Source organism: Nakaseomyces bracarensis (genome assembly GCF_045282275.1).
Source record: "Nakaseomyces bracarensis strain CBM3 chromosome Unknown Scaff1_0, whole genome shotgun sequence".
Lineage (NCBI taxonomy): Eukaryota > Fungi > Ascomycota > Saccharomycetes > Saccharomycetales > Saccharomycetaceae > Nakaseomyces > Nakaseomyces bracarensis.
In genome coordinates this window covers 196-216201 of record NW_027263960.1, presented here as the reverse complement: position 1 = coordinate 216201, position 216006 = coordinate 196, and the positions used below count along the sequence as shown (strand labels likewise).

General features: G+C 40.2%; 66 protein-coding genes across 66 annotated transcripts; 35 read left to right on the top strand and 31 right to left on the bottom strand.

Annotated features, from left to right (window-relative positions):
- Window positions 1-9514: 9514 nt before the first annotated feature.
- RNJ42_00066 (uncharacterized protein) lies at window positions 9515-13468 on the top strand (the record flags this gene model as incomplete). Its single annotated transcript, XM_071050236.1, has 1 exon — window positions 9515-13468. The coding sequence occupies one exon, from the start codon at window positions 9515-9517 to the stop codon at window positions 13466-13468; it is 3954 nt and encodes a 1317-aa protein (XP_070908828.1).
- Window positions 13469-16443: 2975 nt separating this feature from the next.
- On the top strand, window positions 16444-19071 carry RNJ42_00065 (uncharacterized protein; the record flags this gene model as incomplete). Its single annotated transcript, XM_071050235.1, has 1 exon — window positions 16444-19071. One exon carries the CDS (start codon window positions 16444-16446, stop codon window positions 19069-19071), a length of 2628 nt encoding a protein of 875 aa, XP_070908827.1.
- Window positions 19072-25125: 6054 nt separating this feature from the next.
- On the top strand, window positions 25126-27741 carry RNJ42_00064 (uncharacterized protein; the record flags this gene model as incomplete). The annotated part of the gene is made up of 1 exon (XM_071050234.1): window positions 25126-27741. The coding sequence occupies one exon, from the start codon at window positions 25126-25128 to the stop codon at window positions 27739-27741; it is 2616 nt and encodes an 871-aa protein (XP_070908826.1).
- Window positions 27742-33823: 6082 nt separating this feature from the next.
- Window positions 33824-36439, top strand: RNJ42_00063 (uncharacterized protein; the record flags this gene model as incomplete). The annotated part of the gene is made up of 1 exon (XM_071050233.1): window positions 33824-36439. One exon carries the CDS (start codon window positions 33824-33826, stop codon window positions 36437-36439), a length of 2616 nt encoding a protein of 871 aa, XP_070908825.1.
- A 2610-nt stretch (window positions 36440-39049) lies between these two features.
- On the top strand, window positions 39050-39481 carry RNJ42_00062 (uncharacterized protein; the record flags this gene model as incomplete). The annotated part of the gene is made up of 1 exon (XM_071050232.1): window positions 39050-39481. The coding sequence occupies one exon, from the start codon at window positions 39050-39052 to the stop codon at window positions 39479-39481; it is 432 nt and encodes a 143-aa protein (XP_070908824.1).
- A 179-nt stretch (window positions 39482-39660) lies between these two features.
- Window positions 39661-40374, top strand: RNJ42_00061 (uncharacterized protein; the record flags this gene model as incomplete). The annotated part of the gene is made up of 1 exon (XM_071050231.1): window positions 39661-40374. One exon carries the CDS (start codon window positions 39661-39663, stop codon window positions 40372-40374), a length of 714 nt encoding a protein of 237 aa, XP_070908823.1.
- Window positions 40375-40601: 227 nt separating this feature from the next.
- Window positions 40602-42122, top strand: RNJ42_00060 (uncharacterized protein; the record flags this gene model as incomplete). The annotated part of the gene is made up of 1 exon (XM_071050230.1): window positions 40602-42122. One exon carries the CDS (start codon window positions 40602-40604, stop codon window positions 42120-42122), a length of 1521 nt encoding a protein of 506 aa, XP_070908822.1.
- A 491-nt stretch (window positions 42123-42613) lies between these two features.
- ZDS2 (Zds2p) lies at window positions 42614-45094 on the top strand (the record flags this gene model as incomplete). The annotated part of the gene is made up of 1 exon (XM_071050229.1): window positions 42614-45094. The coding sequence occupies one exon, from the start codon at window positions 42614-42616 to the stop codon at window positions 45092-45094; it is 2481 nt and encodes an 826-aa protein (XP_070908821.1).
- A 582-nt stretch (window positions 45095-45676) lies between these two features.
- Window positions 45677-46033, top strand: RNJ42_00058 (uncharacterized protein; the record flags this gene model as incomplete). Its single annotated transcript, XM_071050228.1, has 1 exon — window positions 45677-46033. The coding sequence occupies one exon, from the start codon at window positions 45677-45679 to the stop codon at window positions 46031-46033; it is 357 nt and encodes a 118-aa protein (XP_070908820.1).
- A 612-nt stretch (window positions 46034-46645) lies between these two features.
- PML39 (Pml39p) lies at window positions 46646-47656 on the bottom strand (the record flags this gene model as incomplete). Its single annotated transcript, XM_071050227.1, has 1 exon — window positions 46646-47656. One exon carries the CDS (start codon window positions 47654-47656, stop codon window positions 46646-46648), a length of 1011 nt encoding a protein of 336 aa, XP_070908819.1.
- A 180-nt stretch (window positions 47657-47836) lies between these two features.
- On the top strand, window positions 47837-48511 carry URA5 (orotate phosphoribosyltransferase URA5; the record flags this gene model as incomplete). Its single annotated transcript, XM_071050226.1, has 1 exon — window positions 47837-48511. One exon carries the CDS (start codon window positions 47837-47839, stop codon window positions 48509-48511), a length of 675 nt encoding a protein of 224 aa, XP_070908818.1.
- A 347-nt stretch (window positions 48512-48858) lies between these two features.
- Window positions 48859-49641, bottom strand: SEC65 (RNA-binding signal recognition particle subunit SEC65; the record flags this gene model as incomplete). The annotated part of the gene is made up of 1 exon (XM_071050225.1): window positions 48859-49641. One exon carries the CDS (start codon window positions 49639-49641, stop codon window positions 48859-48861), a length of 783 nt encoding a protein of 260 aa, XP_070908817.1.
- Window positions 49642-49969: 328 nt separating this feature from the next.
- Window positions 49970-53224, bottom strand: MDM1 (Mdm1p; the record flags this gene model as incomplete). Its single annotated transcript, XM_071050224.1, has 1 exon — window positions 49970-53224. One exon carries the CDS (start codon window positions 53222-53224, stop codon window positions 49970-49972), a length of 3255 nt encoding a protein of 1084 aa, XP_070908816.1.
- Window positions 53225-53516: 292 nt separating this feature from the next.
- On the bottom strand, window positions 53517-58589 carry NUP188 (Nup188p; the record flags this gene model as incomplete). The annotated part of the gene is made up of 1 exon (XM_071050223.1): window positions 53517-58589. The coding sequence occupies one exon, from the start codon at window positions 58587-58589 to the stop codon at window positions 53517-53519; it is 5073 nt and encodes a 1690-aa protein (XP_070908815.1).
- Window positions 58590-60647: 2058 nt separating this feature from the next.
- CAC2 (Cac2p) lies at window positions 60648-62066 on the top strand (the record flags this gene model as incomplete). The annotated part of the gene is made up of 1 exon (XM_071050222.1): window positions 60648-62066. One exon carries the CDS (start codon window positions 60648-60650, stop codon window positions 62064-62066), a length of 1419 nt encoding a protein of 472 aa, XP_070908814.1.
- A 58-nt stretch (window positions 62067-62124) lies between these two features.
- Window positions 62125-62598, bottom strand: CUE4 (Cue4p; the record flags this gene model as incomplete). Its single annotated transcript, XM_071050221.1, has 1 exon — window positions 62125-62598. The coding sequence occupies one exon, from the start codon at window positions 62596-62598 to the stop codon at window positions 62125-62127; it is 474 nt and encodes a 157-aa protein (XP_070908813.1).
- Window positions 62599-63053: 455 nt separating this feature from the next.
- On the top strand, window positions 63054-66212 carry TSL1 (trehalose 6-phosphate synthase/phosphatase complex subunit; the record flags this gene model as incomplete). The annotated part of the gene is made up of 1 exon (XM_071050220.1): window positions 63054-66212. One exon carries the CDS (start codon window positions 63054-63056, stop codon window positions 66210-66212), a length of 3159 nt encoding a protein of 1052 aa, XP_070908812.1.
- A 628-nt stretch (window positions 66213-66840) lies between these two features.
- MCM6 (MCM DNA helicase complex subunit MCM6) lies at window positions 66841-69759 on the top strand (the record flags this gene model as incomplete). Its single annotated transcript, XM_071050219.1, has 1 exon — window positions 66841-69759. One exon carries the CDS (start codon window positions 66841-66843, stop codon window positions 69757-69759), a length of 2919 nt encoding a protein of 972 aa, XP_070908811.1.
- Window positions 69760-69998: 239 nt separating this feature from the next.
- ARO8 (bifunctional 2-aminoadipate transaminase/aromatic-amino-acid:2-oxoglutarate transaminase) lies at window positions 69999-71513 on the bottom strand (the record flags this gene model as incomplete). The annotated part of the gene is made up of 1 exon (XM_071050218.1): window positions 69999-71513. One exon carries the CDS (start codon window positions 71511-71513, stop codon window positions 69999-70001), a length of 1515 nt encoding a protein of 504 aa, XP_070908810.1.
- Window positions 71514-73266: 1753 nt separating this feature from the next.
- KEX1 (serine-type carboxypeptidase) lies at window positions 73267-75372 on the top strand (the record flags this gene model as incomplete). The annotated part of the gene is made up of 1 exon (XM_071050217.1): window positions 73267-75372. One exon carries the CDS (start codon window positions 73267-73269, stop codon window positions 75370-75372), a length of 2106 nt encoding a protein of 701 aa, XP_070908809.1.
- A 600-nt stretch (window positions 75373-75972) lies between these two features.
- RNJ42_00046 (Nucleolar protein NET1) lies at window positions 75973-79308 on the bottom strand (the record flags this gene model as incomplete). Its single annotated transcript, XM_071050216.1, has 1 exon — window positions 75973-79308. The coding sequence occupies one exon, from the start codon at window positions 79306-79308 to the stop codon at window positions 75973-75975; it is 3336 nt and encodes a 1111-aa protein (XP_070908808.1).
- Window positions 79309-79581: 273 nt separating this feature from the next.
- Window positions 79582-80682, bottom strand: FPT1 (chromatin-associated RNAPIII regulator FPT1; the record flags this gene model as incomplete). Its single annotated transcript, XM_071050215.1, has 1 exon — window positions 79582-80682. The coding sequence occupies one exon, from the start codon at window positions 80680-80682 to the stop codon at window positions 79582-79584; it is 1101 nt and encodes a 366-aa protein (XP_070908807.1).
- A 650-nt stretch (window positions 80683-81332) lies between these two features.
- On the bottom strand, window positions 81333-81554 carry RNJ42_00044 (uncharacterized protein; the record flags this gene model as incomplete). The annotated part of the gene is made up of 1 exon (XM_071050214.1): window positions 81333-81554. One exon carries the CDS (start codon window positions 81552-81554, stop codon window positions 81333-81335), a length of 222 nt encoding a protein of 73 aa, XP_070908806.1.
- Window positions 81555-82215: 661 nt separating this feature from the next.
- Window positions 82216-83688, top strand: SSH1 (Ssh1p; the record flags this gene model as incomplete). The annotated part of the gene is made up of 1 exon (XM_071050213.1): window positions 82216-83688. The coding sequence occupies one exon, from the start codon at window positions 82216-82218 to the stop codon at window positions 83686-83688; it is 1473 nt and encodes a 490-aa protein (XP_070908805.1).
- A 393-nt stretch (window positions 83689-84081) lies between these two features.
- Window positions 84082-84519, bottom strand: MRPL27 (mitochondrial 54S ribosomal protein mL41; the record flags this gene model as incomplete). Its single annotated transcript, XM_071050212.1, has 1 exon — window positions 84082-84519. One exon carries the CDS (start codon window positions 84517-84519, stop codon window positions 84082-84084), a length of 438 nt encoding a protein of 145 aa, XP_070908804.1.
- Window positions 84520-84830: 311 nt separating this feature from the next.
- DUG2 (glutamine amidotransferase subunit DUG2) lies at window positions 84831-87446 on the top strand (the record flags this gene model as incomplete). Its single annotated transcript, XM_071050211.1, has 1 exon — window positions 84831-87446. The coding sequence occupies one exon, from the start codon at window positions 84831-84833 to the stop codon at window positions 87444-87446; it is 2616 nt and encodes an 871-aa protein (XP_070908803.1).
- A 412-nt stretch (window positions 87447-87858) lies between these two features.
- Window positions 87859-89730, top strand: SAF1 (SCF ubiquitin ligase complex subunit SAF1; the record flags this gene model as incomplete). Its single annotated transcript, XM_071050210.1, has 1 exon — window positions 87859-89730. The coding sequence occupies one exon, from the start codon at window positions 87859-87861 to the stop codon at window positions 89728-89730; it is 1872 nt and encodes a 623-aa protein (XP_070908802.1).
- Window positions 89731-90104: 374 nt separating this feature from the next.
- On the bottom strand, window positions 90105-91424 carry PAF1 (Paf1p; the record flags this gene model as incomplete). Its single annotated transcript, XM_071050209.1, has 1 exon — window positions 90105-91424. One exon carries the CDS (start codon window positions 91422-91424, stop codon window positions 90105-90107), a length of 1320 nt encoding a protein of 439 aa, XP_070908801.1.
- A 297-nt stretch (window positions 91425-91721) lies between these two features.
- On the bottom strand, window positions 91722-92552 carry DPB3 (DNA polymerase epsilon noncatalytic subunit; the record flags this gene model as incomplete). Its single annotated transcript, XM_071050208.1, has 1 exon — window positions 91722-92552. The coding sequence occupies one exon, from the start codon at window positions 92550-92552 to the stop codon at window positions 91722-91724; it is 831 nt and encodes a 276-aa protein (XP_070908800.1).
- A 205-nt stretch (window positions 92553-92757) lies between these two features.
- Window positions 92758-95094, top strand: PPS1 (tyrosine/serine/threonine protein phosphatase PPS1; the record flags this gene model as incomplete). Its single annotated transcript, XM_071050207.1, has 1 exon — window positions 92758-95094. One exon carries the CDS (start codon window positions 92758-92760, stop codon window positions 95092-95094), a length of 2337 nt encoding a protein of 778 aa, XP_070908799.1.
- Window positions 95095-95591: 497 nt separating this feature from the next.
- Window positions 95592-100718, top strand: RIF1 (DNA-binding protein RIF1; the record flags this gene model as incomplete). Its single annotated transcript, XM_071050206.1, has 1 exon — window positions 95592-100718. One exon carries the CDS (start codon window positions 95592-95594, stop codon window positions 100716-100718), a length of 5127 nt encoding a protein of 1708 aa, XP_070908798.1.
- A 277-nt stretch (window positions 100719-100995) lies between these two features.
- HAP1 (Hap1p) lies at window positions 100996-105171 on the bottom strand (the record flags this gene model as incomplete). Its single annotated transcript, XM_071050205.1, has 1 exon — window positions 100996-105171. The coding sequence occupies one exon, from the start codon at window positions 105169-105171 to the stop codon at window positions 100996-100998; it is 4176 nt and encodes a 1391-aa protein (XP_070908797.1).
- A 1010-nt stretch (window positions 105172-106181) lies between these two features.
- Window positions 106182-107927, bottom strand: CQD2 (Cqd2p; the record flags this gene model as incomplete). The annotated part of the gene is made up of 1 exon (XM_071050204.1): window positions 106182-107927. One exon carries the CDS (start codon window positions 107925-107927, stop codon window positions 106182-106184), a length of 1746 nt encoding a protein of 581 aa, XP_070908796.1.
- A 518-nt stretch (window positions 107928-108445) lies between these two features.
- SYM1 (ethanol metabolism protein) lies at window positions 108446-109072 on the bottom strand (the record flags this gene model as incomplete). Its single annotated transcript, XM_071050203.1, has 1 exon — window positions 108446-109072. One exon carries the CDS (start codon window positions 109070-109072, stop codon window positions 108446-108448), a length of 627 nt encoding a protein of 208 aa, XP_070908795.1.
- Window positions 109073-109825: 753 nt separating this feature from the next.
- Window positions 109826-112963, bottom strand: YEF3 (translation elongation factor EF-3; the record flags this gene model as incomplete). The annotated part of the gene is made up of 1 exon (XM_071050202.1): window positions 109826-112963. One exon carries the CDS (start codon window positions 112961-112963, stop codon window positions 109826-109828), a length of 3138 nt encoding a protein of 1045 aa, XP_070908794.1.
- Window positions 112964-113573: 610 nt separating this feature from the next.
- RCK2 (serine/threonine protein kinase RCK2) lies at window positions 113574-115367 on the bottom strand (the record flags this gene model as incomplete). The annotated part of the gene is made up of 1 exon (XM_071050201.1): window positions 113574-115367. One exon carries the CDS (start codon window positions 115365-115367, stop codon window positions 113574-113576), a length of 1794 nt encoding a protein of 597 aa, XP_070908793.1.
- A 798-nt stretch (window positions 115368-116165) lies between these two features.
- On the top strand, window positions 116166-117203 carry CTO1 (Cto1p; the record flags this gene model as incomplete). Its single annotated transcript, XM_071050200.1, has 1 exon — window positions 116166-117203. The coding sequence occupies one exon, from the start codon at window positions 116166-116168 to the stop codon at window positions 117201-117203; it is 1038 nt and encodes a 345-aa protein (XP_070908792.1).
- A 174-nt stretch (window positions 117204-117377) lies between these two features.
- On the top strand, window positions 117378-120461 carry POL5 (DNA-directed DNA polymerase; the record flags this gene model as incomplete). Its single annotated transcript, XM_071050199.1, has 1 exon — window positions 117378-120461. The coding sequence occupies one exon, from the start codon at window positions 117378-117380 to the stop codon at window positions 120459-120461; it is 3084 nt and encodes a 1027-aa protein (XP_070908791.1).
- A 100-nt stretch (window positions 120462-120561) lies between these two features.
- On the bottom strand, window positions 120562-121830 carry HAT2 (Hat2p; the record flags this gene model as incomplete). Its single annotated transcript, XM_071050198.1, has 1 exon — window positions 120562-121830. One exon carries the CDS (start codon window positions 121828-121830, stop codon window positions 120562-120564), a length of 1269 nt encoding a protein of 422 aa, XP_070908790.1.
- A 247-nt stretch (window positions 121831-122077) lies between these two features.
- Window positions 122078-123715, bottom strand: PCM1 (phosphoacetylglucosamine mutase PCM1; the record flags this gene model as incomplete). The annotated part of the gene is made up of 1 exon (XM_071050197.1): window positions 122078-123715. The coding sequence occupies one exon, from the start codon at window positions 123713-123715 to the stop codon at window positions 122078-122080; it is 1638 nt and encodes a 545-aa protein (XP_070908789.1).
- A 215-nt stretch (window positions 123716-123930) lies between these two features.
- On the top strand, window positions 123931-124167 carry SOM1 (Som1p; the record flags this gene model as incomplete). The annotated part of the gene is made up of 1 exon (XM_071050196.1): window positions 123931-124167. The coding sequence occupies one exon, from the start codon at window positions 123931-123933 to the stop codon at window positions 124165-124167; it is 237 nt and encodes a 78-aa protein (XP_070908788.1).
- An 816-nt stretch (window positions 124168-124983) lies between these two features.
- On the top strand, window positions 124984-126777 carry PRB1 (proteinase B; the record flags this gene model as incomplete). Its single annotated transcript, XM_071050195.1, has 1 exon — window positions 124984-126777. One exon carries the CDS (start codon window positions 124984-124986, stop codon window positions 126775-126777), a length of 1794 nt encoding a protein of 597 aa, XP_070908787.1.
- A 719-nt stretch (window positions 126778-127496) lies between these two features.
- CIN8 (kinesin motor protein CIN8) lies at window positions 127497-130400 on the top strand (the record flags this gene model as incomplete). Its single annotated transcript, XM_071050194.1, has 1 exon — window positions 127497-130400. One exon carries the CDS (start codon window positions 127497-127499, stop codon window positions 130398-130400), a length of 2904 nt encoding a protein of 967 aa, XP_070908786.1.
- A 574-nt stretch (window positions 130401-130974) lies between these two features.
- Window positions 130975-132312, top strand: CIT2 (citrate (Si)-synthase CIT2; the record flags this gene model as incomplete). Its single annotated transcript, XM_071050193.1, has 1 exon — window positions 130975-132312. One exon carries the CDS (start codon window positions 130975-130977, stop codon window positions 132310-132312), a length of 1338 nt encoding a protein of 445 aa, XP_070908785.1.
- Window positions 132313-133184: 872 nt separating this feature from the next.
- On the top strand, window positions 133185-133970 carry YCP4 (flavodoxin-like fold family protein; the record flags this gene model as incomplete). Its single annotated transcript, XM_071050192.1, has 1 exon — window positions 133185-133970. One exon carries the CDS (start codon window positions 133185-133187, stop codon window positions 133968-133970), a length of 786 nt encoding a protein of 261 aa, XP_070908784.1.
- Window positions 133971-135011: 1041 nt separating this feature from the next.
- Window positions 135012-135536, bottom strand: MRPL32 (mitochondrial 54S ribosomal protein bL32m; the record flags this gene model as incomplete). The annotated part of the gene is made up of 1 exon (XM_071050191.1): window positions 135012-135536. One exon carries the CDS (start codon window positions 135534-135536, stop codon window positions 135012-135014), a length of 525 nt encoding a protein of 174 aa, XP_070908783.1.
- A 2052-nt stretch (window positions 135537-137588) lies between these two features.
- Window positions 137589-138563, top strand: CDC10 (septin CDC10; the record flags this gene model as incomplete). The annotated part of the gene is made up of 1 exon (XM_071050190.1): window positions 137589-138563. One exon carries the CDS (start codon window positions 137589-137591, stop codon window positions 138561-138563), a length of 975 nt encoding a protein of 324 aa, XP_070908782.1.
- Window positions 138564-139846: 1283 nt separating this feature from the next.
- Window positions 139847-141037, bottom strand: RNJ42_00019 (uncharacterized protein; the record flags this gene model as incomplete). The annotated part of the gene is made up of 1 exon (XM_071050189.1): window positions 139847-141037. The coding sequence occupies one exon, from the start codon at window positions 141035-141037 to the stop codon at window positions 139847-139849; it is 1191 nt and encodes a 396-aa protein (XP_070908781.1).
- Window positions 141038-142031: 994 nt separating this feature from the next.
- RER1 (protein retrieval receptor) lies at window positions 142032-142586 on the bottom strand (the record flags this gene model as incomplete). Its single annotated transcript, XM_071050188.1, has 1 exon — window positions 142032-142586. One exon carries the CDS (start codon window positions 142584-142586, stop codon window positions 142032-142034), a length of 555 nt encoding a protein of 184 aa, XP_070908780.1.
- Window positions 142587-143119: 533 nt separating this feature from the next.
- Window positions 143120-143914, top strand: RNJ42_00017 (uncharacterized protein; the record flags this gene model as incomplete). The annotated part of the gene is made up of 1 exon (XM_071050187.1): window positions 143120-143914. One exon carries the CDS (start codon window positions 143120-143122, stop codon window positions 143912-143914), a length of 795 nt encoding a protein of 264 aa, XP_070908779.1.
- Window positions 143915-144169: 255 nt separating this feature from the next.
- On the bottom strand, window positions 144170-145684 carry PGS1 (CDP-diacylglycerol--glycerol-3-phosphate 3-phosphatidyltransferase; the record flags this gene model as incomplete). The annotated part of the gene is made up of 1 exon (XM_071050186.1): window positions 144170-145684. The coding sequence occupies one exon, from the start codon at window positions 145682-145684 to the stop codon at window positions 144170-144172; it is 1515 nt and encodes a 504-aa protein (XP_070908778.1).
- A 242-nt stretch (window positions 145685-145926) lies between these two features.
- LDB16 (Ldb16p) lies at window positions 145927-147201 on the bottom strand (the record flags this gene model as incomplete). Its single annotated transcript, XM_071050185.1, has 1 exon — window positions 145927-147201. The coding sequence occupies one exon, from the start codon at window positions 147199-147201 to the stop codon at window positions 145927-145929; it is 1275 nt and encodes a 424-aa protein (XP_070908777.1).
- Window positions 147202-148272: 1071 nt separating this feature from the next.
- On the top strand, window positions 148273-149127 carry SGF29 (Sgf29p; the record flags this gene model as incomplete). The annotated part of the gene is made up of 1 exon (XM_071050184.1): window positions 148273-149127. The coding sequence occupies one exon, from the start codon at window positions 148273-148275 to the stop codon at window positions 149125-149127; it is 855 nt and encodes a 284-aa protein (XP_070908776.1).
- Window positions 149128-149806: 679 nt separating this feature from the next.
- On the top strand, window positions 149807-151063 carry GBP2 (single-stranded telomeric DNA-binding/mRNA-binding protein; the record flags this gene model as incomplete). Its single annotated transcript, XM_071050183.1, has 1 exon — window positions 149807-151063. One exon carries the CDS (start codon window positions 149807-149809, stop codon window positions 151061-151063), a length of 1257 nt encoding a protein of 418 aa, XP_070908775.1.
- Window positions 151064-152957: 1894 nt separating this feature from the next.
- On the bottom strand, window positions 152958-157613 carry BUD3 (Bud3p; the record flags this gene model as incomplete). The annotated part of the gene is made up of 1 exon (XM_071050182.1): window positions 152958-157613. One exon carries the CDS (start codon window positions 157611-157613, stop codon window positions 152958-152960), a length of 4656 nt encoding a protein of 1551 aa, XP_070908774.1.
- A 985-nt stretch (window positions 157614-158598) lies between these two features.
- Window positions 158599-159690, top strand: DCC1 (Dcc1p; the record flags this gene model as incomplete). The annotated part of the gene is made up of 1 exon (XM_071050181.1): window positions 158599-159690. The coding sequence occupies one exon, from the start codon at window positions 158599-158601 to the stop codon at window positions 159688-159690; it is 1092 nt and encodes a 363-aa protein (XP_070908773.1).
- A 5296-nt stretch (window positions 159691-164986) lies between these two features.
- RFX1 (Rfx1p) lies at window positions 164987-167173 on the top strand (the record flags this gene model as incomplete). The annotated part of the gene is made up of 1 exon (XM_071050180.1): window positions 164987-167173. One exon carries the CDS (start codon window positions 164987-164989, stop codon window positions 167171-167173), a length of 2187 nt encoding a protein of 728 aa, XP_070908772.1.
- Window positions 167174-167961: 788 nt separating this feature from the next.
- RNJ42_00009 (NADP-dependent isocitrate dehydrogenase) lies at window positions 167962-169197 on the bottom strand (the record flags this gene model as incomplete). The annotated part of the gene is made up of 1 exon (XM_071050179.1): window positions 167962-169197. One exon carries the CDS (start codon window positions 169195-169197, stop codon window positions 167962-167964), a length of 1236 nt encoding a protein of 411 aa, XP_070908771.1.
- A 1192-nt stretch (window positions 169198-170389) lies between these two features.
- On the bottom strand, window positions 170390-172147 carry TAG1 (Tag1p; the record flags this gene model as incomplete). The annotated part of the gene is made up of 1 exon (XM_071050178.1): window positions 170390-172147. One exon carries the CDS (start codon window positions 172145-172147, stop codon window positions 170390-170392), a length of 1758 nt encoding a protein of 585 aa, XP_070908770.1.
- Window positions 172148-172491: 344 nt separating this feature from the next.
- Window positions 172492-173394, top strand: DPH5 (diphthine synthase; the record flags this gene model as incomplete). The annotated part of the gene is made up of 1 exon (XM_071050177.1): window positions 172492-173394. The coding sequence occupies one exon, from the start codon at window positions 172492-172494 to the stop codon at window positions 173392-173394; it is 903 nt and encodes a 300-aa protein (XP_070908769.1).
- A 391-nt stretch (window positions 173395-173785) lies between these two features.
- APS1 (Aps1p) lies at window positions 173786-174256 on the top strand (the record flags this gene model as incomplete). The annotated part of the gene is made up of 1 exon (XM_071050176.1): window positions 173786-174256. The coding sequence occupies one exon, from the start codon at window positions 173786-173788 to the stop codon at window positions 174254-174256; it is 471 nt and encodes a 156-aa protein (XP_070908768.1).
- Window positions 174257-175017: 761 nt separating this feature from the next.
- On the top strand, window positions 175018-179448 carry IRC20 (E3 ubiquitin-protein ligase IRC20; the record flags this gene model as incomplete). Its single annotated transcript, XM_071050175.1, has 1 exon — window positions 175018-179448. The coding sequence occupies one exon, from the start codon at window positions 175018-175020 to the stop codon at window positions 179446-179448; it is 4431 nt and encodes a 1476-aa protein (XP_070908767.1).
- Window positions 179449-182424: 2976 nt separating this feature from the next.
- RNJ42_00004 (SDR family oxidoreductase) lies at window positions 182425-183189 on the bottom strand (the record flags this gene model as incomplete). Its single annotated transcript, XM_071050174.1, has 1 exon — window positions 182425-183189. One exon carries the CDS (start codon window positions 183187-183189, stop codon window positions 182425-182427), a length of 765 nt encoding a protein of 254 aa, XP_070908766.1.
- Window positions 183190-185262: 2073 nt separating this feature from the next.
- Window positions 185263-202770, bottom strand: RNJ42_00003 (uncharacterized protein; the record flags this gene model as incomplete). The annotated part of the gene is made up of 1 exon (XM_071050173.1): window positions 185263-202770. One exon carries the CDS (start codon window positions 202768-202770, stop codon window positions 185263-185265), a length of 17508 nt encoding a protein of 5835 aa, XP_070908765.1.
- A 5245-nt stretch (window positions 202771-208015) lies between these two features.
- On the bottom strand, window positions 208016-208780 carry RNJ42_00002 (SDR family oxidoreductase; the record flags this gene model as incomplete). Its single annotated transcript, XM_071050172.1, has 1 exon — window positions 208016-208780. The coding sequence occupies one exon, from the start codon at window positions 208778-208780 to the stop codon at window positions 208016-208018; it is 765 nt and encodes a 254-aa protein (XP_070908764.1).
- Window positions 208781-210853: 2073 nt separating this feature from the next.
- RNJ42_00001 (uncharacterized protein) lies at window positions 210854-213256 on the bottom strand (the record flags this gene model as incomplete). Its single annotated transcript, XM_071050171.1, has 1 exon — window positions 210854-213256. The coding sequence occupies one exon, from the start codon at window positions 213254-213256 to the stop codon at window positions 210854-210856; it is 2403 nt and encodes an 800-aa protein (XP_070908763.1).
- Between the last annotated feature and the right edge of the window lie 2750 nt (window positions 213257-216006).

Genomic DNA, 216006 nt, shown 5'->3' with positions numbered 1-216006 from the left:
CGTACTCTCAACCAGCAGAGTCGACTGCTGTGGTCACCAAGGACAGCACCACTGAGACGGATGTGATCTCGTTCTTCCCAACTGTGGGCACTGACGGCAAGACACACACTGGATCCACCACATACACCTTGGTTGACACCGACACGTACTCTCAACCAGCAGAGTCGACTGCTGTGGTCACCAAGGACAGCACCACTGAGACGGATGTGATCTCGTTCTTCCCAACTGTGGGCACTGACGGCAAGACACACACTGGATCCACCACATACACCTTGGTTGACACCGACACGTACTCTCAACCAGCAGAGTCGACTGCTGTGGTCACCAAGGACAGCACCACTGAGACGGATGTGATCTCGTTCTTCCCAACTGTGGGCACTGACGGCAAGACACACACTGGATCCACCACATACACCTTGGTTGACACCGACACGTACTCTCAACCAGCAGAGTCGACTGCTGTGGTCACCAAGGACAGCACCACTGAGACGGATGTGATCTCGTTCTTCCCAACTGTGGGCACTGACGGCAAGACACACACTGGATCCACCACATACACCTTGGTTGACACCGACACGTACTCTCAACCAGCAGAGTCGACTGCTGTGGTCACCAAGGACAGCACCACTGAGACGGATGTGATCTCGTTCTTCCCAACTGTGGGCACTGACGGCAAGACACACACTGGATCCACCACATACACCTTGGTTGACACCGACACGTACTCTCAACCAGCAGAGTCGACTGCTGTGGTCACCAAGGACAGCACCACTGAGACGGATGTGATCTCGTTCTTCCCAACTGTGGGCACTGACGGCAAGACACACACTGGATCCACCACATACACCTTGGTTGACACCGACACGTACTCTCAACCAGCAGAGTCGACTGCTGTGGTCACCAAGGACAGCACCACTGAGACGGATGTGATCTCGTTCTTCCCAACTGTGGGCACTGACGGCAAGACACACACTGGATCCACCACATACACCTTGGTTGACACCGACACGTACTCTCAACCAGCAGAGTCGACTGCTGTGGTCACCAAGGACAGCACCACTGAGACGGATGTGATCTCGTTCTTCCCAACTGTGGGCACTGACGGCAAGACACACACTGGATCCACCACATACACCTTGGTTGACACCGACACGTACTCTCAACCAGCAGAGTCGACTGCTGTGGTCACCAAGGACAGCACCACTGAGACGGATGTGATCTCGTTCTTCCCAACTGTGGGCACTGACGGCAAGACACACACTGGATCCACCACATACACCTTGGTTGACACCGACACGTACTCTCAACCAGCAGAGTCGACTGCTGTGGTCACCAAGGACAGCACCACTGAGACGGATGTGATCTCGTTCTTCCCAACTGTGGGCACTGACGGCAAGACACACACTGGATCCACCACATACACCTTGGTTGACACCGACACGTACTCTCAACCAGCAGAGTCGACTGCTGTGGTCACCAAGGACAGCACCACTGAGACGGATGTGATCTCGTTCTTCCCAACTGTGGGCACTGACGGCAAGACACACACTGGATCCACCACATACACCTTGGTTGACACCGACACGTACTCTCAACCAGCAGAGTCGACTGCTGTGGTCACCAAGGACAGCACCACTGAGACGGATGTGATCTCGTTCTTCCCAACTGTGGGCACTGACGGCAAGACACACACTGGATCCACCACATACACCTTGGTTGACACCGACACGTACTCTCAACCAGCAGAGTCGACTGCTGTGGTCACCAAGGACAGCACCACTGAGACGGATGTGATCTCGTTCTTCCCAACTGTGGGCACTGACGGCAAGACACACACTGGATCCACCACATACACCTTGGTTGACACCGACACGTACTCTCAACCAGCAGAGTCGACTGCTGTGGTCACCAAGGACAGCACCACTGAGACGGATGTGATCTCGTTCTTCCCAACTGTGGGCACTGACGGCAAGACACACACTGGATCCACCACATACACCTTGGTTGACACCGACACGTACTCTCAACCAGCAGAGTCGACTGCTGTGGTCACCAAGGACAGCACCACTGAGACGGATGTGATCTCGTTCTTCCCAACTGTGGGCACTGACGGCAAGACACACACTGGATCCACCACATACACCTTGGTTGACACCGACACGTACTCTCAACCAGCAGAGTCGACTGCTGTGGTCACCAAGGACAGCACCACTGAGACGGATGTGATCTCGTTCTTCCCAACTGTGGGCACTGACGGCAAGACACACACTGGATCCACCACATACACCTTGGTTGACACCGACACGTACTCTCAACCAGCAGAGTCGACTGCTGTGGTCACCAAGGACAGCACCACTGAGACGGATGTGATCTCGTTCTTCCCAACTGTGGGCACTGACGGCAAGACACACACTGGATCCACCACATACACCTTGGTTGACACCGACACGTACTCTCAACCAGCAGAGTCGACTGCTGTGGTCACCAAGGACAGCACCACTGAGACGGATGTGATCTCGTTCTTCCCAACTGTGGGCACTGACGGCAAGACACACACTGGATCCACCACATACACCTTGGTTGACACCGACACGTACTCTCAACCAGCAGAGTCGACTGCTGTGGTCACCAAGGACAGCACCACTGAGACGGATGTGATCTCGTTCTTCCCAACTGTGGGCACTGACGGCAAGACACACACTGGATCCACCACATACACCTTGGTTGACACCGACACGTACTCTCAACCAGCAGAGTCGACTGCTGTGGTCACCAAGGACAGCACCACTGAGACGGATGTGATCTCGTTCTTCCCAACTGTGGGCACTGACGGCAAGACACACACTGGATCCACCACATACACCTTGGTTGACACCGACACGTACTCTCAACCAGCAGAGTCGACTGCTGTGGTCACCAAGGACAGCACCACTGAGACGGATGTGATCTCGTTCTTCCCAACTGTGGGCACTGACGGCAAGACACACACTGGATCCACCACATACACCTTGGTTGACACCGACACGTACTCTCAACCAGCAGAGTCGACTGCTGTGGTCACCAAGGACAGCACCACTGAGACGGATGTGATCTCGTTCTTCCCAACTGTGGGCACTGACGGCAAGACACACACTGGATCCACCACATACACCTTGGTTGACACCGACACGTACTCTCAACCAGCAGAGTCGACTGCTGTGGTCACCAAGGACAGCACCACTGAGACGGATGTGATCTCGTTCTTCCCAACTGTGGGCACTGACGGCAAGACACACACTGGATCCACCACATACACCTTGGTTGACACCGACACGTACTCTCAACCAGCAGAGTCGACTGCTGTGGTCACCAAGGACAGCACCACTGAGACGGATGTGATCTCGTTCTTCCCAACTGTGGGCACTGACGGCAAGACACACACTGGATCCACCACATACACCTTGGTTGACACCGACACGTACTCTCAACCAGCAGAGTCGACTGCTGTGGTCACCAAGGACAGCACCACTGAGACGGATGTGATCTCGTTCTTCCCAACTGTGGGCACTGACGGCAAGACACACACTGGATCCACCACATACACCTTGGTTGACACCGACACGTACTCTCAACCAGCAGAGTCGACTGCTGTGGTCACCAAGGACAGCACCACTGAGACGGATGTGATCTCGTTCTTCCCAACTGTGGGCACTGACGGCAAGACACACACTGGATCCACCACATACACCTTGGTTGACACCGACACGTACTCTCAACCAGCAGAGTCGACTGCTGTGGTCACCAAGGACAGCACCACTGAGACGGATGTGATCTCGTTCTTCCCAACTGTGGGCACTGACGGCAAGACACACACTGGATCCACCACATACACCTTGGTTGACACCGACACGTACTCTCAACCAGCAGAGTCGACTGCTGTGGTCACCAAGGACAGCACCACTGAGACGGATGTGATCTCGTTCTTCCCAACTGTGGGCACTGACGGCAAGACACACACTGGATCCACCACATACACCTTGGTTGACACCGACACGTACTCTCAACCAGCAGAGTCGACTGCTGTGGTCACCAAGGACAGCACCACTGAGACGGATGTGATCTCGTTCTTCCCAACTGTGGGCACTGACGGCAAGACACACACTGGATCCACCACATACACCTTGGTTGACACCGACACGTACTCTCAACCAGCAGAGTCGACTGCTGTGGTCACCAAGGACAGCACCACTGAGACGGATGTGATCTCGTTCTTCCCAACTGTGGGCACTGACGGCAAGACACACACTGGATCCACCACATACACCTTGGTTGACACCGACACGTACTCTCAACCAGCAGAGTCGACTGCTGTGGTCACCAAGGACAGCACCACTGAGACGGATGTGATCTCGTTCTTCCCAACTGTGGGCACTGACGGCAAGACACACACTGGATCCACCACATACACCTTGGTTGACACCGACACGTACTCTCAACCAGCAGAGTCGACTGCTGTGGTCACCAAGGACAGCACCACTGAGACGGATGTGATCTCGTTCTTCCCAACTGTGGGCACTGACGGCAAGACACACACTGGATCCACCACATACACCTTGAGTGATAACACTACATCCATGACAGTCTCTATCACTCCACTTCCTGCTACCACTATTTTGGAATCAGACATCGTGTCTGGTAACCACACCATCCACGAGGTAGTTATTGCCTCTGGATACACGGACAGCGGGGGGCATATTGCGACGACGACCTGGACTGAGTTGACGATGGCTATGGTTGATTCTGACCCACTATACGTATCTTCAAGTATGATGCCATTTGCGAACACGTCTAGCACCACGAATGGCGAGAGCTTCTCCCAGCCTCCCGAATCAACGAGTACTGTCACCGTGAATGACACCACGGAAACGATTGTGGTAACGTACTGTCCGATTGTTGGCTCTGATGGCAAGACACACACATCTTCAAGCACTTACACGCTTTGTGAATCCTACTCCCAGCCACCTGCTACTACAGCCACTGTAAGTCAGGGCAGTGTTGTTGCGACGGTAGTGGTATCGTACTGTCCTACAGTTGGAAGTGATGGCCAGACGCATACTGGGAGCTCAGTGTACACGTTGGGCAATGGGGTCCAGCCAACTAGTGGTATGACACCTGGGTCTAACAGCGGTACATCAGGATCAGCATCATCCGGTTCCAATACTGGTTCCAATACTGGTTCCAATGCTAGTTCAAGTTCATCAGGGTCAGTTTCTTCAGGTTCTAATGCTGGTAATTCAGGTACTAGCTCGTCAATTTCTAACTTAGGTTCCAATGCTGGTTCCAATGCTGGCCCAGGGTCATCTGGTTCCAGTGCTGATAAATCAAATTCTGGCACTTCGGGTTCCAACCCAAGCCCAGGCTCAGTTTCCAGTACAATCCAAGGCACCCACCTAGGTGTTCAACCATCTGCCTCTATAGCGACACAACCAACTAATTCATTGAATACGATCCAGTATCATGCTGGAGCCTCCACTGTCTTCAACAACGTATGGGTTGTTGCCTTTGTGTTCTTACTTCAAATGATTTGATTAATAATTGTTATTGATATGCTTTAACTTTATAATTATATATTACTACTATACCCACTATTTGTTCGTTTTCATTGTCTTTTGTACTAATATTAATATCAAACTAAGTTCAAATTGTATCTCCTTATTTAGCAAACATTTTTTCTGAGCTAGATAACTAGAATACACAACTCGATAATGTATTGATGTTATACTGAAATAATGGAATTACAAACTACTGAATAAATAATATCAATACACTAAAGGAAAGTACAATATTAGATTTACATAACTATAGTATAATACAGTTAAAGAAGACAGGAAATCGCAGCATAATAAAAAATACCACTGAAATATGGTAGTATAATAGAACAATAAAACATAGACAAAAATACAATAAACAACACATTATGCCAATATAGAAACATTAGATAGTACTATAATATATAACGTTATAATATAGAAGCGTAGAATATGTAAAATAGTTTAATTGTTACCTGTAAGGTAGTATGATACACATATTGTATCATATCGAGCACAGAGCTCTACATAGCTTTATCTTAATATTGGCTATATATTCTACCGGCATTGTATGAATAATGTACTGTATTATTTATTAATAAAGATAACATATACTTCCCTTGTTAAGTCAATTTGTAATCTATTCAGCGATTATGTGTCCGAGAGTTCAGAAGTTAGCACATAAGTTTATATTTTTTGTTGTATTGTGAGCAAAGATTCAAAAAATGATCTATAAACCATAATACAAAAACCAATAACTTATATGAGAGCAAGAAAGTATTTCATTATTTGCCTATAACTGAAGCAAAATCAAATTAGGAGTAAATCAGTAATAAGTGTTGTCTGAAGTGAGAGGAGAAGAATTTGAAGATCGGGAATTAGAAGTCAAAGGAGATTTCGAAACTTGAAAATTTGATCTATTCTGGCATAAAGTGTTTATTCAACAGCTTAGTTAATCCAAAAGATGGATAAATACATGCCATCATAAATATTATTACAATTTTACATATTTGCTTATTTAGATATATTGTACTTTAGGTACTTCCCTCACATAATATAAGTAACACAAGTTACATAACAATAACCAATAAAAAAACAGGAGGATATGAATACAAGATGGGACATTTGAAGAAAACCTCTTAAAAGAGCTTGTTCTGATATCTACCAACCGGGAGATGTCTCCAAAAGCAGGGAATCCTTAAACAACTATAGGCTGAATTGACTTATGACAAGTAGGTTTTATAATATTTGGAACCACTACTAGATTACTAATAACTTAAGATTATTCTATAGTTCTGTAGTAATACTGAGAATAGATAGATACTCCTAAAGGTATGGGTTAATTATTGTATTTCAATACCTTCAAAAAGAAAGCACTCGTATTACATGCGCAAGTGGTTTAGTGGTAAAATCCAACGTTGCCATCGTTGGGCCCCCGGTTCGATTCCGGGCTTGCGCAATTTTTTTGTTAAAGCAGACTATAACTATACTTCTCATATATCATTATTTTAACAATCATAGTAGTCAACCAGGAACATCAGGAAATATTTTCCTAGCATCTTGACTAAGCAATTAGATATCCGTCTGAAAAATAATCAAACCCGTAGCTATATATTATATATATATTTTAGCAGATTACAACCGTACAATCCGTATCATTTCGATATACTTATACAAATATTTCTTTGTTAACGAATAACGTTGAGATAAATAAAACCGAAACTATCGAACTAGGCTAATATGGTTAGTTAATGGTAAGTACTTAAGTTAGACATTATGTAGGCTACTGTATTTCGACAGACAACTTTAGTGCAAGGTCGTAAGCACTGTAGTTGAGCAAAGATCACCAAAGCTGGTTCCTTCACCAGTGTTATATCTTATTATACACATAAGTTATTTTTAAAGAAATAACAGGTAGTAAGAAAAGGGGGAGTTGGTTGTTCCCAGTACTTACAGAACATTTTGGCAATCCTTTTTCAAAGGAAGGGAAAACTACTAACTTATTAAATAACAAGAGTTGTTCAAATAAGTTGACCTTCATGGTTTAGGCTACTGTTAGTAAGTCACCAGTGAGTGAATCACTCTTTAACTAATAGACGGAGTGGCTGTTACGTGTATCCTATTCAAAGTCGCTATAATATCTTCTACTGTAACCATTTAAGTTCTTGTTCATAATTAAGTATATCCTTGGAAGCCCTTCAGGGAATACAGCAGCATAATACAATAATTATATGATTAAGAACTATAAGATTTCCACGTTGGCACCGTACAGATCCATCTATGGTTCGTTCAACGTTTTGAAATATTACTGGACGTATTTATGAATTGAACTCTAACTAGGTTTACGTCTGTACATAGAGTAGCTAAGAACACATGGATGTACGGAGGAGCAGGCCTTGGAATTGGATCATCATAGGAGTTTGCATAACCTCATATAGATTAAAGCAGAGTTTACATAGACTTGTCTTCATTTGTGCTTACAAAATAAGAATATATTATAGGGCAAGGCACGGAAATAGGAGACAGACCCGATCGATTCGAAGAAACATCTCCTTATGTTTCCTTGATGGAGAAAATCTTTTTGCTACTAAGTTGAAACAAGTCAGTTTCCTTTTGCTTTGTAGTATTGCTTTACAGTGGAATAACGATCTTTATACAATTTTTCTTAGAGAAAATTTTTTTTTCTTATTTCAAACCTTTTGAACACCTGTCCAAAACATTAAAATTCAAAGAAGAACTTTCACCCCCCGCAAAAGAAGTAGATCGAAGGATTTACGCTTTTAAGGAAGGTCACCGATAGCTTTGATTTTTGCAACATTATTTCTTTCTCTATGTCTCTTTGCGATTTCGAGTGAGTAAAATCATAAAACAATGAAACAAAAAGTTTTTACATTCCTTTCTTAGAGTTGAATACAACTCCACTTAGCTATGAGATTTTATAAAGAATCTAGCAGCCCCAGCTGAAGACAACAGTCGTCAAAAGAAATGAGGACCTTTGACAAGATAGAGGTTGAAAGGAAGAGCAAAGCGTAAAACAATCCATTTGTCATGCTTATGTGAGATAACAGTAGCATCATGAGAGTCGGAGCTATAGTGTTAAGTTCCGCTTTTGGCTTTAACAATAAGTGACAATAATGCTTAATGCCGATTTGATGTAATCCCTTAGATTGCTTAACAAATGCTAAATTTTTGTAGAGGAAACAATTTACAAAAGAACAAAGTGTTCACTTTTGTAATACACCATATTGGGTTATAATCCTGATTCTCCGTTCACTAGGACACAATTTCTATAGCCTGATGAGGCTTTCGTGTCCATTTAATGTTACCAAAAAGAAACACGATCATATTCATTTTTTGTTTCTTTAATAAACTTTAGTACTCAAAAGGAGTGGTGAAACATTGTTGGCATAATCGATATCCCGCTATGTTACCTCTTTTCAGCCAATTACCTCCAAACTCTTCCATTTGATCTGTTTTAGTCATAGTTACTCTGTAGATTATAAACGAGGTTATTCTATTTTTGAACTTGACCGTATTAATACCTATAAGAATAATGTGATTGTGGGTTAAATTTAAATACACTGGACTCCAAAGAATTTCTTGTTTCATTTTACAGAATAAAAACTAAATGACAAATATAAGAGGATAGGAAAAAAGTACCACCAAATTTCAAAATTACTCCTATATATCCCATAAAAATTCTTTGCAATTCATAAGAAAACCTACTAAATCTATTGAGTTTAAAAATAGCCTTAGAAGCACCGTAATAACTTTATCATTATCGTTAAGGTAAGAGGTCCGAAACCACTTTTTCCTTCTTATTAGTTGCCAGATATTTGATATAAATTGATGGGATTACTTTGCACAATATCTGCACTGTCACTAAAAATGTTTATTGTTTCCAGAAAATTTACACCAGTAAATTCGTAGAAATTGTTATTCAAGAGATGGATAAGTTACTAACTCTTTTACTTCTGGGCTTATTAAGCCTTGTTAATGCTCAAGACCAGTATAATGTTAGCTTATATGGAAATTACATACACATAGGCGACATTGACGAGTCGACCGGACCCGGTGCATCTTGGAATCTGAACCTGTTCCCAACCGTCACTAGCATTGAGATTATTGGAAATATATCCCTTCCAAAATACTTTGATATAGTCTCGCATACCGGCGTTACAAAATTAGATTTTACGTGCATTGGTGAATCAATTGATGTAGAATCAGGTATGCACATCGATAACACAGCATCCCTAGGGCCATTAAGTGTGACAATGGTTGGGGATTCTTTCAGTACGTTGTTTAATACATCTGTAGTAAAAGCAACGTATGGTACCAGTAGTACCGCTTTCTATGATTTCAAAAGCATTGGATTCTTAGATGCAGAGTTTTACAACATTATTACTACATTTTCCTTGCGTTCTGACATCACCTCTGGTACCATCCATGCCTACAATTCTACAATTTATATCGAGGGTGGTTATACACATACGGGAACTGATGCAGGACCCTCGGTAGAGGATGGGGAAATATGGTTCGATGGGAAACTTTCCTCAAGTTATACAGAAAGATTCAGTATTCAATTCAAAAATTCCAATTATAGACAGAATCTTATTGTTAATAATGATACTGCACCAGATCAACAGAACAGTTATCAAGTGAGTGGTTTTACAACAGAAGGCAATAATTTGATTGCGTTTACTTCAATGATCAAATCTATGGAATATATTCCAGCTAGCTCAGGAAACTACCCCTCAAGATACTTGAGAATCAAAACTGCTAATAATGACTTTCAGTTGTTTTTTTATTCCTCGAAAGCACTCAGTAATTCAAGTTTTGTTATTGAGACTATAGAACGTAATAAAAATGGAACTATTATCCCATTGTACGCTATCAAATTTAGTGATGTATACATACAACCGCCAGTAACATCTTATACAATTGAAAGTCCTACTAGCACATATTGTGTATTATTTTCGTACTTCCCTACTATTCTCTCTAATGGTAGGACAGGTACCGGATATACTATATCAACTATTGATCCTACGAAGTTCTACTCGCAACAATCACCTTCGACAATTCTCAGCACCAATAACGGGAAGACGGTAACAAATGTCGTATCATTTTTCCCAACCTTAGGAAGTAATTGCTTAGCTGAAACAGGTTCGACAACATACATTATTAGTAATACTAACACCTACTCTCAGCCATCTGAATCGACAGTCTATGTGACCAAGGACAGCACCACCGAGACTAATGTGATCTCATACTTCCCTACATTAGGGAGTGATGGTAAGACACATACGGGGTCTACCACTTACACTCTATACGATAGTGATGCATACTATCAGTTTGATCCATTAACAGTGATTGTGCGGAACGAAAACTCCACTTACGAGACAGACGTGATCTCGTTCTTCCCTACTGTGGGTGCTGACGGCAAGACACACACTGGATCCACAACATACACCTTGGTCGACACAGACACTGACACCGAGAGCTACTGGCAGCCTGATCCATTGACAGTGATTGTGCGGAACGAAAACTCCACTTACGAGACAGACGTGATCTCGTTCTTCCCTACTGTGGGTGCTGACGGCAAGACACACACTGGTACTACGACATACATCTCTGTCAGTAATGTGGATGTCAGCAGCCAGGGGATATCGAGTATTATTGCTGAATCTGACGGCGAGGCAGCAACTAGCAGCATGGTTGACACAGAGACGTACTCGCAGCCATCGGAGACGACATCCTACGCTACCAAGGACAGCACCACGGAGACGGCAGTGATCTCGTTCTTCCCTACTGTGGGTGCTGACGGCAAGACACACACTGGATCCACAACATACACCTTGGTCGACACAGACACTGACACCGAGAGCTACTGGCAGCCTGATCCATTGACAGTGATTGTGCGGAACGAAAACTCCACTTACGAGACAGACGTGATCTCGTTCTTCCCTACTGTGGGTGCTGACGGCAAGACACACACTGGTACTACGACATACATCTCTGTCAGTAATGTGGATGTCAGCAGCCAGGGGATATCGAGTATTATTGCTGAATCTGACGGCGAGGCAGCAACTAGCAGCATGGTTGACACAGAGACGTACTCGCAGCCATCGGAGACGACATCCTACGCTACCAAGGACAGCACCACGGAGACGGCAGTGATCTCGTTCTTCCCTACTGTGGGTGCTGACGGCAAGACACACACTGGATCCACAACATACACCTTGGTCGACACAGACACTGACACCGAGAGCTACTGGCAGCCTGATCCATTGACAGTGATTGTGCGGAACGAAAACTCCACTTACGAGACAGACGTGATCTCGTTCTTCCCTACTGTGGGTGCTGACGGCAAGACACACACTGGTACTACGACATACATCTCTGTCAGTAATGTGGATGTCAGCAGCCAGGGGATATCGAGTATTATTGCTGAATCTGACGGCGAGGCAGCAACTAGCAGCATGGTTGACACAGAGACGTACTCGCAGCCATCGGAGACGACATCCTACGCTACCAAGGACAGCACCACGGAGACGGCAGTGATCTCGTTCTTCCCTACTGTGGGTGCTGACGGCAAGACACACACTGGATCCACAACATACACCTTGGTCGACACAGACACTGACACCGAGAGCTACTGGCAGCCTGATCCATTGACAGTGATTGTGCGGAACGAAAACTCCACTTACGAGACAGACGTGATCTCGTTCTTCCCTACTGTGGGTGCTGACGGTAAGACACACACTGGATCCACAACATACACCTTGGTCGACACAGACACTGACACCGAGAGCTACTGGCAGCCTGATCCATTGACAGTGATTGTGCGGAACGAAAACTCCACTTACGAGACAGACGTGATCTCGTTCTTCCCAACTGTGGGCACTGACGGCAAGACACACACTGGATCCACCACATACACCTTGAGTGATAACACTACATCCATGACAGTCTCTATCACTCCACTTCCTGCTACCACTATTTTGGAATCAGACATCGTGTCTGGTAACCACACCATCCACGAGGTAGTTATTGCCTCTGGATACACGGACAGCGGGGGGCATATTGCGACGACGACCTGGACTGAGTTGACGATGGCTATGGTTGATTCTGACCCACTATACGTATCTTCAAGTATGATGCCATTTGCGAACACGTCTAGCACCACGAATGGCGAGAGCTTCTCCCAGCCTCCCGAATCAACGAGTACTGTCACCGTGAATGACACCACGGAAACGATTGTGGTAACGTACTGTCCGATTGTTGGCTCTGATGGCAAGACACACACATCTTCAAGCACTTACACGCTTTGTGAATCCTACTCCCAGCCACCTGCTACTACAGCCACTGTAAGTCAGGGCAGTGTTGTTGCGACGGTAGTGGTATCGTACTGTCCTACAGTTGGAAGTGATGGCCAGACGCATACTGGGAGCTCAGTGTACACGTTGGGCAATGGGGTCCAGCCAACTAGTGGTATGACACCTGGGTCTAACAGCGGTGCTTCTGGATCTAGTACTTCAGGATCTGACTCCTCAGGATCATCTAGTTCAGGATCATCTGGTTCCAATACTAGTTCAGGTTCATCAGGGTCAGTTTCTTCAGGTTCTAATGCTGGTAATTCAGGTTCTAGCTCGTCAAGTTCTAACTCAGGTTCCAATGCTGGTTCCAATGCTGGTAATTCAAGTTCTGGCACTTCGGGTTCCAAGCCAAGCCCAGGCTCGGGTTCCGGTACCACCCAAGGCACCCACTTGAGTGTCCAACCATCTGCTTCAACCATACAATCAGCACCCTCTGTGAATTCGATCCAGTATCAAGCTGGAGCCTCCACTATCTTCAACAACGTATGGGCTGTTGCCCTTGTGTTCATACTTCAAATGATTTGAATCTACATGTATCTTGATAATCATTATTTTTCCATTTATATATTACTACTATACCCATTAATTTGTTCGTTCTGTATCTTTTGTACTAATTCTGATTTCAAACTAAGTTTAAAGTAGTGTTATCTTCTACTTACAGTTATTCTGAACTAGATAACAGAATACATAACTCGATAAGGTAATTGAAATAATACTTGAAATGATGGAGTTACACAATTAATAAATAAATAATATAAATTAATATAATATAACGTAATCCAATTAAAAATCATAAAATTATAAAGTAATACAATTATAGGCTAATATAGATATAGACTAGTACAATTATAGTATAAGCAGTGATATATATGGAGGATAGGCGTTATAATACATGGACGCACTAGATCGCAGATACCATATGCATATTCATAGTTCAGTATCAAAACTCCTCAGGTGTTTATTATAGAACTGGTAGTATATATCTTTTATAAGGCAAAAAATACCGTTCGTAATAAATGCGCAAGTGGTTTAGTGGTAAAATCCAACGTTGCCATCGTTGGGCCCCCGGTTCGATTCCGGGCTTGCGCAAATTTTTTCTTTTTCTTTCTAATAAACAATAAGTCCTTCGCTGAGCTCAACGGTGAGACGGAAATAATACTACTTTTTACTGTTACTATTTGTTTAGGAAGTGAACGAAGTACGACGTTTAGAGCTAAGTTAATAGTTACAAATTGTAAGGATATTTTTTTTTTAGTTTTGATTTTTTGTTCTTTCTTTTTTTTTTATTTATTTATTTAATTTGAGCAATGTAGTGAATTGTACCAATCCAACTTATGGAAGAACCAAAATGTCTTAATTTTTGAACTTCTTTACTTTTCTTTCATGGATTCTGTCTTGACTTGTGCCCTCTGCCATCATAGGGATAAAACGAATTGCGGTTCTTGAAAGCTCAAAAACAACAAAACAACAAAAAAGCAAAAAAAGAAACGAAGCTTCGAGGTTTTTTAGAGATTTACCTTAGATAAATTGCAATAGGCCCTGCGTTCCCATATGGTCCTCAACATAGGTTATTGGGTGAAATACAAAGAACGGGTGCATACTACATCAGATGGTACACTATTAACTTCTGGCTGTTCATTTCACAGATGAAGGGCCGTATCATAAGAAGAAAAAAAAATATAGTGACCTATCAAGCCGTAGGTTGCTCTTGTTTAGGAAGCAAGGAAGGAAATCAGATATGCGAGGTGTTCTGCTCTGACAAACACGAAGCAGTTTTTGTCATTGTCTTCTTTCCCCTTTTCAGGTTATTCCTCTTGCTAAGGAAACATTTCACATAGAAAAACTCCCGTACTTTGCTATTGTAATTATTTCCTATTCAAAACAAAATTAATTCTTTTCTTCAACTTATTTGGGATTTACCAATAAATTTGGACCCTCTTTTCTGAGATGTGCGTACCTCTCTAGTTTTTAATAATCAAACCTCTATTTCGTGCCTTCTGCCTAGAAATTAATACTAGGATCTTTTATAGAAAGGGCACTAAATCTGTTATACAAAGCATTCTCGTAATTATTAACAGCATAGAACCATCAACTAAACTAAGTACTATTGTTTTAACCAAGTATACACTCAATTGACTCATTCCACGCTTTTCTGCTGCTAATGTAACTCTTTTGCAAGTCTGCCTGTCAGCTGGTGTAATAATCTGCATTTTTATTGAAAAATAAACAACAATGACCACACCAAACTGTATTTCATTCTAACAACTAAAGAAGTCGAAATACAAATAATAATACCCTCGTAAAATAAAAAAAAATGAACAAAATTACTAAGCTTCTCCCCCCTTCCTACCTTTTTGGAATTTTCTATTATTAGTTTAGATAATTAAGGCATATCAAGGTCAACTAAGAAGATTTCCCTCTTTTTATTTTTCTTTTTACTGTTACAGGGAACCAATTATATTAACCTCCATGTGAACAATACTATCCCTCCCCTCTTCACTGAGATAACATTAATTTCTATGAAATAATTAATCTACAACTTAATATGAAAGAAGAAATAAAGTATTATAATTTAGGATTTACCTAGTGATTTGCGTCATAGTATTATAGATTTCCCAATAAAGTAACTTCATACAACTTAATAATCATATGATGTTTACAATATAGTAAATAGCGGAAATTATTAGAGGACTGAAAGCTGGGATGCTATGAGACAGACTGCATTCGGAAAATAGATATTAATAATAGAAGCAAATAAGGAAATTGAAATTAGAACCTATTAGGGCCCCTCTCCCCCTATGAATAGGATACGGCTACAATATTGTAGAAAAAGCACGAACTAATTTACGATACTACCTTGTAAATTTTGGAATTTTGCAACCAGAAGGAAAGTAAACTATTTGGAACTCTTAAAAAGAAAAACAGCATATAACAATGGCCGTAGACATTAAAATTATAATTGCCATTTTAGAAACTATTGTTTACTAGCTGATTTGTTCCTCTATGTCTATTTCCAAAAATACTTGTCAATAAACAAGAGGCCCAAGATGGAATTTCCTGTGCTTGGAGTTGATCTGGAGAAATTAACTTTTTATTACCTTATACAACAGGAAGACAATGAAACTATACTAACAATCGAAAGTGACTTGCGCGAACATCCAAATTAAAGTATTAATGTACTTATCCAAAAAAAAAATATGTTATGAATACCGTCTTCCCATTTGCCTGTTTCATATTTGCCCAAAGAATAAACGTAAGGAAATAAAACTCCTGCCATCAGTTGGGCGCAATATGATGATATTAATTATGTTATTTGCTAAACTAATAGAAAAAGAAAAAGATAGAAAAAGGAATCTTCTATTCTAGTTCTGAACATTGTATTTCATATATAAAAGGAAGGATTGATATTAGACAATCCACATTTCTTCTCAATGTACTTTTTTCCAACCTTTCCCTTTTAATAATAACATTATATAGAACATTACTCCAGATTACAGAATATGTTAAGTGTGTTGAGTCCTTTGCTTCTATTAGGCTTCTTTGGCCTAGTTACTGCCCAGCAGCGGTATGGTCCTAACATTTATGAGAATTATGTACACAATGGTGACATCAACGACGCAACTGAGGGTGTGTCCTGGTATCTCAACTTGTTTCCAAACACAACAAGCCTAGAGTTTAATGGAAATATAAACCTTACTCAATACTTTGTTGTTATATCACATACAGGTGTTACAAGTCTGGATTACACGTATCATGGAGGGGATATTTACTTGGGTAATAGTATGTTGATAGATAACTCAGCATCCTTAGGTCCATTAAAAATAATAATGACTGGGGATTCATTCACCACGCCTGAAAATACTTTTGTGGTAAAGGCTACTCACGGGACTGACAGTTCTGCATACTATGATTTCAACAGCTTCAGCTCTCTCGATAACGAATTCTATAATGTTAATGTTACATTTTCTAAAAGAACTTCTGTAACTGCTGGTCACTTTTATGCCGAGAATTCAACTATCTATGTCGAGGGAGACTATTCACAGACGCAAACTAATCCAGGTCCATCAGTATCCAATGGTGCAATTTGGTTTAATGGTAAACTTGAGACATTTGCAAAGCAATTCAATATGCAATTCATTAGTCCTTCCAGTGGACAGAGACTTTTCGTTATTAACGATGCTGTTCCAGATCAACAGAAAGACTATTATGTGAGTGGTTTCACTACTATGGAAAGTGATAGCTTTATTTCATTTCCATCCAAAATTGAATCTTACGAATATATTCCATATAACTCCTCAGACTACGCCAATTCAGATTACTTGAATATTAAAACCTCTAATGGAGATTTCAGATTCAAATTTTCACATTCTAATACTCTTCTAAACTCCTCAAGCTTCACTCTGGAGACCGTGGAAGGTAGTAATAATGGAACTTCTGTACCATTATATGCTATTAAATTTCGTGATGTATATGTGCAACCCCCTGAAGTAACATATACCCACAACCTCCCATCCACAACGTACTGTTTTGTGAGGACATATTTCCCATCTATCGGATCGGATGGTAAGACAGGAACTGGTCAGACATTTTACACCATAGACCCACTCCAATCATATACGGAACCAGCTCCTTCTACTATACAGACAACCATAAATGGAACAGCAGAGATGGAGGTGATATCTTTCTTCCCAACTGTGGGTGATAACTGTATAGCACAAACCGGGTCGACTACATACATTCTATCACTCAACGAAACCTACTCGCAGCCATCGGAAACTACTGCCACCGTAACCAAAGACACCACCACCGAGACGGATGTGATCTCGTTCTTCCCAACTGTGGGCAGCGACGGGAAGACACATACCGGATCTACGACATACACATTGGTGGAGTCCGGTAGCAAGGTAGAGTCAAGTAGTAAGGTCAAATCCAGTAGCAAGATCGATTCTAGTACAATGGACACCGAGACATTCTCTCAGCCACCGGAAACTACTGCATACATAACCAAAGAAAGCACAACTGAGACTGATATCATTTCTTTCTTCCCTACTGTGGGCAGTGATGGAAAGACACGCACCGGCTCGACAACATACACTTTGAGCGATGCTATATCCATTCCAAGTTCTGTGACTCCACTCCCTGCTACCACGATCCTAGAAACAGACTTCGTCTCAGACAACCAAACCATCCACGAGGTCGTTATTGCCTCTGGGTACACAGACAGCGAAGGACATATTGCGACGACGACGTGGACTGAGTTGACGATGGCCATGGTTGATTCTGACCCTCTATACGTATCTTCAAGTATGATGCCATTCGCCAACACTTCTACCACCAAGGGCGGCGACACCTTCTCCCAACCTCCTGAGTCAACCACTACTGTCACCGTGAATGACACCACAGAAACGATTGTAGTAACGTACTGTCCGATCGTGGGTACTGACGGCAAGACACACACCTCTTCTAGTACCTATACTCATTGTGATTCCTACTCACAGCCCCCTGCTACTACTGCCACTGTAAGTAATGGTAATGTTGTTGAGACGGTAGTGGTATCGTACTGTCCAACTGTTGGGAGTGATGGTAAGACGCACACTGGGAGCTCAGTGTACACGTTGGGCAATGTGGCCCAGCCAACTAGTGGTATGACATCTGGGGCTAACGGCGGTACGTCTGGATCTGGCTCTTCTGGATCATCAGGATTAGGATCGTCTGGAACAGGATCATCAGTATCAGGTTCATCAGTATCAGGTTCATCTGGATCAGGTTCATCTGGTTCCAATTCTGGATCCAATTCTGGTTCCAATTCTGGATCCAATTCTGGATCCAATTCTGGTTCCAATTCTGGTTCCAATTCTGGTTCCAATTCTGGTTCCAATTCTGGTTCCAATTCTGGTTCAGGATCATCAGGATCGTCAGCTTCAGGATCGTCAGGTTCTAATGCAGGTTCAGGATCATCTGGTTCTGGCACAACCCAAGGCACCCACTTGAGTCTCCAACCATCTGCATCTATAGCCACACAATCAACCGCACCCTTTGTGAATTCGATCCAGTATCACGCTGGGGCCTCTACTGTCTTCAATAACGTATGGGTTGTTGCCTTTGTGTTCTTGCTTCAAATGATTTGATTTCACATGTATTTGATATACATTATTTTTACAGTTATATAATGCTACTATACCCATTAATTTGTTCGTTCTGTATCTTTTGTACTAATTCTAATTTCAAACTAAGTTGAAAAGCTGTGTTATCTTCTACTTTATTCTGAGCTAGATAACAGAATACACAACTCGATAAGGTATTGATATAATACTGAAAAGATAAAATTACAGATTAATAAATAAACAATATAAATTAATATAATATAACGTAATCCAATTAAAAATCATAAAATTATAAAGTAATACAATTATAGGCTAATATAGATATAGACTAGTACAATTATAGTATAAGCAGTGATATATATGGAGGATAGGCGTTATAATACATGGACGCACTAGATCGCAGATACCATATGCATATTCATAGTTCAGTATCAAAACTCCTCAGGTGTTTATTATAGAACTGGTAGTATATATCTTTTATAAGGCAAAAAATACCGTTCGTAATAAATGCGCAAGTGGTTTAGTGGTAAAATCCAACGTTGCCATCGTTGGGCCCCCGGTTCGATTCCGGGCTTGCGCAATTTTTTTGTTCAAGCAGATTATAACTGTACTTCTCCATAAATCAATATTTCAACAATCATAGTAGTCAACCAGGGACATCAACAAATATTTTCCAAACATCATGGCGTAGCAATTAGATATCCTCTGTAAAATAATCTAACTCGTAGCTATATATTATATATATCAGTTAGCAGAATACAACCGTCTATAATCCCTATCATTTCGATATACTTATACAAATTTCTTTGTTAACGAATAACGATGAGATGAACAAAACCGAAATTATGGAACTAGCCTATATTTCCAAAGGTTAGCTATCTTTAAGAAGGTTAGGTAATGGTACCTACTTGAGTTATACATTATTCTTTGTAGGTTACTGTATATTAGATCGACAGACAACTTTTGTGCAAGGTCGGCAGCGCTGTGGTTGAGCAAAGATAATTAAAGATGGTGCCTTCACCAGAGTTATATCTTATACATAAATTATTTTTAGAGAAATAACAGGTAGTAAGAAAGGGGGGGGGGTTGATTTTTGATATCATTTGCTCCCAGTACTTAAAGAACTTTTTGGCAATCCTTTTTCACAAGATAAGGGAAAACTACTAACTTATTAAATAACAAGATTTGTTCAAATAAGTTGACCTTCATGGTTCAGCTACTATTAGTAAGGCACCAGTGAATGAATCACTCTTTAACTAATTGACGGAGTGGCTGTTCCGTGTATCCTATTCAAAGTCGCTATAATATCTTCTACCGTAACCACTTATTCCGGTTCCTGCTCATAATTAAGTATATCCTTCGAAGCCCTTCGAAGCCCTTCGGGGAATACAACAGTATAATACAACAATTATATGATTATGAACTATAAGATTTCCACGTTGGCACCGTACAGATCCATTTATGGTTCGTTCAACGTTTTGGAATATTGTACGTATTTATGAATTGAACTCTAACTAGGTTTACGTCTGTACATAGAGTAGCTAAGAACACATGGATGTACGGAGGAGCAGACCTCGGAATTGGATCATCATAGGAGTTTGCATAACCTCATATAGATTAAAGCAGAGTTTACATAGACTTGTCTTCATTTATGCTTACCATATAACAATATATTATAGGGCAAGGCACGGAAATAGGAGACAGACCCGATCGATTCGAAAAAATATCTCCTTATGTCTCTTTGAAGGAGAAGATCTTTTTGATACTAAGTTGAAACAAGTCAGTTTCCTTTTGCTTTAAAATATTGCTTTTCAGTGGAATAACGATCTTTATACATATTTTCTCAGAGAAAATTTTTTTTTCTTATTTTAAACCTTTTGAACACCTGTCCAAAACATTAAAATTCAAAGAAGAACTTTCACCCCCGCACAAGAACTCGATCAAATGATTTACGCTTTTAAGGAAGGCCACCGATAGCTTTGATTTTTGCAACATTATTTCTTTCTCTATGTCTCTTTGCGAATTCGAGTGAGTAAAATCATAAAACAATGAATCTAGCAGCCTCAGCTGAAGACAACAGTTGTCAAAAGATATGAGGACCTTTGGTAAGATAGAGGTTAAAAGAGAGAGGAAAGCGTAAAACATTCCATTTGTCATGCTTATGTGAGATAACAGTAGCAGCATGAGAGTCGAAGCTATAGTGTTAAGTTCTGCTTTTGACTTTAACAATAAGTGACAATTATGCTTAATGCCATTGATGTAATCCCTTAGATTGCTTACAAATGATAAATTTTTGTAGAAGAAACAATTTACAAAAGAACAAAGTGTTCACTCTTATAATACACCATATTGGGTTATAATCCTGATTCTCCGTTCACTAGGACACAATTTCTATAGCCTGATGAGGCTTTCGTGTCCATTTAATGTTACCAAAAAGAAACACGATCATATTCATTTTTTGTTTCTTTAATAAACTTTAGTACTCAAAAGGAGTGGTGAAACATTGTTGGAATAATCGATATCCCGCTATGTTACCTCTTTTCAGCCAATTACCTCCAAACTCTTCCATGATTGATCTGTTTTAGTCATAGTTACTCTGTAGATTATAAACGAGGTTATTCTATTTTTGAACTTGACCGTATTAATACCTATAAGAATAATGTGATTGTGGGTTAAATTTAAATACACTGGACTCCAAAGAATTTCTTGTTTCATTTTACAGAATAAAAACTAAATGACAAATATAAGAGGATAGGAAAAAAGTACCACCAAATTTCAAAATTACTCCTATATATCCAGTAAAAATTCTTTGCAATTCATAAGAAAACCTACTAAAGCTATAGAGTTTAAAAATAGCCTTAGAAGCACCGTAATAACTTTATCATTAGCCTTTGTTATCGTTAAGGTAAGAGGTCCGAAACCACTTTTTCCTTCTCACTAGTTGCCAGATATTTGATATAAATTGATGGGATTAATTTCCACAATATCTGCACTGTCACTAAAAATGTTTATTGTTTCCAGAAAGTTTACACCAGTAAATTCGTAGAAATTATTATTTAAGAGATGGATAAGTTACTCACTCTTTTACTTCTGGGCTTCTTAAACCTTGTTAATGCTCAAGACCAGTATAATGTTAGCTTATATGGAAATTACATACACATACCGCCGGTGTATCTTGGAATCTGAACCTGTTCCCAACCGTCACTAGCATTGAGATTATTGGAAATATATCCCTTCCCAAATACTTTATTATAGTCTCGCATACGGGCGTTACAAAATTAGATTTTACGTGCGTTGGTGAATCAATTGATGTAGAGTCAGGTATGCACATCGATAACACAGCATCCATTAAGTGACAATGGTTGGGGATTCTTTCAGTACGTTGTTTAATACATCTGTAGTAAAAGCAACGTATGGTACCAGTAGTACCGCTTTCTATGATTTCAAAAGCATTGGCTTCTTAGATGCAGAGTTTTACAACATTATTACTACATTTTCCTTGCGTTCTGACATCACCTCTGGTACCATCCATGCCTACAATTCTACGATTTATATCGAGGGTGGTTATACACATACATTCGTTGCCTATCCCGGTTGTGCATTTTATTTCTGGCGTGTTTTCCTTAAAATAACTTAACCATATTGTAATATGCGTGTTTAAGATAAGATCTAGTGTCTACTATTTATAAGCCAATTTTAGTATAGGCGTTAGACTTTTATGCTATTAACGGAGATAAGCTTGCAATCAGTTCTTGTTAGTTATCGAGTATTTACACAAAATTAGTTTGAGGAGGGGTGGGGGGTGCCAGTAAGAACGTCTATTATTTATTTTATTTATATCTTATTGTGTGCAATATAAAAAAAAGGTATATGTCAGAAAGAACCAAATCGTATATTTAGAGTTTCGTTTGTATTAAAAACTATTTATCCCCTCTGTATCATAGAGAGTAAAAAAGAAATGGGGGTCTCCTTTAGAAAAAGTGGTTCGATTCAGGGATTTACCTCTAATATTATTGATTCTTATAGACCATACGATTTTGGTGAAAAGTAAGTAATACAGGAAACATATATGGTGATGTTACTGGTTCATTGCCTTTATGAGTTAAAAGAGCCGCATCAAAAAAAAATTCAAAATAACAAACATCAGCTGGTGTAGAAGGTTTGTTTTTTGGAAAGACGTTCTGTGCAGGTGACTGAACAATAACTAGTCTCTTGCCATAACGGATTTGAGAATAGATAATATTTTTGTTTTTTTCGATAGAGATGTTGTTTATCTCCTGCTCATCAACGAACCGGTCGCATAGAAGTATGTGCCATCCTTTTCTAATCGAGTGATATTTATTAAAAACAGAAGGAATTAACTGAAAGCTTCTTCAATAATTCTTTGGGAGTTACTACCCCTTCTAATACTTCTGGATTCCTGGGTTTCTACTATATCCGTTTCTTACTGCCAATTTATCAGCCCATCGCTTCCGTTCAAAAACTTTTACTTCACTCTTAAATGAACTCTGCGACGGCTCAATTCTTTTACCTGCGATTTATTCTTTGGATATAAATATTTTTCCAACAGCAATAGCTTAATAAAAGCAATAAACTTAATTGCTAATGTATTCAACAAAAAATGCACAGGTTGCTTACTTATCATGTGGTTACCCATAACTCTTTTCTAAGCTACTGCTTTTATGTCCCCCCCCCAGAGTCTCTGTATGTCTTCCAATAACATGAATTTCCTAAATCAGGTGGTAGTTGTTGTTATTTTATAATCATTTTCATTTTGCATGATCCTTTTGATTTTATGAGAGAACAAAACTATATTTTTATCGAAAATCAACAGCAGCTGAATGCATAGAATTACAAATAGGTAATAATAGTTGGCTTTAACAATGACCTTAGAAAAAAAGTGAGAAAAAGGATAGTACTTCAGTTGATTCGCCTCCACCCTCCTTACCTATTTGCTATATTTTATCTTTACTACTAATATACTATCAACGTCGACTTAACAACAATAAAAGAAGATATTTCGTTATTTTTATGTTTTACTAAGGTTAGCGCAATGTCCCATCCATTACTATCAAGAAAATGGTTTATACACCCACTGAGATAAACGTAGGCTAACTTCCTATAAAATAAGATGGTTCCACTAACCATGAATAAAAAAAAAAAATATCTACTAACATTATGGGATTTACCTAACTTTTCTTCGGAAAGCAGTTATCCTAATAAAGTAACTTCATAGAGCTTAACAATCATATGATGTTTACAATACACTAAAATAAAGTAAACAGAAATTATTACTTAGTAGCATTTTCAATTAAAAAAACAACTGAATTAGGAAAATAGATATTGATAATAATAAAAACAATTAAGGAAATCGAAAACTAATGCACGTTAAGTTTCATCTGATTAGGCTGCAGTTATAGTAGTGTATAAATGTAAGAACATAAATGAGTGCACAAAACAGAATCAACAACCGCATTTAATTGACTCTTTTTACCCTTCCTACGGTTACTGATATATGACCTAAAGGATTTTTAGTGAATTAACCAGGTACTGACACCGTCCCATACACCGTGTCGGTCATCAACTCCTTCACTTTCTGCACTAACAACATCACCATTACAGGGGTCTTCGTTGTCGAGACCACACCACTAGTAGGTCGAAACCCTTGTCACTGGTACCACTGCGTCCCCGGTACTGTGTACTGGCCCTAACACATCTAGAATTCAATGATATTGTACTAATTATCAAAAGTGACTTGCGCAAACATTGAAATTAAATTATTGAAGGTTATATTTACAAATTCTTCTGTCTTAGTAATTAAATGTGCTCAAGAATAAATGGAGAGAACTAAAGTTTCTGGAATCAGTTGATAACCATATGATGACATTGAATAATATGACATTTGTTAAAGCTAATAATAGAAAAATAGGAAGCTTCTGTTCAACTTCCAAAAATTGTGTTTATATATAAAAGGATGATTAATATTCGTACTTCGATCATTTTGTTCTTGATCTTTTTTTATTCAAAGTTTTACTCTTTAGAAACAACGTTAAAAAACACTTCTGCAGGTTATAGAAAATGGTAAGTTTGTTGAGTCCATTGCTTCTATTAAGCATCTTTGGCCTAGTTACTGCCCAGCAGCGGTATGGTCCTAACATTTATGAGAATTATGTACACAATGGTGACATCAACGACGCAACTGAGGGTGTGTCCTGGTATCTCAACTTGTTTCCAAACACAACAAGCCTAGAGTTTAATGGAAATATAAACCTTACTCAATACTTTGTTGTTATATCACATACAGGTGTTACAAGTCTGGATTACACGTATCATGGAGGGGATATTTACTTGGGTAATAGTATGTTGATAGATAACTCAGCATCCTTAGGTCCATTAAAAATAATAATGACTGGGGATTCATTCACCACGCCTGAAAATACTTTTGTGGTAAAGGCTACTCACGGGACTGACAGTTCTGCATACTATGATTTCAACAGCTTCAGCTCTCTCGATAACGAATTCTATAATGTTAATGTTACATTTTCTAAAAGAACTTCTGTAACTGCTGGTCACTTTTATGCCGAGAATTCAACTATCTATGTCGAGGGAGACTATTCACAGACGCAAACTAATCCAGGTCCATCAGTATCCAATGGTGCAATTTGGTTTAATGGTAAACTTGAGACATTTGCAAAGCAATTCAATATGCAATTCATTAGTCCTTCCAGTGGACAGAGACTTTTCGTTATTAACGATGCTGTTCCAGATCAACAGAAAGACTATTATGTGAGTGGTTTCACTACTATGGAAAGTGATAGCTTTATTTCATTTCCATCCAAAATTGAATCTTACGAATATATTCCATATAACTCCTCAGACTACGCCAATTCAGATTACTTGAATATTAAAACCTCTAATGGAGATTTCAGATTCAAATTTTCACATTCTAATACTCTTCTAAACTCCTCAAGCTTCACTCTGGAGACCGTGGAAGGTAGTAATAATGGAACTTCTGTACCATTATATGCTATTAAATTTCGTGATGTATATGTGCAACCCCCTGAAGTAACATATACCCACAACCTCCCATCCACAACGTACTGTTTTGTGAGGACATATTTCCCATCTATCGGATCGGATGGTAAGACAGGAACTGGTCAGACATTTTACACCATAGACCCACTCCAATCATATACGGAACCAGCTCCTTCTACTATACAGACAACCATAAATGGAACAGCAGAGATGGAGGTGATATCTTTCTTCCCAACTGTGGGTGATAACTGTATAGCACAAACCGGGTCGACTACATACATTCTATCACTCAACGAAACCTACTCGCAGCCATCGGAAACTACTGCCACCGTAACCAAAGACACCACCACCGAGACGGATGTGATCTCGTTCTTCCCAACTGTGGGCAGCGACGGGAAGACACATACCGGATCTACGACATACACATTGGTGGAGTCCGGTAGCAAGGTAGAGTCAAGTAGTAAGGTCAAATCCAGTAGCAAGATCGATTCTAGTACAATGGACACCGAGACATTCTCTCAGCCACCGGAAACTACTGCATACATAACCAAAGAAAGCACAACTGAGACTGATATCATTTCTTTCTTCCCTACTGTGGGCAGTGATGGAAAGACACGCACCGGCTCGACAACATACACTTTGAGCGATGCTATATCCATTCCAAGTTCTGTGACTCCACTCCCTGCTACCACGATCCTAGAAACAGACTTCGTCTCAGACAACCAAACCATCCACGAGGTCGTTATTGCCTCTGGGTACACAGACAGCGAAGGACATATTGCGACGACGACGTGGACTGAGTTGACGATGGCCATGGTTGATTCTGACCCTCTATACGTATCTTCAAGTATGATGCCATTCGCCAACACTTCTACCACCAAGGGCGGCGACACCTTCTCCCAACCTCCTGAGTCAACCACTACTGTCACCGTGAATGACACCACAGAAACGATTGTAGTAACGTACTGTCCGATCGTGGGTACTGACGGCAAGACACACACCTCTTCTAGTACCTATACTCATTGTGATTCCTACTCACAGCCCCCTGCTACTACTGCCACTGTAAGTAATGGTAATGTTGTTGAGACGGTAGTGGTATCGTACTGTCCAACTGTTGGGAGTGATGGTAAGACGCACACTGGGAGCTCAGTGTACACGTTGGGCAATGTGGCCCAGCCAACTAGTGGTATGACATCTGGGGCTAACGGCGGTACGTCTGGATCTGGCTCTTCTGGATCATCAGGATTAGGATCGTCTGGAACAGGATCATCAGTATCAGGTTCATCAGTATCAGGTTCATCTGGATCAGGTTCATCTGGTTCCAATTCTGGATCCAATTCTGGTTCCAATTCTGGATCCAATTCTGGATCCAATTCTGGTTCCAATTCTGGTTCCAATTCTGGTTCCAATTCTGGTTCCAATTCTGGTTCAGGATCATCAGGATCGTCAGCTTCAGGATCGTCAGGTTCTAATGCAGGTTCAGGATCATCTGGTTCTGGCACAACCCAAGGCACCCACTTGAGTCTCCAACCATCTGCATCTATAGCCACACAATCAACCGCACCCTTTGTGAATACCATTCAGTATCACGCTGGGGCCTCTACTGTCTTCAATAACGTATGGGTTGTTGCCTTTGTGTTCTTGCTTCAAATGATTTGATTTCACATGTATTTGATATACATTATTTTTACAGTTATATAATGCTACTATACCCATTAATTTGTTCGTTCTGTATCTTTTGTACTAATTCTAATTTCAAACTAAGTTGAAAAGCTGTGTTATCTTCTACTTTATTCTGAGCTAGATAACAGAATACACAACTCGATAAGGTATTGATATAATACTGAAAAGATAAAATTACAGATTAATAAATAAACAATATATATTAATATAAATATAAGGTAATCCAATTGTAAGTCATAAAATTATAAAGTAATACAATTATAGGCTAATATAGATATAGACTAGTACAATTATAGTATAAGCAGTGATATATATGGAGGATAGGCGTTATAATACATGGACGCACTAGATCGCAGATACCATATGCATATTCATAGCTGAGTATCAAAATTGTAAGTATAGAGATAAATTTCCTCAGACCATCGGTGTTTATTATAGAACTGGTAGTATATATCTTTTATAAGGCAAAAAATACCGTTCGTAATAAATGCGCAAGTGGTTTAGTGGTAAAATCCAACGTTGCCATCGTTGGGCCCCCGGTTCGATTCCGGGCTTGCGCAATTTTTTTGTTCAAGCAGATTATAACTGTACTTCTCCATAAATCAATATTTCAACAATCATAGTAGTCAACCAGGGACATCAACAAATATTTTCCAAACATCATGGCGTAGCAATTAGATATCCTCTGTAAAATAATCTAACTCGTAGCTATATATTATATATATCAGTTAGCAGAATACAACCGTCTATAATCCCTATCATTTCGATATACTTATACAAATTTCTTTGTTAACGAATAACGATGAGATGAACAAAACCGAAATTATGGAACTAGCCTATATTTCCAAAGGTTAGCTATCTTTAAGAAGGTTAGGTAATGGTACCTACTTGAGTTATACATTATTCTTTGTAGGTTACTGTATATTAGATCGACAGACAACTTTTGTGCAAGGTCGGCAGCGCTGTGGTTGAGCAAAGATAATTAAAGATGGTGCCTTCACCAGAGTTATATCTTATACATAAATTATTTTTAGAGAAATAACAGGTAGTAAGAAAGGGGGGGGGGTTGATTTTTGATATCATTTGCTCCCAGTACTTAAAGAACTTTTTGGCAATCCTTTTTCACAAGATAAGGGAAAACTACTAACTTATTAAATAACAAGATTTGTTCAAATAAGTTGACCTTCATGGTTCAGCTACTATTAGTAAGGCACCAGTGAATGAATCACTCTTTAACTAATTGACGGAGTGGCTGTTCCGTGTATCCTATTCAAAGTCGCTATAATATCTTCTACCGTAACCACTTATTCCGGTTCCTGCTCATAATTAAGTATATCCTTCGAAGCCCTTCGAAGCCCTTCGGGGAATACAACAGTATAATACAACAATTATATGATTATGAACTATAAGATTTCCACGTTGGCACCGTACAGATCCATTTATGGTTCGTTCAACGTTTTGGAATATTGTACGTATTTATGAATTGAACTCTAACTAGGTTTACGTCTGTACATAGAGTAGCTAAGAACACATGGATGTACGGAGGAGCAGACCTCGGAATTGGATCATCATAGGAGTTTGCATAACCTCATATAGATTAAAGCAGAGTTTACATAGACTTGTCTTCATTTATGCTTACCATATAACAATATATTATAGGGCAAGGCACGGAAATAGGAGACAGACCCGATCGATTCGAAAAAATATCTCCTTATGTCTCTTTGAAGGAGAAGATCTTTTTGATACTAAGTTGAAACAAGTCAGTTTCCTTTTGCTTTAAAATATTGCTTTTCAGTGGAATAACGATCTTTATACATATTTTCTCAGAGAAAATTTTTTTTTCTTATTTTAAACCTTTTGAACACCTGTCCAAAACATTAAAATTCAAAGAAGAACTTTCACCCCCGCACAAGAACTCGATCAAATGATTTACGCTTTTAAGGAAGGCCACCGATAGCTTTGATTTTTGCAACATTATTTCTTTCTCTATGTCTCTTTGCGAATTCGAGTGAGTAAAATCATAAAACAATGAATCTAGCAGCCTCAGCTGAAGACAACAGTTGTCAAAAGATATGAGGACCTTTGGTAAGATAGAGGTTAAAAGAGAGAGGAAAGCGTAAAACATTCCATTTGTCATGCTTATGTGAGATAACAGTAGCAGCATGAGAGTCGAAGCTATAGTGTTAAGTTCTGCTTTTGACTTTAACAATAAGTGACAATTATGCTTAATGCCATTGATGTAATCCCTTAGATTGCTTACAAATGATAAATTTTTGTAGAAGAAACAATTTACAAAAGAACAAAGTGTTCACTCTTATAATACACCATATTGGGTTATAATCCTGATTCTCCGTTCACTAGGACACAATTTCTATAGCCTGATGAGGCTTTCGTGTCCATTTAATGTTACCAAAAAGAAACACGATCATATTCATTTTTTGTTTCTTTAATAAACTTTAGTACTCAAAAGGAGTGGTGAAACATTGTTGGAATAATCGATATCCCGCTATGTTACCTCTTTTCAGCCAATTACCTCCAAACTCTTCCATGATTGATCTGTTTTAGTCATAGTTACTCTGTAGATTATAAACGAGGTTATTCTATTTTTGAACTTGACCGTATTAATACCTATAAGAATAATGTGATTGTGGGTTAAATTTAAATACACTGGACTCCAAAGAATTTCTTGTTTCATTTTACAGAATAAAAACTAAATGACAAATATAAGAGGATAGGAAAAAAGTACCACCAAATTTCAAAATTACTCCTATATATCCAGTAAAAATTCTTTGCAATTCATAAGAAAACCTACTAAAGCTATAGAGTTTAAAAATAGCCTTAGAAGCACCGTAATAACTTTATCATTAGCCTTTGTTATCGTTAAGGTAAGAGGTCCGAAACCACTTTTTCCTTCTCACTAGTTGCCAGATATTTGATATAAATTGATGGGATTAATTTCCACAATATCTGCACTGTCACTAAAAATGTTTATTGTTTCCAGAAAGTTTACACCAGTAAATTCGTAGAAATTATTATTTAAGAGATGGATAAGTTACTCACTCTTTTACTTCTGGGCTTCTTAAACCTTGTTAATGCTCAAGACCAGTATAATGTTAGCTTATATGGAAATTACATACACATACCGCCGGTGTATCTTGGAATCTGAACCTGTTCCCAACCGTCACTAGCATTGAGATTATTGGAAATATATCCCTTCCCAAATACTTTATTATAGTCTCGCATACGGGCGTTACAAAATTAGATTTTACGTGCGTTGGTGAATCAATTGATGTAGAGTCAGGTATGCACATCGATAACACAGCATCCATTAAGTGACAATGGTTGGGGATTCTTTCAGTACGTTGTTTAATACATCTGTAGTAAAAGCAACGTATGGTACCAGTAGTACCGCTTTCTATGATTTCAAAAGCATTGGCTTCTTAGATGCAGAGTTTTACAACATTATTACTACATTTTCCTTGCGTTCTGACATCACCTCTGGTACCATCCATGCCTACAATTCTACGATTTATATCGAGGGTGGTTATACACATACATTCGTTGCCTATCCCGGTTGTGCATTTTATTTCTGGCGTGTTTTCCTTAAAATAACTTAACCATATTGTAATATGCGTGTTTAAGATAAGATCTAGTGTCTACTATTTATAAGCCAATTTTAGTATAGGCGTTAGACTTTTATGCTATTAACGGAGATAAGCTTGCAATCAGTTCTTGTTAGTTATCGAGTATTTACACAAAATTAGTTTGAGGAGGGGTGGGGGGTGCCAGTAAGAACGTCTATTATTTATTTTATTTATATCTTATTGTGTGCAATATAAAAAAAAGGTATATGTCAGAAAGAACCAAATCGTATATTTAGAGTTTCGTTTGTATTAAAAACTATTTATCCCCTCTGTATCATAGAGAGTAAAAAAGAAATGGGGGTCTCCTTTAGAAAAAGTGGTTCGATTCAGGGATTTACCTCTAATATTATTGATTCTTATAGACCATACGATTTTGGTGAAAAGTAAGTAATACAGGAAACATATATGGTGATGTTACTGGTTCATTGCCTTTATGAGTTAAAAGAGCCGCATCAAAAAAAAATTCAAAATAACAAACATCAGCTGGTGTAGAAGGTTTGTTTTTTGGAAAGACGTTCTGTGCAGGTGACTGAACAATAACTAGTCTCTTGCCATAACGGATTTGAGAATAGATAATATTTTTGTTTTTTTCGATAGAGATGTTGTTTATCTCCTGCTCATCAACGAACCGGTCGCATAGAAGTATGTGCCATCCTTTTCTAATCGAGTGATATTTATTAAAAACAGAAGGAATTAACTGAAAGCTTCTTCAATAATTCTTTGGGAGTTACTACCCCTTCTAATACTTCTGGATTCCTGGGTTTCTACTATATCCGTTTCTTACTGCCAATTTATCAGCCCATCGCTTCCGTTCAAAAACTTTTACTTCACTCTTAAATGAACTCTGCGACGGCTCAATTCTTTTACCTGCGATTTATTCTTTGGATATAAATATTTTTCCAACAGCAATAGCTTAATAAAAGCAATAAACTTAATTGCTAATGTATTCAACAAAAAATGCACAGGTTGCTTACTTATCATGTGGTTACCCATAACTCTTTTCTAAGCTACTGCTTTTATGTCCCCCCCCCAGAGTCTCTGTATGTCTTCCAATAACATGAATTTCCTAAATCAGGTGGTAGTTGTTGTTATTTTATAATCATTTTCATTTTGCATGATCCTTTTGATTTTATGAGAGAACAAAACTATATTTTTATCGAAAATCAACAGCAGCTGAATGCATAGAATTACAAATAGGTAATAATAGTTGGCTTTAACAATGACCTTAGAAAAAAAGTGAGAAAAAGGATAGTACTTCAGTTGATTCGCCTCCACCCTCCTTACCTATTTGCTATATTTTATCTTTACTACTAATATACTATCAACGTCGACTTAACAACAATAAAAGAAGATATTTCGTTATTTTTATGTTTTACTAAGGTTAGCGCAATGTCCCATCCATTACTATCAAGAAAATGGTTTATACACCCACTGAGATAAACGTAGGCTAACTTCCTATAAAATAAGATGGTTCCACTAACCATGAATAAAAAAAAAAAATATCTACTAACATTATGGGATTTACCTAACTTTTCTTCGGAAAGCAGTTATCCTAATAAAGTAACTTCATAGAGCTTAACAATCATATGATGTTTACAATACACTAAAATAAAGTAAACAGAAATTATTACTTAGTAGCATTTTCAATTAAAAAAACAACTGAATTAGGAAAATAGATATTGATAATAATAAAAACAATTAAGGAAATCGAAAACTAATGCACGTTAAGTTTCATCTGATTAGGCTGCAGTTATAGTAGTGTATAAATGTAAGAACATAAATGAGTGCACAAAACAGAATCAACAACCGCATTTAATTGACTCTTTTTACCCTTCCTACGGTTACTGATATATGACCTAAAGGATTTTTAGTGAATTAACCAGGTACTGACACCGTCCCATACACCGTGTCGGTCATCAACTCCTTCACTTTCTGCACTAACAACATCACCATTACAGGGGTCTTCGTTGTCGAGACCACACCACTAGTAGGTCGAAACCCTTGTCACTGGTACCACTGCGTCCCCGGTACTGTGTACTGGCCCTAACACATCTAGAATTCAATGATATTGTACTAATTATCAAAAGTGACTTGCGCAAACATTGAAATTAAATTATTGAAGGTTATATTTACAAATTCTTCTGTCTTAGTAATTAAATGTGCTCAAGAATAAATGGAGAGAACTAAAGTTTCTGGAATCAGTTGATAACCATATGATGACATTGAATAATATGACATTTGTTAAAGCTAATAATAGAAAAATAGGAAGCTTCTGTTCAACTTCCAAAAATTGTGTTTATATATAAAAGGATGATTAATATTCGTACTTCGATCATTTTGTTCTTGATCTTTTTTTATTCAAAGTTTTACTCTTTAGAAACAACGTTAAAAAACACTTCTGCAGGTTATAGAAAATGGTAAGTTTGTTGAGTCCATTGCTTCTATTAAGCATCTTTGGCCTAGTTACTGCCCAGCAGCGGTATGGTCCTAACATTTATGAGAATTATGTACACAATGGTGACATCAACGACGCAACTGAGGGTGTGTCCTGGTATCTCAACTTGTTTCCAAACACAACAAGCCTAGAGTTTAATGGAAATATAAACCTTACTCAATACTTTGTTGTTATATCACATACAGGTGTTACAAGTCTGGATTACACGTATCATGGAGGGGATATTTACTTGGGTAATAGTATGTTGATAGATAACTCAGCATCCTTAGGTCCATTAAAAATAATAATGACTGGGGATTCATTCACCACGCCTGAAAATACTTTTGTGGTAAAGGCTACTCACGGGACTGACAGTTCTGCATACTATGATTTCAACAGCTTCAGCTCTCTCGATAACGAATTCTATAATGTTAATGTTACATTTTCTAAAAGAACTTCTGTAACTGCTGGTCACTTTTATGCCGAGAATTCAACTATCTATGTCGAGGGAGACTATTCACAGACGCAAACTAATCCAGGTCCATCAGTATCCAATGGTGCAATTTGGTTTAATGGTAAACTTGAGACATTTGCAAAGCAATTCAATATGCAATTCATTAGTCCTTCCAGTGGACAGAGACTTTTCGTTATTAACGATGCTGTTCCAGATCAACAGAAAGACTATTATGTGAGTGGTTTCACTACTATGGAAAGTGATAGCTTTATTTCATTTCCATCCAAAATTGAATCTTACGAATATATTCCATATAACTCCTCAGACTACGCCAATTCAGATTACTTGAATATTAAAACCTCTAATGGAGATTTCAGATTCAAATTTTCACATTCTAATACTCTTCTAAACTCCTCAAGCTTCACTCTGGAGACCGTGGAAGGTAGTAATAATGGAACTTCTGTACCATTATATGCTATTAAATTTCGTGATGTATATGTGCAACCCCCTGAAGTAACATATACCCACAACCTCCCATCCACAACGTACTGTTTTGTGAGGACATATTTCCCATCTATCGGATCGGATGGTAAGACAGGAACTGGTCAGACATTTTACACCATAGACCCACTCCAATCATATACGGAACCAGCTCCTTCTACTATACAGACAACCATAAATGGAACAGCAGAGATGGAGGTGATATCTTTCTTCCCAACTGTGGGTGATAACTGTATAGCACAAACCGGGTCGACTACATACATTCTATCACTCAACGAAACCTACTCGCAGCCATCGGAAACTACTGCCACCGTAACCAAAGACACCACCACCGAGACGGATGTGATCTCGTTCTTCCCAACTGTGGGCAGCGACGGGAAGACACATACCGGATCTACGACATACACATTGGTGGAGTCCGGTAGCAAGGTAGAGTCAAGTAGTAAGGTCAAATCCAGTAGCAAGATCGATTCTAGTACAATGGACACCGAGACATTCTCTCAGCCACCGGAAACTACTGCATACATAACCAAAGAAAGCACAACTGAGACTGATATCATTTCTTTCTTCCCTACTGTGGGCAGTGATGGAAAGACACGCACCGGCTCGACAACATACACTTTGAGCGATGCTATATCCATTCCAAGTTCTGTGACTCCACTCCCTGCTACCACGATCCTAGAAACAGACTTCGTCTCAGACAACCAAACCATCCACGAGGTCGTTATTGCCTCTGGGTACACAGACAGCGAAGGACATATTGCGACGACGACGTGGACTGAGTTGACGATGGCCATGGTTGATTCTGACCCTCTATACGTATCTTCAAGTATGATGCCATTCGCCAACACTTCTACCACCAAGGGCGGCGACACCTTCTCCCAACCTCCTGAGTCAACCACTACTGTCACCGTGAATGACACCACAGAAACGATTGTAGTAACGTACTGTCCGATCGTGGGTACTGACGGCAAGACACACACCTCTTCTAGTACCTATACTCATTGTGATTCCTACTCACAGCCCCCTGCTACTACTGCCACTGTAAGTAATGGTAATGTTGTTGAGACGGTAGTGGTATCGTACTGTCCAACTGTTGGGAGTGATGGTAAGACGCACACTGGGAGCTCAGTGTACACGTTGGGCAATGTGGCCCAGCCAACTAGTGGTATGACATCTGGGGCTAACGGCGGTACGTCTGGATCTGGCTCTTCTGGATCATCAGGATTAGGATCGTCTGGAACAGGATCATCAGTATCAGGTTCATCAGTATCAGGTTCATCTGGATCAGGTTCATCTGGTTCCAATTCTGGATCCAATTCTGGTTCCAATTCTGGATCCAATTCTGGATCCAATTCTGGTTCCAATTCTGGTTCCAATTCTGGTTCCAATTCTGGTTCCAATTCTGGTTCAGGATCATCAGGATCGTCAGCTTCAGGATCGTCAGGTTCTAATGCAGGTTCAGGATCATCTGGTTCTGGCACAACCCAAGGCACCCACTTGAGTCTCCAACCATCTGCATCTATAGCCACACAATCAACCGCACCCTTTGTGAATACCATTCAGTATCACGCTGGGGCCTCTACTGTCTTCAATAACGTATGGGTTGTTGCCTTTGTGTTCTTGCTTCAAATGATTTGATTTCACATGTATTTGATATACATTATTTTTACAGTTATATAATGCTACTATACCCATTAATTTGTTCGTTCTGTATCTTTTGTACTAATTCTAATTTCAAACTAAGTTGAAAAGCTGTGTTATCTTCTACTTTATTCTGAGCTAGATAACAGAATACACAACTCGATAAGGTATTGATATAATACTGAAAAGATAAAATTACAGATTAATAAATAAACAATATATATTAATATAAATATAAGGTAATCCAATTGTAAGTCATAAAATTATAAAGTAATACAATTATAGGCTAATATAGATATAGACTAGTACAATTATAGTATAAGCAGTGATATATATGGAGGATAGGCGTTATAATACATGGACGCACTAGATCGCAGATACCATATGCATATTCATAGCTGAGTATCAAAATTGTAAGTATAGAGATAAATTTCCTCAGACCATCGGTGTTTATTATAGAACTGGTAGTATATATCTTTTATAAGGCAAAAAATACCGTTCGTAATAAATGCGCAAGTGGTTTAGTGGTAAAATCCAACGTTGCCATCGTTGGGCCCCCGGTTCGATTCCGGGCTTGCGCAAAATTTTTTGTCTATTTACAAATACTTGAATATATCCAAAGTCGTCACAGCTATGCTGATCTTGAAATAGTCCATACATACACAAATTGAGATTGGCGTGTATCAGTAGTGCTTGCAGTTAGTCTTTTTCAGAAGTTCAATTTTTTTTATTTTAATTATCTTTTAATTTGCTTCCCCTACTGAATTTGAGATTTTTTACACTAAGAAGCCACTAGTTCAATTTTTTTTTCTTTATTCGTGTTTTACTAGCATCCTCCAATAGTATCGTCTCTCTATACAAGAACACCTGGCCTCTCCCAAGGGTATACACAATTTCTCATGATGATAATGTGTGCAGTGTAAATCATTACAAGTATTTTGTATAAGTTTTTATTCAAACGCGAATTGCAGGCAGCAATGCAATATAAAATACAAGAGTATTAATGCCCTCGATTTTTTTTTTTTTGATTGGGTTTATGTCAGGAGTGAATATTACTAATAGTGCGGTTTCCGAAGCCGTTTCCCGACCCCCCTTTCCAAGTTCGGTGTTCTTAGTGGAAGGGTTTCTTTCATTTACAGTGCTTCTTCCTTTGACATAAAGAAGAAAAGTAACAAAGACAAGGGTTTATCCGGACTTTTGGACTAAATGGCCAATAATGTGCCCAAAGAGAATATAGCTAAAAAACTATAATACCCCTCCCCCTATAAGTTTATTTTTAAATAGACACAGATAATGAATGGGTCTTTATCGAAGAGATTAATTTTCCCGATAGCGGAAATTTTGTAGGGAAGTAAAGCAGTCATCTTAAATGCTGACATTCCCAGATGGTAAACCTACACGGGATTAGGTATTATAATAGACCAAAATATCCCAAGGTAATGCATGAAACCCGGGTTTGACAAAAAATATGGTTTGCTGGGGGAATTTACTAATGATATCATTAATTAACTTAGTCAAATAAAAAACAGAACAAGGTATCTTGGGTTGAAACGTATTACTGTATTCAAAAAAAAGAAAGAAATATTAAATGGACAACCTGCCCCTCACTGATACTCCTTTTATATGATCTACAGTTTCAATTGAAGATTAAGAAATGCTAGACACTCTTGAAGGGAAAAGGGTAAGGACGTTTAACTCTTACAGTTTTTTTTTAATAGTGATTAATACAGATATCTTCTGCGTTCCTAGTTATGCTTTCTTGTATTTTTTTGATTTACACTAGTTCCCTTTACCCAATCCAGAAATAGGGAAGACAGCCTTTCGCAAACCATAAAATGCGCTGTACTCTATCGTATATTAATTTATTTATTGAATTCTTTTTCGAAGTTTCTTGTTCTAGAAGCCTATTAAAATTGCTCTTGTCCCTTGATACCGTAAATACAGCCAATTTGCGGTAGTGTACGAAATATCCCATTAGACAAAAGTAGGGAGTATAGTAAATGGGTAGAGTTCATTATAAATTAGAACTTAAGCTACCTATGCGGGGGTGGGTGGAGGTAAAATGACTAACTTCCATGGTCGTAATAATTCAAATATACGGGACAATTCGAAATGCTATAAAATTTCATGACATTACACACCGATGTAAAGAAATGAAGTGAATATTCCTTTCCTAGCAAAGAATAAATATAAAAAAGCAACTGGGTTCTTTCAAATATTCCAAAAATTCCTTCTCCCGTATTATCAATCTTATTATAGTTGATCTTAGTTCTCGGTAAGATAGGTTATTATTAGCAAACAAATAATTAATTTTAAACTAGCAATGTTTCGTTATTTTAGTGCTTTGCTTTATCAAGTTACTTTGCTATTGCTAATGCCCAACAGCGATATGTTGCTAGCATACGTGAAAACTACATACACAATGGTAACATCGACGGCACGACTGGGCCTGGTGATTCATGGGAGTTGGATATTTTCCCTGCTACTACAAGTGTTGAAATTAACGGAAATATAAATCTTACAGATTATTTTAATTTACTCTCCGAATCAGGTCTTTCGAATTGGGATTTTACTTACCATGGAGGGCACATTTATCTGGGTGCTAATATGAGGATCGATAGCACAGCATCGCAAGGTAAGTTACAAGTAATCATGACAGGGGACTCGTTTACTAGTTCCCAGGATACATTTATAGTAAATGCAACAAGCGGGTCGGGGAGTACCGCTTACTATGATTTCAATAGTTTCAACTCAATGCATAACAAATTCATAAACGTTGATGTGACATTCTCGAAACGTACTTCGGTATCTGCGGAGGCTTTTAATGCTGAAAATTCAAATATATATATTGAGGGTGAATATACACAATCACCTTCTCTCACAGGTCTACAGCTAGCCAATGGAATGGTATGGTTCGATGGTCAATTAAAGACTGTGCTCAGTGATAACTTTCATTTCCAATTCATAGAGCCTCATTCGGGACAAAGTGTTTTTGTTATTAATGATGCTGTACCCAACCAAAAAAAAAATATCAGGTAACTGGGTTTGACAGTGATAGTAGTAATTATATTGCATTTCCATCTAAGATTGAATCTATTGAATTTGTACCATTTAATATATCCCTACAGAATTCAAATTATTTAACTGTCAAAACTGCTAATGGTGAGTTTCAATTCATTTTTGAAGCAATAGGAGCGCTCAACAGCTCGAGTTTTGTTATGGAAACTATAGAAGGTAATAAAAATGGTACAACTGTCCCATTATATGCTATCACATATCACGATGTGTATATTCAGCAAGCACCGATATATTTTACTTATAATGTTCTTTCCGTGCAATACTGTATAATGTATTCGTACTCTCCTACTGTTCTACCTAACGGACATACAGGAACTGTTGATTTCGAAACGACTGTCACGCAAGCTCCATACACTCAACCACCAGAAAGCACTATTTATGTAACTAAAGACAGTACAACTGAGACGGAGGTCATATCATTCTTCGCATCAATAGGAACAGACTGTTATGTACGTACCGAATCTATCATTTATGTGCTGTCCGACAACGAACCTGAAACCAAAAGCAGCACTGAGACGTACTCGCAGCCACCAGAAACTACAGCTGTGGTCACCAAGGACAGCACCACGGAGACGGATGTGATCTCGTTCTTCCCTACTGTGGGCGCTGACGGCAAGACACACACTGGCTCGACGACATATACGTTAGTTGACACCGACACGTACTCACAGCCACCAGAAACTACAGCTGTGGTCACCAAGGACAGCACCACGGAGACGGATGTGATCTCGTTCTTCCCTACTGTGGGCGCTGACGGCAAGACACACACTGGATCCACCACATACACCTTGGTTGACACCGACACGTACTCTCAACCAGCAGAGTCGACTGCTGTACCACGGAGACGGATGTGATCTCGTTCTTCCCTACTGTGGGCGCTGACGGCAAGACTCACACTGGCTCGACGACATATACGTTAGTTGACACCGACACGTACTCACAGCCACCGGAAACTACAGCTGTGATCACCAAGGACAGCACCACGGAGACGGATGTGATCTCGTTCTTCCCTACTGTGGGGAGTGACGGCAAGACACACACTGGATCCACGACGTTCACCTTGAGTCATAACACTACATCCATGACAGCCTCTGTCACTGCACTTCCTGCTACTACTATTCTAGAAACAGACTTGGTCTCAGATAACCAAACCATTCACGAGGTAGTTATTGCGTCTGGATACACGGACAGTTCTGGGCACATTGTGACGACGACGTGGACTGAGTTGACGATGGCCATGTTTGATTCTGATCCACTGTACGTCTCTTCAAGTATGATGTCTTCTAAGAAGGAGCAAGTTATTAGTGGCACGGAGACCTACTCCCAGCCACCTGCATCCACAGAATACGTAACGAAAGAAAGTGCTACCGAGATAGATGTGGTCTCGTTCTTCCCAACTGTGGGCAGCGACGGCAAGACACATACCGGATCTACGACATACACATTGGTGGAGTCAAGTAGCAAGGTAGAGTCCAGTAGCAAGGTAGAGTCCGGTAGCAAGGTAGAGTCAAGTAGTAAGGTCAAATCCAGTAGCAAGATCGATTCTAGTACAATGGACACCGAGACATTCTCTCAGCCACCGGAAACTACTGCATACATAACCAAAGAAAGCACAACTGAGACTGATATCATTTCTTTCTTCCCTACTGTGGGCAGTGATGGAAAGACACGCACCGGCTCGACAACATACACTTTGAGCGATGCTATCTCCATTCCAAGTTCTGTGACTCCTCTCCCTGCTACCACGATCCTAGAAACAGACTTCGTCTCAGACAACCAAACCATCCACGAGGTCGTTATTGCCTCTGGATACACAGACAGCGAGGGGCATATTGCGACGACGACGTGGACTGAGTTGACGATGGCCATGGTTGATTCTGACCCTCTATACGTATCTTCAAGTATGATGCCATTCGCCAACACTTCTACCACCAAGGGTGGCGACACCTTCTCCCAACCTCCTGAGTCAACCACTACTGTCACCGTGAATGACACCACAGAAACAATAGTGGTAACATACTGTCCGATCGTGGGTACTGACGGCAAGACACACACCTCTTCTAGTACCTATACTCTTTGTGATTCCTACTCACAGCCCCCTGCTACTACTGCCACTGTAAGTAATGGTAATGTTGTTGAGACGGTAGTGGTATCGTACTGTCCAACTGTTGGGAGTGATGGTAAGACGCATACTGGGAGCTCTGTGTACACGTTGGGCCATGGAGCGCAACCAACCAGTGGGATGACATCTGGGTGTAACAGTGGTACACCTGGTGCTGGCTCTTCAGGATCATTTGGTTCCATTTCTGGTTCCAATTCTGGTTCCATTTCTGGTTCCAATTCTGGTTCAAATTCTGGTTCCAACTCTGGTTCCAACTCTGGTTCAAATTCTGGTTCCAACTCTGGTACCAATTCCAATTCTGGTTCGGGTACAGGATCAAATGTTGTAGCACTAGCATCGAGTACGATCTCTAGTGCCTATAAAGTCCAGTCACAGTCATCATCTACACAAGCTGTAAGTATCCAATACCACGCTATTGGCTCTACACTATATAGCAATATGTGGCTCGTCTTTGTCATGACAATATTGCAAATGATTTAAGTAATTTTAATATGACTTTTTATAAAACTTAGGTATTATTGTATGACATTTTTCTTTACGTCAGTAAGACCTAAAAACTACTTACCAGAGAGTATGAGAGACCAAGAAATGTAGTTGGATGGTACCTCGTGATAGCAAAACAAATAGATTGAATTGAAACTGAACTGAACTTAGTGTGATAAACACGCATATACATTATATACAATATACTTAATATATATTACAATACATATTGTTCAATTTGCCTTACCCTGATGATCACGTGACGGATTAACACTCTAAAATGAAAATCCCCCTCTTTATAGTGTGGTGTCTGGGTGGGTGGTCTGATGGGCCCTAAAAAGCGCGCCAAATTTTGGATGGGCGAGAACCCAAGCAGACTCACTTTGTTTACACAGATGAAGAATGTATATTAGGATTGGGATCTTGATTTGAGGATTGGGAGGTCAAGAGGTTTAAATCTGTATAAGCACTGAGTAAGAAGCTGGGAGATGTCGATACCGAGGCATCAGAAGAAGTCTGAGGTGTATCTGCGGGCGGCGCAGTCGCTGGATCAAGAGGTCCAGCATGTAAAGAACCTTAAGCGGTTGTCTATAGGCTCGGACTTGATAGATCCTGACCTAAATATGAGGATTGATGTTGAGGAGTCCTATGATGCTGATTTGAGCAAAGAGGAGACGTCTTCGATCTACGAGGACTCGTATGATGAGAGTTCGAGCTCTATCGATCGTACGCGGGTGGAATACCTGACATCGAATGTTCAGGAAGAAGATCTGCAGGGACAAGTGCTAGATGATAGTGAAGATAAGCATAGTATTTCCGGGAAGTTGGCGCGTGGATTGGGGCGTGCTAGATCACTCAATGGTATAATAAGGAGGATGGGGACGAAGCACCGTACACTTCGTGGAACGAGAAGTATGTCTAATTTGAAGAAGAAGAAGAGTAATGATGAAGGTGATGATGAGCGGGATGTCGGGGAGAAGCTTCTGTGGGTGCCGGCTGACCAGCACCCCAGTGTGAAACCTGAGAATTATCTGGAGCTAGTGAAGGACACTTTGGAGAAGATCAGAGACATTGATTATGGGAAGGAAGACGACGAGCAATTGGATGGAACACAGAACCCTGAATCTAATAAAGAGAATATAGAGGCCTCAAAGTCCACTGGTGGGAAGTTGAGAGGTGGATCAGTGGTACGAAGACCATCTTCACTCAGAAAATCATACACCGAATTCAGCACCGAAGATCTGGAATTACTTGATAAGGCCTTAGATAATAACAGGACACAAATTACTAGAGGTAATACAAATAAGAAGAGACTCTCTTTGAGAGAAATAACTAACGAACTAGCTAAACACTCTAATAAAGTTGGTCTCACAGATGACAACGCCATAACATTAGCTAGGACTCTTAGTATTGCTAGTGCAATTGACAACACTCCAGGTTCTGATAGTCTCGACCAACTTGACAAGACTAGATCGCTGCCTAATGATACAGAGGAAGGTTTTGCAAGTAACGTGTTTACTAATAATCACTCATTGGCGTCCAATTCCTCTTCCTTAAAGAGAAGTAAGTTCAATACATACAGAGTCAAACCACAACTGAAGGGTCCACTAAATTTAACGAATAACAAGACACCAAGATCTCTAAATTTAATTGCTAGACATACCTGGGACTCGAATTCATCAAATGAGGATAGCGATGGTTCTATGAACTATCATACCGATAATGATATGATACAGAAGAGTATTTTAGATCCAATTGACGGTCCTATGATTTCTACAATTAGTGATGATGATCGTGATATCTCTATCAATTCTTTCTCACAGGACAGCAGTATGGTATCTTCTGACAGTACTTCACATAGCATATTAAATCGACCTGATGAAAGCATTTCATACATTTCGGAAAAATTGGAAAATGGCAATAATACAATTCATAAAGGTTACACTACTGCAAATAACTCATTTAGCACACCAGCTACTGATGATCACAAAACCTCAGGTCCAATTCGGAAATCCTTTGAGCATAGAATTACTGGTGCAAAAACTTTGCTTGATTCTAGGGGACAATTGAACGAGTCTGCGTCAGAAACAAATGAAGATGAAGTAACCGCTGAAAAGAAAGAAAGACTAGATAAACGCATAACGAATCTCTTTAAGAGGAAGAAAGATAAAAAACCAGACTCAGACTATGAAACACCTAAAATAGTATTAACCCCCACTTTGTCACCTGAAGATAAAGAATCTGATCAATTAGACCAAACGCTGAATGATGTTATTAGACCTATATCTCCAGAATCTACTAAAGGAGGATCACTGATAAGTTTTACACCAACTTCTGATGATGGGGAATCTACGGGATCTACGCTACTAACTGGGAGATCGAACTCTAATGACGAAGTGGTTGAATACGTTCAAGAATTGGAGGACGATTCTCGAGATCTGTCTGGTAGTGACATTCTGAATGAATTGAATGAGGAGTACAATAGGCATTTGGAGTACTCTATTGACAATTCAAATGACAGTGTAGTTTATGATCAATCATTTGGCGATACAGCTGAAACACAACCCATACCACCACAACCGAAGAAATTGACGTTTGATGATGTGAAACGTCCTGAAAGACCAAATGCTCCCATGGAATTCACTGACAGCGCGTTTGGATTCCCATTACCACCACTAACGACTTCTACCGTGATCATGTGCGACCACAGACTCGGTATTAACGTCGAAAGAGCTATCTATAGATTAAGTCATCTAAAATTAAGCGACTCCAACAGAGAATTGAGACAACAAGTTCTTCTAAGCAACTTCATGTATGCATATCTTAACCTAGTAAACCATACACTTTACATGGAGGAAGCAGAGCAAAAAGAACTAGCTCCAACCACCACAGATAATGAAGAACAAGAACAGGTATACCCGGCTGTGGATAATCAGTCTGATGGTACAATATTGATCCCTGAGTTATAACATTCTGTTTTTTGCCCTTCCCATTATTACATCTTCTTTGTTTTTTCCCTTGCCAATATTTATAACACCTCATTTTTTTTTTATTATTCATTTTTTTGCATTAAAACGTCATCTTAATCTCCTTCAGATTACCATCATTAAATGGCTATCAAGCCATTTTTCATCATTTTTTATCACAGAACAATTCATTATCATTCATTTTTATTTATATTAAAAACATTTATTATATATGGGCATTTTTTCTTTCAACGGTACTTATTTATTCCATTTATTTTATATTTCTTAGACAATTATGATATCATTTAATTATCTGAATACTATACTAACAATAAAACTACTAAAATGCAATCCAGAATTAACAAATATTATAGGATCACGTGATCTATGATGGATCTGAAAAATTTTTTAGCGATGCTCATCGCCAAGCTGCCTGTTCAGTTTTAAAGACTAATATAGTATATTTGTAAAGGTAAGACAGGGTTTAAACTGATCCTTAACTTCGTCTTTTACTGTTTCAACTACTAGATATTTTAGTGGAGTAGCCCAGTTCCCCAAAAAAAAATTACAAAATAAGATATTGAAATGAGCAATTACTACAGGATGATGGTCCTTTTGGAGGAGCCAATGGATGAAACGATGGCCAAAGATATGAAGAGCACGCAGGAGGAGAGTACTGAGGCCAAGGAGGAGAAGAAGGTCATGCATGAGTTTGTGGAGGAGCTCACGCTGCCATTCCAGACCGATGAGCTCGATATACTGAACAAATGGTTTGATAAATTCGATGAGGAAATCTGTATACCGAATGAAGGCCATATAAAGTATGAGATTACTAGCGACGGACTCATTGTCCTGATCCTCGATAAGGAGCTAGACCACGAATTCGTGGCGAGAGTCAGGGAATTTGTCGAAAACAACAACATCGAAGAAGAAGAGGAATAGACTATCAAATGCACACTCTAAAAAAAAGAAACCCTCAAACAATAAATATATGTATACTACCAGGATCCTATAATATGATATAGACAAGTTTTAGAACAAAAGCAAACAAGACTAAGGTAAGTCAACAGAAAGTAGCAAGGAAAGTAAAAAAATGTATATCAAACGTGAATGTATATCAATGTGAATATATCACTAACTGTTATTGAATGTAATGGCTGCACCATACGTCTTATATACTGTCTGGTCATGGGGCGGGCATCACAACGTACCAAAGCAGAGACTCCATGTGGCCTGTGCGTGATTCACGACATCCGAGAAAAATACAAAGGTCTCATAGTGTAGTGGTTATCACTTTCGGTTCTGATCCGAACAACCCCAGTTCGAATCCGGGTGGGACCTTTAATTTCTTTTTTTATATAACAACCAGTGGTATGTCAGCTATTCATGCTCAGTATCTATCTGTTTCTGGTATAACATTGGTTATACTTTTTGTATTGTTAATGTTGTACTTAATAGATGCATGGATTCGTGAGATGATTTATACGTATGAGATTACATATGCGACCAATCAGTCCCAAACATAGGTTTATATTTGATTATTATTTATTTATCTTATTCTTCAAGTTTCATCAAAAGGTTTTCTAGACGGGAGAGTCTGTTCTCGATGTTAGCCTCGTGCTGTGTGGTTGCCTCGTGCTTCTCTAAGTCGTCCAGTATTAGAGTTGCCAGTTTTGTCTGGTCGTGGTATCTGCACCATAAGAAATGTCCGTTATATTTAGCTTTGGCCAGAGATTCCACGTGTGATTTGTGAGCACAGTATTTACAGGTCACTACTCCCTCGCTGGCATTCAATAGCGAGAGGTCGAAGCCTCTCAATAGTAGCTTCAGCAAATTTGAGTCCTCTACGCCGACAACTGGCCTTATCCTATCGAGTGGCGCATCTAAGTACACCTCAAAGCGTATAGTCTCGTGGGCCAGCGCTGGTTTCGACATCCGTAAGTACTCCTGGAGCATTGTAGTCTTGTTCAAGTGGTAATCTCTAGACAGCGGGTAGCTGTGAGTCTTCCAGTAGCACTGTGTTGAGTGCCCCAGTTTCAGTATTCCCCGCTCAAGCATGTGGCCAGTGTCAGCGGAGTCCAGCTCAACAGACAGCATTTTATGGCATTCACCGCATAGACACCGGAGCACACGCTCGGACAACCCGTAAAACGCCCAGCCCTCAGAGACCAACACCAGCGGGTTGAGCAGCAAGTCCCAATGAACGTCCAGAAGCCTTGTGGCCTCCATAAACCCACGGTAGTTGCTTAGAACCCGGTCTAAATTCAGCACGTGACTCGACTTCACCGATAATTCAGCAGCAACGTTGCGGAAAAGAGGGCTCCTGCGCCCCAGAAACCGGTTCTTCCCGCTACAAGCCCTGTACTTCCACCGTTTCACGATCTGTCCAGCCACCCCATGCCTGGTCTGGCCTCTAAAGGTCGTCCGTCTTAGCTTCGTGGGCAAGGCAGCTGGCCCGTGGCCAGCTGCAAGCCCTGCTCGCCCAGCATCAGCGCCACCAGCGCCAGCTCCGCCATCAACAGCATACTTAAGCTCACCAGCAAGCTCCTCAAGCCTTCCAATCATCGTTATAGCTGTGGTTGAGTCCTTGAGTTGAGGCCATCCTTCGCAGTCATGTGCTTTATGCCATTTCGCTAACAGCGATGAAAAATTTTTTAAAGGCCAAGAGGGCCCAAGGCTCATAAAGGACTCAATCACAAGCCCACACTGGAGAGCCCAATCAGGATAGGAAAAGAGTGTGAAGCCATGCCTGCGTTAGAGGACTATCAGAAGAATTTCTTGGAGCTTGCGATTGAGAGCCAGGCTCTTAAGTTCGGCACTTTTACGCTGAAGTCTGGGAGACAGTCGCCATACTTCTTCAACTTGGGGCTGTTTAACACTGGTAAGCTGCTTTCGAACCTGGCTACTGCGTATGCCATTGCTATTATACAGTCAGACTTGAAGTTTGACATTATCTTTGGGCCTGCGTACAAGGGTATTCCGTTGGCAGCCATTGTGTGTGTGAAGTTGGCTGAGATTGGAGGGTCTAAGTTCCAGAACGTGCAGTATGCGTTTAACAGGAAGGAGGCTAAGGACCACGGTGAAGGTGGTAACATTGTGGGTGCCGCGCTGGAAGGTAAGAAGATCTTGATCATTGACGATGTTATGACTGCGGGCACTGCGATTAACGAGGCCTTTGAGATTATCGGGGCTAACCAAGGGCAAGTTGTGGGCTCTATTATTGCTCTGGACAGACAGGAGATCGTCGGATCCCCAGACTCCACCGAAAGATTGAGTGCCACCCAGGCTGTCAGCAAGAGATACAACATCCCAGTGCTAAGTATCGTCTCCTTGACCCACGTTATCAACTTCCTAGATGGAAGAATCACACCAGAGGAGAAACAGAAGATCGAGTCTTACTTGGAAACATACGGTGCTTAAATAACTAAAAAAAATTCTGCCTAGATGAAAGAGAGATAGAAAACAAAAAGCACTTTTAGACATATATAATAATATCTTATCTTTCCTATTTTTTAGATTTTGTCTTGAAGTAAACCTCATACTTCACATCCTTTTCTGTATTTATTGCTATAATCAAAACTCCCACATCATATAATAATGAGACCATTTAATTGTGTCTTTAAGCATACTATGGTATAATGCTTTGAAGTCTTACACTTTTGACGTCAAATGAAGGAATTCTTCTTTAATGCTACTTGTTGAAACTATTATACAGAAAGATAAAACAAACACGTTAATATTACATAAATTTATTTTTCAGGGGAAAACTACCTTCTCACCACTTTGTATTTATTCTTTGGGGCCTTGAACTGTTTCTCTGGAGCATCAATCTTGGGGGCCTCGTAAATGGACTTTGTCATTGGATGACCCCATAGGTATGGACTATGTAATGGGACTATATCGTTCATCTTGAACCCCTTGACGTGTGGAATCTTCTTGAATTCAATACCATCGAAATCCGGTCCGTATGGCAGCTCTCTTAGAGACTCTATCGTTGTTGGGTGTTGTTGTAAGTACTCTGCCACTCTTTTCATCAATTGTCTCTTCCCACCTTGGAACGTCGACGCAGTAGGCACCAAGTGCCCTTCCTCCTTCAACAAGACACGGATCCTGCCTGGGTTACCGAAATCCTGAGGATGACACTTATCACCTTCAAATATACTTAATAGACCCAAGTGACGAACTGCGTCAGATATGGTCTTGGCCAGCGGGTTCTCCACAGCAAGCTCCACAGGTACACGTCTCCCTTCCTTGTGAGACCTGTTCTTGTCAAAGTAACACGGATACAGTATCTGGAACTTCTTCACCTCTTCCAACTCCTTCTTCGAAATCGGAGCAGACTCCTCTACTTGCCCTGTCTGCGGGTTGATAAAACTGATGGTCTCCTTCTGCGCCTGTCTAACCATCTGCTCCTCCTGATCCTGGCTCCTCACCACCGTAGGTGTAATCTTGGGCGCAATAGGCGTGCGCAGGGACGGATCCAACTCAGCAAGGTCCATGTCCATGTTGTCAATGTCATTGTAATCGTCAATCTCTTCGAGCTTAGGCATTTTTTTCTTAGTTTCTTCAATCGAGATAAGCTTAACGATACTCAATTATATACCCAAGCCACAGTAAGGGACGGTACATCGCACGCTGCTCATATAGTTGAACACCTTTAACTTTGGCTTCATTGGGCTTTTGGTTCCCTGCCGGTCAGCTTTTTTTTTCCAAAAAATATCCAAGTCACGTGTATTTACGTTATGTGTGATGAATATAAGGTAGTGGGTATACGGTCATATTGCTAATATTACAAATATTTCAATGATTGTTATGTTGTATTATCGTATGTATATTATTATTTATTAGTGCATTGCTTTATTTCCTATTAATACATTGTTATATTAGCATTGTGGGTCCACTGTGCTGTGAATTGGGGTCTTGGTGTTGTGGGTCGCTGAATATGATATCATCTATGATAGTGTCCGTGAGTTCCAGCATGAGGCTGCTATTTAGAAACTGGTTCTGGAGCATCTCGTGGAGACGCAGTGCTGCTTCCTTGGTTTTGCTATAGCCGACTACGGTGGCGAAGGACTCGATGAAGAGCATTTGGAACAGCTCGTTCGAGCGGGTCTCTGTCTGTCTCTCCTCGTTCTTCGTCACCTCTTCTCTTTTCTTGCCCTTGGGTCTTCTGAAGGTGCCGTTGGGGCCCCAGAGCGCAAACTTGAAGCTGGCCAGCACGCTACTTAACTGTTTGTCTGAGCTCCATTTCTTGCCTTGGTCCTTGATGTACTTCTCTATGGTGCTCCCCAATAGTTGTTGTAACAAGGTGACAATAGCACGACCACGGAACCAGCGGGACGTCTCATTACCTGAAAATATGCTGATGAACAGCTCTGACACGATCTTAACATTAGACTTGGCCTTATAATAGTATGGGTATGGTGTCGGTAACGGAGCTGTTGTGCTATTTGAGTTGCTTCGACCGTTGAATAGATCATCGGTGGATGCATTGGGATCCGAATTATGACCCTCGTTGTTGTCATCCCTGGTCACATTAGTCTGCGGCTTCTCATCTGCATTGGATTTTTTTATATCAAAAGTTGTCGAATCGGTTAGAAATCTTCGGAACATGTCGTCTTCGCATACCTCCTGGATAAGAAGTAACTGGTTTAAAAACTTATCAAACATTATTTGTCGCTCTTCGCATACAGCAGCCCTAGATATATCGTATTTAGTAGAGACAGGAACCTTTGATGGGAAAGTGGTAACCACATGCTTTATCTGGACTTTGTATCTCTTTCTTAAATATTGATAAAGAGCGTAAAATTCGGAGTACCTTCTCGATACTTCCCAATTGGATGCTTTACTGTTATAGGAGTGAGTGACATTAACAAGGTAGTAGGTGACTGATCGTTTACTGTTTTCATCTAAGTCCTCGAGGTAAGACGAAATCTTAATAATTGTATTGCCGAAGAGGGCATTGGAAGATTCCTGTACTATCAATAGCTGTCTGGACATTTCCATTTTTTCAAGTTCCCTCTTCAAGGCTCTATCTGACTTGGTAAGGATTTTTAATTGCTCTTGGTCATTCATTAATTCCGCTTTTAATAATAAGTGCTCTAACACTTGGGTTTCCCTTTCGGTTTGGTCAATCTTTAGAGTTAAAACAGCGATTGCATCTTTGATATCTTGAAAACTCTTTAATTTACTCTCTTTTCCATTATACGGTGACTCCTCTAATACATCTCTATAAGTATCTAGTTTTATTTCTTTTTCGTAAGGAAAAGTTTGGTTAATGTTCTCATGTTTTTTGAACAAACTGTGTTTGTTGATTTTCTCACTCATAATGTGTTCAATCTTGCTGTCTAGTTTAGGGTTTTGTGATATATGTCTTTTGGTTGTACCAATTACAGTGTTGATTTTTGTATTTTCTAATGAATATTCCAAGATATTTTTTATATATAATTTTGACCTGAAGAACTTCGGAGAAGTAATCATCTGTAAATACTGCTTGGATTTTTTGAAGTCCTCAAAATCATTTCTTATAATTCTTTCTACTTCATCTTGTAGAATTTGAATACTCCTCATTGATAGTGAAAACTTTTCATCAACATTGAACTGATCTGTAGAGAGGAGGATACGAATATTGTTGGTTAGTCCCGGATCAATAGCATTTAGCTCTAGTAATGTATCCTCTGATATGAAACGACTCAGGTCAGTCTGAACAATGGCCGGGTTCAACGTCTCAAAACTTTTATTGTTCTTACTGTCTTCTAGCGGTATCGTCAAGGAATTTTTGAACTTAATGAACTCCAGTAAGGAAATTTTTCCCTTTTGATCAGTGTCTCCTAAGTATGACGTAAAATAGGGTCTTAATTCGCTGTTCTCTAGAACATAGCTATAAGAAATCGATCTGACAAAGTTTTCGACGTAACTTATACAATTGTGCCAGTTGTTTTTGGTCATATTTGAACCAGCGGTGAAAGTAGGGCCATTAAGGAGCTTAGAATTCAATATTTTAAGTCTCATTTCAACCAAATTAATGGTTAGGAGAATTTTTTGTTCCTCAATAGATTTCTTACTTCCTGGTTTAGTTACTCTAGCCAAACATAGTAAAAGGACAAATCCTATATTTTGTAATGAATACACAAAGTTGCATGTAGTGATATATCGCAGGCAGTATTCGTATTCTTTATTGTTCACAGTATTGATTTCTAGTAGCCACCAATGGTTTATGTGATTAATTACAGTGTCATCGGTACTTGAGGATCCCAGCTCCTCTGTCAGCACTTTTCGTATCTTAGTGACCTGCTTCGTTTCACTCAAATGGTTCTCTGAGAATGCAATAAGAAACGTGTTCAGGTTATAAGGATCAGCAAATTTATTGATCACAGGCAACAGGACATTGCTGGCGATGATCTGTTTTAACAGTACCGACACAATGGGGGAGGAAGTCTCTGTTTCATCTACTAATAGATGGTATAAACGTTCGGATTTCTGGGAACAGTATTGTTTTATGTTTTCCTCTAAGTTTTGACTTCTCAGGAATATACTACTGTGTAACTTCCTATGCTTATTAAACTCCACAGCCAAGAAGAACTTTGACACATCGCTATCGAATTCATTCAATTTGCCAGTTTTTGACATGGAGTTCCTGCTCTTAGTGTAGACATTGATATGCTCCGAGATTATAGGGATTATTTTCGTGTGTGTTAGTTCAATGATGTTCTTGCCTCTCTGTTTTTTGGCAATTTTATTAGCAGCATTGTGTAACGTGTACCTGACTGCATTTAGGAAGTCTGGCTGGCCAGATAGCTTGTCAATTCTAGAGTACCAAGGACATATGAAGTCTCCCATGATAAAATCAATAATCTCATTCACTTCACGTTCTAGTTTAGGATACCCAGTGAATTCAGAAGTAGTAACCTTGTCATTCGTAATAAATTTGTCCTGGATATAGTTTGGGTCAAATCGGAGTCTCAACCTCGAACTTGAGGAGTTAGAATTGAACCTCTCTACATTAATAAACATCATAGAGCTTAAAACCGTAATTAATATACCGATTAGCACACCACCAGTACCAGCTGGATATGATGCTAGTGCTATTAATCCAAAGAAGATCAGAATTGCATTATGGTGGGCTAGCCACATTGAAGATTTTCTCTTTTGGTATATATATCTTATAATGTTATATCCCTTGAAAATGACCTATGTTCAGTCATAAGTAGAATCACAAGAGGCAAGAATTGGCTTAAAAGCAGCTCTATTTTAGTCTATCTGCTTAAAAAAGAGCCTTTCTCCTAAGCTTTAAGAGCTTTAAGGCAAAACGCGATGCCCAATGAATAAATGGGAGTCTGTGCTATAAACGGTGATTTTGTTGTTAAAAAAATGCATTTATATGATTGGATACGTAGTTATATTACAGGCGGATTGTTAAGTAGAACTATAATGATTGGAAGAGCAATTCCTGGATTCCCTTGATCTCTTTGCAGATATTTTTTGTGAAATCTGACCTCAGTAGCTCATCTTCCAACTTGTGCTGTTCCTCCACTGTAGTTGGGATTATCCTTGAGTTCAAGTACTTTGGATGTGTGAGTAACTTGTTCAAAGCTGAGTTCAGTTGTTTGCGATCAGCCTCGTTGTCCAAGCCAGGTATTAGCTGTATGTTTGAAACGTCACCTCTGATGGAACTTTCCAGGTAACTCCTACACGACAAAGCGTCTAGCATTTTTTGCAGTAGTACGATCTGTTTAGTTTCTCTAATTAGAGCTGAGGAGACTGATATGTTATTATCAAACCAGGCCGCAATGACCCCGCCAATGTGTTTTGTAAAGTATGAGACAAAGAGACATGTTTCTGGGAGAACTTTACCTCCGAACTCGCTAAGTAATAGCAGAATAATGGATAGTAACCCATTACTCCATAGGGAGTGTAGCTTTGGTTGAACGGAGGCCTTTAGGCTTCCTTTCTGAAGAGCCACTGAGAGCGGTGATTCCACTAATACAGTAAATAGTCCATTGGTCACGATCTTTTCCGCAACCTCAGTGATGGAGCATAATTCTGTGATGATACTCAAACTTAACTGCCCCAACAGAGGTTCATCATTAAGCAGGAATAGGTGAGCACTTGAGTACAGGTTTAAGATTACTTTCAAAGTGCCGACTTCGTAAAGTGACGAGGCGAAGATGGTGTTGAATCCAGAAGATGGGTTCAGTCTCTGAATCTTGATTACCAGATTTAGCAAAAGTGATATGTCTTGAATTTTCTGCTCTATCTGAATTGCTAGATTTTCTGATGATGATTTGGATATATTAATGTTCGAAAGAATAGTTGAGGTAATAAGGTATAATCCTTTACAGAAGGCTTCTTCAGTAAGCTGAAGAAGTAAGTCTGAAGAAAGTTCAATAAATGCTGGACCATCTTGTACCATGGATAGTAGCAGAAGTATTGTTCTCAATGCTGGTCTATATAATGCAACGCCAGTAGATTTCGATATATTGTTTAGAAAATCAACATCAGTGCTTCTTAGAATTTCAGAAAGTTGATTAATCATCTTGTATATGATTTTATCACTCACAGTTTGTTTCTGGTTATTCATATTATAAAGAATAAAGAAAACTAATTCTAATCTTTCTGTGTATATGTCCAAAAACAATGGAGCCTCGATACCAAAGTCAATATTATATTGTAGCATTTCGGTCAAGAGTTCCAAATAGAATTCAGGGATCTTACCTCTTCTTTTATTTTGATAAGCAGTGATTAACGCACCCCATGATTTTGCAGCTGATATCTGAGCAATTGTATTTTGTAAGTTCAGGGAAGCATCTAATACTTGGCTTCTAAAGCCTCCTTCACCAGCCCAGGCAATATCATTCCCTAAGAATTGATCAAGAGTAGAAACGTCAAAAATACAGTCACTGAAATTAATAAAGTTACGAGAAATAGGGGATAGTATGAATTTTGATAATTCAATGCTTGGATACTGTGCTGTAATATTATCACTTAGTTGCATTTGTAACTCCTTGTTATAGCCTTCGATCATGAAGAACTTTTTTAATTGTGGCAAAGTAGAATCACTCTCAAGCAATTGTAAAATATCTTGATTAGTTTCTTTTGAAGTATACAGATGCAAGGCAAAAATTTCAACGATTCTAGCAATAAGTTTATACTTCTTAGTCAATCTTTTAACCTGTTTCTGATTCATCTCAGAATTTTTAATATTAGTCCTGTCTTGTTCGAACTGTTTTAATTTTTTCATTAATGAGGAAATGAACTCCTTCTCCTCATCAATATTTCTGGCGTTAGTCCAGGTATTGAACGCAAAGGCTATGGCGTCTAGTAAATGACAACTTGTAGATTCCGGGAGTGTCTCCAAATCTTTTACATTCCTTTTGAGCACTTCAATCAAAGATGTAAGTTTTGGAGAGCTGGGTTTCGCTTTAGATATTGGAGAAATTACCGTATTTTTAGATTTTGTTGCGTCTGATTTAGATTCAGATGTATCTTTTAGCTCAGGTGATTCTTTCTTCTCAGCCTCAGCTATATGACCAGTGAGGAAAAGAATAGACAAACCATCTTGTTTGCTCCTTATTAAGGTGCTGAAGAAAATGTAAATTGCATTTGATAATTGGTAGTTTTGGAGTGACAATGATAAATCTGCGACAACAGAAGATAATAGCTCTTCTGATTTCTTAGCACCTAGGTATGAATACAAAAATGGATAATCATTAGACCATGGTACACCTACTAAACTATTCAGTAGTTTTATGATAGGTAATTTCAAAGCAGACTGAGTAGTGTAAATTTCAATTAATTTTGGCGAATTTGTAAAGAGATATTTCTCTAGTGAACTAGCAGATAATTTTGAAACACCTCTGATGGATACCAATATGTTTGCTAATTCATAAGATTGTTGAACAACAGATTCGTATAGTTGATCAAATAAGCCTTTACCAAATATTGAAATCGTTCTATTAGTTGGTGATGTCAGAGTGTTGATTAATGTTTGAACAACAGGTGGATCATAAGCATCAGAAGTTAAGAAAGCACTCGTAATTGCAGAAGCTGCCTTAGCCAAAACACTTGTTACTTTTTGGTCTGGTGTGGCCTCTGGGTCAATAACATGAACATAATAAAGGGTCTTAGAAAAAGCTTTAGTTAAAGCTAAGGAAAGTTCGAACCTTTGCTCAATTGATTTGGTGTACTTCCAGTATTGGAAACTTTCATAAACATTGAGGAGATGAACTATCAAATTTGCAAGAATAGACTTTTTTGTTTTCAAAGGAACACCAGAATCTAAGTATAGAGAGGTAGCAACAGCATCATCGATTAAACCAAGGGTCATTTGTGCTAATTGTAAAGTAAATTCATATTCTCCATTTGTCAATTCAGTGGAGCCTAAAATTACGTTAGCTAAACCGGATTTACCGTAATGCTCTAAGAGATCAGAAGTAGAAAGGTAAGACCAAACAAAATGAGGGAATTTATAGAGTAGAACTTGCGTAAATTTTGCGCAACTACAGAGGAGACTGTAGTTTCTCTTGTGTAACGCTCTTTCAAATATTTTGAAAACTACTGAAACAATATCTTCATCTCTTGGTTTAGTCAACTGTGATGATAGAGACTCCAAAATATTTATTGAATCATCATTTGATAGTCCCGGTCCTACAACTTTAGAGATTAAATCAATGGTAGCAATCATGAAATCTTGAACCTCCGAATCAATGTCATTACCTTTCATTGAATAAATGATGGATAAATTTTGTAATACTCTGCCCAAAAGTGACCATCCATTATACTCATAATTAAATACTAGAAGTGTTTCATTGGTAGTATTTTCAGATTTGAGTACTACGTCGGTTTCTCCATTAGTTTTCGTTAAAGTGTTGCTTTCATCTTCATTGTTTGTTGAAGTCGAAACATCAGATATTATTAAAGCAGTGGTTGATTTAGGCAATGGCATCAAAACTGATTCGTCCAATTCATATGGGGGTTTTATTAGTACCTCAGTTGATATTTGTATTTGTTCTAAGTTGGCTACAGTTTCTGAAGCCAAGTTGTTGTCTACTAAATCATAGTCAATTTTTCCTAGTTGTAGATTAGCAGCATAAGTTCGCAGGCAACCCCAACTGAAGTTAGCCAATTGTTCATTAATGGCAGTTAAATTTATGAAAGGGAGCAAACCTTCTTCTATAAGCGGTAACTTCGCTCTAATAGTATCAAACTTTGAGGAAAACGCATTATCTGTGATAAAACGTTCGACAACTTCATCTGGAACATCGCTGAGGATAGACTTGAGTACCTTTGAAGTGTGTGCGGTGATTGGTACAAAACTCATCGATAGTGCAAGGAATGACGTAAAGATAGTAATGAATATATTGTCACTTTTCAGAGCTGTTGATATAACTTCAAATTTATTGAAGAGGTCGCCATTCTCAGCAGAGTATGCAAATGCATAACTTAGTGATGACAGTGACTCGTCTGGAATAACTTTTTGCATAAAATTCAATTCTATCTGTTTTTCCTGTGCCATCTCAGCTGATTCATCTTCCAGTATGACAGATTTCCCATATAATATGAACGACCACATGTATAGCACCACAGGTACACGTAATTTTTCCAATTGATCGAGTAGAGTATTGTGTACCAACTTGAAAGTCTCTACATCATGCAGGTAAGCCTGGCTGAAATCTAGGTGCTGATCTTCCATAGCGGTAGACAGCCCCAGCAGCATTAATGATATAACCGAAACCATCGACTCGAGCCTTGAGATGAAAAGTCTGTCCACCAAAGTTCTCTCCATGTTATCAAGAGAGGTTCTATTAGAATGTGTGGGTTCGATTAAAGCAATCTGGTCCAGGGTCTCGTCCAATTGGCTGAACCACTTAGCCACTGTTTTCACAGGAATTTGCTGGTTTAATGTGTACATGGTCACAAGCTTCAACAGCTTAAAAATGTACATTATGTTGTAGTTTATAACCAGATCAATAATCACTTGCACGCGGGAATCCTCACTGCCACTATAACTAAACACGTTGTCGTCATCACTGGATCCCTGAGAGACAATCTCATCCATACGTTCCAAGACATCGTCTCTAACAGTGTTCACTTTGCGTAGTGTCTCTGCTACCTGATCTATCAAATCCTCTACACGAGCGAACCGCGTGGCCTCCACATCAAGCGAGGGCAGCGCCAGCTGCCCTCTCAAGTATACCTCTATCAGAATATCCACCACAGCGTTCCGTTCCACCAACACAGCCTCCACTGTGCCGGTCAACGAGAGGTCACCGGCATCAAAGAACGTCTTCACCAGATCATAGCTGCAGCCAACGATACTCGACACCAGCCCCAACGCGTCACCTTCTGCACTATTTGATTTATTGAACTTCCGTACATCTAACACTTCTGAATGCCTCTCTAGAAATTCAGTGGCAGCGGCCAATTGAGCACCGAGAGTAGAGCTCATCTCCAGCGCTTCTGCCCGAGCCAAAAACCCAGCTACGTCCCCAAACTTCATCTTGCACTTTTAAGCTTTTATATAAGTTGTGATGTATGTTGAAGTAAAGAGTTATGTTATCAAAGACAACAAAACAGAGACCTCCCAAAAACTACAAAATCAAAAATATATAAATATGTTTAAATTGGGCAATGCCCTTCTCACTGTGTGTCCCTTTGAAGCCCAAAAATATTTTTTCAGTTATCGTATTGTACGTAATGTGGTGTGACTATCATACTGTACGTATACATTGCAACAACGTGCTATAGCATTACTCTACTACAACACTACAACACTACAATACTACAATGCCATGTTGTAATATAATGCTATGTTGTAACTACAATGCTATGTTGTACTACAATACAATATATAATACATCCCCACGTATCAGGATACGAATAAGCCAATATACTACATTGTATTATTGTACTATAAGTATACTATAATGTACTATACTATATAATGATATAATGATGTAATATAATATAATACTATAATATAATACAATAATATAACACATTATAATAATACTGTACTATTACTGTAGATATACTATAATATATTATATTATATATATTACTATACCATACTATATATATACTATAATAGTTTTTCCGGGTAAGGTAGTATATACTATTAATGTAAGTATTATTGTATATTATATTAGTATCTAAATTATATTATTATCTATATTATATTATTGGTATCTATATTATATTATGCTTACATATAATGTATTATCACGTAACACTGTACCGATACTATATAATATAATGTAATATAACAATAAATGCTATATTATGTGAATGCTATAATGAGGTTACCCTCATATATTGAGTATTGTACTGTATATATAGTATTATAGTATAGTATTATAGTATATTATATAGTATTCTATTATAGTATAGTATTATTGCATTATATTATACTGTTTTGTAGTATTATACTATTGTATTGTATATGATAGTATATTGCATTATAATAAATAGTAATACTATACTATAATGTATATGTTACCCTGCTTTATACTACATATAGAGTGTATTACTGTATTATAGTATAGTATAGTATAGTATAGTATAGTATAGTATAGTATAGTATAATATAATATAGTATAGTATAGTATAGTATAGTATAGTATAATATAATATAGTATAGTATAGTATAGTATAGTATAGTATAGTATAGTATAGTATAGTATAGTATAGTATAATATAGTATAGTATAATATAGTATAGTATTATAGTGTAGTATTAGCATATTATAGTATTAGCATATTATAGTATTAGCATATTATAATATAATATACTGTAATACATGTCTACATTATACCTACAGTAACGCTACAATGTAATGAGAGTGTGTCTGTAGTATAAGGGTGTGTATACTGTTAGCATAGTATTGTATTAAAGTATTATTATAGTATACTGTACTTATAATATACTGTACTATAGTATAGTCTACAATATTGTAATGTTGAGAAAGTACTGTATACGATTGTCTCTTTAGTATTCCTAGTTTTATTGATGTATTGTATTGTTCTTGAACGTAACGTTAAAGCAATATGTCGATAGGTGGTAGTTACAGACTCCAGCTTACAGCATGGTAATGGTGTATGAGACACACAGTATATATTTATATGGGGGGATGTAGCGATTTTAACAAAGAAATGACCATAAGCCACTTCTTTGACGAGGGGGTAGGTAACACAAAAATATTACCTTCTCCCAGATATATCGCAATTTCATTTCTGCACAGCTACGGCTCCAACTGGTATAAAAACAATTGAACCAATTGGGAATTTGACAATGTGTGCAAGTGTAATCGTCTCCTGACAATTATATACTGATACTAATGTATTGTATAATATCATTGATATCGGCATCATCAATATATCAATATATCAATATCAATATATCAATATGGAATATGGCAATATCTCGATAGCTCATCGCTTTATATACGCTGGCTGAAAAAAAAATTTTCACTGTGGGAGTTATAAAAATGGGTTTTAGGGCATTGATCTGGTGTGAAAGGGGCTAAAGGAAGGTAATTGAGAGATATATAGCAGTTGTGATGGATGCTAACAACTTGCAGATATACTGGCATGAGTCGCAGCCGGTTTACGGGGTGTGTTTCCGTGGAGAGGACGGGTTATTCACTGCTGGAGGAGACAACAAGGTGCGGATGTGGCGTTTGAACTTCGGTGGTGCGAGTAGGCGTAAAGTGGAGACTATCGACTTCCTGGCGAGTCTGACGCTGCATGAGCAGGCTGTCAATGTCATTCGGTTTGACCACCGCGGAGAAGTGCTGGCGTCTGCTGGGGACGATGGGCAGGTGCTTCTTTGGAGGCTGGAGGAGAAGTCCGCCAATAATATTACTGGGTTTGGAGATGATGCTGGCGCCTCTGAGGAAGCTGGCAGTGGTGAGGACAAGGAGTGGGTGGTGTGGAAGAGGATTCGGTCGAATGCCGTGAATAATGAGGTCGTCTCTGGGCCTTCTGAAGTCTACGACGTGTGCTGGTCACCTGACGACAAGTACATCGTCACAGCCTCAATAGACAACTCTGTCAAGGTGTTCAACGTGTCGAACGGTAACTGCGTTGCCTACGTAAAGGACCACAACCACTACGTCCAAGGTGTCACGTGGGACCCTCAAAACGAGTTCATCGTCTCGCAGTCTGTAGACCGGTCCATCAATGTGTATGAGATACAGTTCAACACTCCTGCCGAGCTGAAGGCCATGCCAAATCTCGACCGGATCAGGAGGCTGCGCCTGCGGAACCGCGTTGTGAAGGGTGAGCTGCCGCAGATATCTGCGGGTTCAGACGGCTCTGTTCTCGTCAACCACAGCGTGTTGAAGACCAGTTACTTGTTCCACAACGAGACCTTGCCGTCGTTTTTCCGGCGTCTAGTGATGTCCCCCTGCGGGAGTCTCCTCGTGGTGCCCACAGGTATCTTCAAGAGCACACAGGCGGATGTCGCTGAGAGCCAGTCGAGCTCTGCTAACCCTGAAGTGAACAATGCCATATATATATATACGCGAGCCTCCCTGAAACAAGCTCATAATAAGCCCGATGTGTGTTTGCCGTTCTTGAACAAGCCGGCCATCGCGGTAGCGTTCAACCAGAACTACTACAAGCTCCAGGCAGAGAAACCATACATAGACTTACCTTACAAGCTCGTATTTGCCGTGGCGACCACGAACCAGGTGCTGTTCTATGACACTGAGTCGCCAGAGCCCATCTCCATTGTGAGCAATCTGCATTACACCCCGCTGACGGACATTGCGTGGTCCGCCAAGGGCGACATGGTCATGGTGTCCTCGACAGACGGGTTCTGTTCAGCGATATCCATCGACTCAACCCTCTTCGGTGAGCAAATCGATAGACCAGCCTCGGTCAAGGAAGTGAAGACAGAAGACGAAGAACCAAAGCGTAAACTGGATATCGTCAACATCTTACCTGTCAGAAAGAAAGCCAAAGAGGTTAAATAAACAATTTGTCATATATATATTTGTTATAGAAGAATATAGAACAACAGAAAAGCAAACTCTATAATTGGATTGGCTCTTCATCTTCATCGTCATCTTGGTCACCTTCCGGCTGCTCGTCATCAGACTCCAACCCGATGTTATCCTCGTAGTAATCTTCCTCGACCTTCTCCTGTTCCGCTGGAGGAAACTCAAACTCTTCACCTTTCAATAGCCTCTCCACGGTGGCCTCGACAGACCCAGTCTTCTCCAGGTCATACTTGATCTGGTCATGGTGTAGGTGTGGTGCTAACGTAGCCACGATCTCAATCATACCCTCGGTAACACGTCTCTTCCTCCTCTTACGTACCGTGTTAGTCGTAGTGACAGTGGTGTTGTCACTGCCAGTGCCAGTGGCGATGGCATCGCCATTGCCATCGCCACTGGTAGTATCACTAGCCGCAGTGTCAATGGCCCTAGGCCGCATCGACTTCACCTTGACATACACAACATACGCAATTAATAGCCCAAAGAACAGCACCGTAGACACATCCATCGTTCCGTATCCTCCCTTTCTCTTCCCGTCTTGCCCTTCTGTTTTCGAATTGAACAAAGCGTTCTTATATAAGACATACACTGCCAATATAGATACAACGTGATATTGATATAGATATATAGAGAGATATAGAGATATAGATGGAGATGGAGATATAGATAAAGGTATATAGATGGAGGTGTAGATGTAGATTGTATGTAGTATCTGAGTATAGCTCTGTGTATATAAGAACTGGAGAAGAGAGATGGTGAGATGATGGTGAGATGATGGTGAGATGGTGGAGGGAGAGACAGCAATGATGAGATGAAATTGGCCTTGTTGGTTATACCATGACCTATGTTCCAATTGTCATTATCATTGTCTTTGTATTGTAAATTTAGTGTGTGAAGTGATTTTTTATAGGGGAGAAGGAGAGGCCGGCGATGGGATAAAAGGGATCATAAAGACAATGCCTCATGATATGGAATTACTTGGTGGAGGGCGGAAGCTGGAGGATAAGACATAAGAGAGTTAAGAATAGAACTATGACAATTATAGTAGCGTCGTTATTTCTGCCATTCCAGCCGCAGTTTGAGGTTTTAGACCAGGAGCAGACGGCTGAGTTGGTTGACTCGAAGCTGGTGAAGGTTTCGGAGGAGGTTGTTGAGAGGCCTGAGGAGTTGTATTCGAAGGGTATGAGGCAGATCCCGGGGACGGGATCTGCTCCCTCGCTGGACTCGCAGGGCGGGCCGTTGTCGTCGGAGCAATTCCTGGAGAACCTGACTGCTAATGCTACTACTGCGGGGACGCCGGCGAATCCTGCGTTGGGAGTGCATACGCATGCCTCTGCTGAGGATTTCTTTATCTCCAATACTGCGTTGGACAGGGAGGACACTGCGTACTCTAAGGAGTTCAATGGGGACGAAGGCTCGTCGCTGGATGTTACTGCTAACTTGTTGGACAATGTGAACAAGTCACTGTTGCTGCACTCTGTGCTGAACAGTTCTCAGAACTGTGCTGGCTCGAATGCAGTGGAAGGTACGCCTGCTTCGCACCCGACGAACCCGAACACCACTGTTATTACGCCGAAGTCGAGGGCTGTTCCCGACAATGTCCAAGGTGTGGTGAACTTCGATAACTATAAGAAGCAGCCCAACGCCTCTCAATTCCCATCGATGAAAAGGGTGGGCTCCGGATCACATGGATCGTCGCATTTGAAGTACTCCCAGAACTCAATTGACCTGGCTTTTGATGGTGATGGTGTTGTGGTCGAGGATGACGAGAAGCACTCTTCTGATAACGAGTCTGATTATGAAACGGATAGAAAGGTTCATTACAACGTTCCAGGGTTTGGAGGCTACTCCAGTGGGTCTAAGAGATTGGAGAGCTCCCTGGATATATTTAGCAGAGTCCCATGGAAGATTGTCCCATCCAGAAAGGGTAATGGTGCTTTGAAAAACGCTATCAATACAGCTATCCTGGAAAAGGATATCACCACTCCTGTTAAGTGGGTCGGTACTATGAGTATACCTACAGATGAAATTCCACGTGAAACCACCGGTAAAATTGTAGCTGAATTGGATGAGAAATACCAATCTTCTGCTGTTATTGTAGATGATGTGACTTTCAAAGGTGCATACAAGAATTTCTGTAAACAGATCTTGTGGCCAACTTTGCATTACCAAATCCCTGATAATCCAAACTCCAAGGCCTTTGAAGACCATTCATGGAACTATTTCCAACGTCTTAACCAATACTTTGCAGACAAGATCACGGAGGTGTATAAGGATGGCGACATTGTCTGGGTTCATGATTATCATCTAATGTTAGTGCCTGAAATGATAAGACAAAAGATCCCAACTGCCAAGATCGGGTTCTTCTTGCACGTTTCCTTCCCAAGTAGTGAGGTTTTCAGGTGTTTTGCCCAAAGGGAAGCCATGTTAGAAGGTATCCTAGGCTCAAATTTCGTTGGTTTCCAAACTACTGAGTATGCAAGACATTTCCTAACCACAGCAAACCTTTTGTTGACCGCAGATATCACTGGAGATGAGCTTAGATACAAGGGTAAGGTCATCACTGTGAAATCCTTCCCTGTTGGTATCGATTCCTTCGATTTGACTAACCAATTACCAAGTGAGTCAGTAACCAAGTGGAGACAGTTAATCAGAGAAAGATGGGCAGGTAAGAAACTAATTGTCTGTCGTGACCAGTTTGATAAGATCCGTGGTCTGGATAAAAAACTGCTAGCTTATGAGAGATTTTTAAGGGAGAACCCTGAGTATATTGAGAAGGTGGTTTTGATTCAAATTTGTATTGGTAAGAGTCAGGATTCTGAATTGGAAAGGAAAATTATGAAAGTTGTTGACAGGATTAACTCTTTGTCGATTAGTATTAGTGTCTCTCAACCGGTTGTTTTCCTACATCAAGATTTGGAGTTTTCTCAGTACTTAGCATTGAGCTCAGAGTCTGATTTGTTTTTGATTAACACTCTAAGAGAAGGTATGAATTTAACGTCTCAAGAATTTATTGTTTGTTCTAGAGAGAAGAACTCTCCTTTGTTGATATCAGAATTCACCGGAAGTGCTGATTTGCTGAAAGGTGGTGCTCTCCTAATTAACCCATGGGACACTAAACATTTAGCAAAGACAATAAAGGAAGGTCTGGAAATGCCAATGGATGAGAAGAAGAGAAGATGGAAGAGAATGATGAAGTCCTTGATCAACAATGATTCCACGAACTGGATGATATCTAATCTACAACACATTGAAAACTGCTGGGAGTTCAGCAAGGAGAGTTCTACTCTATTTAATTTGTCCATTGATGACGTAGTCTCCGATTATTCCCAGTCCACGAACAAATTGTTCATTTTGAAGCTATCTGAGCCACCGAACCCTAGAATGTTGGCCATCTTGAGAGAGTTGAGCGCCAAAAACATTGTGTACATCATGAACTCCTTCTCTAAGACCACTTTGGAGAATCTGTATGGGAGAGTCGGTAACCTAGGGCTAATAGCTGAGAGTGGTGCTTATGTCAGGTTGAACGGTATGTGGTACAGCATCGTTGACCGTGTTGACTGGCTAGAAGAGGTCACCAAGATTCTTGACACCAAGATCGAGAGACTACCGGGCTCGTATTACAAGCTTGCGGACTCGATGGTGAGATTCCATACCGAGAACGCGGAGGATCAGGAACGTGTAGCCGGTGTGATCGGTGAGGCCATGACCCACATCAACACACTGTTCGCGGACCGTGGTATACATGCCTATGTCCACAAGAACATCCTGTTCGTGCAGCAGAAGGAACTATCCCTAGAGGCCACGAAGTTCATCTTGAAGTTCCACAACCACGGCAGAGTCTACAATACTGTGAAGTCCTCCCCGGTAAAGCCCAACCACGAGATGGATACCATGTTCTCGAGCTCCTCAGCCCGGTCCATAGATTTCATCTTCGCCGCCGGGTCCACTTCTCCGATCATCGAACCGATCTTCAGACTTGTCAAGGACGCCATCACCGACGGCAATCTGAAGCACGGCCACACAGTGGTCTACGGAGACGCCCCATCCACCTACGCCAGAGAACACACCAGCGGATGGAACGAACTGTTCAACATCTTCCAAGACTTATCAAAACATTAACCCTTTTTTTTTTTTCTTTGTAACGATTATTTATATATTAAGTATATACCAGAACAACCCTAACGAATAAAAACGTTTTCTATTTATATGAATTATTTGTATTCTCAACGTATTGTTTCATATTGCATTTCAAAATAAGACAGATGAACATAGGTTATTCACAATATAATTGAAAATCCTCATGGCTCCACCATATGAAAGCCATATTGGAACTCCTACCATACAACATTCAAGTAATGGGCGGTTAGTGTAGTGGTTATCATTCCACCCTTCCAAGGTGGAGACACGGGTTCGATTCTCGTACCGCTCAATCTTTTTTAGCCTTTTTTTACCTAAAACGGTAATGAAATACTTGAATTTCCTAATTAGGAAATGTTGTTGGAATATCGTGGTATACTAATATCACATGATACTCGTACAAGTGTATTTGAGGTTTTCCGCATCGAAATTTTTTTTTTTTTTTTTTTTTGGCGGCATCTCTGGATGGATCTTGCTATATTGGTACAATAGTCAGTAGTTGCCGCCGAGGGATATTTACTTACAATTGGGTATCTTGAAGCGTTACCAGTTAGTTAGAGAGGGTAGAACAATCCAGTAAGAGCTAGAAGTTTGGATTTCAAAAGTAACAATGTCATCGCCATTCCCGATTGAGGACTCTAACAGGCCGTCGCAGTCGTCTCCTCCTGCATCTTCGCTAGGTGGGTTTGGGAGCAGTAGTGGGTTTGATGAGTCGCAAGCACGTATTCAGTTCCCCAGCTCTTCGCAGCCGCATCCGGGGTCTGGAGGCAGTAATATCATACAGGATTCGACGCAGGGCTCGTCCCAGTTGTCGAGGTACCAAGGAGATGAGGACACTGAGGACACTGAGCAGATGCCTATCCAGGGTTTGAGGAGGCGTACGTTCAACCATGTGAAGAAAGTGGACGATGTCACGGGTGAGAAGGTGAGGGAGGCCTTTGAGCAGTTTTTGGACGAGTTTGCCGTGGAGTCACCGGAGACTGGGGAGCTCGATAGGGTTTACCGGGCGCAGATTGAGTTCATGAAGATATACGACTTGAACACGCTGTATATTGATTACCAGCATTTGTCGATGAGGGAGAATGGGGCGCTGGCCATGGCTATCTCTGAGCAGTACTACCGTTTCTTGCCCTTCTTGACTAAAGGTCTGAAAAGAGTCATAAGGAAATACGCGCCAGAGCTTCTGCTCACATCAGAATCCGTGAAAGTACACAACGAAGAAGAAGAGATGACGGACTCCATGGATCCCTCAGTGCAGCGTGACTCTGGAGATTCCCAGGCAGCTACGAAATCTACAACTACTAACTCACCTGAACAAACGGAAAGGTTGTTTCAAATAAGTTTCTTCAATCTACCGACCGTGCATAGAATCAGAGATATCAGATCAGATAAGATAGGCTCTCTGTTGAGTATATCAGGTACAGTAACGAGAACTTCCGAGGTGAGACCGGAGCTATATAAGGCTAGTTTCACATGTGATATGTGCCGTGCTATGGTTGATAACATTGAACAGTCTTTCAAATACACTGAACCCACATTCTGTCCTAACCCTGCTTGTGAAAACAGAGCTTTCTGGACTTTAAATGTCTCGAGGTCGAAATTTTTGGATTGGCAAAAGGTAAGAATCCAGGAAAACTCCAACGAAATACCAACTGGCTCAATGCCCCGTACTTTGGATGTAATTCTAAGAGGTGACGCAGTGGATAGAGCCAAGCCTGGTGACAGATGTCAATTCACAGGTACAGAAATCGTAGTTCCTGATGTCACCCAATTAGGTCTCCCTGGTGTAAAGCCAAGTGCCTCATTAGACACTAGAGGAATTGCTAGGTCATCAGAAGGTCTTAACAACGGTGTTACTGGTCTGCGGTCTCTTGGTGTTCGTGATTTAACTTATAAGATCAGTTTCTTGGCTTGTCATGTTGTGAGCATTGGTTCTAATATGAACCCAGGCTCAGAGACCCATTCAGAGACTGACTTACAATTTATCTCCAAAATTCAAAACAGCAACATTTACCATGACCAAGAAAAGGACCAAGAAATATTTTTGAGTAGTTTAAGTCAAGATGAAATCGGTGAATTACAAGAGATGGTTAAGGATGACCATGTATATGACAAGCTAGTTAGGTCCATTGCTCCAGCTGTTTTTGGACACGAATCTGTTAAGAAGGGTATTCTATTACAGATGCTAGGAGGTGTCCATAAGACCACAGTTGAAGGTATAAAATTAAGAGGTGATATTAATATTTGTGTTGTTGGTGATCCATCTACTTCTAAGTCCCAATTCTTGAAGTACGTTTGTAGGTTTGCTCCTAGGTCAGTTTACACTTCGGGTAAAGCATCTTCAGCGGCTGGTTTGACCGCTGCTGTTGTTAGAGATGAAGAAGGTGGTGATTATACTATTGAAGCGGGTGCCCTTATGTTAGCAGATAATGGTATTTGTTGTATTGATGAGTTTGATAAGATGGATATCTCGGATCAAGTTGCAATTCACGAAGCTATGGAACAACAGACCATCTCCATCGCTAAGGCTGGTATCCATGCGACTTTGAATGCTAGAACATCTATTCTTGCTGCGGCCAACCCCATTGGTGGTAGATACAACAGAAAAATGTCCCTAAGAGGTAATCTAAACATGACAGCACCAATTATGTCTAGATTTGACCTTTTCTTCGTCATCCTTGATGATTGTAATGAAAAGATTGACACAGAATTAGCTTCACATATCATTGATCTACACATGAAACAAGACGATGCGATCACATCTCCATATACACCAGAGCAACTACAACGTTATATCAAGTATGCTAGAACTTTTAAACCGATCTTAAACCAGGAGGCAAGGAAGTATCTGGTGGACAAATATAAGAACCTGAGAAAGGATGACGCTCAGGGCTACAGTCGTTCCAGTTACAGAATTACAGTGAGACAGTTGGAGAGTATGATCAGATTATCAGAGGCTATTGCCAGAGCCAACTGTTCCGATGAAATTACTCCAGAGTTCATTTCTGAAGCCTACGATCTGTTGAGACAAAGTATCATTCGTGTTGATGTCGATGACATCGAAATCGAAGATGAGGAAGAGGAAGTCATGGATGAAACCAAAGAGGCTGGATCCCCTGCATCAAGCACTGTTGCTGACACATCAACCGTTGAAGAACATAAGGAGAAGAAAGAGAAGCAAAAGACTGTGGTCACTTATGAGAAATACGTTGAATTGATGAATATGATAGTGAGGAAGATATCAGAAGTCGAGAGAGACGAGGGTTCTGAATTGACCGCGCTAGATATCGTGGATTGGTACTGTATTCAAAAGGAAAACGAGTTCTCATCCGAGGAAGAGTATCACAACGAGAGAAAGCTCGTGTATAAAGTGCTGAAACGTCTAGTTAAGGACAGGATCCTAATGGAGATTCGTGGTACTAAAGATGATCTTGACGATGAAGACGTTGAAGAGCAGGACCGCGATAAGATCGTCTACGTTATTCATCCAAACTGCGAAATGTTGGACACGTCTCAGGCAGATGATTGAAAAAACGCATGACATTGACACGATCATCTTATATAGACGGCAGTTGTAATAGTAAAATAAAATAGTATATATATACTTATCTCTCTAAAAGTATTCCTGGGAATATATATTGCTCATCTCGGTAGAATATAACAAACAAACAGATATCACATTTTTTTTCATACAGACAATACAGTTATTCATTTATTTATTTATTGTTTCGTTAAAAGCACTACAGGAGTACTCTTTTAATGCACTTTTTAAGCCAGTTGGAATTCTTCACGCAAAGCGACACCAAGTCTTCTCAAACCTTCGTCTAGTTGGACAGGGTCGACAGCGGCGTATGTACCTCTGAAGAAGATTTGGTTAGGGTTCAAAGACTGCTTCGAAGAAGCTGGTTGAGCTGGAGTGGTTTCACCTTCAGTCTTGAACCATACACCTGGCACGACCAAGACACCACTCTTGACAACCTTAGCGTAGATGGCTTGTTCGACTTGGGCAGGGTCGGAGTTGTATTTGGTAGAGAATTCTGGATGAGCACTGGCATCCATATCAACAGTGAAGAACATACCAGCGATTGGAGGATTGATGGAGAAGATTTGTTTGCCGTCCTTGTTGGTGTCTTTTGGAATGTACTTGAACAAGGAGTCGATACAGTGGTCACGCTTAGCAGTGTACTCATGGCGCAGACCAATCAACCAGTCGATGTAACCCTTTTGGCCCCAACGGTTTAACGTACCACTAACCAAAGATTGTGTGAAACCAGATGGTGATTGGATAGTCATCTCATGCAAACTCAAGTAAGCCTGTAGAAGTTTTTCAGAACCAGTGATCCATCCCAATCTAGTACCTGGGGCCAAGACCTTGGAGAAAGAGTCCATTCTAATGACTCTACCGTCAGTGTCAACAGACAAGAAAGTTAGAGCTAGAGACTTCAAGAAATCATCGTGGCTCATGTTAGCATGTTGTTCTGCTTGTTGAGCTCTTTCGTTTTTGTCGGCGAAGTAAGGACCAACTTGCAAGAAGTAGTAAGGTTCATCTTCAATGATTAGGAAATCATGTTTCTGGGCAATCTTGTAGATCTCTTTCTTTCTTTCACCGTTCAAAGAGGAACCAGTTGGGTTCTGACCAGTTGGAATGGTATACAAAAGCTTTGGTTTTGGAGCACCTTCGGTCCAGTTATCCATAATGTCAGCTAATTTAGATGGAATAATACCGTGTTCGTCGATTGGAACAGGGAAGGTTATGATACCTTGAGCCTCAGCAGAGGCCAAGGACGAAGAGAAAGAGTGTTCTTCAGCCAAGATGACATCACCCCTATTACAGAAGACTCTCAAGGTGGACTCCCAGGCGTTAGTGTTACCGGTAGTGGCAACGATATCCCAGTCGCTGTACTTCATGTCATGAATCATCTTTGTGTGCTCTTTTAAGAATTCAATCATTTCTGGTTGACCCATACTTCTACCGTACTGCAGGGAACGTGCCAATGGAATGTCACCGCTATGGACCTTGGAGTTCTTCTTAACCATGAACTTAGAGGTCTCATCTTCGGCGCCAGTCAATTCAGCACCAATACCACGAGAGAAAGGTGGTAATGGAGTATCAGCTGAGAGGTTATCCCATGGGAAGTAATCGCTCATTGGCAAACCACCAGCAAGAAAAACGATGTTTGGATCACCGAAGTAGTGGATGCATGTCTTCAATGGAGAAGGTTTACGTGATTTGGTTTCTTCTGAGAAGAAATGAGTCAAATCTTTGGATTCTGGCAAAGTCATTGTCTTGTCTTATTTTTTGGTTTTTTAATTCCTTTTGCTTTTGTTAATGGATCTGTATCTGAGCAGTCTATTTGTCGAGTTGAAATAACTTCTCTACTGGATATAAATAAAGCTTTGAAATCAGAAGAAGAATGAAAACTAAGCCAATACTGTAGTATCGCGGTGATCTAAATCCTTTTCTTATATTACTTGGTATTCCCTTTTCTGTCCAATAACTACAATTAAGAATAATGCCTGGAAAAAAAAAAAAAAGGGCAAGAACAAGTTGAATTCCTTTTGTAAATGAAAAGAATATATACATAATTTTTTAAACACTTCAATTCTTTTTTTTTTTCACCTTATATCAAAGTTCTGAGCTAGTGAAGAAATTACTTGGGAAATTTTTACTTAGATAATGAAGGAGAGTAAAGTGGAGACAAATTTGGAGTCCCATCGCTGAAAACATATGTGTCATACTACAAACACCAAATTAGTAAAGAAAAAAGTAAGTTTTTACAGATAGGCCCACTTAGACGGGACCCTGTGGGTCCGTTGGCTTTTACATTAATTTGAAGTAATGGAAAAGTTAAAAATTTCTGACATTTCCCGCACGGGAAACATTATCACATTGTTATTTTTTTTGTTCTTGTCAATCCATTTACTTGCCCTATAGGGTTGTTTATCCAGTCGGTGTATGTCAAATTCTGAGAAAAGCATGTAGCAGCCACGAAAATTCTATAATTTTTTCCTTTCTCTTATCTAATCTTATCTTATCTTCACCCGAGAAAAATTAAAACCAAACCAAAAAAAAAAATTTCAATGACTCAATCAACTCATTTTTATTTTCAATTTTCCGTTTGTTATAGATACCATTATACGTTAGTGATCAGCATATTAGGTAAACGTCCGTTATGATAATGGGAGCAGAATACTAGTCAACAGTAAGTTCTTCGAACGACAGGGTATACATCATGTCTTAGCTTTGAGTTAAATGAAAGCAGAAAAGTAATATGACAAAGCATAATGGCAAAAGTAAACCAAACCGTAAAAGGCAAAGAAGAAAAGAGAAATTTTTTTGGAAGGGGAAGCAGGAAATGTATGCCCTTTTTATACCTTTTTTTTTTGAAAGTGGATGGAGTCATTTTGGACTTCGGCGGCTAAAAAATATGAAACTTAACTATGTGTAAAAATTGGGGTAAACAAAAATGTAAACAAAAGATACACCCCACGTGGGAAATATGCTCAAGTTTCTAAAAATAGGATATTTTCACAATAAAAAGCTATGCTAGTTTTCGGCGGCTAAAACGGGTACTTACCCGGTAGTGACGTCATGTTTTTTTTTGAGAAAATATGTGCTAGTATACGTACTGGTTGTGTGACTATTCTCGTTATATCTGATATATCATGTGATCGTGTTGATTTTTAAATATCCGGGTAACAACTTTTACAAGAAAATGAAAAAGTAGGGCTTTTGTTAGGGCAAGGGCTTACGTTAGGGCAAGTGCTTCTTTTGTAATGAAAAATCCACCTAAGATAGGAATAAGAGGGTCCATAAAGAGGGCTTCCCTCTCACTTTCGTGGGCTGGGCTGATTTGCGGGAGTTATACAGTATTCTCATATATAATATATCTAACTGATCTTTCATTGATATCTGATATTACATTGTGGTAAAACAAGAGGATCTGATAAAACCTAGAAAAGCAAAGAATACGAACAAGGAGGGGAAAAAAGTAGTTCACCAAAAAAAAACTTTCTAATACAAATAATAACTCCCATGCTGTCTTTATTGTTGTTACTATTTGCCTCAGTGGTGTATGGGTTCAATAAGGATGATTTTAAGGTAGATGGGGATCAATTGCCTGGTTTTAGTAAACTGAAAAGTACGGATGATTGGACTATTCCAACCATGTATTCTGGGCATCTACCAGCTTCTAATGACAACGATATACAGTACTTTTTCTGGAAATTTGAAGGACGCAATAAGATACTTCCAGAGGGAGAGTCTCCACTGATTCTTTGGTTGAATGGTGGTCCTGGGTGTTCATCTATGTCCGGTGCTCTTATGGAAATTGGTCCGTTCAGGTTAAATGAGGACGCTGAGGTGATACCAAATGAGGGCTCTTGGCACATGCGGGGTTCTGTATTGTTCCTAGACCAGCCTGTTGGTACAGGTTTCTCCTTTGCTAAGGATTATCCTCAGTCGAATAAGATGGAAATAATCACCGGTAATTTTATGACATTCTTGAAAAACTATTTGGAAACATTCCCGGAAGATAAGAATAGAGAAATAATATTTGCTGGTGAGAGTTATGCTGGACAGTACCTGCCATACTTTGCCGAAGCAATTGCAAAGCACAATTCGAATGTTAAAACAGACGAAGAGAAAATCAATGTGAAAGCTTTAATGATCGGTAACGGTTGGATTGATCCTGAAACTCAATATTTGTCCTATGTACCATTTGCCCTTGATAAAAAACTGGTTGATAAGTCGGATCCTAACTTCAAGGATTTGCTTGCTCAACACGAATCATGTCAGAATGTCATCAACAAAGCTGACAAATCATCACCAAGATTATCGTATTCTGAATGTGAAGCTGTCCTATCTAAAATTATAACAAAGAACAACAAAGAGTGCATTAATGTCTATAAATATGATGTGATCGAGAAGTACCCATCCTGTGGTCTTGACTGGCCAGTTGATACACATTATGTTACGAAATTCTTGTCAAATAAAAAAGTTCTCAAAGCCTTACATGTTAATGACGAAAGAGCCTGGATTGAATGCAGACAAACAGTTAAAGTTGATAGTATAGATACCAGGCCTTCTATTGAGCTGTTACCATCTTTATTAGAATCTGGCTTGGAAATTATCTTATTTAACGGGGAGAAAGATTTAATCTGTAATACCAGAAGTGTGGATGATACAATTAAAAAATTAAAGTGGGATGGTTCCCAAGGATTTACCAATGAAGTACAGGAATTTGATTGGGTTTATCGTGATGATATTAAGGTTGATAAGGAAGAAATCGCAGGTAATGTGCGTTATGAAAGACAACTTACAATTGTTTCCATTTACAATGGTTCCCACATGGTCAGTTATGAAAAAAGTGTAATTGCTAGAGGTATATTGGATATGTATTATGATGATGTACTACTGGTGAAACGAAATGACAAAGATACTTTAATTTCTAGTAAATCAGGTGATATTGATGGTTATCTTGAAGATCTGCAAGATGAAGAAAATGACAATAAGGAAGAAGAAGGTGAGAAAAATGAGACTGATGTAGACGAAAGTGATGATGACAGCCATGAAGAAGATGACAGTGATGAAGATGACAGTAACGAAGAAGAACAAGAAAATCATGGAAATAACAATAGTAATAATCACTCTAATCAAGATCAAGAAGATCAATACTATGATGACTATGACGGATACTATGACGACCAGGATCAAGATGAAGAAGGCGATAGCTCTAATTTCAAAATGTATGCTCTTTTCTTTATGTTCTTCGGCGTCTTTGCCGTTGTAACTCCTTTCTTCGTTGCCGACTATTACAAGAAAAAAAGACACCCACAACTATCTGATAACGATGAATCTGGCGGCAGATTTAACAAAACAGTTACGTGGGCAAATGATTTGGAAGATGGTTCATTTGAAATGGAAGATTTTGATATCAGGCATGAAGACGAAGAAGCTGAAGACATCGATTTCGATGAGGACATCATTTCAGATGACGACTTAAGCGGAATAACTGCAGCTGCACCACTGGAAGGAACCACCACGAAACACCCAGCTAAAAATAAAAAAAATAAACCAAAGAAGAAGGGTAAGTACACCAGTGTTCCAACTGAAGATTCTGATGTAGAGTCGGATAACTGATTGACGAGAATTATTGATCCAATGACATATTAATGAATATGAAAGACATAAATTAAATGATTTTTATCAAGGAATTTTATCTGTATAGTATTTTATGACTATTAATGACTATAATTTTTTACATTTATTACTTTTCTTTCAAGTAAAAGTAGAAGTGGTTCTCTGCAATGAAAGATATTTTTATTGAATATTTCTTCATGTCATTTCTTGTATCAGAACAATGTAACAGTTTACTATGGTTGTTTGGCCGAGCGGTCTAAGGCGCCTGATTCAAGTTTAATCACTTACTACATTACAATGTAGGAGCACTCAGGTATCGTAAGATGCAAGAGTTCGAATCTCTTAGCAACCATATTTTTTTAAATTTATTTTTATATTTTTTTATATTTTGGAGCTTTAAATGAACCATAATAGTTGGTTATAAGTTATGAAATCGTATTGATTTTTTATATAAACTTAGCGTATGAAGAAATATTTCAACATTAACAATTGGATAACGTTACCTTTTTTTCTAGCAACCTAGTATAATCAACTTATAAATTGTATTTATATTTAGATGCTATAACTATCATAAAAAATCATCAATTAATATATAGTAGATCAATCTGAACTATCATCAACAGAGGAGTTTTCATCCGATGATGATGAAGAATCTTTACTGAGAAAAAGTGCGTTCTTTGCAATTTTTTCTTTAGACGATTTCTTTGGACTTGATTGAGCTGAGCTTTGTTTGCGTTGTTCAATTTTGCTCCTCGGTTCCGGTTTGTTAGTTTGTGATGATTTGAAAGTTCTACTCTCGTCATCATCTGAACTACTATCGGAAGATGAATCATCACTAGATTCATCTCTCACAAGTTTCACTTTTTTAATGAGACCCCTTTGCTCATATTTTTGAGCCAAGTTAGTTAATTGGTTATTTGCTGCCTTGGCACTCGCTTGTGAATTGTTATTGTCTGTTGTATTTTTTGACTGAGAAGCCTTGACTGGTTTTTTTGTTTTTTGAGAGGTTGGTGATTCTTTTGGTGTTCCTTTTGCAGCGGGGCTCTTAAGTTTTATTGGTGTAAAAGTTCTATTAATAGGTTCATTACTTTTTGGAGGAGAAACGCTGTCGTTTTTCTTTAAGGGTGAAGAAGTAATAACTTTCTGTGGTGTGGAAGTTCTTGCATTAACTGTGCTGGTTACAGGTTTTGTAATGTCACTAGACTTTGAATTTATTATCCTTCCATGTAGTTTCGAAGGGGAGCTTGCGGATGTCAATGACGAAATGGTATCCTTAATATTCTCTTTCATTGCCGAATAGTCTGCATTTGATTTCGTTGATTTACTATTTGAACCACTTGATGCTGAATCTTTATTTCTAGCCGTTGGAAAATCCTTTTCAGAAGTTTCCTTTGTGAGAGTTCCCTTTCTGGTAGTTTCCTTTACTGCACTTTCCTTTGCGGGAGTTGCCGTTACTGCAATTTCCTTTGCGGGAGTTGCCTTTGCAATTTCCTTTGCGGGAGTTGCCTTTGCAATTTCCTTTGCGGGAGTGTCCTTTACTACACCTTCTTTTGCAGGAGTATGCTTTACTGCACTTACCTTTGCAGGTGTTTCCTTTACTGCACTTTCCTTTGCGAGAGTTTCCTTTACCGCAGTTGCTTTTGCGAGAGTTTCCTTTACCGCAGTTGCTTTTGCAAGAGTTTCCTTTACTGTAGTTGCTTTTGAGGGAGTTTTCTTTACTGCACTTTCCTTTGAGGGAGTTTCCATTGCGGGAAGTTCTTTTGAGGGTGTTTGCTTTAGAGTTCTTTTCGTGGAGACAGTTTCGTTAGCTCTCGTTTCCTTTGAAAGTATTTGCTTTATAATGTTTACCTTCGGAGGTGCTTGCTTTGCAGGAGTTTGCTTTGCTGGAGTTTGCTTTGCTGGAGTTTGCTTTGCTGGAGTTTGCTTTACAGGAATTGACTTTACAGGAGTTTGCTTTGCAGTAGTTTGCTTTGCAGGAGGTTGCTTTGCAGAAGTTTTCGTTGCAGGAGTTTTCGTTGCAAGAGATTCATTGGATGTCGTTTTCTTTGCAGTGTTCTTATTTGTGGATTTCGACATTTTAATAGGATTCTCTTCGGCGACACTCTTCTTCATTTCAGGGTTGCTCGACAATTTCTTTATCTCCATTGAAATAGGGCTGGGTTCTCTTTCAATCTCATCAGGGAATTCTTTATCCACTATAGCTTGCAGGTCTTTAGGCTCGTTAGTTTCTTTCCGGCGACCCTTAGCTCTAGGTGTAGTAACAGGAGTAGGTTTCTCAACATTACTTGGTACAGTCTTTGCTTGGTTTCTTGTTCTTCTACGACTCGCAGCTATAAATCTCTCTACTGCATCGTTACTATTAGCTTTATTTGCAGATATGTTGCTTCTTACTGATCCTTTTATATCTAACAATGGATCGTGTACATTTTCTTGAACCTCTGGCATAAAATCTTCAGATTGTAACTTAGAGATGTCATTAATTACTGGACCCACTGATTGTAAAGGTGGTTCGACCGAAGTGCCAATTATCGGTCTATTAAGAATATCACGAGGTTTTCCACTCCTAATGTGATAGCCCTCACTTCCTGCTATGCTTCTTGTGCTATCCTTATCCCCGTTAGAATTCGTGTTATAGTCTACTTCAAATTGACGTGATGCCAATGAGCTATTTCTTGTCGGGCCAATGACTGTGTTGTGTCCTTCTTCAGTATCTGAGAAATTATCGATTCTCTTTAACACGTCTTCCACTATAGGAATATTTGTCGAGACACCTCTTTTGTTCTGCACTCTCAATTCCAAAGAAGTTTTCCTCATATTACCTCTATAATTACTTGGAGAAGCTTCTATCTTATTATCCTCGCTACTACTTCCACTACTGAAATAATTCTCGACGCCATTTTCATCAACCCCAGGTCCATCTTCATCTGCCTCGGAGCCAAAGGCTAATTCATCTGCTAGTTGTAAATCTATACTGTGTCCCATGTAGTTTCCAGTCTTGTTCTTGCTAAATACTAAGGATTTTGGTTGAGCTTCAGACATCACGCGTTGACCGCTCAGCACTACCCTATTTGGCGTGGAGATGTAACTAGTAGGTGAGTCCGGGACCAATAATTGTTGTCTGGACTTATTTGGGTCCACCACTTCAGACCTCGACACGACGTCTAGGTTGTTACTCTCTGACAGAATACGTTTCCCGTTACCTATCCCAGAACTGATTCTAATTGCTGGAGATTGCGGTTGTGATGGTGGTGGTAAGAAAGACCTCACGACTGGTGCAACAGGCTTACTTGCCAGGCGAGACGAAATATTACGGTTCATCATAATTGAAGAAGCATTATAGTCATCATTTGAAATTTCATTAGCCAGTGGTGAAGAAACCCGAAGTGTATTGCTGTTATTGTTATTGTTATTGTTATTATTGCCATTGTTAATGTTTGTGTTAATGTGAAGGGTATTAGGTTGGTTATTGGGCCTACTTCTCTTGTTTACTAGGATCTGCGGTTCCACAGAACCCGAACTTGTGCTCAACACTCTTTTACGCCTGCTGTAGCCAGAAATCCTTGCGGGCACTTCTCTCTCGACATCATCAAACTCTAGCTCATTACTCAGCATGACCATCACCGTGTTATCCATGGCAAACACATCCTTTACAAGGTACTCCGCGTCCAGATCACAAGAGTTCGAGTCTTGCAGCGCCTGTATCTCAAACGAGTCCATCCGTAGCGTCGTATACAGCTTCTCACACCTCCTTTCGATCTCATCCGCTAATTCCAGTAGTGTATTGTCAGGCTTAGTGAAATGTAGAAACTTCCGTGTCTGGTCGTGTATAATATGCGTATTGTTAGCATTGTTATGCTCATCGCTGTTCTCTAGCTCGTTATTACCGAACGGCAGTCTAGACTGCGGTTGTACCAAAACCACTTGCAACTTATACATTATATTTTCCTTTTGGCGTTTGGGTTTTTAGTGGAGGCAGTCAATTGACTTTAAATCATTATGACTTGAACTAGGTATTTACATATAAACAAGACTTTTTAAAGGTTTTACCCATTGTTTACGAAAATAAGCAGGACAAAAAAAAATAAAATCCATTTCGTATATGGTTATTATTATTATGGATTATATGATCTTTTAATACAATTGTATCTTTATTATATGCTAGTTTATATTATTATTATTATTCTTATTATGGGGGGGGGGGGAATTTCATTATTTTGAGACTCTGTTTCTGCTCTTTCTGCGTCTTCTTGGATGTTTGGAGTACTTGTCTAAATATACATCTTCGAAGTTCTCTACTATAGGTTTGAACAACATGTTGAAGTTATCCATTATCTGTTTCGAAGTATCCATCTCGAACTCCTCCATGCACCGCGGCGAGTGTATCGTTGCGGACGTCCCTCTTGCCGATCTACTTCCAGCACCCGGCGCATCCGCATCCGCATCCGAATGTACAGGCACATCCGTTGGATCTACGTCCGTTGGATCTACATCTGCGGCTGACATCGAGGCTGGCGTGTAGCTAGGAGACAGAGAATGCAAGCGGGACGAGTCCTCGGTCTCGACCTCGGAGATACTCTCGAGAGAGTTCTTGCGCTCCTGCATTGCCTTGCGGGCCATGCGGTGACAGAACCGCCTTAGCTGAGTCCGCACGACATTTTTGTTGCGCGCCAGTTCTGTGTTCAACAGCGCCAGCAGCACTAAATTCCCGTACTCCTCGTCGTCTTTCTCATTACAGCCGCCAGCATCAGCATCAGCGCCAGCACTAGCGCTGGCGCTACTGTGCGCAGTGGCAGTGGCAGTGGCAGTGGGAGGGGCAGGAGCGCTACCCCGCTCCAGAACTTTCCAAAACACGGAGGTATCCACTGCAGACCAGTCTATGTGGTATCTATCGAGACATGACTCGATCACGGCCCGACGCGGGTGTTCCTGCACCCGCGTGGCCACCGCGCCACAGCCGCGCCAGCTGCCGCGCTTGCGTTTCGTTTCATCCTGACACAGCGTTTCACACCACGCGGCTACGACCTCTTCTCCGACGCCCCACTTCCCGTCTGAGCGCCACACGCAGAACTCGTCCCCGACGTCGTCGTACTCCACAATGTAGAACGGCACAGTGCGCCTTGCACTGCCAGTGCTGCGGACGACCTCGATCTTCAAGTTATCTGCGAGAGTTTCACTGCACCTCAACTCTGCCATCCTCGACTCCTGCAAATCACCGAAATAGTCCTCGAGATCTCTAAGCTCCCCAGCAACGACCTGAGTCAGTCTCACCATACTGCCTTCGCCACGTACATATACTGTCTCTCCACTCATTGAAAACTTTATTAATTGGCTTAAAATATATTGGGTTGTCTTAATATATTGAGTTCGATAACTTAAATTAAAGGCACATATGCAAGAAACCTCAAAAAAATCTATGCTTCCTTATATATTAAACACATGTGTCAAAAAGAGAGAGATCTGCCTCGAGCACAGTAAAGTTATAACTCTCGAGATCTCTGCTAGAACACACCGCACAAGTTTCTCCGGGGTGGGGGGTTGGATTTTGGCCACCATACATAACAAAAAATAAAAATAAAAATAAAAATAAAAGGGCCAAAGTCTAAAGGAGAGGGGGGGCGGAGAAACTCCTGTACAACAAAAAAAATAACCTCGATTAATAAAAGCAACCAAATTGGTAAATTAGGGTTGCTAATGTTATGAGAAAAACACGTCTGTACGGTATGTTCTTAGAAAACCCTAAAATAAGTTGGCTTCTAGAAGGACACGTCCGTTCGAACTGAAAAAAAAACGACTAACAACAACACAGAAACAGCTGTACGGAAACATTTGAGATAAGGAGGGGGTGTGTATGTTCGATCGAAATTCGGGAAGATTTACATTTTCAATAAAAACCCTAAGACTCTTCTCTCTCTCTCTAAAAGTTAAACCCTATTGTATATAAAAAAGGACTTGCTAAAACTTTAATGTCTACGTTTCCTTTTGTATTTGCGTCTAGTGGATTTCTTTAAGGTACGGTTGAGTTTGTCGTTGTAGCAATCATCATCTTTGTGTGATCTGATGCTAGTTCTTGCCTTGGACTGAGGACGCAGCCGCACAGACATCACGCTGGCCATCTCGACGGAATCCACATCACACTCAGGTTGTTCCTTCGTTCTTCTAAACAACTTAACAAAGAAGTCCATTTTCTTACCTTGCCTTCCAACTCCGACAGAAAAAAAATTAATCTATCAATATAATATTTCAAATCAATTGACAAAAAACACAGATTAAAAATTACAGAATATGAATAATTCATAATACAAATCAACTGAGGAAATACTACTGTTCCTATAATTGTATTATTGTACTTTCAATGGTTTTTGTGCTGCACATGAATTATCACGAAATACGTAAACATTCCAAATATTTTTTTTCTGTCTGCAAAACTAATTTTTCATTTAATTTTTTATTGACAGCTGAGAGAGAGAGAGAGGCAATATAACTTTCTTTTATTTAGACTTAGCTGCTTTTTCTTGCTTGTATTGACTTGGTATTTCAACTCAATTGATTACATTCTTTCTTATTTGCTTTTCCTGGAATTCATATTGATTCTTATACATTTAAGAAAATAACTTAAAAAAAAAAAAATTAAGGATTCAAAAAATTCATAACTATAACTTCTATATAATACAAACAATTGGTTGGTGTATTATAAACGAGAAATTGTTACGAACCAAATAACAAAAACAGAGATAACACAAAATTTTTCTCTTCCCTATAAAAAAAAACTTACTATATCTCGACAAAGGAAAAAAATAATAATAAAGCAACCATTAAGGTTATTGACATAAAGAAATAATAACAATGGCTATTCGTTTAATTGACCTTGCAAGAACTTTCTTGCCATTAATTCCTGAGGTTGAAGTTCCTTTTGAGAAAGTTGGTTTCGATGATAAGGTGGTATACACCATTTTCTCTGCGTTGATATATCTTTTTGCGCAATTCCAATTAGTGGGTTTGCCAAAGGTCGATGACTCTCAACAAGTCAATGACCCATTGTACTTCCTACGTGGTGTCTTTGCTGCTGAACCAAGAACTCTGTTGGAGTTTGGTGTCTTCCCAAACATTTCCAGTGCTTTAATCATGCAATTGCTTGCAGGTTTGAAAGTTATTAAGGTTAACTTCAAGGTTCAACAGGACAGAGAGCTTTTCCAAACTTTAATTAAGATCTTTGCTTTGTTCCAATACTTCGTCCTAGCCAACATTTTCATCTTCTCTGGTTACTATGGTGCTAACTTGTCTGTCATCCAAATTGGTCTGTTGAACTTGCAATTGTGCGGTACCGGTTTCGTCACCACATTGATCTGTGAAGTTATCGATAAGGGTTTTGGTTTCGCCTCCGGTACTATGGTTATCAATACTATGGCTATCGCTACCAACTTGGTCTCAGACACCTTCGGTATCTCCCAAATTACCGTTGATGAAAACAACAACACCGAACCACAAGGTTCTTTGATTAACTTGCTTCAAGGTTTCAGAGCTAAGCACAGAACCTTGATTGAGAGCATCATCTCCGCTTTCAACAGAGACTACTTGCCCAACTTGACCACCACTGTCATCGTTGTTGCCATTGCTGCCGTTGTATGTTACTTGCAAAATGTCGTCTTGGAAGTCCCAATCAGATCTACCAGAGCTCGTGGTATGAACAACATCTTCCCAATCCGTCTATTATACGTCGGTTCCTTGTCTGTTATCTTCTCCTACGTTATCTTATTCTACGTCCACATCGGTGCTTTCACCTTGATCCAATTGATTGCCAAGAACAACACTGAGAGCATCATCTGCAAGGTCTTAGGTCATTACGAAATGATCAACAACTTGTTGGCTGTCCCAACCTTCCCATTGTCCTTGCTAACCCCACCAAGATCCCTAATCAGCAACCTAACCGAACAACCATTGACCATTTTCACTTACACTTTATTCATGGTTGTCACTGGTGTCTGGTTCGCTAACAAGTGGCAAGCCATCTCCGGCTCCTCTGCTGTCGACATCGCTGCTGAGTTCAAGGAACAAGGTGTTACTTTGAGCGGCCGTAGAGAACAATCCATCGCCAAGGAATTAAACAAGATTATCCCAGTTGCTGCTAGAACCGGTGCTGCTGTCCTAGCCTTGATTACCGTTTGTGGTGAATTGCTAGGTTTGAAGGGTAAGGGTGCCGGTATCGTCGTTGGTGCCGCTGGTGCTTTCTCTATTCTAGAACTAGTCACTCTAGAATACCAACAAAGTGGCGGTGGTAGTGCTCTAGGTCAATTCTTGGGCGCTCCAGCCGGTATGTAAATATAATAAAAAGAGAAAAGTTTCAAAAAATTTTTTTTTATTAACACCATTTTTACGACTCTATGAATTTTTGTTTTCCAATTATAGGGATTATGATTGTCAAAGAAATTGTTGTTTTAATTTAATTCTACAATCATTAAAAGATATGAATAGTGAAAGAACATTACATCTCCAAGAACTCTTGATGCAAAAACAACGATATTCTTAATTTTTTTTTTATAATACTTTATCAAAAAAAAAACTCAAGTTCTGTACTCTCTTTTTTCTTTCTATATTAACAGCATTTATAAATAATATCTACAGCTTATATTTTTATTTCATTCGTTTTCTTTAAGTATAATATATACTTCACTATTCTAGTATTTACATGTTTATGATTGGTGAAAAGTTTTTTCAACCTCTCTCAACGTAACAATCCACATCGGATGCCTCACTCTGTATCCTTCCCTTGACGACATACTCCTTCAACTTGTCCATATACAGTTTGGTATCCATAATACCTTGGTATCCCTTGAACTGATGCTTCAATTCAGGCACATTGTGGCTAACCAGTGGCTTCAAATCCAAATTGTAGTCCTTCGGCGTAACAAAAGTACGCACTTTCTTCCACTCAATGATGTACCCACCCCTGCTCGTATGTCTACCAATACCAGACGACCTAGTACCCTTATACATGTTCTTATTACCTTGCTTAGTGGTCAACGCTGTCCTATTGTTACCGGCCTTAGACTCACCATAGAACAACGTCCCATCCCGGTACTTCACCCACGGCCGAGTAAGCAAACTGGCCCGCGACGCCTGGAATAAGTTAACATTAGTAGGTCTCAACATCTCTGCGTTTCTTGTATAGCTTCTCTCTCCCTCTAACTCTTGCTCTTAGTCCTTTCAAGCTTTCTTGGCTGTCGTCCTCTCTCTTTTAAGCTCTCTCTCGCCTTATAGCCAGAAGTGACTAACTACGGATAAGGGCTCAAAACCTAAAGAAACTAGCTATAACCACCCAAACGGCCAATAACGATAATAACAGACCACTCACACGGTTTTGTTAGTTATATACAAGTTGCTTTTGGTTCAGGCTTTGGTTTTACTGCTCTAAGGAACGGAAACTAGTGGGTTATACAAGGATTAAATATTGGTATTTACGAATGTCAGCACACTCTGAATTGATCCACAAGTGGTCGCATACGTATTCGATTCTGTCGATTCTGCCGTTTCCCAAGAAGCGGTTGTTATTTGCTGGTACTCAGGACTCTAAAATACTGGTGTTTGATCTGCCGGCATACAACCTGATTAGCACAATAAGGCTTGGTGATGTCTCTGAGGAGAACACGAACACCAGGTCTAGTGTTCTGTGTCTTGCCAAGAGTGAGAATGAGGAGTACTTGTTCTCTGCTGGGGCGGACTCGCTGGTGAGGGTGTGGAATGTGAGCACTACGAAGTCTCACGAGTACGTGAACCTCGAAGAAGTGGCCACTATTTACTCGGTGATCGATATAGGTGACATCTTCTCAGTCAAGTACCTGGACAAGTTCGATGCTATAGTGTTTGGGTGCCAAAATGCGAGCTTGTTATACCTTGAGAACATATTTGAGCGGATCAACGCAGCTAACGATTGTTCGACAACGGATATAGATAAACTGCCACATAGAAGATACGATAAATTCTTTGACTCCAATGGGCCAAATGGGACTGGTGCCAATAAATTACGGTACGAAGATAGTGGTGCTACTTCAGACGACAACAACGATGTACAGAAGAATGCTATCCTTGAAATTCCCTCGGATAACATAATACCGTACGCGCATAACGGATTCATATATTCCCTGATCAAACTTGATCCAGAGTTCTCTGTTTTCTTTGATAACAGCAAGGATAATGGTGCTGTTGAATATATTGTGTCAGCTAGTGGTGACGGCGTAAACAAGGTATGGAAGTTTTCCGGGGTAAAAGATTATGTATTGATGCAACCGTTAGACGTTGAACTCGACAATAAGGATAGTGTCATCTCACAGGCAGTTGAATTTCCCTTCTTATACACAGGGTTAAGCGATGGTGTGATCAATATCTGGGACCTGAGCACCAAGCAGCTTGTCTCTACGTTAAGAACGAAGAATGAAGAAGACATCACTTCAATTTCGGTCTACCACGACCACATATTTGCTATCGATGAATCTGGTATTAATATGATACACGAGAACCAAGCCATTCATTGGAACCCTAACCAGGGTAAAATTCTAAGTTCTGAAATCTTCGAGAAGACAAGCACTGGTCATAATCTTTCCATCAACTTATTAGCCGGTGGTAATGATGGTTCTTTAACATTATGGGATGTCTCACCTCTAATTGAGAATGGATTATCGATGAGAGCTCCATTACTTACTTCAAATTCTTCTGATATATCATATTACTCTACGAAATCTTCCTCTACATCGATAAACAACGAAGAAATGCTTGACACATTGAAGGACCTCATTCAATTCCGAACTGTGTCACAGAGCAAAACTGCAGCTAATCAAATGGCGTTAAGACGGTGCGCAACCTACTTACAACAACTTTTTAATAAACTAGGAGCTTCTAATTGCCAACTCTTGCCCGCCAGTAACGGAGGCAGTCCCATTGTGACAGCCTGTTTTAAAGCGAACGCCAGCAACGCTAGCAAGAAAACTTTATTGTGGTATGGACACTATGATGTGATATCTGCTGGTGATCCTTTGAACTGGCAAACGGATCCATTTACATTAACTTGTGAAAATGGGTATATGAAAGGTCGTGGTGTAACTGATAATAAAGGTCCCCTTGTCAGTGCTATCTACAGTGTAACAAACCTATACAGATTGGGGAAACTTGGTAACGATGTTGTATTCTTGGTTGAAGGCAATGAGGAGTGTGGCTCTCCGGGATTTGCCCAAGTCTGTAGAGAGTATAAGAAAATGATTAACTCTAAGATAGATTGGATATTGTTGAGCAACTCTACATGGGTGGACGAAACCAACCCCTGCCTTAACTACGGATTAAGGGGTGTTATAAATGCTAAAGTAAGCATCACAAGTGATGCACCTGATAGACATTCAGGTGTGGACGGTGGCGTTCACAGAGAACCAACCTCTGATTTGATTAACGTCATCTCTAAATTACAGGACTCCAACGGTAAAGTTTTAATTCCAAATTTCTACTCCACCGTCAAGGAACTGGAAAAGGACGAGTACGACAGGTTCAAGAATATCATCGAGATCGCCGACATCAACAGCACCACCACAGCCGACGATTTAGTAACTAACTGGGCGAAGCCCTCACTGTCGATCACCTCCATGAAGATTAGTGGTCCAGGTAACGTCACAGTCATCCCAAAGACAGCCAGCATAGGTCTATCAATCCGGTTAGTCCCAGGCCAAATCGTGGAAGAGATAAGAGAAGAACTGTTCAAGTACATCAAGTCCAACTTCGACATGCTGAAGACACAAAATCACTTGAAGATAGAACTACTGAACGAGGCAGAACCTTGGCTGGGCGACCCTCACAACCACGCTTACAGCGTGCTGAGAGAAGAACTTGCGTTAGCATGGGAAAAGGATCCCTTGTTCGTAAGAGAAGGTGGCTCCATTCCATGTCTCCGCACTTTAGAACACATATTTGAGGCTCCAGCAGTACAGATTCCTTGTGGCCAGTCTACTGACAACGCCCACTTGAACAACGAGAACCTCCGCATCAAGAACTGGACCAAAATGGCTGAAATCCTAACAAGCGTCCTGAATAGGCTCTAGAATAAGAAGGTATCTAACCCATATATAACGAATACATAGTCGTCAGCTGATTTTGTCACTACGTGATCACGTAGTCACCGTGCATCATAATAAACCGTTGCTAGTGGGACATTTACGAGCTGGGAGTGGGATTTGCAGTTCGGGCAGTGGAATTAGGAGAAGGCCTGCCGTTGACGGAGGGGCAAAGGTCTTGTTGTCATGTCAATATCTTAAGTTTTTCAAGAATCGCCTACTTGATCCCTTTGACTCCCTCGTCCCTCTGTTCCCCCAGATTTTAATTAAAGTAATGACTTACACTTTCATAGACTTTAAATTACATATTTAAACTACTTGTTTAGGACAGGGTGATATTATCAAATAAAAACAACTTAAATAGCTACAACTGCTTCTGTTGCTTTTAAATATATAACATATGTCTGCTCTTTCTTATAACAGGCTGGAAGATTCCGATGGGAATACGCCTAGAACCGGTGAAGGAACTATACTGGACGATAAGCTCCAGCAGGAGAAGCTGGAAGTGCTGCTACCCGACATAGTACAGTCCACGCTGCCATACTTGGAGCCTTCCGATATTAAAAACCTGTCGTATACTAACCGGTACTACCACAACCTGCTGGATTATGAGAAATCCTTGACGCTATGGAACGACCTGTTCCTGAAGGCATTTGTGCCCAGGTACACTACTGGTGAGCCCTTTCAGTCGGAGAACACTGTAGACTTCAAGACTTGTGCTCAGATGATCATGATGAATGCGTTTCCCGACCTGGACTGGCACGAACGGTACCGGATCAGGGAAGTTGACGCTGCTGTCTATACCTGGGGTTGCTTGAAACATGCCAGACTGGGCTACACCGTGTCTTCTAACCAGTTCCTAGAGACTAGTCATTTGAACGGATCTGCCAGGCTCAAAATTGGTGTCAATACCCCCACGAAAGTGCCCTGGTATGAAGGTGGTGAAGGTTCTGACCTATGGTCCATAGAAGATAAAGCTGTCTCTCAGATAGCATGTGGTGGTTTCTCTTTCCAAATACTGACAAAATCTGGAAAACTCTTTAACACTGGTTCAAACTTTAGTGGAGGTCACAGGGGCCCATCACCTCCATCCGGAGAGCACGATTACAACCCGTTCAGAGAACTAACCAGGGCGCTCGAGAGGTCATACACCGTTATGAATCATAATGGTCCCACACCAATAAATATTACAGGAACATTCCCTCGCAGAGCGAGCTATAGCGGTGGATATAACAGTAACTACATGATTCCATCAACTGGACCACATGATGATATATATGAACAACTACAGAAACTAGAAAACGTCTTTAATCAGAGTGCCCCTGACAACAGCCATGTGAGAAGACTGCTGACCATTGACACATTCAAGATGAATAATCTCATTGATGAGCATGGATTCCCTACGAACCTTGAAATCACTTCGGAGATGCTAGATACTAATAAATTTATTGCTGTGACTTCTGGGAGAAGTCATATTCTAGCCCTGGATGACAGAAATAGATTGTACTCTTGGGACAATCCAGAAACAGAGGCTGGTGTCAGAATCGACTTTGAGTTCTTACACCATGAAAAGGAAAGACCAATATTGAAAATCGACAGTGGCTGGGATTTTAACTGTGTCTACATATACTCCGTTGGCCTAGTTGCGTGGAAGTCAAGAGATGCGTTAAAGAAAAATGATAGTTCTGCAAAGGCTCACTATGAGGTTGTTCCTAATACTGGTGCGCTGAACGGTGATAAGAAAATCGTCGATTTCTCTTGCACTCAGAACAACATTGTTTATTTTATTAACAAGGAAGGGTCCAACTTGTACGAATATTCCCGGGGAGTAGTTCGGGAAATTAATCTACCTGTTTCTGGTAAATTAAGTAAATTGATTGCATGTTTTGCGTCTCTTGTTGTCTTTGATAGCCAAAAAAATTGTTATTGTATTAATGTTAAAAATGGTGAATTACAACTGGATACTTTCCGTATGTTAGAATTGGAGGATGAGGAGGAGCATATTATTTCGGTAGCCAGTGGTGATTATCATACGTTAGCTTTGACTCAAAAAGGTACAATCTATACATGGGGTACCGAGAGTCAATCCTGTGGTTGTTTAGGTCTTGGGGACTCCATCCTTGACGGAAATCAAGGAAGACATTCATGGTTATCCTCAATGAGAAATGTTAACATTAATAAACCAATGAAAATAAGTTTACCAAACGACTATACATGCGTTGCTGTCGCCGCAGGCGGATGGCAGTCTGGTGCTATAATCATTAAGAAATAGTTCCTCTTTATGTTGCTGATCAATTTTATTGGACGATATCTACATATCGTGAGTTCACCCTGTTATATTCTCAATTATTTATAATGCATTTGTTTTTTGCCATTCCAAAATTGTTATTCTAATTATGCTTAATATCCCTGTTTTTATTTGTTTTATTCTTGCTTGCAATTGCAATTAATCTACTTTCTTTTTATGTATATACTTTATGTTTAATATAATTATGAACTGTCTTTACCCTTCAATAACATGCTATTTTTCACCTCTGTAAGATAAAATGAATAGTCTATTCATATGAATTTAGATAAAAAAAAATAATACATACATACAACACAATATATCATAAAATCCGATAGTAATCAACAAAAATGAGACAACTATTGATTTTCGTTAACTTCAGATCCAGCCTTCATACTTTCGTCATTTTCATTTTCATTTTGCTCCTTCTTTTCCTCTTGATTTTCACTCTCTTGTTCTACAGATTGTGATGTTTCTTCCTTAGTTTCTCCCTGGTCTGGTTTCTCTTCTTCTTCCTCTTCTAGTTCTTCTTCATCGACAGCAGCGAAGTTGATTGGATCGTATTTCATTCTTAGATGGTCCCTTACGTTCGCTTCCTTTGGCGTAGCATTTCTCAATTTGATATTTAGTTGATCAATGTTGTGTTCACGAACAATTGGTCTAATAGCGTCAGCTACCCGCCTACGTCTCAATTCAATTCTTGAACGCAGTGGTTTATAAAATGCGACACCTCTTTCATCATTTAGGACAATTGCCAGTTCGTTGAAGCTTTCAGGATTTGACTGAGTGGACAGGCCTTCTTGCGCTTGTTTAACGTGTTTCATATCGTAATCTCTAAATCTCTTAAACTTGTAATTTTTGTCTACTATGTCTTCAGCATTTACTTGTTCTTCTAGGTTTCTCTCCATATCCTTTTCAAGATTTTCCGAATCCTTTACATCTGTGGCATACATGGAAATCCATTCGTCTTCTTCCAATTCGACAGGTCTGAAAATAGCAGTTGACACAGCCAGTTTCTTTCTCTCTTGCTTATCCAGTACAGCACTACCAACAAGTCTTAACGTGAAATAGTTTTGATCCATAGAAGCTGTATCTGGCAAAAGACTCCATGTCTTCACGGCCTTCAACTTCTTTTTCACTGGGTGTTGTAATTGACTCAAGTCCTTAGTTACCGTCTCAAATGTACTCTCGACCTTTTCCACGATCTGAGAGGGGCTCAACAAATCGTCCTCTACTTCTCTCAGTCTCTTATTTATCAGGCCATTACGTTTCTTCGTGCTATCAGCTTGGATAATAGAGGAAGACACATACTCGGTTCTCCTCAAAAAAGTAACTTTAGACATATCAGTCGTGGTAACTCTGTCCATCCTGGGATCACGTAATAGAACACGGTCATGAGGATGTAGCTTGACAGAGTTATCAACTGCATAAAGATACTTTGTGTCTTGACGGTTCAACAGCCCAGGAATCTTCATGAGGTCTAACGGCATACCGAGGTCATTGTCAATCTTAATCAGAGGTGTCACATTAGTCTTAGTATATAGAGAATCAATCAATTGAGGAGAATCAACATTTTCTTCAGGCCTCTCTGGAACCTCCATCAACTTAGGAGGTAATAGAGGTGCCGGAAGATTATTCTGGTACTTAATTTTGGCAATATAATCCTGCTTCTTGGACATTATTTATGGTTATTCGTTTATATTTTTTGCCTTCCTTCTTCGTGCCCTGATTAAGCAAAAAAACACAGCTCAAACTAGTTATCAACGAGTGATATTCCAGCTAATAAACCACTATTCAATAGCCCTTCTTTCCAAAATATTATCAATCATTGTATGTGTGTGCTCTCACCAAAAAAAAAATCCAGCAAAAAAAAGTAAACTATGTCGTTATATATGATATCACGCTTCCTGGTAGGATATTAAGATGCAAGTCCATTATTTTTGTAGGATATAGCAGTAGTTGCGGTCGACACAACTCTATATGAGCATTGCCTCATCATGTACATCCTCTCCATCCTCGTCGTAGTCCGTATCAGAGTTTCCCCCGCCTTGAATATCCTCTACAACATCCATTTTAGCAACTTCTTCGAGCTGAGTTTGTACTTCTGGATCAATCTCTTCTTCTTCTTCTTCTTCTTCTTCTTCTTCTTCTTCTTCCTCATTAATGTCTTTGTTATCTGTTATCTTATCTTCACTGTATTTGAACATAGAAAGTACTGATCTCGCGGATTCCGAGGCTTTCTTGACACTGATATGACCTACAGGCTTCGCAATTGGCTTAGTATCCACATCATCAACATCCATTTGATCTTCAGCATCGTCATCGGCGTTGTCCTTGGCGTTGTCCTTGACGTTGTCGTCGCCATCGGCGACGACAGTTGCATCCGCCATCTCCGTGTCCGCCATCTCCGTGTCCGCCACGTCTGGGGCGTCCTGGAAGTCTGGGACGTCTTGCTTACGCGTCTTACGTCTCACCACATCTTCTAAAAACACAAACTCGTCCCGGTTCCGCACGCACTCCACCAAATCATCCACCGTAAGCCTCCCGTGCTTCTTCTTCCCGCTCTGCTGAAACAGCGCCTGCTCCACAAACGTCTGCACGAAGTACTCAGCAGCCATCGCTGCAGCAATATACCCCATATTAGACGTGACAATACTCTCCGCATCAGCCTTCCCGATCCGCTTCACCTTCGACAGCGGTAGCCGCGGACCCCGCTCCTTCACAGCCCGCAACACCTCCTCCTTGCGCCCGTCCTCACCAACAACGCCAGCCACGCTCATATCCTTACCAGCCATGCTCTCAGCCATACTTATCCGCTCTTATGCTCAGTCTAGTGCCCCTTCCCAAATCCCAGTCGTTACTTCATTAAAGGCTCTCAAAGGCTTCAGGCCTTCAAAAAATTTCTTATATAAGGCGAGATGGGCAAGTTGGGCCCTTTAAGCAAGCTCAAGCCAGAAGCTAAGGCCTGAAGGGAGTAAGAACGAAGCTCACTGGCTTATAACGTGAAGATCTATGAGTATAAGTGCTGGCGAGGCGTATGGGTTGCTGGACTGGCATCTGGAGAAGAACCGGCTGCCTGGGTGTGGGGAGATGTTTCCGTGGGCGCATGAGTTCTATGTTACGTCACGTAGCCCGTCGTATCCTGGGTCTGTGTGTCTTCTGCGGAGCAAAGTTACTCGGAACAGGGTTATTGACAACATAGCGATGCTGCGGGGGTCTATGGACCTGCGGGATGTGTTTATTGCGTGGCCTAATGTGACTGATATGTCTGCTGGGGACGAGTCGTTGGAGAGCGAGCTTCTGGCGCTGGGTATCGGGCTGACTGCGCCCATGGTGTCGCTGTGTAAGGGTAATGGAGTTCTGCCGTTCTTGAAGACGGATGCGACGGCGTATTCGAAGTTTCATTTGAAGCGGATGAGGAATAGGGTTATGAACCGACTGCACAGTGCAAGTCTGCCGAGCAATTCTTCTGGAGCTGGAGCTGGAGCTGGAGCTGCTGGAGGTTCCAGGCATAACGAGGCCAACATCAACCCTCTGCGGCGGTTCGATCTCCAGTGTGCCAAGATGGTAGAGATCGCAGAACATGTGCTGGTGTACTGCCTGCACTTCGAAAACGGCAAGAACCACCTCCAGTGCAATACCTGCCTGATGTACACCCAGATCATTAAGATTGCACTGTACCACCATACAGATAATATTCATTTAGAGGACGGAATCGTCTCAGATAGGAACTACGACCAGAAAATACAGTACATTGCATTTGAAAACTTTAACGAGCTGCCGAAACCGTTGCTAGTGGTGCCGTTACACCACATAGGTGAAGTGGTTCGATCCGAGAACGAGACTCGTCAACACCAGCTGGTTAGCTCCTACGACCTATTGAAGTTTAACAGCTGGGACAGCGACCTCAAGTACCACGAGAACTTCGAACTGTCAACGTTTACTTCCGCAAGTAGTATAGCGGGTGCTATTTGGGTCGGGAACAGTCTCGATAACGTCAACTACAGGAAACAGTTCGCTTTAAAACAGATGAACGGAGTGCGTTCTCTTTCTCACCCGCCAGCGGATATACCGTCAATACACAGAACAACTGTAACAATAGAAAATGTAGACTACGAAATAAACAGCAGCTCCAATATTAACAGACTGTACCGTTTACCAGATGTCAACAACCAGTGGATCCTATTCCTGAAATGTAATGAGGCGTCAGCACTACCGAGTTTCGAAAAACTGGAGTCGACGTTGGTATCTATTCTGGACTTCCAGACTTCAGGTAGACCTTTCGCACTGACAGAGAGCCACATCCTCGAGTTCCCTTCTAGCGGAACTATAGCGTTAGGCCAACTTAACATCACCTCTGTCGAAATTCTATTAAATACATGCTACCTGATGTACCAGGTCTACAAAACTACAAATTATAACACCTTACTGTATTGCACCGACGGTTACACGGAAACGTCGATTTTACTGATATCATATCTTATTTTCCTATGGGATCTCCCAATAGAGGATGTCCTATTCAAAGTGCATAAGGAGTACGGAAGACCTTTTTTCCTCTTCCACGTCGACCTGCAAATACTCGGTCACTTACAATCGCTGCTCAGGGAGTTCAGTCCTGCTAGAGGAACGAATGCTTGTAAATATGAAGAGTCCATAAAACGGTACAGAGTCACCCAGGAGAAGAAGGAGCTGTTGCGCCTAACGATCACCTCAGAAATGTTCAGCAGCATCTTCTTATTCAAGCTGCCATCCTCATCAAACTTTACGAACTTGAAGGGACCCTTACCGTCACAAATACTAGACCATCTGTACTTGGGGTCTCTAGAACACGCGGAAAGACCAGAACTGCTGCGCAGTCTGGGCATAACCCACATCCTCTCCGTCGGGGAGAAACTCTCGTGGGTGTTCAAGGACGGAAAAGTTACCACCTGCGAGACGAAAGCCAAAGTAGTCGAAAAGGACGGGTTCAAAGTGTGCTGGATACAGAACCTCGAGGACAACGGCATGGACCCCATCATGGCGCAATTGAACAACTCTCTCGAGTTCATAGACTCCTGCTACAAGAAGAAGGGCAAGATCCTGGTACACTGCATGGTCGGAGTATCAAGATCAGCCACTGTGTGCATCGCAGAGTGCATGAAACGACTCAACGTCGACGTCATGAGAGCTTACCTCTACGTCCGTGTCCGCAGACTCAACATAATCATCCAACCCCACCTGATGTTCATGTACGAGCTAGAGAAATGGGCCGAGTCCACAAACAACACCTTACTCTCCCAAGGCAAGAACAGAACCGACTGGCATCTGCTGTGTAGAGAAATATCACGGGTCAATAGCCGCTACGACTAGGTCACACCCTCCTCCTTATTCACAAATACCGGACTGAAAGTAGATAAACTATATATACAGCAATTACAATATACGTTTTAGCAGTTATCTTAGCCCTCTATTAAGTAATATATCACGTGATTTATATATCAGGTAATTAAAAATTTTTTTGGCGTACGCGATATGGTCTCGGCCTAACAATGGCGGGTTTCGCGATGGACTGGGTTCAAGTCAGGGAATTCATATTTAACGGGTACGTATCTAAATAGAGCAACTGGCAGTGGTATCAACCAATAGAAGCTTAAAGATAAGTTGAATACGACTTGGGTACCTTTGAAATTTACGCAGCGGTTGTTTTTTTTTCTATCAAGAAGGTCTCTAGCTGCATTAGTAACATATTTGGGAAAAACGGTGCAAACTGAAAGATATTCGAGGGACGGACAAGAGGTAGAAGTTTTCGCTATTATTATTAAATTGGAGTAGTTAAAACGTAGCAAGTTTTTTTTTTTTTGAAAAAAATGGTGTTAGGGAAAGATAGGAAAGGTAAGTCGCGTGCCCTTGATCTGCTAGACAAGCATTTGAATGAGAAAAACAAGAGTAGATCTCCAACTATGAGCAATCGGAACAGTGAGTTGGAGAACTTGTTACGGAAAGATCGGATTGTGAGCAGTCCCGATACCACAATGGAGTCTAGAGGCGGTGATTCGTTACTGGAGGATATGACGTTATCTCCCACCCCGAAGAGGAAGGCAGTCACTAGTACAGCGGAAGCGCTAGTTAAGAGGAGGAGAGTGTTTTCGGTTAATGAGCTGGCATCCCAACCATCAGAGCCGGATTATTCTGCCCCTCTTGCGGACCTACGGCCAAAATTAACTCACTCCCAATCGGAAACGACAACGGAATCTCCATCATCTAAATCAGTGGCCTTCTCTGACCATGTGGGTGATGACTCTGAAATCCGTAGTACAAATTCTTCTCCAAGACATTCACCTATTTCGAAACCTAGGAAGTCAATTTTGAGAAATACTCCAAAAACTATTGTGAAGAGTGAATGCAACGATAATGGCAATTCTTTACATTTATCATCTCCAAGTATGGACAACGAGGCTCTTTCGTTAACTCGAGATCCAAATATCGGTCCAGATGACATAAAATTCTGGGTCAGTGGAGAGATTCATAGCTTAATGAATCCACAAAGTGTACAGGAATTTACCAAACTATTTAATGGTGCAATTAAAATTCTATCCTTGAGCTCAAATGAAGAATATGCCGAAAAGAAGTTTGAAGTTTATGCCTCACTGAATAATATACTCTCGAATGGTGCATTGAAAAATACTGGAGATGTAAACGAAAGAAAGATACTATGTGTTACCGAGCACTTCCCACAAATTACTGATATCTGTATTAAACATTTAGAAGAAGAACAGGTTTTGTTAATTAAAAACGATAGCAAGAAAGATCCGTTTAGTATACGGCTTTACGTCCAAATAATGAAGTTTTTTACCAATTTATTGAGTAGTTATAAAATAATAAGGTACTTGGTGACAAAAGAGGATCAAGCAGAAAAATGTAAAAGAATTTTTAAACAGTCGATCGATGTCCTGCAACATAAAAACTCTAATAAAGTGATGATAAATACTCAACTAAACTTTTTAAGAGAAGAAAAATTTAGCACACAACTTCTAGACGATACCGCAATAGATACTATCATATCTGCATTATCAAATATTAAGGAAATACCTAGTACAAACGTGATATGTGAGAAACTAATGATACTAAAACAATTTCTAGTGAAATATCCCAAAAAAATGGTAGCTCAAATCCCATCGTGGCTACCACAGGATGTTATCTGCAGAATCCTTTTCTCAAGTGACCAATTCTCCACTAAAATTGGATTTGCTGCTATCTCCGTTTTATTAGAACTTTTGAAGAGATGTATAGATCACCCTGCAGCCCATGAGAAAGTTTTCCAATGTCTACAAGTGGAAAAGGCTAAAGATATTCTACCACAAATTTATCATAAGTCCTTTTTCTCTTCAAGCATAAACGAACACCCTGGAATTGACGATGTAACAGTGAGTTACTTGTTGAGATCCCATATTTTGAATATAATTCTAGAAAAGAAAGAATACAAGCTAGCAATGGACTTGTGGCTAGCGCTGATGGGACTATTATTTAATAATAAGAAAAGGATCACATTTTTACTAACCGATGAGGGCAAAAAATGGATCGATTTGAATATCGAATGTCTGAAAGAGGACTCTCCTAAAAGCAGATTGTTGTCGTTAAAGGTATGGCGCATAATGATATTTTGTATTAGCAATAATCATAAATATCTAGAAAGCCACGAATTAATCGAATTGGTATCTTTCTTGATCAAACCCATAAAGACGGTGTTGCATGATGTAGACCAAGAGAGCACTTTCACAGGTATTAATTATTTGATGAATGATTATGTATTTTCAACTTGCGGCATTACTCATCAACAAGGAAACTATCAATCTGTCTCCTATCTTTTGACACACCTTTGGAAACCTATAGTAGATCTAATCCTCGAAATGAAGCATTCAAATTCGAAGAGGCATGAACTAATATCTCAGTGGGTCCAATTACTTCTTGCTGCACTAGGGCGTCAATCGGATGATGAATCTTACCGCGGCTTGCACCCAATAAAAGTGATTGCATCGGAAGGTATACAAGTACAAGACATTGCTGTCATCCCTCCACAGGTGTTTGCAACTGTTACTGATGAACTTTATAATATAATTCTTCCAATTGTGATTCAGGACCACGAAATTGACTACAGTATAGCGCATCTTTTGATTATACGGTACATTGAGAAGTTATCAGCTTCTGATAAGACAACAAAAGCTCTATACAAATCGATATCTCTTTTATCGGCACTATATCAATCCAATTCTGCTGATCAGAATGTCTTGAACCTAATAATTCCGGATATTGTCACCCTCGCTATCACATTCAAAAATGTCATTTTCTCAGCAGACCCATTGGATTTTCGAAATTTTATACTTTCATTTGATCCATTCATTTCTCAAATAAATGAAGGACTAGTCTCTGTCGTTAAAATTCTTTTCGAACAAATAAGCAAAGAGAATATATCGGGTGTTTATTTATTAGAGGGTATTTTATCGTTGCAGGATACAAGCTGTGACCTTTCTGCTATAAATTGGGTTGGATCAAAACTTCTCGCTGAAACAGTTCATGAGTATGACTTTTTGATGTACTCCAGAATTGTAGCAAAAATCGGGGAACCAGAAACCATTTCCAATTTTTTTGATCTGGCTGAAAAATTAGAGTTTAATGTAGATCTGGAGGACCTCCTACAAATTAATGTTTGGAACTCTGCTGGACTAGTCTCTTTTCTGGAATTATATATAGCCAAATTCAAGATTGATATATTGGACTTATTACACTTATTAAAAAAATCCGGGAAAATATCAGACCTTGCTGTTTTTGATTACTTTTTTGAACTTGTCCCCGAACAGCAAAAATTAAATGTCTTAAAAGACTTAATAATAGAGTATCCAAATCTAATTTCGGCACCTTCACTAAAAAACAGCAACTTTTTGCTAAGGCTTGTTTTATCGTTGGATCATCTTAAGAAATTATTACCGTATCTCAGATATCTTTCAAACGAAGTCAGACTTGAAATTCTTGATCGCATGATCCGTTTCGATATGTTGGAAAGCATACTATATTACAAAGATGATCTATTTAAAGACTATCTACTAAAGAACGATGGATCATCCTTAGATAGTCAAAGAGAATCTCTACAAATTAATCTAATCTCCTATATTCTAGATAAAAAATGCCTCGAATTGTTGTTATTTGTCAAGGATCTTCCTCTATTAGAAACTACTAATGAATATCTATACCGTCGGATAGAAAAGTCTATGGTTGAAGAAATGCTATTTATCCCCCCAGATGTACTTCTAACTATCGATGACAATAATCTAGCTAAAATCAACTTCACTGACATGATAAGAATATTCCTAGAAACTAAACCAGCTAATGAATCCTTGGAACTTATTAAACTTCTAATCCATAGGGAAAAAGTAACTATGATAACTAGATGTAAGAACGAAATTTTTGATTACTTTGTAGGCTTAAACAATACTGATGATATGAAAACACAACAGAATGCTATCAAGTTATTTTCAGATATGATTTCTATGGTTTTCTCTAATAGAAAGAAAGTGGACATTGGTTTTTTCTCCCAGTTTGTTGCTCGTTTACCAAACATCGCATCAAAGTATTTATATGATTTAAGTCTAGGCTTCACTCAGCATCAACAATTTAGAGCTGGTAAATTTAGGAACAGTAACAGTTTTTCGGACTTGAAAAACCACTTGATGAAATGGTCTGTTCCAATAATGGACCAATTAGGGCTTTTACCTCTAGAATCCGAATATATAATAAAAAAGGAAGAAGAGCAAACAATTATTACTCCACCAGATAATGAAATAGAAAACGAAATTAAATATACAGACACCGAAAAAGGTTCTGAAAATGATGTTATTCGAATAACAACGTCGACACAACAGATTATAACCCAGAAAACTCTAAATCCACCTCATATTTTTGAAGGTAATGCAGAGAATGGACAACACTCAGATCTCGAAAATGGAGATAATAACACTGACCAGACAGAGGTGGATCAGATGAGGAAGAACTCTTGTGTTGACCAAGATGTTAAGGATAATTCAGGAGATGTTGTTAATAATAACGAAATTCAAAAATTAGAGATGACGAAGATAGCAGAAAATAATGAAAACTTAGAACAAAAACAACGCAAAGACATTAGTATGGATGCCCCTGGACCCCACTCACCAAACAAAATTGGTCTTCCAGATCCAAACGATACTGTTATTGAGAATCACAATACACTTAGATCCAAAATCCCAAAGTCTAATGGCCCTGATTTCGAATACAATAATGTTGAAGATCCGTTAATAGCCGTTAAGATTCCAATCTTTAAAGGCTCTTCAAAGAAACGTAGCTATCCAGGACCGGCAGCCCAGTCTGATTTTGATGAAAAAATTGCAAGCGGTGATTTGAACTCAAAACCTAATGTTACTCTTCATAAAATACCTATATATAATATGGGGTCAAGAAGAAAGATCGAACCTAACACATCAAACAATGAGGACTTCACTACTGAGAAACCATTATCTTTAGCTGAGGAGAAAGTTGTTTCGGAATCACCTAACACTCAAAATTCGAAATTAAAAATCCCGATTTTTAACTCATCACTTTTCTCTGGTAACGGCAGTCAGCAAATGATATTACAAAAAAGTAATCATCCGAATAATTTGAAGAGTTTTAAGCAACAAGGTATTAAAGAAGATGCTGATGTCGCTACTGGAAGCGAATTGTTACGGAACGAAGAAGATGATTATTTACTAAATGAGAATGACGATAGCATTACTATAGAAGATATACAGGGAATCAAGAAGCACTTTCCCTCTCGTAAGGCAAGAAAGCTAATTTCAAGATTACGGAATATCAATTCTAATGATATATCTACCTTCTCTGCTGAAGAGACAAGGAATGTAAGAATTGAATTACTAGATTTCTTAATGAAATTAGAATATCACACGATTAACGACCACTCTAGTAGTTGAAAGTGCGTTACAATCTTGATAGAATTTCTGCTTCCTTTATACAGGTGGTCGCTATTTTCTAATATATATTACACCTATATTAAATATAACCTATATTTAATATAGCATATTTATAAATAGAAATAAATAGCCATATTTTTCAAAATTTTAAATTACGCAATAAGTAAAGCTACCCAGTAGCTAAATCGATTAAACACAAAACTATATAAAATATACCATATATATAACTTGTGCCAGTATAAAGTTTGGTATCAAAGATCAAAAATTATTCATACATTCATTCCCAGATGGAACCAATATCCATCTTAGATGCATCCATAAAACCATCAATCGCAAAGTTATCAATTGGAAGAAAGTCAGTAGAGGGCATTTCCATAGGGAAGAGCTCATTATTGACACCTCCGTTAGGTGTTTGATTGCCTGATGAATTAGTGTTAGTATCTGCAAAAGTACTGAGGTTTAGAATGGAGTCATCTCTAACTGAAATGCTCCCCATTGCTTCTGCCAAACTGGTAGGATTTATCAACAGACCATTGAAGTTAGAATTCTGTATAATGAACTCTTCGAAATCAGGCGATTCCATGGAAGAGGATGTCGTAGTATTCGGTGTCAAATGACTTCCTTGCTCCGACTCAGGTGTAGAGCCCCATGCAATATTATTTTTAGACATTGACAATGGAGGAAGTGGTATTTGGTCACTTTGCAAGCCATCATTATTTAAAAGACCTGAAAATGCGGGAAGATCTGACATTTTATTAAATACAGGAACAGGTGTCGTTGCTCCAGGGTTTAAAGGTGAGGACCTTTCTGGTAGAGATTGTGGATTTGGAGTTCCGTTCAACATAGATATTGGCACTGGTGACCTCGGAGGTTGAGGATAGATAGGTGGAAGTTGCTGAGAATTTTGCTTACTTTGATTTCCAGCTGGAGAAAGTGGTGAAGGTACCAAATTATTTTTGGTTTGGTAATTCTCAGGTTGTGGGAACTTAGGGTCTCCTTCATTTCTAGAAGAAATTCTCATATGACTGCTTGAATAGGTGATAGGTTGATAAGGCCTAATTGGGGGTAATTGTGGGGTCAGCCTCTCACCGCTCGTGATATTACCTGTTAATAAATTACTCATTGAACCAAGAGAGGGCAGACTGGCAGATCCAGGTCTACTAGATATGAACCCTAAAGAATCTTGATAAACAGGACATTTATTGATTTCACTTGTATCACCAGAAAGCAGAGCAGACATATTTGATATCTTGGGGTGCTTCCAGTTAGATAACATAAGCTTTCCAAAACCATGTTTTTTCCCAGAGCTCTTGCCAATTGAACCAGAAGGAGCAGTTAATAACGAGATGAAGAAACTAGTAGATTTCATCATTCTTATCGAATATGTGTATTTTTGTGACAAACTTTCAGTTAACTGTCTAAATAATATCATACGTGACATTAATTTTTCAGCTAAATTATCAGAACTATCTAAACTAATATCTTCTAGTAGATCATCATGTTTTAGTTGTTCCTTTTCCTTCTTCATATTACTATCGTCATTACCTTCATCTTCAACGCTACTGCTATTGGAGCTACTCGAAGTACTGGTACCGAATATTGTCTGGTTTTCTCTCATACCTGTTAATGGGCCGCACTTAACTCTTAATATTAGACAAACAATAAATTGAAGGGCTCTATGCCCGATATCCAAGCTGTGAAAGCATAGGACTACATTCATATATTGGAAAAGAGGTTTCTGATGTGATACACTACTGAAGAATATCATACAATTTCTATATCCATCAAGCGCAAAATTTAGAGCTTGTTGAGCGTAACCCTTGGCTAAAATAGTAGTGGTAGGATCCTCCGACCCGAGTGGTTCATAATGTGTAAACAAGATATAATTTAGCAAGTAGATCAACATTCTGAGTGTCATATGTTTCGAGAAGAAGAGAGCTCTAGAAGTTGCCTCGTGTGGTAAATCTAGTTTTTTATCCATCTCTGACCCTTGTTTATCTGTACCATTTTCGAAAGACTGTGGCTCACCTGGAGCACCTCTACTTTCCTGTAAAATTTCGTCTAGCTTTGGTAGGTCATATATATCATCAAATTTCTGTAGACCGATGGGAACCTCAGAGCCTGAAAGCAGCCCATTATTTATCAAGGAAGTAATAACATCGTTAATACCTTTTTCTCCACAGGTTAGTTGTTTCAAGTTTGATATAAGTGCATCCAGTTCAAGTTTTCGAACGTTCTTAGCCACAGAAATATTTAAAGTATGGTTCAATACTGCCACAATACAAAGATCAATTTGGTAGAATAATGTAAAGTTTTTGATCACAATAAGTTCTTTAATGTCCTTAACATAATCTATTTTAGAAGCAGATGGTAATTTCGTATCACTGATGTCATTCAAGTTTCTGAGAAGTCTAGGTGAACCTAGAAGTAACGATTGTTGCACATCGAGACTAACAATATAATACCACACTTTTCTCCAAGTGTGTTTAGCCCTTTCCGTAGAGGCTTGGGTATCTTTATTTGTTTGAGTAGAAGAAGCAGTATGGGTTTTAGCATGGCCGGCCGTGTTCTTAGCGTTATCAGTGGTCAAATTCGAACTAACGACATTCAGTTGTGGAAAATTATCTGGGTCTCTATGGAGACCACAGCTGAAGGCCATCATCATTATACTTGACAATAATATCTGATGTGATTCGTTATCGAAGTTTCCAGACTTTCCAGCGGCAACACCAGCATTTGCACAATTCATGAGATAAAACTTGAAAAATATGGCAAATTGAATAGTTGCAATATTGACATTTGTATTTGATATACTAGATATTTCATCAAATCTTATCAGCTGATTCTTCACCAGATCTAACGCTGCTGCATCAACTTCATACTTGTATAGTTGAAGTTCGTCCTTTAGCCTTAAATTCGATGCTAAACTATTAGGATCTTCGTCTTGTTTTTCGGATATTATCCTAGAATTTAGTTGGGCTAACAAAGGATTTTGGATATCGATTTTACAAACATTCATTGGCAATGATAACCAAACCAATCTCATAATAATTACTAAAATACCCAGATTACAATAATCACTTGGCTTTTTTAGGTTCATCGAAGATAATGGTTCCAATTCTGCTTCTGGATCTGAAGAAATAATAGAATTAGATATCAATAGATGGAGATCGAATATCTGATTTATGTGGTTTTTAAAATTTAGTTCATCCAGAATAGGGATGACTGGATAGAAGTGTTTGAAAAACTTATCTATGTAGAGCATAATGATTCTTTTTGGAGGCAGCATCTTGCATAATCGAGTTATTACCTCTTCCTTTGACAGTTTTTTAGCTTTATTATAATTATGATCATATTTTGGTGTTGATGATTTTGAATGGTCAACAGGACATTTTGGTACATTATTTTGGCCAGAGTTATCTGGTTTACTCATCGCTTGCATTCCAGTATGATTTACAGGACATACACCTCCTGGTTTCATTGTACTCATTTCAGAATGATTTACTGGACACATACCCTGCTGTTTTGTTTCTGTAATATTTGAATGGTTTACGGGACATTTATTCTGGGCTCTATCGGTTATGGAGGTCATACTATTTGGTACAGGGCTATCTTTAGCTGCTGTTGCTTGAGTCAGAGCAGAATGGTCAACTGGACACCCCCTAAGTCCATTAGAGTTGCCTGCGCTTGATTCAAGATGTAATGTAGAGGGTTTAGAAGTAGGTGGTGGCATTGGTGCTTGATTGAACTGTTGTTTAACATCAATACTTTTGAATTTTGAGTGATCCACAGGACATTTGGAGACCTTTTTTGCTTTCTTCTTTCTTTTCCCTGATGACCCGTTAGTATAATACTCTAATAGTTTCTCTCTCATGGTAAAGATGTGAGTCCACAACAATTTCAAGTAAGGATCACCCTTCATAATAGCAAGCCAATGTGTTGCCCCTAGATGGATCGTTCCGTTCGTCTTGATGTGGAGCAGGTCAAACTGCCTTGTTAAATCCAGTTCATCATAGTCGTGAGCCTTATTAACATTTTCTGATTCAATTTCATTAATTATCACCATGTTATCCTCGGTCTTAACAATAGGACTATTAGTTAGTTTTATAGGCGTCTCCTGGATGGAATTTATAAGTCCCACAGGGGAATTTGCTGCTGTAGCGCTCAAAGGTCCCGAGGATGGGTTGTGCATGTATCGTGCCAGTTTCTCTTCTAGTATCTTGCATCTTTCCTTCAAGTTCTTAAGCTCATTATCCTTCGTAATCTCACGCTTAGCGTCCTGAGCCCAATTCTGTTCCATATAATGGCACAAATGTGCTACACCAGTCTTCGTACATTGGTTACAGTGAGGTCTCGTCTTATCACACTTAACCTTCCTCTTCCTACAAATAGTACAGCTAAGAGGAATTCTGTTCCTCTTCTTCTTAGCACCTTGAGAGATATTGGAATTCATCCTATTTCAATTTTTTCTTTGTTTTTTCTTGGATTAATCTCAAAACTTTCTTAAGCTTATGGGTTTTACTTCTTTTAATCAAAAATAAAAAGTTTTATTAGAAATGATAAGTACCTGTTATAAATAGTTAGAAAAAAATTTTTTTTTTTTGGTTTGTTTTTATCAAAGGGAAAAAAGAATTTCTTTGGTATTATTATAACTATCTTATGACTGCAAGGTATTTTTTTTTTTTTTTTGTGGGTGTACTTTGTAAGAACAATGGGGACAGAAAGAAAAAACTCAACAGCCTGATCACCAAGAACAATGGGAAACTTTCTTCTTTACTTTCTTCTATCCCAAAAACAAAACTTATAAATGATGGGTTCTTCCGGTTTCTTTTATCAAGATTTATAATAAGAACAAGAGCCCATTGTTTCAGTTTTTATTCTGGTCTTGCACTAGTACACTTATACCCTTCTCCCACTATGATATCCCAAATATTCCAAATTAAAAATTGTAATTATTATTGCTTCCCATTGTTCGTTTTTTTTATTCTTTCTTTTTTTTCGCAGGTCTCGAGAAGAACAATGCGACTGCGCCGTCTTGTGTGTACAAAACCAAACCTCAGAGAAACAACCGTAGAGAACTGACCTCTTTTCTTTTGTTCCTAACAATACTCCGTACCCGCACGCTGGCCCCTCACTTTATTTATCGTATCTCAGAGATTGCCGAAGGGGAGTATACGAAGTTCCCTTACGGCATCGTACAATTTATTCGCCCCTACATGGGTTTCTTAGCAGGATGGTTCAGGGTCCTTCTTAATTAAACGATCGAGATCTAAACGAGGGGCAAAAGCATAGAAGAATATCAATTTCCTCGAATAAAAAAAGAAAGAATGAAAGAAAAAGCGCACTACGGGGTTTCTATTGGGGGACCAACCAAATCCTTATACTAAACCATTCAGAACCACATTAATAAACAAAAAGTATAACAACACTAACAGATAACGGTTAAGAAAATAATTACAAGTACTATTTGATGAGATCGCGGGCGCGGAGTAAAGAGTCGTAGACGTTAACTCGTATATAAGCTGTAGAGATGTATTTGTACCAAGCGGTGACGTATTTTGAGATGGCCGCGAAGTAAGATTTTGAGGCCCAAAGATTCATTGCGGTTTCTAGATCTTCGTTGAGGACCAGCTTGCAGCAGTATGTAGTCAGGATTAGAAAGCCTCTTGCTGGGCCCAACGGGTTTTGGAGGGACTCATCCAGGAACCTGGTAAGGTCGTTAGTCTTCAGCAGTAACAACACGATTCTCGGTATGTGTGCGAGGATCTGCATCAAGCGCTTGAAGGCTATGTTTCCCTCAAAAGACTCAACATCGTTGGTTTGTCCTTGTGGGTGTGGCTCAGCATTGAACATGCGTTGTCTCATTACCTGTATTTCTTCGCTGTCTCGGACACTGTTGATGTCATAGTTAAGGGCTTTCTCGACGGACCTGCCCGTTATTGCTGCTGCAAAGAGCGGGAACTCCTCGTCCGTGATGCCGGCCAGCTCATAACTCCATTTCCTCATACTTGTTTGGTCCCGATCTAGAACACTAAGCCATAGCTTGGCATAATTCCTTCTTGTTTCCAGTTCTGGGTATCTATACAGACCATGGTCATAGAGAACTATTTCGTAATTCTTGTAGCCATTCTCTTTGGTTGGCTCTTGAGCTTTAATCGCTATGTTTCCCATGTGTGGATCACAATGAATACCAGCGCCATCTGTAAAAATCATACTATTGAATATATGTGCCAGAGATTCAGATACTTCATTTCTCTTAATGTGGTGCTTATCAAGAAAATCAGGATCATCTAGTCTTGCTCCACCAACATATTCCATAATTAACACTCTGTGTCTATGATCAATTACCCTGGGAATCCTGATGCTTGTAGTCTGCTTCAACTTTTTATTGCCATAAAAGAAGTCGGTGGTCAACAAAGCATTCTGGGCTTCCTTATTAAAGTTTATCTCATCGTAAATCGAGCTATGTAGCTCATCTGCTAACCACAATAAGGAATATTGAGGGAAAATTTTGTCCAGCACATCAAAAACAAACTGAGTCAGCTTCACATCTACAGATACATGCTCATATAGTTGTGGGTGTTGGAATTTCACGGCTACTACCTCTTTGGTACCATTACGAAGCTTTGCCCTGTGAACTTGTGCTAATGAAGCAACTCCTATAGGATCGTTTTCTATCCATTCAAAATAGGATGCCAAGTCCTCTCCACCCATCTCCGCAGTAAACATTTCATCGATTTCTTCTAAAGAGGACTCAGGACAGTGATCCTGCAAAGGAACCATCGTTTGAGTCCATTCCGGGGGCAATATATAAGTCATAGCCCCGATATGTTGTCCTAACTTGATGAACACACCTCCGTTCTTCTCCAGTGCTCTCAGAGTTATCTTCGCAGCTGTCAAGTGACACTTACTTAAATTCTCATCTCTGACATGTTCATTCTCGATGCTGTCGTTAAGATATAGTACCCTCTTGTAATGGTATACACACCTACCAAGGGCCTGTGTCACCACACCGAATCTCTTCAAAGTGTAGTAACTATGTCTAACACTCTTATGGAAGTCCTCATTCGTTGCATACAAGATGCCCGCACCTACTGTCCCTACTCCTACTATCTTAACCCACCTTTTGTCATAAAACCGTGCCCTCTTACCTCCCTGGACAACATTCTGCGGCCTGGTAAGGTTCCTTATTAACGTTGGAAGACTCATCCTCCTAAATTTTGGCTATCCTTAACGTCTACTAGATTAGCAACAGAGCTTAATTTTATATGTAGTATGTTTATATAGACTAGTTATTGTAACGAACTCAATGTGCCCCTCATAACCAATATTTGACATCCCCCAGTTGACACCTTTTAGTAATTGGCATTGGGTTCCTTGCCTGTTTGTCATTCCATAGAGCCTGGAATGCGAAAATATAGGCCCGGACACAGAAACTCCCGTAGCAAGAGATTATAAATTAGAGTAATATAAGAATTTATTGTGATATTGCGATTAGCCAGCCAATCTATGAAAGAATAAAGTATATAAATATATAATAGGAAGCTATAACAACATGGCTCATAGCCTTTGTCTCCCTGTAGTTGTATCATAAACCAGATATAAAAGTAATTCCATAGTGAACCATAACAGAAACTCTCACACACCCCGTGTAATATATGTTATACAAATGCATTTGTTCTTGGTTCAATTATAGCTCGTCCTTGTAATAATAACGGAGTATATATTTACTGAACGGTAGGTGGGTATTGCACAGCTAGTTTGTGCTGAGAGTCCATTTGTGAGTTTGTGTAGCTTAAGAAGGTGTTCCAGAAAATAGCCACTACATTTGCAGCCAATAGCCTGTGCTGGACAGGCACTAGTGAGAAATTGATAAGTTGGAACATAGGCCACACACACCAATTGGTGAGCAAGGTGTCCCACCATTGTAGCTGTATTTTCTCCTTGGCAGCACCGAGTCCCTTACCTTCAAGGAGAGACATGCAGCCGAAATAGAATGGGAGACCTAAGGGAGCAAACCCTAACTGGTCTACCCCTACTTTCAGTACCATATTAGCCCAATCGTTTGGTTTTCTGCCTTTGATCCGTACTTTACTGTTTAGAACTCTGTACCACTTGTCTCCGATGAAGGAGAAGATCATTGAACCGTAGACCACAGCCCGCACGGTCCTAGGTATATCATAAGAAGGTTTAGCCTCAATATCCTGTACGGATGGAGGCAGCTGAGGGCTGTTCGGGAAGAACAGCTGAGCTGAGACATCACCAATACCGAAAAGAGAACCGGTCATTATAGCATTCGTCAACTTTGGACGCACCTTCAACTGATGTTCATACAACCTAAATAGCCTCGACATGTTTTCTTGTACACAAAAGCTTTCAAATAGCGTCTTTTGATAAGTTTTTTGTTATATGTATTCAATATATTTGAAAAATTAGAGCTTATTCGAAATAAAAGAAGTAAATTAAAAAACTAACCTTTTTTTGAGAATGGGAAATGCAATGGTTCGTGATGAGTACTTATAGTAAATACTTTCTTTGAAGAATATACTTTAATTGAGCTATTTGTCGGATCAACAATATCTTGCAAGTTGCCCTTTAATTATTAATTAATTAATTTTTCAGTCCCTCGAGAAGCCTGTAGAAGGCAACCCCGAGAAATACGTCATTTTATAGATTTTTTTCAAAGGAAGCCGTAAGGGTGTGAGAACTATGGCAACTATATAAGTTCTGGATTCACATTAGTATATCGGTCGTTATATATTCATTAATGAGTAACCAATATATTACAGATCAGACATTGATATTGTAGAGAGTTTCTTTCTTTTTAAAAAAATTTATCTATATTTTATTAACAATAGTACAACAGATGAAACATATAGATACCTAAATATAATAAAATAAATTTGGAAAAATGTATAATAAAGAAGTAATATCTCTTTATGAGATAAAAATATAATAAATTAAGAAATAATAATTAAACATCATGAACCGATTGAGTTTTTATTGGGCCTGAAAAAAAAAAAAAGGTGAGAAAAATGTAAAAATGAATAAAAAATAAAAATAAAAATGAAAACTTTTTATCTTCTTTTAAAATCTATCATTTAAGCTTAGAAGCCTTCGTCATCGGAAGAGACGTAAGCGTCACCCAATTCCTTCTTCTTCTTCATTCTCTCCTTCTTCTTCTTTCTCAATTCAGCGGAAGACAACTTCTTCTTCTTCTTACCACCGGCAATCTTGTTACCCATAGCGTCGAACTTGTCCTCTTCGTCGTCCTTCTTTTCGATTCTTGGACCAGCACCTTGACCGGTGACCCAGTTGTGACCAGATGGAGTCATCTTACCATCCTTGACGGCCCAGACTTCTTCAGTCAAGTTCTTGGTGAACTCAGCAGAGTGAGTAATGATGATAACACCACCCTCGAAAGCCTTCAAAGCCTTGGACAAAGCACCCAAAGAGTCTCTGTCCAAATAGTTGGTAGGTTCATCCAAGACGATCAAGTGAGGTCTTTGCCATGAACAAGCAGCCAAGACCAACTTGACCTTTTGACCACCAGACAAACCTCTGATTCTGGAGTGAGAAACCAATTCGGCTTCTAGACCCAACATAGCACAGTGCTCTTCGATTTCCTTTCTGGTCAATGGACGGAATTGACCGGAAGCCAAAGCTTCCTTCATATCAACTTCAGCAACCATCTTGGAGTGAGATTCGACCAATTCACCTCTTGGCAACCAAGCGTTGTCAACAGACATCATTGGAACCCATCTCTCAGACTTCATACCGATGTTTTCACCCAACAAGAAAGAACATTCGTACTCGTAGGTGTTCTTGAACTTTCTTCTGGCGTGGATACCTTGGATTCTTCTTGGGGTACCTTCGATCTTGAAGATCTTGTTCATAGCTTCAGCATCGTTTTCGTTGATTTGTCTGTTAGCTCTGTCCATGGTTTCTCTATCTTCACCAGTTTGGAATCTCCATTGGATATATTCAGATGGAGTCTTGTCCAAGTGGGCTTCGATATGGGCAAAAGCGTGTTGCTTAATGTAGGCAATTCTACAGTTCTCGTGAGTGTAGACTTCACCTTCAGTTGGTAGCAATTCACCGGTCAAGACGTTAATCAAAGTAGACTTACCAGCACCGTTTGGACCAATGACAGCAATTCTGGAAGACAAGGAACATTGGAAAGAAACGTCTTCGATTTGTGGCTTAGTGGTACCTGGGTATTGGAAGGTCATGTTAGAGACCTTGACGATAGCCTTTTGCTTGGTCTTAACACCTTCTAGGTAACCTGGTTCTGGGAATCTGAATTCCAAGTCAGAGGCACCCAATTCGTAGTAAGATTGAGCAGTTGGGCACTTCTTGACGAACTCGGACAAGTTACCCTTGTACTTTCTCAACTTCAAACCTTCGTAGTGGATAATGTATTGACAGACATTGTCCAAGAAACCGGAGTCGTGAGAAACAATGACGGAGGTAATACCACAAGTGTTCAAGTAGTTAACCAACCAAGCGACGTTAACGGTATCCAAATGGTTAGTTGGTTCATCCAACAACAAGATATCAGCGTTCTTCAAGACGGCTCTGGCCAAAGCCAACTTCATCTTCCAACCACCAGATAGGGAGGAGATTGGCATGTTGATCATTTCGTTGGTGAAACCGAACTCTAGCAACTTGTTGGTGATTTCTTCCTTGGTACCGACCTCGGAGGAGACGACGTAGTCAACGACAGAGGTTTCAGCGTGAGTACCGTCAATGTCGTGTTCGACGTAGACAGTCATACATTCTTCTTGGGTTGGGAAACCGTCGACTTGACCGTTAGCGATAGCTCTCATCAAAGTGGACTTACCAGCACCGTTTGGACCACATAGACCGTATCTTCTACCTCTCTTCAATCTCAATTGAGTCTTGTTCAACAAGATCTTAGCACCGTAAGCCAAGGAGAATTCACAGTTACATAGATCCTCACCTTCGTCTTCTTCGTCGTCGAAGTTTGGACCGACTGGGATGTTGTCGACAGCTCTCTTTCTGAAGTCATCCAAGATGTCCTTGGCGGTTCTTTCATGCAAGAAAACGGTCATGTATGGGGTGATGTGAGTGAACCAAGCTTGTTGGTCAATGACTCTTTCGTCGATCAAGTTACCGGCCATAGCAGCAATGTATTCGACGACAATCTTGAATCTTGGAGCGACCTTTTGGTCCTTCAACAATTCGTTGATAACACCCAAGGTGGTTTCGACGTCACCAGCGTGAGAGACTTCTGGCAATTCATCGTTGTCACCGACGTTACCGACTCTTCTCAAGGTCTTCAAACCTCTCAAAGTGACTTCTCTGGCTTCTGGGTCAGCGATGGTAGCAAAGTTGTTCTTCAAACCTGGCAATAGCTTACCCAAGAAAGGAGCAACGACTTGTGGGTCTTCGACCAACTTACACATGTTGTCGATAATGACAGCAGCCTTACGCTTGATGGAAGTTTCTCTTTCAGCCAAACCTCTGGACAACAATGGGACCATGATGGACAAAGTAGCTGGAGTAACTTCGGCGACGAAAGTGGTGGCACCCAACAAGTGGACGGTTTCTGGGACTTGCTTTGGGTCAGCGATACAGGAGATCAACTGAGGAATGAAACGTTCAATATCCTTGTTGTCAACGGTTTCGGTGGCCTTGGTCATGGTAGCAGTAGCAGCATCCTTGACTTCCTTCTTGGTATCCCACATAGTCTCGGACAAGACTGGGATCAACTCAGGCATTCTCAAAGCGACTTGCTCCTTGGCAGCGTCAACAAGAGCAGAGATGGCAGCCAAAACGGCAACCTTCTCTTGCCACTTGCTGGTGGTCTCCAAAGAGTGGGTCAAGTGAGGCAACAAAGCCTTGATAGCAACTGGAGAGATGGCCTTGACAATGGCAATCAAGGTCTTGGAAGCAACAGTTTGGATGTCCTTGTCCTTCTCACCAGCCTTGGCACAGATAGCTGGAACCAACTGGACAACGAATGGCTCAACAGATGGAGACAAGTTGGACTCGTTGGAAATGTGAGCAACAGCTTCCAAGAAGTTGGCAGCAGTCTTCTTGTCAGAGACAGCCTTAGTCAACTCCTCGAAGAACTTCTCAGGAATGTCATGCTCAATAATGTTACCATTCAAGAATGAAGCAACCTCTTGAGCAGCTTCAACTCTGTTGTCTGGAGTGGCAACAGATAGATTCTTGAACAGCTCTTCTAGAACCTTAAGAGATTGATCAGAGTCAGTCATTTTAATGGTCTTATTTTAGTTGTAGTTCTTGAAATCTCCAAAAACCAAAAACAATAAAAAACAAGAAGAGATAATTAAATAATAAAATAATAAAAAAAATATTTCAAACATTTCAAAGATGTTCCCATCACCTTTAAATACTAATTGGGATTTGAATGAAAAAAAATAATTAAAGCAATGAGCTTTGAAAAAAAATTTTTCATTGACCATGTTGGTTTTTGCATCAACTTCCCACAGACCACCCGCACAACGCACCGTTGTTTTTTTTTCAAATTCGCCCAAACTGAAAAAAAAAATTCAAAAAAAATTTTTTTCATCACAAAAAAACAAATTCGCTTAGAACATGCCGCACAACGAACCCAAAAAAAAAAAGAAACGGCCCTGAAAAAAAAATTTTTTTTCTTGCGATGAGCTTTCGTTAACAGTGATACTTCTTTCTTTTTTTAGTTTCTTTCTTTTTTACGTATTACGTGACAACTCTGGTTTATCATTATACTTAATAAGTTTATTATGTTCTATTATGTATTGCTTTTTTTTCTTGCTTTTTGATATTGGTATTTTTTAATTTGATATTAAACTTATTTATATATACTTTTATTTTCTTTTTTTTTTAGACCTGTTGTTTTAGTGGTGACTGTTGTGGTTCTTCTTTACGTCTCTTTAGGATAGTTGAGGTGTTTAGTTGTAGTTTGAACATCTTTTCGTCTAGGTTCTCGTAGAGGTCGTCCTCAGGTAGAGTGCCGAGGTCGTGTTTAGCGCCTCCTGGTGTTCTCTTATCGACTTCGTCTCTCTGGACAGCGTTACTGATGTCGAAGGCGTCGCGCATGGCCACTGCTGCTGGGGAGTATAGCAAGGAAGGGTCGCGTTCGAAAGCGTTCTTGCGGCGTCTGCGTTTCATTATCTTCTTCTTCTCCTCGAGTTCTCTCTCTTCTTGTAGCTTCTTCTTGCGTCTGTTGGCGAACGTGTCGAAGGTGTTGAGCCAGGGGTCGCTGAGGAACTCGTCGATGTCGTACCGTTTCTCGGGGTCGACCTCTAGCAGCTTGCGCACGGCGTGTTTGGCGCCGTCGCTGATCTCGTCCCACCAAGGCTCTAAGAACGTATACTCACCGCGGCTGATCTTCTCCGTGAGCACGTCGATCTTCTCGTCGTAGAACGGTGGGAACCCGCATAGCATGGTGTACAGGACACAGCCAAGCCCCCACATGTCGACCTTCATCGAGTACCGCTCGTCCTTCACCACCTCGGGTGCAGTGTACCCGATGGTACCGCAGGGGGTCTTTGTGTTGGTCTGGTATATCTGCTTCGAAAGACCGAAATCTGCGAGCTTCACTATACCGATACCCCCGCCACCGATGGTGGGTATGAACACACCTTCATCTGCCTTTGTAGCTGGGTCGTCGCTCTTGCGGAACTTCCTGGACTTGGAAGGAATGTACTCGATGCTCTTGAACAACAGGTTCTCCGGTTTGATGTCTCTATGAACTATACCCATCGTGTGCAGATGGCGCACAGCAAGGGCGACCTGCTTTATCACATGTCTGGTCAGGTCCTCGCTGAAATATGTGAGTCTCACGATCTCGTTGAAGATCTCACCACCGTCTAGCAGCTCTTGTATAATGTAGTAGTACCTCTTTGTCTCCTGAAAGTCAACGAACCCGACGATGTAGGGGCTGCCGGAGGAGGCAGACTTGTGTATCCTGACCTCTTTCAATACCTGCTCTCTAGAGGACATCCTACTGTCTTTGTCCTTGTTGTGTCTCTTGTTCTTGGCCTCCTGTTCTTTGGTTGAGATGTCGAGGTCGTGCTTGTTGATCACTTTGACCGCCACCTGCTTGAAGTTTCTAGCTAAGAACGCATTCTCGCTGCTGCGGTCAGGTATACCCGCAAAGACCTTTGAGAAAGCGCCTTCCCCGATCTTCTCGATCAGCGTATACCCTTTCAACTCGACCTGCTCAGCAAACCGAAGCGGCTTATTAGTGTACTCCTTCTCCAGCTCCACGTATTCGTCCTCGTCCTCCTCGTAATCCTCCTCGACGTCATACTCCTGGTTATTACAGCCATCCACTTCTTCTTGGCCCTCGAACGAGTCTGACGATATATTCAGCTCAGACGCCGTGTCTGGCTTATACTCAAGATCAGAGAGCTGCGTCGCAGTCCGCGCACTCATGTCCATGTTCATGTCCAGCCCCATAGTACCGAGCTCCTTGGGCGTAGAGCCCAGGTCCATGTTCAAATCATCCATAGAGGGCGGCACCGGCGTGTCCGCCACCGCCGTCAGCTCCTTCGCCAGCGACCCCATCAGATCACCACCAACATGCGGGGTCCACTCCTCATCACGTAATCTCCTAACTTCTACTCCATCTTCCATCTTCTTCTTTGAAAATAAAGCTTTGATCCTTTGCATTATTTGATTCCGGCTTACTTCTCCCCTTGTTAGACTTTGTGAATTCAGGATTATTTATATCTCAATGTAAAAAAAAAAATTTTTTTTTCTAGGTAGATTAATTAATTAATTTAAATTTTTTTTTTTTCTGGTCCTTAGAAGGAAAAAGGAAAGACTCAGTGTGATGTATTGTATATTGATCTATTAACAGTTATATTATTGCTATATGGCTATATTGCTATATTGCTATATTGCTATATTGCTATATTGCTAGTGAATTTGGCATTACATTTAGGCGAATTACATCATAGGTCTAGGTCTAGGTCTAGACCTGGTGTAGTATGTAGTGTAGTGTAGTATGTACTGTAGTATGTACTGTAGTATGTACTGTAGTATGTAGTGTAGTATGAGTAGAATGCTGTATAGTGGCTGTAGGGCATTGTAGAGTAGAATGTAGTAGTGTACTGTAGAGCAGAGCAGTGTAGGGCATTGTACAATACAATACAATAGCACTACGTCATGAAAGAAAAAAAAATTTTTTTTTCGCTGGACGAAAATTCGCCTTATAAAAAGGGCCCGAAGTTTTCTTTTCTTACTATCCCCCTTCCCTTTAAAAGAGAGACCAAAGCATTTTCTTTTAATCAAAAAGGGTTTTTTTTAAATTAATAAATTCCTTTTTTATAAATTAGCTCTTCCAAAAGAGTAATCAAAGAAATAGATCAACTTGCACCGGTTTGAGTCGGCTATTAATACATTTACTGATAGTCGATATAGAAGGAGTCGCAACATTATATAGAGTAATTTGTAAAAAAACAAAATATGAGGCACGTAATCGTATCTGACTTCGACGAGACGATCACCAGGAGGGACACCATCTCCGTCCTCGCCCGGATCCCGTACGCCGTCAAGCGGGGCCTCCCGCCGTGGGAGCACTTCGCCGATGCCTACTACGCCAACTGGCGCCAGGCCCACGCTGAGAACCAGGACCTCCGCCGCCTGCCGCTTCTGGCACGTGTTACCGCTACCAGTGCCACTGCCTGTGGCACTGCCTGTGCGACAGGCAGTGCCGCTGTCGCTCCCGCTCCCGCTGGCATCACGCGGGAGAACTTCCCTGTGCTGTTCAGGGAGGAGATCGAGTACCAGCGCAACAGCCGCGCGATCGAGCTGGCCAGCACCGTCGAGATGGCGAAACAAGGGGTGTTCCGCGGAGTGAGCCACCGGGATGTCCGCGGCTACGTAGAGAACCTCAAAAGCAAAAGCCCAAGCAAAAGCGGGAGCGCCGATGCGGAGAAGGACGCGGAGGAGGGGGAAGGAGAAGAACAAGGGGTCGAGGTGCGGGACGGGGTGTTCGCGGTGATAGGAGGGGCTGTGCCCCGCGAGCGGTGCTACGTGCTCTCTGTGAACTGGTCGCGGGAGTTCATCCACGCCTTCGTGGACGTCCCGCCGCAGAACATCTACTGCAACCGGCTCCTCTCGGAGGACGGCACGTACACCGGCGAGTTCGAGAACGAGGTGCTCTGCGGGTCCGACAAGATCGCCAAGCTGCATGAGATCTTGGATAAGGAGACTTCTGGCAGTGACGCTGGCGCAGACAACACCGTGTGGTACGTCGGCGACAGCGAGACCGACCTGCTGCCGATCCTCTACCCGGGCGTCAACGGCGTGCTCCTCATAGACCCCGCCGCAGACAGCGAGAAGTTCGAGAAGCTCGCCGCCATGCTGGGCCTCGACCACGCCGCCACGGCGGCAGCCCTCCAGGCCGCGCCGTGGACCCGCTGCCTCGAGAAGGACCCCCGCCACGGCCTGTACCTCGCGTTGTCATGGCACGCCATCAACGATCTAATTAAAACTTACTAAGTATTACTAATAAAAATCCTTATCTAAAAACCGTATTAGGCTTACTTTACTCTAAATTACTCTTACCTCTCTTTGTTACCCGGCTTGGAAAATTTTTTGCTCATGTCATCGACTATAGAAACGGCTGATATTCCCCCCATTGTGTTATAATTGTATATTGCATTCCTCCATTGTATGTCGTATCCTCCCTCCATTGTAGGTAACAAGCAATACTATAACATGATTAATAGGGACCATTTCTATAAGCTGGCCTCTGACTTGCCCGAGGAACGGCTGCAAGCTGCTCTCGCTGTTATTAATGAGCTCTCAGAGCTGCCGGAGGACGGTGCTTCTGAATGGCAGTACACCATAAACAGACTCGTTAGAGGTCTCGGTTCTAGTAGGAACAGTGCGAGACTCGGGTTCTCCCTTTGTCTCAGCGAAGCTGTAAACCTCGCTATGTCTATGGACAATGCACCAATGGGACTCGATGACATGCATAACTACCTCGAACTGTTGAACTCTAACCTTGAAAATGACTCGAAGAAGAAAAAGGGTAAAGAGGAAAGAGGTATACTGTTCGGGAAACTGTTCGGTCTGCAGGCCTTGCTCAGTGATCCGCTCTTCACAAAGGCTTTCCTCCACAATGACAAGATCACCCATTTCTTTTCCACTTTCGTTGAGGAACTGATCTCTCTCAGCTCGACAAAGAACTGGATTAGAGAACCAGCATTGTTCACTCTGTACCAGACCGTTGAGCGGCTCATCGCTCACTTCACCAACGAGGATATCTCCAACCTGTTCCAGGTTCTCGACAATCATAAATTGACATTGACCAATGAGGGTCTAGCATTGTACCTGCTGGTCATTCACCAATCTCATAAGTTGAAAACTGCAGATGCAAGTAAGATACAGTTGAAGAACCCAGGCTGGAAGCTGAACGATCCGCTGGCGAAGGGGAACATGCCTTTGCTCTCGAGGGTCCTGCTAGATAACGAACACATCGAAGACACAGAGGACCAGGACAACAAAGGGAAATCGAAGGGTACTACTTGGAGCCCCAGGCTTCACTTCGTCTGGAACATTTTACTCAAGCTCTTAGTGCAAACAAAGACCATTGAAGAAGAAGAAGAAAAGAATAAGAACAGTAAGCACGTCTCCAAAAAGAGGAAGAAGGATAATGGCGTCATTAATTATGTGCAGTTCCATGAGTTCTGGCAAATGGTAGTAGATGAGACCTATTTCAACGATAAAGCCTCTAGTGAGAGAAAGTACTTGGGCTTCTTGATCTTTGAGACCACTTTTCCTCTCTTGGAAACTTCTGATATGGTGACTGACTCATTAAGCCAAAATTTCGTCAGATCCCTAATTAACCAGTGCAGCGACAAGAAGAGACATCTGAATAAAATTGCTCTACAAGTTGTCGAAGTCATCATACATTCATGCGAACAAAACTCTATGAGGATTGTCCCAACTTTCAATGCTTTAGCATTCGGTAAAAACGGGTCGACTAATTTTGATAGGTTATCTAAGACAAAGCTTTTGGATAGACTTACCGCTATCAAAACCATGACAGATGACGTTCTTGTTAACATGTTCAACTTATTGAGCTCTTCAATTGACAGTAACACGGATGATAAGGCATCTATCCAGTTTGTATTGGATAACATGCTACATTTAGTTCGTAACCACAAACAGACTATCGACGTAGTTCTTGTGAAGGATCAATTGCTGGATAAACTCGTTGAATATTCATTCTTCGCAAACGATAATGAAGTTTTACACGAACTTTCTAAAGAAAGGCTGTTCTCGATTCTCTCTGAATTGAACAATAACTCCCAATTAGGAACTGAAGTATCCCCTCAATATATTGTTGTATTGAAAATACAAGAAGGCTTAAAATCCGGAAAGAAACTTGTTTCTGAATTAGATGAAGAGTTAGCTAATGTTGAGAAGAAGTCCTTGGAGATTCTAAAGGAAATTGGTTCCTCGAAAGAAAAATCGTATTTGGCCGGACTTGGGTCTCTTTTTGCTACTTGTCTCTTACAATTATATACCGGTGACAGTGAATCTGTCGGAACATTGGGTGAATTACAGGATATTTATGATAAGGTAAATCAGGAATCCGAAAAGCAACTCTCGTCGGTCACAGAAATTTTACTCTCTTTACTTGCTCAAAAGAAAGCTCTACTCAAAAAGGCAAGTATTGCAGTTTGGGAACAGATGGTACCATACGTTACGCAAGAAGAATTAAATTTATTACTAGATATTTTACTGGCTAGAGAGAACAAAGAAGGGTTCGCGCATCTATTTGAAGGTGTAGATGAATACGAAGTTGATGACGAGGAAGACGAGTTAGCTGAAAGTAAAGAGGACGAAGATGATGAAGATGAAGATGAAGATGAAGATGACGATAGTTCTGATGAATCCAATGAAAGTGGCGAAGATAATGTAGCCGTTGCTAAGATTGACAAAGAAACGACCAGTGCATTGGCTAAAGCTTTGGATCTACCGGAAGACATTATAAAGGATAATGGTGAAGTTGATGTTGATAGGTTAGAAGAACCTTCTGAAGATGAATCAATGGATGACGAATCAATGGATGACGAATCAATGGATGACGAGCAAATGATGGAATTAGATGACCAGTTATCTGAAATTTTTAAGCGTAGAAAAGATGCATTATCACAAATTCCAACTGGTAATAAGAGAAAAAATGAAGTTAAAGAATCCAGAGAAAACGTTATTGCTTTCAAGCACAGAGTTGTCGATCTTTTGGGCATTTATATTAAATACGTTGAAAAATTAGTATTGCAAGACTCAAACGATGGAGATATTGTTAGTGAAAAGGTCGGATATCTGTTAACATTTCCAATACCGATAATTAAGTGTATTAGACAAACATTAGACCGGGCATTAGCTGACAAATTATCGAAGCTACTAAAAGGTAAAGTTTTTAAGATTCGTATCAATAAATTGAGCTTAGATACTGTCACTATTTTGGAAGATTTCCAAAGAATTCATCAAGATTTCCTTTTCGCAAAATCTGGCCAATATTCAAACATATACTACAATTTGTGTTCTAGTACATCATTATTCTTTAGCAAGGTGCTGATTGAAAATGCCGACTATAAACAAGGTATGTTTGAAAATCTGGTCGATACCTATTCCTCTACTATCAAGGAATGGCTGAAGGAATCAAAGTTTCCTCACACTATATTTCTTGATTTTGTTAACTGGTTGGCTGCTAAAAAGCAAGCTAATAAGGCTATCGAGTAAGTTTACTCTAAATCTCTTAACTTCGAAGTAATATGATTATGTGAGAGTACTATTACAATTATATATCAACTACGTAATAATATATGCATTTAGTAAGGAGTTATGAGAGTATACTTAGATCTACGTTTGGTGCACCGCCAATTCTTGGAATGTTACTTGAACATTTCCAGACCTGGACAATGTTTTCCTCCTCTGTACTTGCAGTCAGCCAAGGTATGTTTGGATTGATTGAGATATCATTTATCGCACTTCTATGACCAGCATGGATCATTAGAATTTCTGGTGCTCCATCTTCCAATTCATCCTGTTGCTGTTCAGCACCAATTTCTTCAATGTCCCAGACAATTACCCGTCTATCTGCACCAGCACTTACTATAATTCCATCATTACTTGGGTCAAACTCAAGACTTGTAACTGCATCTTCATGTCCGGTCATTGCATATAATGGTTGGGCAGTATTTCTCATGTCGTAGAGGTACACTAAATTTTCAGTTCCTGCTGCAGCAAACAAATTACGAGCAAATGGACTAAATGCCAAAGTGTTGTACGCCTGTTTACTAGTTACTGAGATGGTCTCTTTTTGAGATCTTTGGTCGAACAGCTTCATAGTTGAATCTTCTGCCACGGTACCGAAAATGTTACTGTCAAACATATGCCATTTTACGTCGTTCACTATATCATTATGCGCTGCTTCAATAGTGAAAAGGGGTTTGATATCTTTCTCAAACCTAGAGATATCCCATATAGCAACATTGGAATCATCTGAACCACTTAGGAGTTTATTTTCTTCCAGAGGATTAAAGGATAAACCATAACCGTTCTCAGTATGATAACTTAAAGTAGATAGAAGACCTTCTTCACTATCTTTAGACCTATCGTAAATAAACATTTTACCACTGCCATTGATGGTAGCAATGATGTTGTCGTCTGCTGGCATGTATCTTGCTCTAGTTATTTCCTCCTCATGTGGGAATTTCTTGATAATTTTAACATTTGCAATTGGGAATTCGCCGTCGTCAGCTTCACTAGAGTTTTCCTTTGTAGCTTGAACAATCTCATCAGGTAGATCTACTGCTCCAACCTTTAAGTAGTTCTGTTCCTCTCCCGATGTATGTGTACCTATTATCATCTGCTGTCTATTTCTGGATGAGACTAAGTTATGCTGAGGTAGCCATTCTAGCGTTAGAGAAGGCCAAGTCATCCTTGTTTCACTGACAAAATCATACATCGCAGGAACATTGCTTTTCCATAACTCATACTCCTCGTCAATGCTCATTGGTTGCTGATTCTGCTGCTCTGCAGCTGCTGCAACTTCAGCCATCTTCTGTAGGGCCTCCGGGCCCAAACTACTCAAATTACTCAAGTCCATAGCTTCTTACTTAGACTCCTTAATCGTCTTTGTGTCGTTGATACAAGTCAATACTTATGTATTAACATTGTAGATACTCATCGACCATCTTTAATGTAAGCAGGATGAAATTTGAGGTGAACACGTAAAAATCCAGCTTTCGTGTCATATATTATGTGGTGCACGGGTGTACATACTGCTGCTAATTGAAATATTAATGAAATAACGATATATTAGTTGACTATACATATATATAGTACAGTATTACTCAGTTCTTACTGGATACTGTTTCCGCTAGAGCAGCAGTGACATTCTTGGACAGTTCTTCGGTCGCCTCTGGCGTTTCTGCTTCAGCGTAGATTCTCACAGCATCTTCGGTACCACTGGCTCTGATAAATGACCTACCTCTTGGACACTTTGCAACTAGGGCATCGATTTTATCCTGGAGTCCCTCTGGGGAGACGAGACGACGTTCCTGGTCGGTGGTTACAAATACTGATCTATCTGGAACTATGGCCTTGGTCAATTTGTTTGGTAAATCGGTGTATTCTTTGTCCCAAGTGGCAGGAGACCATTCCTGGATGGAGAGTATGGCAATAATTCCAATCATATCGGTGATAGCATCACCGATAGTTTGGTTGATTAGTTGAGAGAAGAGTTTCAATGTTTGGATACTCTTGTCTTGTTTGTTCTTTGCCAATTCGGAGTCAATTACATCGTAGAAATGGTTAGAGAATAGCACTGTACCGTGACCATTAGCTTCAAAATATACACCAATGTCATAGTTGGTGACAGCTTCGTGGTGTAGATGTTTGACTCCAGTCTTGGCAATGGAGACAGGAATTTTTAAAGTGTTGTTTAGGTAGTTCGTGGAGGAGCCGTTAGCATAAGCGGTTTGGACAACACCCAGCTTTAATTTGTCCGTTAGTTTAGATTCCTTCAGCAAATTGTTCAAGAAATATGCAAATAATGTAGATATTTTGTCACCATCTAATAAGTGAAATTTGTTTCCGCCGTCAACGTAATAGAAGACCACTCTATCAGCATCACCATCAAAGGAACAGTACAGAGTCTCGGGATTCGCATTAATGCTTTCTGGTAGCTTTTGATTTGTCTTCACAAAGTCGGCACCACAGCCGTAGTTCAATTTAGATGGATCTAACCAGCTGTTATTAATGATATCAACTTGGCCTAGTCTTATTTTCTGTAAGTGGGAGAATTCTTCATGTGAGTAACATAGCATCTTCAGGAACTGAGGGCCACCTATACCATTAGCGCAATCGATAGACAATGTCTTGAATGCAGTGAAGCTGTCAATGTTATACAGCCCAAATAGCTCGTTCCAAGCAGTTAGGAAATACTTGTAGTAGTAATCTTCAAAATATGTATCATTTGCTGTTAGGAAATGCAATTGTGGGGTGGTCAACAGACCATGGTTAGTTATCTTTGTATTTGGGAATAAAGCCTTGACACCGTCCAGTAAGTTAGAGAGTAGTCGTGGAGATGACTCTCTAGAATCATGACCGACAACAATCTTGGCAGAGTAGTCACCATCCTTCGAAATCTTCAAGTCCTGCATGATTTCATCCAATGCCTGAGTGAATACTTCGAAACTACTCACACTGTTGGCCAATTTAGTGGCTAGTGGTTCCCAGGACTGTTGCAGCATGGATCCGTCAGTCTCCACAATCTTGACACCGTTGTCCTTTGGAGGGTTGTGAGAAGCAGTAATCATAACACCAATTGACTTACACCCGCAGGATATGGACCTTAGAGTGGCTATAATACCAGTGGTAAACATTACAGAGTCCAGAATAGCAGCATCGGTCCTGAACCCGGCAGTACCGTACTGGTACACTTGATCCCTGGTGGCACAGTTCTTCTCATACAATTGCTCTAACGTCATTTATGCTTTTAGACTGGGTTACGTTCCTATCATATGTAGTTTATAGGAAATGTAAAATATCTATAAATATCCAAATGCTTGATTTTTGATTTTTTTTAAAGGACATTTACAAAGGAAGACGCAATACTGAGGGGGAGGAAATCAATTGCAAGACATTGGTTGGAGAATATAAGAAATACAATTTATACAGAATATAAAACAAAGATATTCAGATCATGGCGCCTCCTACACCTGTTTTGGACGCACTTCCCGAGACCTTACGGGACCGCGACTGCCCATTAAAGGAACTGACACAACACCATTGTATACCTGAGTTACAGAGGATACAGAAGGGTCTCGATATACCTGCGGACGCGATACAGAGGGACCAGTTCATATGCATCCCCTTTACACGATTATTCCGAGAGTGTGTGGACCGCACTATAGAGGTGACCACAAGCTCCACGAATTGACAAATATAAATAGAGTATACGTCAAAAAAAAAAAGGATATAATGAGCTAACGTAATATATATATTCAATTATTAATTGTAATGACATACATATATGTGTAGGTATGAATTATATATGTGTATATGTAAAATCGTTGAAATGATCACGTGATGTACTTGTGTACGTACATCAAATACCAGGATACGATATAACCACATGTAATGCCATTACTTTTTACGAAACATGTTCCGAATTATCGGAGAATACATGTGACTATATACGTTATCAGCTATTAGCTATCAGCTATCACTGATCAGCTATCACTGATCACGAACTACCCCCTTCCTTTTGTAGTTCGCTTGTGACTGCCGAGATAAGATTAAAGTAGCCCTAAGATAAAAAAAAAACAGGAAGATTAGGGTTTTCTATGCTCTGTTACCCTGCGGTAATACCAATCGTGGCTTAAAACTCCGGGTAATATCTAACTGTGGCATTTCGATAGATAAACACAGAAACAGCTGCAGTAAGTAAAAAAGAATAATGGACAAGGGTGCAGAAATTTTGTTGTACGGGTGTTTCTTAGACTCGGCTATGAATGAGGGCTTGTGGTAAGCCGGGTAACAATGATGGGAGAAAAGAGGGGGCGCGCGCACGCTCACTTTCTCTACTAAAAGGCTCTTTGGGAAGGAGGGGTTATTATATATATAAAAAGGGCTATATTTTTATTTAGTGGAATGACTAAGAAACTTCTCTTTTGGACTTGAGTCCTATCCTCAACGTCCTGAAGCTCCAAAGAATTAGGAGATTAAAGGATTGAAATAGTAAACTTAAAAAAATATGAAATTGCAAACTGTTATTGCCGCCGGTATGGCGGCATCTGTTGTTACTGCGGGTGTCATTCCTATGGATGAGAAGAGACCTTGTCATAAGAACCATGGCCCAGAAGCACACAAGAACCATCATGATGAAAAGCACCATGATGAAAAGAAGCACCATGAAGGTAAGAAGCATCATGAAGGGAAAAAGCATCACGATGACGATAAGAAGAAGCCTCATAAGCCACATCCACCTCACCCACCTCACGATGGCCCACATCCACCTCATCCTCCTCACGACGGTCCTCATCCTCCTCACCCACCTCATCATGGTCCTCATCCTCACCCACCTCACGATGGTAAGCACCATAAGGACCATAAGGGTAAGGAGAACATGTTCGTTCCAGCTGGTGCAATGGGATCTATTGTTCCACACAAATATATCATTGTGTTCAAGGAAGGTGCTTCCCCAGAAGCTATTACGAACTTCTTGAGCGAAGTCAACGTGGCTCATGCAAACACTATCAGAGAGATGCCTAAGGACCACGATTTCTTCGCTCTTACTGAGGCTGAAGGTTTGCCAAGAGGCGGTATCAAGGACCTCTTCAACATTAACAACTTGTTCCAAGGTATGATTGGTTACTTCCCAGAACAAGTCGTTGAATTGCTTGCCAAGCACGAATTGGTTGACTTTGTTGAGCGTGACTCCGTAGTTTATGCTAACTCCGTCGACACTCAGAACAACGCTCCATGGGGTCTGGCCCGTATCTCCCACAGAGATCGTTTGAACCTAGGTAACTTCAACAAGTACCTATATGACGACGAAGGTGGTAAAGGTGTTACCTCTTACGTCATTGATACTGGTGTCAACGTCAACCATGTCGAATTTGACGGCAGAGCCAAGTGGGGTAAGACTATCCCACTAAATGATATCGATGCTGACGGTAACGGTCACGGTACCCACTGTGCTGGTACCATCGCTTCCAAGCACTACGGTATTGCCAAGAAGGCTAATGTCGTGGCTGTTAAGGTGTTGAAGTCTGACGGTTCTGGTACTATGTCTGATGTTATCAAGGGTGTCGAATACGCAGCTCAAGCCCACTTGAAGGAAAGTAAAGAAAACAAGAAATTCAAGGGTTCTACTGCTAACATGTCTCTAGGTGGTGGTAAGTCACCTGCACTAGATTTGGCTGTGGATGCTGCTGTTACAGCCGGTATTCACTTTGCTGTCGCCGCTGGTAATGAAAACCAGGACGCTTGTAACACATCTCCTGCCTCATCTGAGAAGGCTATCACTGTTGGTGCTTCCACTCTAAGTGATGATAGAGCTTACTTCTCCAACTGGGGTAAGTGTGTTGATATCTTTGCTCCAGGTCTAAACATCTTGTCTACTTACACTGGTGACAGCAACCAAGAGACTGCTACTTTGTCCGGTACCTCTATGGCTTCTCCACATGTCGCTGGTCTACTGACGTATTTCCTATCTTTACAACCAGATTCCGACTCTGAGTTCTACGACGCCTCGAAACACCCAGTAACCCCAGCACAATTGAAGAAGAAGTTGATTGCCTACAGTACAAAGGGCGTTCTAAGTGATCTACCAGATGGTGATTCTCCAAATCTATTAATCTACAACGGTGGTGGTCACGACTTGAGCTCTTTCTGGAATGCTACTGTTGCCGAAGATGACATTAAGGGCTTCCGCGGTGAACTAGGGCTGGATTACCTAGAGAACATCGTCAACGGCCATCTTGGCTCTTCTGACAACATTTTCGAGCAAGTAAGAAACTTGTTGGATAAGATGAACATCTTTTAAAAAAAAAATAAATTGCCAAAAGAGGAAATGACTCATGTATTCCATCTTTAAGTTGTTGTTTTTTTTAACTTTTTATCCCAAAATGAAATCTTGAGCTTGTGTCTCCAGCATTTTATTCTTTCTTAATTCTTTATTATTATGATTTCTTTAAAAAAAAACCTTTATTATATTATATCATTATTTTTTTGATGCCAACTTTATATCTTTGTTTTATCTTATTCTCTCACGGCTAAAAGATTGTTTTTTTTTTGTTTTGCCTTCATTCTACATTTCTTATACGATTATATACTTGAAATAAAATCATAATAAATATTAATAATACCTTATCTGATGAACTAATAATACCCAATATGCAATGGAGATGAGTTTTATAAACTACAATTTATTCTTGTCGTGTATAGTGATCTCATCGCCTCTATTTTCTGTGCTGGGAGTAAATCGCGAAAACGGGAAAACTCTATTTTTTTAATTGTAAACAAAGGAATGGCACAAATGCAATTGATCAATGAGAGTTTAATTTAGAGATCTGATATCCCTGATATACCAATTGAACACTGAGGTTTTAGTTAGTGAATACCGTTATACTTGTTGTTTCCGCCACCCAGGTGTTTTTGGTTTATACGCGTCCAAGGAAGCTGGAAAGAATACACTTAGAAGTGGAAACTGTTAATAAAAAGGTCAATAAAGACTCTACGAAGTTTACTATAAGGATAAAGGCTATGGCGTCGGTAATGGATGATCGACGTACAAGTGAGGTTTCGGCGGAGAAGTCTTCGGAAGAGTTGAATATACTGGTGGCAGTACGGTGCCGGGGACGTAATGAGCGTGAAATAAAGGCTAAAAGTTCAGTAGTGGTAGATGTGCCGGATGCAATGGGTAAGAATGAAGTGTCGATAAATACTACTGACGATGTTGGGATAGCGGCCAAGATGAACTCCAAGACCTATACTGTAGATAAAGTTTTTGGGCCCAGCGCATCGCAGAGGTTAGTATTTGAGGAGATTGCAGAGCCCTTGTTCCAGGATTTTGTAAAGGGTTATAACTGCACTATTTTGGTCTATGGTATGACCTCTACGGGTAAAACATATACGATGACTGGTGATGAAAAACTGTATAATGGTGAGCTCGGGGATGCAGCAGGTATAATACCCAGAGTGCTTTTCAAACTTTTCGATACCTTGGAAAATAATAAGGACGATTATCTTGTTAAGTGTTCATTCGTGGAGCTGTACAATGAAGAGTTGAAGGATTTGCTAGATAGTAATGTTCACTCAACAGTTAATGAAAATAAAAAACTCCGTATATTTGATTCCAGCGTGAGTAACCCATCCGCTAGTAGGTCCAGTAGCAGATCAAACTCAAGAAATAACTCGCCGAGAGCACCTCCAGATAATGCAAGAGCACAACTGCTGCGAAGAAAACTTAATAGACAGAATAATTCAGGCAGTACTAAAGCAACTATATCAAGTCAGAATAGGTTTAGTAGAACTAAACCAAACTCTATGGAGAATGGTAAATCTCAATCACAGCATAATACTAATATTCATAGTGGTACCAATAGTAGTAACAGCAATAATACTAATAATAGTAGCAGTTCAGGTCAACCGGTGCAAATAGATCAATCGGCAAGTATTTATATTCAGAATTTGGAGGAGTTCCATATAACTACAGCAATGGAGGGACTTGCGCTTTTACAGAAGGGTCTAAAGCAGAGGCAAGTGGCTTCCACGAAGATGAATGACTTTTCAAGTAGATCTCATTCCATCTTCACCATAACACTTTACAAGGAACGCGAAGGGGAATTGTTCAGAGTATCAAAGATGAACTTAGTAGATCTGGCTGGCTCAGAGAACATAAGTCGATCTGGTGCTATGAATCAAAGAGCTAAGGAAGCAGGCTCCATTAATCAAAGTCTCTTGACACTTGGTAGAGTAATTAACTCACTGGCAGATAAAAGTGAACATATTCCTTTCCGGGAATCTAAACTGACGAGATTATTGCAAGATTCGTTGGGTGGTAATACAAAGACTGCCTTAATTGCTACTATTTCACCTGCTAAAGCAACCTCGGAGGAGACCTGTAGCACTCTAGAATATGCTTCAAAAGCTAAGAATATCAAAAACAAACCACAATTAGGAGCATTCATAATGAAGGATATTTTGGTACGAACTATTACTAGTGAGTTAGCGAAGGTAAAATCAGATTTACTGTCTACTAAATCCAAAGAGGGTGTTTATATGAGTCATGAACATTATAAAGACTTACATTACGATATTGAATGCTATAAGACAGAAATTGAAGAGAGTAGAAGGGCCATTGAGAACCTTACGGCTCAAAACGAAAGTCTACAATCTGAGAGATTGGCTCTAAAGGAAGAAAATGCTAGTCAGCGTTCAGAAATAATAGAATTAAAAAGAAATGCTGAGCAGCTAAATAGTGTTCTGGAAGAGCATAATACTAAGGAAAGTACTATGTCAAATCTTTTGATAAATTTGCAAGATGCTAATGAAGATATGAAAAACACCATAGTATTATTTCAAGCTAAGGAAAGAGAGCTTCAGCAAAGTATCTCCACTTTTATTGGCACTGAAATTGCTAAAGTTCGGAACGTTCTGACCAAACATATCAATTACTTGCAGTCTAACAGCCATTTGAAAAATAGTGATGTTGGTAATGACCTAAGGGTGATGGAAGAAGAGATCATTAATGTAGTTAGGAATGCTGGTTCAGAGGCTAGTAAATCGTACGACGAGTGCGTTAAGATGATTTTAGATGAAACTCCGAAGTTGTTCGACGGCGTATCGGAACGTCTTGACAATATTAATAGGCTCGCGGAAGAAAATCATAACAAGCTTGCGGAGACACTATCCGATGTAAGTGAGGAATACAACAACTTAAAGCATTACTTGAAAAATAACTTCTTCAAGAACAACCATGAGGAGATACTTTCGAGGAGCGTGCAAGAGACGTATGGTCAATTTGAGGAAGCCTCGGTTGTGCTACTAAGAAATTTCAAAGACATGATGGAGAACTATTTAGCGGACAACAAGAGGCAAATGTTGAACAGTGTTATGGATGCCACCGATGGCGTCATTAAGAATGAATTGGAAATGTTCGGCACCCAACAGGTCAAATGGGAGAATTCATCAGCCCTGATTAATGAATGCGACTCCCTAAACAACTTATTCCATCAAAATCTAGGAAGTAACCTGGCTGACATCCAGCAGGTGATCTCCTCCTCCAAGGACAACATCGGCAACTCTATCAGTTCGATACAAGACCACACCAAGCGCCAGAAACCCATCGATGAGGTAATTAGAGAAAATGAGGTAATCCGAGCCCAAATGGCCTCCATCAGACAGAAGAACAAATCCCTGCTGGAGTTCATGAACAACTCTACAGAGACCACCACAAGTTCCATAGGTGGTGTCAACAGAGTTGAAGACAACGTTGGAGTAATATTACATAAGATCCTCGACCAAGACAAAAACCTACACACATTAGAGAAGATCCCGCTACAACAACTCAATGTCAATAAAGAGAACCATTACCCCATAATTATAGAGAAGAAAAGGGCCCTAGAAGAAGACTCCGTGCTTCAGCCCTCCAAGAGAAGTTTGTAACACTATATATCTATTTACATATAAATCACATTCACACAACCCCCCAGCCTACCTTCCCTTCTTCCCCCCTTTTATTTACTTACAGTTTACAGAAAAGCCACTTCCCCCTCCATTCGCTTTCTTTTGACTTTTGGATTCCGTTAGTCCAGTCCCTGTTAAAAGGAACTCCGAGTTTTAAAAGAATGGGAATCAATTACAAGTCCAAGTCCAAGTCTAACTTGTAAACAAAAAAGCTGATAGGTAGTCTCTTCAATTTCCAAAGGTTGCCCATTGTCATTATCTGTTGGGTCATGACTGAAATGGTCACGACTCAATTTGGGTATTTTTTGGTTGACGTGCTTAGAACCTTCCGCAGGAAGGATCGTAAGTTGTAAGGAATGACCCTTAGAACGTAATTTCGTGAAAGCGGTAACGCTATAAGAAGTATTCGATGACGTTTTTAATTAGCAAGGAACAGGTATAAATAGAGACCACAACCGAGCAACTTTTGTAAGACTATTGAGCTTTCAAAGTTCACAATAGTATATAAAAATAAGTAAAAACAATATATACTGCAAACAAAAAAAAAAGAAAAATGTCATCACTATGTCTCAAGGACATCTATGCTAATGAGTTGCCGGGCCAAGCTGAGCGACTCAAGGGTTTCAAGAAGGAGTATGGCCACACTGTCATTGGGCAGATCACTGTAGAGCAAGCGCTTGGGGGCATGCGCGGCATCACCGGGATGGTGTGGGAGGGGTCCGTGCTGGACCCCGAGGAAGGGATCAAGTTCCGTGGGCTGAGCATCCCTGAGATCAGGCAACAGCTGCCCAGGACCCGTGGCGCGCAGGAGCCGCAGCCGGAGGCGCTCTTCTGGCTCTTGCTCACGGGCAAAGTGCCCACAGAGGACCAGGTGAGCATGCTCTCACGTGACCTAGCATCACGTGCCGAACTACCTCCGCACGTTGAGCAGCTGCTGAACAACGTGCCCCGCGACCTGCATCCGATGGCGCAGTTCAGCATGGCCATCACTGCGCTGGAGAGCGAGTCGAAGTTCGCGCGCGCGTACCTGGCTGGGATGCCCAAGTCCGAGTACTGGAAGTACACGTACGAGGACGCCATGGACCTGCTCGGGAAGCTGCCCGCTATCGCGGGCAAGATATACCGCAACGTCTTCAAGGACGGCTCGCGGATCCCGCCGATGGACCCCAACGCGGACTACAGCGAGAACCTCTGCCGCGCGCTCGGCATCACCCAGCAGCGCGACGACTTCCACGACCTCATCAGACTCTACCTCACCATCCACGCAGACCACGAGGGCGGCAACGTCAGCGCGCACACCACCCACCTCGTCGGCTCCGCGCTCTCCTCCCCGTACCTCGCGTTCGCCGCCGGCATGAACGGCCTCGCGGGGCCCCTGCACGGCCGCGCCAACCAGGAGGTCCTCGAGTGGCTCCTCAAACTCCGCGACGAGGTAGGCGCCGAGCACATGGCCGACAAGGACGTCATCCGCGCCTACCTCTGGAAAACCCTGAACTCCGGCAAGGTCGTCCCGGGCTACGGCCACGCCGTGCTCCGCAAGACAGACCCGCGCTACACCGTCCAGCGCCAGTTCGCCCAGGAACGCTTCCCCGAGTACGACATGTTCAAGCTCGTCTCCACCATCTACGAGGTCGCCCCAGAAGTCCTCACAGAACACGGCAAGACGAGAAACCCCTGGCCCAACGTAGACGCCCACTCAGGCATCCTCCTGACATACTACGGACTCGACCAGCCCTCGTTCTACACAGTGCTCTTCGGGATCTCGCGCTGCTTCGGCGTCATGGCACAGCTCATCACAGACCGCGCCCTAGGAGCACCCATCGAAAGACCCAAATCTCTCTCCACAGATAAATACATAGAACTGGCTAAACGCCATTACGTAAAGCTATAGCCCCAAACTATACACACCAAAACCATTATAAGCATTGTTCACGTATAATATGATATCACATCCCAATCACAACTATATAATAAGCATCACGTAATAAGTGTCACTGTCTACGTGGCAACCACTATCGTTATTGTTTCACTTCTCTCTCTCTCCCCCCCCTTTTTTTTCTCGCTTCTTATATAAGTCAGTCTTTTTAAGGTACATCCCGTTGCACGACAAAAAGGAGGCGTAAGAAACCACCGCACACACAACCGTCAAACCCCCTTTTTTTTCTGTTTATTCATTGTTTTGTTTACACTCGTGAAGGGACATGGCTGCGCTGTTCTGTCAGCCACAAACATTTCCCAATCCGGAAATCTTTTCGAGGAATTGACTATAATCCCAATTGATAGGGAGTGTACGCGTTAGCTTCCACTCGTCCCCCCACAGACACTCCCGTACAACCGAGGGGGTAGAACAGCATGGAACCTTCTCTTATGGTAATTATTACCCAATAAACAAAAACAGGGCACCCACCCCTGCGTGGGTTTCTAGCAAGCAAGGTTCAGAATGAAAAAAAAAACTGTGTTTTCTGTGGTGTGGTGCGCGCTCTTCTGTGCCAAAGGGGGGGCCAGTGTATTATTGAGCCGGTTTTTCTGGGCTGCTCGCAACTGCGCGGACGTCAAAGAGGATTTTCTTTGTGTGGTGGGCAAAGCTTGGGCAGTTTCTTGAATTGGGACCTTTGAAGGTCGAGGTGAGAGGGAGGGAATAGTTTATAAAGAGAGGAGTTGCTTAGGAGTACCAACGAAAAGGTCTTTAAAAAGTTTTCTCTTTTGGAGAACGGTAACTATATAACTATACTACACACACACACACACACACACATACTAACGATGAAGGTTGCTATTATTACTTACTCTACTTATGGTCACATTGACAATTTGGCTAGGTCTCTGAAGAAGGGTGTTGAGTCTGCTGGTGGTCAGGCTGACCTTTACAGGGTTGAGGAGACTCTATCCAAGGAGATCTTGGCTCAGATGAATGCTCCAGAGAAGGCTGCTGACATTCCAGTTGCTACTGAGAACATCTTGACTGAGTACGATGCGTTCTTGTTCGGTGTTCCAACCAGATTCGGTACTCTGCCAGCACAATGGTCCTCCTTCTGGGACAAGACCGGTGGTCTTTGGGCCCAAGGTTCTTTGAACGGTAAGGTCGCTGGTTTCTTCGTCTCCACCTCCAGTTACGGTGGTGGTCAAGAAGCTACCGTCAAGCACTGTTTGTCATACTTGGCCCACCACGGTATCATCTACGTCCCATTGGGTTACAAGAACGCCTTCGCCGAATTGGCCAACATCGAAGAAGTCCACGGTGGTTCCCCATGGGGTGCCGGTACTTTGGCCGGTGCTGACGGTTCCAGAACCGCCTCCGACCTAGAATTGAGAATCGCTCAAATCCAAGGTAAGACCTTCTACGAAACCGCCACCAAGTTCGTCCCAACCACTTCCGCTTCCATGGCTGCTGCTCCACAAGATAAGCCTGCCGCTACACAAAAGTCCGCTGCTCCAGCCAAGAAGGCCGCCCCAGCCAAGAAGGCTACCGCTACCGCCGCTTCCGGTGACGCCAAGATGGAGGAAAAGAAGGAAAAGGACGGTATGTTCTCCTGTTGTACTGTTATGTAAGCTCTCTTTTTTTTTTTTATCTTTATTTCCTTAAGTGAAAAAAAAAAAATAAACCTTACCCACTAAAAAAAAAATTCTAATATAAAATATACACACACACACCCCCACACAAGAAAGATAATCCCTTCATCAACAAAAAAAAATAATATGTTAAGTTTTTTGTTTTTGATTTGTTTTTTAATCATTTATTAAACAAAAAATCAACATTTTTATTAAGAAAGGTTTTAAATAAGTTGAGAAAAGAAATTGAAATAACTTGAACAGAAATGAAATAATTAATTGTAAAGATATTGGCTTTTTTTGTTCTTAGTTTTCTGTTTCTTTTCCATTTCTTTATTATCTTTTCTTAATCGTTTAGACCTAATTTTCCCAATTGAAAAAAAAAAAAAACTATATTATAATATTAATACACATCTAAATTCTTTTTTTTTTAATAAAATAATATCAATAATAAAAAAATAAACCCTATTCAAAAACCACCATTAAAGATAAAATCATTGAAGTCACTTTTTTAACCCAATTGACTTGCTCTTTTTTTTTTTTATTAATATATAAAACTCTATAGGATATTAGACCATCCTCTCTGTGTATTAGTTATTGAAAGAAAACATTTTCTAATTTGTAATATTGAAATAAAATAATAAAGGACACCCCCTCATTTAATGTTGCTTTGCCTTCACACTACCCATTGAAAGCTTTCTACATAGCAACATTGAAAGTTATCTACATAGCAACATTGAAAGTTATCTACTTGGCAACGAAAGGTGCCTGTTATTGTCAATTGAGCTGATTAGAAAAGAAAGTCTCATTTAAGGGATGTTTTGAGGGATTAATTCAATTGTTGACATCCTTCCCCCCTCACCTATCTTGCCCACGCTTGCCCAGTCCTTAATCATGTGATTACTCGAGCTGACTATAGGCTAATTGACGTTTTTAGGTAAATCAATTCGTCTTTAGGTATTTAAAACTAGATATGCTCTTATTATAAGTACAAAACATATATTTACATGGTGAATAAAAAAAAATTTGTACAGATGATTATTATTTATCCTTTGGTAGAGTTCTCATACGACGCTCGAGATAGCTGTCTCTATCCTTAAGCTTTTCAGCATATGCAGTGTCCATTTTCCCAGGGTACAGAACTCTCTTGTCCAGCTCCGTAAGTTTTTGCTCCTGGACTGGCTCCTGTGGCTGGTCTATCGTGTATGATTTCCATAGGTAACGGATATTCTCAAAGCAGTGCATGCAAATGGTATTGGCACGTTTGTAGTGACCACAAGACGGACATTTATTCAGATGGTGCTTCATCTGGACATGCTTCTTCCCGGGTGCTAGTAACCTCTGTCTTCTCTTCTGATGTGAAACTTTCTTCTTGGGAGCAGCTAGAAGTATACCATTATCCTGGAAAGACTCTGGAACCTGTGATCCAGTTGAACCTCCAACCAATTGCCCCAGTATCCCCGCTGCTCCGCTCACTGCACCACCTACAAACCCTACCGGCAGTAATGAAAGCACATTACTCTGGCTGACCAGCCCAACATTCATCCTTGCAAGTATAGTAGCCATCCTCTAATAAAAAAATTTTTTTTTCTTTCACTTCTCCCTACCTTTCTCAGAACCTATTCCCTAACCAAATGAAAGAAGATACGAATAGCAGATGTATCCAAGAACTAGTTCAAGCTTCTTGTGAGTATTGAGCTTCGTTTATAGGATCATCATAGTCAAGAAGCCCTTCTAGATGGCCCTTTGGTGAGCTTCCTGGGCTTTTCACCCTCCGTCAAAAAAGCCGTCCTAATTCCGGGTAATTTATTATATAATAATTGACGAACTTACTATATAGTGTGAGTCTCTAATAATAGCAATAGCAATAGCAATAGCAATAGCAATAGCAATAGTAATAGTAATATTAATATTAATAGCAGTAGTAATAGTAATAGCAATATTAATATTAATAGTAATAGTAATAGCAATAGTAATAGTAATATTAATAGCAATAGCAGTAGTAATAGTAATAGTAACAGTAATAGTAATATTGCGTAGTAGCAGTAATATAATAGTAGTTATTAATAATAATATAGAATAGTAGTATTGGGTATAGATAGTAATAGTAATATTGTGTAGTAGTAGTATTAATAATATTGAGAAGTAATATTGTGTTGTAATAGTAGTAGTAATATTGACCAGTAATAGTAATTGTAACAATAATATTGAATATTTATATTTATTGTTGATTAATAGATTTTAGGTGGCATTTTATTAATTTACTCGTCAGCAGCTAGAATATCTTTGAGCATTTCCTTTTTTTTGTTTATTCTATTATCGAATAAGTGATTTTATATAGAACATGTTGTTGCAAAATAGTCATAATAAGTAATATGGCGGGATATTGCTAAAGTATATGATGATCTAAGAAACTATGAGAACTTTTTCTGCTCACACTCAATGTTATGTTATCAAAAGCTACAGGTTTATTGATAGGAATATAATATTTTAAATAATATATATACAGCTTCCATATCATACATATAATTATATATTTTATAATATACTTTAGCATAACTATAATGGATATTATTGTCGGGTAGCTTTATTGATAATACATATCTAGTTATTAATTTCAATTCATATATATTCACTCTTGTCCGTTAGTATACTTGAAATAACTGATAAATTTGTATATTCGTAATTTTCTTTGATCGAGGGGCTTTGTGGCCTGTATTTGTGTACAGAGTGTGCCAATATATGCTTGTTCTATATCACACTAGATTTGTAGCCTCAATTTTTGACAAAAGGATAATGTGTCTTTACTAGATACCATTCATCAACCCAATGCATCCCTATATATTTAAATAATTAAAGCTCTTATCCTCAGAAATGTCATTAAAATATTATATCTAATAGATATTTGCTACAATGTACTAATACAGTATTGTAATATAATATAATAATATAATAATATAATAATATAATAATATAATAATATAATAATATAATAATATAATAATATAATAATATAATAATATAATAATATAATAATATAATAATATAATAATATAATAATATAATAATATAATAATATAATAATATAATAATATAATAATATAATAATATAATAATATAATAATATAATAATATAATAATATAATAATATAATAATATAATAATATAATAATATAATAATATAATAATATAATAATATAATAATATAATAATATAATAATATAATAATATAATAATATAATAATATAATAATATAATAATATAATAATATAATAATATAATAATATAATAATATATATCAGTTTATACGATTCACGATGACCTGGCTTTGTTTTTTATGAAATATTACCCGGATTCCACACAGAAAACGCCGCACAAAACGAAAAGAAATGGTTTTGGTGGCCTCTTCAAGATTTTTTTTAAATTTTTTAAATTTTTTAAATTTTTCGCGTCAAAGCTCATTTTGTTCTTTATTTTTTTTTTGTGACCTTTAAGTAAAGTATTTAGTAAGATGATCCCATATTGTTCAGTGCAGTATTCAAGTTCTTAAGACAGTCATCAGATTATAACTTTGAGGATAAGCAGGATAAAGAGAAAAAAACAAACATAAACAACAAAATGTCTATTGTTCCAGAGTCTGTTTTGCCTTCTAATTATGTTGGTTTCGACACTATTACCAGTCAGATCGAGCACAGGCTGTTGAAAAGGGGTTTCCAGTTCAATGTGATGGTAGTTGGCCACTCCGGTCTCGGAAAGAGTACGCTGGTGAATACTTTATTCTCTTCCCATCTAATTGATTCTGCTACAGGTGAAGATATCACGAAACAGCCCATCTCTAAGACCACTGAGATCAAGGTCTCCACCCACACATTGCTAGAGGACCGTGTACGTTTAAACATTAATATCATCGATACTCCAGGTTTTGGCGACAACATTAACAACAACAAGGTATGGGAGCCAATTGTTAAGTACATCAAGGAACAGTACTCTCAGTACTTGCGTAAAGAGTTGACCGCACAACGTGAAAGACATATTCCAGACACCAGAGTGCACGCTGTGCTGTATTTCTTGCAGCCTAACGGCAAGGGTCTAACTGCACTAGACGTTGCCACGTTGAAGAGACTAACAGAAATCGCTAACGTCATCCCAGTGATAGCAAAGGCCGACACTTTGACCCTAGACGAGAGAACAAGGTTTAAGAAGATTATCCAGGACGAGTTCAAAAAATACAACTTCAGAATCTACCCTTATGACTCAGATGACCTTACAGAAGATGAAGTCGTGCTGAACAACAGCATCAGATCAGTGATCCCATTCGCTGTAGTGGGCTCAGAAAAGGAAATAGAGGTTAACGGCGAAACATTCAGAGGTAGGAAATCACGCTGGGGTGCTATAAACGTCGAAGATATCAACCAATGTGACTTTGTTTACTTAAGAGAATACTTGATCAGAACTCACTTACAAGACTTGATCGAGACTACCTCTTTTGTCCATTACGAAGGCTTCAGAGCTAGACAATTGATCGCTTTGAAAGAAAATGCTACAAACCGTGCTTCAAACCAAGTTAACAGCAACCAGGCTTATCAACGTTGAAGCTAAAATCCTATAAATTCTACACATCTAAATCTTCTATAAATACTTGTTTCTTTTAAATTTACAAAATAAAAAAAAAAAATGAAGCAGTTATTTTTTTTTCATGAAATGTTCTTAACAAATATTTGAAAAGAAGTAAATTTTCTTTAAATACAATATGGTTATCTTAATTCGTATTAAAAACTTGGGGTTATACAAAAATATATCAGAATAAAGATAAATAAATAGAACTAAACCTCTTTATTTATAGTAAAACTATCTCTTTCATCTCATAAACCGTTTCAGTCCAGTGATACAACAATTACATTACTGAATATTGGAATGCTACAACTTAAATGTCCACGATAATATACAAAAGATAAATAAATCTTAATATTCACAGAATTAAATGTGATAATAACATTAGAGAGAATGACCTGTTCTTTTATTTGATGAAAAAAGTAGTATCATTCATTAAATAACAGCGTTACAGGGATCAGTCTTAACTATAAGTGCTTTTATTACTAGATGTAATACACTATGAATAAGAATTATATATTAAATGATTCAATAAAAAAAACCTCTTAAAATCAATTATAAAATAATGAAAACTAATTACATACTTTACAAGAAGAGAGTTAGTCAGCTGAATAATTATGAATAGTTAGAAGTAAGGATTCATAATTAATGCATTCTACTTTTGTATAATATCTTAACTTTGGCAATCAAAACTAAATGTCATTCACAAACCATTCCATATATATCTCTATACGACAATGAATAAGCATCAGAAGCATACTAAAACAGAAAAATACGGTATCTCTAAATAAATCGGATAAAAATTAAAGAAAATCTCGCTTTTATAGAAAAATAAGGACACATAAAAAGAATCAGTGTTCGGAAACCACAACCAATGTATTTATTACACTATAAAGTAAAATAATTAATTATAAAGAATAAAACAAAGTTTTAATAGTATATATTAATATATCACATGATAATAAGAAGTTATAAATGTACTCCATTTGCATTTTTTTTTTGTTATTACTTTTATATAATTCTGATGTTAATTCTACTGAAATATTGCTTAAAGCTGTTATATATAATTTATTATACGAACCCGATTTTCCAAAGTAATATTACTGTTATCATCCTTTAGGTATTTCTAACTTTCTATTTTCATATAATGGCTTAAATATTTTATTAATTAAAAAAAAACTCTATAACAAAAATTATATATGAATGATAGTTTTTTAGTAGGGATAAGATAAGTAAGGAAATGTTTACTAATCACAACCTTATTTTTATGCTGTAATCAAATTAATCGGAGGAAATTCAAGCGCAATATCGTCTAAGTCCACAACTGGGTATTTCAATATGCAGGCAAAACCTCCAATATGCTGTAACTCAACTCCTGAATCTCTAAAGTTGCTAAAAATAACAACTTTACCGTTCTGATTTTTGACTAGCTCTATTAGATCCATATTGTTTTCACGCTCAACTATGTTATCCGATCTTAAAGTATCACTGGTTATTAGTAGAGTATCGACAGCTTCCATTTCTACTGCTTTATAAATCTCACACCTACCATACCATGCCAAATCGTCTTCAGACTCAATATGTTCTAGGAAATTATCAAACAAAAGAGTTTCTTTAACAAACTTTGTATCTTCTAATAATGAAGAATATTCTGGATTCTTCAAAACCTCGGATATACCCTGAAGATAACCTGTAGAGCAATGTGCCACAATAAAAATTGACTGGTTGCTCAAGATTGTATCATTTTGTTCTTCATTGGCATATTTAATAATATTATCAAAAAGAGTCTTAGCGTAAAACCCTGGGGAGCATAAGATAATCATTCTCAATTGGTCAAAATCGAATTGTTTTTTGATAGCGTCATAAGTAGCTCTGTAGAATTTCTCCATCTTTGTTTCAAATTTTGCAACATCGTTAGCATTCTTCTTCTTTGGCATACTGAATTCCACTTTCTGTTTCATTATTGTTGATGAGGCTGTTAACAGGCATATATGGGATATACCCTCTTGTAAAACAACCGCGGCGGTATCTGCTTGAGCCTCTGGCATTGTGGCCTCTAGCAGTAACTGTTCAGCATACTTGTTAAAATGCGTCTTGTAAAGGGTGATTGGGTGGTTGTAAGCTATGCTGAAGCTAATATATTTTCCTATTGGGATTTCTGAATCAATGTTTTCGGATCCTGTGTCATCGGGACAGGAGACACCTTTGTATCTCAAATATTCATCTCTGATATCAAATTCACGGCTTAGTATTCTCAATTTAATTCTGGCCAAGTCTGTAGTGGTTTTCTTATTGGTGTCCTCATTTTTATTGGTGTAAAGTTTCTTGAATATTGCTATATCGTCAATATCAATGATTTGATACATAGCAAACAAGTCTTCTTTATTCTCTGGTACAATAGTCAGAACTGTCTGATTACGAACCTGTTTGCCCTTTTCCATAGATAAAACCTTCATCTTTATCCTTTCCTAGTAGTTATATATGACTCTTATAAGGTATATGGCGCTAAATAACTACCTAAATATTAATGTGAGTACGTAACAAAATGATAATATATACAAGTTCTAATAGGTAACAGTAAATCAAGCATCTTATTAACCTCAGGAAACTTACTTGTATAGCAAAGGCCCAAATATATATATATAATTAACAACTTATATAAAGTACCTGAAAATATGGGTGTAATTTGACTTATATGTTAGAAAAAAAGAAAGGAACGATACAAAGGTACGAGTTGTGCAAATGCACCTCACCTAATAACCTTGCTTCATGGAGTTTTAAAAAGTGGATTAAGATTACTAATGCTCTTCCATTTGAACTGCTTTCCTAAATTTCTTTTTTCTCTATATTTCTATGGCAGACACCCATTTTCCTTAATCGGTAGACTTACGTTGCTTCTGGGGCCAATAAAGTAGGGGGAACAACCATTGTTAACACTTGTAGAAGTTAATCTGATGATCTACGATAAATGCAAGCTTTCCTTCACTGTAGATCAAGCCCTTTTTGCATAACTTATGCTTTTACAACTCGCTGCAATGAGCAGAACATGCTATTTAAATACCGAGACGGGCATGATATTAATCTATTGAAAACAATATTGGTTCTATACGTTATTTACATTTGTAATATGAGTGATTACCAATGAATGATGATGTGTATATTTTCAAAGATCAATTCTAAATAAATAAAAAAGAGTTTTATCTGCCTCGAAATAACTAACTATTGACTATCTAGAAAGAAAGGAGTTCTCCCGTGTCATAATTATAACTATACAGCATTGTTTCAATGTCTCTGATAAATGAAATCAAACTAAATCAAATCAAATCGAATCAAATCAAATCTAAAAGAATCAAATGCGTCTATGTGTTCTTAGAGTTAGATTATTTCTTTACATTATATCATTCTATGTTACTTTCTTGGTTTTGTAGTGTTATACATAGGTTTATGAAATCAATTCTTACCGCGGTACTTCTTCTTACCGATGTCCAATGGGATATACTTGTACTTGATCATATGTTGGATCTGTCTTCTCATAGCGAAGAAGAACAAAACAATGAAGTAGACCAGCAAGATAGGCCAGAATACAGGAATATCGAAGATTCTAAATATGGATAGGAATAAAGAGAGAACCACGGCCCTTACACAGTTGTGCCAGAACTTGAACTCCGGTAACCGTCTGATGAAAGGGCGGAACTCCTCCGACTTCTCACCGGCCTCCAAGGAACTGTTCTCCTCATCTTGTTGCAAAGAGACATCAAACTTAGGAGTCAAAAACGCTAGAAGCTGGTTCAATATGAAGATACCCAGGGCGTAGCAGACCACATACCACCCTTGTGCTAAAGTGACACGTAAGAGGAATATAATAATCAACACAACAACAGCAGCCCATCTCTCCTTCATAAACGGAGTAGCTCTGTCTAAATACATCTGGTACATGTTCTGGTACTTCCTTATAGCCGCAACCACAGGGTTGGAGGACTCAGCCTGCTCGTAATCAGTATCCATCTCGTGTTACTTTCTTTTCTCTATATCTTCCACAAGCCGTATATCTGCCCTTCAAAAACAATATATAACTAAGCCAGTTACGATAATTACAACAGGCAGCGTTAAAAGGTCAATTGGATGAGCTGTTATGGTCCTAATTGCTCAATTGACCACTTCTTGAACACAACCTTTAAGCTGCATCAAAGGAATTTCACGAATTTTCATACGCTGATTTTTTTTCTATGGCGGAGGGCCCAAATCACCCGGCATCGCAAAGCCCTTGGCTAACATAATAGCATTACCGATTCCACCTTCTACCTTCTAAAAGGGCCTTTCGAATCTGCCAGTTTCTTTGTTAATCTGTTCTATGTGCTACTAGAACGCTCCTCATTCAGCACTCTTACCCCATATATTTGTTGCAGCGCTAGCTCAATCCCCGGTCCCACGAACGACAGACACCCATTTCCTAGGTCTTTAAGTAGAAGCAGGTCTCTTCTACTTGATATTCATAAACAAAAGCACACACTGACGACGACACTAGTAACAGAATAACGATGCTGTATACTGAGGCTCTCCAAGGTCTGGGTCGGCTAGGTCTAGTTTGGGCTGTGTTTCAGCAGAAGCGGTACAACTCTGTGCACAAGTCCGTGTATGGGCTATCCTACGACCTATATCTGCTGGAATGCGTGACAAACTTCATATCGACATATTGCAGCGTACTGTACAGGTACTCAGATCTCGCGAATGTTCAATTCACCAATAGGTACCCGCTATTATACCCGTCCCAGGGGACAGGTGTCCCTGTGTCGATGGCGCTATTGGTAATCGATGCGCTCTTGATGATAGCGTCTGCTGTGGTAATTTCACAGTTGTGGAAATACCGAGCCACACGGAATGTCGAGCAAGGTGCATCGCTTATGCTGCTAGGAATCTTTACATCCGTGGTAGTGTTTTCTTACTTCACTTATGCCTGTTCGCTGCACAACTTACCTAAGAGCAACTCAGGACGATTTGGAGTATTCTATATTGAGCATATTAATTACCTCTGGGTTATTGGCAACGCGTTGTCTGCATTTAAATACTTTCCTCAGCTGTCTTTAAACTGGGTAGGGATGTCTACAAAGGGATTTTCACCTAGATACTTGAAGACCTCTCTTATCTCTACAATAATAATTCAGGTGTCTAATCTGTTTGTCTCGATAGATAACTTAGAGTTCTACGAATGGCCTTTCAATATGACGCCGCGCGTAGTATCTGCTTTGCATCTGCTGGCATTATTACTTCTATTTTACCAACATAATTTTGCATATGCTAAAAATAAGCCCTTCTTGAAGAGGACTTACGATTGATAGAAATCTAATATATATTGCATTATTCTCGTCTTATTATTCCTTCTATAGCGGGATTACTTTCTAATTACTATCATTCTACAATCTAAATGCTCTATATTGAAATTGACGTGAGTGGACCTGTTCGATGCTGATCAGAAATATCATCTAGCATGGTTAAAAGATGATGTTAGTTTGTGAATTTGCCGTACTGAATTTTGAATCCATTATGGGAATATAATTACTGAGTATTTACATAAATTACGTGAATTTCGATTACAAGCGTTTACCTAATACCGCTGCAGCTAGTTTTACCCTTGTATCTACCTGCCGATGTGCATCATTCTTAAAATCTTCGAGCTTAACTTCTTTTGTATATTGTAATATATTATCAATTTCATGTTGCATTTTCTGCTGTAAATCCTTATCCTTTGTCACAATTATTGCATTAGATTCCAAGTCTAGCGAGTATGCTCTCCTGGTATAATTTGATGAACCTATTACAGTAGCAATTGGCAGTGTCATTTCGTTATTTAGTTTTTCTGATATCCATATACCTTTAGCATGATAAGACCAACCATTGGGTTTATTTACAATACCACGCTGCCACTCTCTTAAAGATATAACGTTTTCTTTGCCAGCCTTTTTTACCTTCTTCAAGAACTTATTAGCTAGATAGAGATATGCATCGGGTATATTTCCAGACATCCCTTTCGACTCGAAGAAACCATTGGCATAAGGTGATGCAGTGATGACAGTTCCCTTTCCAGCAGGGGAATCAAATAGACATTTTCTAATATCCGGTAGCATGTTAAAGTATCCCGCTGTAAAAGTCCATGCTGTTGATACATTTCCAATGCTTTTTATCATGTTTAGTATACATGGCTTCTCTGTTGATTTATCATTATGCTTTTGAAATAAGGGTGTAAATTGAGAAACTGGGTACACCACTGTATCATAATCACAACCATCTCTATCAGCATTTCTTTCTTCACTTAGTTTATAAGGAGTGCTTAAAAACCTCGAGACTAGGTCAGAAGAGTCCTTCAAAAATTTGTGTCTACCATGTATAGGTTCTCCAGAGGCGTTATTAACTGGCCAAAACATTTTGTACTTCTGTTCATTATCGGAATATTCAACTTTATAACTCAAGGAACTGATCATCTTATGTAGGGAGAAGTAGTAGTTCGAGAAATCTTTGTTTTTGAATAAGTAGTATCTATCTTGTCTATTCGTGAAGTAGTCATTCGATAAGTTCGCACCTGATAGAAGCACTTCATCATCAAACCCATATATCTTCATATGTTGTAATCCAATTCCCTCATTATAACGTTTTGGTATCAGCATCCTCTTCCAACCTACGTAGGCTGGCGTTCTGTAAAGCCGTGTATCCACTCTATCACCATAATCTCGAACCAATGTAGCTAATAGGCTCGCTGAGCACTTCTTCGGTGTTTCTCTTGTGCCTCTGAGCCCATCAATGAGAAAATGTACCTTGAGATTCTTGTTCTTCCTCATGGCGTCACTTATGCATTGTATAAACTCATCCTCGCTGTTTCCCAAATATAGTGACGCAATGAACACTCGGTCTTGGGCTTGCGAGATCTTGGCCTTGAGAGTTTCGTAGAAATTAGCAGGGCTCTCAATGACTTCAATTTCACCTCTCTTGAAGAGGAACTTGGTCTGCAGTCCAGAGAGATTCCTCGTCACAGAATCATAGTAAGGAGTCATTAAACCTCTAGATATAGTTGATGTTGAAAATGTCCGACGAGCAACAACACCCAGCCACATGTATTTTCTTAAATATGTGTTGCTATTGCCTATTATACAAGTATAACAGTACGGTTCTCAAAAGCTGCTACCATATCGTTAAAACAGAAAAATGTTCCTTAAAATCCGGAAACCCGACGACCCTTAAAGAGGTCATTTACTAAAAGAGATAGTCAATAGCATTGAGTCAGTATAGCAAGTTCAGATTTCAACGTTATTGAGTTTTTTATAGGCATTACTTTTTCTTATATAATCTATATAGGTCATGGCTTCATCTTACGGATTTCTATCACGTCGGAGGCAGGCTGCTTCTGCCGCCTGTTGGTGACCGTCGTTAGACGGTCGGTGTCTTCGTCGAGGAGGGACGGTATCGTATCGAACTCGTCCCAGACGTTCGAGGTCTCGTTGGCTGTTGTGGTGCTGGTATCCGCGTTCTGTTCAGGCAGGATGCCAGCCAGGGCGCCAGGCAGAGAGCCAGGCAGAGAGCCAGACAGGGAGCCAGGCAGAGAGCCAGGCAGAGATACAGGGAGGGACACTGATTCGTGTCGTTCTGGTAATGAGACCGTTTCGTGGTGTTGTGGTAAGAGCTCGTGACGGTGAGGCATGGACACTGGTTCGGGTGAGTGTGGCTCGAGGTGTTGTGGTAGGGATTCTACCTCCAGCGTCTGCCGCCTTGGGGTAAACCGGACCTGTGCGTTAGCCACTTCTGAGGTTGTAGTAGAGGCAGTTCGCGCGTGAGGAACAGTAGGCAGCGGCCCAGCGGCCACCCGAGTACCACTAACCCGAGCACCGCCACTACCGCCCGTATGAAAATCTCTCAGGAAGAGGCCCTTGTCGTAAGGAGAGAATTTCGGAGTGGACGGTGGGCTCGGTAGCCCCTGGCTCGGTAGCCCCTGGCTCGGTAGCCCCTGGCTCGTTGCCGCGACAAGGGAGCTCTCCTCGAGTCCCAGGAAGACCCGCAACCAGGACCGCACGGCGGCTACCGTAAACTCATCGGGCAGCGGCGGCAGAGAGGCCGCCAGTGTAGCTGACAGAGTCTCTGGCAAGCGCAGAACAGATTCTGGGATACGAGTCCGCAACCGCGTCCAGACGAGGTCGAACAGGTACCCCGGCAGCCGCCAGAACCGTAGCGGGATCTCAACGTAGTAACTCGGCACCCCCGCGTAGTGGTGGAAAACGCCAAGGCTGACCCCGCAGCACAAGCCCAGACCTACACCCAGCAACACCACAGAGGCGGTGTACTGGAAAATCGTAACAGCGACGTACTTGCTGAACCAGTCGCCAGAGCCCCGAAGCAACTCCGACCACGTAGAGCCAACCGTCAGCTTCAGGAACACGTTCAAGGGCAGCGTCATAAACTGGACCCAGTTCCACACCGCTATCCTCACTGGCGCTACCACGAATGTAGCCAGAAACAGCACCACAGGCCGTACAAAGAACATTATACTACGCTGGATCCACCACACTACCGCCCACAACCACCCACACAACAGCCGCACAGTCCACTTAAAATACCATAGCACGCCATTGAGCATCATCTCCTTTTATTCTAATTCCTTGCTACCAAACAAGGCTATCGAACAGCTAGATCTGGTCCATTGGACAACCCTTAAAACCCTAATCACGATCTATATACCTTATACGAAGAAAATTTTTTTTCTGTTTTCCTAAAATTTTTATATTTCACCTTCGGAAAAACTATAAAAAGAGAACGAAAAAAGCGAAAATGGTTAAAACCTCAAAACCATCAATTCTGTAACTCTGTTTTAAAACTATCTTTTTAGAGGTTCCACTAATAAATATAACAACCGCTGTGATCTCAATGTACAACTAACATAGAAAAATGCATGCTTCTATTTAAAGCAGTAGATTAGCTATAAAAAACATAAAGGATTATGTTTTCTACTGTATTCTAAAAATAGAATGCTGATACAATTTTGATTGACAGCGGGTGTTTTCTCCTGTTTCTGCCTCGCCTTACCTCGTTTTACCAGGCATTGCCCTGGGCGAAATGGATGTGCGGGTTCTGGTTATGGAGAAGAGAAAGCCTTCGTGGGCTTGGGCCGGCAACTTTTTGATACAATCCGTCAGGCTCATGTTTCCCGCGTTGGACCGTGTTGCGCGGGTCGCGTTTTTATATGGGCAAAGAGGTTTTCCTTCCCTCTCTATCCATTGCGGCTCGGTAACTACATCCCTCTATAAAATTCACCTTCGTAAGACTAACCCTCTGCCACTTCTTCGTCAGTGGAAGATCAAGCTTATATCATACTTTACGTAGTACCACCCTAAACGTCACTATATACGCATTAGTCACGTGTTCATAAATATACAACTACACGAACACGTATATAGAGATGTCAAGTGATATTATCCGGGTAATAATTTGATCTGTTTTAATTATATTTTTTTTTTATTTTGCTTTAGGTGTAGAAGTCACGAGGTCCCACGCAAAAGGTCGGAAAGCGGCGTTATATAATACATGTTATTGATTTATATACAGCATCTTAGTCTAGCAAGACCGATTGAGTTGGTAGATATTATTTATAGAAGAAGGCTTTTTCGTGATCAAGGGGAGGAACACCAAAATTTTTGTTTTTTTATTATCGACAATGGATGGACAATGGGATCTGGTGATATCGTCGCTGCAAGATATATACAATGCCAATGAGGTGACTGCTTTTGATGAGGATATGGAGATGAAGAAGCTCAATTTTGAGAACCTTGAGGATGCGCAACTGGAGGAGTACTTGGAGAAGTTTCAAGAGCACAGAGAGAATATTAAGCGCGCGCATCGGCTCTTGGAGACCGTGAGGAGTAACCTGAATACAGTGATAGAGAACGCCGCCATCAGTACGAATAACAACAATACAAGTGCACTAGATGCAGCGAATTCTGCGAACAGTGCAGCAGGGCGGCTGCCCGCCAGCGGTGAGAGCACGGCGGGGAGCACTCCTGTGCCCGGTGTTATTCCGGACGACGGTTCCGCTACAGCAGGACCAATTGGTAGAACGTACTGGCAAAGCCAGTTTGGGCCCAAAGCACCTATTGTTCTCCATGCAGAAGTGGCCTACAAGCCTAAGAAGGGCCACGGGGACGGTGAGTGGTTCCAATGTGAAGTAGTTAAAATTTCTAGCGATGGCCTGAAGTACGAAGTTGTTGATCCTGAGCCGGATGAGCAAGGAAACACTGGGAAGCTATATAAATGTACATGGAAGGACCTGCTCCTCATACCATCAGAATCTACTCCAAGATCAAAGATTCCTAACTACCCGCCGGGAACGCAAGTTCTAGCGAGGTACCCAGAGACCACGACGTTCTACCCTGCGGTCGTGATGGGGACCAAACGAGACGGCACCTGTAGACTTAGATTTGACGGTGAGGAGGATGTCGAGAAGGAAACCGAGGTGCCAAGGAGACTGGTGCTTCCAGCACCCATGATATCGGCATTCCCAGCCAAAAAGTAATGAACTCCTAAAGAAGTACATACATATCAAATCAGCGTTGAAGAATAACTAAGATACCAGGAAGACTGTTACAGTTTTACAAAAAAAAAAGAATATAAGTTCTAATTGTGTTTTTCTTTCTTGCCTCTCCTACATTAGAGAGAAGAGAGAGGTAATAAATCTTGATTGACAAAACTGATTCCATGAAGGTATATATAACGTATTATATATATCGCAACGTAACAACAGCCTGTTATTAAGAACAATATCCTATGCACTAGTACTGTCTAATTAACATCACAACCAACGAATTAAACACGCGGTTCAAGGCGGGTAACGAGCCAAGAAAATAAAAACGCTGAAAAAAAAATCTTGCAGGTTTTTCGTCCAAAGATAACAATGCGTTGGCGAAGTTGAAGGGAATTTGGCATTTTAATATTTGGTGACAGTGTGACAAGAAGGGTACATATACCTGATACTACTAGCAACAGCACCGACATTTAGATATTATAATATCAATTCATCTAATTGCTGTGAACAGAGCACCCAAAAAAAGGAGTTAAAAGTACTGTGTTTTGAAGTTATTTCTAATAAAAAGACACGAAGAATAGCGAAAACACTATCGTATTAACTTAGCTTGGTTATTCATAGTGATACATCTAGGCCAATCTCAAAATATATATTGCATTATAAAAAGGCTATGGCTGATTTCCATGAGTACAGGAGTAGATCCAGATCTCCTAACAGACGGAGAATGAGTGATGGTGACGACCATATGAGGGGCGGATATGGTGAATATAGAGGTAGTGGGAGAAGATTTGATGATTTCCGTCCTTCTTCACGTAGTGGGTACGGTGGTAGAAGAGGAGCTGGTGGTTTTAGAGGCGGGTTTGATAGCTACAGGGGCGGATTTCCTCCACGCGGTGGTAGAAGTTTCCGCGGCGATAGGCCAAGAAGAAGCAGAGGTAGAGGTGGTCCATTAGTTGGAAGAATAATGGATCCTCATCTTGAGGATAAGCTGTCGAGAAACTACGAAAACAGTATCTTTATCGGCAACTTATCCTTTGACAGTACTCCTGAAGATTTACACGACTTCTTTAGCTCAGCTGGTGAGGTGGTAAGAGCTGACGTTATTACTAGCAGAGGCCGCCACAGAGGTATGGGTACCGTTGAATTCGCCACTCATGATGCTGTCGAAAATGCAATCCAAGATTTAAATGGTGTTGAATTTATGGGCAGGGCCTTATTTGTTAGACAAGAAAATCCCCCTCCAGAGATGATGGAGCCTCCTATGAGAATGCCACCAGCTCACCGTGCCCCAAGAGAGAGATTCAGCGAATATCCTCCACCTGCTAGAGCTCCTTTATTCGAAGTCTTCATCATTAACTTACCATATGCTATGACTTGGCAATCGCTAAAGGACCTATTCAGAGAAGCTGGTGATGTCATTAGGGCAGACATCGAATTAGACCGTAATGGATATTCGAGAGGTTTTGGTTCTGTCTACTACGAGACAGAAGATGAAATGTTTAACGCTATTGAAAGATTCAATGGGTTCGAAGTTGATGGTAGAGTGTTACAAGTAAGAGAAGGTAAAAATTCACCTGGGTTCCAAGAACATTTCTCTGGCCCACCACCTATGGAACCTGAGATGTTGGGCGAGATTCAAGGCAGTTCGAGCTTTACAGATAATGTAGTTGGTGGAGGTGAAAGAAACCCTGTTGTGTATTGTAGCAACCTACCGTTGTCTACAGCTACTGGAGATCTTTACGACTTGTTTGAGACGATCGGTAGAGTTAGACATGCTGAGTTGAAGTACGATGAGACCGGAGCTCCAACAGGTATAGCAGTTATCGAATATGAAAATGAAGAAGATGCTGATTTCTGTATCCAAAGGTTAAATAACTACAACTACGGTGGTTGTGCCCTCGATATTTCTTTCGCAAAATTCATTTAAAATAAAAGCAAACAACAACAAAACATCAGCTTGTCTGTTTTTATTTTCTTTATGAAACCATATGAATTACAGGATGGATTTAACTTTTATGAGATGAGAATGCCCCTTTAGATAAGGAGCTAATAATTAAAAAAGCACTCACAATAATGAATCAAAAGTTACTTCTGATTTGGTATCCTTTATTATCAGGAAAATGACCGATATTCTATTATTTCACCAGTTGCTTTCCCTACTTTCTATAAAACCTGTCAGCTGTTCCGCACATTCCATTTCACGCTTTAAATAGTACAGCTTTACCTTTTTTATTCAATAGCATTTCATATAAGGAAGGGAGGTGAGAAATTATAAATGATATTTGCCTTTTAAGAGGTCAAGTATCTCCCATATTTGTATTATACAGCAATTTTTTTTTTTAGTGTTTTTTTTATGATTCTATTAGTATCTTTATTAGTATCTACTATTATTTGTTTATTTTATATATATGAATTTCATGTCTCTCAATGCTTAATAGCTTATCTAGTCTTTTTCGATATATACGGGAACCGTTAAAATCAAATAGAATTAGTGTCCTCTCATCATTAGCAGTGCAACGAACCCAATTGATAAATGAATGGTGTGCTGCAGTAAAAACACAAGCTGTCAAAGACAAGGTGAACTACAGACTTGCTTGATCGTCGAAGCAGTGATGGTACTCTAAACCACTATTCAAACTTCCACGTCATCGCAAGATATCAATACGCTGGTTGCTATAGGTGATGGGAGCGTGATTAGTGGAAAAAAAGAGAGAGACTAAGAGAGAGGGCACAGTGAAGAGCGAAAGTAGATGCGTGGCTCTAAGGGCAGGGTTAAACAATACCGATTAGAAAGGCACATAACATAAAAAGCTATATAATCTATAAATATCTGCCCGTATCTTGACTTGACTCTTTAGGCCTCTAGTCATAGAACAAATATTGGCCATATAGTGTTATTTTTGAAACGATGCTAGACATATATTTCCATATAAAGATATTCTGGCTAGTATTACTAGTGACAGCTATTGCGATGGCTTATAGACACAGACACAAAATTTGTATGTTAAAACTTTCGAGTCTCTTAAGAGAGCTATAAATATTGATTTCCCGTAACCCAAACTAGACTACTAACAACAATTATTTGTCATTTATTGCTTCATTAGTATTAACCTCATCGCAATATTCGGATATTGCTTACTCATACTTGAGAATTGGGACATAATTGGAGGAGACTTTTATTGTGGATGACAACTCTTAATCTTTAGCCTACAAAATCAGAGAATCATATACTTTACTAGTTAATAGATTTGGAGGAAGTATAAGTTTAAATAATTCTTTTACTGATGATTTAGAAAGTGGCTTGGCTTCTAGGCATTTTGATATTATATCGGGGAACAAAGACGATGACAGAAGTGGGTTAGATGCAACTGCCAAAGATGAGATCAAGAAAATAATGGATGAGCAACATATAAAGTTTGACAAGGCCAGACTGATTTACACCGAAAGGAAATTTGGCCAAAACGGAATAGCACCTGACGGGACACCCATTGACCCTAAAGCAGTTACATTTGGATGATGAAGACAAGTGACGCTAAAATGTACGTTACCATAACTTCGATAGCTCTTGTCAAGTAACGTTATTTTATTGTCATTTCCATTGTCTTATAAATATTCTGCAGATCCCTAAAGCTAAAACGGAGTTGAACGCATTAAATAAAACAGAACTTGATCACCTCTCTGATAATCTACAAATTGAATACTCTACGTCGACATACAACGCTACAATATAAAACATTATATCACTTTCTTAGTTTATTGACCAACTCACTAGAAATTTTAGAAACTATTGTTCTTTATATTAAATATTTATGTGCTATTACTTAAACGAACTTCAAATTATTGCTGTCATCTTGTGTGGTTAGATATTCTGACAGGTATCCAAATGATGAATCTTCTCTAGCCATGTTAATTTTACTACTTGAGCTTTTATTTATCTTGGATGGTTTTCTGTTATAACTGTTGGTTGCTCTTGAATTAGAATTTCCTAAATCAGTGAAAACCATTTTTGATGGAGATACCCAAATTGGATCCTCTTCAATACTGCCAAGGGCATTCTTTGCTTGCGAGGTTTGTATATTACTATTATTTTTTGGAAGGTGGTAGATTTGAGGCCCTTGACCTTGTCTTCTTGCGGGTCTTCTCAATTGAGTGTTCAGACTATTTGGAATGCCACTCTGACCACTTAGATTGGCTATATTTCTTTCTTCTGCTGTAGTGGTAGTGTCATCAAAGCCTAATGTGAATGAACTAAAATCTAACGCTTCTAGAAGATCAGAGCTATTTATACCGCTAGCTTTACTTAGATTAACGTCATCATCCACAGAACTTTCAGTATTTCCAGATACATTTCTTTTTCCCAAAACACTGGTATCTGTAAAGATACTTGAATCGCTGTTATCTGCTTTAGTATCCTTTGTAAATGTTGAATGTAAATCGGTTTGTGAATCCTTTATTTCTAGTAATCTTCCTTGTGGGATGAGTACATCATGTTTGGTAGAAATTTTGGATAGATCTTCAGTAACGGATATATTAGGAAGTGGTTTATTACCATTTTCATCTTTACCTAACTGAACTATCCTTGAAGGTGATGTTTTAACCACTCTAAAATTTGGTTTGTTTATTTCTGGTTTAGCATCACTGAAGATATTTTTGAAGTCATTAACAACGTCTTTATTTGTTGACACAGTAGACTCATCTGAACTCTTCACTTGAACAAACTGTGCCTTAAATGGAGATTTTAGAGCAGTCAGAGTACCTGTTTCTTGACCGTCGTCAAAATCGGTTTTATCAATCTTGTCCCTTACAAATCTCATAGTCGGATCATTATCTACCAAATCACTAATACTCTCTTCTTTAATCATTTCTGGTTTGATATCAGCTTTTTGCGTTAGTGTACTAAAAATGTGGGTATTTTCATCTGCGTTAATAGCTTTCGTAGTCGACAATGATACTAAGCTAGGCAGGCGTTTCCAGTTATAGTTAGCATCAGTATCATCTAAAACCAATCTCATACCTTTATAAAGCTCAATAAAAGAAGCTGATCTATCAAAATTAATACCTTTTGGCTTTTGCTGTGAGAATTTAGGAAATATTGGAGCCTTATTAATTTTTGGAGGTTTCATTTCAAGGTTGGTACCAGAATCTTCATGTAATTCGGTTTTAGTAACAACTTCATCATTAATAGAGTTTATAACAATGGGTGTGATTGGATTTTTATTTAAGTCATTACCATTCTTTGATGTGTTTGACTCATTAACCTTTTCTATAATATTATCTGTACTTAAGTGATTTTCTGGAGATTGGATAACCTCGATATTATCAGTGTTATCTTTCGGTCCAAAGGATCCAAATAAATCTCTATCATAGAGAGAAAGTACGTTCTTAGGTGGAACTGGGGGTGCTGGTAAAGAAAAACCGGAATCAGTTTTAGGTTTTGCTGCTCTAGAAATTTCTCTTATAAAATCTTTTTGAATTTCTTCTTCTCTTTTATTATCAGCTATTTGACCAGATGGTTGATGTGAGGATTGTTTATGTTCTTTATTAATGTTTTCAATATTCTGCACTGTATCATTCGATTTTTGAAAGTCATTATTATGGATAACAGAGGTGACTCTATTTTCACTTTGACTAGTTTTTCCTGCTACAGTATGTTCAGTACTGTCTACAATTATTTTCTTCATGGGAGATTCCTTTGTTCTGGTTGCTTCCTTATGGTCTAATTGTTTTTTGCGTGGTGAGGACTTTGGAGTTTTAGAAACTCTGCTTTCAGTGAAATGCTTTTTAGAAGGAGAATTGAAATGAGAATCAGCAGCTACAGTTTCCTTCTTTCGGATCTGTACTGATTTTTTCACCTCAGGTAATTGAGTTTTAACAACATTTTTCTTAGAACTATTATTTTTTGATGATTGAGTTTTGAAAATTGATTTAAAAAGCTTACCTAATCCTCTTTTCTTAGGTGATTCTACCGCCGTTTGTCTACCAATATTGTTCTTATTATTACTATTATTATTATTATTATGATGATGATGATGATTTTGAGCAATTTTTGTTGGTGAACCTCTGGTTTGAGCTGAAGTATTAACAGAGTGTTTTTCTACTTTTTTGATCTTTGTCTTTTTGACAGGTGAACCTGTTAAGCTGCCAGAATTTTCATCCTCTTCTTGAGATAGATCCTTCAGATCACTAGCATAGCTACGGAAGGTTGTAATAGTACCGTAAGATTTTTTCTTTTCATGATTAGTTTCATAATTATCAGTATTTGAGCTTGTTACCATGTTTTTGTCCACGGCTTGTATCTTCATGTAACTAATTGAAGGTTTGACCAATTCTCTTAAAAGTTCTAAGTTGACTTGACAAATAGATCTATACATCGGAGATTTAGCCGAAGAGTAGCAATTTGGTATCATATCCTTAAGTTGTTCTATTAGTGTGGATATGAGATTTTCAGGCCGAACCTTTATTTCATGGGCACTACCGTCATAGAGGATTCTATTAATGACAACCCTATCCAATCTCTCCTCATTGCTGAATCTAACAAACAGACCAGAATATAACGAATATTCTAATACTTTCGAGTGTGACGGTTCCATGTTCAGAAACACGGCAACCTTTGATTTAACCTTCTCAGTCTCATAGGATGTATACTCATGTGCTGTCGAATAAACAGTAATGTTATCTATTCCTGCTTTGAATAAATGGAAGGCTGTATCTTTTTCTAAGATCTTTGCTTTAGTTAACAAGTCAGCAACCTGAACTTCTGTTACTGATTTTGTTGCTAATCTGCAAGTAAAACTGAAAGCTTCTGTCTCTTTCATAGAATCAAATCTCAGTAGATTCCCATCCACAATTGTCACAAACATGTTATCAATGTATGAGAACTTATCCACTTTCATTTTCGGTATTTTAGATGTTAGTGGAACTTCATTAATAAGTGAATTGGTTAAGATATCAGAAAGCATAGGCTTGTTCGGGTTACTGTAATATTTCTCAGAATTCTGGATGTCTAGAAATACAACATAATCACTAAATATCACCAACAACTTCCTTTTCTTCTCATCATTTGAATCTATAACATCATAAACACCAACTACTCTTCTTTTTAACCATTTATATTGAAGTTCTATGGGCCAGCCCTTGGCTAATTCCGTTAATATTTTTCCTGAAGGGGTGAAGACCCTTGTAGTGTAAGAATGCAAGGGTTTTTCAAGTTTTCCAAATGAAACTATCACATCAATTATATTATTATAGTATTTTGTCGCTTCTGCTGTCCTATCTCCCCAATCTTCCTTTGATTCCCATAATCTATCAATTATGAGTTTGATTTTCAACAACTTCTCTTGTGGTCCTTTTATTAATGCATCTAGTTTCATTTCTGAGAATTCTTTCCTAGGTATTGAGCTTTTGAAATTATTTAGGAATAATTTTATATCCTTAGAGAAGTTCTTCGTAGCAGCTTCATGTCTGGTATATGCCTTATAAAAATAAGGAATTGTAATATTACAAGCCTTTAGTACTTCAATGGCACCATATGGAGTTGCAGCCTTTAAAGAGTCCAAAAAAATACAGTTAATCCTAGTAACTTCATCGATAGTGGGCGGGAATAGTCGATTGAGTTTTAGGGTAGATAGACCTTCTATCTCTTCGTTCAGAACATCGACTCTTAGCACAATTAAGAAATTTTGCAGAAAGTCAACAAGATCATAAGTAAACCTTGTTTGCAGTTGTAATAGTTCATTACAAACAGATTTTAAAAGTTCTGAGTCACTATTCATCGCCTCTGTTTCATACTCTGGGGGTTTGTAGGCGTATTCAGTTTGTTCAGGAGAGTACTCATTGACTGGATTAAATAATTGTTCCAACTGCTCTCCCAGATAAAATACTAATTGATTGTTCAAATCTATCACACCTTCATTGTTTTCATACACAACATCAACCATAGTAGAGGTAACCCTTCGAGAGGAATTAGGAAGGATACCAAAGGTTTTCAACTTCTTTGCAAATACTTCTGGATCAACATTAGAAACCAAAGTTGCACTACTGGCCAGTTCGCCGGCATGAGTCTGATCATAATCAAATGGCATATCAGACTCAGAATCGACAGCCTCATTAAATAATGGATATTTTTTCAGAAGTACAACAGCGAGCCCTCTTCTAGCATTCGAGTCTCTATATTTTGGCTCAAGGTTTTCGATTGCTGTATAGTAACGGGATGATTTCGTAATATTTAAGTTCCGGAACGTCGATATACCAAATTTATCGAACATTATTGCATGCATCGCAGTTTTATCATCTGTACCAATAGCAACAATAAACTCCCCCCACATAATCTCATCCTTTCCTTTAAAAATTGAAAGATTATCTGCTATCTCCTTTAGCGAGAAGTCAATTTCTTCTCCATTGTAGACTAAATTATTATGAAGTTCGATTATAGGACTATCCTCCTTATTAGAGTAGTTGGATGAAATTTCTGAATCCATACCTGTAATTTTCTATGTCCTTTGAGTATTGTTCTCCTTTTTTCCCTTTGTTTTTTAACTATCTGTTATTATTCCTGTTCTCTTTCGAACAGTTAGTATATAATTGATTTAGAGTCAGAATACAATAACTTTACCCTTTGGAAAATTTAAACTTAGGAAAAAAAACTCTTGTAGTTAAATATAAACTGACAGTTTTTAGCGAATATCTAGAAAGTTGTTTATCACTAATTATTTTGTTGGTTTCGTGAGTTTCAGATTGGAAACTAGTTCGAAATACTCTCGAGAGATCAAATGGGGCTAAAATATATTAAGGGCTGTTGTGATTTATTCCAAACAAAGTGTAAAATTTGTAAATATAACACCCTTCCCTCACTTACAAAAACTCAACCTTGAGATATACGTGGTATATTGGAACAATATTTGTTTATATTCCTTTTTAGAGCTAATTAATTAGTTTGTTTACTAGTTGTTTGTTTGGTTTTTTTTCTTCTTTTCCTATAATTGACATGTTTGTTTACATGATTTCCTTATTAGGAAAGTTCTTTAAAAAAATTTAGTTAAAAGAATTTTGGCTCGCAAGGGCGACATGGCAGGCAGAGCACCAAATGACTAGAACTAACGCCAAACATCACAGCAAGAGTGCTCCCAAGACTTGAGTACCGGCATCTTGCATTAGAGTCGTGTGGTTTCCATGCGTTTCCAGGTGTTAATCCTACATTATTCGGACTCAGACCCTGATCACCAGTGAACTCTGTGTTGTGCCTTACAATTTACCTTTTGTAATCAGTTGTATTCCCTCCACTGGTTATTCTCTTTTTTCTTTTATTCTCATATTTCAAAACCTTTAATATTAGCCGTTTGGTATTTTGTTTTAGTATCATTACTGGGTGCTAGTCGAATATTCATCTTATCTTGTTATTCCATTGAACAGAGAACAAAAAAATAATTTCCTTCACTGGTTACTCCTCTTTTTAGTTAAATAGTGATGAAGTTATATTCGAGAACACAGCATGATCCCAGCTATAAGTTGTTACAATTAAATGATGACATATTGAAGGCCATACGAAATGGAGAAAAACTGGAATTTAAATCAATGGATCCATCAAGTTCTGATGTGGTCATATGCGGCACAGACACCACTTGGGTTCTAAAACAAAAAAACCATAGTAATTGTGCTTTAGTGATGCAGAAGATCATCTCTAATGAGGGCAACGAGAAAGACTTTGCCAGCTTAAATGACACTTCATATGAGTATGAGCTCACCAAAACACCCGGAGAATTGAACTATAATCTCATTCCAATCTACGATGGCAGCTCACTCTCAGGTCAAACTACTTTCAACGATCTTTTGTCCAATTCGCTATGCTCAATTGGCGAGGCCTTAAAAGAATGGCACGATATTGGAGGTTGTATTTTCGATAATGGATATATATGTAAACTTTCAGATAAGTTTATTACGAAAGTTTTAGATCTAATGCTAACAAGCATTATGGCTGAACAGCTAAATTTCCAGTCTTTAAATGTTAAAGAAGTCTATTATGCAGTACAAAAGGATTCGGATAACATTCCGGGGGATCCTTATTCTATACCAGTGTTGACTACAGTTCTAAATAAGTTTTCTAAAACTTATAATGAGGAATCACAAACATGGGAACTGGATATGGGAAAAGTCACGAAGTGGTACGGTTTAGTGACGTTGAGAAAATTCACTAATAAGAAAGCTACTATAGAGGAAACCTACTACCCTTTAAATCATGAAGAATTCTTAATAAAATGGAAATCTCAAATGCCTCCATACTTCCCGAATACTAATCTTGAAATTTCAGAACTAAGAGGTAACTATTTCATAGACTTCCATACTGGTGAGATCACTTACGTGGATAAAGCTACTTTACCTGGTGACATTAAATCAAGATTGGTATATTTATTCTCTTTACAAAGCCAATGGGAATTAGAGGAGATCGGTCCGTTAATCGAAGATCTTAATGTGAAGAAGGCCAAGTTCGAATCATTTCTTTTGAAATATGCAAGAGTGAAACGTCTCACACCTAAACGTAAAGTCGTCACACCTAGATGATTTATATATTATTCATCTATTTCTCTTGCGGAGCATCGAATTATGTTGACCTTAGTCTGCTACGGATTTCACTTTTTATAGGATATGTTATAGAAGAAATAAACTCTGCGCCATCATCGATTGTCATTGCCAAAATAGGTAAATAAATATGACTGCAGTTACATTCCTAAAATATCTCTTTACACTATCATCTATGCTTGTTCAAAGAGCCATACTTGACGTTGTACAAATATAAAGAAGGTGTAGACAATACATATACCAAATTCAGTTTCTTTTTTCTTGTTTTGGGACTTTTTATAGAACGAATCTTTTTTATACTAATAATTTGCTGATGTGGAACGATTCTGATTAGATATATAACGGTCATTGAATATATATATACATATATATATGCGAGTTTTATTGTCTCATTATACAATTGTTATGATTTATGGAAGAAGAATATATATTTCCATCCATTCCATTCATGTTATTTCTGTCCTATCCTTTATTCCTTATCTATTTAGATATCTGAGTTTTCTAGAATAGTACAATCGATTATATGTTCATGATAGTTTCCTTACCAAACCAAAGTTTTTGCAGTCTTACGAAAAGAACTACTTGAATGGAAAAAGAAAAGAAGACTCAAATGGACCTGATCGCTTTTACGTAAATCACTATTGTTCATACAGGTGTTTCTAAGAGTTCTACATTTCCCGAGGAAGCTCTAGACCTCTTTTCTTTTTTCTATTTTTTAATTACTTTTCGGTGCGATAAGCAGGGAGACGTGGTCTGTGCTATTAATCCTGCATTGAATGGGAAACTCAAGTAAGAATTAGATAATCAGTGCCTTTTACAAGCATGAAGTATCATCACATGTTGTCGAATAGTACATTCCATTATTTCCATTTATGGGTGGGAGGTGAACAATACGGCTGTTATGTATAGAGAGCCTATGTCTGTAATTGAATATATAAATTTTGTTTGAAACTGGTGAAGTATCTATTGTATTGAACTAAAATTAAGTACTAATTCTCTAGCTTTTGAGGGGTGTATATATTTGCCATTTTTAATTCTTACATAGCCATTCCTTTAACAATGAAACTGTTTTGCATTCTAGAATTCATTAAATGTTATATTAATTTACACATGTACGAAATAGAGCTAATTGATTAAATTAGTCTAAACCTCCTGTCCTTTATTTCTCATCTACTTGCTTAAAACAGCTATCTGTATTTTGTTGAGCTTTCATATAGATTATAATTCTGGCTGATTTATAAGTTGTTTTTTTTTATAGTATCTCATATAGTACATAGAAGTTGAGAAAACTAAATAATAGAAATAATATAGAAGGCTGTACTATGGAAATATCGATTTAGCAAATGAACCGGAATTTTGTTGTTGTTGTTTTACGTAGCAAGGGTTTGTATTTTGTATTTGCATTTTGTTGTTTGGTTTATTATTCAAAGATAATAGTACAACATTTATTTGAGTTGTGTTATTGGACAATAGCTGTTATTCCATTGGAATTGGCAATCTGATGAATTTTTAGTAACTGGTTTTCTTGAATTACTTTCCCCCCCTTTCTTTCTTTTTATCAATATTCAAGTATAATGTTAATATACTCAATTAAAGTTGAGCTACAATCTGCCCTCTAGCAATTTTATTGCGGGCCTTATTTAGAATAATACTAAAGAAGAAAGGCAACCAAAAAAAGGCTTCATTATATCTCAAAGAAAAATCACCCTCATTCCATTATCAAGTTAATTAACTAAAGTAGGAAAACGCAATGCTAGTTCCTGTAAAAAAAAATCACTCTAATCTAAAATGAGCAAATATGTTAAGATAGTTAAATTATTGATTACATTTTAGGTGAACGTGAAAAAAGTTGGCTAGAACCATTGAAATGTCTTAACAAGTAGTACTACAATGGTAAAGAATAATTACTAAGATATGCTGTAAATTGTGGAAGAGAAACGCAAATATTCAAAAAAAAAAAAAATTTTTTTGTTGACCTGGACCCTGAACCATAACAAGCCTTGCCCATTGTCTGGAATCTGGAAAACAATAAAAGGTGATGGAAGGACAAATTAAAATCAATCTTATTTCAAATAGTATCAATAGTATTGCATACAGGTCACTCCATTTGGGAAGAGTATCCAAATTATATGATATTTACGGAAGTATATTCAGAAAAGCCAAAATAAAAATAAAATGTTGAAAAAGAAGCCTAAGAATGTACAGTTATTTTTATTTTTATCTTTATCTTTTGAAAATAATATTTTATTTATGTTTTATTTTTAGCTTTTAGAGAAGTTGAAGTAAGCCTTCTTCCATGCCTGCAAGTTTTTGAAAAGGGGAGGGGGAGGCAAGAGAGTAGAACTATTGGTGAACCGAATATCGCAAATGCCTTTGTAGTATTTCAATTTTAAGAGTTGAGTTTAGAGTTTGACTCTAAATCAATCCAATAAAAAAATAATATTTTATCATTTTCTTCATTAAACATCGTATAGTACTTAAGGCTGTGCTATCAGCCTACAATGCAAGAATAGCACTAACGACGACCGGATCTAATACCTTCCCGTAACCCTATACCCTGTCTCCTCAACGACAGGTAAGTGGGAACTAAAAGGGGGGAAGAAGACAGGGCAACCTGAATCGTCAGAAACCGCTGTAGCATAAAAAACACGCCTGTAGAATTTATACTATCTTACTACTCTTTCCGGAAAGCGGATAGGTCCTCAGTATTTTGAAACATGTTCTTGTACAGTATTCTCTCTGCAAATGCACTGATCCGTCGGAAGTATGGGTTTTTTTACCATGAAAATGAGAGTTGGCTACGGAAAATACGCAGCCCCTCCTTCATGACCTATCCCTACTGTCCTTTCCCATCTCTTTTCTTTTTTGTTGCTCCTCTTTTTTTTTCGATATCGTCAGCATATATGAAACTCGTCTTAGAGAGTCCCGCAGTATTCCCACAGATACAGGTAGTAGAGAAAACAAGCGTGATTGACGTGGTTGTTTGTTGCTTGTTGTTGTTTTTTTGCAAATCCCGAAATCAATCATCTCTTCTCTTTCTACCCTTACCTTCGGATATTCCCCCTGTTCCCTCCAGTGTGTGGTTTCCGTAGATTCAACGTAGCACCGCACAGAGCTGCGTCTCCGTCCCCCAGCCGGCGGGTTCCGCAGTGATGACTACGAAAGATGCTAATGCAGAGAAGCCGATCCTTCTCTTGTTCTGTTCTGCAGGTAGTTCTCCCAGAGGTCCCACCCAAAAACGCCGCCCTGCGTTCATTCCCACGTAGTTTTCTGTGGCTAAAACAGAGGGAAAGCCGAGGCACTTTCTAATAGCTGTGCTGCACCGTATTCTAAGGAGGTGGAAAGTACTGTTTCTCAGCCAACAACAGAAGAAAAATAAGCATGAGACGATGGGCTGATGAACCCGAAAAGGAGAGAAAATTGCCGCAGCTACCGTCTGTGTCTATTGTTATGGGAGATTTTCCAAGAATACAATACAAACGAACGGTTGATCGATTGAGCTGAAAGTCGAAAAAGTAGCTGAAAGGCCAGCCACTTTAAGACAAGTCAAGCGAGGCGTCCCCCTTGGCCTTACGGTAGTGCAAATCCCTTTTGCACTGGATATACATTATCAAATAAGGACATTTGTCCAAGTTCTTTTATTTGTAGGTGTGAAAGAGAGAAAAAAAATATGTACCGAATATTTCCATTCATGGGTATATGGCGTGGTTTCTTCTTCTCTAGATCGCTCTACAACTACATTTTCAATAACAGTAGAAGATATCAAATCAGAAAGATGGGGAGGCTCCACTTCCACTGGTTTGAAATAGAACTGCATTCTTTTTCTTTCTTTGTTTCACACTCTGTTATTTAAAATAAAATTATGACATAACAAGGCCAATTACATAACTTTTAAGAGAACTGAGTAGTTCTTTTTTCCACTTCTTCTCTTAGATCAGAATAAAGCAGGGATGGAAGAAAAAAAAAACATTAAATAGAACAGTGTAGAGCAACCAACAAGCACATTAAAAAAATGGTTTGACGGGAGGATCCCCTTAGGAAATGTTCAGTTTAGTATTCATTCTCATGCTTCTCATATTCGTCATCCTCCCTTCACAAAAGGTTTCCAGGGTCTTATTAGTGGAACTAAGTTCAAAAGAGCCAAAAAAAAATTGAAATAAATAAATATAACTAAAAGAAACAGCAACTACTCAATGATAGTTCTTTTTTTTTTTACTATTTTTTTTCTTTGATTCCGATCGGAAAAGACCCTATCTTCATGTTCAACATCCTTTGTACAAAGATCAGAAAAAATAAAGTAAAATATTAGTATGTTCATAATATTAACTTCAACTATTTTATTTATATCTTTTCTTTTACTATGGTACAGCGTTTTAACTATTATATATTTTTCTTTTTTATTTTTTTGTACTGGTCTTATTCCCACCGCACCTTCATCTTCGATGTAGTCACTACTATTACTAATGTATGGATAAAAAAAATGATTGTCATTTAGTCTTTACATTTGGCCACGGTATGTCTACTCCTTCTTCTTCTCTACCTCCCCCTTCTTGTTCTTCTCTTCAATGCAGTGAATCTGATCATGACTTATTGTAAAATGCCTATATACCTTAAATTTTACATTAAATAACATTAAAAAAAAAACATACATAAAAAATTATATATAAGGATCGGCATAAATCATGCGCATGGTAGCTAAAATACTACTCCGAAATCTTGTTGTTGTATTGTGTGCGCAATTCTCCCTTCTGACTATTTTCTTTTCTTTGAGATATACGATTATCATATTAGTGTTGCACATCACCACCAAAAAAAGAAAGATATATAAACTCATCACCTAAGTTAAGCATATTATAGTGGTAGTTTTTTTATTATATTGATCACTATTCTTTAGAATTTCTGTTAAGCAATTCTTACAAATTATTGGAAGTATTGAGAAAATAACGATAGCTAAAAATAGATATATAAATCTATTTGCAGTCTCTCTGAAGAGTAGAATTCAACATCAATTCATATTAGAGCTTTTTTTTTATCAATAACTCCAGTTGTTATAAGAAAGTGGTATAACTCCGAGAACAATCGAACTTCCCATATTATTTATATATAATTTAATCTGATTTATTGCCCTTTGAAATATCCAAATCACTTATTGGAAGAACATTTTGAAAATTTATACAGATTAATTTGTTCACTATCAACTCATCCAATAAAAAAAAACCAGCAACTAGAATCGAAACTCTCGTCGTTTTTCTGCTTCTTACTATAATCTGTATAAATCATGGAAACTAAGCAAAACATTTATAATAACGGTCCTAGGTACGTGTTACCTAGGTTTCAGCAAACTTCATATAGTTTGCCTCATTTATTTCAAACGTTAAATTCCCCATTTTCACCAAGAACTCCCGCATCAAATCTAGCTGCAGGAAATATGAGTTCTCTACCCGCCCCAAATATACAACTAGGCCTAACATCATCTGTTTCAACATCTAATACGCCAATTCTGCCGTACCATAGAAGCAATTCCATATCTGTTATAACTGCTCCAACAAGCAGTAATATGCAGCCAAATTTAACCAGCTCTACTAGTAATAGTGGCACTTCATCTATAACATCCTCGACATCAATACCTACAAATAGTCCCCTGACATCGGTGGCATCATCATCAAACGGCCCAAGATCATCCGGATATGGCATATATCCTCTAGTTTCAAATCATCAATTTTTTCCTAGTACACCAGGCCATACACCAAATTTCAATCATAACTACAGCTTTAGTAGTCCTAGAACATCTGAAAACGGGTATAATGTACCTGGTAAATTAGAGCTTGATAAATCTAATAACTCCAAATTCGTATCTCAAAAGAAACGTGATGTTAAAAACTTAAATACGCCCAAATCAATAGCTCTGAAGTTTAAAGATATGCCTTTACAACAGTATGCTAAGGTTGTTAAAGATGCTGAATTGAAATCATTAGAATTAAATCCCCAACTTCATACTAAGTCCACTATACAATCAACTGAACAAATGAGAGAACGTGAAAGACAAATATTTGCTCTAATTTGGCTTCTGCAAAACTGTTCAAATAAGGAGCCACATTCTTATGTTCCAAGAGGACAAATCTTTGAGCAATATTCGATTGTTTGTGATCAATTCGATTTGAAGCCATTATCCCAAGCCTCTTTAGGAAAATTAATTAGAACGGTATTTCCTAATCTCACCACCAGGAGACTCGGTATGAGAGGACAATCCAAATACCATTATTGTGGCCTCAAGCTTCTAAAGATTATAGAAGTACCACCAAAATTTAAAAATATCGAGGATGACTATAATGATGAAAAGAGTGGTCATTCTAGTGTTCAAAGCTCTCCAAAGTCTAGAAGTTCGTTCGACAATAACAATATTAAAGCTCAGATTGATGTAACACTTCTGGATCAAAATATAGATATTGAAAAGGTCGAACAGCTTAAAAATTATTGTTTGCATTATGGAAACGAATTTACTTCTAATGGCACTGAAGCAAATGCAGTCGGTGATATAATACTACCATCCATTTTTGATATATTAAAACTAGAATTCATTACTGAGGAAAAGAAAGATGAACTGAAAAATTTTGAGAAAATATACAACACATACTGCCAGGATGTCATGAAGTGTTTTAAAGATCTGAATTTTGATAAAATGGTGGATGTATTTAATATGGAAAATGCATGCAAAGACAGTGGCATGCAACTTGAGAAATATCTAGCTCTAATGAGCTGTGACTCCAGTGCTTATGTTTGGGCATCGATGGTTGATGTGATAACATTTACTGCCAACTTGAAGTGGCTTGTTTATCATCTGAAGATTAAGTTATTACATGATAATGATGAAAACGCTTTACAGTCTTTTTCGAAGTTTTTTGACCGGTTAAAGGATTTCTTCAGCCATACCATAACTGAGAAAAACTATATATTTGCTCACAAGTTCAAAATTTTCAAGGACTTCTTCAGAATTGTTGATATTTTGCTAGATCAATTTACATTCATAGCAAAACTAAATGTAAATTTTAGGTCAGCCCAAAGAAAAATGAAGGATAACTGGGAAAGCAAGGTTGATCATGAGACTTTTATTTCGGAAATAGAAAGTTGGACTGATCTTGACCAAAAAACCAGGAATTCTATCATTCACACTCTAGTGAGCGCTTCTAATAGTCTTTTTGATGAAAATAGTTCGCTATTGGCATTCTTTAACAGCATAAGTGAGGGGCTTCATTCCTCTTTATTTCCACATATTGTGAATAAAAATCCTGAGACTGCCAGAAAAATAGAAGTGTTGATAACTCAGTTCTTCGACAGGTTGGTAGGCACCGTAAGTCTTAAATGCCCCGAGGACATCCTGGAATGGGTTTATTATGCTAATGTAGCTACTCAACTAACAGCATTTAGTTCAAAATTGAGTCAATTTTTCGTTGAATATTCTTCCTGAATTTAAAATCGGTTAAATTCAAAAAAAAAAAAAGAAGAATTTACTTTTAATTTTCATTCTTTTAATTTTTTAGCAATGGATGATATTGCATTTAGTCCAAGTCCAAATTGATCTAATATTGAAGCTCTCTAAGCACAGAAAATATCAATGAGAGTCTTAGGCATTGATATGGCTGAAAATATATAGCTAACAGATAGTGCATAGGGTATTCAAATAGTTGTATTTGTTTTTCTTTTTCTCTATTTCCTATTCTTCATTCTCTTATTATTTTATTTGTGAGACTAATTTACTTTTTACTTTCACTTTTCACTTCAAGATCTTATTGTTGGTTGCATGATACCTCTTTAAAATCTTTGGCTTCCATTATGTAGTGTATTATTTAAAAAATATTCATTTCTAATATTTTTTTTCAAATTTTATGTTTTGTAATTAAATTTTAACAAATTTATTTATGATTCACAGTATTAATTAGTCTCGGGCTCTGATATAGCAAACGGATAGTAACTAATATAGAGGCCCTACAATATAAACTATAGAGCAAAGCAATACCATAAATTATAAACCATATTAGGAGCTTACACTTATTTCAGGGCAACTTTCGTGACATAAACGTTATGAGTAGTTGAAGTTTTTTTTTTTTACAGGTATATATTTAGCACACGAATAAATAATCGAAAGAATATAAAAAATATGGTAAAAAGGAATCATACCTTAACCCTTATACATTGTACATACCTATCATCGAGGTTAAATTCAAAGGTTTTGATATCACTATCTTTTGTACTCATTTAAAATTCTTTTGCAAAATCATCTTTCAATCTCTTCTCAACAGCATCAATAAACTCTTCGGTTGTGACGTAGGATGATCTGTCGGTCTTTCCGAGAATCAAAGCCAGATCCTTTGTCATAATACCATCTTCTTGTACTGTATTAATAGTTGCCGTTTCTAGTAACTCACCAAACTTAACCACTTCTGGAGTGTTGTCAAGCTTACCTCTTTGAATAATACCTCTAGTCCAGGCAAAGATGGAGGCAATGGAGTTAGTAGAGGTTTCCTTGCCTTGTTGATGCTGTCTGTAATGTCTGGTGACAGTACCGTGTGCAGCCTCACTTTCAAAGGACTTACCATCCGCACTGATAAGAACCGAAGTCATTAGACCCAGGGATCCGAAACCTTGCGCAACTATATCAGATTCGACGTCACCATCATAGTTCTTCATAGCAATAATGAAACCACCCTTAGACTTCAACATCTGTGCAACCATATCGTCGATCAAACGGTGTTCGTACCAGATACCCTTGGCTTCGAACTTTTCCTTGTATTCGGCATCATACATGTTCTCAAAGATATCCTTAAACTTACCGTCGTATTTCTTCAAAATGGTGTTCTTGGTGGTAGAGTACAATGGCATACCTCTCTCTAGGGCAACTTCGAAGGAGGACCTAGCAAAACTTCTAATAGAATCAGTTGTATTGTACATCATCATGGCTACACCACCCTCTTTAGGGTACTCATAAACGGGGAGCTCAATATCATTCTTACCGTCCTTAGACTTAAAGACCAGTTTCAACTCACCTTCACCTGGAATAACTACATCAGTGGCTTTGTATTGGTCACCGAAAGCATGTCTGCCGATAATAATAGGTTCTTTCCATTGTGGCACAAGTCTTGGAATTCTAGGGATAACGATAGGTTCTCTGAAGACAGTACCACCCAAAATGTTTCTAATGGTACCATTTGGAGACTTCCACATCTCCTTCAACTTGAATTCCTCGACACGAGCCTCATCAGGGGTGATGGTGGCACATTTCACAGCAACACCGTACTTCAAAGTGGCCAAAGCACTCTCCTCGGTGACTTTATCGTCAGTCTTGTCTCTGTACTCAACACCAAGGTCATAGTACTTCAAATCCACGTCCAAAAATGGCAAAATCAACTTTTCTCTAATCAGGTGCCAGATAATTCTCGTCTGCTCATCACCATCCATCTCCACGATTGGAGTTGCTACCTTGACTTTACCCATTTTTATTTTGTCTTTATTTTATATTTGTTGTATTAAAACCAGTTACTGTTGTTTCAATGTGGTCCTCCTTTATCCAAAACTACCTCTTAAGCTAATGTCCCCCCACCTTTATTCCATCATTCACAAATATAACTACAATTTATATATATATCTATATATAATGTAATATGTGTTATGTATTTGAGCTTCAACATGAGGATCTACACTTTTACTGCTAGTCTGATAGAATGGGGGGCCGGGCCAGGGGGGCAGAAGGACTACAAGAACCAGGAAGTCATTCCTTCCCTCTCCTCGAAGTTATCTTCTCCGAGAATTAGCCAATCTGAATGCGAGAAAGAGGGCCCAACTGTGTGTGTGAGTAGAAACATTCCCACTTCGTACCCTTTCTCAACACAAAGAAAGCCGCCGATATTTACACCGATAGCTAAACCAATCATTCAAAGATTAATTCGAACGACGATGATCAACTACAAAACCCCTAAAATAAATAAAGCTAACTTATGTTATTTCATCACTACAATAAGGGCATCTCCTTAAAAACTTTTTCAACCTCTGCCTACGCTAATTGAGTCACCTTCTCTCTGCCTGCCTACGTTTCTCTCTGCCTGCCTACGTTTCTCTCTTTCTGCAGTTTCTCTCTGCCTGAGCTAAGACCAACCTGTGCTAGAACCCTGCCTACGCCCTACGCCCTGCGCAGAAAGCAATATTACTCCTTGGACAGTCTTCCAGTGAGAGCTCCCTCCCTCTCTCGTACTGTCTAGCCAGGAATCAGTAACCCTCGTCTACTGGGGCTACTGAGGAGAAGGGGGCCATGCAACATGACCTTTAATTCTCCTGCCGAGTTCACGGCTTTTCTCGTTGGGCTCTGCCCTAGAAGTTTTAGTTTTTTTAGGGACACTCTACAGTCTAAGCAGCCAACAAAACTAACAGAGGGCGGACAACAGATGACTCTCATTACCCGGATGTTCGCGATTTGTTCCGACATCGATGTGTCACCAACAAAAAAACCTTCTGCTGCTAAAATTAAATAAGACTTCGGATCAATGGAAGTTAAAACTAAAAATCCGAATTTCGGAGTATCCTAGAAGTCCGATAAATATTAATTTCAGAGCAATTTATATATTGGCTAAACAGAAAAAGCGGATTAATAGGCACTTCGTCATTAAAAGGCACCTCGTGCATTGTTACATCGTTATGTTACTATAGTAGACCCTTCCCATTCAAGTCCCAGCACTTCGAAGTTACCGAGGATGCTACTTACCTGGATATCTAACAGGTTCTTGTATTGGACCTCTGTTTGTGTCTGGAACATGATCTCGTTAAGCACTTTTGTAAGCTCCCACCTGTCTAACACTTCCACTTGGTCTGTGTCCAGCACAAAGCCAATATGTAATACGTGATCTTCGATTTGGGAGTCTACTGGGACCCAATCTTTCATGGGAACGTTCGCAAAGTGCTTGTCTCCATGGTATAGCTTGATTTTACCCTTGAGATTGCTCACTGATATTGAGTCGTTCTGGCCAGAATTTTCCAATGGTTCGTAGAAACTAAAATTCATCTGCCCATACAACTTGCCAACAACTTTCAACCTGCTGTCCTCCCACTTCAACTTCATATCCTCAATAACACACTCATCTAGCAGATCTTTACTACTGTTCAGTCCGCTGTATCCAGTCACTGGAATGTATCCAACCGAATCAAGAGCTTCATCAAGAAGGTCCAACGGTATTACTGGATTTAATTGTGTAGTATCTTGAGCCCGAATCTCTTGCGAGGCTACATTAGCTTTGACCATGAAACCGATCTTCTCGTTAAAACTCAGTAATTTATTCAGCATCTTCGTTAAGGGGGTTATTCTATTGTTATTTGTTGACCAACATTCACGGTTAACTAATTCTTCAGGTAATGGTGCACCAAGTTCGCATTGTAATTGTAGATTATGTGGTTGATGGTCGTGGTCAGGATGGTAATTAAACGGAACTGTACTCAACTCTGCATTTGATAGATCAATATTGTATTCTTCAAAGCAATTAGGGACTCTTACCTGATATTCAAGAGAGGGAATGTATACTTCATCTGTAAAATTCAAACGATGCCTAAGTAACTTACCCACATCTCTGAAAAGCTTATCTACACCAGGTTTGATCACAACATAAAGACCGGAAGTTATTTCTTTTACATTAATATTCTCCAGTTTTATGTTTGGGTTTGTTAATACATGACTGAACTCGTCGAGCTCTTTTGTAATTTTATCCCAATTGATAATGTCATCCCAGTTTATTTTGAGAGACCTCAGCCTCAATACCGGTATAAAACCCTTCAAAACCTTCACGTCAACCTGCGACCAAAGATCCAACTGTTCATAGTCATGTTTCCATATTTTTTTAAGTACTCCAATTATAGCTCTCATCTTCGGCTTCACAAATATGGTAACATTGACGTTATTAACATCACTACCCCTGACATTTAGACATACAGGTTCCGCAATCCTGATACTGCCAAGGCTATCCAGAGAATTATAAGACGTTACATTGTTAAGGCGGAAACACACCGTCCTGACGATATTTTTGTTTATAAATTTAAGTTTTCTACCATCCTCTCCCAAATTATCATAATCAAACCACACCTTAAAGGACGTAGAGACTTGTAATTCTTTCCCATGCTCCGTGTTCAGCCCCTTCCCATCATCATTACTCCATCCATCTATATGAAACCTGACTAACTCAGCATTAGTTGTAGAGATCATTTGCTCCTTAATATCCTGAGGCTTGGGCAGAAGTGTGAATGTAACAAGTAATAGACATAACACAGCTAATCCACATACAGCACCAATATAATACCGAGTCCTTAATCTGGCAGGCCTAATACCCTCAACAATTTCCTCCTCAACATTACTATTATAGTGCTCATAGCCCTCCTGTGACCTGTTAAGCAACGGAGCTCTCTCCATATCTCCTTAAAAAACACACTCTTAAAATAAAGACAACTAGAAGACTTTGATAATGTTGTCTCAAGTCTACTTTACCGAGTTATTGACCTTGAAACAATATCATACAAAGTGAACAATTATACCTATAGTGTGTAATTAAAGCCTTAAATGAGTACTTGCTATATATAATAAAAGCCCCCTCTACGCTGCTTTCTGAGGAACCTGAAAAATTTTTTTTCAAGCTCATCGCAAGTTTTAGTAGCATATTGATGGATTATTAGCTATTGTCATTGTCGATTATATGACTAGTTTGTAGTCGATTAGGTGTCATCGGGTGCTTCTTGTGGAAACAGAACAAGCTAAGAATGTTGTACTTGATTGGGTTGGGTTTATCTTATAAGAGTGATATCACTGTCCGTGGTCTGGAGGCCATTAGGAACTGTAGTAGGGTGTACCTGGAGCACTACACCAGTATCTTAATGGCTGCCTCTAAGGAGGATCTTGAGGAGTTCTATGGGAAGGAGGTGATATTGGCCGACAGAGAGCTTGTTGAGAGTGGTTCTGCTGAAATACTTCGCGATGCTGACAAAGAAGACGTTGCGTTTCTGGTCGTGGGTGATCCATTCGGTGCTACTACGCACACTGATCTAGTGTTGAGGGCTAAGAAGGATAAAATTCCAGTCGAGGTTGTGCACAACGCTTCTGTCATGAACGCTGTTGGATCATGCGGTTTGCAACTGTACAACTTCGGTCAGACAATCTCCATGGTCTTCTTCACTGAGAACTGGAGACCAGACTCGTGGTATGACAAGGTGATGGAAAACAGAAAGATTGGGCTACACACACTGGTATTGCTAGATATCAAAGTTAAGGAACAAAGTCTTGAGAACATGGCCCGTGGTAGACTAATCTACGAACCTCCAAGGTACATGTCCATTGCTCAATGCTGCCAACAGCTTCTAGAAATTGAAGAAACCAGAGGCACCAAGGCTTACACCCCAGATACTCCTGTTGTTGGCATCAGTAGGCTCGGATCTCCTACTCAATCTTTCAAAGCAGGCACTATCAAGGAACTGGCTGAATACGATTCTGGTGAACCACTCCATTCTCTTGTTATCTTGGGAAGACAATGTCACGACTTGGAATTAGAGTATTTGCTTGAGTTCACGGATGATAGACAAAAGTTCGAGAATGATGTTAGAGCTGACCAAGAATACTTTAAGCCAGCTCCTTGGGTTCCACCTACCGAAGAGGAAGATGATATGTAAAGAGAACAACTACTATATAACTCCATTCTAATGTTACCACAGGTTAATATTAGCCTATCGTTTCTATTTTCTTATTTTTTTTCAACCATAGGAATAAGTAAACTATACAAGAGACATCACATAATATATGAATAACCACATATACCTATAATACAGGATGTATACCTAATATATCAACATCCTCATAATATAATTAATTAAAATAAATCAGCTCATCGCTATAATACTATAATATAACTTATTACGAATCACGCCTCGAGAGCATCTTGAAAATGGGCCATAGCTAGTTTACTATACATAAGGCCTATCTGTTTCAAGGAAGCTGTTGCTGAGTAGATAACTAAACAGATAACCAAACAACACACTAGCACAAATCTAAAACACGAACAATATGACGCACTTGAAGTATATGCTGCTTGTTTCGAGACAAGGAAAGGTAAGATTGACGAAGTGGTATTCCCCATTGAGCACGAAAGAGAAGAGTAAGATAATAAAGGATCTAACGCCTATCATTCTATCCAGGAAACCTAAAATGTGTAATATCCTGGAATATGGTGATCACAAGGTGGTGTATAGAAGATATGCCAGTTTGTACTTCATATGTGGTATAACAACTGATGTTGACAACGAGCTGCTGACCTTAGAGTTAGTGCATAGGTATGTAGAAACTATGGATGCTTATTTCGGAAATGTATGTGAACTAGACATTATATTTAACTTCCATAAAGCCTATGATATTCTAGACGAAATGGTAATGTGCGATGGAGCTATTGCAGAATCCAGTAAAAAGGAAGTGTTACAGCATATATTAACAATGGATCAATTGGAAGGTAATGACAATTTAGAGAGAGTATTAAGCTGAAACCCCTAAACACTATCAAAATAGACAATAATAACTCAGAGATTCCACTACATCATTTATTATATCTAAGATATTATATTCGAAAAGTGAAGCGTTTTCAGGCAATTATCATATTATCTTAAGTCTTAAGGCACTATTATGTTCTTTTCTTTGAACGTGATACTTGCTGAGTACTTCGAGGCCCCATGTTTCTACGAAATTTTTGCTAGATAACATAATTGTATATAGTAAATAAGTTACGATCACATCTCAAAAACCATAAAGGTACACGATTTACACATTCTGACCTTTCTCTATATATTTTGGTTATGCCTGTATAACCATACAAAGATTTTTATCATCGCTTAGTTCAATAGCAAGTTTTGATCTACCAAAAGCTAAACATATGTAGCCTTCGCTAAAACCTATGAAATATTAAGTCAATTCAGTAAACTACGCCCACTGAATATAAAAATGGAATAGGTCTTTCCATAACTATTTCTGATGTTAACAAATCTGGTAAAAGAATGCATTTATTTCTTGAGTACAACGCATTATTTACGACTCCGTGGCCAAGCTGGTTAAGGCGTGCGACTGTTAATCGCAAGATCGTGAGTTCAATCCTCACCGGGGTCGTTTTATTTTTTAAATCTTGGTTTTTCAACTTTGGTCTTCAGATGAATTAGCATTTTTATTTTTAGCTCATCGAGTAATGAATACGATGAATATTTTTAGTTGTTATTAGACAAACGGGGTTGCCTGATCCATAATACACTATCCTAATGCTGGAGATTGTCCTAGAGGGTAAAGTCAACGGAGAGTTTTATGATCTTATTGATGAAAGCGCTTCTGAGGTCGTCTACGATCGCAGTAGTGGTAGTGCCAAGATAGAATTTTTTGACTTACTGCGAATTAAGACGTCGATAGAGGGCATATCATCAGCACTAAACTGTGAGAATCAGTTAAATGTTCATGTTCAAACATTTATTGATGATTCTGATATAAGTGAAGCCTTTACTATCGGAGTTTATGGTCACGATGGTTCACTAATGTTTAATGCAGCAGTTTCTTGGAACAGTAACCACCGTGCTCTTCTAAAAGATAGTTTGGCTATAATTAATGAGAAATATCAAGATTTCAGGTATAAGCAAGCGAAGTCTGGTAGCCTTAAAATTGGAAATACAACATCCAGAAAAAAGAGAAAAAGGAATCCGATATTAAAATATAAACAATCAGTATATCGAGATATAGTCTTGGACCAAAGTAAACTGTGTTATGTTCCCGATAAAAAAGAATGGGATCTAATCATAACGTTCAAACTTATTTTTACTCCTAACTGTGTTAACAAGTTTAATTCTACTGTTATTTCGTTTTTAGATGTTTTATACCCTTGTTTTCCAGACGAAAATCGTTACCTTAATCGATTACCTCACATAACTTCTAATATGGTACAAAATCATTTCAATAACCAAGCTATTATGTATACCAAAGATCGCACCAAGAAATTGGCTCAAACTATAGAGCTTTGCCCCGAACTAGAAACTATTCTCGATGGAAAGTTATTTTCTTACCAGAAAGAAACTGTTTTTTGGTTACTAAACAAAGAAAGATACTTCAGTACAAATAAAGGTTCGTTATCATACATAAATGGGATTGCAAACTCTGATCTGATAAAATTACTAAATAGCAAGTTATCCTTTGGGTACTTCTCCGCAATTGATCATGTTGACTTAGGGACACTATTCTGGAATAGAATTACCGGTTTTATTCTGACAAAGTATCGCGCAATAGAATTACTAGAAGATCAATTAAGGAACAATAATGGGGCCAAAGGTTTACTAGCAGAGGAGATGGGTTTGGGTAAAACATTTGAAATCATGGCTCTCATACTCATTAACAAGAGACGTTTATCCATTAATGAACCTCAGCAATATATAGTTAAGGATAATAAAATAATTTCAAAGTGTAAAGCTACGTTGATTGTGTGTCCTCTTTCAATTCTAAAACAGTGGATTTCAGAATTTAAGCTAAATAGTGCATCCCTTAAAGTATACTTTTACAGAGGTTTTAATTCAATGAAGAAAGAATTCAATACAGAAAACCCACAAGAACTAGTTGAAATTCTAAAAAAATTCGATGTAATAATAACCTCGTACTCTATAGTCTCAAGTGAAATACATTATGCTCAATATGCTACATCGTCGAGATCTAATAGAAGGAAAAATCTAAGGTATGATTATTCATCTCCACTATCACTGCTACAGTTTTTTAGAATAGTCCTAGATGAGGTACAAATGCTACATAGTGGAAGTACCAAGGCTGCTAAATGTACATCATTGCTACATAGGGTTCATACATGGGGTGTGTCAGGTACGCCAATACAAAATATTCGAGATTTTCAGACGGTGTTATCTTATTTGCAAATACATCCTTTTAATGAAAGTGATGACATTATCAAAAATATGGATAGCGAAGTTTTACAAATGGTTGCAACTAAGACAGACATTCCACTAAGAGCAATCAAAGCAACTGTACGAGGTGCCAAAGTCTATTTAAGCTCTCTTTTTTCATTATATGTGGACTTCGATTTGGTTTATAGACATTGCAAAGAGGATGTTGCTGATGAAATACATATACCTAAGCAACATAATATGATAATCCCGTTAGCATTCACTCCAATTGAGTGGGATAACTACTTGGATCTTTGGAAGTGTTTCTTACAAGAATCAGGGTATAACCCCGATGGTTCAGGCAAAACCCACATGAATAATATCTTACTTAACCAGTGGCTTAGCAAATTACGCTATACTTGTGGCCATGCTATTCTACCTGAAAAACATAACTCTAGTCATAAAAGAGAATCTTATGATGTACATAATCTATTAGATATTTTGCAAACCATGATTATGGAGTTAATTGAAAAAATCGATGGACTTAAAAGAGAGAATTATATACTCAAAATAAGGTCTGCACAGTATTTAATGGAAAGTGAGGAGAACTATAAAGATAGTATGTGCATATTAGAAAATTCATACAACGAGGTTAAAGCTATAATAAAGGATAGTATTATTGATACCAACCAATTACAAATCATTGAAAATGCAAATAAACTAAAAGTGAATTCCGTAAGCAATGTACGTCAGAGAGCTTACCTGGAGATTTTGCACCAATGTGAATTCTTTTTGGCTACTGCACATTACTTTCGGGGCACATTTATATTAGAAGTTTTAAGAGACAAAGGTCAAATAAATACTATTGATTTGAATAATGACTCTATACAATGGGAAGACATATTAGGACTTGATATGTTGGAGGAAATCAAGCGGCATATCCCTCTGGAGGAGCAATATTACCAATATGCTGAAAAAACTAGAAATTTGTTACTAGAAGAAAGATTAATAAAAGTACAAGGTACGATTGATGAAATTAGAAATGATATAGGTCAACAGAATGCTACCTATTTAGATTTAGTTCAGTTTGATACCAACAACAATCTTGCAACATCAATGTCGACCAATAATTGTTTCCACAAACTCAACGATATTATTTCAGCATTGAACGCCCAGGCAGAGCAATATAATAATATGGCTGACAACTTGACCGCCCTTATATATAAACCCATTATTAAAAATTACGACCAAAATAATGAAGAAACAAAAAATACTGACTATGCGTCCTCTATTGAAGATCAAGATCACATATTTGCCTTATTTGATTGTATGGAACGAATTCTAAAAAATAGAGACCAGGTACTACTTTCGGAGGAAAATGTGAAACCAACAAAATCCAAGCATATGCCATTTGATAATCTGTCTATTTTACACAAGGACTTACTAAAATCTTTGCTTTATATTTATTGTGAACCATTGAATACAATGTTTGATGAGCTAAAAAATATAAGGATTGTCAACCGCATTACCAACACACCTAGTAAGAAAAACAGTGATAACACCTTTGAAAGTTATTTATTATCCTTTGAAAGGATTTTGGAAGATCATCGTCTGGAAATCAAGTCGAGAAGGGAATGTTTAAAAAGATACAATTTAGTTTACAATAGTAAAACTGAATACTATGCTCATCTACAAAGGATATCCGACTCTGTAACACCACTTTCTCAATTAGACATAAATACGAGTGCATCGATCATTAGATCCATTAAAAATGATAATAAATACTCAGAAAACTGTAACAAAATGAAAGTTTTAGAGTCTAGGCTGAAATATCTGAAAAATTTGGAAAAATTGGAAGAGTCTATTCAACAAAATAAACATGGAATTGAATGTACCATTTGCCTACAGGAAATTAAAGATGGTGCCATGATTAGTTGTGGTCATATATTTTGCAAACATTGCATTCGGTCATGGCTGAAAAATAAAAAATGTTGTCCATTATGTAAAGTTGATACTTCTTTCGGTGAGATTTACAGCTTCCGTTTCCAAAATGGAAATGAAGAAAAGAAAGAAGAACATATACCAGGTGATAAAACAGGCCAAGAAAAAATACTTTACTCTGACGATAAAGAAAATGTTCGAAATTCAATGGATAAATTAGATGGAATTATTGAATCAAAATATGAGTACTTTAATTTAACCAATGAAGTAGAGAATATGATTATTCACGATAGTTTCGGTTCTAAGATAGATTTTGTTATCAAACTAATACTTTTCCTTAAACATGGAAACGAGCTGAATAGAAAAGCACCACCACAGATATTAATCTATTCACAAAATTTTGATTTCTTGAAGATAATGTCTAAAATACTTAACTTGCACAACATTAAAAATATTGCATGTTTACAGAACAACGCTAAAATTGGTGACGCAATTAATTTGTTCAAAGAAAATGATGATGTCACTTGTCTTCTTTTGAATTCCAAGACTCTTGGGACTGGTTTAAATTTGTTAAATGCTACTCATACTTTCATTTTAGATCCAATAATAAACCAAAACGAAGAATTACAAGCTATTAACAGAAATAATCGGATAGGACAGACTAGAGAAACATACGTTTGGAACTTTATGATGACTAATACGGTAGAAGAAAGCATTGTACGTTATAAATGCCAATTAGAAAATTTAAGGACGAAAAAGAAATTCGGTAGTAACATTATTGGACCAGAAGCTAATATAGATATGGAGGAAACAGCAATCGAAGACTCCTCAGGACAGTTAATCAATAGTCGTCATATATGGAATTGTCTATTTATGAAATAGGTAAAAAAGGAAACTTCTAATAATAGAGAATATTTAAAAAAATTCCAAATAATAACCAACTTTAGTCAAGGCATAATTTTCGGTTTGGTATATAATTTGACGATCTCACTGGTCGATATCATCTACTGTAACTCTGAACTATAATTCATATACAGCTAGGTATATCAGCTTGTACGAGAGTTCTTTAATGGCAAAATGTAAATAAACACTCCTCGAGCGAAAAGAATACACCTAGGAAAGCTCAATATTAAGAAAATCGCTTATCGATTCCTTCGTTAAATTTGAGAATCACGGGATTGTGAAAAGTGTTTTTTAGATAGGCCTTGATAGAATTCATTTTAGGGCGTGTGGTCTAGAGGTATGATTTCCGCTTAGGGTGCGGGAGGTCCCGGGTTCGATTCCCGGCTCGCCCCATTCGTTTTTATAGTTAAAGAAATTAATTTTTTTATCAAAAAAATGGTTGCTAAGAGATTCGAACTCTTGCATCTTACGATACCTGAGTGCTCCTATATTTTAATATAGTAAGTGATTAAACTTGAATCAGGCGCCTTAGACCGCTCGGCCAAACAACCATATTAATTAATGTGTTTCAATTTAAAAGAGTCATTATCAGTTAACTTGAAATGTCTTATTTCATAATGATAACTTTAACTCACAGCTAAGTTATGCAAATTGACTTTTTAACCAGCATTTGGAAACCTAAGCTTAAAGAAGCTATCTATCATTTATATATATATATATATGTATATACATATGTGTTCAATTTTATACGTTAATGTTTTGGTTATAAATAATCAGACATGTTTTGAAACTGGTTTTGCTAAGTCTATTCTGTACTTTATACTTTTCATGTTTAACCATATGCCAATATACCATTGCTAGAATGGTTGTAGTAAAAAACATTAGTCGAGAAAAATTTTTTTGGTATCCGCACATCCACATTATCTGAATTCGAGTTCGAGCTTTTAATTATTCGTGCCAGAATACACAACTAAATTTGATGGTATTTAGTAATTTTTATCATATAAATTATTAGTAAGGTCATAACTATCAAATAAATTTAGGAACTATAATAAAGCTATTGAAAAACTTCACGTATATTTAAGAACCCTACTATGTATTTACTTCATATCTCTAGAACCCCGAAAAAATTAGATAACACCCACATAAAATAGACCCATATTGCCTAATGACTCTATGAATTCATTTGCTTTCTGTTTTGTCTCAAGGATTGACTATATACCACATTTTCTATCTATGTTATTATCATATTAATTAATTAATGTACTTTTTTTCCTATGATATTGTCAAATAACAGAATTGTGGTTCTTGTCATAATGGATAACAAAAGAAGATGTCATTCAGAAAAAGCTATTATTCAAGAAGTACCTTTTCGGTAGTATCGTTATATGCAAACCAACCATTGGAATTATGGACAAAACTTCTCTACTTTAAATTTAATTTTATATTTTCCTCAAAACCCAAACCCAAACCAATCTCGATGGATAGCCAGTTTCAGCTACTTCAACCACTTAATTAAAATCATCTAATTGTGACAAAAAAAAAGATCAAGTCTAAACATTTTTTGTATATACATACATATACACATATATTCTTTTAAAATTGTTATATTTTTATTTATTAATAACTATTTTTCAACTGCTCGTATACAAACAAATTTGTGTCTGTAATAGTTTAGTAAATGCCCTAAACTACTTGAGTAGACTAAAGCTACTTGCACCACACCCTGATGATGTAGTAGTTTTGCAGTTTGATGACATATCTGCATCATTATGCCTACTTCCGTTGCAGAAGACAAAACGGAATTTATAGACTTGACAACATTGCCATTAACAATATAACTAAAAGTAGACAGATCACTTAAATCAAGTTTTTAAGTCCAGTAATATCACCCGATCAAAAATTTTATCTCGCCAGAAACCTATCATCTTGCTTGAGCTCACAAGATTAATAGTTTAACAGTAATTGATGTATACAGTATATTCCGATTTATATATTTTATACAACAAACTTTACAACCGCATAATGTTAAAATGTATCTAAGTCCGTCGTTGGCGAAAACCTAATGCAGTAATTTGCCTCAATATACCGCTTTTTATCGCATGGTCATCTAATAGGGCCTGTGCCAAGGAATCCCACCTAAATTACCAATCACAACTTCGTATCAACCCCTCCACAACTTCAAAAACATCGCCATTAAATTCTTCGATATTTGTTGCCCCAGAACATTATTTAACATCCACACGCTGTTATGCAAACATCCCCTCCAATCTGAACCAACCCCCCCACCCCCACTTGTTAAGGTCGATATATGATTTGGATATTCACACCCTTTCGGTTGCGGCCATATCCACAAGAAAGCACCGTTTCCCGTCCGATCAACTGTAGTTAAGCTTGTGAGAGCCTGACCGAGTAGTGTAGTGGGTGACCATACGCGAAACTCAGGTGCTGCAATCTCTTTTTTTTTAAAAAAAATAAATACTGTAGGGGTTGCGAAAAACGCGAGATATAGCTGTTGCCGTTTGGAGCTTGGATTTTTACGTGTATAGTGATAAAATGGATCAGCATCTTCCAAACACCTAGTGGGATATATCACATGACTCAGTTGGCAGGCAGAATTCTACAGCTCGCCATGGAGAATTTCTACTAGTAAAAGCAATATATAAATAATTAAATCATCAACTAAACGTAAAAAAGGTCATTTTCACCTTCGGTCTGTATTTTTTTATCTTCACCAATATTATGAGTCAAAAAAACCTTTTTGACGTTAAAGAAATGCTTTGCCCGACAAATAAGTGTATTCAAAAAACATTAATAGTTATATATAAGATAAAAATCTATACCATCCTAGTACAGTCTATAAAATACTTTATATAAATCGTTTCATTGCTTCATGATTTTCTTTCAATTTACTTTCTGAAAATAAAAATCTTCAATATTGATTACCTTGTATAGTTAATGTTGGTAATCCTTCAAAATTTCGACATCGTAGCTGACGTACTTACCATTAACAGAGTCTGGGATACCGTTGAGTGCTAACTTCGAGTAGACGGTAGCTGGAACAGAACTGTCTACCAACTTGTTTTGTGATTTCAAGTCTCTGAACATCTTCAAAGCTTCCTCATCCATACCTTTTGGACCGACTTTTTCTCTGATGTTAACTTGCATGTCAGTATCAACAATACCTGGAGCAACAGCAACGGCCTTGACAGCCTTTTCTTCGTTGGCTAGAGTCATAGCGAAGTGGTTTAGAGCTGCCTTGGAAGAACCGTAGGCACCCCAACTGCTGAAGTAAGTATCACTGGCATCGGAACTGACGAAGACAGCGTTACCGTTAGTCATCTTCAAGTATGGCAAAGCTAAGCTAACCAAAGAGACAATACTGAAGAAATTGATATTGAACAAATTCTTCCAGCCGTTGACATCAATTTCGTTGACGTTTTGTACTGGCTCCAAGACACCAGCGTTGGCCACCACAGAATCAATCCTACCGTGACCTTCAACAGCAGACATAATGTACTTCTTCAAAAGGGCCTTGTCAGTGATATCACCAACAGAGTAGAAGAATCTGTCACCATAAGTTTCCTTCAAGTTCTTCAATGGGGCTTCGGTTCTTGCAATACCATAGATGATAACATCCTTGTTTAGAGAGAGAAGTGTATCAACAATAGACTTACCAATACCTCTAGAAACACCTGTAACTAAAATAACCTTAGACATTTTTTTATTTGTTCTTTGTTGATATGCTTTTTAGAATAAACTAATTGTTTATGGTATTTTTGACTTTGAATAGAGAGATAGAAGAAACGGTATTTGAAGCTACAGATCCAATTCTTATATACATTTATTTGTCTGTATCTGTATCATCAATAAATATTATGCACTTTCATATCGAATGATTATAGAACCTTTGTATCTTCGGTGTTATGCATTAACGGTGTTATGAATTAACGGTGTTATGCGTTAACGGTGATATATGTCATCGAAACCTGTAAAAGATACTTATAGAAAAATTATTTCTTTTTCTTTATTCTCCTCCCCACAGTCAATACAGCGCAGATCTAACGAAAAAACTTATAAGCCCGATTAGGGGTTCTCAAAGTGGAAAAAGAAAGGCAATTATATACCGACATTTAATTTAAAAAAAAGAAATTAATGAGAGAGTCCTTATAGGAGACGATTTTTAATGTATAAATGTAGAATGAATATGCAAAACTTCGAGATGAATAGAAAAAAACTATTCATATCTAATTATTTTGAATGCATAATTAGATAACCTAGCAATTATAACTCCGTTATCTGAAGATGGTAGGTGCTAAAATGCTTTCTTTTTTTAATGAGCTGATATTCTATGAGTTTTAGTTCATTCGTTTTTAATATCAACTCTCCTTAAGAGAGAGTTGAAGATTTCACCAAATTAAAAGTTTTTGCTAGCAATCGCAAATGCAACTTTCTATAGGAAAAAGTTTTTGTGGTTCGTCAAAGAAAATCTAAGAATCTCAAGATGACATACACATAAAAGAATTATGAACAAATAATTGGTTGGTGCAACAAATCCAAATATGTGTGCTCAGTTGTTAAGAAAACTTCGAGAAAACAATAGATTGAAATATCTTAGTTAGTTAGTAATCAATGACAATATAACCTTCAATAAGATAAATGTTATTGGAAAGTGTGCAACCTATAGTCTTATGTTGAACATCACAGTATTGATTCCCTATTGAGTAAACTGCGTTGTTTGTACTAAACGCTGATCTGTTATATCAATTATTGCACTGGGATACAACGAAGGAAATACCAGAATCAACAGCAGTAAAATCATCACCAGCAGTAGTAGATGACATATAAACACCTGAAATTTGATTTTTTTAAGAATACAATTCCGAAAATAGAAGATATAAAATAGATGTCTGTGTTGGAGTCAGTCAAGGATATGAGTGTGTTTCTTGCCTTAGGAGGCAATTATTGGAAAAACGAATGTGCGTTAGACCTAGAGCTGTCATCGGCATAGGTAATGACGGTGGTGTGGGTAGTAGGTTGGTAGTAGGTTTGGTGTATGTGTATAATCCATACCATAAAGCATTTTAAGTAATAAAAGAAAATTTTAAAATATGATGACATATACATAAAAAGTGAAAAAATAAAATAACCAGAGGGTATACAGTAATTACAATAAAGTAACTAAAGTAACTGTGTATCATACTATATTTTTTGCATCTGTAGGATAGTTTTGATTGTGAACGGTTTCATACAAAATATACGGTCGCAAATTTAAAGAGGGAGGAAAACACCGATGATGTAGAAAAAATATATAAAAATGGCTATCAGGAAGTTTTGAGGACAAGATAGGTACTATAGCACAGCTGTAAGATCATTTATCTACTATTAGCCCTTATAAGTTATTTAGAGTAGAAAGACAGACTTGTTGGGTTAAATACACATAATCAACATATGATTTTATTCCAGATATTTTATAAATACTTTACATCCTATAAGTTTAGTTCTAAATCTCGAGCATCATCTAATTTTGAGAGATATTTTCGGTTATTTATGAATTTAATTATAAACCAGTAGTCAGAAATAACATATATATATTGCGATTTAATATATTATATACAATGTAATACTATACTGTGTTATTGCGAACAGCAAAATATCCAAAACGAGCAAAATATTTAGCAAGTAGTTAAATCGGGTATATGTTAGTCTTACATTCACTTCTTTAATAATTTCAAATATGGAAACAATTGTGAGTAAGAAATAAAAAGTATCAACTTTGATTGATACAAACAACTATGCCAACAAAATGATAAGTAGAGCAGCCATAAGAAAGGTGTTAGTGGATAATGTAGACCCACTGGCCTTGTATACAATACTACCCACAGATTGGTGTTGATTCTGTGAAAATATTGGGCTGCTGAAAGAAGTGCTCATATGAGCACCAGAGTAAGAGGGATTTATGTCACTTTTAACCATGTTGTAGGTGGTGGTGGCAGTGTGTGTCTTGCCGTCTGAGTCCACGGTGGGGGAGAAGGAGATCACCTCTGTCTCTGCGGAGCTGCCGTTGGTGACCGTGGTGGTGTAGGCACTTGGCTCGGAGTAGGTGTCTGTGTCGGTGATGGTGAAGGTGGTGGTGGCAGTGTGTGTCTTGCCGTCTGAGTCCACGGTGGGGGAGAAGGAGATCACCTCTGTCTCTGCGGAGCTGCCGTTGGTGACCGTGGTGGTGTAGGCACTTGGCTCGGAGTAGGTGTCTGTGTCGGTGATGGTGAAGGTGGTGGTGGCAGTGTGTGTCTTGCCGTCTGAGTCCACGGTGGGGGAGAAGGAGATCACCTCTGTCTCTGCGGAGCTGCCGTTGGTGACCGTGGTGGTGTAGGCACTTGGCTCGGAGTAGGTGTCTGTGTCGGTGATGGTGAAGGTGGTGGTGGCAGTGTGTGTCTTGCCGTCTGAGTCCACGGTGGGGGAGAAGGAGATCACCTCTGTCTCTGCGGAGCTGCCGTTGGTGACCGTGGTGGTGTAGGCACTTGGCTCGGAGTAGGTGTCTGTGTCAGTGATGGTGAAGGTGGTGGTGGCAGTGTGTGTCTTGCCGTCTGAGTCCACGGTGGGGGAGAAGGAGATCACCTCTGTCTCTGCGGAGCTGCCGTTGGTGACCGTGGTGGTGTAGGCACTTGGCTCGGAGTAGGTGTCTGTGTCGGTGATGGTGAAGGTGGTGGTGGCAGTGTGTGTCTTGCCGTCTGAGTCCACGGTGGGGGAGAAGGAGATCACCTCTGTCTCTGCGGAGCTGCCGTTGGTGACCGTGGTGGTGTAGGCACTTGGCTCGGAGTAGGTGTCTGTGTCGGTGATGGTGAAGGTGGTGGTGGCAGTGTGTGTCTTGCCGTCTGAGTCCACGGTGGGGGAGAAGGAGATCACCTCTGTCTCTGCGGAGCTGCCGTTGGTGACCGTGGTGGTGTAGGCACTTGGCTCGGAGTAGGTGTCTGTGTCAGTGATGGTGAAGGTGGTGGTGGCAGTGTGTGTCTTGCCGTCTGAGTCCACGGTGGGGGAGAAGGAGATCACCTCTGTCTCTGCGGAGCTGCCGTTGGTGACCGTGGTGGTGTAGGCACTTGGCTCGGAGTAGGTGTCTGTGTCGGTGATGGTGAAGGTGGTGGTGGCAGTGTGTGTCTTGCCGTCTGAGTCCACGGTGGGGGAGAAGGAGATCACCTCTGTCTCTGCGGAGCTGCCGTTGGTGACCGTGGTGGTGTAGGCACTTGGCTCGGAGTAGGTGTCTGTGTCGGTGATGGTGAAGGTGGTGGTGGCAGTGTGTGTCTTGCCGTCTGAGTCCACGGTGGGGGAGAAGGAGATCACCTCTGTCTCTGCGGAGCTGCCGTTGGTGACCGTGGTGGTGTAGGCACTTGGCTCGGAGTAGGTGTCTGTGTCAGTGATGGTGAAGGTGGTGGTGGCAGTGTGTGTCTTGCCGTCTGAGTCCACGGTGGGGGAGAAGGAGATCACCTCTGTCTCTGCGGAGCTGCCGTTGGTGACCGTGGTGGTGTAGGCACTTGGCTCGGAGTAGGTGTCTGTGTCGGTGATGGTGAAGGTGGTGGTGGCAGTGTGTGTCTTGCCGTCTGAGTCCACGGTGGGGGAGAAGGAGATCACCTCTGTCTCTGCGGAGCTGCCGTTGGTGACCGTGGTGGTGTAGGCACTTGGCTCGGAGTAGGTGTCTGTGTCAGTGATGGTGAAGGTGGTGGTGGCAGTGTGTGTCTTGCCGTCTGAGTCCACGGTGGGGGAGAAGGAGATCACCTCTGTCTCTGCGGAGCTGCCGTTGGTGACCGTGGTGGTGTAGGCACTTGGCTCGGAGTAGGTGTCTGTGTCGGTGATGGTGAAGGTGGTGGTGGCAGTGTGTGTCTTGCCGTCTGAGTCCACGGTGGGGGAGAAGGAGATCACCTCTGTCTCTGCGGAGCTGCCGTTGGTGACCGTGGTGGTGTAGGCACTTGGCTCGGAGTAGGTGTCTGTGTCGGTGATGGTGAAGGTGGTGGTGGCAGTGTGTGTCTTGCCGTCTGAGTCCACGGTGGGGGAGAAGGAGATCACCTCTGTCTCTGCGGAGCTGCCGTTGGTGACCGTGGTGGTGTAGGCACTTGGCTCGGAGTAGGTGTCTGTGTCGGTGATGGTGAAGGTGGTGGTGGCAGTGTGTGTCTTGCCGTCTGAGTCCACGGTGGGGGAGAAGGAGATCACCTCTGTCTCTGCGGAGCTGCCGTTGGTGACCGTGGTGGTGTAGGCACTTGGCTCGGAGTAGGTGTCTGTGTCAGTGATGGTGAAGGTGGTGGTGGCAGTGTGTGTCTTGCCGTCTGAGTCCACGGTGGGGGAGAAGGAGATCACCTCTGTCTCTGCGGAGCTGCCGTTGGTGACCGTGGTGGTGTAGGCACTTGGCTCGGAGTAGGTGTCTGTGTCAGTGATGGTGAAGGTGGTGGTGGCAGTGTGTGTCTTGCCGTCTGAGTCCACGGTGGGGGAGAAGGAGATCACCTCTGTCTCTGCGGAGCTGCCGTTGGTGACCGTGGTGGTGTAGGCACTTGGCTCGGAGTAGGTGTCTGTGTCAGTGATGGTGAAGGTGGTGGTGGCAGTGTGTGTCTTGCCGTCTGAGTCCACGGTGGGGGAGAAGGAGATCACCTCTGTCTCTGCGGAGCTGCCGTTGGTGACCGTGGTGGTGTAGGCACTTGGCTCGGAGTAGGTGTCTGTGTCGGTGATGGTGAAGGTGGTGGTGGCAGTGTGTGTCTTGCCGTCTGAGTCCACGGTGGGGGAGAAGGAGATCACCTCTGTCTCTGCGGAGCTGCCGTTGGTGACCGTGGTGGTGTAGGCACTTGGCTCGGAGTAGGTGTCTGTGTCGGTGATGGTGAAGGTGGTGGTGGCAGTGTGTGTCTTGCCGTCTGAGTCCACGGTGGGGGAGAAGGAGATCACCTCTGTCTCTGCGGAGCTGCCGTTGGTGACCGTGGTGGTGTAGGCACTTGGCTCGGAGTAGGTGTCTGTGTCGGTGATGGTGAAGGTGGTGGTGGCAGTGTGTGTCTTGCCGTCTGAGTCCACGGTGGGGGAGAAGGAGATCACCTCTGTCTCTGCGGAGCTGCCGTTGGTGACCGTGGTGGTGTAGGCACTTGGCTCGGAGTAGGTGTCTGTGTCAGTGATGGTGAAGGTGGTGGTGGCAGTGTGTGTCTTGCCGTCTGAGTCCACGGTGGGGGAGAAGGAGATCACCTCTGTCTCTGCGGAGCTGCCGTTGGTGACCGTGGTGGTGTAGGCACTTGGCTCGGAGTAGGTGTCTGTGTCAGTGATGGTGAAGGTGGTGGTGGCAGTGTGTGTCTTGCCGTCTGAGTCCACGGTGGGGGAGAAGGAGATCACCTCTGTCTCTGCGGAGCTGCCGTTGGTGACCGTGGTGGTGTAGGCACTTGGCTCGGAGTAGGTGTCTGTGTCAGTGATGGTGAAGGTGGTGGTGGCAGTGTGTGTCTTGCCGTCTGAGTCCACGGTGGGGGAGAAGGAGATCACCTCTGTCTCTGCGGAGCTGCCGTTGGTGACCGTGGTGGTGTAGGCACTTGGCTCGGAGTAGGTGTCTGTGTCGGTGATGGTGAAGGTGGTGGTGGCAGTGTGTGTCTTGCCGTCTGAGTCCACGGTGGGGGAGAAGGAGATCACCTCTGTCTCTGCGGAGCTGCCGTTGGTGACCGTGGTGGTGTAGGCACTTGGCTCGGAGTAGGTGTCTGTGTCGGTGATGGTGAAGGTGGTGGTGGCAGTGTGTGTCTTGCCGTCTGAGTCCACGGTGGGGGAGAAGGAGATCACCTCTGTCTCTGCGGAGCTGCCGTTGGTGACCGTGGTGGTGTAGGCACTTGGCTCGGAGTAGGTGTCTGTGTCGGTGATGGTGAAGGTGGTGGTGGCAGTGTGTGTCTTGCCGTCTGAGTCCACGGTGGGGGAGAAGGAGATCACCTCTGTCTCTGCGGAGCTGCCGTTGGTGACCGTGGTGGTGTAGGCACTTGGCTCGGAGTAGGTGTCTGTGTCAGTGATGGTGAAGGTGGTGGTGGCAGTGTGTGTCTTGCCGTCTGAGTCCACGGTGGGGGAGAAGGAGATCACCTCTGTCTCTGCGGAGCTGCCGTTGGTGACCGTGGTGGTGTAGGCACTTGGCTCGGAGTAGGTGTCTGTGTCGGTGATGGTGAAGGTGGTGGTGGCAGTGTGTGTCTTGCCGTCTGAGTCCACGGTGGGGGAGAAGGAGATCACCTCTGTCTCTGCGGAGCTGCCGTTGGTGACCGTGGTGGTGTAGGCACTTGGCTCGGAGTAGGTGTCTGTGTCGGTGATGGTGAAGGTGGTGGTGGCAGTGTGTGTCTTGCCGTCTGAGTCCACGGTGGGGGAGAAGGAGATCACCTCTGTCTCTGCGGAGCTGCCGTTGGTGACCGTGGTGGTGTAGGCACTTGGCTCGGAGTAGGTGTCTGTGTCAGTGATGGTGAAGGTGGTGGTGGCAGTGTGTGTCTTGCCGTCTGAGTCCACGGTGGGGGAGAAGGAGATCACCTCTGTCTCTGCGGAGCTGCCGTTGGTGACCGTGGTGGTGTAGGCACTTGGCTCGGAGTAGGTGTCTGTGTCAGTGATGGTGAAGGTGGTGGTGGCAGTGTGTGTCTTGCCGTCTGAGTCCACGGTGGGGGAGAAGGAGATCACCTCTGTCTCTGCGGAGCTGCCGTTGGTGACCGTGGTGGTGTAGGCACTTGGCTCGGAGTAGGTGTCTGTGTCTGTGTCAACAGTGAAGGTGGTGGTGGCAGTGTGTGTCTTGCCGTCTGAGTCCACGGTGGGGGAGAAGGAGATCACCTCTGTCTCTGCGGAGCTGCCGTTGGTGACCGTGGTGGTGTAGGCACTTGGCTCGGAGTAGGTGTCTGTGTCGGTGATGGTGAAGGTGGTGGTGGCAGTGTGTGTCTTGCCGTCTGAGTCCACGGTGGGGGAGAAGGAGATCACCTCTGTCTCTGCGGAGCTGCCGTTGGTGACCGTGGTGGTGTAGGCACTTGGCTCGGAGTAGGTGTCTGTGTCGGTGATGGTGAAGGTGGTGGTGGCAGTGTGTGTCTTGCCGTCTGAGTCCACGGTGGGGGAGAAGGAGATCACCTCTGTCTCTGCGGAGCTGCCGTTGGTGACCGTGGTGGTGTAGGCACTTGGCTCGGAGTAGGTGTCTGTGTCGGTGATGGTGAAGGTGGTGGTGGCAGTGTGTGTCTTGCCGTCTGAGTCCACGGTGGGGGAGAAGGAGATCACCTCTGTCTCTGCGGAGCTGCCGTTGGTGACCGTGGTGGTGTAGGCACTTGGCTCGGAGTAGGTGTCTGTGTCGGTGATGGTGAAGGTGGTGGTGGCAGTGTGTGTCTTGCCGTCTGAGTCCACGGTGGGGGAGAAGGAGATCACCTCTGTCTCTGCGGAGCTGCCGTTGGTGACCGTGGTGGTGTAGGCACTTGGCTCGGAGTAGGTGTCTGTGTCGGTGATGGTGAAGGTGGTGGTGGCAGTGTGTGTCTTGCCGTCTGAGTCCACGGTGGGGGAGAAGGAGATCACCTCTGTCTCTGCGGAGCTGCCGTTGGTGACCGTGGTGGTGTAGGCACTTGGCTCGGAGTAGGTGTCTGTGTCGGTGATGGTGAAGGTGGTGGTGGCAGTGTGTGTCTTGCCGTCTGAGTCCACGGTGGGGGAGAAGGAGATCACCTCTGTCTCTGCGGAGCTGCCGTTGGTGACCGTGGTGGTGTAGGCACTTGGCTCGGAGTAGGTGTCTGTGTCGGTGATGGTGAAGGTGGTGGTGGCAGTGTGTGTCTTGCCGTCTGAGTCCACGGTGGGGGAGAAGGAGATCACCTCTGTCTCTGCGGAGCTGCCGTTGGTGACCGTGGTGGTGTAGGCACTTGGCTCGGAGTAGGTGTCTGTGTCAGTGATGGTGAAGGTGGTGGTGGCAGTGTGTGTCTTGCCGTCTGAGTCCACGGTGGGGGAGAAGGAGATCACCTCTGTCTCTGCGGAGCTGCCGTTGGTGACCGTGGTGGTGTAGGCACTTGGCTCGGAGTAGGTGTCTGTGTCGGTGATGGTGAAGGTGGTGGTGGCAGTGTGTGTCTTGCCGTCTGAGTCCACGGTGGGGGAGAAGGAGATCACCTCTGTCTCTGCGGAGCTGCCGTTGGTGACCGTGGTGGTGTAGGCACTTGGCTCGGAGTAGGTGTCTGTGTCAGTGATGGTGAAGGTGGTGGTGGCAGTGTGTGTCTTGCCGTCTGAGTCCACGGTGGGGGAGAAGGAGATCACCTCTGTCTCTGCGGAGCTGCCGTTGGTGACCGTGGTGGTGTAGGCACTTGGCTCGGAGTAGGTGTCTGTGTCGGTGATGGTGAAGGTGGTGGTGGCAGTGTGTGTCTTGCCGTCTGAGTCCACGGTGGGGGAGAAGGAGATCACCTCTGTCTCTGCGGAGCTGCCGTTGGTGACCGTGGTGGTGTAGGCACTTGGCTCGGAGTAGGTGTCTGTGTCAGTGATGGTGAAGGTGGTGGTGGCAGTGTGTGTCTTGCCGTCTGAGTCCACGGTGGGGGAGAAGGAGATCACCTCTGTCTCTGCGGAGCTGCCGTTGGTGACCGTGGTGGTGTAGGCACTTGGCTCGGAGTAGGTGTCTGTGTCAGTGATGGTGAAGGTGGTGGTGGCAGTGTGTGTCTTGCCGTCTGAGTCCACGGTGGGGGAGAAGGAGATCACCTCTGTCTCTGCGGAGCTGCCGTTGGTGACCGTGGTGGTGTAGGCACTTGGCTCGGAGTAGGTGTCTGTGTCAGTGATGGTGAAGGTGGTGGTGGCAGTGTGTGTCTTGCCGTCTGAGTCCACGGTGGGGGAGAAGGAGATCACCTCTGTCTCTGCGGAGCTGCCGTTGGTGACCGTGGTGGTGTAGGCACTTGGCTCGGAGTAGGTGTCTGTGTCGGTGATGGTGAAGGTGGTGGTGGCAGTGTGTGTCTTGCCGTCTGAGTCCACGGTGGGGGAGAAGGAGATCACCTCTGTCTCTGCGGAGCTGCCGTTGGTGACCGTGGTGGTGTAGGCACTTGGCTCGGAGTAGGTGTCTGTGTCGGTGATGGTGAAGGTGGTGGTGGCAGTGTGTGTCTTGCCGTCTGAGTCCACGGTGGGGGAGAAGGAGATCACCTCTGTCTCTGCGGAGCTGCCGTTGGTGACCGTGGTGGTGTAGGCACTTGGCTCGGAGTAGGTGTCTGTGTCGGTGATGGTGAAGGTGGTGGTGGCAGTGTGTGTCTTGCCGTCTGAGTCCACGGTGGGGGAGAAGGAGATCACCTCTGTCTCTGCGGAGCTGCCGTTGGTGACCGTGGTGGTGTAGGCACTTGGCTCGGAGTAGGTGTCTGTGTCAGTGATGGTGAAGGTGGTGGTGGCAGTGTGTGTCTTGCCGTCTGAGTCCACGGTGGGGGAGAAGGAGATCACCTCTGTCTCTGCGGAGCTGCCGTTGGTGACCGTGGTGGTGTAGGCACTTGGCTCGGAGTAGGTGTCTGTGTCAGTGATGGTGAAGGTGGTGGTGGCAGTGTGTGTCTTGCCGTCTGAGTCCACGGTGGGGGAGAAGGAGATCACCTCTGTCTCTGCGGAGCTGCCGTTGGTGACCGTGGTGGTGTAGGCACTTGGCTCGGAGTAGGTGTCTGTGTCTGTGTCAACAGTGAAGGTGGTGGTGGCAGTGTGTGTCTTGCCGTCTGAGTCCACGGTGGGGGAGAAGGAGATCACCTCTGTCTCTGCGGAGCTGCCGTTGGTGACCGTGGTGGTGTAGGCACTTGGCTCGGAGTAGGTGTCTGTGTCGGTGATGGTGAAGGTGGTGGTGGCAGTGTGTGTCTTGCCGTCTGAGTCCACGGTGGGGGAGAAGGAGATCACCTCTGTCTCTGCGGAGCTGCCGTTGGTGACCGTGGTGGTGTAGGCACTTGGCTCGGAGTAGGTGTCTGTGTCGGTGATGGTGAAGGTGGTGGTGGCAGTGTGTGTCTTGCCGTCTGAGTCCACGGTGGGGGAGAAGGAGATCACCTCTGTCTCTGCGGAGCTGCCGTTGGTGACCGTGGTGGTGTAGGCACTTGGCTCGGAGTAGGTGTCTGTGTCGGTGATGGTGAAGGTGGTGGTGGCAGTGTGTGTCTTGCCGTCTGAGTCCACGGTGGGGGAGAAGGAGATCACCTCTGTCTCTGCGGAGCTGCCGTTGGTGACCGTGGTGGTGTAGGCACTTGGCTCGGAGTAGGTGTCTGTGTCGGTGATGGTGAAGGTGGTGGTGGCAGTGTGTGTCTTGCCGTCTGAGTCCACGGTGGGGGAGAAGGAGATCACCTCTGTCTCTGCGGAGCTGCCGTTGGTGACCGTGGTGGTGTAGGCACTTGGCTCGGAGTAGGTGTCTGTGTCGGTGATGGTGAAGGTGGTGGTGGCAGTGTGTGTCTTGCCGTCTGAGTCCACGGTGGGGGAGAAGGAGATCACCTCTGTCTCTGCGGAGCTGCCGTTGGTGACCGTGGTGGTGTAGGCACTTGGCTCGGAGTAGGTGTCTGTGTCGGTGATGGTGAAGGTGGTGGTGGCAGTGTGTGTCTTGCCGTCTGAGTCCACGGTGGGGGAGAAGGAGATCACCTCTGTCTCTGCGGAGCTGCCGTTGGTGACCGTGGTGGTGTAGGCACTTGGCTCGGAGTAGGTGTCTGTGTCGGTGATGGTGAAGGTGGTGGTGGCAGTGTGTGTCTTGCCGTCTGAGTCCACGGTGGGGGAGAAGGAGATCACCTCTGTCTCTGCGGAGCTGCCGTTGGTGACCGTGGTGGTGTAGGCACTTGGCTCGGAGTAGGTGTCTGTGTCGGTGATGGTGAAGGTGGTGGTGGCAGTGTGTGTCTTGCCGTCTGAGTCCACGGTGGGGGAGAAGGAGATCACCTCTGTCTCTGCGGAGCTGCCGTTGGTGACCGTGGTGGTGTAGGCACTTGGCTCGGAGTAGGTGTCTGTGTCGGTGATGGTGAAGGTGGTGGTGGCAGTGTGTGTCTTGCCGTCTGAGTCCACGGTGGGGGAGAAGGAGATCACCTCTGTCTCTGCGGAGCTGCCGTTGGTGACCGTGGTGGTGTAGGCACTTGGCTCGGAGTAGGTGTCTGTGTCAGTGATGGTGAAGGTGGTGGTGGCAGTGTGTGTCTTGCCGTCTGAGTCCACGGTGGGGGAGAAGGAGATCACCTCTGTCTCTGCGGAGCTGCCGTTGGTGACCGTGGTGGTGTAGGCACTTGGCTCGGAGTAGGTGTCTGTGTCGGTGATGGTGAAGGTGGTGGTGGCAGTGTGTGTCTTGCCGTCTGAGTCCACGGTGGGGGAGAAGGAGATCACCTCTGTCTCTGCGGAGCTGCCGTTGGTGACCGTGGTGGTGTAGGCACTTGGCTCGGAGTAGGTGTCTGTGTCAGTGATGGTGAAGGTGGTGGTGGCAGTGTGTGTCTTGCCGTCTGAGTCCACGGTGGGGGAGAAGGAGATCACCTCTGTCTCTGCGGAGCTGCCGTTGGTGACCGTGGTGGTGTAGGCACTTGGCTCGGAGTAGGTGTCTGTGTCGGTGATGGTGAAGGTGGTGGTGGCAGTGTGTGTCTTGCCGTCTGAGTCCACGGTGGGGGAGAAGGAGATCACCTCTGTCTCTGCGGAGCTGCCGTTGGTGACCGTGGTGGTGTAGGCACTTGGCTCGGAGTAGGTGTCTGTGTCAGTGATGGTGAAGGTGGTGGTGGCAGTGTGTGTCTTGCCGTCTGAGTCCACGGTGGGGGAGAAGGAGATCACCTCTGTCTCTGCGGAGCTGCCGTTGGTGACCGTGGTGGTGTAGGCACTTGGCTCGGAGTAGGTGTCTGTGTCAGTGATGGTGAAGGTGGTGGTGGCAGTGTGTGTCTTGCCGTCTGAGTCCACGGTGGGGGAGAAGGAGATCACCTCTGTCTCTGCGGAGCTGCCGTTGGTGACCGTGGTGGTGTAGGCACTTGGCTCGGAGTAGGTGTCTGTGTCAGTGATGGTGAAGGTGGTGGTGGCAGTGTGTGTCTTGCCGTCTGAGTCCACGGTGGGGGAGAAGGAGATCACCTCTGTCTCTGCGGAGCTGCCGTTGGTGACCGTGGTGGTGTAGGCACTTGGCTCGGAGTAGGTGTCTGTGTCGGTGATGGTGAAGGTGGTGGTGGCAGTGTGTGTCTTGCCGTCTGAGTCCACGGTGGGGGAGAAGGAGATCACCTCTGTCTCTGCGGAGCTGCCGTTGGTGACCGTGGTGGTGTAGGCACTTGGCTCGGAGTAGGTGTCTGTGTCGGTGATGGTGAAGGTGGTGGTGGCAGTGTGTGTCTTGCCGTCTGAGTCCACGGTGGGGGAGAAGGAGATCACCTCTGTCTCTGCGGAGCTGCCGTTGGTGACCGTGGTGGTGTAGGCACTTGGCTCGGAGTAGGTGTCTGTGTCGGTGATGGTGAAGGTGGTGGTGGCAGTGTGTGTCTTGCCGTCTGAGTCCACGGTGGGGGAGAAGGAGATCACCTCTGTCTCTGCGGAGCTGCCGTTGGTGACCGTGGTGGTGTAGGCACTTGGCTCGGAGTAGGTGTCTGTGTCGGTGATGGTGAAGGTGGTGGTGGCAGTGTGTGTCTTGCCGTCTGAGTCCACGGTGGGGGAGAAGGAGATCACCTCTGTCTCTGCGGAGCTGCCGTTGGTGACCGTGGTGGTGTAGGCACTTGGCTCGGAGTAGGTGTCTGTGTCAGTGATGGTGAAGGTGGTGGTGGCAGTGTGTGTCTTGCCGTCTGAGTCCACGGTGGGGGAGAAGGAGATCACCTCTGTCTCTGCGGAGCTGCCGTTGGTGACCGTGGTGGTGTAGGCACTTGGCTCGGAGTAGGTGTCTGTGTCGGTGATGGTGAAGGTGGTGGTGGCAGTGTGTGTCTTGCCGTCTGAGTCCACGGTGGGGGAGAAGGAGATCACCTCTGTCTCTGCGGAGCTGCCGTTGGTGACCGTGGTGGTGTAGGCACTTGGCTCGGAGTAGGTGTCTGTGTCTGTGTCAACAGTGAAGGTGGTGGTGGCAGTGTGTGTCTTGCCGTCTGAGTCCACGGTGGGGGAGAAGGAGATCACCTCTGTCTCTGCGGAGCTGCCGTTGGTGACCGTGGTGGTGTAGGCACTTGGCTCGGAGTAGGTGTCTGTGTCAGTGATGGTGAAGGTGGTGGTGGCAGTGTGTGTCTTGCCGTCTGAGTCCACGGTGGGGGAGAAGGAGATCACCTCTGTCTCTGCGGAGCTGCCGTTGGTGACCGTGGTGGTGTAGGCACTTGGCTCGGAGTAGGTGTCTGTGTCAGTGATGGTGAAGGTGGTGGTGGCAGTGTGTGTCTTGCCGTCTGAGTCCACGGTGGGGGAGAAGGAGATCACCTCTGTCTCTGCGGAGCTGCCGTTGGTGACCGTGGTGGTGTAGGCACTTGGCTCGGAGTAGGTGTCTGTGTCGGTGATGGTGAAGGTGGTGGTGGCAGTGTGTGTCTTGCCGTCTGAGTCCACGGTGGGGGAGAAGGAGATCACCTCTGTCTCTGCGGAGCTGCCGTTGGTGACCGTGGTGGTGTAGGCACTTGGCTCGGAGTAGGTGTCTGTGTCAGTGATGGTGAAGGTGGTGGTGGCAGTGTGTGTCTTGCCGTCTGAGTCCACGGTGGGGGAGAAGGAGATCACCTCTGTCTCTGCGGAGCTGCCGTTGGTGACCGTGGTGGTGTAGGCACTTGGCTCGGAGTAGGTGTCTGTGTCAGTGATGGTGAAGGTGGTGGTGGCAGTGTGTGTCTTGCCGTCTGAGTCCACGGTGGGGGAGAAGGAGATCACCTCTGTCTCTGCGGAGCTGCCGTTGGTGACCGTGGTGGTGTAGGCACTTGGCTCGGAGTAGGTGTCTGTGTCAGTGATGGTGAAGGTGGTGGTGGCAGTGTGTGTCTTGCCGTCTGAGTCCACGGTGGGGGAGAAGGAGATCACCTCTGTCTCTGCGGAGCTGCCGTTGGTGACCGTGGTGGTGTAGGCACTTGGCTCGGAGTAGGTGTCTGTGTCAGTGATGGTGAAGGTGGTGGTGGCAGTGTGTGTCTTGCCGTCTGAGTCCACGGTGGGGGAGAAGGAGATCACCTCTGTCTCTGCGGAGCTGCCGTTGGTGACCGTGGTGGTGTAGGCACTTGGCTCGGAGTAGGTGTCTGTGTCAGTGATGGTGAAGGTGGTGGTGGCAGTGTGTGTCTTGCCGTCTGAGTCCACGGTGGGGGAGAAGGAGATCACCTCTGTCTCTGCGGAGCTGCCGTTGGTGACCGTGGTGGTGTAGGCACTTGGCTCGGAGTAGGTGTCTGTGTCGGTGATGGTGAAGGTGGTGGTGGCAGTGTGTGTCTTGCCGTCTGAGTCCACGGTGGGGGAGAAGGAGATCACCTCTGTCTCTGCGGAGCTGCCGTTGGTGACCGTGGTGGTGTAGGCACTTGGCTCGGAGTAGGTGTCTGTGTCAGTGATGGTGAAGGTGGTGGTGGCAGTGTGTGTCTTGCCGTCTGAGTCCACGGTGGGGGAGAAGGAGATCACCTCTGTCTCTGCGGAGCTGCCGTTGGTGACCGTGGTGGTGTAGGCACTTGGCTCGGAGTAGGTGTCTGTGTCAGTGATGGTGAAGGTGGTGGTGGCAGTGTGTGTCTTGCCGTCTGAGTCCACGGTGGGGGAGAAGGAGATCACCTCTGTCTCTGCGGAGCTGCCGTTGGTGACCGTGGTGGTGTAGGCACTTGGCTCGGAGTAGGTGTCTGTGTCGGTGATGGTGAAGGTGGTGGTGGCAGTGTGTGTCTTGCCGTCTGAGTCCACGGTGGGGGAGAAGGAGATCACCTCTGTCTCTGCGGAGCTGCCGTTGGTGACCGTGGTGGTGTAGGCACTTGGCTCGGAGTAGGTGTCTGTGTCAGTGATGGTGAAGGTGGTGGTGGCAGTGTGTGTCTTGCCGTCTGAGTCCACGGTGGGGGAGAAGGAGATCACCTCTGTCTCTGCGGAGCTGCCGTTGGTGACCGTGGTGGTGTAGGCACTTGGCTCGGAGTAGGTGTCTGTGTCAGTGATGGTGAAGGTGGTGGTGGCAGTGTGTGTCTTGCCGTCTGAGTCCACGGTGGGGGAGAAGGAGATCACCTCTGTCTCTGCGGAGCTGCCGTTGGTGACCGTGGTGGTGTAGGCACTTGGCTCGGAGTAGGTGTCTGTGTCAGTGATGGTGAAGGTGGTGGTGGCAGTGTGTGTCTTGCCGTCTGAGTCCACGGTGGGGGAGAAGGAGATCACCTCTGTCTCTGCGGAGCTGCCGTTGGTGACCGTGGTGGTGTAGGCACTTGGCTCGGAGTAGGTGTCTGTGTCAGTGATGGTGAAGGTGGTGGTGGCAGTGTGTGTCTTGCCGTCTGAGTCCACGGTGGGGGAGAAGGAGATCACCTCTGTCTCTGCGGAGCTGCCGTTGGTGACCGTGGTGGTGTAGGCACTTGGCTCGGAGTAGGTGTCTGTGTCGGTGATGGTGAAGGTGGTGGTGGCAGTGTGTGTCTTGCCGTCTGAGTCCACGGTGGGGGAGAAGGAGATCACCTCTGTCTCTGCGGAGCTGCCGTTGGTGACCGTGGTGGTGTAGGCACTTGGCTCGGAGTAGGTGTCTGTGTCAGTGATGGTGAAGGTGGTGGTGGCAGTGTGTGTCTTGCCGTCTGAGTCCACGGTGGGGGAGAAGGAGATCACCTCTGTCTCTGCGGAGCTGCCGTTGGTGACCGTGGTGGTGTAGGCACTTGGCTCGGAGTAGGTGTCTGTGTCAGTGATGGTGAAGGTGGTGGTGGCAGTGTGTGTCTTGCCGTCTGAGTCCACGGTGGGGGAGAAGGAGATCACCTCTGTCTCTGCGGAGCTGCCGTTGGTGACCGTGGTGGTGTAGGCACTTGGCTCGGAGTAGGTGTCTGTGTCAGTGATGGTGAAGGTGGTGGTGGCAGTGTGTGTCTTGCCGTCTGAGTCCACGGTGGGGGAGAAGGAGATCACCTCTGTCTCTGCGGAGCTGCCGTTGGTGACCGTGGTGGTGTAGGCACTTGGCTCGGAGTAGGTGTCTGTGTCAGTGATGGTGAAGGTGGTGGTGGCAGTGTGTGTCTTGCCGTCTGAGTCCACGGTGGGGGAGAAGGAGATCACCTCTGTCTCTGCGGAGCTGCCGTTGGTGACCGTGGTGGTGTAGGCACTTGGCTCGGAGTAGGTGTCTGTGTCAGTGATGGTGAAGGTGGTGGTGGCAGTGTGTGTCTTGCCGTCTGAGTCCACGGTGGGGGAGAAGGAGATCACCTCTGTCTCTGCGGAGCTGCCGTTGGTGACCGTGGTGGTGTAGGCACTTGGCTCGGAGTAGGTGTCTGTGTCAGTGATGGTGAAGGTGGTGGTGGCAGTGTGTGTCTTGCCGTCTGAGTCCACGGTGGGGGAGAAGGAGATCACCTCTGTCTCTGCGGAGCTGCCGTTGGTGACCGTGGTGGTGTAGGCACTTGGCTCGGAGTAGGTGTCTGTGTCAGTGATGGTGAAGGTGGTGGTGGCAGTGTGTGTCTTGCCGTCTGAGTCCACGGTGGGGGAGAAGGAGATCACCTCTGTCTCTGCGGAGCTGCCGTTGGTGACCGTGGTGGTGTAGGCACTTGGCTCGGAGTAGGTGTCTGTGTCGGTGATGGTGAAGGTGGTGGTGGCAGTGTGTGTCTTGCCGTCTGAGTCCACGGTGGGGGAGAAGGAGATCACCTCTGTCTCTGCGGAGCTGCCGTTGGTGACCGTGGTGGTGTAGGCACTTGGCTCGGAGTAGGTGTCTGTGTCAGTGATGGTGAAGGTGGTGGTGGCAGTGTGTGTCTTGCCGTCTGAGTCCACGGTGGGGGAGAAGGAGATCACCTCTGTCTCTGCGGAGCTGCCGTTGGTGACCGTGGTGGTGTAGGCACTTGGCTCGGAGTAGGTGTCTGTGTCAGTGATGGTGAAGGTGGTGGTGGCAGTGTGTGTCTTGCCGTCTGAGTCCACGGTGGGGGAGAAGGAGATCACCTCTGTCTCTGCGGAGCTGCCGTTGGTGACCGTGGTGGTGTAGGCACTTGGTTCTGTGAAGGCTGGTATTAATACAACAATTATGTCTTCAGATATAGTATATCCATCAGAATTAGTAGTTTCTGCATGTATTGTGGTCATGGTAGATGTAACATTCACATTTGCATATGATGTTGATGTAATAGTGGTGGTACTGTGTTCTGTAGACATTGGTACGATCACTACATATATCACTTCCTGTACAGTAGCACCATCAGAATCTGTAGTTTCTAAATGAAGTGTTTGCATTGTCGTAGTGTAGTCGATTGGTCCCGAAACATAGGATGTTGATGTTATAGTGGTTGGGTTGGGTTTAGTGGATTCTGGAACGATTACTACAATTCTTTCTTCTGGTATAATAGCCCCATCAGAAGCCGTAATTGTCAGATAAATTGTTTCAAACGTCGTTGTGTAGGTTATTGCAGCAGTAACATAGGATGTTAATGTAATAGTGGCGGGAGTGTGTTCTGTAGACATTGGTACGATCACTACATATATCACTTCTTGTACAGTAGCACCATCCGAATCTGTAGTTTCTAAATGAAGTGTTTGAATTGTCGTAGTGTAGTCGATTGGTCCCGAAGCATAGGATGTTGATGTTATAGTGGCGGGAGTGTGTTCTGTAGACATTGGTACGATCACTACATATATCACTTCCTGTACAGTAGCACCATCAGAATCTGTAGTTTCTAAATGAAGTGTTTGCATTGTCGTAGTGTAGTCGATTGGTCCCGAAACATAGGATGTTGATGTTATAGTGGCTGGACTGTGTTCTGTAAACATTGGTACGATCACTACATATATCACTTCTTGTACAGTAGCACCATCAGAATCTGTAGTTTCTAAATGAAGTGTTTGAATTGTCGTAGTGTAGTCGATTGGTCCCGAAGCATAGGATGTTGATGTTATAGTGGCGGGAGTGTGTTCTGTAGACATTGGTACGATCACTACATATATCACTTCCTGTACAGTAGCACCATCAGAATCTGTAGTTTCTAAATGAAGTGTTTGAATTGTCGTAGTGTAGTCGATTGGTCCCGAAACATAGGATGTTGATGTTATAGTGGCGGGAGTGTGTTCTGTAGACATTGGTACGATCACTACATATATCACTTCCTGTACAGTAGCACCATCAGAATCTGTAGTTTCTAAATGAAGTGTTTGCATTGTCGTAGTGTAGTCGATTGGTCCCGAAACATAGGATGTTGATGTTATAGTGGTTGGGTTGGGTTTAGTGGATTCTGGAACGATTACTACAATTCTTTCTTCTGGTATAATAGCCCCATCAGAAGCCGTAATTGTCAGATAAATTGTTTCAAACGTCGTTGTGTAGGTTATTGCAGCAGTAACATATGACGTTAAAGTTGAGGTACCCTCTACTGTAGGAGGGAATACATCTGTATTTGGTACACATGAAGAATCTGCTGGATTGAAAAAAGAATCACTAGAACATAGAGTGGAAGTTGGACGACAAGGAATCTCAATTGAGTATGTTGTTTTAATAATTGGTAATTGAGCAGAAGCTTGGGTGAAGGTTTGATATTCGGTACTGTATGTGGTAGTATCAACTCCGGTACCACATCTAGTTACATATTTTATATTAGCTGGACAACTATGGGGTGTATCACTGATATGAAAAAAGTAAGGTTCCATATCCCGTATGACCGTATTTGGTTCTGCATCTGTTGTGAAATGGAAAAATATAGCGGCAATCCAGTCACGATTGTTAAAATACATTCTAATAGGATAATATGTGTCTTTATCAAGATATACACTAAGAGTTTTCTGAACAACTTCAGATCCATACATTGCCCATGCTTGATAGTTTCCAAAGTCATCAGCAGAACTTCCATGCCTACAGCAATCAAATGCATTTCCTGCCCCGAAGTTAATGAATAATAAATCATCTGCAGCTATTTCGAATGTATGTGTACCGGAAACTAAAGGTTTAAAATAACCGTAGAGGATCATAGTGAAGTTAGATATATCTATTTCTTTATTATAATTATATGATGCTGGGAGATTTCCTTTCACAGGTCTACAAGCAAACTCGGGTTTAATATTAAATTCCAAATTACCTGTTATACCAGCTGCTGTAGCGATTAAGCGATTTTTTTTATAGCCAAAACGTGGGTAATTTACATCTTGATATGCAGGATCCCAACAATGACTTGCGTGTATATTATTCTCTTTGCAAGTATAAATATCGCTACCTGGGCACTTCACGTTTGGATTAAGGTATGGATATTCATAGAGCTCCATTGCTAAACCTTTTCCTTTGGGAGCGGACTTTGGCGAACAACCCAATGGATAAGGATTTTGACCGAATGCTTTCAAGGCACTTAACAAAATTATTAATAATTGTATGATTCGTTTCATAAGGAATATATTTTTAATCAATTTTTTTTTTCGACTTATTTCTAATTTTTCTCCTTGAATTTACTATAGTTGTATATTAAGTATCATATACATTGAAAACCTAATCAAGTATCTGTTTATTTTTTTTTTGTAGTATGTAATTTCAGTATACAAAAATGTTGGAATTGACCCAATTATCTTTTTCATCATGCATTTATATTGGTTCTTCCAGCGTCTAAAAATCAGAAAATTTCTCATTTAACACACGAAGAGATATTATTTTCTTGTTTTTGTTTGATACTTCTTCACTTTTAATTGGTTGATTACTCACCTGCTATTTTATTTTTGTTTTTGTTTTTGCTTTTCCGATGGAATACAAAACAGTTCAATCTATGTCATGGCATTAAACGTTTGGATTCTCCAATCTTAAATCCTACAGAAATCAAAATTTGTATTATAGTATGCACTGGTGCTATGTTGGTTTTCACTGGACTAAATGCAATTAATTTTTAAGGCACCATAAAATCAAAGTAAATAATATTAAACTCCGTAATCACTCTTTTTATCATGCCATAGCATTTGTAACCGGTTTTATTGAATTAGTTTCGTACCGCGAATTACTAAATAATCTTAAAAATAAGAATCGAAACTTACTAAGAAGTCATTTCACATAATTTATGCCGCGGAATAGAATAAATCAGCATTAATATCTATGGGCAAACCCAAGATGAGTCAAGACTCAATAATTCGGTATAAGTGTTGCTCATCAAGTACTGAATAAACATGACTCTTCTACATATCCTTTTTGTTAGCAGTTCGTTTTAAATTGATTAGTGATTACTTAAAATATATGTTGGACTCTGTTTATACCCCTGTAATTGATTATTATACTCCTGCTGCTGTTTCTATATTTTAGTAAACTTACTTCTACTAATTCCGATATGGAATCGCACCCATGAAGCGTAGAATGCTGACAACTACAATATGACAGAAATAGTAGGATATTAACCGGCAGTATCTGTACATCCACCGAAAATGCAATACTATTGTCTGTCGTATATTTTTCTTATCAATGAATATAAATTGTATTATGAGATTTCTTTAATGCCATTTACTCTACGCCTGTTTCTTAGAGTTAAAATAAGGGGTCGCCAAGTTTCTATTTTTATAATTTTTTTTTGATAACCTAAATTTTATCTATACAAAGAAAAGGCGATGAAGGCCAAAGAAAAAAAACATATAACGTCTAAAGGGTACTGTATGGTTTGACCCTTTATGTTATGATTATTCCTAATTTTTTATCTAAATCAAGAATAAATAGGGAATATATTATAATAGTTTTCTTCCAATTACAAAACTTTGATTCTTAATGCGATCATTAGTTGTCCATAGCAATAAATTATGATAAAATGTATCATATCACATTTATGTTATTGTAGATACTTTACAGAAGGATTTCCATTCTATAGATATATATATGTGTGTGTGTATGTATGTATGTGTGTGAGTATGTATGTATGTGTGTGAGTATGTATGTATGTGTGTGTGTATGTGTGTGTGAGTGTGTGTATGTGTGTGTGTGTGTATAATAATGGATGGTAAAAAATCAGTTACCGGTAAATATATTACTCACTAGAGTTATGAGCTGTTAACCCTCTTTAAAAAGAATCTTTTATCCGATAAAAAAATAAAAACAGCATTGAAATAGGTGCACAAAAATACTAGCTTTCCAAACTTTAATCTATACAGATTGTTGCTGAAAATCAAACATAGTAACGTTAAAGATCTAGCATTTTAAGGACGTTATATTCTAATGGACATAACCAAAATTATGTATTGAAAAAAGGCTAATAGGAAACTGGGAAGAAGAGTTCTAGACCAGAAATAATGAAAACACATTTACCATTCATGAGTTCAGTTCGGACCTAGGTTCGCTTTCGCTTTTCACTCACTTGCTTGAAATTTTCTATATACATGGGTGGGTTTATTCTAGATTGCGTTTTAATTTCAGAATAAATATTATAGTTATTAAGTAACTATAAACCTCTAAAATAGTGCACTATAATAATCTAGAATGGCTATTAGTTTTAGAGCTACCAACTAAATTTATGTTTGAATATTATCATTTCAGATTGGTAGGAATGTAAATATTTCTGAAGCCTTCAATGGAAAAAAAAACAGTTGCGAATGTATGCCATGTGTATTGAAGTTGAAGTAGTCAAAGATACCGAAGTAGTTTCACGTATAAAAAATCTAATACCATCAGATTTGCAGATTGAGGGATGGATAATTTAGCAGATCAAATTGCTTTGATAAAAAAAAGGATGTGCCTTTTATCTAATGGCCAGGAAAACAGAAAGAAAAGACAACAGAAAAACTAAAAATAACTTCGGTGATATGACAGATGAAATAGGCCTGTCATTGCACTTGCACTAAAACATCATTCGTGTGAAATTGTTTTTTTATTTTGTGTCTTTGTCTGTAATATTAGTAAATTTTATGGATATCTAGATAATAAAATCAACTAAAATCCAAATCTGACATACAGAAATGGCTGTAGATTAATGAAAAGCAGAAAACCAGATACCGATTAATAATGTTTGATTTTATTTGGTGTGAAAACAAGATATTTTGAAGCAAAGAACATTGAAATGGAGAATAGATTTTCAAATACTTCTATTTAGGTCGGATTTGAATAATATTAAGAACAAGTAAAAATAATCTTCCAATATACAAACTTCTGATACGTATGATGTTTTCTGGTAGTTCCATAAATGTTTTTAGTTTATTTTTGTTTGATTAGATGATACTGTTTACTATTCATATAACAATATTTTTCAATTCAAGTACTATTGAAAGAAATGACATACACACGACTGTGCTGTGCTATTCCTTTACACAATCGGGATAAAGACTAAGCAGTCAGAGCAAAATGAAATGCTCAGTTTCATATCTGACGCCTTGAAATTAAAATCCACTATAGATATATTATTTAACAAAATGTTAATCGGAATTTGCAGGATATATTAAGATGTGCAACATCATTGATATTTCTCGTTTTTAGCGGTATATCAGTGAAGAATAAATTTTCAACAAGTTATACTATAATGGTCAGGATGACGTCATAATTCAATGTTTTAATTATCCTTTTTTTTACATTTATACAGAACTTCATTAAAAAAGTAGCCATAGGTAGCCATAATATTTGTTTCTATAAAATAGTTTCCTAGTGGGAGAATTATAAAAAAGAAATGGAAAGAAATGAGAAGAAATGAAAAGAAATGAAAATTAATGAAAAGTACAACAATGATTCTGGGCAGTTTGTTTAAGGCGCCATCTTCTGTAGTTGTCCAGTTAACTGCATTCTGTGCTTTCTAGTCAATTGTTGATCTGGAAATCAAATGAAGTTGCTAACTTTCTTCATTTCTTCTTTCCCTATCCTTTATTTTTCCAAAATTTTTATTATGTACTCCATTATATTCTCAACTTATTTTTTTTTTCTGTGATAAAATGAACGAGGTGATTAAGTCGTCCTGGGTCGCATCCTATCATCAATTTCAGATTATTTGTGGGCAGTTCCTATTTCTGCCTATAACCCCACATTGTTCTTCAGATGGCAAATGGCTCTACGTTTATTTTACAGGTTGGTATGTCTTGTCATCAATATAATTAGCGAAATTTATTTCAGGTAACGAAAAAATGAAAATTTTATATATTGTTGAGCCGCTTTTTACCTTGTGAATTTGGACAATAATGACACCAATTAACCATAAGATTTTTCGTATATGATGTCATTATTAAGACCTGGCTCTCGTGAAAATAAATACTCACATTATTTAATTAACTGATTACACTATATTTCAGCAAAACTTTAGACTACAAAAGTCATTGTATTCACATGGCTAGGTTAGTCAGCTTGGAAGTAACTTTTGACCCCCATCCATCATTAGCGCCACCATAAAAGAACTGCTATTTACAAAATATATCTTCTGCACCATATGCCGGAGCAAATCAAACCACACCACAATGGTCTTATTTTGTCTTATTTATAGTTTTATATTTACCACTCTTTTCTGGTGTATTCCGGGTACCTCCGAAAATCCGTATTTATTTTCATATCTTAATTTAATGTTTAGTATATAACCTCTGCCTTTTACAGCATACATCATACTTCAGTTTTCCGGATAAACAAACCAAAGTCTGTATTACGAGGAATATATTTGACGAACATACCCGAATATTATTAAAGTAAAAAAGGGAAGTGTAGTGGAGCTGTTAGAAGTTGTGATCGAGGGTTTTATAAAGAGAAAATGTTATATGAAGAAAAGTGGTACATCATAGCGGTTTTACCTGAGTTAAAACTTACAGCAAGGATAGTAACTGTTTATTAAATGGTGGTATTTTTGATCCTACTGCTGTTCTAAGCCCACCCAAAGTGCGGGACACAACTACATATCCGCGAATACGACCCCTCTACAGCCCCTCCACAACTTCAAAAACATCGCCATTAAATTCTTCGATATTTGTTGCCCCAGAACATTATTTAACATCCACACGCTGTTATGCAAACATCCCCTCCAATCTGAACCAACCCCCCCACCCCCACTTGTTAAGGTCGATATATGATTTGGATATTCACACCCTTTCGGTTGCGGCCATATCCACAAGAAAGCACCGTTTCCCGTCCGATCAACTGTAGTTAAGCTTGTGAGAGCCTGACCGAGTAGTGTAGTGGGTGACCATACGCGAAACTCAGGTGCTGCAATCTCTTTTTTTTTAAAAAAAATAAATACTGTAGGGGTTGCGAAAAACGCGAGATATAGCTGTTGCCGTTTGGAGCTTGGATTTTTACGTGTATAGTGATAAAATGGATCAGCATCTTCCAAACACCTAGTGGGATATATCACATGACTCAGTTGGCAGGCAGAATTCTACAGCTCGCCATGGAGAATTTCTACTAGTAAAAGCAATATATAAATAATTAAATCATCAACTAAACGTAAAAAAGGTCATTTTCACCTTCGGTCTGTATTTTTTTATCTTCACCAATATTATGAGTCAAAAAAACCTTTTTGACGTTAGAGAAATGCTTTGCCCGACAAATAAGTGTATTCAAAAAACATTAATAGTTATATATAAGATAAAAATCTATACCATCCTAGTACAGTCTATAAAATACTTTATATAAATCGTTTCATTGCTTCATGATTTTCTTTCAATTTACTTTCTGAAAATAAAAATCTTCAATATTGATTACCTTGTATAGTTAATGTTGGTAATCCTTCAAAATTTCGACATCGTAGCTGACGTACTTACCATTAACAGAGTCTGGGATACCGTTGAGTGCTAACTTCGAGTAGACGGTAGCTGGAACAGAACTGTCTACCAACTTGTTTTGTGATTTCAAGTCTCTGAACATCTTCAAAGCTTCCTCATCCATACCTTTTGGACCGACTTTTTCTCTGATGTTAACTTGCATGTCAGTATCAACAATACCTGGAGCAACAGCAACGGCCTTGACAGCCTTTTCTTCGTTGGCTAGAGTCATAGCGAAGTGGTTTAGAGCTGCCTTGGAAGAACCGTAGGCACCCCAACTGCTGAAGTAAGTATCACTGGCATCGGAACTGACGAAGACAGCGTTACCGTTAGTCATCTTCAAGTATGGCAAAGCTAAGCTAACCAAAGAGACAATACTGAAGAAATTGATATTGAACAAATTCTTCCAGCCGTTGACATCAATTTCGTTGACGTTTTGTACTGGCTCCAAGACACCAGCGTTGGCCACCACAGAATCAATCCTACCGTGACCTTCAACAGCAGACATAATGTACTTCTTCAAAAGGGCCTTGTCAGTGATATCACCAACAGAGTAGAAGAATCTGTCACCATAAGTTTCCTTCAAGTTCTTCAATGGGGCTTCGGTTCTTGCAATACCATAGATGATAACATCCTTGTTTAGAGAGAGAAGTGTATCAACAATAGACTTACCAATACCTCTAGAAACACCTGTAACTAAAATAACCTTAGACATTTTTTTATTTGTTCTTTGTTGATATGCTTTTTAGAATAAACTAATTGTTTATGGTATTTTTGACTTTGAATAGAGAGATAGAAGAAACGGTATTTGAAGCTACAGATCCAATTCTTATATACATTTATTTGTCTGTATCTGTATCATCAATAAATATTATGCACTTTCATATCGAATGATTATAGAACCTTTGTATCTTCGGTGTTATGCATTAACGGTGTTATGAATTAACGGTGTTATGCGTTAACGGTGATATATGTCATCGAAACCTGTAAAAGATACTTATAGAAAAATTATTTCTTTTTCTTTATTCTCCTCCCCACAGTCAATACAGCGCAGATCTAACGAAAAAACTTATAAGCCCGATTAGGGGTTCTCAAAGTGGAAAAAGAAAGGCAATTATATACCGACATTTAATTTAAAAAAAAGAAATTAATGAGAGAGTCCTTATAGGAGACGATTTTTAATGTATAAATGTAGAATGAATATGCAAAACTTCGAGATGAATAGAAAAAAACTATTCATATCTAATTATTTTGAATGCATAATTAGATAACCTAGCAATTATAACTCCGTTATCTGAAGATGGTAGGTGCTAAAATGCTTTCTTTTTTTAATGAGCTGATATTCTATGAGTTTTAGTTCATTCGTTTTTAATATCAACTCTCCTTAAGAGAGAGTTGAAGATTTCACCAAATTAAAAGTTTTTGCTAGCAATCGCAAATGCAACTTTCTATAGGAAAAAGTTTTTGTGGTTCGTCAAAGAAAATCTAAGAATCTCAAGATGACATACACATAAAAGAATTATGAACAAATAATTGGTTGGTGCAACAAATCCAAATATGTGTGCTCAGTTGTTAAGAAAACTTCGAGAAAACAATAGATTGAAATATCTTAGTTAGTTAGTAATCAATGACAATATAACCTTCAATAAGATAAATGTTATTGGAAAGTGTGCAACCTATAGTCTTATGTTGAACATCACAGTATTGATTCCCTATTGAGTAAACTGCGTTGTTTGTACTAAACGCTGATCTGTTATATCAATTATTGCACTGGGATACAACGAAGGAAATACCAGAATCAACAGCAGTAAAATCATCACCAGCAGTAGTAGATGACATATAAACACCTGAAATTTGATTTTTTTAAGAATACAATTCCGAAAATAGAAGATATAAAATAGATGTCTGTGTTGGAGTCAGTCAAGGATATGAGTGTGTTTCTTGCCTTAGGAGGCAATTATTGGAAAAACGAATGTGCGTTAGACCTAGAGCTGTCATCGGCATAGGTAATGACGGTGGTGTGGGTAGTAGGTTGGTAGTAGGTTTGGTGTATGTGTATAATCCATACCATAAAGCATTTTAAGTAATAAAAGAAAATTTTAAAATATGATGACATATACATAAAAAGTGAAAAAATAAAATAACCAGAGGGTATACAGTAATTACAATAAAGTAACTAAAGTAACTGTGTATCATACTATATTTTTTGCATCTGTAGGATAGTTTTGATTGTGAACGGTTTCATACAAAATATACGGTCGCAAATTTAAAGAGGGAGGAAAACACCGATGATGTAGAAAAAATATATAAAAATGGCTATCAGGAAGTTTTGAGGACAAGATAGGTACTATAGCACAGCTGTAAGATCATTTATCTACTATTAGCCCTTATAAGTTATTTAGAGTAGAAAGACAGACTTGTTGGGTCAAATACACATAATCAACATATGATTTTATTCCAGATATTTTATAAATACTTTACATCCTATAAGTTTAGTTCTAAATCTCGAGCATCATCTAATTTTGAGAGATATTTTCGGTTATTTATGAATTTAATTATAAACCAGTAGTCAGAAATAACATATATATATTGCGATTTAATATATTATATACAATGTAATACTATACTGTGTTATTGCGAACAGCAAAATATCCAAAACGAGCAAAATATTTAGCAAGTAGTTAAATCGGGTATATGTTAGTCTTACATTCACTTCTTTAATAATTTCAAATATGGAAACAATTGTGAGTAAGAAATAAAAAGTATCAACTTTGATTGATACAAACAACTATGCCAACAAAATGATAAGTAGAGCAGCCATAAGAAAGGTGTTAGTGGATAATGTAGACCCACTGGCCTTGTATACAATACTACCCACAGATTGGTGTTGATTCTGTGAAAATATTGGGCTGCTGAAAGAAGTGCTCATATGAGCACCAGAGTAAGAGGGATTTATGTCACTTTTAACCATGTTGTAGGTGGTGGTGGCAGTGTGTGTCTTGCCGTCTGAGTCCACGGTGGGGGAGAAGGAGATCACCTCTGTCTCTGCGGAGCTGCCGTTGGTGACCGTGGTGGTGTAGGCACTTGGCTCGGAGTAGGTGTCTGTGTCAGTGATGGTGAAGGTGGTGGTGGCAGTGTGTGTCTTGCCGTCTGAGTCCACGGTGGGGGAGAAGGAGATCACCTCTGTCTCTGCGGAGCTGCCGTTGGTGACCGTGGTGGTGTAGGCACTTGGTTCTGTGAAGGCTGGTATTAATACAACAATTATGTCTTCAGATATAGTATATCCATCAGAATTAGTAGTTTCTGCATGTATTGTGGTCATGGTAGATGTAACATTCACATTTGCATATGATGTTGATGTAATAGTGGCGGGAGTGTGTTCTGTAGACATTGGTACGATCACTACATATATCACTTCCTGTACAGTAGCACCATCAGAATCTGTAGTTTCTAAATGAAGTGTTTGCATTGTCGTAGTGTAGTCGATTGGTCCCGAAACATAGGATGTTGATGTTATAGTGGTTGGGTTGGGTTTAGTGGATTCTGGAACGATTACTACAATTCTTTCTTCTGGTATAATAGCCCCATCAGAAGCCGTAATTGTCAGATAAATTGTTTCAAACGTCGTTGTGTAGGTTATTGCAGCAGTAACATAGGATGTTAATGTAATAGTGGCGGGAGTGTGTTCTGTAGACATTGGTACGATCACTACATATATCACTTCCTGTACAGTAGCACCATCAGAATCTGTAGTTTCTAAATGAAGTGTTTGCATTGTCGTAGTGTAGTCGATTGGTCCCGAAACATAGGATGTTGATGTTATAGTGGTTGGGTTGGGTTTAGTGGATTCTGGAACGATTACTACAATTCTTTCTTCTGGTATAATAGCCCCATCAGAAGCCGTAATTGTCAGATAAATTGTTTCAAACGTCGTTGTGTAGGTTATTGCAGCAGTAACATAGGATGTTAATGTAATAGTGGCGGGAGTGTGTTCTGTAGACATTGGTACGATCACTACATATATCACTTCTTGTACAGTAGCACCATCCGAATCTGTAGTTTCTAAATGAAGTGTTTGAATTGTCGTAGTGTAGTCGATTGGTCCCGAAGCATAGGATGTTGATGTTATAGTGGCGGGAGTGTGTTCTGTAGACATTGGTACGATCACTACATATATCACTTCCTGTACAGTAGCACCATCAGAATCTGTAGTTTCTAAATGAAGTGTTTGCATTGTCGTAGTGTAGTCGATTGGTCCCGAAGCATAGGATGTTGATGTTATAGTGGCGGGAGTGTGTTCTGTAGACATTGGTACGATCACTACATATATCACTTCCTGTACAGTAGCACCATCAGAATCTGTAGTTTCTAAATGAAGTGTTTGCATTGTCGTAGTGTAGTCGATTGGTCCCGAAACATAGGATGTTGATGTTATAGTGGTTGGGTTGGGTTTAGTGGATTCTGGAACGATTACTACAATTCTTTCTTCTGGTATAATAGCCCCATCAGAAGCCGTAATTGTCAGATAAATTGTTTCAAACGTCGTTGTGTAGGTTATTGCAGCAGTAACATATGACGTTAAAGTTGAGGTACCCTCTACTGTAGGAGGGAATACATCTGTATTTGGTACACATGAAGAATCTGCTGGATTGAAAAAAGAATCACTAGAACATAGAGTGGAAGTTGGACGACAAGGAATCTCAATTGAGTATGTTGTTTTAATAATTGGTAATTGAGCAGAAGCTTGGGTGAAGGTTTGATATTCGGTACTGTATGTGGTAGTATCAACTCCGGTACCACATCTAGTTACATATTTTATATTAGCTGGACAACTATGGGGTGTATCACTGATATGAAAAAAGTAAGGTTCCATATCCCGTATGACCGTATTTGGTTCTGCATCTGTTGTGAAATGGAAAAATATAGCGGCAATCCAGTCACGATTGTTAAAATACATTCTAATAGGATAATATGTGTCTTTATCAAGATATACACTAAGAGTTTTCTGAACAACTTCAGATCCATACATTGCCCATGCTTGATAGTTTCCAAAGTCATCAGCAGAACTTCCATGCCTACAGCAATCAAATGCATTTCCTGCCCCGAAGTTAATGAATAATAAATCATCTGCAGCTATTTCGAATGTATGTGTACCGGAAACTAAAGGTTTAAAATAACCGTAGAGGATCATAGTGAAGTTAGATATATCTATTTCTTTATTATAATTATATGATGCTGGGAGATTTCCTTTCACAGGTCTACAAGCAAACTCGGGTTTAATATTAAATTCCAAATTACCTGTTATACCAGCTGCTGTAGCGATTAAGCGATTTTTTTTATAGCCAAAACGTGGGTAATTTACATCTTGATATGCAGGATCCCAACATTGTGGTGTATCTATGTCATACTCCTTGCAAGTATAGCTTAGCTTATCTGGGCACAGGACATATGTATTCAAATAATGTTATTCATATAGTTCCATTGATATACCCTTCGCCTTGGGTGCTATTTCTGGAGCACAACCTGACGGATAAGGGTTTTGGCAATATGCCAGTAAAAACCTCGATAGAGTAATTAATAACCAAAGTAACATTTGATTCATAGGTAACTTTGCTTATGCTTTTATTTATTGATTTTTTTTTTCAGAAAACTAGTATAAGATACAAAGTTCAAATAATAGTAATATTTTTAGTACAGTGCAGTTTATATAATAAAAAATAATACACAGTATATTGACTTGAAAGTGTATCATTCACATTTATACAAAATCCAACAGTATTTCAATCTATTTATAGAACCAGAAATATCTTTCAAAATTTCATTTTTGTTGATTGTTGAATTTTCTCTTTCTTTCTATTTACTTACTATCTTTAATTTTTTTAGTGTTAAATGTCACTATTCATTAACAATTTTAAACACTTCGTAAAATTTAATACAGAGCCATTTAACTGGCCCAGTTATAATATTCGATGGGGATACTCACAGAAATATTGTTATACCCAAATGTATCGAAATTGGTCCACTAATATGACAATTTGATTTTCTTTTCTTTCTTTCTTTTTTTTTTTTTTGAATGGAAGATAAAAAGGTGTTAAATAAATGAAGCAGTTAAAATATTAAGAAGAAGTCATACAATATGTTTAAGTTTCAACCGCGGCAGAAGAAGTCAAAATAATCTGGTCTCTGACCTCGGAGAAAGCAAACCGAGTCAGATTCTTATTCACTGTGTGTACTTATTAATCACTAACTTCTATGAAGAATCTATTTTCTATATTTCTTTCCACTTAACTAGTTAGTACAGATATTTTGTTTAATTGATCAGTATTACAAAACTCTTCTAACGGTTGAATAGGATATTCTTATAATTATTTTTGAGTTTGCGCCTTAAATTTATACTATATCTTTAAATAACTACAATATTTAGATAGCAATGTAATATTGTAAGGGCCATGTACATAAAGACAGTGAATACTTCGTAAATTTCGAAGTAAATTTAATGTTAAACTTTGCTTTTATTCTTATCGCTTCCCATCTTTAATTTCAATACGTAGACTATTTTTAAAAAAGCATCGCTTTTTTCTATTTCAAATTATTTTTGCTGATATCATGAATCACAATAATCTAGAGAAAAAAAATATTACGACTTATGGTATAATATACAACTGATGCATATTGCCATGTAGAAGTAGCAAATTTCTTTTTAACGGGAAATATTTAAAAAAATGAACCAATAACACTTATTTTGCAAAAAACAACTTTCAAGCTTAATTCTGGTACATATATATTTCATTAACAATCATAACCAAAATTAGATACAAAATAGTTCTTATGTGCCACCAAAATATAAAAAACTTCATTAAAAGTAACCCTGATATAATATGTATGGTAGTTTCGGTTACCCGCATATTTTGATATAAAAAACACAATTTAATATACCACTTAATAGTTTCACCATACAAGTGAATTTCAGGAATATACATATAGATTCTGGTAAAGCAACATCAGTACTTATTTAAAATTCCATCATTACAGATAATCATTAAACAATGGCTATAGAACTACAGATAAGGAACCAACTGTAATATAAATTAGTACATAAAAACATTATACAGAAAAATAAAAACATTATGAAATAAAAACATGAAGTTACAAATTAAAAATAAAAAATAACATAACCGATATTAAGAAAATATCTATCATAAAATAAATAAATACATATCTTAATGAATTATATACTTATATAGAACTATATAAACATAGATACCTACAGAAACATACATACATACAGTTAAAAATCTTACATAATATAGCTAATTACATACATTACACGCATGTATAGATATATATATATAATAATAATAATTATAAACAAATAAACATTAAATAAAAAAGCACCCATATATGTCAACATGAACATATATGTATAAATAAAACTATATATAAACAAAAAAAAAAGTATATCCTTAATTTGGAGTCTGGGTGCTGTGTAGTCTGGGTGCTGTGTAGTCTGGGTGCTGTGTAGTCTGGGTGCTGTGTAGTCTGGGTGCTGTGTAGTCTGGGTGCTGTGTAGTCTGGGTGCTGTGTAGTCTGGGTGCTGTGTAGTCTGGGTGCTGTGTAGTCTGGGTGCTGTGTAGTCTGGGTGCTGTGTAGTCTGGGTGCTGTGTAGTCTGGGTGCTGTGTAGTCTGGGTGCTGTGGGGTCTGGGTGCTGTGGGGTCTGGGTGCTGTGGGGTCTGGGTGCTGTGGGGTCTGGGTGCTGTGGGGTCTGGGTGCTGTGGGGTCTGGGTGCTGTGGGGTCTGGGTGCTGTGGGGTCTGGGTGCTGTGGGGTCTGGGTGCTGTGGGGTCTGGGTGCTGTGGGGTCTGGGTGCTGTGGGGTCTGGGTGCTGTGGGGTCTGGGTGCTGTGGGGTCTGGGTGCTGTGGGGTCTGGGTGCTGTGGGGTCT